The sequence below is a fragment of the Oncorhynchus keta genome, chromosome 21 (genome assembly GCF_023373465.1).
Source record: "Oncorhynchus keta strain PuntledgeMale-10-30-2019 chromosome 21, Oket_V2, whole genome shotgun sequence".
Taxonomy (NCBI): domain Eukaryota; kingdom Metazoa; phylum Chordata; class Actinopteri; order Salmoniformes; family Salmonidae; genus Oncorhynchus; species Oncorhynchus keta.
Genome location: NC_068441.1, coordinates 26,887,460 through 27,175,817, shown reverse-complemented (window position 1 = coordinate 27,175,817; position 288,358 = coordinate 26,887,460). Strand labels below are relative to the sequence as shown.

Sequence of the window (288,358 nt, the reverse complement as noted above, 5' to 3'; positions counted from 1 at the left end):
GGGACACGTTTATCTGTGCATGGTGATCCTAGAGGGACATGTTTATCTGTGCATGGTGTTCCCAGAGGGACATATTTATCTGTGCATGGTGTTCCCAGTTGGACATGTTCATCTGTGCACCGTGTTCCCAGATGGACATGTTTATCTGTGCATGGTGTTCCAAGAGGGACATGTTTATCTGTGCATGGTGTTCCCAGATGGACATGTTTATCTGTGCATGGTGTTCCCAGAGGGACATGTTTATCTGTGCATGGTGTTCCCAGATGGACATGTTTATCTGTGCATGGTGTTCCCAGATGGACATGTTTATCTGTGCATGGTGTTCCCAGATGGACATGTTTATCTGTGCATGGTGTTCCTAGAGGGACATGTTTATCTGTGCATGTTGTTCCCAGAGGGACATGTTTATCTGTGCATGGTGTTCCCAGATGGACATGTTTATCTGTGCATGGTGTTCCCAGATGGACATGTTTATATGTGCATGGTGTTCCCAGATGGACATGTTTATCTGTGCATGGTGTTCCCAGATGGACATGTTTATCTGTGCATGGTGTTCCCAGAGGGACATGTTTATCTGTGCATGGTGTTCCCAGAGGGACATGTTTATCTGTGCATGGTGTTCCCAGAGGGACATGTTTATCTGTGCATGGTGTTCCCAGATGGACATGTTTATCTGTGCATGGTGTTCCCAGAGGGACATGTTTATCTGTGCATGGTGTTCCCAGGTGGACATGTTTATCTGTGCATGGTGATCCTAGAGGGACATGTTTATCTGTGCATGGTGTTCCCAGAGGGACATGTTTATCTGTGCATGGTGTTCCCAGATGGACATGTTTATCTCTGCATGGTGTTCCTAGAGGGACATGTTTATCTGTGCATGTTGTTCCCAGAGGGACATGTTTATCTGTGCATGGTGTTCCCAGATGGACATGTTTATCTGTGCATGGTGTTCCCAGATGGACATGTTTATCTGTGCATGGTGTTCCCAGATGGACATGTTTATCTGTGCATGGTGATCCTAGAGGGACATGTTTCTGTGCATGGTGTTCCCTGAGGGACATGTTTATCTGTGCATGGTGTTCCCAGAGGGACATGTTTATCTGTGCATGGTGTTCCCAGGTGGACATGTTTATCTGTGCATGTTGTTCCCAGGTGGACTTGTTTATCTGTGCATGGTGATCCTAGAGGGACATGTTTCTGTGCATAGTGTTCCCTGAGGGACATGTTTATCTGTGCATGGCGTTCCCAGAGGGACATGTTTATCTGTGCATGGTGTTCCCAGAGGGACAGGTTTATCTGTGCATGGTGTTCCCAGAGGGACACGTTTACCTGTGCATGGTGATCCTAGAGGGACACGTTTATCTGTGCATGGTGATCCTAGAGGGACATGTTTCTGTGCATAGTGTTCCCTGAGGGACATGTTTATCTGTGCATGGTGTTCCCAGAGGGACATGTTTATCTGTGCATGGTGTTCCCAGGTGGACATGTTTATCTGTGCATGTTGTTCCCAGGTGGACTTGTTTATCTGTGCATGGTGATCCCAGATGGACATGTTTATCTGTGCATGGTGTTCCCAGATGGACATGTTTATCTGTGCATGGTGTTCCCAGAGGGACATGTTTATCTGTGCATGGTGATCCTAGAGGGACATGTTTATCTGTGCATGGTGTTCCCAGAGGGACATGTTTATCTGTGCATGGTGTTCCCAGAGGGACAGGTTTATCTGTACATGGTGTTCCATGAGGGACATGTTTATCTGTGCATGGTGTTCCCAGAGGGACATGTTTATCTGTGCATGGTGATCCCAGAGGGACATGTTTATCTGTGCATAGTGTTCCCTGAGGGACATGTTTATCTGTGCATGTTGTTCCCAGGTGGACATGTTTATCTGTGCATGGTGTTCCCAGAGGGACATGTTTATCTGTGCATGGTGTTCCTAGCGGGACATGTTTATCTGTGCATGGTGATCCTAGAGGGACATGTGGAGCCTGCAGCTTTGAGATCTAATAACCACAGGAAACGCCACAAAGCCTTTCTCTCGGAGAGTGCTGTTGCCATGGCTACCATAGCACACACACACACATACACACACAGCGCAGGTTAATGGGTAGAGAGGTCAGCAATCAAAGAATGACCATTGAATCCACTCAGAACACTCTCGATGTTTACCAAACTAAGAGAAATAGATTTAATCTGCCAAATGGAAAGACTGGGAGTGAATGGTATGTTTAGATTTCAGTCAATATGTCCTTCATCGGGCGCGCATTAGTCAACTCGGGCCAGCACAATATGTGGTCAATTCTACTGACTCCATCATAACAACAACATTGCTATAATAAATTCAAGAAAGACATCAGAGTTATTTGAATTGGTTAGTAAAAAAAACTAACCATTTTTTTTGCATCTTATAAATTGTACCCACAAAATGTACAGTGGCAAGAAAATGTATGTGAACCCTTTGGAATTACCTGGATTTCTGCATAAATTGGTCATCAAATTTGATCTGATCTTCATCTAAGTCACAACATTAGACAAACACAGTGTGCTTAAACTAATAACACACAAATTATTGTATTTGTCTTGCCTATATTGAATACATCATTTAAACATTCACAGTGTCGGTTCGAAAAAGTATGTGAACCCCTAGGCTAATGACTTCTCCAAAAGCTAATTGATGTCAGGAGTCAACTAACCTGGAGTCCAATCAATGAGATCAGATTGGAGATGTTGGTTAGAGCTGCCTTGCCCTTTAAAAAACACACATTTTGAGTTTGCTATTCACAAGAAGCATTACCTGATGTGAACCATGCCTCGAACAAAAGAGATCTCAGAACCTAAGACCTAAGATTAAGATTTGTTGACATGCATAAAGCTGGAAAGGCTTACAAAAATATCTCTAAAATCCCTGATGTTCATCAGTCCACGGTAAGACAAATGGTCTATAAATGGAGAAAGTTCAGCACTGTTGCTATTCTCCCTAGAAGTGGCCATCCTGCAAATATGACTGCAAGAACACAGTGCAGAGTGCTCAATGTGCAGAATGCTCAATAAGAATCCTAGAGTGTCAGCTAAAGACTTACAGAAATCTCTGGAATATGCTAACATCTCTGACGAGTCTAGAATACCTAACACACTAAACAAGAAGGGTGTTCGTGGGAGGACACCATGGAAGAATGGGTCCTTCTGTAGCTCAGTTGGTAGAGCATGGCGCTTGTAACGCCAGGGTAGTGGGTTCGATCCCCGGGACCACCCATACGTAGAATGTATGCACACATGACTGTAAGTCGCTTTGGATAAAAGCGTCTGCTAAATGGCATATATTATTATTATATTATAAGAAGCCACTGCTGAAGTTTGCAAAAGTGCACCTGGATGTTCCGCAGCGCTACTGGCAAAATATTTTGTGTATAGATGAAACTACATTTGAGTTGTTTGGAAGGAACACACAACACTGTGTGGTGAGAAAAAAAGGCACAGCACACCAGCAACAAAACCTCATCCTAACTGTAAAGTATGGTGGAGAGAGCATCATGGTTTGGAGCTGCTTTGCTGCCTCAGGGCCTAGACAGCTTGCTATCATCAACGGAAAAATGAATTCCCAAGTTTATCAAGACATTTTGCAGGAGAATGTTAGGCTGTCTGCCAATTGAAGCTAAACAGAAGTTGGGTGATGCAACAGGACAACGACCCAAAACACAGGCGTAAATCAACAACAGAAGAAAATACGCCTTCTGGAGTGGCCCAGTCAGAGTTGACCTCAACCCGATTGAGATGCTGTGGCATGACCTCGAGAGCAGTTCACACCAGACAGCCCAAGAATATTCCTGAACTGAAACAGTTTTGTAAAGAGGAATGATCCAAAATTCCTCCTGACCGTTGTGCAGGTCTGATCCGCAACTACAGAAAACGTTTGGTTGAGGTTATTTTTGCGAAAGGAGGATCAACCAGTTTTTATATCCAAGGGTTGACATACTTTTTCCACCCTGCATTGTGAATGTTTACAATAAAGACATAATTGTTTGTGTTATTAGTCTTAGCAGACTGTTTGCCTATTGTTGTGAAGATCAGCTCACATTTTATGACCAATTTGTGCAGAAATCCAGATATTTACAAAGCGTTCACATACTTTTTCTTGACACTGTATTGTAAATCATTCACACATTGAAAACCACTGCTGTTGCTCTTCCTTTCTAAGGTTTTGTATGGATCTGTTTGTCACTCATAAATTGATCCAAATATGATGTTCAATGTGAATAAAAGATAGTAAAAGGGCTCAAGGAATTTGGATCAATGACCGCTGCGCCACCTTCCTGTTCAAGTGAGCACAGCACTAGTTGAGTCCAAAAATGTATTGTATGCTGCTGTATAAATGATGTAATTTGCCAGAGAGAAATGTATACTGTAGCTAAGAAAGTAATACTAAGTGTGGTGTGTTGTTAGTAGGCTTCCTGTTAGTAGGCCATGTGCATATTTAACCTATAGCCTGTTTTAGAGAAATGTAATCATTGAATACTGTAAGAGCTTTCATTGTCTGTTTATATTCCTCCCCAGTTCTGACTTGGTGTACATATGTATATATCAATGATGTTGCTCTTGCTGCGGGCGATTCCCTGATCCACCTCTACGCAGACGACACCATTCTATATACTTCTGGCCCGTCCTTGGACACTGTGCTATCTAACCTCCAAATGAGCTTCAATGCCATACAACACTCCTTCCGTGGCCTCCAACTGCTCTTAAATGCTAGTAAAACCAAATGCATGCTTTTCAACCGTTCGCTGCCTGCACCCGCACGCCTGACCAGCATCACCACCCTGGATGGTTCCGACCTTGAATATGTGGACATCTATAAGTACCTAGGTGTCTGGCTAGACTGTAAACTCTCCTTCCAGACTCATATCAAACATCTCCAATCGAAAATCAAATCAAGAGTCGGCTTTCTATTCCGCAACAAAGCCTCCTTCACTCACGCCGCCAAACTTACCTTAGTAAAACTGACTATCCTACCGATCCTCGACTTCGGCGATGTCATCTACAAAATTGCTTCCAACACTCTACTCAGCAAACTGGATGCAGTTTATCACAGTGCCATCCGTTTTTTCACTAAAGCACCTTATACCACCCACCACTGCGACTTGTATGCTCTAGTCGGCTGGCCCTCGCTACATATTCGTCGCCAGACCCACTGGCTCCAGGTCATCTACAAGTCCATGCTATGTAAAGCTCCGCCTTATCTCAGCTCACTGGTCACGATGGCAACACCCATCCGTAGCACGCGCTCCAGCAGGTGTATCTCACTGATCATCCCTAAAGCCAACACCTCATTTGGCCGTCTTTTGTTCCAGTTCTCTGCTGCCTGTGACTGGAACGAATTGCAAAAATCGCTGAAGTTGGAGACTTTTATCTCCCTCACCAACTTCAAACATCTATCTGAGCAGCTAACCGATCGCTGCAGCTGTACATAGTCTATCGGTAAATAGCCCACCCATTTTTACCTACCTCATCCCCATACTGTTTTTATTTATTTACTTTTCTGCTCTTTTGCACACCAATATCTCTACCTGTACATGACCATCTGATCATTTATCACTCCAGTGTTAATCCGCAAAATTGTAATTATTCGCCTACCTCCTCATGCCTTTTGCACACAATGTATATAGACTCCCCTTTTTTTCTACTGTGTTATTGACTTGTTAATTGTTTACTCCATGTGTAACTCTGTGTTGTCTGTTCACACTGCTATGCTTTATCTTGGCCAGGTCGCAGTTGCAAATGAGAACTTGTTCTCAACTAGCCTGCCTGGTTAAATAAAGGTGAAATAAAAATAAAAATAAAATAAAAAGGGAGAATACTGTCGCTGTACATTTCAAATGTGCTGAACAAATAGTTATATTGCCTATGTCCGTCCTAGCTCGCTCATGAATATCTTAATCAAAATTATGGATTGTCCCCTTATGCCATAGTTTGTACATCTCAATTGTCAGTAGAAACCACATTTGTTTAACCAAGTCAGCCATATCAGCTATGTTTTTTTTTTTAAATGCATAAATGAGGCTGAATGAACTGTTTCACTGCAAGTCAAGGCTCCGCTGATAGCCAAGTGGTCAGTGGTAAGGATTCACTCCATGGTGCTGAAAAGAAAGCTCTAACAGTTTGTGGGCAACGTGTTTCACCGTTATAGTGCAATTAATGTATTGTTTAATGTTGTATTGTGTACTGGCTTTGCTGGCATGCATCAAAAAAAATTATGCTAGATGAGCCAGCTGCAACGTCAAACAAAAGTGCTCTAGTGACCAAAAACCGGAACAACCCTGGCCAAATCCTGACAGAATCCCCCCCCCCCCTAGGAACGGCTCCTGACGTTCCTACCAGCTCTCTCAGGGTGGAGGGCCCTGAACTGACGAATGAGGTCAGGGTCCAGTATGTCTTTGGCAGGAACCCAGGAGCGCTGCCCAGAAACAGTTCGATGGGGCAATCATAAGGTCTATGGGGTGGTAGCATGGTGGCCCTCTGTTTGCTAAATACCAGTTTGAGGTCATGGTAACACTCGGGAACTCGGGTCAGGTCAATGGATTCTAAAGACTCGGGAGTAGAACTCGGGGAATTCGGGAAAATACAAGTAGCTTGACACGTAGGACCCCACTGCTTGATAGTGCCCACAGACCAGTCGATGTGAGGGTTATGGCTGTGAAGCCAGGGGTATCCAAAGACGAGAGGGAACTCGGAACAGGAGATCAAATGAAAGTTCATCAATTCCTGGTGTTGTGAAACTGAAAGTCGCAAGGAGGTAGTGACATGAGTGACAAGTCCAGATCCCAAAGGGCTTCCATCCAATGTAGTAACCCTCATGGGGTCACTTAGAGGTTCAGAGGGAACGCCATTCTCCTTCGCCCAGACATCATCCATGAAGTTACCTGCGGCTCCAGAGTCTACCAAGGCTTGAAGGTGAAGCTTGTGGTTGTCCCAGGAAAGGGTGACTGGAATGAGCAGACGGGAGTTGGACGGATGGGAGGAGGTTATGTCTCCCGTTACAGTTCCCCCTGGTCTGTACAGGACAGAGCGTTTCCCTGGAGCCCGGGACACGTGGAACGGAAATGGCCCGGTTTGCCGCAATATAGACAGCGTCGCTCCCTCATCCGGCGGTCTCTCTCAGCCTGGGAGATGCGTCCAATCTGCATGGGTTCCGGTGGAGCCAGCGAGGATAAAGGTGGGGACTCGGAGCTGGGACTGATAGGGGCTAGAGGTCTACGGTTGAGTTCTCTCTCTCTTAGACGCTGGTCAATGCGGGAGGCCAACTTGATCAGGGACTCGAGATTGTCCGATGTTTCCCGAGTGGCCAGTTCATCTTGGATAGTGTCGGAAAGGCCTTTCAGAAAGCACACCGTGAGCGCCTCGTTGTTCCAGCCACTCGCTGCTGCCACCGTGCGGAACTGGATGGCATAGTCCGTCACGCTGCGCCGACCTTGGTGGAGAGTCAGGAGCTGTTTGGCTGAGTCAGAACCACTGCTTGGGCCTTGAAACACTCGTTTGAATTCCTCAGCAAAGGCAGAGTAGCTGGCACAGCAGGAACTATGGGCATCCCACACAGCAGTAGCCCAGGCCAGGGCTTTTTCCGACAGCAGGGTGATGATATATGCGATCTTAGACCGGTCGGTGGGGGGAACGACGAGGGTTGCAGCTCGAAGGAGAGAGAACATTGGGTGAGAAACCCTTTACAAGCACTTGGATCACCTGAGAACCGTTGGGGAGGTGGAAGACGAGGTTCAGCCAGAGGGTTAACTGCCATGGGTACGTGAATCTGAGGTACTGGGACGGGAACTGTTGCCGGGGTAAGTCGATCAGATATCTGCTTTATGGAAGTCAGCATCTCCGACAGAAGATGAGAATGTCTAGCCATTAAGGCCTCTTGCTGAACCAGGGCGGCTTCGTGGCGTTGGACAGTCTCCTGGTGGTGGGACAGCATGGCAACAAGGTCCTGGGAACTGGCTGCCTCTGGGTTCATTTTTGGCTCTGTGTTTCTGTCAGGACCCGGTTACGAAGCCGGGTCTCCGGAGTGAGAAACAGTCACTTAACCAACTGAGCCACGAATAGTCGGCAGAACCCAGAAGATGAGACAGACACAGCAGTACTTGAGACGGTGTATTTAATGAAGTAAAAAGTGAAGTTCTTCAGGAAAACATGTAACTCCACAACCTCAAAAGGAATTCCATAAGAACAAAGGTAATCCTCCAGGACAAAAAGGTAAATCCACAAGGTGGAAGGAATAGCACAAAAAGCCTCAAAAGATACTCAAAAAACAAACAAACAAACAAACAAACAAACAAACAAACAAGAACCAAAAAAACTGAATTCCTCAAGAGAGTCCACCGGGATCAACAAGAGTACTAGGGCTGGGTGCTAACATACAAACACAGAGCACAGAACTGAGGAAAACAAAGGGTTTAAATACAATCAGGGGAAACGAGGCACAGGTGCAAATAATAATGGGGATCAAGGGAAAACAAAAGGTCAAAAGGCACAATGGGGTCCTCTAGTGACCAAAAACCGGAACAACCCTGGCCAAATCCTGACACCTATCCCCTTGTACTATTTTGGACTTGGATCTGGTTTCTGACCCCTGCCGGGCCTGACCTCGAGATTGCCTGGTGCTGTTTGGACTCTGACCTGGTTTATGAACTCTCGCCTGTCCCCGACCTGCCTTTGCCTACTCCCTTTGTTATAATAAATATCAGCGCTCAACCATCTGCCTCCTGTGTCTGTATTTTGGGTCTCGCCTTGTGCTCTTATATAGTCATTGAACACTGGTCACTTTAATAATGTTTCATATGGTTTTACCCACTTCATATGTGTTTTTTTATATACTCCATTTTAGTCAAGGCTAAATTTACATAGCAGCTGCTGTACACACATTTTCTATTAATGTAGCCTACTGCCCATACTGTCTAAATATCCTACCATATACAGTACCAGTCAAAAGTTTGGGCACCTGCACGTTCAAAGGTTTTTCTTTATTTTTACTATTTTCTGCATTGTAGAATAATAGTGAAGACATCAAAACTATGAAATGACACATGGAATCATTTAGTAACCAAAAAAGTGTTAAACAAATCAAAATATATTTTAGATTATTCAAAGTAGCCTCCCTTTGCCTTGATGACAGCTTTGCACAGCTTCACCTGGAATGCTTTTATAACAGTCTTGAAGGAGTTCCCACATATGCTGAGCACTTGTTGGCTGCTTTTCTTTCACTCTGCAGTCCAACTCATCCCAAACCATTGTGATTGTGGAGGCCAGGTCATCTGATGCAGCACTCCATCACTCTACTTCTTGGTCAGCCTGGTGGTGTGTTGGGTCATTGTCCTGTTGAAAAACAAGTGATAGTCTCACTAAGTGCCAAACAGATGGGATGGCGTCTCACTGCAGAATGCTGTGATAGCCATGCTGTTTAAGTGTGCCTTGAATTCTAAATAAATCACTGACAGTGTCTCTAGCAAAGCATTCCACACCATCACACCACCACCTCCATGCTTCACGGTGGGAACTACACACGCAGAGATCATCCGTTCACCTACACTGCTTCTCACAAAGAGACGGCGGTTGGAACCAAAAATCTCAAATTTGGACTCATTAGACCAAAGGACAGATGTCCACCAGTCTAATGTCCATTGCTTGTATTTCTTGTCCCAAGCAAGTCTCTTATTTTTGTTGGTGTCATTTAGTAGTGGTTTCTTTGCCGCAATTTGACCATAAAGGCCTGATTCACGCAGTCTCCTCTGAACAGCTGATGTTGAGATGTGTCTGTTACTTGAACTCTGTGAAGCATTTTGGGCTGCAATTTGAGGTGCAGTTAGGATAATGAACTTATCCTCTACAGCAGAGGTAACTCTGGGTCTTCCTTTCCTGTGGCGGTCCTCATGAGAGCCAGTTTCATCATAGCGCTTGATGGTTTTTGTGCCTGCACTTGAAGAAATTTGAAAAGTTCTTGATATTTTCTGGTTTGACTGACCTTCATGTTTTAAAGTAATGATGGACTGTCGTTTCTCTTTGCTTATTTATAAATCTTCTGTATACCACCCCTACCTTGTCACAACACAACTGATTGTCTCAAATGCATTAAGAAGGAAATACATTTTGAACAAGGCACACCTGTTAATTGAAATGCATTCCAGGTGACTACCTCATGAAGCTGGTTGAGAGAATGCCAAGAGTGTGCAAAGCTGTCATCAAGGCAAAGGGTGGCTACATTAAAGAATCTGAAATATAAAATATAATTCGATTTGTTTAACACTTTTCTGATTACTATATCATTCCATAGGTGTTATTTCATAGTTTTGATGTCTTAACTATTATTCTACAATGTAGAAAAAAAGTAAAAAATAAATAAAAACCCTGGTACTGTACATATTTATATTCCGGACTCTGACATTGCTCTTTCTGATATTTCTTAATCTATTTATATTTTGGGGATTTGTGTGCATTATTTTGCATCGTTAGGTATTACTGCATTGTTTGAGTTAGAAACATAAGCATTTCGTTGCACCTGTGATAACATCTGCAAAATATATGTAAGCAACCACTAAAATTTGAAATTGTTATTCGATTGTGTGTGTGTGTGTGAAATACAAATACTGCCACATCCTAGATTTTCACCCCTGTCAAATCCAAAAACCCAGTACTAAGCCACCAAACCTTTCACACGGTCATTATGTAAATGTAGAGTGTGTAGGGTGTTTTTGGATTCGATTAGTTGACTTGAGGGGTCATGGACATGGACCCACGTCACCTAACATTGGAAACTTTAAGACAAAGACCACTCTAGAACGTCCAAACAATGACACGAGGGGAGCGTTGAACATTTCCATTGGACACTCAGGAAACCCTTTTATTTATTGGCCTGCCAACCTCATCCACGCTTCGTTTTTCCCACCGCGAGCTTCTGGCCGACGCGGCTTTTGTTGGCATCACAGCAGAACTCGAGCAGATGGTGAGGTGGACCAGTTGAGCACCAGTGACAAGGACTGCCACAAGCACAATCGCGCGTTTGAAATCAGCTGACAAGCCTTGCTGCGCTGGTCAGCGCCAGGTGATCCCTGCATGTTGAGTTGGAGGAGGGCAAGAGAATCGCGAGCTCAAGGCAGGCTCTTTGTGCGGGTTACCAGTGGCGAGGTTCTTAGTGTTCTACAGTCAGCAGCGGCAGAAGCACAGAGGACAGATAAAAACGGCTCCTGGAGAGAATAAAACGTGTCTTCTCTGAATATAGACGTCGCTTTGTAAGTTAAATGTTATAATATTTATTTTCCATAGATATAGCAGGCTTAATATTATCTTTCAAGACATAGCGCTCAAATTTCCTATTTTTTCCTGGAGCATCGGAGTCTCTGTGTGTGTGGAGAGGCATTCCGCTGGATGCTAAAACGCTAAGGTGAGACCAATAACGTTAACTCATTTTCATTTATAATATGCTCCAATTTAAATATTCAGAAACAAGTCAATTATTAAGAATTGCGTTCTTAGCTTTTGAATATAAACAGATATAAACTTAATTGGCTGAGATAGACAATTTGGGGTGGTGGCAGCACAATTGGTATATATTTTAAATAAAATGTGTCGTCTAAGCTATTTATTTAGCTGTTTATTTAACTCAACAGAACCGTGGCCGTACATATTTCTATTTTTGAAGCTGGATGAATTTCATTTCGTTGCTCAAAGGGTAGGGTGGCTACAGCATCAGTGCAACCATTGGATTTGCAAGGGCACTGTGATCCGCATTCAGTAGCCAAATGTGGCGAATAATACGGAGGCTGTAGTCTGATATACAGTATGTGTGCCTATAATTCATTTCTATCGATTGAGAATGCGAATTCATATGGATTTTGTCTGAGAGGGATGACACACTGACAAACGTGCACTCACACAGTAGGCTGCATGCAATATACCAATAAAATCGCTTTATAAACAACAGCAGAAAAACATGCAAAAACCAAAACAAAAAACATTTGCCATGATATCACCCATATTCCTGACACACTGTACTTTGGACCAAAGAGTGTCGTTCTAGAATTAGTGTGTTATTTCTAAATGATTCAAAGTAAGCTGCACCTGTCCTGAAATGATCTCACTGTTGTGAAGTGAAAGGAGCACTGAATTCCTTTGTGTATCCCAGGTGTGTTTTTATTCCCCCATTCTGTCATCCTCATGTGCTTGAGGATGAGTCTACAATGTAACAATCCCAAACTGCAACATCACACATGACATGTGCACAGGGAGAGCAGCTAAAACAGCTGACTGACAGCTAAGGTCTCTAGTGCCCCATCATGTTCATTTGTCTTGGTAAGGGAATGATGTTGGCAGATGTCTCGACTGCTCTGTGGAGGAATTCGACAAGAAGTCTTAGGAGGAAAACAAAAAGACAATGGGTTGTTCAAGATAAGTTGGGGGTGAGAGCTGGTAGGGGCGGTGACTCTACATTGTTTTGGGTCACCTTTGTAAAAGTTGGCTCCTCATCCTTATCGGCTTTGTTGTTGCAGCTGTTGCGCGACAGTGGCACCTGTTACTGCGCTCTCGGAAGCTGAAGCCACAGATTCAAGATGCTTTGTGTTTCATTCAATCAAACCTACACAAGTCAAGTCTTGGTAATGTGGAGGATTTGTTTGAGCACTGGCTCATACTTGGTTTGAACTTGAGAGTCATAATGTTTGTGTAGTGTTTTCATGATGAATAGTCCTACAGAGGCAATCAACATAAAAGTTGAGCAGGGTTTTGTGTTTCAGTTGGTAAGGCTTTTTGTTTTCAAGGAATTGAATTTTCTGTAATTTGATCAAAATTTAGCCTGATATGGAAATGTGCAAAGTTCACTGGCCGAGACACAGTTGATTTAAATGATCCTGTTATTCACTACTGTGCTCTTTGGGCTTGCCAACTAAACCGGAGCCTTGTCTTGGGAAAACTCTACAAACGCGGACATATATGGATGTACTCTAGCCAGAGTAGTGAGGGAGGAGGGGGGAAGAGGTTAGGTACAGTGGGGCAAAAAAGTATTTAGTCAGCCACCATTTGTGCAAGTTCTCCCACTTAAAAAGATGAGGCCTGTAATTTTCATCATAGGTACACTTCAACTATGACAGACAAAATGAGAAAGAAAATCCAGAAAATCACATTATAGGATTTTTAATGAATTTATTGCAAATTATGGTGTGAAAATAAGCAGCTTGGTTTGAAGAAATCAAGAGTGGGAGCAATTATTAGGAAATGGAAGACATACAAGACCACTGATAATCTCCCTCGATCTGGGGCTCCACGCAAGATCTCAACCGGTGAGCAAAAATCCCAGAACCACACGGGGGAACCTAGTGAATGACCTGCAGAGAGCTGGGACCAAAGTAACAAAGCCTACCATCAGTAACACATGTCCCCCTGCTTAAGCCAGTACACGTCCAGGCCCGTCTGAAGTTTGCTAGAGAGCATTTGGATGATCCAGAAGAAGATTGAGAGAATGTCAGATAAAACCAAAATATAACTTTTTGGTAAAAATTCAACTCGTCGTGTTTGGAGGACAAAGAATACTGAGTTGCATTCAAAGAACACCATACCTACTGTGAAGCATGGGGGTGGAAACATCATGTTTTGGGTCTGTTTTTCTGCAAAGGGACCAGGACGACTGATCCGTGTAAAGGAAAGAATGAATGGGGCCATGTATCGAGAGATTTTGAGTGAAAACCTCCTTCCATCAGCAAGAGCATTGAAGATGAAACATGGCTGGGTCTTTCAGCATGACAATGATCCCAAACACACCGCCCGGGCAACGAAGGAGTGGCTTCGTAAGAAGCATTTCAAGGTCCTGGAGTGGCCTAGCCAGTCTCCAGATCTCAACCCCATAGAAAATCATTGGAGGGAGTTGAAAGTCCATGTCGCCCAGCAACAGCCCCAAAACATCACTGCTCTAGAGGAGATCTGCATGGAAGAATGGGTCAAAATACCAGCAACAGTGTGTGAAACCCTTGTGAAGACTTGAAGACTTACAGAAAACGTTTGACCTCTGTCATTGCCAACAAAGGGTATATAACAAAGTATTGAGAAACTTTTGCTATTGACCATATACTTATTTTCCACCATAATTTGCCAATAAATTCATTAAAAATTCTACAATGTGATTTTCTTGATTTTTTTTTTTCTCATTTTGTCTGTCATAGTTGAAGTGTCCCTATGATGAAAATTTGAAAATTACAGGCCTCTCATCTTTTTAAGTGGGAGAACTTGCACAATTGGTGGCTGACTAAGTACTTTTTTGCCCCACTGTATAACCCGCTTTAGGAAGGCATGGCACAGGCAGTGAGTTCCCCCATCCCACCCCCACACACAAAGCAGTGTCCTCCGCCAGCAGTTCAGGAGTCATGAGAACCAGCCAACACAAAGATGTGTGTGTGTGTGTGTGTGTGTGTGTGTGTGTGTGTGTGTGTGTGTGTGTGTGTGTGTGTGTGTGTGTGTGTGTGTGTGTGTGTGTGTGTGTGTGTGTGTGTGTGTTCACAAGTCGCCAAGATCCATTAAGAGAGCCTGGGACTGACTGCACTGTGCGCTCTAGTTTTGGAGGTCAGTGGGGTGTTTGAGGGGGGGACGGCTGTCGGGGACTTGGGTGCTCCAGCTCGACCCTCTCCCATTGTGACTGCGAGCTGAGGGGTGAGGGAAACGCATCCCCCATTGTGAGGTTTTTGTAAAGACGTTTCTGATTGAGGTAGCTGTGTGTCTAACTCTACCCATCTAATTTCTGGGTAGGGAATGAATGAATGGGCATTATTCTGAGAGATGTTTATGCTTTGTCCCACGTGGGGCATCCCTTGAGTTATTGGACTTGAGTTTCTATATTGCTGTAGTGTTAATGGACTTTGCCAAAGTGTGTGTGGGCATGTGTGTGAGAGAGAGAAATAGTTAATGTCAGCACCATCTCTGTTCCGTTAGGAATTGGCTTCAGCTACTGAAACATACAAGATTGTCCTCTCCCGCTTCTTCTTCTCTGGCTGAACAGAAACATTTCCCCCTCCTCTGCTCAGCTCCACGCCTCTGTTCTGCCTCTAGCACCAAAGTCCTGTGTGATGTGGAGCGAGACGCCTGCATACTAATGGAGCCCGAACATGTTGCCTCTTAAGCAGGTTAAAGTAGCCTAAACAGAGTGCCTCTCAAACAGGCCAAAGCAGCCAAAACAGGGTGCCTCTCAAACAGGCCAATGCAGCAGGAACAGAGTGCCTCTCAAACAGGCCAAAGCAGCCAAAACAGGGTGCCTCAAGCAGGTCAAAGCAGCAGGATCAGAGTGCCTCTCAAACAGGCCAAAGCAGCCAAAACAGGGTGCCTCAAGCAGGTCAAAGCAGCAGGATCAGAGTGCCTCTCAGGCAGGCCAGTGCAGCAAGGACATGGCGTGCCCATCAGGTACACACATGACTGGGAGGCCGGCGGTCAGCAGCACATGGCGGGGCTCGGGGCTCCAGTATGGAACTGTAATTTAGAAGCATTGCGTCTAGACTAATAATAGTGATGGAATGTTAGGTTTGGCTGTGGTTGCTGTATTGTGATATACTGTGATGCAGCGGTAATAGATGTTGTTTGGGAAAGATACATGCTGTTGTGCATTGGTAGTTCTAGTCAGTAGACTATTAGGCAACAGCAGTCTCTTTTTTGCTTGTTTTGGCAGCTGTAGACTGATCACAGCTGCGCTATAGTAGAGCCATTGTCTGCTGGTATAGCAGTTATCAGCCTTTTCGTTTGACGGTGTCAGTTGTTTAATCTGGTCATATGGATGTTTGTGGTTGTGTGCTTGCGGTGGTTCTTGTCGCTCTACGGTGGCCTAATGGCACACACAGCTGTCTCCTCATTTGGGTATGAAACAGACATGCCAGTGGCATAGCCGGTCACCATGGTGACGGCAAGCTTATGAGGGAGCCTGTAGTGGTAGTGCGGCTGCTGTTTGAGAAACACCGCTCACATTTTACGCCCAAAGAAAAGGGACAAATGAATGTGGAGATCTTCTTCCCTGTAAAAGGTGCTATCATGTTGTCATTAGACCCAGTTTCCTCTTGGCAGAAGCATCCAGTGGCACTTGGTTAGAGCATCTGGAAAGCGAGGATTAAGTCACTGAGCAAAATGGATACCGAAGACAGACACTCATTCATACTCCAATGGAAAAAAGCTATTTGGCCATTTGTTTTTTATTCATGTGGTTGCCTTTGTGTACTTTGGTGTCCCGATTTGAAAATTGAGAAGGTTTTAGCTATTGAAGTCTTTGTAGAACAGTGAGTGCTTACGTTGGGTGAGTGGACTCAGCCCAAGGAAACTTAATGCTGTTAGGAAAAGCTCAGCAGGACAGGAAACAGAGCATTCATGAAGGGTCTAAGACTTCCAGACCTCTGTTCAGACATCCAAACAGGGTGTCTCTCAGTCTCCTCTCCAAAATCAGTGCGCTCTATGTGGCCACAGACAGAGAGCTCTACTGCTTCATTAGTCCCTGTGCTACCTGGGAACATAGAGTAATGCATGTATTTATGAGGCTTTGGCATTAAAAGACAGGGCTGATAATATCTCTAAATTACATCTTGCTCTACTTGCATGTGTTATCCTTTGAACCCCAGGGCTGTTTTTATCAAAGTGCAGGCACTAAGCTGGGTGAACATTAACCACTCTGTGTGTGTGTGTTTTTTGGTGTGCATGAGTGTCTGGGTGCCTGAGTGTGTGTATGTTTTTCTATACTGTGCGTGTGCATGCATGCTTGTGTGTTTTAAGAAACTCAAGCACATAAAGGATGTGACAGAATGAAGAGGTAGGTAGCCCAGCGTTTCATAGGGTTGGGCCAGGAACCAAAAGTTCTATGGTTCAATCCCTGAGCCAACTAGATGAAGACTTCTGTTGTTGGGCCCTTGAGCAAATCACTTAACCCGAATTGCTCCTGTAAGTCACATTGGATAATGACAAAAATGTAAATCGCCTTTGTCAGGGAGGGAATGAAACTCCGATCCACCAAAACCTCTCATGCTATCACACAAAGGGCCAGGGCCCACCAAACACACTCACTATAAAACTAGGCTACATGCAGGGTCTCCTTCTGTAACACAGGCATTCGTCTGAGTGGTGAGATATGATAGGTGAGTGTAAAAGCAGACATCTCTACACTCTCTCTCCTTTATCCCTCTTCTCTACCTGTGTTTCTCTTTGTTGTAGTTCTGGGTTAAGTGCAAACAATGTGTGAACACTGAATCTCTGTGTATCTGAGTTAAGCAGTTTGGCCTCTTCAGACAAGTGTTGCACCCGATTAGGGGTCACAAGCCAGGAAGCCCAAAACAATGCTTATTATGTCTGCTCCTGAGGCATTGTTATGTACATCCTGTAGATGAGTATAAACAGGATATACTGTATATAGTATAGGATGTTATTGCAGACTATAGCCTTAATCCCCCATAACTGTTCTTCTCTTTAAGCAGTTTGTTCACTTTCCCAGGAACAGAAACATCAGTCTATTGGTTACTTAAGTTTCACTCAAACCAGGGGGAGTAGAAAATATATATTTTTCCCCATTCACTTTATAGCGGGTAAGGCTACGACAGACGACGCTTTTGGAATGACCGAAGGATTGCAGGATATGGATAGTTTGTAGGATTTGCAGCAATAATGTTTTTTCCATTCAGGATTAAACAGCTTTTAGCCACCGTATCTATCAACAGCAGTGCTAATAGGAAGGGGCCCTGTGTAAGTCAACAGTGCCTGGTGCTGCTGTGTCAGTGAGAGGATGAAATAGCAACATCTGTTTCCCTTCATTCACACCACTCTGTGGGCTGAAGGAAATGTCATTTTGTGTAGTGTGACAACATTCATTACACTCATCACTGACAGTCAGAGTGTTCTGTTTTCAGGCCTTCAGGCCACGATGGACAGCCTGGTAGTCTCTCTGGGCTTTGATGCTGAGGGAGGACACCTCTGGCCTTGTTTGTTCACAATTTCCATTGGAGGTGTCCCCTGTCATAATCGTTTTCCCCCCATCACACACACACATGCAAGCACATGCGTGCGCACGCACACACACACACATACACACACATTGAGGTAGCTGTCGGTCAAACCGGATACGAGCCCCCACAGAGCTGTCAGCACTCCAGGAGCCTGGTGCCAGGTGTGATTTTTATAGCCTCAGTGTGAAAACAGCGATTACCTCGCCTGTCTCCTCCGATTTCAGAGAAGAGAAGGAAAGAGGGAGAGCGAGAGAGAGAGAGAGGCATAATATATGACCTGATAGATGGCTGGATATAAAGATACAGTGTATAGCCAGACAGACCAACAGATTGATAGATAGGCAGGTTGATGGATAAAGAGGGAGAGATGACAGTCAGATCTCTTATTGTCCATTCCCAGGCCCTGAGAAGAGGAATAGGAGGAAATATAAAGCCTTGATGTTACAGTTCAGTCACAGTGTACAAATCACTGAGATGGCGCTCTGATTGGCCGGGGCATTGCAGAGAGGATACCATTAGTCTTGGATACTATATATATCATCATGGCTATTAGAACAGTATCTTAGAGGTAGGGGATTTTCTTACAGTAACAGACACACCAACCGGATACTCACATTATATTGTATCCAGTACCTAGTCAGTGTGGGAGCAACTAAGTTAACTAATTGAGAAGTTGTAATGGCAGATAGGCTTTTGATCATACATTGGTTCATGTTTAAAATATGCAGACATGAAACACAGTGACTGACATGCTGTTTTTTTTCTGCATAACTAAGTATTTTTAGAGACACTATAAATACCACACCTGCAATATGAATCAAAGCCGAGTTTGTGTCAGTCACACATCCCCGTGTTCGGTGTTTCTGCCAGGCTTTTGCACTGAATGTCGATGAGAAATCACACATGAGGAAAAGGAGAAAAATCTAACTAAACCTGTTCTATGTTACTATTGTCTCTAAAGTATAAATCCAGAGACATGGTTGTCAGGTTTTGATGTGAAACAAAACACATCCCCCCGCACACGTCTCTGTCTTCAGGCTGCACGGAGTGTGTTTATGGGGATAAATGTGGTGTGTTATTAGTATCTGACTGGAGGCGCAGGAATGGTGGTGTTTATTGTCAGTGTGAGAGCGGCAGGGCCTGCTGTACACCCTCACTGGGACATTTATGGAAGGCTGATTCCATTCCTCCAGGTTGAAGAGAAATTGCCGTCCTCAGCTGTAGTGTGTGTATATATACTCACACCCACTGGAATCCTGCCTGAACAGATACAAAGTGTTTCACTTCGCCTAAAATGCTGAGATTTAATCATCCTTTTCTCTAGTATTGAAAACTATTTGGCCTGGATGGAGATACATTTTCTCACAAAAAAAAAAAATCTTTGATTTGCTGAAACGGATTGGAGTCACTGGGCCCTGTGCTCATCACTGTCCTCATCACTGTCCTATCTGTTTCACTGTCCTCATCACTGATAATGCAATGTTATTTCCTCATCACTGTCACTGATTTGAATATCTCCAGGCAGGGCAGAGGTGCTCAACTGTGCTCAGGCATAGTCATTGATTATGTGCAGATCATACACTGTCCTCATCACTGTTGTTCACCATCATACATCATACCTGTTTAGATCACTGAACACACTATCACTCTTGGATAATGCACAGAGGGCATATCAGATCATACATGGTTGTTCACCATCATACATCATACCTGTTTAGAGAACACTACACTCTTGGCACAGAGGATATCACCGCTACAGTGGAAATACCCGTATCACTGACAGCACCAAACTGATATAGAAAACACATATTTTCCCCTGACAGGCCTTATAGATCCAGTATTGGCAGTTTAAACGGAGAGGAAGAATAAACTGCTGTGTTGGATTTCCATAATTGGGCCTCATAAATGTGTTGGGGAAAGGGGAGGATGCTGCGGTGTCAGGGACCCATCAGTGAGGAGCTATCCCAGCGGCGGTGGAGGCTCCTGAATGTTACCTGTCCTCTGGAGCTCGACCCACCAGCCCTGTCCATTCTCCCACATCCACATCCAACCCCACCCTGGCCCCAGCCTTGCCCTTCCCATTCCCCACATCCACCCCCCACCCTGGCCCCAGCCCTACCCTGCCTATTCCCCCACATCCACCCACTACCCTGACCCCAGCCCTACCCTGCCTAATTCCCCCATATCCACCCTGGCCCCTGCCCTGCCCCCACCATGGCCCCAGCCCTACCCTGCCTATTCCCCCATATTCACCCTGGCCCCTGCCCTGCCCTCACCCTGGCCCCAGCCTCACCCTGCCTATTCCCCCATATCCACCCTGGCCCCTGCCCTGCCCCAACCCTGGCCCCAGCCTCACCCTGCCTCTTCCCCCATATCCACCCTGGCCCCTACCCTGCCTATTCCCCCATATCCACCCTGGCCCCAGCCTCACCCTGCCTATTCCCCCATATCCACCCTGGCCCCTGCCCTGCCCCCACCCTGGCCCCAGCCTCACCCTGCCTATTCCCCCATATCCACCCTGGACCCTGCCCTGCCCCCACCCTGGCCCCAGCCTCACCCTGCCTATTCCCCCATATCCACCCTGGCCCCTGCCCTGCCCTGGCCCCTGCCCTGCCCATTCCCCCACATCCAACCCAATGCCTGGAGCTGACACCGTCCCAGCACAGAGGCTACAGGCCTCTAATTGATTTCTTCAGGCTCATTAAAAGACTAATTTCTACCCGCCTGTGTTGCCACTGCTTTCCAGAGACGTGTCTCATAATCAAGAGCTTCCATTAATGATAATGCACAGAGTCGAGCTGAGCGCTTTTCTTTTTCTGCCCGCCCTGGTAGATTAGGTGTGTTGTGTAATGTGCTCATAGTCAGAGCAGAGAACTCTGGCTGGCTGCTACCACACCAAAAGTATCTCTCTGTCACTGTGCCAGTAGCATACGCAGATAATCCCCTGGGAGAGAGAAACGTGGGTAATCTCTGAAGAGACAGAACACAGAATACATTAGAGTAGCTGAGTTCATATCCACAATAGATCTCAGATAGGGACAAATATACATATCAAATATGCATCAAACATTTAGCCTACCAATCTCTACTAATATACATTGCCATATACGGGCATTCCATGGTAAGAGTGACACTGAGACTCAGATTTTTAAACAAACCATACAACTACATGCACAAGGGCTACTTTTTTAACAATTTCCACTGAAACTTTTACAGAAACACATTTACTTGAAGATCAATACAGATGCAAAGTTTGGTAACAGAATGACAGTTTGTGCTATTGGTGCCGTCATTCTGTTACCAAACTTTGCATCTGCACTGTTCTTCAAGTACATTTTCAGTGGAAATTGTTAAAAGTAGTCCTTGTGTGTATATATAGTTGTACGGTTTCACTTTACAATCATTTGTTTTTGCGACATACATTTTAAAGTGAAAAATCAGTCTGTGTCACTCCGTTACCGTGGAATTGCCCATACCATAAAATTCTGGACCATAATCTTATATATTATCTGAACAAAGGACAACACTTCTGCATACACAAATATAGTGAGCCATATGCAAACAATGTGTACTCAGATGTTATAGGCTTGTTGTTGGATGCAATACATTGGGAGTACAATATGGTTTACAACCTACTCGTGTGTTTACCCTTCACTCACCCAGCTGTTAAAACAGCAGGAATAGATGTTAAAACAGCAGGAATAGATGTTAAAACAGCAGGAATAGATGTTAAAACAGCAGGAATAGATGTTAAAACAGCAGCAATAGATGTTAAAACAGCAGCAATAGATGTTAAAACAGCAGCAATAGATGTTAAAACAGCAGGAATAGAAGCTAAAACAGCAGGAATAGATGTTAAAACAGCAGGAATAGATGTTAAAACAGCAGGAATAGATGTTAAAACAGCAGCAATAGATGTTAAAACAGCAGCAATAGAAGCTAAAACAGCAGGAATAGATGTTAAAACAGCAGGAATAGATGTTAAAACAGCAGGAATAGATGTTAAAACAGCAGCAATAGAAGCTAAAACAGCAGGAATAGATGTTAAAACAGCAGCAATAGATGTTAAAACAGTAGCAATAGATGTTAAAACAGCAGGACTGTCTGTCTCAGTTAATGTATATAAACATTTAGTATGATCCATATTTTATTTAAAAAGGAGAATTAGGACACCAATATGATAAATTATTTCACTAAAACTTTTAATTTTTCCAGAGGCGACCTGCTACTAACAGGCCAGAGCAGTCTGACTGCTGGCATTGGGGTTGAGTGGTTTTGCCTGTACTACCAAGACACTCTGACTGATTCAATTAAACTTGAATGCTCAGAGTTTGCTTTTTTTCACCTGTTTTTGAATAGTCTCTGGCTGAGTAACAGCTCATTAAAGACATAAATTAACCTCTGTACAATAGCACAGCAAAAAAAAAGAATTTCACAGATTTATTCTGCCCTGTTAGGCATGTCAAATGAGTCCCCAAGAAGTCTGCAGACTGGTGCTGTGTCGGCTGGGTGCTGTCTCCACTCTAACCCTCTGCTGTGAAACTATAAAGGATGTCAGATCTCTGTCCAACCACAGAACCAGACCTTTAGCCAGACTGGAGTGCCAGGGGGGCAGAGTTTGAGCTTTTGGGATTTTTTATTGGTTCCATTATAACAGGCAAGGTCAAACAAACAGTTAAAGTATTCTAAATGATTTCAAATTGTATTTGAAGCCAGGTCAGCAGCTAACTACTGTAAATGTATTACTCTCTGTTTCACACACATGTTGTCTTGTCGATATGTAGCAGATATGGACTTGTAATTCATGCCCATATTTAGGTTAAAAGTCTTGTCAATATCAGTAATTTTTTAAATGAAATGCAATTCACTGTTTGACAAGTTTTATGGCTTTTATCTCTCAATCCCTCTCACACACCTTTCTCTCTCTGGCCCCGTTCTCTCTCTCCTTCTTCCTGTTTCTGTATCCCTCTCTATATCTCTTTCTTCTTTATCAAAATCACCATCTGTTTGTGGGATGATAATGGAACAATGTAATGCAGAGCTCTAATACCTGACCTGGTTTCTGTGTATTTCAGGCTTATTCTGCTGAATTCTGAAGTTAAGAGAGAGAAAAACACGTGAGTGGAGGAAGAGGATAACCCTGACCATCCCCTGGCCCCATTCTGAAACACACTCACACACACACTCACAGCCACTACCAGCCTGTACAGAGAGGACACTGATGACCATCGGTTGTTGATGTCACATCCCACACCTACCCTTCAGGCCCTCCTCAGGAACCCGGCCTCTCCTCTAAGAGCAGTGTGACCAGACAAAGAGAGCAGACAGCATGACTCTAAGCCCCCTCCCTTGGCGCCAACTGGCATGGCTGTGTGTAGGGCTGCTGTTGCCCCTGCTGCCCCTGGTGCGGGGCGGGGAGTGCCCGAGGCTGTGCGTGTGTGAGGTGCGCCCCTGGTTCACACCCCAGTCCACCTACAGGGAGGCGGCCACAGTGGACTGCAACGACCTGCGGCTGACACGCATCCCCTCCAACCTATCCTCTGACACCCAGGTGCTGCTGCTCCAGAGCAACTACATCGCCCACACCAGCGGGGAGCTGGAAGCCCTGTTCAACCTGACGGAGCTGGACCTATCCCAGAATAACTTCAGCAGTGTGGAAGCCGTGGGCCTGGCCAACATGAACCAGCTCACCACCCTGCACCTGGAGGAGAACCAGATCAGCCAGCTGCCCGACCACTGCCTGCAGGACCTGAGCAACCTGCAGGAGCTCTACATCAACCACAACCAGATCAGCACCATTGCCCCAGGGGCCTTCTCTGGCCTGCGCAGCCTGCTGCGCCTCCACCTCAACTCCAACAGGCTCCGGGTCATTGACAGCCGCTGGTTCGAGGCCACTCCCAACCTGGAGATCCTGATGATCGGCGATAACCCCGTCATTGGTATCCTGGACATGAACTTCAAGCCCCTGGGGAGTCTGAGGAGCCTGGTTCTGGCCGGCATGGATCTCACCGACGTTCCCGGGAGTGCTCTGGTGGGTCTGGATAACCTGGAAAGCCTGTCCTTCTATGACAACAAGCTGGTCCGAGTTCCCCAGCTGGCCCTGCAGAAAGTGCAGAACCTGAAGTTCCTGGACCTGAACAAGAACCCGGTGCACAAGATCCAGGAGGGGGACTTCAGGAACATGCTGCATCTGAAGGAGCTTGGCATCAACAACATGGCTGAGCTGGTGTCCATCGACCGCTACGCCCTGGACAACCTGCCTGAGCTGACCAAGTTGGAGGGCACCAACAACCCCAAGCTGTCCTTTGTCCACCGGACGGCCTTCAGGGATGTGTCCTCATTGGAGAGCCTGATGCTCAACAACAACGCCCTCAATGCCATCTACCAGCGCACCGTGGAGGCGCTGCCCAATCTGCGCGAGATCAGCCTGCACAGCAACCCGCTGCGCTGTGACTGCGTCATCCAGTGGATGAGCTCAAACAGGACCAGTGTGCGATTCATGGAGCCGCGGGCCATGCTGTGTAGCTCACCGCCTGAGTTCCGGGGCCAGCAGGTCAGGGAGGTGAGGCTACAGGACTCCCCAGAGCAGTGCCTGCCCCTCATCTCCCACAACACCTTCCCCAGCCACCTGAGCCTAGAGCTGGGCATGAGTGTCAGCTTGGACTGCCGGGCCATGGCCGAGCCCGAGCCAGAAATCTACTGGGTGTCTCCTATGGGGAGCAAGATTACGGTGGACATGGTGTCAGAGCGGTACCACCTGAGCAGTGAGGGCACCCTGCGGCTGTCCCAAGTCCAGGTGGAGGACTCAGGCCGCTACACCTGTGTGGCTCAGAACACAGAGGGGGCCGACACACGCGTCACCACCATCCGGGTCAACGGCACCCTGCTGGACAGTGTCGAGGTGATGAAGATCTACGTCAAGCAGACCGAGTCCCATTCCATTCTGGTCTCCTGGAAGATTAACTCCAACGTAATGACCTCCAACCTTAAGTGGGCCTCGGCCACCATGAAGATTGACAATCCCCACATCACCTACACTGCACGCGTGCCCGTCGACGTGCACGAGTACAACCTGACTCACCTGCAGCCGGGCACTGAGTATGAGGTGTGCCTCACCGTCTCCAACATCCACCTGCAGACCCACAAGTCGTGCGTCAATGTGACCACGCGCAGCAACACCTTCGCCCTGGACGTATCGGACCAGAGGCCTAGCGCCGCCCTGCTAGTCGTCATGGCCACCATGCTGGCCTTCCTCAGCCTGGCTACGGTGGGGGTGTACGTGGCACGGCGTTGGAAGAGGAAGAACTACCACCACTCCCTGAAGAAGTACATGCAGAAGACCTCCTCCATCCCCCTCAATGAGCTCTACCCGCCCCTCATCAACCTGTGGGAGGTGGACAGTGAGAAGGACAAGGAGGGCGGGGCAGAGAGCAAGCCCTCCCCCGTGGACACCACACGCAGCTACTACATGTGTTGAGGGGGTCGCCCCTCCCCCAGCACACACAGACACACTTGCAATGTTGGGGGCAAAAATCAGATAGTTGCAAATGTTTTTATTTTTAGCTTTGCTAATAAGTAGCAGAGTGATAAAGACAGGATTTGTATTAGTATAGCGTATCGCCTTTGTTTGACTCTATTTCTCTTTTATAGTTTGGACTATTCCAAGATGGCAGCTGTGTCTAGCTTCTAGGTTGTCTCAGTTGAGCTGCTTTATGGTGCGTTTTTGATAGCACAGCCTTTTGGCTTGTTGCTATGGACCCACTTTCTTAGTGTCGATAACGCAGCAACAGGGACTACTAGTCTAGTTAAAGGTTCCTCTGGCAGTGTTGGTTGAGATCACATAGTTTTTTCTCTCTTTTTGTAAAACAGGTAATCTGTTTTGCACTGAAATGTAAAGGAGTTTGTATGGACTTCATTTAAAAGCTGACTAAGGGGATTAGACTTGTTATACTGTCTACTGAATAACGTTAGCGATTGTACGGTAATGTTGTATCAACTATCATTTGAAACTCTTTTTCAATTTTAATTGGGAAAAAAGTAGAAATTAGTTTGCTGATAAATGTTCTGTAAAGCACGAGAAATGTGAATGTTTGATAACATGCAGTTACTAGGTACAGTAGTAGCTTTATTTACTCTGAATTATTTCCTTCTTATCTGCTAGAATCTGTCGCTGACCACTTACTTTTGTGATTTCATCACACAAAATGTTGTATATGAGGAAGAAATTGAAATAAATAACATTTTGATCTTTTTATATAAATATTGTCTCTCAATCAGTTGTTGTACATTTATTTCACCAGTTTGCTTAATTATAGTCCTTCAATCGCTATGAATCATATTGTAATGAGGCACCATGACCTTTTACCTCTGTTTGACCTCTGATCTCTTGGCTCTGGTTATTTTTCCATGCGGACCTGGTTCCACTTCACCTCCAATGTGCTGCAGCAGCCCATAAGCAGTATCTCAGCATGGAGCTCCACGGCTCAGACTCACACTGTGCGGCAGAGCCCACTCCTCGGAGTCTAATCAGCCATACAGAGAGCACAGATCCTGTCGGCTTAACCCCCCGCTGTCTGCTCTGTTCTGCATGTGTCTCTGTGTTTGTGTGTGCATGTGTGCACGCTATATCAGAGTGGGAGAGAATAATAACTTTATTCCACCATATTACCAGCTCATCAATCAGTGCTTCAGGAATCAGTGAAGGAACTGGGGTAATATCGTACAACATGCCACCTTCACGCCACATGACACAGGGAAATATGGTTAACATGAGACAATAGATGGTGTATATACTGTTCCCTCCTGATCCGACCAAATCATTCCTCTCACAACGCTCACATTACAAACATGCTGAGAGAAAGTGCTATGAATCTGCCAGGGGAGAGCGGTGCAGAGGAACAGGATCTCTGAGAGAATAGTAATATACCTGGGGAGAGGGGGTGAGGGGTCTGAAGATGGATATGACCAGATGGAGGGTAGTAGGAGGTTGTGGATGTGGTGGGTTGCTGCTGAGTGCATGTCTGAAGCATTAGCGGAGTGCCATCAATCCCTTCTGTTTAGAAGGGTGTCTTATTTCTCTGTGAACTGCATAAAGGCAGTAGATTAGGGGACTGTTAACCAAGAGGTTATGACTTTACTGTGTGAGAATAATAGTCAATACTGAGCTGTAAAAATTGAAATGAGAAAGACCAGTGCAGCTCATTTTGGTAATATTTTTCATGTATCAAATGGATTTGTGAGTCTGTGCTGCCCTCTAGTGGGTATTACAATAAAACCCTTGTGAGCACGAAGCACTGAATATGAGAAGTAAATGTGCTTCTTTGTATGAAAAATGCTGTACCTAAATATGAGAAAATATATGTCATATGTAAAAAAATAAAAAATCATGTAGAAATAGCTGTTCATGGAAACAATGGATACTGAGTGTACAAAACATTAAGAACACCTTCCTAATATTGAGTTGTGCCCCCTTTTGCCCTCAGAACAGTCTCAATTCATTGGAGCATGGACTCCACAAGGTGTCAAGCATTTCACAGGGATGCTGGTCTATGTTCACTCCAATGCTTCCCACAGTTGTGTCAAGTTGGCTGGATGCCCTTTGTTCGGGTGATGGACCATTCTTGATACACAGGAAACTGTTGAGTGAAAAAAACAGCAGCGTTGCAGTTCTTGACACAAACCGGTGCCCATGGCACCTAATACCATACCCCGTTTGAAGGAACTTGAATATTATGCCTTGCCCATTCACTCTCTGAATGGCACACATACACAATCCATGTCTCTTGAGTTGGATCGAGGTCAGCACCTCAGGAGTAAATGTCAGTTGGCTTTTCATAGCTGATCATTCAGAGTTAGAGACAGCAGGTGCGGTAGAGAGAGTGTCCAAAACAGCAGGTCTGGGACAGGTAGCACATTCGGTGAACAGGTCAGGGTTCCATAGCCGCAAGGAGAACTGGAGCAGCAGCACGACCAGGTGGACTGGGGACAGAAAGGGGTCATCAGACTAGGTAGTCCAGAGGCATGGTCCTAGGGCTCAGGTCCTCCGAAAGAAAGAGAGAAAAAGAGAGAGAGAATTAGTGAGAGCATACTTAAATTCACACAGGACACCGGATAAGACTAGATAAATACTCCAGATATAACAGACTGACCCTAGCCCCCCAACACATAAACTACTGCCGCATAAATACTGGAGGCTGAGACAAGAGGGGTTGGGAGACACTGTGGCCAGGTCCGACGATACCCCCGGACAGGGCCAAACAGGCAGGATATAACCCCACCCACTTTGCCAAAGCACAGCCCTCAAACCACTAGAGGGATATCTTCAACCACCAACTTACCATCCTGAGACAAGGCTGAGTATAGCTCACAAAGATCTCCCCCACGGCACAACCCAAGGAGGGGCGCCAACCCGGACAGGAAGATCACGTCAGTGACTCAACCCACTCAAGTGATGCACCGCTCCTAGGGACGGCATGGAAGAGCTTCAGTAAGCCAGTGACTCAGCCCCTGTAATAGGGTTAGAGGCAGAGAATCCCAGTGGAAAGAGGGGAATCGGACAGGCAAAGACAGCAAGGGCGGTTCGTTGCTCCAGAGCCTTTCCGTTCACCTTCACACTCCTGGGCCAGACTACAATCAATCATAGGATCTACTGAAGAGATGAGTCTTCAATAAAGACTTAAAGGTCAAGAACGAGTCTGCATCTCTCACATAGGTAGGCAGACCATTCAATAAAAATGTAGCTATATAGGAGAAATCCCTGCCTCCAGCTGTTTGCTTAGAAATTCTAGGGACAGTTAGGAGGCCTGCGTCTTGTGACCGTAGCGTACGTGTAGGTATGTACGGCAGGACCAAATCGGAAAGATAGGTAGGAGCAAGCACATGTAATGCTTTGTAGGTTAGCAGTAAAACCTTGAAATCAACCTTTGCCTTAACAGGAAGCCAGTGTAGAGGCTAGCACTGGAGTAATATGATACATTTTTTTGGTTATAGTCAAGATTCTAGCAGTGTTTAGCACTGTTTATTTAGTGCTTTATATGTGGTTATTTCATGAAATGATGTACTGTAAGTATGTGTAATTAATTCAAATTGTTGTCTCATGAAATGCATTGTTTCTTTAACATAACCTACAATAACTTACTTTGTTTGGAGACTTGCTGCTTGATTGTAGAGTTTCAGATTGGCGGCCTTCAGTTGATGTCTCCCCACTGTATGGCAGCTGAAATGTCCCAATCGTATGTTTGTATCTATACATACTGACTCTGATCCTTAAGGCTGTGTTTAGACTGGCAGCCCGTTTCTGATCTTTTTTCCACTAGTTTGTCTTCTGACCAATAACGTCAGACCTTTTCACATCAGATCTTTTTCAGAGCTGATCTGATTGGTCAAAAGACCAATAAGTGAAAAATATCAGAATTAGGCTGTCTGTGTAAACAAAGCCTTTTTGTAACTGAAGTCTTTAGCCACACCCTACGTAGGAAATCTAGTTTCATTTCTTGAGAACTGAATGACTATCAGGTTAATAAGTAGCCTGAACAGCCGCTAGTGGTTGCTGTTTGCCTGTGTTTTGAAGGTCCTAACTTGTTTGGCATGGTGAGTTGTCTCTTTGTAGATAGCACTTTACAATATGTAATTATCAGGTTCTTACTGAGACATTTCATAGTAAAATGGTAAATGGATGTTGTTTCCATTGGATCTATTGAAATAAGCAGCATATGTTTACCAAATGGGTATGAATTCTTTGAAGTAAGTACCAGAAAGTATCCACAGGTAACAGTGGAAACAGTACTGTAAAATAAGGTGCTACATTTGTTTTTATTAAGGTGGCAAGATGCTCATGTGGACCTGCACAAGAATAATGTCAGACCTTTTCACATCAGATGTTTTTCAGAGCTGATCTGAAATTGACAGCATTTATTAGAATTGGGGTGTGTGTAAACAAAGCTATAAGCCACATAGGAAATCAAGTTTCATTTCTTGAACTGAATGAAGATCAGGATAAGAATTAGCCTGAACAGCCGCGAGTGATTGCTGTTTATCTGCCTTTTGAAGGTCCTAACTTATTTATCATGGTGAGCTGTCTCTTTGCATCTGTCTCTCTCATTGTGACGAGGGTATTTTGTGCTCCCCAAAAATAGGTCTCGTCTAACCCTCTGGCATTACTACATTTCATTGTCCTACCCTGAGAGGATGAATTGTGCTGAATATTAGCGGTCAATAGGCCGAATGAAGATCAGGGGATGACATTTGACTTCAATTCAAATATCTGTATGGTGTAATTCATCTCAAGATATGCAAAATGCACATAGTAGTTGTTTGTAAAAAATGTCTCAATTAATTGAGAAACACAAGCATGTTCTTGGTTGATGTTTGTTACCCAATAATGATCTTTCACAATTTGAGAACAGTTTCTATAGTCCACCATGTTGCAACAGGACACCCTACGCCTGCTTTAAGTTACCCAAAGTGAAACAGCTGATCCCCGTCCTCACTCTGCCTTCACTAAAGGAATGTAGTTACACAAATACATGCATTTATTATTCAGAGTAGACATTGTTGATTTCTCTGTTGTACGTGTAGCCTTCCACAGAATAATAATACTCCCATTATATAGGCCTAACCTAAAGATCAAATGGGCGCACGGACACACTTGGGATTGACAACTGCTCCTCCTATTTTCAGCCCGAGAAAATAGATTATAGAGTTCACATACGTGTAAACAAATCAACAGTCCATCCACTATTTCCGTAAAGGCACTGAATGTAGTCATATATGAACTATTTCTGTGGGTTCCATGCCCTAATATGAAACCAAACTAAACTTAAACTAAACTTAGTGCTTTATCCGGGTAGCCAGAAAGTAGAGCATTGCAGTAGTCTAACCTAGAAGTGACAAAAGCATGGATTAATTTTTCTGCATCATTTTTGGACAGAAAGTTTCTGATTTTTGCAATATTACGTAGATGGAAAAAAGCTGTCCTCGAAATGGTCTTGATATGTTCTTCAAAAGAGAGATCAGGGTCCAGAGTAACGCCGAGGTCCTTCACAGTTTTATTTGAGACGACTGTACAACCATTAAGATTAATTGTCAGATAGAGCACTGCTCCTATCCCAGCTTCGGATGCGTCCACCTCCACTATGAATGGCAAAGAGGGATCCGGATGAGTCAACACAGGCACCGAGGTAAACAGAGTCTTCAGGTGCCCAAAAGCCCTGTTCGCCTCAGCCGACCACTGCAAGCGCACCGGGCCCCCCTTTAGCAGTGAGGTAATGGGAGCAGCCACCTGACCAAAACCCCGGATAAACCTCCGGTAGTAATTGGAAAACCCCCAAAAACGCTGCACCTCCTTTACCGTGGTTGGAGTCGGCCAATTACTCACGGCTGTAATGCGGTCGCTCTCCATCTCCACTCCTGAAGTGGAAATCCGATGCCCTTGGAAGGAGATGGATTGTTGGAAGAACAAGCATTTCTCAGCCTTGACATATAGATCATGCTCCAACAGGCGACCAAGCACCCTGCGCACCAGGGACACTTGCTCGGCGCGTGTAGCGGAGTATATCAGAATATCATCGATATACACCACTACACCCTGCCCGTGCAGGTCCCTGAAGATCTCATCTACAAATGATTGGAAAACTGATGGAACATTCATCAACCCATATGGCATGACAAGGTACTCATGAGGTGAGTACCTGAGGTGGTGCTAAACGCCGTCTTCCACTCATCACCCTTCCTAATACGCACCAGATTGTACGCACTCCTGAGATCCAATTTTGTGAAAAAACGTGCCCCGTGCATTAACTCAATAAACGTATTGATCAGAGGTAGCGGGTAACTATATTTCACTGTGATTTTATTAAGACCTCGATAATCAATGCACGGGCGTAAACCGCCATCCTTTTGTTTTCGCAAAAAAGAAACTTGAAGAGACGGGTGAAATGGATGGCTGAATGAACCCCTGATGCAGGGATTCAGAGACATATGTCTCCATAGCCTCCGTCTCCGCTTGCGACAAGGGGATACACGTGACTCTTGGGATATGCAGCGTCTACCAGGACATCTATCGCACAATCCCCAAGTCGATGGGGTGGTAATTGAGTCACCTTCTTTTTACAGAAGGCGAGAGCCAAATCGGCATATTCGGGGGGAATGCGCACGGTGGAGACCTGGTCTGGACTTTCCACCGTAGTAGCACCAATGGAAACCCCTAAACACCTACCTGAGCATTCTCGCGACCACCTCGTGAGAGCCCTCTGTGGCCAAGAAACAGTGGGGTTATGACAAACTAACCAGGGTAGGCCTAGCACCACAGAATACGCAGGAGAATCAATAAGGAAAAGACTAATCTTCTCCTTGTGACCCTCCTGCGTTATCATACACAAAGGTGCGGTAACCTCCCTGATAAATCCTGACCCTAATGGTCGACTATCTAAGGCATGAATAGGGAAAGGCATATCCACAGGAACAATAGGGATCCCTAAACTATAAGCTAAACTTTTATTAATGAAATTTCCAGCCGCACCTGAATCTACTAGCGCCTTATACTGGGAATGCAGGGAAAAATCAGGAAAGGAGACCGAGACAAACATTAGTGCAACAGAGGGCTCTGGATGAGAGTGGTGCCTACTCACCTGGTGTGATGCCAGAATGCCCTGCCTGCCGTCTCTATTCCCAGAGGAACCAACCCGGCACAGACCAGCAGAGTGCCCTCTGCGACCATTAATGGTGCTCTAGCGGGAACCCCCTCCGGTCTCCTTGCGCACCATCCCTCCCAATTCCATAGGTTCGGGAGAGAGGGTGCGGGAGGATGGAACAACCAGACCCCGATCTAGACGTCCACGAGTAGCCAGCATGTTGTCCAGCCTGATGGACATGTCCACCAGCTGGTCGAAGGTGAGGGTGGTGTCTCTACAGGCCAGCTCCCAACGGACGTCCTCGCGTAGACTACAACGGTAATGGTCGATCAGGGCCCTGTCGCTCCATCCAGCGCCGGCAGCCAAGGTCCTAAACTCCAAAGCAAACTCCTGTGCACTCCTTGTCTCCTGCCTCAGATGATAGAGGAGCTCACCCGCTGCTTTGCCTTTGGGTGGATGGTCGAATACTATCCGGAATTGGCGGGTGAACTCCTCAAAATGGTCCAACGCCGCATCCTCCTTTCTACACACAGCGCTGGCCCATTCCAGGGCTTTCCCGGTGAGGCATGAGACTAGGGCGTAACTCTTCTCACGATCAGATGGTACTGGGGAGACCGTGGCCAGATACAAGTTCAGCTTAAGGAGGAAACCCTGGCAGCCGGCAGTATCTCCGTTGTATCCCGTGGGTAGGGATAAATGGATCCTCGATTCCGGAGAGGAAAAAGCGTTCAAGGGAGATTCCGGTTGTGGTGGTGGTGGCGCTGGAGAAACTCCCTGTCTCTCCCAGCGATCAACATTCTGGACAATGCTATCCATGATGGAGCTTAAATAGTCAATCTCCTCCGCTTGTTCCCAAACGCGTTCCTCCACCTCCATGTGCGTAGTGTCCTCTCCTGCTAACTTCATATATATTGGTCAGAGATTCTGTCAGATATATGTGTATAGGTGGCAGGGAAGTCAGGCGCAGGAGAGTCAAACGGAGTGTAAAATGGAGTCTTTTAATAAATGTCCAAGTAACATGCTCCATAACACTAAATAGAAAAATGAATATAAACAAATATGGGTACGAAGACCCGTCGCGCACCTATACAAAAAACACTACACTGACAATAAACAATCTCTGACAAAGACATGAGGGGAAACAGAGGGTTAAATACACAACAGGTAATGAATGGGATTGAAAACAGGTGTGTGGGAAGACAAGACAAAACCAATAGAAAACGAAAAATGGATCAATGATGGCTAGAAGACCGGTGACATCGAATGCCGAGCACCGCCCGAACAAGGAGAGGCAACGACTTCGGTAGAAGTCGTGACACAACCTCTATGGTGCAGGGTTGCGTAATGTAAGGGGGAAAATCCTGTATAAGCTCTATAAGCTCGTACAGCCTGTAATGAAGTAGAATTACTTCATTAGTTCTTAATGCTGAACTTTGTTATGCACATGTGCTGTATGAGTCTTAAACCTGTACATTTCCACTGTCTGTTTGAAGGTCTTGTAAGAAAAAGCAGGTATTTTTCCACTCTGCCTCTGTTCAACTTGGTCACACGGCATAAGACAAAGAGCCTCGGAGAGTGAACAAAGTGTCTCATCCTGTCCATCCTGTTCTTCTCATATCTTTCAAGGGTACAGCTGTGTGGAGTTAAGAGGTGAACAGAGACTGGCTTGAACAGAGAGGAGTAACAGAACTAACGTTATCACTTGTTTGTGCGTTATGACCCGATACACATAGCCACAAGAAGAAAACAAGGTAGCTTATGATGCCCTGATCTGCCCGGGAGGGGTGGAACCAGCCATTAATAAGCATGTTTAGGTCCACTATATAAGACCTCAGCATTTCCTGTAATGTTGGGGCTTTCAACGAATCACCTACGGGTGGTTTGTTGACCAGCTCCATTATTGCAAAAATGTATCGATATCAAATGAAGGGTGATTGTTTGAAGAAATGACAAAGTCTCTCTCACTTGATTAGAATTTCCATGACAGTAACCCTGGTGGACGCCACCTAGTGATTTTACACTCTGATGGCCTTGATAGAAGCTGTTTTTCATTCTCTCGGTCCCAGCTTTGATGCACCTGTACTGACCTCGCCTTCTGGATGATAGCAGGGTGAACAGGCCGTGGCTCAGGTGATTGTTGTCCTTGATGATCTTTTTAGCCTTCCTGTGACTACGGGTGCTGTATGTGTCCTGGAGGGAAGATAGTTTGCCACCGGTGATGCGTTGGGCAGACCGCACCACCCTCTGGAGAGCCCTGCGTTTGCGGGCCATGCGGTTGCCGTACCAGGCGGTGATACAGCCCGACAGGATGCTTTCAATTGTGCATCTGTAAAAGTTTGTGAGGGTTTTAGGTGCCAAGCCAAATGTCTTCATCCTCCTGAGGTTGCCTTCTTCACCTCACTGTCTTTGTGGGTGGACAATTTCAGATCATCAGTGATGTGTACACCGACAACTTGAAGCTTTCTACCTTCTCCACTGCGGTCCCATCGATGTGGATAGGAGCGTGCTCCCTCTGCTATTTACTGAAGTTCACAATCAGCTCCTTTGTTTTGGTGATGTTGAGTGAGAGGTTATTTTCCTGGCATCACTCTACCAGGGCCGTCACTTCCTCCCTGTTGTCTGTCTCGTCATTTTTGGTAATCAGTCCTATTACGGTTGTGTCGTCTGCAAACTTGATGATCGAGTTGGAGGCGTGCATGGCCACCCAGTCATGGGTGAACAGGGAGTACAGGAGGGGGTTGAGCACACACCCTTGTGGGGCACCTGTGCTCAGGATCAGCGAAGTGGAGGTGTTGTTTCCTACCTTCACCACCTGCGGGCGGCCCGTCAGGAAGTCTAGGACCCAGTTGCACAGGGTGGGGTTCAGACCCATGGCCCCGAGCTTAATGATGAGCTTGGAGGGTACTAATGCTGTTGAATGCTGAGCTATAGTCAATGAACAGCATTCTTACACTACCGTTCAAAAGTTTGGGGTCATTTAGAAATGTTCTTGTTTTTGAAAGAATAGTGTGTTTTGTGAACATTAAAATAACACAAAATTGATCAGAAATACAGTGTAGACATGTGCGCTGTGTTAAGAAGCAGTGCGGCTTGGTTGGGTTGTGTATTGGAGGACGCATGACTTTCAACCTTCGTCTCTCCCTTTGCCTGTACGGGAGTTGTAGCGATGGGACAAGATAGTAGCTACTAACAATTGGATACCACGAAATTGGGGAGAAAAAAGGGGGTAAAAATTCAACAACATTTTTTTATTTAAAAAAAAAACAGTGAAGAGGTGACTCCAGGATGCTGGCCTTCTCGGCAGAGTTGCAAAGAAAAAGCCATATCTCAGACTGGCTAATAAAAAGAAAAGATTAAGATGGGCAAAAGAACATAGACACTGGACAGAGGAACTCCACCTAGAAGGGCAGCATCCCGGAGCCGCCACTTCACTGTTGTCGTTGAGACTGGTGATTTGCGGGTACTATTTAATAAAGCTGACTGTAGACTCTGCCACATACATCTCGTCTGAGCTGTTGAATTGCGACCCCACTTTGTCTCTGTACTGACGTTTTGCCTGTTTGATTGCCTTACAGAGGAAATAACTACACTGTCTGTATTTGGCCATATTCCCAGTCACCTTGCCATGGTTAAATGCGGTGGTTTACTCTTTCAGTTTTGCGCAAATGCTGCCATCTATCCACAGTTTCTGGTTTGGGTAGGTTTTAATAGTCACAGTTGGTACAACATCTCCTATACACTTCCTGAGTCACCGTATCCGTGTATTTGTCAATGTTATTTTCAGAGGCTACCCAGAACATATCCCAATCCGCATGATCAAAACAATGTTGAAGCATGGATTACGATTGGTCAGACCAGCGTTGAATAGACCTTAGCACGGGTACTTCCTTTTTGAGTTTCTGCCTATAGGAAGGGAGGAGCAAAATGGAGTCCTGATCAGATTTGCAGAAGGGAGGGTGGGGGAGGGCCTTGTAGGCATTTCGAAAAGTTGAGTAGCAGTGGCCAATGTTTTCTCAGAGTGAGTACTACAGTCAATGTGTTGGTAGAACTTCGGTAGAGTTTTCCTCAAATTTGCTTTGTTCAAATCCCCAGCTACAATAAATGCGGTCTATGTATATGTCGGTTTCCAGTTTGCATAAAGTCCAGTGTAGTTCTTTGAGGGCCGTCGTGGGCCGGCTTGAGTGGGTATTTACACGGCTATGACTATAACCGAAGAGCATTCTCTTGGGAGGTAATAAGGTCAGCATTTGATTGTGAGGGATTCTAGGTTGTGTGAACAAAATAACTTGAGTTTCTGTATGTTATCACAATCACACCATGAGTAGTTAATCATGAAATATACACCCCCACCTTTCTTCTTCCTGGAGAGTTATTTTTTCCTGTCTGCGCGATGTACTGAGAACCCAGCTGGCTGTATGGACGGAGACTGTATATGCCAAGAGAGCCATGTTTCCATGAAACAGAGTATGTTACATTCCCTCATGTCTCTCTGGAAGAAGATCCTTGCCCTGAGCTCGTCTACTCTATTATCCAGAGACTTGACATTAGCGAGTAATATACTCGGAAGTGGTGGATGGTGTGTGCGTCTTCTGAGTCGGACTAGAAATCCACTCTGAATACCTCTTCTCTGCCAGCGGTGTTTTGGATCTGCCTCTGGAATCAGTTCAATTGCCCTGGGGGGGGTACGAACAATGGATCCAATTCTGAAAAGTCGTATTCCTATTCATAATGCTGGTGAGTTACCGCCGCTCTCAAAAAAACTAAATACTGTAAAGTTGCTGTGGAGCTAGAAGCAGAGCTGCCACATCTGTCAGCACCATCTTACTTACTCTTAGACAATGTGACTTTTATCAATATATTCTCTATTTACTCTCAGATTTGAAAATGCTAATTAGCATCAACGTAGACATCACGCAAGACTACAAATACCTGCACGTTATCTCTAACTGACACCTTTGCTAACAGGTATTGTGTCAATTTAAAACTTGCGCAAGACACTTCAGAGAATTGTACATTTAAATAAATGTTGCAAATGTATTCATTACTACATTTTTTTGTAACAGTATTTTTATTGGAATTTCACAATTTTCACACATATTAAGAGATACAACAACAGAGAAAGCAAAAATAAAAGAAAAAAAAACAGCACTCACTTACACATACCTGCGTATATATATATATATATATATATATATATATATATATGCATATACACACACACACACCATTTTACTCTTCCCGCTCGGTGCTTCTCTCACCCCATCCCCATCATTGCGTCTCTCAATACATATTGATAAGTCACCTTGTCCTAGAGAGACTTACATGGTTATCAAAAGGTCACGCCAGGGAATTATGATTCATATTGTGGTACTCTATTGACCTCCATACAAAATCTCTTAAAACAAAACATCGCCACCTGCTGGAGAAGACTGATTATTGGCAGTTGGGCCTCTCGCTTCGCCTCTTCCTCTCGAACATCATTCCTAGATGATAGTGCAGATCTAGATTCAGATCTAGCAGCCCATATCGGCTGCCTACAGACCAGAGTATGTGAGTGTAGTGGAGATGAGCAGTCAGAAATCCCACTGGGGCTCCACATCCTTTCCAACTGCTCCTCCAAAAACTGCTTCTTGCTCACAGGGGAAAAGAAACTGCCTCCAAATTCACTCCATTCATTCAAATCCCCATAAAACCAACACTCATCAATTTTTGTGACCACCTGGAATTACCTTTTGGTTTTGAAGTAGCCTACTGAAACCAAACTATATGATTTTAATTAAACGTATTTTAATAAACAACATGAAAAGGTGGTGTCGTGGAAATTCTACACCATGTCGTGGAAATTACCACTAGATTAACTATCTTTGATTAGTTATAAATATCTTTGGGCTGCATAGGTTTACCAAAAGGCACAGACACATAGACTACATCAACAATTGAGAACTAAATAGTGGAAACCTTCTACTGTCTCTAATAATGTGACTAGGTAATGGAATGGAAAACAACAATGTATTTTCACAATAAGTGATGGTAATTTCTAGGTAATATTAGGAATATTGGGAATTTTTAGGAGTAACGTTATGGGCATATCGATTTGTTTAGTATTCTTTATAATTGTACCAATTTCTCACTAGTCTACGGCAGACATTCTGTTCACTTATATATAGGAGTTTTTAATTGTCTTTCCATCATAGCAATAACAGGGGACTAAAGTTAGATACGTTCTGCCAAATCAATGAGTGCCATGTCTTTAGGCCAAAACAATGTCACCCTACACATGTTCTTTTTGAAGATGTATTTATTAACTTGGAAAAATAACAACGCTCAACAGTTTCCTGTGTGTATCAAGAATGCTCCACCACACAAAGGACACAACTGTAGGAAGCATTGGAGTCAACATGTAGAGTGGACACCTTGTAGAGTCCATGCCTCGATGAATTGATGATGTTCTGATTGCAAAGGTGGGTGCAACTCAATACTAGGAAGGTGATCCTAATTCCTAATGCTTTGTACACATATATGGGGTGGCAGGTAGCCTAGTGGTTAGAGCGTTGGGCCAGTTCTGCCCCTGAACAAGGCAGTTAACCCACTGTTCCCCGGTAGGCCGTCATTGTAAATAAGAATTTGTTCTGAACTGACTTGCCTAGTTAAATAAAGGTTAAATATATATATATATATATTTTTAAATATATAAAATATAATATCAGTAGTGGCATATTCCCTAACAATAGATACGGGATTTTTGAGAGCGCTCTCCTTGGCTGGAAAATGTCTGTATGGTTTTCTGTGACTAGGTGCTGACATAATCGTTTGGTGTCCTTTCGCCGTAAAGCCTATTTGAAATCGGACACAGTGGCTGGATTTACAAGAAGTTTATCTTTAAAATGGTGTAAAATACTTGTATGTTTGAGGAATTTTAATTTCTGTTGTTTTGAATTTGGCGCCCTGCAATATCACTGGCTGTTAGCGAGGTGGGACGCTACCGTCCCACATATCCCAGAGGAGTTAAACATACACACACCACAACACTACCTGTTCTGTAGGCCACATCTGCAGGCATACTCCCATTCAGTCTCTTGTGGGTCCAGGAGCAGTAGGCCAGACCATCCCCCCATGACACATGCAGCACAGGATGGTCTGTACACACAACCAGGTTTATGGTTAATAATAACAACATACGGACGGTCCTTTAGCAATATACAGAGCCTTCAGAAAGTGTTCACACGCCTTGACTTTTTCCACATGTTGTTGTGTTACAGCCTGAATTTCACCATGAGGCCAATGGTGACTTTAAAACCGTTAAGGCTGTGATAGGAGAAAAGTGAGAATGATCAACAATATTATAGTTACTCCACAATACCAACCTAAATGACAGAGTGAATTGAAGGAAGCCTGTACAGAATAACAAATATTCCAAAACATGCATCCTGTTTGGAATAAGGCACTAAAGTAAAACTGCAAAAAATGTGTCAAGAAATGAGTTAAGTGTTTTTGGGCCAAATCCAACAAATCACATCACTGAGTACCACTGTTCATATTTTCATGTTATGGGTATGTTTGTCATCGGCAAGGACTAGGGAGTTTTTTTAGGATAAAAATAAATGGAATAGTGCTAGACACAGGCAAAATCCTAGAGGAAAACCTGGTTCAGTCTGCTTTCCAGACACTGGGAGATTAATTCACCTTTCAGCAGGACAATAACCTAAAACACAAGGCCAAATATACACTGGATTTGCTTACCAAGACGGTATTGAAAATCTATTGCAAGTCTTGAAAATGGATGTCTAGCAATGATCAACAATCAACTTGACAGAGTTGACACATTAAAAAATATATACAATGCTCAAAAAAATAAAGGGAACACTTAAACAACACAATGTAACTCCAAGTCAATCACACTTTTGTGAAATCAAACTGTCCACTTAGGAAGCAACACTGATTGACAATAAATTTCACATGCTGTTGTGGAAATGGAATATAGACAACAGGTGGAGATTATTGGCATTTAGCAAGACACCCCCAATAAAGGAGTGGTTCTGCAGGTGGTGACAACGGACCACTTCTCAGTTCCTATGCTTCCTGGCTGATGTTTTGGTCACTTTTGAATGCTGGCGGTGCTTTCACTCTAGTGGTAGCATGAGACGGAGTCTACAACCCACACAAGTGGCTCAGGTAGTGCAGCTCATCCAGGATGGCACATCAATGAGATGTGAGAGAGATGTGAGATGTGGCAAGAAGGTTTGCTGTGTCTGTCAGCGTAGTGTCCAGAGCATGGAGGCGCTACCGGGAGACATGCCAGTACATCAGGAGACGTGGAGGAGGCCGTAGGAGGGCAACAACCCAGCAGCAGGACCGCTACCTCCGCCTTTGTGCAAGGAGGAGCAGGAGGAGCACTGCCAGAGCCCTGCAAAATGACCTCCAGCAGGCCACAAATGTGGATGTGTCTGCTCAAACGGTCAGAAACAGACTCCATGAGGGTGGTACGTCCACAGGTGGGGGTTGTGCTTACAGCCCAACACCATGCAGGACGTTTGGCATTTGCCAGAGAACATCAAGATTGGCAAATTCGCCACTGGCGCCCTGTGCTCTTCACAGATGAAAGCAGGTTCACACTGAGCACATGTGACAGACGTGACAGTCTGGAGACGCCGTGGAGAACGCTCTGCTGCCTGCAACATCCTCCAGCATGACCGGTTTGGCGGTGGGTCAGTCATGGTGTGGGATGGCATTTCTTTGGGGGGCCGCACAGCCCTCCATGTGCTCGCCAGAGGTAGCCAGAGGTAGCCTGACTACTATTAGGTACCGAGATGAGATTCTCAGACCCCTTGTGAAACCATATGCTGGTGCGGTTGGCCCTGGGTTCCTCCTAATGCAAGACAATGCTAGATCTCATGTGGCTGGAGTGTCAGCAGTTCCTGCAAGAGGAAGGCATTGATGCAATGGACTGGCCCGCCCGTTCCCCAGACCTGAAGCCAATTGAGCACATCTGGGACATCATGTCTCGCTCCATCCACCAACGCCACGTTGCACCACAGACTGTCCAGGAGTTGGTGGATGCTTTAGTCCAGGTCTGGGAGGAGATCCCTCAGGAGACCATCCTCCACCTCATCAGGAGCATGCCCAGGCGTTGTAGGGAGGTCATACAGGCACGTGGAGGCCACACACATTACTGAGCCTCATTTTGACTTGTTTTAAGAACATTACATCAAAGTTGGATCAGCCTGTTTTCCACTTTAATTTTGAGTGTGACTCCAAATCCAGACCTCCATGGGTTGATACATTTGATTTTCATTGAAAATGTGTGTGATTTTGTTGTCAGCACATTCAACTATGTAAAGAAAAAAGTATTTAATAAGAATATTTCATTCATTCAGATCTAGGATGTGTTATTTTAGTGTTCCCTTTATTTTTTTGAGCAGTGTATATAAAAAGAAAATAAATAAAAAAATCGGCAAATATTGTACAATCCAGGTGTGCAAAGCTCTTAGAGGCTTACCCAGAAAGACTCACACCTGAAATCGCTGCCAAAGGTAATTCTAATATGTATTGATTCAGGGGTGTGAATACTAATGTAAGTTTGATATTTCTGTATTAAACATCAGCTGCTATATGACACAGGTAGACTGGAGCACAACTCGTCAGGAACTGATGTATTGGTGGTCAGTCCGAGTGTGCACCACGCAAACGTGCATGCTTCTACACACAAACACTACTTCAGTACAAAAGGGGAATGTTTTACATTCCTAAGCGAACAATGTTTATGCTTAGTCTCCACTTCTGACACACTCTCCTCTCCCAGGCACCCACTTCAACTGAATATGCACCCCAATATTGTCTACGGATCACCAACAGTTTACACATACCAGGCCTTCTATCTCTCTCTTTCTCTCTCTCAGCAATTAATGCGACTCCCACAACATCTTCCTGCAGAACTAGTTCATAGAGAAATAGAAAGAAATGCTAAATGACTACAAAATACATTTGTAGAGATGTACATATTATGTCCATATTACATCAAGAACAGCTCAAATAAGCAAAGAGAAACAACTGCCCATCTTTACTTTAAGACATGAAGGTCACTCAATCCGGAACATTTCAAGAACTTTGAAAGTTTCTTCAAGTGCAGTCGCAAAAACCATCTAGCGCTATGACGGAACTGGCACTCATGAGGACCGCCACAGGAACAGAAGACCCAGAGTTACCTCTGCTGCAGAGGATAAGTTCATTCGAGTTAACTACACCTCAGATTGTAGCCCAAATAAATGCTTCAGAGTTCAAGTAACAGACACATCTCAACATCAACTGTTCAGAGGAGACTGCGTGAATCAGGCCTTCATTGTAAAATTGCTGCAAAGAAACCACTACTAAAGGACACCAATAATAAGAAGAGACTTGTTTGGGCCAAGAAACACATTTAGAATCAGGAATTCCGCAGGGTAGCTTCGGAAATTTTTACTAACGACACGCCACTGACTTTGAGTAAAGCCAGAGTGTCTATGCATGCGGATGACTCAACACTATACACATCAGCTACTACAGTGACTGAAATGACTGCAACACTCAACAAAGAGCTGCAATTAGTTTCAGAGAGGGTGGCAAAGAATAAGTTAGCCCTAAATATTTCTAAAACTAAAAGCATTGTATTTGGAACAAAACACTCACTAAACCCTAAACCTCAACTAAATATTGTAATAAATAACGTGGAAATTGAGTAAGTTGAGATGACTAAACTGCTTGGAGTAACCCTGGATTGTAAACTGTCATGGTCAAATTGAGCAGCTGCTGAAAAATGATATATGATATATTGAGATTTAAATGTTTTTTTAGAGTGAAGTACATCGAAAACATCAAGAGAAAACTGCAAGACTCAATAGAAGACAAAACAAGGAACAAACCAAAAAAGACAGGCTTTTGAAAAATTAACTATTTTTCATAAAATTGTACAGTTATCTTAGCTAGCTGAATTGCTAGCAGAATTGTTTACTTGTTGCTAAGCAGTTGCTAGGGACTCTCCTGGAAGAAGCTAGCTAGCTTACAAAGAATAACAACAAAAATATCTAGTTAACAGAAGAAAGGAAGACAAAATAAGGACAAAAGAAGGACAGAAGAAAAAGGAAAAGAAAGAGGACAACAAAGTGAAACAGTCAGCACTTCTATTGCAACTTCGTATTTCGTCGTCTTAACATAGTCTACACTGCTATCTGCCCAGCAGCTAGCCAGCTAGCAAACGTCCACCGTCTACCGAATAGCAGCACTGTAGAAACTATTACACTCAACTGAACGACTTGATTAGTGTAGTGTTAGCTAGCTACATAGTTGTCTTTGCTGTCTTCGTATCCAAGATAATTGTGTAGTTTAGAGCGTGTAGTCTTAGAGTGATTATCTTAATTTACCGAGGTTAGCTAGCCAGCTATTTGTCGTCCTTAACATAGGAGACACTGCTAGCTAGCCAACAGCTAGCCAACGTCTACTGAATAGAACTTCCGCACTCAACAACCCGGTCGCATTCCGCTTCGCTCCACAGGTAGTATCACATTTTCATTTCATTTCATTACAGCACAACGGTTTGATTTGTTTGATCGTAGCTAGCTACATAGCTAGCTACATAGCCGTCTGTGTATCAAAGATAATTGTGTAGTCTAGAGCGATTTTCTAGGTTAGCTAGCCAGCTATTGTCGTTCTTTTAACGCAACGTAACGTAATCAACACTGCTAGCTAGCTAGCTAGCCCCGAATAGCAGCACTGTAGAAACTATTACACTCAACGGAACGACTTGATTAGTGTAGTGTCAACAACGCAGCCACTGCCAGCTAGTCTACAAAGTCAACAACGCAGCCACTGCCAGCTAGCCTACTTCAGCAGTACTGTATCATTTTAATCATTTTAGTCAATAAGATTCTTGCTACGTAAGCTTAACTTTCTGAACATTCGAGACGTGTAGTCCACTTGTCATTGCAATCTCCTTGCATTAGCGTAGCCTCTTCTGTAGCCTGTCAACTATGTGTCTGTCTATCCCTGTTATCTCCTCTCTGCACAGACCATACAAACGCTCCGCACCGCGTGGCCGCGGCCACCCTAATCTGGTGGTCCCAGCGCGCACGACCCACGTGGAGTTCCAGGTCTCCGGTAGCCTCTGGAACTGCCGATCTGCGGCCAACAAGGCAGAGTTCATCTCAGCCTATGCCTCCCTCCAGTCCCTCGACTTCTTGGCACTGACGGAAACATGGATCACCACAGATAACACTGCTACTCCTACTGCTCTCTCTTCGTCCGCCCACGTGTTCTCGCACACCCCGAGAGCTTCTGGTCAGCGGGGTGGTGGCACCGGGATCCTCATCTCTCCCAAGTGGTCATTCTCTCTTTCTCCCCTTACCCATCTGTCTATCGCCTCCTTTGAATTTCATGCTGTCACGGTTACCAGCCCTTTCAAGCTTAACATCCTTATCATTTATCGTCCTCCAGGTCCCCTCGGAGAGTTCATCAATGAGCTTGATGTCTTGATAAGCTCCTTTCCTGAGGACGGCTCACCTCTCACAGTTCTGGGCGACTTTAACCTCCCCACGTCTACCTTTGACTCATTCCTCTCTGCCTCCTTCTTTCCACTCCTTTCCTCTTTTGACCTCACCCTCTCACCTTCCCCCCCTACTCACAAGGCAGGCAATACGCTCGACCTCATCTTTACTAGATGCTGTTCTTCCACTAACCTCATTGCAACTCCCCTCCAAGTCTCCGACCACTACCTTGTATCCTTTTCCCTCTCGCTCTCATCCAACACTTCCCACACTGCCCCTACTCGGATGGTATCGCGCCGTCCCAACCTTCGCTCTCTCTCCCCCGCTACTCTCTCCTCTTCCATCCTATCATCTCTTCCCTCTGCTCAAACCTTCTCCAACCTATCTCCTGATTCTGCCTCCTCAACCCTCCTCTCCTCCCTTTCTGCATCCTTTGACTCTCTATGTCCCCTATCTTCCAGGCCGGCTCGGTCCTCCCCTCCCGCTCCGTGGCTCGACGACTCATTGCGAGCTCACAGAACAGGGCTCCGGGCAGCCGAGCGGAAATGGAGGAAAACTCGCCTCCCTGCGGACCTGGCATCCTTTCGCTCCCTCCTCTCTACATTTTCCTCCTCTGTCTCTGCTGCTAAAGCCACTTTCTACCACTCTAAATTCCAAGCATCTGCCTCTAACCCTAGGAAGCTCTTTGCCACCTTCTCCTCCCTCCTGAATCCTCCTCCCCCTCCCCCTCCTCCCCTCTCTGCAGATGACTTCGTCAACCATTTTGAAAAGAAGGTCGACGACATCCGATCCTCGTTTGCTAAGTCAAACGACACCGCTGGTTCTGCTCACACTGCCCTACCCGGTGCTCTGACCTCTTTCTCCCCTCTCTCTCCAGATGAAATCTCGCGTCTTGTGACGGCCGGCCGCCCAACAACCTGCCCGCTCGACCCTATCCCCTCCTCTCTTCTCCAGACCATTTCCGGAGACCTTCTCCCTTACCTCACCTCGCTCATCAACTCATCCCTGACCGCTGGCTACGTCCCTTCTGTCTTCAAGAGAGCGAGAGTTGCACCCCTTCTGAAAAACCTACACTCGATCCCTCCGATGTCAACAACTACAGACCAGTATCCCTTCTTTCTTTTCTCTCCAAAACTCTTGAACGTGCCGTCCTTGGCCAGCTCTCCCGCTATCTCTCTCAGAATGACCTTCTTGATCCAAATCAGTCAGGTTTCAAGACTAGTCATTCAACTGAGACTGCTCTTCTCTGTATCACGGAGGCGCTCCGCACCGCTAAAGCTAACTCTCTCTCCTCTGCTCTCATCCTTCTAGACCTATCGGCTGCCTTCGATACTGTGAACCATCAGATCCTCCTCTCCACCCTCTCCGAGTTGGGCATCTCCGGCGCGGCCCACGCTTGGATTGCGTCCTACCTGACAGGTCGCTCCTACCAGGTGGCGTGGCGAGAATCTGTCTCCTCACCACGCGCTCTCACCACTGGTGTCCCCAGGGCTCTGTTCTAGGCCCTCTCCTATTCTCGCTATACACCAAGTCACTTGGCTCTGTCATAACCTCACATGGTCTCTCCTATCATTGCTATGCAGACGACACACAATTAATCTTCTCCTTTCCTCCTTCTGATGACCAGGTGGTGAATCGCATCTCTGCATGTCTGGCAGACATATCAGTGTGGATGACGGATCACCACCTCAAGCTGAACCTCGGCAAGACGGAGCTGCTCTTCCTTCCGGGGAAGGACTGCCCGTTCAATGATCTCGCCATCACGGTTGACAACTCCATTGTGTCCTCCTACCAGAGCGCTAAGAACCTTGGCGTGATCCTGGACAACACCCTGTCGTTCTCAACTAACATCAAGGCGGTGGCCCGTTCCTGTAGGTTCATGCTCTACAACATCCGCCGAGTACGACCCTGCCTCACACAGGAAGCGGCGCAGGTCCTAATCCAGGCACTTGTCATCTCCCGTCTGGATTACTGCAACTCGCTGTTGGCTGGGCTCCCTGCCTGTGCCATTAAACCCCTACAACTCATCCAGAACGCCGCAGCCCGTCTGGTGTTCAACCTTCCCAAGTTCTCTCACGTCACCCCGCTCCTCCGCTCTCTCCACTGGCTTCCAGTTGAAGCTCGCATCCGCTACAAGACCATGGTGCTTGCCTACGGAGCTGTGAGGGGAACGGCACCTCAGTACCTCCAGGCTCTGATCAGGCCCTACACCCAAACAAGGGCACTGCGTTCATCCACCTCTGGCCTGCTCGCCTCCCTACCACTGAGGAAGTACAGTTCCCGCTCAGCCCAGTCAAAACTGTTCGCTGCTCTGGCTCCCCAATGGTGGAACAAACTCCTCACGACGCCAGGACAGCGGAGTCAATCACCACCTTCCGGAGACACCTGAAACCCCACCTCTTTAAGGAATACCTAGGATAGGATAAAGTAATCCTTCTCACCCCCTTAAAAGATTTAGATGCACTATTGTAAAGTGGCTGTTCCACTGGATGTCATAAGGTGAATGCACCAATTTGTAAGTCGCTCTGGATAAGAGCGTCTGCTAAATGACTTAAATGTAAATGTAATGTGTAAATGTCAAAACATATTGATGCAGTAGTAGCTAAAATGGGGAGAAGTCTGTCTATAATAAAGCGATGCACTGCCTTCTTAACAACACTATCAACAAGGCAGGTCCTACAGTCGTGTGGTCAGGTGCCACAAAAAAGGACTTGGCTCAGAACAGGGAAGCACACTGGCCCTAGGATGTACAGAGCTAATATTAATAACATGCATGTCAATGTCTCCTGGCTCAAAATGGAGGAGAGATTGACTTCATCACTAGTTATTTATCAGAGGTGTTGAATGCACCGAGCTGTCTGTCTAAACTACTGGCACACAGCTCAGACACCCATGCATATCGCACAAGGCATGTCACAAGAGGTCTCTTCACAGTCCCCAAGTCCAGAACAGACTATGGGAGGCACACAGTACTACATAGAGCCATGACTGCATGGAACTCTATTACAACTCAAGTAACTGAATCATAAATTAGATTTAAAAAACAGATTAAAAAAACATCTTATGGAACAGCGGGTACTGTGAAGCAAAACAAACATTGACACACACACACACACACACACACACACACACACACACACACACACACACACACACACACACACACACACACACACACACACACACACACACACACACACACACACACACACACACACACACACACACACACTATACATACACATGGATTTAGTACTGTTGATATGTGGTATTGGTGGAGTAGGAGCCTGAGGGCACACAGTGTGTTGTGAAATCTGTGAATGTTTTTAAAATTGTATAAACTGTTGATTTGGCAGCAGCTAATGGAGATCCATGGAAGCAAATGTAAGTAATTACAATGTCATAACAAGTCATGCAAAAATGTACAGTTGAGAGGAATATGTTAGTTAATGTAGAGACAAACGATTATGCATTTTTCTTGGTCATTAAGTTCATTTACAAAATTAGCTATTTAGCAAGGCAGCTGACTAGCTAACATTAGCCAGCTAGCTAACTAGCTTTATGGGTGTTGTGACATGAGTATGAAATTGTAATTTGTGTTTAATGTTTTAGGGACTCCTGAGAAAACCTGCAAACCAGGCTCTTGTGAAACAGTGAATGTAAAGAAACGAGCTAGCTAAAGCATTTACTGCAAATCTAATGTACAATTTTGTAAGCTTGCCTTGCTGCCATGCAATGCAGATAGATGAAATAACATAGCTAGCTAAGTTATTGCTTATTGTGCAGTAGAGGATAAAAAAATACCTGTATGCCTATGGATGTGTAGCTAGCTATGTAGCCAATGTGTAAATATTTGTATGAACATAAGATTCAAGAACTATGACATAAACTGAACAAGTTCCACAGACATGTGACTAACAGAAATGTAATAATGTGTCCTTGAATAAAGGGTGGGTCAAAGTTAAAATTAACAGTCAGTATCTGGTGGGGCCACCAGCTGCATTAAGTACTGCAGTGCAGTACTTCTCCTCATGGACTGCACCAGATTTGCCAGTTCTTGCTGTGAGATGTTACCCCACTCTTCCACCAAGGCACCTGCAAGTTCCCGGACATTTCTGGGGGGAATTGCCCTAGCCCTCACCCTCCAATCCAACAGGTCCCAGATGTGCTAAATGGGATTGAGATCTGGGCTCTGACATTCCTGTCTTGCAGGAAATCACGCACAGAACGAGCAGTATGGCTGGTGGCATTGTCATGCTGGAGGGTCATGTCAGGATGAGCCTGCAGGAAGGGTACCACATGAGGGAGGAGGAGGATGTCTTCCCTGTAACGCACAGTGTTGAAATTGCCTGCAATGACAACAAGCTCAGTCCGATGATGCTGTGACACACCGCCCCAGACCACGACGGACCCTCCACCTCCAAATCGATCCCGCTCCAGAGTACAGGCCTCGGTGTAACGCTTATTCCTTCGATGATAAATCCTACCATCACTCTTGATGAGACAAAACCGCGACTCGTCAGTGAAAAGCACTTTTTGCCAGTCCTGTCTGGTCCAGCGATGGTGGGTTTGTGCCCATAGACGACATTGTTGCCGGTGGTCTGGTGAGGACCTGCCTTACAACAGGCCTACAAGCCTTCAGTCCTGCCTCTCTCAGCCTATTGTGGACAGTCAAGTAGAAATTCACATCCTGTAGCTCTAACTCCAAAAAGGTTTTGGGACATTGTAAAGTCCACGGAGAATAAGAGCACCTCCCCCCAGCTGCCCACTGCACTGAGGCTAGGTAACACGGTCACCACTGATAAATCCATGATAATCGAACATTTCAATAAGCATTTCTCAACGGCTGGCCATGCATTCCTCCTGGCTACTCCAACCCCGGCCAACAGCTCCGCTCCCCCCCGCAGCTACTCGCCCAAGCTTCCCCAGCTTCTCCTTCACCCAAATCCAGACAGCAGATGTTCTGAAAGAGCTGCAAAACCTGGACCCGTACAAATCAGCTGGGCTAGACAATCTGGACCCTCTCTTTCTAAAACTATCCGCCACCATTGTTGCAACCCCTATTACCAGCCTGTTCAACCTCTCTTTCTTATCGTCCGAGATCCCTAAAGATTGGAAAGCTGCCACGGTCATCCCCCTCTTCAAAGGGGGTGACACCCTAGACCCAAACTGTTACAGACCTATATCCACCCTGCCTATCTAAAGTCTTCGAAAGCCAAGTTAATAAACAGATCACTGACCATTTCGAATCCCACCGTACATTCTCCGCTGTGCAATCCGGGTTCCGAGCAGGTCACGGGTGCACCTCAACCACGCTCAAGGTACTAAACGATATCATAACCACCATCGATAAAAGACAGTACTGTGCAGCCGTCTTCATCGACTCTGTCAATCACCATATTCTTATTGGCAGACTCAATAGCCTTGGTTTTTCTAATGACTGCCTCGCCTGGTTCACCAACTACTTTGCAGACAGAGTTCAGTATGTATGAGTTCAGTAGTTCAGTATGTCAAATCGGAGGGCATGTTGTCCGGACCTCTGGCAGTCTCTATGGTGGTACCACAGGGTTCAATTCTCGGGCCGACTCTTTTCTCTGTATATATCAATGATGTCGCTCTTGCTTCGGGCAATTCCCTGATCCACCTCTATGCAGCGGACACCATTCTGTATACTTCTGGCTCTTCCTTGGACACTGTGCTAACCTCCAAACGAGCTTCAATGCCATACAACACTCCGTCCGTGGCCTCAAACTGTGTTTAAACGCTAGTAAATCCAAATGCATGCTTTTCAACCGTTTGCTGCCTGCACCCACCCGACTAGCATCACCACCCTGGACGGTTCTAACCTAGAATATGTCGACAACTACAAATACCTCGGTGTTTGCCTAGACTGTAAACTCTCCTTAACCTCATTGCAACTCCCCTCCAAGTCTCCGACCACTACCTTGTATCCTTTTCCCTCTCGCTCTCATCCAACACTTCCCACACTGCCCCTACTCGGATGGTATCGCGCCGTCCCAACCTTCGCTCTCTCTCCCCCGCTACTCTCTCCTCTTCCATCCTATCATCTCTTCCCTCTGCTCAAACCTTCTCCAACCTATCTCCTGATTCTGCCTCCTCAACCCTCCTCTCCTCCCTTTCTGCATCCTTTGACTCTCTATGTCCCCTATCTTCCAGGCCGGCTCGGTCCTCCCCTCCCGCTCCGTGGCTCGACGACTCATTGCGAGCTCACAGAACAGGGCTCCGGGCAGCCGAGCGGAAATGGAGGAAAACTCACCTCCCTGCGGACCTGGCATCCTTTCAATCCCTCCTCTCTACATTTTCCTCCTCTGTCTCTGCTGCTAAAGCCACTTTCTACCACTCTAAATTCCAAGCATCTGCCTCTAACCCTAGGAAGCTCTTTGCCACCTTCTCCTCCCTCCTGAATCCTCCTCCCCCCCCCCTCCTCCCTCTCTGCAGATGACTTCGTCAACCATTTTGAAAAGAAGGTCGACGACATCCGATCCTCGTTTGCTAAGTCAAACGACACCGCTGGTTCTGCTCACACTGCCCTACCCTGTGCTCTGACCTCTTTCTCCCCTCTCTCTCCAGATGAAATCTCGCGTCTTGTGACGGCCGGCCGCCCAACAACCTGCCCGCTCGACCCTATCCCCTCCTCTCTTCTCCAGACCATTTCCGGAGACCTTCTCCCTTACCTCACCTCGCTCATCAACTCATCCCTGACCGCTGGCTACGTCCCTTCCGTCTTCAAGAGAGCGAGAGTTGCACCCCTTCTGAAAAAACCTACACTCGATCCCTCCGATGTCAACAACTACAGACCAGTATCCCTTCTTTCTTTTCTCTCCAAAACTCTTGAACGTGCCGTCCTTGGCCAGCTCTCCCGCTATCCCTCTCAGAATGACCTTCTTGATCCAAATCAGTCAGGTTTCAAGACTAGTCATTCAACTGAGACTGCTCTTCTCTGTATCACGGAGGCGCTCCGCACTGCTAAAGCTAACTCTCTCTCCTCTGCTCTCATCCTTCTAGACCTATCGGCTGCCTTCGATACTGTGAACCATCAGATCCTCCTCTCCACCCTCTCCGAGTTGGGCATCTCCGGCGCGGCCCACGCTTGGATTGCGTCCTACCTGACAGGTCGCTCCTACCAGGTGGCGTGGCGAGAATCTGTCTCCTCACCACGCGCTCTCACCACTGGTGTCCCCAGGGCTCTGTTCTAGGCCCTCTCCTATTCTCGCTATACACCAAGTCACTTGGCTCTGTCATAACCTCACATGGTCTCTCCTATCATTGCTATGCAGACGACACACAATTAATCTTCTCCTTTCCCCCTTCTGATGACCAGGTGGCGAATCGCATCTCTGCATGTCTGGCAGACATATCAGTGTGGATGACGGATCACCACCTCAAGCTGAACCTCGGCAAGACGGAGCTGCTCTTCCTTCCGGGGAAGGACTGCCCGTTCAATGATCTCGCCATCACGGTTGACAACTCCATTGTGTCCTCCTCCCAGAGCGCTAAGAACCTTGGCGTGATCCTGGACAACACCCTGTCGTTCTCAACTAACATCAAGGCGGTGGCCCGTTCCTGTAGGTTCATGCTCTACAACATCCGCCGAGTACGACCCTGCCTCACACAGGAAGCGGCGCAGGTCCTAATCCAGGCACTTGTCATCTCCCGTCTGGATTACTGCAACTCGCTGTTGGCTGGGCTCCCTGCCTGTGCCATTAAACCCCTACAACTCATCCAGAACGCCGCAGCCCGTCTGGTGTTCAACCTTCCCAAGTTCTCTCACGTCACCCCGCTCCTCCGCTCTCTCCACTGGCTTCCAGTTGAAGCTCGCATCCGCTACAAGACCATGGTGCTTGCCTACGGAGCTGTGAGGGGAACGGCACCTCAGTACCTCCAGGCTCTGATCAGGCCCTACACCCAAACAAGGGCACTGCGTTCATCCACCTCTGGCCTGCTCGCCTCCCTACCACTGAGGAAGTACAGTTCCCGCTCAGCCCAGTCAAAACTGTTCGCTGCTCTGGCTCCCCAATGGTGGAACAAACTCCCTCACGACGCCAGGACAGCGGAGTCAATCACCACCTTCCGGAGACACCTGAAACCCCACCTCTTTAAGGAATACCTAGGATAGGATAAAGTAATCCTTCTCACCCCCCCCCCTAAAAGATTTAGATGCACTATTGTAAAGTGGCTGTTCCACGGGATGTCATAAGGTGAATACACCAATTTGTAAGTCGCTCTGGATAAGAGCGTCTGCTAAATGACTTAAATGTAAATGTAAATGTCCTTCCAGACTCATATTAAACATCTCCAATAAAATCAAATCTAGAATAGGCTTTCTATTTCGCAACAAAGCCTCCTTCACTCACGCCGCCAAACTTACCCTCGTAAAAATGACTATCCTACCGATCCTCGACGATGTCATCTACAAAATAGCTTCCAACACTCTACTCAGCAAACTGGATGCAGTTTATCACAGTGCCATCCGTTTTGTTACCAAATCACCTTATACCACCCACCAATGCGACCTGTATGCTCTAGTCGGTTTGCACTCGCTAAATATTCGTCGCCAGACCCACTGGCTCCAGGTCATCTTTAAGTCTATGCTAGGTAAAGCTCCGCCTTATCTCAGTTCACTGGTCACGATAACAGCACCCACCCGTAGCACGCGATCCAGCAGTTATATCTCACTGATCATCCCCAAAGCCAACACCTCATTTGGCCACCTTTCCTTCCAGTTCTCTGCTGCCAGTGACTGGAACGAACTGCAAAAATCGCTGAAGTTGGAGACTTTTATTTCCCTCACCAACTTTAAACATCAACTATCTGAGCAGCTAACCGATCGCTGCAGCTGTACATAGTCCATCTGTAAATAGCCCACCCAATCTACCTACCTCATCCCCATACTGTTTTTATTTACTTTTCTGCTCTTTTGCACAACAGTATCTCTACTTGCACATCATCATCTTCTCATTTATCACTCTGTTGTTAATCTACTAAATTGTAATTATTCACTCCTATGGCCTATTTATTGCCTACCTCCTCATGCCTTTTGCACACACTGTATATAGACTTTCTTTTTTCTACTGTGTCATTGACTTGTTTGTGTTATTGGCTTGTTTATTGTTTACTCCATGTGTAACTCTGTGTTGTGTGTCACACTGCTTTGCTTTATCTTGACCAGGTTGCAGTTGCAAAAGAGAACTTGTTCTCAACTAGCCACCTGGTTAAATAAAGGTAAAATAAAAAATGGAGGGATTGTGCATTTTTGGTGTAACTTGGGCAGTTGTTGCCATCCTGTACCTGTCCCGCAGGTGATGTTTGGATGTACCGATCCTGTGCAGGTGGTACTGCCACTACGAGGACGATCAGTTGTCCGTCCTGTCTCCCTGTAGCGCTGTCTTAGGCGTCTCACAGTACGGACATTGCAATTTATTGCCCTGAGCACATCTGCAGTCCTCATGCCTCCTTGCAGCATGCCTAAGGCACGTTCACGCAGATGAGCAGGGACCCTGGGCATCTTTCTTTTGGTGTTTTTCCAATCAGTAAAGGCCTCTTCAGTGTCCTACGTTTTCATAACCGTGACCTTAATTGCCTACCGTCTGTAAGCTGTTAGTGTCTTAACAACCGTTCCACAGGTGAAAGTTCATTAGTTATTTATGGTTCATTGAACAAGCATGTGAAACAGTGTTTAAACCCTTTACAATGAAGAGCTGTGAAGTCATTTGGATTTTTTACGAATTATCTTTGAAAGAAAGGGCCCTGAAATAGGGAAGTTACTCTTTTTGCTGAGTTTAATATACATGTAGTTATTACCATGCATGAGATACCCACATTGCAGCCTGTACATGTAATATATTCACTGATCATGTACTCTACCATGGCAAATAAAAGGTGCAGTTCAGGTATGAATGTCTGAGATTATTTTTCAGTCATATCTAATTCCAGGAGTATCAAATTACAGTCTTTGAATGATGCTGTGTCAGCTTGTATGTATTACAATTATACACATCAACAGTGTTTACCAATCTTGGTCTTGGGACATCCATGGTTACACATTGTAACTATGCAATAGACTAGAAATATGATTTAACTGGTTAAAGGCTGATTTGTAATTCATATATACAGAAATATAATTTAAAAAAAACAGTACACTACATCATGTAAATACTCAAACCAGTTAATCTCAATATCTAATTTCCTTCATCTGCATTGATCTGAAACATGATAGGTGTAGTATTTCATCAAATGAGACTTAATTTCAACCAATAGAGAATGTGAAATGCTTTATTGAAAGAAGTTAATTATCCAAGTGTTATAAATAAATGCATTATACATATTAGAAATACATGTTCAATCTGTACTGCCATGCACATCTGCTGTGCATTATAAAAACAGAGTAAGAAAGAGTTGGCGAGAGATGGTGTAAAAGACAGAAAGGGAAAGAAGTAAGAACATAGGAGCAGGGAATTCCACATATGTTTAAAGAATCACAGTTCCTAATATTCTCTCAGTTCATCACAATTAGATAATAGTGTCTAGTGGTGTCTCCTAACAGCCTTGGGCTCCCAGTTGGCCCGAAGGTTATCTTAAGAGCGGGTGAGGTGGCGATGACGGGACTGGGGGTTGGCATCCTCTCTCACATCAAAACATACCGGCAGATGAGAGCGAGCATGTTTAAGCCTCTTTTATTCTAACACTGTCAGTCATCATAATCATCAGGTGGTGAAATGCAAAACTGACCTTGGATCATTAACTCTGGGACTACTACATCTCTATCTGTATTTCAATGTATAGCATCCCTTTAATAATACTTCCTGTTGACCTGACCAAGTGACCTCTCACCTCTGATCACGCTGTGCCCTCCATGTAGCCAGTTCAGATGTGGGAGGTGTTTACCGACACAGCTGATATAACCTAGAGGATTTAGGGAGAAGGGGAGAGAGGGATGAAGTGAAGGAGAGAGACATATTGAGAAAATAAGGTGGTTAAAGAGACAGTGTTCAACAGGAAGCTGTGTGTGTGGCCTCACCTGGTGTCCACACTAAGTGGCTGCAAAGTACTTTATAATGATAAACATGAACAGACACACGAGGACAAACAATATAGCGTAGTTATAGAAAGTGTCTTACTACTCTCCATAGTTGGCCCTCTTGCCTATCATTTGAAGGTGGAAGGAGCCACAGTTATACACCTGAGCCTGCTTAGCACACAACACAATCCATCAATCAGATTGATACATGAGTGTGTGTGTGGGTTATAGGGTGTCTAATTGTTCTAAATTCGTTTTTGTACAGACATCACACCCTTACCTAAACAGCACTCTCGCCTGAGAAGTAGAAATCAAAGGGAGAGAAACAGAATTGAATAACTGCAGTTGACATAGCTAAGTAAATGGAAGAATACTCTTATTGCAATGTGGATGGCTCTTAAGAGCCTTTGGTTGTGCATAGTGTAGTCATGGTGTTGCCAGGGAACAGCACCCTCTTCAAAGAAGTAAAATCCTCCTTTAATTCATGGCCACTTGCTCAGCTGGGCCAGGGGTCAACAGCACTGCATCCCCAACAGCAACACGCCCAAGCCTTCCCCATTTCTCCTTCTCACAAATCCATTCAGCTGATGTTCTGAAAGAGCTGAAAAATCTGGACCCCTACAAATCAGCCGGGCTAGACAATCTGGACCCTTTCTTTCTAAAATGATCTGCTGAAATTGTTGCCACCCCTATTACTAGCCTGTTCAACCTCTCTTTCGTGTCGTCTGAGATTCCCAAAGATTGGAAAGCAGCTGCGGTCATCCCCCTCTTCAAAGGGGGGGACACTCTTGACCCAAACTGCTACAGACCTATATCTATCCTACCATGCCTTTCTAAGGTCTTCGAAAGCCAAGTCAACAAACAGATTACCGACCATTTCGAATCTCACCATACCTTCTCTGCTATGCAATCTGGTTTCAGAGCTGGTCATGGGTGCACCTCAGCCACACTCAAGGTCCTAAACGATATCTTAACCGCCATCGATAAGAAACAGTACTGTGCAGCCGTATTCATTGATCTGGCCAAGGCTTTCGACTCTGTCAACCACCACATCCTCATCGGCAGACTCGACAGCCTTGGTTTCTCAAATGATTGCCTCGCCTGGTTCACCAACTACTTCTCTGATAGAGTTCAGTGTGTCAAATCGCAGGGTCTGCTGTCCGGACCTCTGGCAGTCTCTATGGGGGTGCCACAGGGTTCAATTCTTGGACCGACTCTCTTCTCTGTATACATCAATGAGGTCGCTCTTGATGCTGGTGAGTCCCTGATCCACCTCTACGCAGACAACACCATTCTGTATACTTCCGGCCCTTCTTTGGACACTGTGTTAACAACCCTCCAGGCAAGCTTCAATGCCATACAACTCTCCTTCCGTGGCCTCCAATTGCTCCTAAATACAAGTAAAACTAAATGCATGCTCTTCAACCGATCGCTACCTGCACCTACCCGCCTGTCCAACATCACTACTCTGGACGGCTCTGACTTAGAATATGTGGACAACTACAAATACTTAGGTGTCTGGTTAGACTGTAAACTCTCCTTCCAGACCCATATCAAACATCTCCAATCCAAAGTTAAATCTAGAATTGGCTTCCTATTTCGCAACAAAGCATCCTTCACTCATGCTGCCAAACATACCCTTGTAAAACTGACCATCCTACCAATCCTCGACTTCGGCGATGTCATTTACAAAATAGCCTCCAATACCCTACTCAACAAATTGGATGCAGTCTATCACAGTGCAATCCGTTTTGTCACCAAAGCCCCATATTCTACCCACCATTGCGACCTGTACGCTCTCGTTGGCTGGCCCTCGCTTCATACTCGTCGCCAAACACACTGGCTCCATGTCATCTACAAGACCCTGCTAGGTAAAGTCCCCCCTTATCTCAGCTCGCTGGTCACCATAGCATCTCCCACCTGTAGCACACGCTCCAGCAGGTATATCTCTCTAGTCACCCCCAAAACCAATTCTCTCTTTGGCCGCCTCTCCTTCCAGTTCTCTGCTGCCAATGACTGGAACGAACTACAAAAATCTCTGAAACTGGAAACTCCCTCACTAGCTTTAAGCACCAACTGTCAGAGCATCTTACAGATTACTGCACCTGTACATAGCCCACCTATAATTTAGCCCAAACAACTACCTCTTTCCCAACTGTATTTAATGTATTTATTTTGCTCCTTTGCACCCCATTATTTTTATTTCTACTTTGCACATTCTTCCTGTCAGGACCCGGTTACGAACCCGGGTCTCCGGAGTGAGAAACAGTCACTTAACCAACTGAGCCACGAATAGTCGGCAGAACCCAGAAGATGAGGCAGACACAGCAGTACTTGAGACGGTGTATTTAATGAAGTAAAAAGTGAAGTTCTTCAGGAAAACATATAACTCCACAACCTCAAAAGGAATCCTACAAGAACAAAGGTAATCCTCCAAAACAAAAAAGGTAAATCCACAAGGTGGAAGGTAAAGCACAAAAAGCCTCAAAAGATACTCAAAAAAACAAACAAACAAGAACAAAAAACAGAATTCCACAAGAGAGTCCACCGTGATCAACAAGAGTTCTCAGAGTACTAGGGCTGGGTGCTAACATACAAACACAGAGCAAAGAACAGAGGAAAACAAAGGGTTTAAATACAATCAGGGGAAACGAGGCACAGGTGCAAATAATAATGGGGATCAAGGGAAAACAAAAGGTCAAAAGGCACAATGGGGGCATCTAGTGACCAAAAACCGGAACAACCCTGGCCAAATCCTGACACTTCCATTGCAAAACTACCATTCCAGTGTTTTACTTGCTGTATTGTATTTACTTTGCCACCATGGCCTTTTTTGCCTTTACCTCCCTTCTCACCTAATTTGCTCACATTGTATATAGACTTGTTTATACTGTATTATTGACTATGTTTGTTTTACTCCATGTGTAACTCTGTGTCGTTGTATCTGTCAAACTGCTTTGCTTTATCTTGGCCAGGTCGCAATTGTAAATGAGAACTTGTTCTCAACTTGCCTACCTGGTTAAATAAAGGTGAAAAATAAATAAATAAATTAGGTCAGGTGGAAATGTCAGACTGATCAACTCATTAAAAGGAGGAAATCGCCTCCGCCCGACCTCGCTGCTTTCTCAACCCTGTCTAATCCAGACAGTCTGTGCGTCCATGAATCAACGTAAGCCCACCGAATCTGTTACCTTTCATCTGAACTATCTGTTGCGATCGGGAGACCGGGCCATCAGTTATTGATTAGTTATTACCGCAGAGAGCGGCTTGGAGTGCACGCTTCAAACCTATTGTGTTATGTAAATGGACAATGATCACAGCCCTACAGATCATCTCAGGCCAGTTATGCCATTAATATATGGTTAATATGCAATGAAATTACATGTACATATGAAGACAAACCTGAAAGGATGAAATATGAAACGTAACTGTTTGCTGAACTGATCAATTCTGTTATCAAACTGATGGAGATTATAGATTGAATAACTGATAACTGATAAATGTATATGTATTATCCTTCTCATGACTATGATGAATGGTTATGATCCTAAATGACTCCATTCTGCTTCATATTCAATTCCTACGGAACCTTATTGCGGAATTACCTCATTCTGTTAATAATGAGAATGATTTGACTTTCTGATTTGAATTTGATTATGTTATTCTGTTTCCGTTGTTATGCAGCGCAGACAACCTACCCAGTAAATATACCACTTTGTGGTTAAAGAAATTCCTGCCTCAGTCTCATCCATTCCTCTGTCACCTGACCTGTGACCACCTGTTCGCCTTCACTATTGTCAGTCATCCTACCTGTCCAGCTACCCATACAGATTCCAATAATCTTTCAACCAGGTAACTGGATTACTGAAGTATAATATCCCTTACAACAAATCAACATAACATTCGATTGATAGATGCATGTGCACACACACACACAATAAGATCATATCAAGGATAGCATCACAAATGAATACATAAACACCACTTGAAGCTTGAGGAGTTGATTAATTGAATCAGCTGTGCAGTGCTAAGGCAAAAACAAAAATGTACACCTATTTGAGTCACCAGGACTGAGAACCACTGTTCTTCATTGGGACAGGCTTTCATAGCCCTCTTTATCTGAGGACAGAACCCCACAAGAAACAGACTTCATTGTAATCAAATTACATAGCACTGAATATTATGTTACTATTATGAAGTTTAGTAGCTGGTGATGTTTATTTTACTTAGCTAGCTATCTATACAGTATGTAAAGTTGGCTAGATAGCTATAAAGCTCATTTAGCAACTCATTTGAGTTCGCCAGCTAGCTAGCTAGCAAATAATACAGTTTCTTTGACCATTTTCAAAATGTATATACTTACTTGAATAGCTTCTTCCAACCATGTGGACAATTGTAAACAGGGCAGCAAAGTTTGTTTGTCACCAGAGCGTTTTAAAGCATATTACTATTGAACTATTTACTCACTTATTAATAACCAAACCTTCTTACAAACTTGCTATGCTGAATTATTGACGCACACTCGAATTTATGCTGCCAAGCACTGGGCGGATTAAGCGACACGCGGCAATTTTCCGCTTGGTAGTGTACATGCCGGGTAGAGTAAACGAGCCGTACAAGGCAGCAGATACTCATAACCCATTTAGTTCATAGCTACTTGTATAGAATGTATTATTGGTCTTAGTTGTGTTGCCATCAACAAAGGTCAAACCTGATCAATGTGTGGCATAAAAGCATGTGTGAGTGCATTTCTTGATCGAAAATTCAATGTCACTTCCTTCAGCAATTTGTCTAAAGTTTGGATGGCGAAGTTTCCGTGCAACGCTCCACCACACTGTGGGAGTTGTAGTCATAAATGTGCTTTAGGCCTTGTTACTACTTATCTGAAAGAACCATTCCATAAACATCATTTCCCAGAGACCAGTGTTTTCTGAGAGGCACCAGAGCTTCAAGCCGGGACGAACGCTCACGTAGTAAACGAACGGATGGCAGGGTGATTAGCGGTAAAAAGAAAAAAAGAAAAGAAATCGGACTCAACTCGCTAACGGGATCTGGTGCTATAGATGAGCTGAAAGCGGTATATCGCTGTAATGCTGTCCCGTTGACCCAGCCGCGCGCGTCGTTCCCAAACACTTACCACAGCGAAGGTAAAGTTTAGCACAACTCTGTACAGTTTTGGGTAGCATCCCCGCCTGTTAAATATGTATTACTTGTGGCGAGGGAAGAAGCGCAGAAATGTATCTGTCATCATGAACGGGCAGTCATGATTTTTTTCCACTGACGCTGGTGAAACACATTTTTTTCCGGAGATGAGAGACAAACTTCCACATTCGGATTCGAAAGGCTATGAGACTAGTAAACTGGTATCAGAGCCTGATTTATTAGGCAACTCGTCTCGGGATGTGTTGAAGTTCAGTGAAATTGGAAGGGATTTGTAGGCTACCTAAAATGGGCTAAACATGGTCATGGATTTGATGCTGACAATTTACCCATTGACTTGGGCATCATGTTGATGGACATACATTACAGGAGCCTATGTCATGAGTTACTGTTGCCTACTAATTGTTTGGATATGTGGTTTTGAGGTGGTATGATGGGGTGAAATGATCTCCATGTTTATTTTCCTTGAGTATGTTTAGAAGTATGTTCAAAACCACATAGGTCTGAAAATATGTTAAGATCAACCTCGATGTACTCTAATGGATGATGTCGCAGTGTAGGCAAATAATGCAAATGTGTAGATAGAGCTCCTTCTGTGCAAGTTTAGTAGCCTGTCATTGAGTTCTGAAAGACACAAACGTCACCAATGTGACTCAGGAGGTACAATATGTTCCAGGAGTTTTTCTTTACTAGCTCTAAGCCCCAATGACAGCCTACAATTAGGGTCTGGAGTTTTTCCTGAACAGGTCAAGTGGTCTGTAGCCTCAGTTTCCAGGCGTCCTCGCTGTTCGTGGTGAGCGTGACATGGGGAGTATGGTAACACGAGACTAAGTGATCAGGAAATCGACTGGGCTCTAGGCTCTAAACAACACAGCACAGGACACTGCTTTACTCACTATGCACTATAACACCTGTAGTACAGTAACCATGCACTAGACCATGTTTCACCCCAATAGTCATGGCCTCATTCATTGTATTCTAATCAGGGTTGGGGTCCTTTTATAATTCAGTTCAAGTCCAATACAAAGTAAGGGCCATTTTCATTCCCTGAATTGAAAGGGGGTGGAATCCAACCCGGATTGTAACCCAGCCTGGATCAGTGTTCCAATAAAACACTGTGAACTGACTGGTCTAACACTCCTTCCACCCTATAGCCCAGAGCAGGTATACTACATACAGCTGCATGTTCTTCCTGTTTCTCTCTGCCTCTCCTAATCATGAACTATTTACCCCTCACCCAGCTACACCAGGCTGGAGCATCAGATAGTGCCTGCCCCCATGCAAAACCTCCTGCTCCCTTTCTCTCCGGGTTTCCTCTGTTCCAAATCACCTCACTAGAACTGGGAAACCAACATTCTGCTCCATTAGAATAATGTAATGTAAGGAAATCCAAGGTGGATGTTGTAATCTGAAATCTACTGATGGCAAAGCCTTGTGTTTCCAAGATACATGTTACAATTTTACCCCAGTTTGAATTGATTCCCTGTTAATTTGTAATGCAAATAAACAGACATTTATATATGGAGGACTGTAATGTCTTTACAGTTTACAGGGTTAGGAGGATGACCTGACAAAGTGAAGATGCACAAAATGTCACTCTTATGGTTATTCCTGACTGTGTGACCTGCCCAGGTCTGGGAAAACTCAGGCCCTATAGTCATTTGTTAGTGTGTGTTGTGATTATCTTTATATGCTTGTAAAATTCCTGCCTCTACTCTCCTCCAGGTGTGGACCAGTGTGTGTGTGAGACATGTCAGATAAGATGTCCAGTTTTCTGCACATCGGGGACATCTGCTCCCTGTATGCAGAGGGCTCCACCAACGGTTTCATCAGCACTCTGGGGTGAGTTAAGTTCACCTATCCCTTCCCTCCTTTAGCAATTATCACTTACTGGCAATGGTGGTAACATAGGTCTTCTAATGCAGGGCTGGTCAATTCCGGTCCTGGAGTGCAGAAACACTTGTTTTTTTGTTTCTACTTGGTGTTAATTCTTCAGTCCCTAAACCAAGTGTTTTGGCCCTCCCCAGACTGACCCCAGACATTGAACTTCCCTGGTCTATTGTAATCATTTTAGATGGTGCCTATATATTTCCCAATCATTTGGAATGGAGGAATATAGCTGCATGTACTCAGCAGATGCCATGGGACATGAACTCACCTGGACATTAGGGCTCTTTTGAGGTCTGCACATGCATGACAAACTTTAATTGTGGAGGGAGCTATCCCTTTAAGGGTAAATTCATAGCTTCATGTACACTTGAGAAGGTCATTAAGGTACTGCCTACAAAGCTCTGCAGTGCATATATAAAAGACTTTAGTCTGTAGTGGTGGTGTGAGTCCCCAATCGTAAGATGAGTGTGGGTTTAAGAGAGGAATGCTGTGGAGATGAATCACAGGAGAGGTGGTGTGGCCTGTGAGTCTGAAAGTTAGTGTTATCATGGCAGGGAGGTACTGGTGCACAGAGCTGTGTGTGTGTGCTGCTCAGGGGCCCCTCTGCCATCTGTGGGCCACTGATACAGAGTGGTTTGGAAGGGTAAATGACATTTCCACTTTTCTCAAAGAACAGAGCTGGTCAAACTAAGCCCTTTGAAGTGGGAGTCTGGTCCTGGGTATCTCCATGACCATGATGGTATGTAGACTGGGAAGAATGGGAAATAGGCGGGAACTAATTAACACACAATGATAAGGTGTGATTGTGTGCTAGAGATGTGTCTGGGAGGGAGGGAGAAAGGATTTAACCCAGATGGAGAAAGGTAGGGAGGATGCCTGTGTATGGTATGTGTAGACTGTTGGTGATCCATAGACTATATTGGACACACAATGATTAGTTGTGTTTGTGTATGAGCAAGATAAAACATTTTATATAGGGTCATAATACCAGTGAGAACGCGTAAACACACTCCACAGGAATTCTCCTACAACAGGGTTCCCCAACTAGCAGCCTGCTTTTCTGAGCAAATAAAAATACAAATTGGACATTAGACTATAAAAACACCAGCAAATATTCCCACAGTTACTACAGATACAGTGGGGAGAACAAGTATTTGATACACTGCTGATTTTGCAGGTTTTCCTACTTACAAAGCATGTAGAGGTCTGTAATTTTTTTTATCATAGGTACACTTCAACTGTGAGAGACGGAATCTAAAACAAAAATCCAGAAAATCACATTGTATGATTTTTAAGTAATTAATTAGCATTTTATTGCATGACATAAGTATTTGATACATCAGAAAAGCAGAACTTAATATTTGGTACAGAAACCTTTGTTTGCAATTACAGAGATCATACGTTTCCTGTAGTTCCTGACCAGGTTTGCACACACTGCAGGAGGGATTGTGGCCCACTCCTCCATACAGACCTTCTCCTGATCCTTCAGGTTTCGGGGCTGTCGCTGTGCCATGTAACAGTAATATTTAGACTGATGGATGCCACCCGTTAGATAAAATATGGAACGGTTCCGTATTTCACTGAAAGAATAAACGTCTTGTTTTCAAAATGATAGTTTACAGATTCGATCATATTAATGACCAAAGGCTCGTATTTCTGTGTGTTATTATGTTATAATTAAGTCTGATTCAAACAGCATTTTCGGTGCATTTTGCCAGCAGCTCTTCGCGAACACAGCCCTGTTTATGACTTCAAGCCTATCAGCCTAATGGCTGGTGTAACCAATGTGAAATGGTTAGCTGGGTGTGCACTATTACTGTTTCAAACATCACTCGCTTTTAGATTTGGAGTAGTTAGTCCCCTTGCGCTGCAAGGGCCGCGGCTTTTGTGAAGCGATGGGTAACGATGCTTCGAGTGTGGCTGTTGTCTATGTGTTCCTGGTTCGAGCCCAGGTAGGGGCGAGGAGGGGGACGGAAGCTATACTGTTACACTGGCAATACTATAGTGCCTATAAGAACATCCAATCGTCAAAGGTATATGAAATACAAATGGTAGAGAGAAATAGTCCTATAAATACTATATTAACTACAACCTAAAACCTCTTGAAGGTCTCATGTTGAAGTCTCATGTTAAAAGGAACCACCAACTTTCATATGTTCTCATGTTCTGAGCAAGGAACTTACACGTTAGCTTTTTTACATGGCACATATTTTATATGACACACATTTTTACATGGCACATATTTTACATGGCACACATTTTTACATGGCATATATTACTTTCTTCTCCAACACTTTGTTTTTGCATTATTTAAACCAAATTGAACATGTTTCATTATTTATTTGAGGCTAAATTTATTTTATTGATGTTTTATATTAAGTTAAAATAAGTGTTAATTCAGTGTTGTTGTAATTGTCATTATTACAAATAAAAAAATCGGCCGATTTTTAATTGGTATCAGCTTTTTTGGCCCTCCATTAATCGGTATCGGCGTTGAAAAATCATAATCGGTCGACCTCTAATCTGCACACACAGTGAGGTGAAGACTTTTGGAGGATGGCCTGGTGTCAAGAAGGGCAGCAAAGATGCCACTTCTCTCCAGGAAAAACATCAGGGACTTGTAATTATACTTCAGTTTTCCATAGTAACATCTGACAAAAATATCTAAAGACACTGAAGCAGCAAACTTTGTGGAAGTTAATATTTGTGTCATTCTCAAAACTTTTGGCCACGACTGTATAGTCCATTGTATTCTCCATCAATCTCACCTGACTTCAGTTATAATGGATTCAATGCAGGTTTGGTTATTGTTCTGGGTCAAGATAACATGTAAGGGAATGTCATAGTGTTTGACTCTTGTATTCGTAATGTCATGTATTTTGGTCCATTTTATCCAGATCTGTGCTACTTCTCACTGTGTGCCTCTGCTACTTCTCACTGTGTGCCTCTGCTACTTCTCACTGTGTGCCTCTGCTACTTCTCACTGTGTGCATAGTGTGCACTGTACTCCGCACAGTGACTAAGACATGCCATAACATTATTAACACTTTTGGGCTCCCGAGTGGTGCAGCGGTCTAAGGCACTGCACCTCAGTGCTAGAGGTGTCACTACAGACCCTGGTTCGATCCTGGCCTGTATCACAACCGGTTGCAATCGAGAGTTCCATAGGGCGGCGCACAATTCGCCCAGCATCGTCCGGGTTAGGGGATGGGTTAGACCGGCTGTCATTGTAAAAGGTAGGCTGTCATTGTAAAATAAGAATTTATTCTTAACTGACTTGCCTAGTTAAATAAAAAAATATTTGTCTTTAAATTAATGTGCTTCTGCCACACTTATTGTCACTTACTTATTTGCTTTGTCTATACATTGATTATATTGCATGCTCTCTGCTGCGCAGACTATGTATTTGAAGAGTATTTATTCCAGTTTGCGAAGACTCAGGATCCCTGGACACCCCCCTTGCTGCTCATGAAAAGTGGATCATGCTGAGACAGCAGAAAGAGACCTCACTGCCTCCACTGAGTTAGAGACCGGACCACGACGGACGGACAGTGAGACCGGACCCCGACGGACGGACGGACAGTGAGACCGGACCCCGACGGACGGACGGACAGTGAGACCGGACCCCGACGGACGGACGGACAGTGAGACCGGACCCCGACGGACGGACAGTGAGACCGGACCCCGACGGACGGACGGATAGTGAGACCGGACCCCGACGGACGGACAGTGAGACCGGACACGGACGGACGGACGGACAGTGAGACCGGACACGGGCGGGCGGGTGGACGGACGGACGGACAGTGAGAACGGACACGGGCGGATGGACGGACGGACAGAGACCGCGGACGGACGGACAGGGACCGGACACGGACGGACAGGGACCGGACACGGACGGACAGGGACCGGACACGGACGGACAGGGACCGGACACGGACGGACAGGGACCGGACACGGACGGACGGACAGTGAGACCGGACACGGACGGACGGACAGTGAGACCGGACACGGACGGACGGACAGTGAGACCGGACACGGGCGGACGGACAGTGAGACCGGACACGGGCGGCCGGACAGTGAGACCGGACACGGGCGGACGGACAGTGAGACCGGACACGGGCGGACGGACAGTGAGACCGGACACGGGCGGACGGACAGTGAGACCGGACACGGGCGGACGGACAGTGAGACCGGACACGGGCGGACGGACAGTGAGACCGGACACGGGCGGACGGACGGACAGTGAGACCGGACACGGGCGGACGGACAGTGAGACCGGACACGGGCGGACGGACGGACAGTGAGACCGGACACGGGCGGACGGACGGACAGTGAGACCGGGACGGACAGTGAGACCGGACACGGGCGGACGGACGGACAGTGAGACCGGACACGGGCGGATTGACGGACGGACAGAGACTGCGGACGGACGGACAGGGACCGGGGACGGACAGGGACCGGACACGGACGGACGGACAGTGAGACCGGACGGACGGACAGTGAGACCGGACACTGACGGACGGACGGACAGTGAGACCGGACACTGACGGACGGACGGACAGTGAGACCGGACACGGACGGACGGACGGACAGTGAGACCGGACACGGACGGACGGACGGACAGTGAGACCGGACACGGACGGACGGACGGACGGACAGTGAGACCGGACGGACGGACGGACGGACGGACAGTGAGACCGGACGGACGGACGGACGGACGGACAGTGAGACCGGACGGACGGACGGACAGTGAGACCGGACGGACGGACGGACAGTGAGACCGGACGGACGGACGGACGGACAGTGAGACCGACGGACGGACGGACGGACGGACAGTGCGGACGGACGGACGGACGGACAGTGAGACCGGACGGACGGACGGACGGACGGACAGTGAGACCGGACGGACGGACGGACGGACGGACAGTGAGACCGGACGGACGGACGGACAGTGAGACCGGACGGACGGACGGACGGACGGACGGACAGTGAGACCGGACGGACGGACAGTGAGACCGGACGGACGGACGGACAGTGAGACCGGACGGACGGACGGACGGACAGTGAGACCGGACGGACGGACGGACGGACAGTGAGACCGGACGGACGGACGGACAGTGAGACCGACGGACGGACGGACAGTGAGACCGACGGACGGACGGACGGACGGACAGTGAGACCGGACGGACGGACGGACGGACGGACGGACAGTGAGACCGGACGGACGGACGGACGGACGGACGGACAGTGAGACCGGACACGGACGGACGGACAGTGAGACCGGACACGGACGGACGGACAGTGAGACCGGACACGGACGGACGGACAGTGAGACCGGACACGGACGGACGGACAGTGAGACCGGACACGGACGGACGGACAGTGAGACCGACACGGACGGACGGACGGACAGACAGTGAGACCGACACGGACGGACGGACGGACAGTGAGACCGGACACGGACGGACGGACGGACAGACAGTGAGACCGGACACGGACGGACGGACAGACAGTGAGACCGGACACGGACGGACGGACAGAGACCGGACTCGGACGGACGGACAGAGACGGAGACCAGATGCAGACAGTCAGTCAGACAGAGACCAGACACGGACAGAGACCAGACCCAGACAGACAGAGACCAGGCATTACTAACCATCCACCAGACTAACAGACATGGACAGACAGACAGAGACCAGGCATTACTAACCATCCACCAGACTAACAGACCAGCAGACAGACCAGACATGGACAGACAGACCAGACATGGACAGACGGACAGAGACCAGACATTACTAACCATCCACCAGACAGAGATCAGACATTACTAACCATCCACCAGACAGAGACCAGACAGAGTTATTTGAATGACAATCACCGGCTGACAAAATGTCATGACCGCCACAGCCCTAGTCATAGGTTCTCTTTTCTGACAACTTACTATAATATGAATCAGATGCTCAGTATAGCAATGCTGTATGATGCTCTGCGGAGGTAGACACTGTAGACTGGAGCCTCAGTGTGTTATGTCATTTTCAGAGCGGTGTGTCCCTGGTGCAGACAGGTCCATGTGTAGTACGACTGACTGTGTGTGTGTAAACTCCACAGGAACATGACTGGGATGGATGTGGTATCTGGCTGGGGTCCAGGCAGCCGTTATTATGAGCCAGTAGAAAACTACATTTGTCAGCGGCAGGAATGCGAGTCAGTTCGCCCACTAGCAGTGGTCAGCTAATCCTCTCATTTCTTCCTCATAATTGGTGGACTGTAGAAGAGCCACGGTGATACAAGAAACCTTGTGGTGTAACCACAAGTATGTGATTGGTCTAAATATAGTGACTGAGGGAGTCAAAATAAACAGAGCTCTGTGGTTAAGTGTTATGAAAAAACAGTGTACTTTTTATGGGTGTACGTGGTGCTTTATTACAAGATCTCAGGCGGACAATGGGCTTGGATGTAATGGAGCATTTTATTGTGAAACAATGAGTTGAAATAAAAGCCTTCGATTTGAAAAGATGCTGGTTTCTTCCAGATATACCCTAACCTAGAATGAATAACCCTTGTGGAAAGGGGTACACATTTGTCTGGAGCCTGGGGCTTATATATGAACAATAAAGAAAGCTATGTGCTTGCAGATTTGTATGTGTAGTGCACATTTATAATGTTGAAACTGTTCAGGTTTATTTGCATGTGAGGGGTGTGTGGTCGACTATCTGTGTGTTTCTGACTTGACGTGTCATTGTCTCTTCCCTCCACAGGCTGGTAGATGACCGCTGTGTGGTACAGCCCGACACAGGGGACCTGAACAACCCCCCCAAAAAGTTCAGAGGTAAGAGAATGGTATACTCCCATCTCATTCTACTATAGCAGCTCACGCAGCATCACATCACCTCAGTAAATCCTGCCTGTTTACACAGTGTGTTCCACTGAAGATGTTTCTTATTGTGTTACACTGCGTTTCTATGGTGCTATCGCCATTATCACTCCTGTCCACATGGACTTCAAAAAGCACAGCTCGCTTTGATGTGTGTGTGTGATGCTTGTATCTGTGTGTGTGATGCTTGTATCTGGGTTTTTTATCAGTGTGTGTTTGTGTATCATCTTTCCTATGTTGTGAGGCTGTGAACATATTGAGGCCCATGAAGGAAGATGTTTCTCTGGGTTTTGCAGTTGGGCTATATATAGCTCTGTCACAGGAAGTACAACTGAACTTGTGACTAAGGCTGTGGCGCTCATGAAATGTTGTCAGCCAGTTGTTGTCATGCAAAAGACTCACGTTATCACCGTAATTGACCGTTACTTAACATACCAGTTCAGCATTTCCAGGCCTCCACACGAACAAGCCGACGATGAGGGCATTTGGAGCATCTACATTTAAAAAAGTATAATAAGTCAATTTAAGATACAATAATTCCATTATTTATTTTAAACAGGTCTAAAGAAACATTATGATATGAAGAACATGTATTTCGTAAGAACAGAATAGGAGTTGGCCAACTATGTTATCTGGCTATGGATATGCCAAAGTCTGCAGGCTAGTTAATTTAGCTGACAAGATATGCCTAAGTCCTGTGCAATTATTTTATTTGATATGATTTTATAGTAAGAACAATAAAATTGAACTTAGCTGAATAAAATAGAAAGGATATTTTTCCCATTACAGTGACTGCACATATGAAATGGAAATGTTGAGCGTAATAAAGTGATAATTTAAAACAGGTCCTATATGCTACAGTAAGAGTTATTTCGCAACTTTAGTTGTGAAGGATACAAACCTTAGAATGTCTTAGAAATCAAAACAGGGGCTACATCGTATGACTACACATTACTGATGTTTGAAAAAGTGTCTAAAAAAAAAGCTTGCATTCTGTTTCTTGCCTCAGGGTGGACAGCTGTTCTCTCATCAACTGATCATATTTTGAAATTAGTTTAGGTTAAGAACCGCCCATTATCAAACGGGTGTGAACAGGGGGAGGGAAAAAAGACAAATCACCTGTATGCACTCGAATAGCAAGTGGAGGCCGTGCCCTTTCTCTGTTTTGTAGCAGCTGAGAAATGAATACAACACTTATTTCACTCCACGCATCGATCACTGTTTGATCCACTGCTCTCACTGCCCCAACAGGTGATATTCCTGTTTGATATTCCTGTTTGAGGAGCATGCTCTCACTGCCCCTCTCACTGCCCCAACAGGTGATATTTCTGTTTGAGGAGCATGCTCTCACTGCCCCAACAGGTGATATTTCTGTTTGAGGAGCATGCTCTCACTGCCCCAACAGGTGATATTCCTGTTTGAGGAGCATGCTCTCACTGCCCCAACCGGTGATATTCCTGTTTGAGGAGCATGCTGTCACTGTCTCAACAGGTTATATTTCTGTTTGAGGAGCATGCTCTCACTGCCCCAACAGGTGATATTCCTGTTTGAGGAGCATGCTGTCACTGCCCCAACAGGTGATATTCCTGTTTGAGGAGCATGCTGTCACTGTCTCAACAGGTGATATTCCTGTTTGAGGAGCGTGCTGTCACTGTCTCAACAGGTGATATTTCTGTTTGAGGAGCATGCTCTCACTGCCCCAACAGGTGATATTCCTGTTTGAGGAGCATGCTCTCACTGTCTCAACCGGTGATATTCCTGTTTGAGGAGCATGCTCTCACTGCCCCAACAGGTGATATTCCTGTTTGAGGAGCATGCTCTCACTGCCCCAACAGGTGATATTCCTGTTTGAGGAGCATGCTGTCACTGCCCCAACAGGTGATATTCCTGTTTGAGGAGCATGCTCTCACTGTCTCAACAGGTGATATTCCTGTTTAATAATAATAATAATAATAATATATGCCATTTAGCAGACGCTTTTATCCAAATGCTCTCACTGTCTCAACCGGTGATATTCCTGTTTGAGGAGCATGCTCTCACTGTCTCAACAGGTGATAATCCTGTTTGAGGAGGATGCTGTCACTGTCTCAACAGGTGATATTCCTGTTTGAGGAGCATGCTCTCACTGTCTCAACAGGTGATATTCCTGTTTGAGGAGCATGCTCTCACTGTCTCAACAGGTGATAATCCTGTTTGAGGAGGATGCTGTCACTGTCTCAACAGGTGATATTCCTGTTTGAGGAGCATGCTCTCACTGTCTCAACAGGTGATAATCCTGTTTGAGGAGGATGCTGTCACTGTCTCAACAGGTGATATTCCTGTTTGAGGAGTATGCTCTCACTGTCTCAACAGGTGATATTCTGCCATGTGCTCTCCAACCTTGTTCCTGCTGCTACCTAGTACTAAATTTAGGAAACCAATTGAAATCTGTTTGTGGACATTGATAGTAACATGTTTTCACATTGAAACATATTTCACTAAATTGACAGCCCGTCAGCATGCTGGAGAAAGGAATAAATGAGAGAGGAGCATTTCACTACACCCGCAATAACATCTGCTAATCACGTGTATGTGATCAATAACATTTGATTTGGAAATGCATGGTGGTGAGATATTCTGTATAGCTAAAGGTAATATGTCACCCAATTAATTATGAAAATATAAAAATTCCCTATTAGGCTATTCAAACCAAACAAACCAAATACAAATTCACTAATTGTAGGCTAACTGTAAGCCGCACTGCACAATTAATGAACCAACAGCATCGCCTAGACTCGTTCTCTCCCAGACTCATAGATAGCAGTTTTAGAGTGTAGTATAAGGTAACCAGTCCATCCAGTATGCATAATAATACAGTCCACACTCAAAAGGCGTTTACTCAAATTTGTTTAATTTTGGAGTTTAGGCTAGGCCATTTATGTACCGAAGACCTCTTAAATCAGTTTTGGTTTATGTTTTTCTGCTATGTATAATATGCGGTAGGCTATGTATTGGCTATAACTCCAGTATGTAGATAGGAGGCAGGGCACAATCATAATTTGTATTGAGTTTTTGTTTTTTCAGGCTTGATTCATTCAGAACTTCCATACAGCAAAGCATCCCCAAACCATCACACTACCACCACCACGCTTCACCGTTGGGACGAGGTCCTTACTGTGGAATCATCACACTACCACCACCACGCTTCACCGTTGGGATGAGGTCCTTACTGTGGAATCATCACACTACCACCACCACGCTTCACCGTTGGGATGAGGTCCACTACCACCACCACTGTGGAATCATCACACTACCACCACCACGCTTCACCGTTGGGATCCTTACTGTGGAATCATCACACTACCACCACGAGGTCCTTACTGTGGAATCATCACACTACCACCACCACGCTTCACCGTTGGGACGAGGTCCTTACTGTGGAATCATCACACTACCACCACCACGCTTCACCGTTGGGATGAGGTCCTTACTGTGGAATCATCACACTACCACCACCACGCTTCACCGTTGGGATGAGGTCCTTACTGTGGAATCATCACACTACCACCACCACGCTTCACCGTTGGGATGAGGTCCTTACTGTGGAATCATCACACTACCACCACCACGCTTCACCGTTGGGATGAGGTCCTTACTGTGGAATCATTACACTACCACCACCACGCTTCACCGTTGGGATGAGGTCCTTACTGTGGAATCATCACACTACCACCACCACGCTTCACCGTTGGGATGAGGTCCTTACTGTGGAATCATCACACTACCATCACCACGCTTCAGCGTTGGGATGAGGTCCTTATGGAATGTTTGGTTTTTGACCAGGCATAATGGGACCCATGTTTTCCAAAAAGTTATACTTTTGACTCATCTGTCCATAGAACATTCTTCCAAGAGTCTTGATTATCATCCAGGTGCTTCCAGGTACTTTTTGGCAAACTTTTTGGATGAGAAAAACCAAACACTGCATTCCTCAGTAAGAAACTCATACCAACGGTCAAACATGGTGGTGGTAGTGTGATAGTTTGGGGATGCTTTGCTGCCTCAGGACATGGATGACTTGCCTTAATAGAAGGAACCATGAATTCTGCAGTATATCAGAGAATTCTACAGGAGAATGTCAGGCCATCCGCCTGGGAGCTGAAGCTGGAGCACAGCTGGGTCGTGCATCAAGACAATGATCCAAAACACATAATCAAATCTACATGAAAATGGTTAAAAAGCAACACATTTGAAGTTTTGGAATGGCCTAGTCAAAGTCCAGACCTAATCCCAATTGAGATGTTGTGGCAGGACTTGAAACGAGCAGTTCATACTTGAAAACCCACAAATGTTGCTTAGTTATGTTCCGCATGTAAGAGTGGTCTAAAATTCCTCCTCCACAATGTGACAGACTGATCAACAACTACAGGAAGTGTTTGGTTGCAGTCATTGCAGCTAAAGGTGGCACAGCCAGTTATTGAGTGTAAGGGGGCAGTTACTTTCTCAGACAGGGGCACTGGGTGTTGCATTACTTTATTAAGTATAAATAGTTTTTGTTATTTGTTAACTCAGGTTCCCTTTATTTAATATTAGGTTTTGGTTAAAGATTGGAAAACATTCAGTATCAGCACTTTTTCCCGGCACTGCAGTATGTTCACCATTTCAATATGCGTGGACGTTCCATGCACAAATTCTGTGGGGTTTTAGCAATTGTCTGTGTTAGTGTGTGTAATAATCGCTGAAGAGGTGAGAAAAGCATGGTGTTTTGTGATGGTGTACTTTGCAGTAATGGAAGGAGTGTAATATGGATCCATGGTAGGTCTGTGTGTGTCGACCGAAGAGGAAAAAATGAGCATGTTTCAGCAATGCTGGAAGGAGTTGAGACTAACAAGCATTCCACTCATACTAGGAGTTACGTTAGTTTCCGCATTACATGATGTGGCTGAAGGCGAGTGGGGCTCTGTGTAGCATACATTGTGCCCGTTAGCTGCAGTCTGATAGAGCGAAGCAGGGAGATTGTACTGTATTTCTAAGCGTTAAAGCTTTGTTTTGCTTAGATAGAGCGTTGATGTCCGATGGAAGTTCTGAGTTTATTTCCTCCTTGAAGACTGTTACCAACACCAGGAGGCTACTCTCTCTCTCTGTCAGTCTATCTTTCTGTGCAGTAACTGTGTGTGTGTATGTTCAGTCAAGTTATCTCTGTCTGTGTGTATATGTTCAGTGTCCTGTAAGGCTTTAACCAGGGCAGTGACCTGAAGTCGCCTGTATTCTAAGAACATTGTTGTTGGTAGTAATAGATGATAATATAGGGTGAGATGTAGCCTACTTGGCTAACACTACTGTGACCTCAACTGATCTAATTATTTTTTTTATACCAAAACGTGACCCATTTGGATTCTCTCTGTAGCTTGGCATGGCCTTTTTATTTACGGGATGCTTTTTCCAGACGTTAAACCAAACATTAAACGGTTTCTTCCTATTGTTTTTAACATTAACCAAACACTAAAAACCACGGTGTATACTCAGTGGGAGTTACTGTACTTCCATTTATACCCCAATCTTTAGATTGGTAAGTGCTTTTTTGTGACTTCCGGAGGAGGGAGTGTGTCCGCCGGATGGCTGGATGGTGTAGGGTGAGGTTACCCCTAGAGTTACCCCCCCCCCCGTCCTGCTGATGGTAATGGTCTGGGGAGGGTAAGCTGATCCTAGATCAACTTCTGCCTGGAGTACAGTCCCCCTGTGTGCCGTCCATTTTGGAGAGTTCCTCCTCAGAGAGAGTAAATAGTGTGTGTGTTTCTGTGTAGCTGCTCTGAAAGATGGTGGAGATAATCCTCCTTACTTTAGCATGCTGCTGGCTGTGTGCCAGACTAACCCTGGCCACCAGGCCTCACTACTGAGGTATGCATACCATTTCCTCCCAATGTAAGCAGACGCACCCCACTTTACAGGCACGCACACATACAGTTTTGCAGGCAAACAACATTTTTATGTCTCTGTGTCCAGTATGAAAGAAGTTACAGGTAGTTTCACCAGCCAATGCTAACTAGCATTCTAGCAGATACCCATAGTCTTCCAGCTATATGGCTAGCAGATACCCATAGTCTTCCAGCCATATGGCTAGCAGATACCCATAGTCTTCCAGCCATATGGCTAGCAGATACCCATAGTCTTCCAGCCATATGGCTAGCAGATACCCATAGTCTTCCAGCCATATGGCTAGCAGATACCCATAGTCTTCCAGCCATATGGCTAGCAGATACCCATAGTCTTCCAGCCATATGGCTAGCAGATACCCATAGTCTTCCAGCCATATGGCTAGCAGATACCCATAGTCTTCCAGCCATCTGCTAGTGCTAGGTAGATAAAGGGCCTCATTGCCAAAATCCCAAAGTATCCCTTTAAACACACACATACACAGGCTAGTGATATGCGGGTTGACTCGGAAATCGCAGTCCCCGTGGTTATATCCGCTGGTAGGGTGTAGGGTGACCACATTTAAAATACACAAATGTGGGACAACAGGATGATTTTGCTGACATTCATGGGACAGTGTAGCCTACATGATAAAAAGATTTGTACACCCCCCTCCCCCCCCCAAATACTTATTTTCCACCATAATTTGCAAATAAATTTCATAAAAAATCCTACAATGTGATTTTCTGGATTTTTTTCTCCCCCATTTTGTCTGTCATAGTTGAAGTGTACCTATGATGACAATTACAGGCCTCCCTCATCTTTTTAAGTGGGAGAACTTGCACAATTGGTGGCTGACTAAATACTTTTTTGCCCCACTGTATACCGTCCCTGTGTCATTTATAGTGTAAAGATATGGAATGGATTGATGTTTCAGTTGAGTTTATTCAATACTTGTATCACATCCGGCCGTGATTGGGAGTCCCATAGGGCTGCGCACAATTGGCCCAGCATCGTCCGGGTTTGGCTGGGGTATGCCGTCATTGTAAATAAGAATTTGTTCTTAACTGACTTGCCTCGTTAAATAAAGGTAAAATTTTAAAAAGCACTTCGTAACTCTCCGATGCCAACTATTTACATCAGACCGTTAGAATCACTAGGCAGCCAAATGCCTATAGTAGGAAACAGAGTTGTTATCAATAAGCCATGTACAGTTGAAGTCGGAAGTTTACATACACCTTAGCCAAAAACATTTCAACTCAGTTTTTCACAATTCCATTTAATCCTATTTAAAAAATCCCTGTTTTAGGTCAGTTAGGATCACCACTTTATTTAAAAAATGTGAAGTGTCAGAATGAAATAATTTATTTATTTCAGGTTGTATTTCTTTCATCACATTCCCAGTGGGTCAGAAGTTTACATACCTTTAAATAGTTTGCATTGCCTTTAAATAGTTTAACTTGGGTCAAACTTTTCCCTCAATAAGTTGGGTCAATTTTGGTCCATTCCTCCTGACAGAGTTGGTGTAACTGTGTCAGGTTTGTAGGCCTCCTTGCTCGCACATGCTTTTTCAGTTCTTCCCACAAATGTTCTATAGGATTGAGGTCAGGGCTTTGTGATGGCCACTCCAATACCTTGACTTTGTTGTCCCTTATTTAATTTTAATTTTACCTTTATTTAACCAGGCAAGTCAGTTAAGAACATATTCTTATTTTCAATGACGGCCTGGGAACAGTGGGTTAACTGCCTGTTCAGGGGCAGAACGACAGATTTGTACCTTGTCAGCTCGGGGGTTTCCGGTTACTAGTCCAACGCTCTAACGCTCTAAACACTAGGCTACGCTGCCGCCCCTAAACTAAGCCATTTTGGCATAACTTTGAAAGTATGCTTGGGGTCATTGTCCATTTGGAAGAACCATTTGCGACCACCAAGCTTTAACTTCTTGACTGATATCTTGATGTTACTTCAATATATCCACATAATTTTGCCATCTATTTTGTGAAGTGCACCAGTCCCTCCTGCAGCAAAGCACCCCCACAACATGATGATGCCACCCCCGTGCTTCACGGTTGGGATGGTTTTCTTCAGCTTGCAAGCCTCCCCCTTTTTCCTCCAAACATAACTAAATTGTATTCGTCACATACACATGGTTAGCAGATGTTAATGCGAGTGTAGCGAAATGCTTGTGCTTCTAGTTCCGACAATGCAGTAATAACCAACGAGTAATCTAGCTATTTATTAACATCATGCATTAGAATTGTAAAAAGAGTCTGATATAATTTGAGTTTTGGAAACGAGTGCTTTCATTAATGCATGGCGCGGGCCTAGTTTCACAGGAGCATTGTAAAATAAGCATTCACTCAATGAACCAGCCTTAATGAACTTTGTTTAATTACATATCGAATTTGATTGTGTAACATCAGTTGAATAATTTATTTATTTTGTGGCCGCCTAGAACAATGAGCCAGAAATTTCACAGAATTTTAAAATGTAAAGTTTCCTGTTTGGCGTTTCCATTCACTCCCAAATATGGTGATGTGAGGAAGCTGTTTAATCAGCTTCTTGATATGCCACACCTGTCAGGTGGATGGATTATCTTGGCGAAGGAGAACTGCTCACAGCGACGTCAACTAATTTGTGCACAAAATGTTAGAGAAATAAGCTTTTTGTGCGTATGGAAAATGTATTTTATTTTAGCTCATGGAACCTACACTTTATATGTTTATTTGTTTCAGTATATTTCCTTACAACCAGTCAAGCTGATGTAATTTGGACATTTTGCACTGAAAATCATTCCTGTTTTTCTTTTTTTGTTATCACATTTTTTCCTCTGGTCCCTGAACTTCTTTGCTCTGCAATTTCCACATTTTGTTGTGTTACAGCCCGAATTAAAAATGGATTACATTTCTATTTTGTGTCACTGATCTGCACACAATACCTTATAATGTTAATGTGGAATTATGTTTTTAGAAATGTTTCTAATTAATAAATAATGTAAAGCTGAAATGTCATGAGTCATTAAGTAGTCAACCCCTTTGTTATGCCAAGCCTAAATAAGTTCAGGAGTAAAAATGTGCTTAACAAGTCACATAATAAATTGCATGGACTCACTGTGTGTAATAAGTGTTTAACATGATTGTTGAATGACTACCTCATCTCTGTACCCCACACATATAATTAATTATCTGTAAGGTCCCTCAGTGAATTTAAAACACATTCAACAATAGACCATGGAGGTCTTCCAATGCCTCACAAAGAAGAACACCTATTGGTAGATGGGTACACATAAAACATTTAAAAAAAGCTGACGTTGAATATCCCATCGAGCATGGTTAAGTTATTAATTACACTTTGGATGGTTTATTACACTCAGTCACTACAAAGATACAGGCGTGCTTCCTATCTCCGTTACCAGAGAGGAAGGAAACCGCTCACGGATTTCAATGAGGCCAATGGTCATTTTAAACAAGTTACAGAGTTAAATGGCTGTGATAGGAGAACTGAGGATAGATAAACAACATTGTAGTTACTCCACAATTCTAACCTAAAGGACAGAGAGAAAAGGAGGAAGACTGTACAGAATAAAATGTGGCCTAGTTACAGTTTTGACTTAAATTGGCTTGAAAATCTATGGCAAGACATGAAAGTGTCTGTCGAGCAATGACCAACAACCAACTTGACAGAGCTTGAAGAATTTTAAAAAGAATAATGGGCAAATATTGTGCAATCCAGGTTTGTAAAGCTCTGGAGAGACTTACACAAAAAGACTCACAGCTGTAATCGATTGAATACTTACCTAATCAAAATACATTTGTTTTATTTTCAATTAAGAAAGTTTATTTAAAATTTTTCTTTCACTTTGACAATCAAGAGTATTTTGTGTAGATTGTTGACAAAAAAACGACAAATCTATTTTAATCACACTTTAACACAACAAAATATTGAAAAAGTCCAGGTGCGTGAGTACTTTTTGAAGGCACTGCACATCCCTTCATGTTGTTACAGCTCAGCAAAGGCTGGGGTTCACATAAACAAAGGCTCATGTCAACGTTCTCACCTCCGTCATCCGACCATACACCTGGTGCTGAAACACATCTTTATTATGTTTGAAGTAGCACACCAATCTACATTCCACCATATGACACCTAGTGACCAATTGTTTTCATCTCATTGTGTTCAGTTTTCCCTTCATTAACATAGGACCTCTGCTCAGTGAATGCTGTGCAGATCTTTGTAGCAGTTCAGAATGTCCTGAAAAGTTGTAGTTGTTGCTTGAGGTGACCATTCCTCTCATGAATACAGTTATAATGTCCACCTTTGTTGCAGTATATAAAGCTAGCTCCGTTCCACAATGATCTCTCTCAAAACCTTCTCATTATCGTCTCCTCAGGAGTAACATGTCCTTGAAGAAGTCGGTACAAACTCTGTTTCTAACATCATCGACAGTGAACAAGATTGGAATGTCTTTGTTCCACCTGAAATACCTGAAGGGACAGAACCTTCTCTTTGTGTGTTTTCTAAATGCTGTTTTGTTGGTGAATAACAATGTGAGAGCATGTGGAAGACATTAGAGGGATCTCTCCTGCTGGACAGAGGCTGGTTTTGTCTGTTTGTTTTGCTCTCCTCCCTTCATCCTCCCTTCATGCTTCCTTCCTTCCTCATCACAGCTAAAATTGTTTACATGGATGTGTACTGGGTCATGAAACAGCTCTATACTTCAGGCTCAACCCAGATGTTTAGAATAAGGATAAGTCTTCAGCATATTGAACTAACCTGTCAGTGAGGTTAGGCAAGGGAAGGAAGCTGTTGAAGAGCATCGAGACTGGGCCATTGTCTGGGCCATGCAATAAAGCTGAGAGGTTGCTTCCTTTATAAACTGTAAAACAGGATAAGAACAGAGGATAGACTCAGACCTGTGAAGTTGTCTGGATTTGTTCTGGTCCTGGCTATTGAGTCTCTCCACCATGCCAGACAGGCATCCCTATTCCTGGCTGCAGGCCTTTGATAGCTCTCTCTGTCGCTCTATCTGTTTGTGTAAGACCATGTTCTGAGGATAACGTGTGTGTGTGTGTGTCGCTGTTTTTTTCCCTTTCAACTTTCAAGACAGAGGCAACACATCTGAGCTCTGTTGTTTTGTGGCCTTTATTGTTTTCATTTGAATGTTTTGATGTTTCCTGCCCTGAATGGGGGGGATCTAGGGGAAATACTAGGCTACTTAGTGGGCTCGTCCACTCTAGCATCCAATCTCTGAATTATTCTGTACTCTCAGGGGCTGTGCTTGCTTACCATATTGTCTTGTGGCCTAGCTTTCTCCACTTTGGTCTATATTAGGATTCCATGACTGTGAGCTCATGAGTTGACAATCAGTGGGTCATAGTCCTGTTCTGTGATTGGTAGACAGTATATTCTGCTAATACCAGCCAGCTAAAACCAGGAATGTCAACAAAGTTTTGAGTCATTAACTGCCCCGGTTTACCAGGTCTCCCTCAGAGCGATCTCACCGCCCCTTTTCCCGGAGTCCGAATGGGAATTCTGAGAAGGACACATAATTCCCTGATATTACATTTACATTTACATTTAAGTCATTTAGCAGACGCTCTTATCCAGAGCGACTTACAAATTGGTGCACCTTATGACAACCAGTGGAACAGCCACTTGCATCTAAATCTTGTTGGGGGAGAAGGGGGGTGAGCAGGATTACTTACCCTTACTTACCCTATCCTAGGTATTCCTTGAAGAGGTGGGGTTTCAGGTGTCTCCGGAAGGTGGTGATTGACTCCGCTGTCCTGGCGTCGTGAGGGAGTTTGTTCCACCATTGGGGGCCAGAGCAGCGAACAGTTTTGACTGGGCTGAGCGGGAACTGTACTTCCTCAGTGGTAGGGAGGCGAGCAGGCCAGAGGTGGATGAACGCAGTGCCCTTGTTTGGGTGTAGGGCCTGATCAGAGCCTGGAGGTACTGAGGTGCCGTTCCCCTCACAGCTCCGTAGGCGAGCACCATGGTCTTGTAGCGGATGCGAGCTTCAACTGGAAGCCAGTGGAGAGAGCGGAGGAGCGGGGTGACGTGAGAGAACTTGGGAAGGTTGAACACCAGACGGGCTGCGGCGTTCTGGATGAGTTGTAGGGGTTTAATGGCACAGGCAGGGAGCCCAGCCAACAGCGAGTTGCAGTAATCAAGACGGGAGATGACAAGTGCCTGGATTAGGACCTGCGCCGCTTCCTGTGTGAGGCAGGGTCGTACTCTGCGGATGTTGTAGAGCATGAACCTACAGGAACGGGACACCGCCTTGATGTTAGTTGAGAACGTCAGGGTGTTGTCCAGGATCACGCCAAGGTTCTTAGCGCTCTGGGAGGAGGACACAATGGAGTTGTCAACCGTGATGGCGAGATCATGGAACGGGCAGTCCTTCCCCGGGAGGAAGAGGAGCTCCGTCTTGCTGAGGTTCAGCTTGAGGTGGTGATCCGTCATCCACACTGATATGTCTGCCAGACATGCAGAGATGCGATTCGCCACCTGGTCATCAGAAGGGGGAAAGGAGAAGATTAATTGTGTGTCGTCTGCATAGCAATGATAGGAGAGACCATGTGAGGTTATGACAGAGCCAAGTGACTTGGTGTATAGCGAGAATAAGAGAGGGCCTAGAACAGAGCCCTGGGGGACACCAGTGGTGAGAGCGCGTGGTGAGGAGACAGATTCCCGCCACGCCACCTGGTAGGAGCGACCTGTCAGGTAGGACGCAATCCAAGCGTGGGCCGCGCCGGAGATGCCCAACTCGGAGAGGGTGGAGAGGAGGATCTGATGGTTCACAGTATCGAAGGCAGCCGATAGGTCTAGAAGGATGAGAGCAGAGGAGAGAGAGTTAGCTTTAGCAGTGCGGAGCGCCTCCGTGATACAGAGAAGAGCAGTCTCAGTTGAATGACTAGTCTTGAAACCTGACTGATTTGGATCAAGAAGGTCATTCTGAGAGAGATAGCGGTAGAGCTGGCCAAGGACGGCACGCTCAAGAGTTTTGGAGAGAAAAGAGAGAAGGGATACTGGTCTGTAGTTGTTGACATCGGAGGGATCGAGTGTAGGTTTTTTCAGAAGGGGTGCAACTCTCGCTCTCTTGAAGACGGGAGGGACGTAGCCAGCGGTCAGGGATGAGTTGATGAGCGAGGTGAGGTAAGGGAGAAGGTCTCCGGAAATGGTCTGGAGAAGAGAGGAGGGGATAGGGTCAAGCGGGCAGGTTGTTGGGCGGCCAGCCGTCACAAGACGCGAGATTTCATCTGGAGAGAGAGGGGAGAAAGAGGTCAGAGCATAGGGTAGGGCAGTGTGAGCAGAACCAGCGGTGTCGTTTGACTTAGCAAACGAGGATCGGATGTCATCGACCTTCTTTTCAAAATGGTTGACGAAGTCATCTGCAGAGAGGGAGGAGGGAGGGGGGAGGATTCAGGAGGGAGGAGAAGGTGGCAAAGAGCTTCCTAGGGTTAGAGGCAGATGCTTGGAATTTAGAATGGTAGAAAGTGGCTTTAGCAGCAGAGACAGAGGAGGAAAATGTAGAGAGGAGGGAGTGAAAGGATGCCAGGTCCGCAGGGAGGCGAGTTTTCCTCCATTTCCGCTCGGCTGCCCGGAGCCCTGTTCTGTGAGCTCGCAATGAGTCGTCGAGCCACGGAGCGGGAGGGAGGACCGAGCCGGCCTGGAGGATAGGGGACATAGAGAGTCAAAGGATGCAGTAAGGGAGGAGAGGAGGGTTGAGGAGGCAGAATCAGGAGATAGGTTGGAGAAAGTTTGAGCAGAGGGAAGAGATGATAGGATGGAAGAGGAGAGAGTAGCGGGGGAGAGAGAGCGAAGGTTGGGACGGCGCGATACCATCCGAGTAGGGGCAGTGTGGGAAGTGTTGGATGAGAGCGAGAGGGAAAAGGATACAAGGTAGTGGTCGGAGACTTGGAGGGGAGTTGCAATGAGGTTAGTGGAAGAACAGCATCTAGTAAAGATGAGGTCAAGCGTATTGCCTGCCTTGTGAGTAGGGGGAAGGTGAGAGGGTGAGGTCAAAAGAGGAGAGGAGTGGAAAGAAGGAGGCAGAGAGGAATGAGTCAAAGGTAGACGGGGGAGGTTAAAGTCGCCCAGAACTGTGAGAGGTGAGCCGTCCTCAGGAAAGGAGCTTATCAAGGCATCAAGCTCATTGATGAACTCTCCGAGGAACCTGGAGGGCGATAAATGATAAGGATGTTAAGCTTGAAAGGGCTGGTAACTGTGACAGCATGGAATTCAAAGGAGGCAATAGACAGATGGGTAAGGGGAGAAAGAGAGAAAGACCACTTGGGAGAGATGAGGATCCCGGTGCCACCACCCCGCTGACCAGAAGCTCTCGGGGTGTGCGAGAACACGTGGGCGGACGAGGAGAGAGCAGTAGGAGTAGCAGTGTTATCTGTGGTGATCCATGTTTCCGTCAGTGCCAAGAAGTCAAGGGACTGGAGGGAGGCATAGGCTGAGATGAACTCTGCCTTGTTGGCCGCAGATCGGCAGTTCCAGAGGCTACCGGAGACCTGGAACTCCACGTGGGTCGTACGCGCTGGGACCACCAGATTAGGGTGGTCGCGGCCACGCGGTGTGGAGCGTTTGTATGGTCTGTCCCACAGCTGACTGACAGGGGAGGAGGATTGAGAGAATTAGGTACTTGTTTTGTGGTAGAGATGTGTTTCTGTGGTATCCTGCATTCTTCTGCCGTTTCGCTCCATTTGGACCCCTTTTTTGATGTGATTCTGGTGGACGTGTTTTATCAGCCCCATCGCTAGAGACGGAATATCTGTTTTTGACACACACAGTGTGTGCGCGCACAAGCTACACACACTACAAAGGGCCGCTCTGTCCAGAGCATTGCGCTCTGAGGGAATAGATCAGAGCTCCTCCCTCCATTTTCACTTTCCTATTTCTTTCTCTCCTGACACCACTTTCTCTTATTTGTTTGTTTGTTTTGGAATGCATGGTGTGGTGTAAATCATATCCTAGGGAAGTAGAGGGGGTAATAACAGCTATTAGCTTGAGGAGAGCTTGGAGGGAGCGATGGAGGGATGATTGAGAGGGGAGTTGGAGTCCACTCCTCTCTTTCTCTTCCCACTCCCCTGCTCTGGCTAGCCTTATTTGGTCACTTTGCTGCTGCTACGACTGGAGAGAGAGAAAGGGGGGGATGGACAGATTGTTATTTTCTCTTCTTTTCCCTAAGAGAGAGATCTGATCTGAGGTCAGAGACACAACCCAGGCCTGAGAGAAGGGGGGTTGTGGGTATCCTCTACTTTGCAACACTTATGTAGTCTCCATGTAAAATATTCAGCTGCTAGATCAATTTAATTAAGGTGTTTAGGGTTATCATTCTATATACACATATGAAGTGTGATTTTGGAGCTGACCATCTCCAGTATGCAAGGTATTGTAATGGGCTGGTTATGATACCCCTCTCTAGCCAAAATTATTGACATACTAAGTACTTGTGTGTGTTGGTCAGTGGAGCCTTTAGTCACTGCAACAGTACAGTATGTGTGAACAACTTGTACGTTAGATATGCCAGAAGTGAAACTGCTTGGTTGGTTTAACTGAGAACACATGCAAATCTGAGGAGCTGTTTCTCTGTCTGCTTCCTATTGTGGCTATGGAAATGACTGGTACAATCACAATACTTTCAGGACTGGCCAGTTGTTTGGCGTTATGTACAGTGACTGTCATATCTCAACATACTCACAAATAAATCAAATTAAAAAAGCTGCAATAGGATTGTGAGTTTGCTAAACAACATTCTAACACTAACTTTTTGTTGTGAGTTTGCTGAGGAAACTCACCAAACTGTTGAAACTGGTTGCCTTATAATTGTACGTTGAATCAACATTTTTTACAGTGCTGCAGTACTGTACTGTACCCACTGTATACAATCATATCCCAGGCGTTTCAGTGGAAATGGTCTCACGGACAGACACTCTGTTACATGCTGAGTTCCCTATCCCCTTTCCCCCTCTCTAATGTTCCCCCAGTGGCCTGTCTCATGTCACGTCCTCCCCAATCTTTCATCTGAGCTCATGAGACTTATCTGGATAGGAACCTGATGCAAGCCATCTGTGTGTGTGTGTGTGTGTGTGTGTGTGTGTGTGTGTGTGTGTGTGTGTGTGTGTGTGTGTGTCACTGAGCACTGTGAATTTATTTACTTCTGACCCACTGGAATTGTGATGCAGTGAAATAATCTGTCTGTAAACAAAAATGACCTGTGTCATGCATAAAGTAGATGTACTAAGCGACTTGACTTGTAAACAAGACATTTGTGTAGTGGTTTAAAACAAGTTTTATTGACTCCAACCTAAGTGTATATACACTTCTGACTTCAACTGTAGCTGCATTGACAACAACTCAATCTTAACCATCCTTCACCTCTGAAACTGTTATTCATCATCTTAGTGTCTCTCTGTCCAGATTGTCTGTTCAGGTTGTGTCCTATGAACCGGTACTCTGCTCAGAAACAGTTCTGGAAGGCAGCGAAGCCCGGAGGAAACAGCACCACAGACACGGTCCTCCTCAACAAACTACACGTGAGTCACTCACCCATCTCAACTGTCTTACCATGATATTACTGTATTATATGATTTATTATATCAATTAATCAGTGGTATAATGACTTCAAATGTCATTAGAGGTATGAGCTCAACCACATCTGAAGAGATACAGTAGATGAGCCCTCTTAGATAACTAAACTAATCTAAACTAGCACTACTTCTAAAATCCAATACAACTACATTAGTAAAGCACTTATGTTATTTTCCTTGACTGTGGTAATCTCTCATTCAAGTGTGAAATACTACATCCTGCAATTCCCTTTAACAACATGTATGGTTTGAGGAGCTCTCTTAAAGGGTTTAGGTTTTCTGTCCCCACACTGGTGTGATGGTGTTCTTAGGTGGATTATATATTTGCTGAGGTAGAGGTAATGTTCAGGTCCTTTTATAGACATTTCTGAAGCTGTAGTTTCATTACTACCACCGTCCCACCTTTCTTCTCTCTCTCTCTCAGCTCTTTCTCCCTCCCTCCCTGTTCTGATACAATACCACTTGGTATCTGACTATGGAGTCATAAAATTATAGATTCAGATCTCTCCTGTGTTACCATGGTGATGTGAGGCCAGAGTTTTAGATTCTAGCCCTTCAGTTGAAGCTTGCAGGAGTGTTGCTGTTAACTGCACTTGCCATCGCTACATTCTTTAGATTTCTGTCATTGAAATGAGTCCTCCTTACTCAAGACCATGTGGATACATTTGTGCAAAAGCAGTAGCAATGTTACTACTATCAATAGTAATGGTCTCTAACTCCTTTTTTCATCACTTGTGTAGCATGCAGCAGATTTGGAAAAGAAGCAAAACGATTCAGAAAATAAAAAGTTGCTCGGAACGGTGATTCAGTATGGGAACGTCATTCAGGTGTGTGTGTATACATATTCATTGTCTGGAAGAACAGTGATTGGCTTGTATCCACAGCTAAAAGTCATGTCAATGAAGCCAATCTACGCCATAATGAATCTCATACCCCACATATTTCTATTGGGTTTTAGCGTGACACAGTTTACGAGGCTTCCCTTGCAAGATATTTTGCTGGTTCCAAACTTGGAGAACCCCGGAGGCATCCATGTGGTTTCTGTTTGTTTATAAATAGAACAGTGATGTGGGAGGATCTAGATGGTGTTTTTCTAGCTTCGGAATAGAGCATTTTCTTTCCTCCGTCAAAACCTGTCAGTTATAGTCTGAGACTAAAACGTACTGCATACCCATAAGTTCAGAGAAAGCTCATACAACGTAGAAATAAACCCTATGAAGAAGATGTTGTGCACAAGCAAAACTTGTCAGTATGTTTGTATCACACAATGACAGACTGCTGGGTTATTGTATCGTATCTTATAATATTGTATCGCAACATTCCATCCCCAATATGTTTGCTGTATTCCCCCAGCTCCTCCATCTGAAGAGTAACAAGTACCTGACAGTGAACAAGCGTCTGCCTGCGCTGCTGGAGAAGAACGCCATGAGAGTGATGCTGGACACGGCCGGGAACGAAGGCTCCTGGTTCTACATTCAACCCTTCTACAAGTTGCGCTCCATAGGAGACAGTGTGAGTTCTAGCTATATGGTTCTCCAAGCTTCAGCATAGATGCTGTAAAGAAGTTAATGGAACGCAGAAGTGGGGATAGAAGGAGGATACCGGATTGGGGAACATTCAACAAATCTGATCTAACAAATAGGATATTCGTCAAATGATTGATGTAACAGGCCCAAAATGTAGTTAATGAAGTCCTTTTTGGATTTATTTCGGGTTTTGCTGCATAACATTTAGAAGTTTCCCCTTTTCAGGTTTAGAAGTGACTGCTAAGTCCCGTTCTTATAAGCTGATAGAATAGCTAGCGTACAGAAATCGGTGGAGGTAGTCAGTCATTTTGAACTGGAATGCAGATTATTGGTGATGATGACATGAACATGTATTGGGGTTGACATCAATACAAGCATTATACTCGGATTTAGTGTTGGGGGGCAATGAGGAGATTCAGGATCTTTCCTCCATGGCATTTCCATTGTTTTGGTCGAGTTCGATTGACTTCTTTACCGCATGTGCTGGAGACCTTGTGATTTCCACTGTATCTATATCATGGTTCTACAAGCTGTGCTCCATAGGCATTAGTGCGAGTTAAATATGGTTCTACATAGGAGAAAGTGTGAGTTCTGTCTTTATGGTTTTATACATCCATCCCTTCTACCAGCTGTGCTTCACAGGGGACAAGTGTGAGTTACACCTATGGCAATGATCACAAATACTGAATAGGATCGCCTGAATTATAGCTTCTGGAAACATGAACAATCTGTCAGACTGAGTGAATCAAATGTGTAAGGCAATATGGTCACAGATATACCTTCCTAGACTTTCAAAAAATAAGTAAAACATATGCCAAAACTCAGAAAAAAATTGTAGACCTCCACAAGTCTGGTTTATCCTTGAGAGCAATTTCCAAATGCCGGAAGGTACCACATTCATCTGTACCAAAAAATAGTACGCAAGTATAAACACCATGGGGCCACGCAGCCGTCATACCGCTCAGAAAGGAGACGCGTTACTTTGGTGCGAAAAATGCAAATTAATCCCAGAACAACAGCAAAGGACCGTGTGAAGATGCTGGAGGGAACCGGTACAAAAGTATCTATATCCACAGTTAAACAAGTCCTATATCGACATAACCTGAACGGCCGCTCAGCAAGGAAGAAGCCACTGCTCCAAAACCGCCATAAAAAAGCTGGACTACAGTTTGCCACTGCACATGGGGACAAAGATCGTACTTTTTGGGAAAATGTTCTCTGGTCTGATGAAACAAAAAGAGAACTGTTTGGCCATAATGACCATCGTTATGTTTGGCATGGCATCATGAGGATGGAAAATTACTTGGATATATTGAAGCAACATCTCAAGACATCAGTCAGGAAGTTAAAGATTGGTCACAAATGGGTCTTCCAAATGGACAATGACCCCAAGCATACTTCCAAAGTTGTGGCAAAATGGCTTAAGGACAACAAGGTCAAGGTATTGGAGAGGCCATTACAAGCTCTGACCCCCAATCCTATGTGGGCAGAACTGAAAAAGTGTGTGCATGCAAGGAGGCAAACCTGACTCAGTTATACCAGCTCTGTCAGGAAGAATGGGCCAAAATTCACCCAACTTATTGTGGGAAGCTTGTGGAAGGCTACTTGAAACTTTTCACCGAAGTTAAACAATTTTAAGGCAATGCTACCAAATACTAATTGAGTGTATGTAAACTTCTGGCCCACTGGGAATGTGATGAAAGAAATACAAGCTGAAATAAATAATTATCTCTACTATTCTGACATTTTCACATTCTTAAAATAAAGCGGTGATCCTAACTGACCTAAAACATGGATTTTTTTTACTGGGATTAAATGTCAGGAATTGTGAAAAACTGAGTTTAAATGTATTTGGCTAAGGTGTATGTAAACTTCCAACATCAACTTTAAGTAGCAGGCAGCTCGCACGTCAATCAATCAGGTGTCTTCTTGTCAGTTGTGCTAGTCATGTGTGCAGCATAGTAGTCTCTTTGTGGATTAAAGCAGCAGAGGCCAGGAGTCATTCTACAGCCACAACAACACAAATGGCTGTATCACCTCAGGCCGAGTCAGTGTTTAGGCTGGGACAGGAGAAGGGGTCAGGCAGAGTCAGTGTTTAGGCTGGGACAGGAGAAGGGGTCAGGCCGAGTCAGTGTTTAGGCTGGGACAGGAGGAGGGGTCAGGCTCAGGTCAGTTGTTTAGGCTGGGACAGGAGAAGGGGTCAGGCCCAGGTCAGGTGTTTAGGCTGGGACAGGAGAAGGGGTCAGGCCGAGTCAGTGTTTAGGCTGGGACAGGAGGAGGGGTCAGGCTCAGGTCAGTTGTTTAGGCTGGGACAGGAGAAGGGGTCAGGCCCAGGTCAGGTGTTTAGGCTGGGACAGGAGAAGGGGTCAGGCCGAGTCAGTGTTTAGGCTGGGACAGGAGGAGGGGTCAGGCTCAGGTCAGGTGTTTAGGCTGGGACAGGAGAAGGGGTCAGGCCCAGGTCAGGTGTTTAGGCTGGGACAGGAGAAGGGGTCAGGCCGAGTCAGTGTTTAGGCTGGGACAGGAGAAGGGGTCAGGCCGAGTCAGTGTTTAGGCTGGGACAGGAGAAGGGGTCAGGCCGAGTCAGTGTTTAGGCTGGTACAAGAGGAGGGGTCAGGCCCAGGTCAGGTGTTTAGGCTGGGACAGGAGAAGGGGTCAGGCCCAGGTCAGGTGTTTAGGCTGGGACAGGAGAAGGGGTCAGGCCGAGTCAGTGTTTAGGCTGGGACAAGAGGAGGGGTCAGGCCCAGGTCAGGTGTTTAGTCTGGGACAGGAGAAGGGGTCAGGCCCAGGTCAGGTGTTTAGTCTGGGACAGGAGAAGGGGTCAGGCCCAGGTCAGGTGTTTAGTCTGGGACAGGAGAAGGGGTCAGGCCCAGGTCAGGTGTTTAGTCTGGGACAGGAGAAGGGGTCAGGCCCAGGTCAGGTGTTTAGTCTGGGACAGGAGAAGGGGTCAGGCCCAGGTCAGGTGTTTTGTGCCGGCTTTCCACTCTAATCCTCTTTGAGGGCCAGATCAGCTCTAGCTCTGGACTGACTGGGCTTATAAGTGGCACCATGCTGGAGCCTTGTACTTTAAAGAGCAACTGAAGCCAATAAACAACTTCTCTGGTAGAAAACAGCATGTGTCATTGGTATCAGTCAACAACAAAAAAGGTGTTATCATCAATTCGGCGTGCAGCTTCAGACGACCTGATCCTGATGTCCATGGGACCATCAGTGAATTACACAATGTACAGTATATGGGACAATATTTTAAAATGTCAATAGCTCTGAATTTCAATGACTTAAAAACCTTAACAACTGTAAATGATAGAAATTCATGTACAAATATTGAAATAATTTAATGAGACAAGTAAAACATGTGCAATATCAACATTTTGTCCCATTTACATTCTGTAATTGTTGAAGGTTCCTAACTAGCTCCACTTACGGGCTATCCAAAGTCAAACCAATTTTGCCACTGTCGCACACCCGACAGCTGAATATAATTGGCAAAACAATTTGGCTAGACCTGGTTAGACTTTTTCAAGTTATCTAAAGGGGGAGTGACTGTGTACAGTTTTGACAGATAAAGTACAAATGCTTCCCACTTTCACTCACACACACACACACACGTGACACCCACATCAAAGCAAGTCTCCAAGACCCAAATCTCGTTCTGTCGCATTTCCTAATAAGGAGAATTGAAATCATGAAGTTCAGCCCCGCCTTTAAGGATAAGTCTCCAGAGCTGTTTGAATGATCCTAAATCTCCTGGCTCTCCCTGCCAAGATCTTGAGGTGAGTAGGAGCCCCAGGACAGAGTGACCTAAGATGGAGCCATGACTGTTGTTCTAGTACTACGTCTAGGTAATAGGCCCTCTGGATGAGTGATTTGAGTTTGAGATTCAGAGCATCACATACTGTCCTGTTTTTGACTGCAGACAGACACATGCAAATGAGTTTTGTTCATGTTTCATAGCCCCTAGCAGCTGACGTGCACATGTGTAATGCATGCATACTAAATTGTAATGTGTGTTTTCATTCTAGGTGGTGATAGGGGACAAGGTGGTCCTGAACCCTGTGAATGCTGGCCAGCCCCTTCATGCCAGCACCCATCAACTAGTGGACAACCCAGGATGTAACGAGGTTAGACCCTCACGCTGTCTCCAAGTCCTCTCCTATGGGTTTATACAAATACTGTATGTACAGTATTTATAGGAGTGTGTAGTGTTACTGGCCCCCTCCTATCATTTCAAACATTACAGCATTGTGCCATGGTCCTTCACATTTGCATCAATTATGTCTAGGATTTGCATTTAGCTCTAGTCTGCAGCTCATTCTGTGAGAATGGTGTGCCTCTTTATAGTTATAGGATACCAGTGAAGACAGTTCTATTAACCTGAGCCGCGGTGCACCAGCCTATGGCTTGTGATGTGAACTGGCAAAGGGGAGGGAGTAGTGCCCTTCTCAAATGGAACAGTAATCTGTGCCACTCGGTCATGTTGTCGACAGCATGGTGCATCGTCCAGAAACGTACAGCTCTTTCCATAAAATAGATGTTTGCATTTTCAGACTAGTTTTCATTGGGAAGGCAGAGCAAAGACTTTTGCATGTGAAAACTAAGAATCCTATTCATTACTCCACATGCTTAATCTCGCCTAGGCTATGTCACTTTTGTTTTGAGCCGACTTCTCCGGGGCTTTAAACTGGGCACCTGGCGCACGCTGGGAGGCAGCCCGGTTCCAAAACTAATGCAATCACTTTTCACCCTGTGCAAACTCCATCCACCGGGGTAATCGGACCAGATAATCAAATTCCCTCAGTGATGATTGTTGCATGTGTTGCTATTAAGGGATTAAACTGGTAACTATTTTTGTATGCTTGGTGTTTCAGGTGAACTCGGTCAACTGTAACACCAGCTGGAAGATCGTGCTGTTCATGAAATGGGGTGACAATCAGGAGATCATTCTAAAAGGGGTTGGTTTTATCACAAATTTCAACCAATCAGGCCTGATTTTCATAGTTCACATTGCCTTGAGTATGAATCAGAAAATAATGGGTCGACGAACCCGGTATCCCAGTTGAAGAGACAACGCTGTTAAATGTTATAGGTAGCTTAAAAATATATCCCAAGGCAGTGACACTTCCCCTAGCAGTCTCTGTGGTAACAACCTTCCTGTCTGTTTGTTGGCAGGGTGACGTGGTGCGCCTGTTCCATGCAGAGCAGGAGAAGTTCCTCACCTGTGACGACCACCGGAAAAAACAATATGTCTTCCTGCGCACCACTGGACGCCAGTCTGCTACTTCTGCAACTAGCAGCAAAGCCTTATGGGAGGTGGAGGTGAGGAGGAAGTGCATAGAAATAGAAATTGTAGAAGCGGAGAAAGCCCCTCAGATCATGGCAATTTTACTTCTCCCTCATAACTGCACATTTATTCTGACTAAAAGTTCAGTTTTAGTTTGATGTGTATATGGGCTTACAAGTTGCTAATATGTGCATGTACACAACTTAAGGGTAAGATATGACATGTGACTGATCGCTGTGTTTCTCCTCTTGCCAGGTGGTGCAGCATGATCCATGTCGAGGTGGAGCTGGCTATTGGAACAGTCTGTTTAGGTTCAAACACCTGGCCACTGGACACTACCTGGCTGCAGAGGTCAGTAAACACTGCTTTTATCACACGCACACAAAAAATATATATTGTTGCCAGGAAGTCACATTGAGACCTCTGATTGTGAAGAGAGCCCTAGCATGTTCATTGTATGTGTACTGTTGTGTGTTTTCCAGATGAACCCTGACTATGAGGAAGAGCACCTGGAGTTCCGCTCCTCAGTGAGTCACCTTCTCCAGTTCTGGTAGCAATGGCCTACCATGTAGAGGAATGATGAATACTGTGGGTCATCTGAACCAGTCGTTCCCAGATTTGTAATATATTTGTTTTATTTAATTTAACCAGGCAAGTCAGTTAATGACTTAATGACTGCCTAGAAACAGTGGGTTAACTGCTTTGTTCAGGGACAGAACAACAGACTGTTACGTTGTCAGTTTAGGGATTCGATCTAGTAACCTTTTGGTTACTGGTCCGACGCTCTAACCACTAGGCTACCTGCCGTAGAGTTTTCCTGTGAACCATTGAATGAACCAATCACAACCCAGTCTGTTGACATAATGTGAAATTAATCAGTCACATCCCACTAGTGTGTCCCAGGACAGTGATTATTGTAGCTCTTCTTACTTGTTTATCTCAGCTTGAACCTGTCACAGTAAAGAGCACTTTCCCAATGCCACCATTAGATGGCAGTGTCGGCATAGAGAAGTGTGATGGTACTAATGTGTCATGGTCTGCCTTTAGCTAGCTGGTTGCAGTCTATTACTAGGAATGGATCTCATAGTCACACAATTCACTCTACAAGACCCTGACTTCTATAGCACTGACACATACTACTCTCATTAGTCAACACATGGTTGAATAACTAATAGAGCAGGACTCTGAGAATGAACATGTTCCCTTTTCACATTAAGTCAAACCGAGCCAAGTTGTAATGAGCTGGCTGTTCTGGTTATGCATCCACCATATTGTAGTTGCTGGTCAGCACCATAGAGTGAAAAGGGTTATACAGTATTAAACAATCATTCACTATAGTGACCATGTGAACACAGCAGAAGACCCAAACTATAAAGACAGCTGCAGTTTAAAACGTCTTATGGCTAGGGGTTCCGCTAGCAGCACCCCTCGACAACATTCCGCTGAAAAGGAAGCACGCGAAATTCTTTTTTTTTATTTTTAATATGTAACTTTCACATGTTAACAAGTGCAATACACCAAATGAAAGATAAACTTCTTGTTAATCTCCCCATCGTGACTGATTTCAAAAAGGCTTTACAGCAAAAGCACAACATATGATTGCTAGGTCAGAGCCAAGTCACAAAAACACACACAGCCATTTTTCCAGCAAAAGAGTCACAAAAAGCAGAAATATAGATTCAATTAATCACTATCCTTTGATGATCTTCATCAGATGACACTCATAGGACATCATGTTACACAATAAATGTATGTTTTGTTCGATTAAGTACATATTTATATAACAATCTCAGTTTACATTGGCGCGTTACGTTCGATAATGTTTTGCTTCCAAAATATCCAGTGATTTTGCAGAGAGCCCCATGAATTTACAGAAATACTCATTGATAAAAGATACAAGTGTTATCCACAGAATTAAAGAGACTTCTCCTTAATGCAACCGCTGTGTCAGATTTTGAAAAAACTTTACGGAAAAAGCAAACCATGCAATAATCTGAGTACGGCGCTCAGAGACCAAACCAGACAAAGAAATATCCGCCATGTTTTGGAGTCAACAGAAGTCAGAAATAGCATTATAAATATTCACTTACCTTTGATGATCTTCATCAGAATGCACTCCCAGGAATCTCAGTTCAAACAATAAATGTTTGATTTGTTCGATAAAGTTCATCATTTATGTCCAAATTCCTGCTTGTTGTTAGCACGTTCAGCCCAGTAATCCATCTTCATGAGACGCGAGCACTATGTCCAGACGAAAAGTCCTAAAGTTCCGTTACAGTCCGTAGAAACATGTCAAACGATGTATAGCATCAATCTTTATGATGATTTTAACACAAATCTTCAATAATGTTCCAACCACAGAATTCCTTTGTCTGTAGAAAAGCAATGGAACGACCTCTCAAGTGAACGAGAGTCACGAGTTTGTGGCACTCTGCCAGACCACTGACTCAGAGGCCTTATGAGCCCCTCCTTTACAGTAGAAGCCTCAAACAAGTTGCTAGACTGTTGACATCTAGTGGAAGCCTTAGGAAGTGCAATTTGACCCCATAGACACTGTTTTCGATAGGCCAAGCTTTGAAAAACTACAAACCTCAGATTCGCCACTTCCTGGTTGGATTATTCTCAGGAGGTTGCCTGCCATATGAGTTCTGTTATACTCACAGATATCATTCAAACAGTTTTAGAAACTTCAGAGTGTTCTCTATCCAAATCTACTAATAATATGCATATATTAGCAACTGGGACTGAGTAGCAGGCAGTTTACTCTGGGCACGCTTTTCATCCAAATGTGAAAATGCTGCCCCCTATCCCACACAGGTTAACTCTGTACTTACTCTACCTAATTACCCTAAACACTGACATATTAACATGTATACATATTTGATTCTATTTATGTATAATAACGCTGTGATTGATACTTTACAATACACTGTGATATCAGAGGAAACATCTCATTTAGCCTTTAGAACTTCATACCATTAGTAGGTCATGAGGTCTAGTGTAGTATATAATTAAGCCTATATTTTTTTATTGATCAAATTGATGCTCTCATTGTGGTGAAAGAAGAGATCTTTTTGAATTGAGTCTTCTTCAGTATGCACACGATATGCTCTTTGGGTCATTGTCCAGGAATTTTACAGTAAACTGCCGTGTGTTTTTATCAATCATTTTCCTTTTTATAATCATTGATCCTGGTCTCCTGTGTCCATGTGGTTGTGCAATGATCTGATGAGACTGTTTTGTTGTCATGTTGTCTCTGTGGTGATCTGATGAGACTGTTTTGTTGGCTCTGTAGTAATCTAATGAGACTGTTTTGTTGTCATGTTGTGTCTCCAGCTGGACTCTGAGCAGGTGGACCTCCGCGCCCGCCTCAGGAACCCCCAGGAGAAGGTCATGTACACCCTGGTGTCTGTCCCTGATGGCAATGACATCTCCTCCATTTTTGAGCTGGACCCAACCACTCTGAGAGGGGGTGACTCCCTAGTACCCAGGTAGGACTTTGAGCTGGACCTTACCACTGTGAGAGGGGGGGACTCCCTGGTACCCAGATAGGGCCACTGCATTGTGCAAAAAGACTCCATTACTCATAATACTTCTATAGGAATTAGCCATTTTTTTAGAAAGTAACTTTTTACTACATCCATGAGAATGTGTCAATTTAAAATGCATCTTTAGATGTCATCCTGTATTGTTGTGTGATGGAACTGGTCATGTGCAGGGAGAGTGGTGAGTGACCAGGCTATGTAAGGGTTGGGGTCAATTTGAATTGAAGTCAGTCAATTCAGAAAGTGGACTAAAATTCCAATTCAATAATTGAAAAAATAAAAAGCTTGTATTTTCAATGACTTCTCAATAAACTGCAAAGAAGAAACTATTATTTCCAAAGTTTTTCAATTAGTTTTTATTTAAAATTTAAATCACTTCCTGAATTGTCTGACTTAAATCGGAATTGACCCCACCCTGGTATATGTGGATGTCTATTGAGATAGAGTAGCTATAAAGTCTGGATGTCTGTAAAGATGACTGTATCTCTGGAAAGTCCCCCAGAAGACATAGTGACTACAGTAGGTATCCCACTGTTGACGCAGATCAGATTCTAAAGAACATGTTGCAATATGAAATGTAACCGGTCATGTTCCTCCCACTGGAAATGGAGAGACACACATACTAATCTTTAGATTACATATGTGTGTTATTTGTTTGTCATCAGCCACATTTAGTTGAATTCAAGTGAAATTTCACTTATTAAGTCTAGTTTCACCCCATCCCGTGAACGGGAGCGTTGTCATCATCTGACACTAATTAGCATAACGCAACAGACATAAATCTTCCTAGAAAATCTTCCTATTCATGAAAATCACAAGTGAAATATATTGGAACACAGCTTAACCTTTTGTTAATCACCCTGTCATCTCAGATTTTCAAAATGTGCTTTACAGCCAAATCTAGACAAGCATTTGTGTAAGTTTATTGATAGCCTAGCATAGCATTATGCCTTGCTAGCAGCAGGCAACCTTGTCACGAAAATCAGAAAAGCAATCAAATTAAATCGTTTACCTTTGAACTTCGGATGTTTTCACTCACGAGACTCCCGGGTAGATAGCCAAAGTTAATTTTCCCCCAAAATATTATTTTTGTAGGCGAAATAGCTCCATTTGTTCTTCACGGTTGGCTGAGAAATCAACTGGAAATTGCAGTCACGACAACCCCGAAAAATATTTAAAATTAGCTCCATAATTTCGACAGAAACATGGCAAACGTTGTTTATAATCAATCCTCAAGGTGTTTTTCAAATATCTATTCGATAATATATCAACCGGGACAATTGGTTTCTCAGTAGAAGCGATTGGAATAATGGCTACCTCCTGTATTTTACGCGAGAATTTCTCTGGGAGCATCAGGTGACCACTTGCGCAATGAAGCCGCCTACGGGTATTCTTCAACATAAATACGTAAAACTACGTCACAATGCTGTAGACACCTTGGGGAATACGTAGAAAGCGTAATCTGGTTGATAGGGCATTCACAGCTCAATAGGGACGCATCGGAACGCAGGGCTTTCAAAAGATGAGTTACTTCCGGATTGGATTTTTCTCAGGCTTTCGCCTGTAACATCAGTTCTGTTATACTCACAGACAATTTTTTACAGTTTTGGAAACTTTAGAGTGTTTTCTATCCTAAGCTGTCAATTATATGCATATTCTAGCATCTTGTCCTGACAAAATATCCCGTTTAATTTGGGTACGTTATTTTTCCAAAAATGAAAATACTTCCCCCTAGTACCAACAGGTTAAGACACCTGTTATTACTTTCAGTGTAAAGGGTAAGTGGACAAGGTTATGGTCACGCTGGCTTCAGTATAAATTGACATAGGACATGTGTGAGCAATAGTGTGTACGTGTGAGTCGGTCTGTCATTTTTCTCTCCCTAGCTGAATGTACAGTAGGGAAGCTTTGACTTCCAGTAACTGGCATGCTGGTTGTGAGGGTGGGAGGATATAATCTGTTGACTGTGATGGAGGACAAAAGGATAATTCCCACAGACTAGACTGACTCTAGACTAGGGTTGCAAAGGATCAGAAAATGTTCAGAAATGTTCACAACAGACATACCAGTCTCTACATTGCAGATGAGCTGAAGGCAGTCATCAATGACCTTGGACCACAGAAGATATTTGCACTAGTGACAGACAATGCTGCAAACATGAAGGTTGCTTGGTCTCAAGTGGAGGAGTTCTACCCTCACATCACACCCATTGGCTGTGCTGCTCATGCATTGAATATGCTCCTCAAGGGCATCATGGCACTGAAAACAATAGATGCGCGCTACAAGAGAGCCAAGGAAATAGTTAGGTATGTGAAGGGTCCTCAAGTTATAGCAGCAATCTACCTAACCAAGCAAAGTGAGAAGAGTAAGGGCACCACATTGAAGCTGCCCAGCAACACCCGATGGGGTTGTGTTGTCATCATGTTTGACAGTCTCCTGGAGGGAAAGGAGTCTCTCCAAGAAATGGCCATATCGCAGTCTGTCAATATCGACAGCCCCATCAAGAGGATCCTCCTGGATGAAGTATTTTGGGAGAGAGTGGTAAGCAGCCTGAAACTCCTGAAACCTATAGCAGTAGCCATTGCATGGATTGAGGGAGACGATGCCATCCTGTCTGATTTTCAGACTCTGCTTGCAGATGTAAGAGAAGGAATCCGTACTGCTCTGCCCACTTCACTGTTGCTCCAAGCAGATGAAACTGCCGTTCTGAAATACATAAAAAAGCGTGAAGACTTCTGCCAGAAGCCCATGTTGGACCCCAAGTATGCTGGCAAGATGCTGTCTGGTGCAGAGATCAACAAGGCCTATGTTGTCGTCACTACTGTGTCTTGCCATCTTGGCCTGGATGATGGCAAGGTTCTTGGCAGTCTGGTGAAATACACTTCCAAGCAAGGGCTTTGGGATGGAGATGCAATATGACAGTCGTGCCAACATATCTCATTAGCCACTTGGTGGAATAGACTTTGTGGATCTGAGGCTCTTTCCCCTGTTGCCTCCATCCTCCTCCAAATCCCACCAACATCAGCCGTCTCAGAACACAACTGGTCTTTGTTTGGGAACACACACACCAAAGCATGCAACAGGCTGAATGATACAAGGGTTGAAAGGTTGGTTGCCATCTGGGTAAATGTGAGTCTTTTTGAGCCTGACAACAAGCCATCCTCAAGAGGGTTGGAAAGTGACAGTGAAGATGAGGACTCAGTCTGATGTTCAAGAGGTGGACATTGGAGGTCTAGGGAGAAGACATGGAAGCCTGAGAGGAAGACAACCAACGTTTTCGTTACTGGACTATCATGTTACAGTATGTTGAAAAGGTTTTTGGGAGATACGATGGATGAGTGGGGATCTTTCAATATTCCCTTTTGTTGTTCAGTGAAATCATCCCATGTGAAGAGTCAACTCATTTAATTAAAGTTATATTCGTAACTAAATCTTTTTTTTTCTATTGGAAGGATTTAATCATTTGCAATTATGTCTACTTATGATAATGTAAAAAGTTTGTTTCTGTCTCCATATGATATGATAAATATATCCAGTGCAAAAGAACATCTACATTTAAATTGTATTAATATTAATTTGCGTATATTCCTGTTAATTCCCATATATTCCTGTTAATTTCCACCTGTAAATATTCCCCAGAATGTGCAACCCTACTCTAGACTGACTTACTGCAGGCCCTGGCCCTGTTCCTTACTTACTATATAGGCTAAAGTACCTACTCAAGTGTGTGGTTGAGTTTTATACATGTGAGATACTATAAGATGTTGTGTTTGGATTACAGTAATCACTATTATTATGATCTCCCTCCCTGTACTGGAATGCATCAGATGAGATGTATTTCAGTATTTAATCTGAGGCACACTTCAATTCCACTGCTTGGTGTGTTCTGGTGTGGGCCTTGCCCAATAAATACTTTATTATTAATTCTGGATTCACAATACTGTGTGTGTGTGTGTGTGTGTGTGTGTGTGTGTGTGTGTGTGTGTGTGTGTGTGTGTGTGTGTGTGTGTGTGTGTGTGTGTGTGTGTGTGTGTGTGTGTGTGTGTGTGTGTGTGTGTGTGTGTGTGTGTGTGTGTGTGTGTGTGTGTGTGTGTGTGTGTGTGTGTGTGTGTGCGTGTGTGCGTGCGCGTGTGCGTGCGATCAGGAACTCGTACGTGAGGCTCAGACACCTATGCACCAACACATGGGTCCACAGCACCAACCACCCCATCGACAAGGAGGAGGAGAAACCTGTCATGCTACGCGTGAGTGACCGCTCAGCCAGCCATTAAGACTAGTCAGTTTGTGAGACCTTATCAATAGTCTGTCTAACCCAATCTTTAACTCCTGTACATTATGATTGGTCTGTCCCAGATAATCAGTCCAACCCAAACGTTACTCAATAATATCATAATACCCTTAGAATAGTTTAGATAGACAATTTATCTGATGATCAGGTGCACTATTGAATACTATTCTATTTGTGAGTTTACTTATGAGAAATAATTACATTTGACCATCCAAATTCACGCGTCACTGTTGTTATTTTAAGATTGGCACGTCTGCACTGAAAGAAGACAAAGAGGCTTTTGCCATCGTACCTGTTTCGCCCGCCGAAGTCAGAGACCTGGACTTTGCCAACGATGCCAGTAAAGTTTTGGCCTCCATCGCAGGCAAACTGGAGAAGGGCACCATCACTCAGAACGAGAGAAGGTACATAGCAGTAATTTCGGTGCTCTCTGCATTCTTTACCTCTTCAATGTTGGCACCAAACCCTTACCAGAATGTGGAACTTGGAACCTTGGAACTCTTGGTATCAACATTAAGGATTCTAAATCTCAAATAAAATTAGCTGTACTCAGGATATTTATGGTTGTGCCTCTTCCTGTGTATGACTTCCTGTTCCTGTGTGTCATCCAGGGCGGTGACCAAGCTTCTGGAGGACCTGGTGTTCTTTGTGGTGGACATCCCCAACAATGGCCAGGATGTTCTGGAGATCATGGTCAACAAGCCCAACAGAGAGAGACAGAAACTCATGAGGGAACAGAACATCCTCAAACAGGTAGAGTACCATGTCATTCATAAGGGACAACCAGAACTTCCACAGACTAAAGGGGTGATTAAAGGCTCAGGACGGTTACTTGATTCCTTTTCAATGTGGATACATTTTGGAGCAAGCTCCTTTGTCTACTATTAACCTATATAACGAACTTTGTCATCCTTCACCAAACATTTTTTCAACAAATACATTTTCTTAACCTGATGGAACATCATCCAACTTATGGAATTTTGTGTTCAGATCTTCAAGTTACTGCAGGCTCCATTCACAGACAGCGGGGATGGGCCCATGCTGCGATTGGAGGAGCTGGCCGACCAGCGCCACACACCCTTCAGACACATCTGTCGCCTGTGTTACCGCGTGTTACGCCACTCTCAACAGGACTACCGCAAGAACCAGGTACAGCAACGTGGTAACGGTCAAGGCCTACTGGTCTGATCCTTCCAAAGCCAGACAAGGCACATGACTGGTCTGGTCACAAAACAACCACTACCCCAACCTTATCCCTAGCCCCTTAACCTAACCCCAACCCTTTCAATGTTTGCTGATCTGAAGATACTAGATAAGGTTAAGGAATATGATTGAAGTTCCCCTTAGTTCATTGGAGGTCTAGGTGGAGTCCTCACCATTTGGCTTCTATACACCTACAGTATCTGGTTCCTTTAGGCCTGCAGACCCTAACAGGCTCCAGTAAAGGAATGGAATAGGGGTTGTTTTCTCATGCTGTTCTGGACAGTGTACCAGCAGACTGAGTCTTAACCCATAGCCTATAGATTTTTATTTTATTTTATTTTTTATTTATTTCACCTTTATTTAACCAGGTAGGCTAGTTGAGAACAAGTTCTCATTTGCAACTGCGACCTGGCCAAGATAAAGCATAGCAGTGTGAACAGACAACACAGAGTTACACATGGAGTAAACAATTAACGAGTCAATAACGCAGTAGAAAAAAAAGGGGAGTCTATATACATTGTGTGCAAAAGGCATGAGGAGGTAGGCGAATAGTTACAATTTTGCAGATTAACACTGGAGTGATAAATGATCAGATGGTCATGTACAGGTAGAGATATTGGTGTGCAAAAGAGCAGAAAAGTAAATAAATAAAAACAGTATGGGGATGAGGTAGGTAAAAATGGGTGGGCTATTTACCGATAGACTATGTACAGTTGCAGCGATCGGTTAGCTGCTCAGATAGCAGATGTTTGAAGTTGGTGAGGGAGATAAGTCTCCAACTTCAGCGATTTTTGCAATTCGTTCCAGTCACAGGCAGCAGAGAACTGGAACGAAAGGCGGCCAAATGAGGTGTTGGCTTTAGGGATGATCAGTGAGATACACCTGCTGGGGCGCGTGCTACGGATGGGTGTTGCCATCGTGACCAGTGAACTGAGATAAGGCGGAGCTTTACCTAGCATGGACTTGTAGATGACCTGGAGCCAGTGGGTCTGGCGACGAATATGTAGCGAGGGCCAGCCGACTAGAGCATACAAGTCGCAGTGGTGGGTGGTATAAGGTGCTTTAGTGACAAAACGGATGGCATTGTGATAAACTGCATCCAGTTTGCTGAGTAGAGTGTTGGAAGCAATTTTGTAGATGACATCGTCGAGGATCGGTAGGATAGTCAGTTTTACTAGGGTAAGTTTGGCGGCGTGAGTGAAGGAGGCTTTGTTGCGGTATAGAAAGCCGACGCTTGATTTGATTTTCGATTGGAGATGTTTGATATGAGTCTGGAAGGAGAGTTTACAGTCTAGCCAGACACCTAGGTACTTATAGATGTCCACATATTCAAGGTCGGAACCATCCAGGGTGGTGATGCTGGTCAGGTGTGCGGGTGCAGGCAGCGAACGGTTGAAAAGCATGCATTTGGTTTTACTAGCGTTTAAGAGCAGTTGGAGGCCACGGAAGGAGTGTTGTATGGCATTGAAGCTCGTTTGGAGGTTAGGTAGCACAGTGTCCAAGGACGGGCCTGAAGTATATAGAATGGTGTCGTCTGCGTAGAGGTGGATCAAGGAATCGCCCGCAGCAAGAGCAAAATCATTGATATATACAGAGAAAAGAGTCGGCCCGAGAATTGAACCCTGTGGCACCCCCATAGAGACTGCCAGAGGACCGGACAGCATGCCCTCCGATTTGACACACTGAACTCTGTCTGCAAAGTAATTGGTGAACCAGGCAAGGCAGTCATCCGAAAAACCGAGGCTACTGAGTCTGCCGATAAGAATATGGTGATTGACAGAGTCGAAAGCCTTGGCAAGGTCGATGAAGATGGCTGCACAGTACTGTCTTTTATCGATGGCGGTTATGATATCGTTTAGTACCTTGAGCGTGGCTGAGGTGCACCCGTGACCGGCTCGGAAACCAGATTGCACAGCGGAGAAGGTACGGTGGGATTCGAGATGGTCAGTGACCTGTTTGTTGACTTGGCTTTCGAAGACCTTAGATGGGCAGGGCAGGATGGATATAGGTCTGTAACAGTTTGGGTCCAGGGTGTCTCCCCCTTTGAAGAGGGGGATGACTGCGGCAGCTTTCCAATCCTTGGGGATCTCAGACGATATGAAAGAGAGGTTGAACAGGCTGGTAATTGGGGTTGCGACAATGGCGGCGGATAGTTTCAGAAATAGAGGGTCCAGATTGTCAAGCCCAGCTGATTTGTACGGGTCCAGGTTTTGCAGCTCTTACAGAACATCTGCTATCTGGATTTGGGTAAAGGAGAACCTGGAGAGGCTTGGGCGAGTAGCTGCGGGGGGTGGAGCTGTTGGCCGAGGTTGGAGTAGCCAGGCGGAAGGCATGGCCAGCCGTTGAGAAATGCTTGTTGAAGTCTTCGATAATCATGGGTTTATCGGTGGTGACCGTGTTACCTAGCCTCAGTGCAGTGGGCAGCTGGGAGGAGGTGCTCTTGTTCTCCATGGACTTCACAGTGTCCCAGAACTTTTAGGAGTTGGAGCTACAGGATGCAAACTTCTGCCTGAAGAAGCTGGCCTTAGGTTTCCTGACTGACTGCGTGTATTGGTTCCTGACTTCCCTGAACAGTTGCATATCGCGGGGACTATTCAATGCTATTGCAGTCCGCCACAGGATGTTTTTGTGCTGGTCGAGGGCAGTCAGGTCTGGAGTGAACCAAGGGCTATATCTGTTCTTAGTTCTGCATTTTTTGAACGGAGCATGCTTATCTAAAATGGTGAGGAAGTTACTTTTAAAGAATGAATCAACTGACGGGATGAGGTCAGTGTCCTTCCAGGATACCCGGGCCAGGTCGATTAGAAAGGCCTGCTCACAGAAGTGTTTTAGGGAGCGTTTGACAGTGATAAGGGGTGGTCGTTTGACTGCGGCTCCGTAGCGGATACAGGCAATGAGGCAGTGATCGCTGAGATCCTGGTTGAAGACAGCAGAGGTGTATTTGGAGGGCCAGTTGGTCAGGATGACGTCTATGAGAGTGCCCTTGTTTACAGATTTAGGGTTGTACCTGGTGGGTTCCTTGATGATTTGTGTGAGATTGAGGGCATCTAGCTTAGATTGTAGGACTGCCGGGGTGTTAAGCATATCCCAGTTTAGGTCACCTAACAGAACAAACCCTGAAGCTAGATGGGGGGCGATCAATTCACAAATGGTGTCCAGGGCACAGTTGGGAGCTGAGGGGGGTCGGTAGCAGGCGGCAACAGTGAGAGACTTATTTCTGGAGAGAGTAATTTTCAAAATGAGTAGTTCGAACTGTTTGGGTATGGACCTGGAAAGTATGACATTACTTTGCAGGCTATCTCTGCAGTAGACTGCAACTCCTAGTTGGGTATGGAAATCTCAGAATTTTTGGTGGCCTTCCTGAGCCAGGATTCGGACACGGCAAGGACATCGGGGTTAGCAGAGTGTGCTAAAGCAATGAGTAAAACAAACTTAGGGAGGAGGCTTCTGATGTTGACATGCATGAAACCAAGGCTTTTTCGATCACAGAAGTCAACAAATGAGGGTGCCTGGGGACATGCAGGGCCTGGGTTTACCTCCACATCACCCGCGGAACAGAGGAGGAGTAGAATGAGGGTGCGGCTAAAGGCTATCAAAACTGGTCGCCTAGAGTGTTGGGGACAGAGAATAAAAGGAGCAGATTTCTGGGCATGGTAGAATATATTCAGGGCATAATGCGCAGACAGGGGTATGGTAGGGTGCGGGTACAGCAGAGGTAAGCCCAGGCACTGGGTGATGATGAGAGAGGTTGTATCACTGGACATGCTGGTTGTAATGGGTGAGGTCACCGCATGTGTGGGAGGTGGGACAAAGGAGGTATAAGGGGTATGAAGAGTGGAACTCGGGGCTCCATTGTAAACTAAGACAATGATAACTAACCTGAACAACATTATACAAGGCATATTGACATTTGAGAGAGACATACAGCAAGGCATACAGTAGTCACAGGTGTTGAATTGGGAGAGCTAGCTAAAACAGTAGCTAAAACAGTAGGTGAGACAACAACAGCTAATCAGCTAGCCCAACAACAGCAGGTAAAATGGCGTTGACTAGGCAGGGAGGGTTGGATTAACTACACACAGAGCCTGAGTGTGGCTGGGGCCGACAGATAAAACATAAACAAGCAGAATGGAGTACCGTGATTAATGGACAGTCCAGCATGCATCAGCAATGTAGCCAAGTGATCAGTGTCCAGGGGGCAGCGTTGGATGGGGCAGGGAAGCTGGACTGGCGAGTATTATCCAGGTAAAAAAAAACTGGCTGGCTGTGCCAAAAAATAAAGCCGCTAGCAGTGGCTAACAATGACAAAATAGCTTGTAGCTAGTTAGCTGGTTAGCTTCTGGAGGTTCTTGAGTGTGTTTTAAAAATTAAAAATAATAGCGATTCCGTATCACATTGGGTGAGGCATGTTACCGGAAGGTATAAACAAATTAAAAATCGAAAAGAGATTGAAAGTAAATATGGGTCCAGTGAGTGTTTGGGATGCTGCGATTCAGACGGTTAGCAGGCCTGTGCTAACAAGCTAACAGTTAGTAGGCCGGGGCTAAACAAGGTAGCAGTTAGCGGACCGGGGCTAAACAAGGTAGCAGTTAGCGGACCGGGGCTAAACAAGCTAGCAGTTAGCAGGCCGAATTAGCAAGCAAGGTGATAGCAAGGGCTAGAAAGTTAGCCTTTGGGGGGCGTCGTGATGGGGTGAGTCTGTTTATGCCTCTTCATGTGGTGACATCGATAGACCGGTCGTGGGTCCGGATATTGTAGCCCAGGAGTATGCTTCGGTGGTAGCACAGGAGCTCTGGCCTGGCAAGCTTCAAGCTAAGTGGGTGGAAACGCTAGCCAGGAGTAATCATCTGGGGTTGCGGTTAGCTAGTTAGCTAGTTGTGAAGATCCAGCTGAAAATGTTCCGTTTGCGGTGGGAATCCGGGGATAAAAAAATAATAGGTCCGTTATGCTCTGGTTAGCGTCGCGTTGTTCGAACTGGCGAGAGCTTTCCGAGCTAAGGTTTAGCTGATGACCGGTTAGCTGAAGACCGCTAGCAATGGTTTGCTGACTGATAGCTAGCTGGTAGTGATAGCTGGTAGTTAGCTGGCTTGCTTCAGTTGAGGGGTTCCGGATCCGAAGTAAATATAAACACTTTAGAAGAAATAGCTACATTGGGTGAGGCGGGTTGCAGGGGAGTATTTAGAAGTTTAGGGGTATCAAAATGTTTTAAAAGATATGCGAAGAAAAATATGTAAAAAAAACTATGTATACAAGGGACACGACACGACAAGACGTCTGACTGCTACGCCATCTTGGATTCAAGAACCAAGTCACAGCACTTATGCAATTAGCCTAAATACAGTCTGATGGCACTTGAAGGAATACTTTGGGAGTTTGGAAAAAGAGTAAGATCAACTCATGGATAACAGTTTTATGTCTCTGCATCCAGTATGAAGGAAGTTAGAGGTAGTTTCATGAGCCGAAGCAAACTAGCATTAGCACAATGACTGGAATTCTATGCTACACTACATGAACAAAAGTATGTTAACACCTCATTCCAACATCTCATTCCAAAATCATGGGAATTAATATGGGGGTGGTCCCCCTTTGCTGCTATAACAGCCTCCACTCCTCTGGTTAGGCTTTCTACTAGATGTTGGAACATTGCTGCTGGGACTTGCTTCCATTCAGCCACGAGCATTAGTGAGGTTGGGCACTGATGTTTGGCAATTAGGCCTGGCTTGCAGTCGGCGTTTCAATTCATCCCAAAGGTGTTCGATGGGGTTGATGTCAGGGCTCTGTGCAGGCTAGCCAAGTTCTTCCACACCAATCTCGACAAACCATTTCTGTATGGACCTTGCTTTGTGCACGGCGCATTGTCATGCTTAAACAGGAAAGTGACTTCCCCCAAACTGTTGCCGCAAAGTTCGAAGCACAGAATGGACTACAATGTCACTGTACGCTGTAGCATTAAGATTTCCCTTCACTGGAACTAAGGGGCCAAGGCAAAATCATGAAAACAGCCCCAGACCATTATTCCTCCTCCACCAAACTTTTACAGTTGGCACTATGCGTTGGGGCAGGTAGCGTTGTCCTGCCATTCACCAAACTCAGATTCGTCCGTCGGACTGCCCAATGGTGATTCATCAATCCAGAGAACGTGTTTCCACTGCATCAGAGGCCAATGTTGGCAAGCTTTACACCATTCTAGACAACGCTTGGCATTATACATGGTGATCTTAGGCTTGTGTGCGGTTTCACAATAGCAGCACTTACATGTGCCCGGGGCAGCTCAAGTAGGGCAGAAATTTGACAAACTTACTTGTTGGAACGGGGGCATCCTATGACAGGGCAACGTTGAAAGTCGCTGAGCTCTTCAGTAAGACTAATCTACTGCCAATGTTTGTCTAAGGAGATTGCATCGCTGTGTGCTCTATTTTATACACCTGACAGCAACGGGTGTGGCTGAAATAGCCGAATCCACTAATTTGAAGGGGTGTCCTGCAAGCAGTCACCATAGACTTCCAGTCGATGTGCAAACCCTAGTTTTACAATTACACTAACACTAGTTAGCAAGTTAGCAACTTCCTTCAAACTGCACGCAGAGACATAGACTGTGTCCACAAGTTAATTGGACTCTGGGGAAGTACAGTTGAAGTCGGAAGTTTACATACACCTTAGCCAACTACATTTAAACTCAGTTTTCACAATTCCTGACATTTTAATCCTAGTAACAATTCCCTGTCTTAGGTCAGTTAGGATCACCACTTTATTTTAAGAATGTGAAATGTCAGAATAATAATGGAGAGAAGTATTTATTTCAGCTTTTATTTCTTTCATCACATTCCCAGTGGGTCAGAAGTTTCCATACACTCAATTAGTATTTGGTAGCATTGGCTTTAAATTGTTTAACTTGGGTCAAACGTTTCAGGTAACCTTCCACAAGCTTCCCACAATAAGTTGGGTGAATTTTGGCCCATTCCTTCTGACAGAGCTGGTGTAACTGAGTTATGTTTGTAGGCCTTTTTGCTCCCACACGCTTTATCAGTTCTGCCCACAAATGTTCTGTGGGATTGAGGTCAGGGCTTTGTGATGGCTACTCCAATACTTTGACTTTGTTGTCTTTAAGCCATTTTGCCACAGCTTTTGAAGTATACTTCGGGTCATTGTCCATTTGGAAGACGCATTTGCGACTAAGCTTTAACTGATGTCTTGAGATGTTGCTTCAATATATCCGCATTATTTTCCTACCTCATGATGCCATCTATTTTGTGAAGTGCACCAGTCCCTCCTGCAGCAAAGCACGCCCACAACATGATGCTCTTCGGCTTGCAAGCCTCCCCCTTTTTCCTCCTAACATAACTATGGTCATTATGGCCAAACAGTTATATTTTTGTTTCATCAGACCAGAGGACATTTCTCCAAAAAGTACAATCTTTGTCCACATGTGCAGTTGCAAACCATAGACTGGCTTTTTTATGGTGGTTTTGGAGCAGTGGCTTCTTCCTTGCTGAGCGGCTGTTCAGGTTATGTCGATACAGGACTCGTTTTACTGTGGATATAGATACTTTTGTACCTGTTTCCTCCAGCATCTTCACAAGGTCCTTTGCTGTTGTTCTGGGATTGATTTGAACTTGTGTCCTCTGAATCAGAGAGGTGCTGCCATAATCAACATCCATGTCTTCGGCGCTCGGGGAACAGTGGGTTAACTGCCTTGCTCAGGGGCAGAACGACAGATTTTTACCTTGTCAGCTCAGGGATTCGATCCAGCAACCTTTCGGTTACTGGCCCAACGCCCTAACCACTAGGCTACCTGCCGCATAGTCGTAGTGAACTACTAGCAAGCTGGATCACACTATGAACACATTGTCATTAAAACTCTAAATCAAAGTGGCTAACCATTCAACAGAGTTTACATTATTTGATTGACCTGATTCACAATTTTTTATCTGACCTCATGGCATCAATGTAACATTTGCTATTTAGTAGACACTTTTATCCAATGAGTGCATAGATTTTCGTATGTTTGGACCCAGCAGAAATCTGACCATCAACCCCTAGCGGTGCTTATGCCATGCGCTTCCTAAATGAGCCACACAGGACCACAATCCCAATGTTGGGATAATGCTTTACTAAGATCAGGGGCTGTGTTTGTCCAATAGGAGTACATAGCCAAGCAGTTTCGCTTCATGCAGAAGCAGATCGGTTATGATGTTCTAGCTGAAGACACTATCACAGCCCTGCTCCACAACAACCGCAAGCTGCTGGAGAAGCACATCACTGCTGCAGAGATAGACACCTTCGTCAGCCTCGTCAGGAAGAACCGGGAGCCCAGGTGTGTGTGTGTGTGTGTGTGTGTGTGTGTGTGTATGTGTATGTACAGTACCGGTCAATAGTTTGGACACACCTATTCATTCAAGGATTTTTATTTTATTTTTACTATTTTCTACATTGTAGAATAATAGTGAAGACATCAACACTATGAAATAACGCATATGGAATCATGTAGTAAACAAAAAGTGTTAAACAAATCCAATATATTTTATATTTGAGATTCTTCAAAGTAGCCACACACACTCTTGGCATTCTCTCAACCAGCTTCATGAGGTAGTCACCTGGAATGCATTCAATTAACAGGTGTGCCTTGTTAAAAGTTATTTTGTGGAATTTATTTATTTATTATTGCATTTGAGCCAATCAGTTGTGTTGTGACAGGGTAGTGGTAGTCTACAGGAGATTTTACCCTATTTGGTCAAATACCAAGTCCCATATCATAGCAAGAACAGCTCAAATAAGCGAAGAGAAACGGCAGTTCATCATTACTTTAAGACATTAAGATCAGTCAATGAGGAAAGTTTCAAGAACTTTGAAAGTTTCTTCAAGTGCAGGCACAAAAAACATCAAGCACTATGATGAAACTCTCATGGGGACCGCCACAGGAAAGAAAGACAGAGTTACCTCTGCTGCAGAGTTCATTAGAGTTAACAGTCTCAGAAATTGCTGCCCAAATAAATGCTTCACAGAGTTCAAGTAACAGACACATCTCAACATCAACTGTTCAGAGGAGACTGTGAATCAGGCCTTCATGTTCGAATTGCTGCAAAGAAACCACTACGAGAGGACACCAATAATAAGAAGAGAGTTGCTTGGGCCAAGAAACACGAGCAATGGACATCAGACCGGTGGAAATCGGTCCTTTAGTCTGATGAGACCAAATTTGAGATTCTTGGTTCCAACCGCCGTGTCTTTGGGAATTCAAGGCACACTTAAGCAACATGGCTACCACAGCATTCTGCAGCGTAACACCATCACATTTGGTTTGCCCATAGTGGGACTATCGTTCGTTTTTCAACAGGAAAATGACCGAACACACCTCCAGGCTGTGTAAGGGCTAACATCCGGCGCCAACAGAGATGGCCACCTCGCTTCGCGTTCCTAGGAAACTGTTATTTCTTACATTGTTACCCCAGGAAATCTTAGGTTTTATTACATACAGTCGGGAGGAACTATTGGATATAAGACCAACATCAACTCACCATCATTACGACCAGGAATATGACTTTCCCGAAGCGGATCCTCTGTTTGGCCTACCACACAAGACAATGGATCGGATCCCAGCCGGCGACCCAAAACAACGGTGCCACAGACGGAGCGGTCTTCTGGTCAGGCTCTGTAGACAGGCACATCAGCTCAGCATTTAACACCATAGTACCCTCCAAACTCGTCATTAAGCTCTGGACCCTGGGTCTCGACCCCGCCCTGTGCAACTGGGTCCTGGACTTCCTGACGGGCCGCCCCCAGGTGGTGAGGGTAGGTAACAACATATCTACTCTGCTGATCCTCAACGTTGGGGCCCCACAAGGGTGCGTTCTCAACCCTCTCCTGTACTCCCTGTTCACCAATGATTGCGTGGCCATGCACGTCTCCAACTCAATCATCAAGGTTGCAGACGACACTACAGTGGTAGGCTTGATTACCAACAACGACGAGACGGCCTACAGGAAGGAGGTGAGGGCCCTCGGAGTGTGGTGTTAGGAAAATAACCTCACACTCAATGTCGGCTTGTCATCAAAAACACTCACAAACTTTTACAGATGCACAATCGAGAGCATCCTGTTGGGCTGTATCACCGCCTGGTACTGATCCGCCCACAACCGTAAGGCTCTCTAGAGGTTAGTGAGGTCTGAAAACCGCATCACCGGGTGCAAACTACCTGCCCTCCAGGACACCTACACCAACCGATGTCACAGGAAGGCCAAAAAGATCATCAAGGACAACAACCACCCGAGCCACTGCCTGTTCATTACACTATCATCCAGAAGGCATGTTCAGTACAGGTGCATCAAAGCGGGGACCGAGAGACTTAAAAACAGCTTCTATCTCAATGCCATCAGACTGTTGAACAGCCATCACTAACATTGAGTGGCTGCTGCCAACATACTGACTCAACTCTAGCCATTTTAATAATGGAAACATTGATGTAATACATGTATCACTAGCCACTTTAAACAATGCCACTTTATATAATGTTTACATACCCTACATTACTCATCTCATATGTGTATATACTGTACTCTATACCATCTACTGCATCTTGCCTATGCCGTTCAGCCATCACTCATTCATATATTTTTATGTACATATTATTGTTCATTCCTTTACACTTGTGTGTATAAGGTAGTTGTTGTGAAATTGTTAGGTTAGATTACTTGATAGATATTACTGCATGGTCGGAACTAGAAGTACAAGCATTTCGCTACACTCACATTAACATCTGCTAACCATGTGTATGTGACAAATAAAATTTGATTTGAAGAAGAGTGTTACATCAGATGACCTGGCCTTCACAATCATCCGACATCAACCCAATTGAGGTGGTTTGGGATGAGTTGGACTCTTGCAGAGTGAATGAAAAGCAGCCAACAAGTGCTCAGCATATGTGGGAACTCCTCCAGGACTGTCAGAAAAACATTCCAGGTGAAGCTGGTTGAGAGAATGCCAAGAGTGTCCTAAGCTGTCATCAAGGCAGAATCTCAAATATAAAATATTTACCTCTTATTTTTTTGCTTACTACATGATTCCATATGTGTTATTTCATAGTTTTGATGTCTTCACTGTTATTCTACAATGTAGAAATAAAGAAACCCATTTGACTGGTATTATATGTGATTACTGTGCATGATCACGTTTGTGTGTGCAGTACATGTTTTTGGTACATATTTTAGGGTGTTAATTTGCATGTCTTGATATCGGTCTGTATGCTCTTTATAGCCAGATATATTAATGTGTTCTATGTAATTGAATTGAAGACATCAAGGTAGTAAAACAATGGAGTGTATTTTAAGCTGCTTAAGGTCAGATGGTATGTTTTCCTGTGTCATCTAATTTCTGTGTCATCTAATTGTGGTCAAGTTAAGCTTTTGAGGATTTTTTTATTGGCGACTAATCATAGGTCTATAGAAACGTGTTTTTGTGTACATGTGAATGTCTTTGTCCATTGAATGATCTGATCTGTGTGTGTCTTCCAGGTTCCTGGACTACCTGTCTGACTTGTGTGTGTCTATGAACAAGTCTATCCCTGTAACCCAGGAGCTCATCTGTAACGCAGTCCTGGACCCCACCAACGGAGACATCCTCATAGAGACTAAGTACGTCTCCTCGCCTCTCCATTCCTCTCCTATTTTCCTTTGAGTAATCAATCAATACCTTATAGAAACATCTTTTCTAAACATTTAACAATATCCAGTGGTTGTTGTTCTCTAGTATGGCAGATAAAGAGCTCGATATTCAGTGTAGTACTACTCTCTTTAGTGAAGTGTGTTCAGTTGGATTTATTTAAGTTGTACAGATCAAGTTGCTCAACGTGACAATATGATGGAGTGTTTACTCCTGGAGCACCCACACGGTGACCTTGAGCTCTACAGAACAATGAGTCCTCATGGTTGTCCTAATGGACCTGCCTAACTACAGTGCCTTCAGAAAGTATTCACACCCCTTGACTTTTTCCACATTACCATGACACATGCAGCACAGGGTGGTCCTGCCTGCACACACAACCAGGTTTATGGTTAATAATATATGGTATGGTCATTTAGCAATATACAGTGCCTTCAGAAAAGGCACATTTTGATGTGTTACGGCCTGAATTTAAAATTAATTAAATTTAGATTTTTTTTGTCGCTGGCCTACACACAATACCCCATAATGTCAAAGTGAAATGTTTTTCAAAATGTTTACAAATTAATTAAAACAGCTGAAATGTCTTGAGTCAATAAGTATTCAACCCCTTTGTTATGGCAAGCCTAAATAAGTTCAAGAGTAAAAATATGCTTAACAAGTCACATAACAAATGAAATTGACTCACATGATGACTACCTCAGCTCTGTATCCCACACACAATTATCTGTAATATCCCTTAGTCGAGCAGTGAAATTCAACCACAAAGACCAGGGAGGGTTTCCAATGCCTAACAAAGAAGGGCACCTATTGGTAGATGGGTAAAAAGAAAAAAAGCAGACATTGAATATCCCTTTGAGGATGGTGAAGTTATTAATTACACCTTGGATTGTTTATCAATAGACCCAGTCACTACAAATATCAATACACCCAGTCCTTCCTAACTCAGTTGCCGGAGAGGAAGGAAACAACTCAGGGATTTCACCATGAGGCCAGTGGTGACTTTAAAATAATTATAGAGTTTATTGGCTGTGATATGAGAAAAGTGAGGATGGATCAACGTTGTAGTTACTCCACATTACTATCCTAATTGACAGAGTGAAAATAAGGAAGCCTGTATAGAATAAAACATATTCTAAAACATGATTCCTGTTTACAACAAGGCGCTAAAGTAATATTGCAAAAAAAAATGCAAAAAATTGGTAAAGCAATCTCCTGAATACAAAGTGTTATGTTTGGGGCAAATCATATACAGCACATTACTGAGTACCACTCCATATTTTCAGTCATAGTGGTGGCTACATCATCCTGTGGGTATGCTTGTAATCGTTAAGGACTGGGGAGATTTTCAGGATAAAAAATAAACAGAATGGAGCTAAGCACAGACAAAATCTTAGAGGAAAACCTGTATCAGTCTGCTTTACACCAGACACTGTGAGAGGAATTCACCTTTCAGCAGGACAATAACCTACAACACAAGGCCAAATCTACACGGGAGTTGCTTACCAAGAATACGGTGAATGTTCCTGACTGGCAGAGGTAAAGTTTTGACTTAAAAATCTATGTCAGTTCCTGAAAATGGTTGTCTAGCAATGATCAATGACCAATTTGATAGAGCTTGAAGAATTTTGGAAAGAATAATGGGAAAATGTTGCACACTCCAGGTATGGAAAGCTTTTAGACTTACTCAGAAAGATGCCAAATGTGGCTCTACGAAGTATTGACTCAGGTGTGTGAACTTTTATTAATTAGATATTTCTATTTAATTTTCAATAGATTTTCAATCATTTCTAAAATCATGTTTTCACTGTGTCATTATAGGGTATTGTGTGTAGATACTTTGAATTTGAGCTGTAACTCAACACAATGTGGAATAAGTCAAGGGGCATGAATACTTTCTGGCACTGTAGTAGAGAACAACATGTAGCCATTCAGTAAACGTCTGTTCTTTCAGACAAAAAAATGCTTGACGATTGCAAAACACTTAATATCTCCATGTGTGCCATGGCTGCATTCATTTGTACCTATGTGTTCTGTTCTCAGTGCTACACAAATGAAGAGGCAGGTTTACCCCTCTCAGAACTCCATGTGAAGCTTTTTGGTTCAACCAGTGTATTCCTGAGCTATAAGAGGCCGATGACGGGGATTAAGGCAGCCTCCCGCACCTCTCTGATTCAGAGTGGTTGAGTTAAATGAGGAAGACACATTTCAATTGAATGTATTCAGTTGTGCAACTGACTAGCTAGGTGTCCCCCCTTTCCCCTAAATGTGTTAGTAGTGTGAATCGTCACGCCAGCATGTTTGTATGTACCTCAAGGATGGTCAACTGGCTGTGTGTGCAGGCTTTTGTTCTAGCCCAGCTCCAACACACCTGATTCAGCTAATCTGCGTTTGGTCTTCAATTTAGACCACATTTACTTTACCAGTGTTTCCGAGCAGGGCTGGTACAAGACTGGTGCTGTCCAGGTTTGAGATCAAATACTGTTTCCACTCCCTGAATAGTCATGGTTGTGATTGGTGATTGGGTATCTGAACCTAGATCTGTGGCTAGAGGGCTTAGCACTATTCCTCTCCTCCCCAGACTGGTGCGGTCTAAGTTTTGAAATCAGGGCTGCGATTCAAACTCATAAAAGACCCCCTCGCCTTATGTCTTTGGGGGAATCCCCGTCAACATCTTTGAGGGTGGACCAAATGATTAGCCAAGCAAGGGAAGTTTGTAACGTAAGCCCCTCAGTCCTCGTTTTTAGTTGAGTTTGCGAGTGTACGATTATGTTCACTCCGGGGTCTGAAACTCCCCATAATTCAATTCGCAACGATTGTACATCCGCCAAGAAAAGTCTGCCAAACTTAAAAACAACATCAATGGAGAAGTCAACATACAAGTGTAAGTAAAACAAGAAATTGTGCTACTAATGCACACGACGGCACAAACATGTATCGTTAAAGTGATTATGTTTTTGTTTGGTTAGCTTTTGGAAATTGTAGAAATAAAAAAATGTCCTTCTTCAGAAGTTCCAGCCAGGCAGGCAAACGCTAGTTAGCTAATTCATTTGCTAGCTATCATACAGTAGGCATATATTAATAATTATAAAGTTAATATAAGTGGACATGCAATCATAATTGACTGTAGCGCATATAAAGCACCCACAAGCTACCTGTGGCTGAAAACGTAATCACCGTGGGATGAACGAGTGATGAATTTCCGGGTAAGGGTGGTCCATTTAAGTCATTCCTTCCTCCCTCGCCCCTTGCCCTGCAAGTGTATACTCGCCACACTTCATGATACGTCATCAGAAGTGTCCACTTAATTTGAGGGCTAAGGGGATAGGGTGTGTCTTTTAAGTGTTTGGACTGCTGGCCAAATGTTGTTTCCCCCCTGATAATTATTGCTGATATGGTAATCTGATCCTAGATCTGTTCTTATAGGGATGACTTCTTCTCCCCTCCCCAGATTGGTGCTGTCAAGATTTGAGATTGAGGAAGCGTCCATCGGAGAGAACTCAGTGGAGTCTGAGGAGGACGAGGAGGAGGTGTGGCTATTCTGGAAGGACAGCAGTAAGGAGATCAGAAGTAAGAGCATCAGAGAACTTGCCCAGGATGCCAAGGAGGGCGCCAAGGAGGACCAAGAGGTGGTCAGCTACTACAGGTTAGAAACAACACCAGGCCTTTTCTCTTCTTTACTGTCTGTGACTGTAGACGATGAATAACTTCTGTGTTGGTCGAGATGCTAGTATGTGTGTATGTGGGTTTCATCCTTGCTTTTGTAAATGGGTTCCTGTACATTGGGAGTGGATGAGGTAAGTACCCACCCCCTCTCCCCTTAGAAGTTCCTATGAGTACTTGGAAAAGTTCCAATATAAATGAAATCATTCATAATCCACCTTTATTCTGAAACTAATGATTTGAATTGATTATTAAAGTACCAGGAAGTAGAGAACCAGCATGCACCATTAACCTTTCTGTTTGTTGTCTCCCTCCTTGCCTCTGTGTCTCTAAATGTCTAAGCAGTGATGCCCCTGTCCCTACTCCTCTTTCTCCCAGGTAGTCTAAGCAGTGATGCCCCTGTCCCTACTCCTCTTTCTCCCAGGTACCAGCTGAACCTGTTTGCGCGGATGTGTCTGGATCGTCAGTATTTGGCCATCAATAAGATCTCTGGCCAGCTGGACGTGGACTTGATCCTGCGCTGCATGTCTGATGAGGACCTGCCTTACGACCTGCGCGCTTCCTTCTGCCGAATGATGCTGCACATGCATGTGGACCGCGACCCCCAGGAACAGGTCACGCCTGTAAAGTATGCCCGCCTATGGTCTGAGATCCCCTCTGAGATCGCCATTGACGAGTGAGTGGCAGGGCCGACAGCCTATCAGGGTTGGGGAAAGGATTTAGTAGCTGGGACAATGGTCTATCAGGGTTGAGGAAAGGAATGACTAGCATGTCCATTGGCCATCAGGAATGGAGGAAGTGGAGTGAAGGAGTGAATACAATGTAGCCTTATAGCCTTATCAGTCTTGTGTAGTGTGAGAGTAGCATTAACATGGTAAGAGTTACAGAGTCATAAGTTGTCACCTGTCCCCTACCTGTATCCCTTGGTCCCAGCTATGACAACGACGGTACATCCAAGGATGAGATCAAGGAGCGTTTTGCCCTGACCATGGAGTTTGTCGAGAACTACCTAAGAGACGTGGTGTGTCAGAGCTTCCCATTCTCCGACAAGGAGAAGAACAAACTCACCTTCGAGGTAATTGGTCATAGCAGAATGAGTCTCAGTAGGACATGGATTAGCACTAGCTTTGTTCTCGCTTCCCATCTCTTTTGGTCTGTTCCCAGGTAGTGAATCTATCCAGGAACCTCATCTACTTTGGCTTCTACAACTTCAGTGACCTGCTGAGGCTAACCAAGATCCTACTGGCCATCCTGGACTGTGTCCACGTCAGCACCATCTTCCCCATCAACAAGCTGGAGAAGGGAGACGAGACTAAAGGTAGGACACAGTAACACACTGCCCCCCAGAGTGGTGAAATATCAAACATCAGTGGGGCTTGAATAGATTTGCAAATTTCCAGAAACATTCCTAAAGTTCCCAGGTTTTTCACCCCATGGCCAACAAAGGACCGAACAATTGTGCTCTCTAATGGAAAGAATACTGTATTTATTTGTTTTATTTTTTACTTTTGTGATTTACTAAGAAAAGGCTGTATGCTTTTTAAGTAGTACGTGTTCAGGAAGTGGAAATGTGTCTAATAAGCTATAAGACGTTTGTTAATGGATATTTATATTTTGTGTTTTAAGTTCAGTTTTACTTGGTGTTATCACTGTTACACACAATGGTTGGCCCAATCATGTGTGCCTGCGTGCATTTCCAGGCAGTAACGTGATGCGCTCCATCCACGGAGTGGGGGAGCTGATGACCCAGGTGGTCCTGAGAGGAGGGGGTTTCCTGCCTACCAACCCCATCAACCCCCCCAACGGGGACCAGGTCAAGACACAAACAGAGCCAGAGAAACAGGACATCCTTGTCATGGACACCAAGCTCAAGATCATAGAGATACTACAGGTAGAAAGACACACACACGCACACGCACACGCACACGCACACACACTCACTAACTATCGATGCATACATGCAGTGGACATACTGTATACACTCCTTTGCAAATGTCCCTCCCCCAAACTTGGTTCCCCTCCTTAACCCCAACCACTCATTCATAAACCCCATTGCTTATCCTAATATAATCCCTCTACTATACAATAGTCTTACTCATTTAGTATGTGTCATGTTCCTCCCGTCTCAATGCAGTTCATTCTGAATGTGCGACTGGACTACCGGATCTCCTGTCTGCTGTGTATCTTTAAGAGGGAGTTTGATGAGAGCAACTCCCAGTCTGATCTGTCTATAGCAGGAACCCATGAGGGACCAAACAACATGCCAGGTGGGAGAAGAAATCATCTTATGGCAGCCATCACTTGGTGTGACACCTCTTTGTGTGTTACTAAGGTCACTGAATTGTTTTCTCAGGAGCTCTGGACTTTGAGAACATAGAGGAGCAGGCAGAGGGGATATTTGGTGGAAGGTAACTGTTGTGATATGCTAAACCTGCAACAGTTAGTCAGGCTCATTTCAGTTCATTTTTCATACTTGGCATGGCCAATTCAGTTTGTCGTTTGTGAATGTGTTCAAATATGTGTGCTTGCGTGCCCACACCCAGTGAGGAGAACACCCCGTTGGACCTAGATGACGATGGTGGTAGGACCTTCCTGAGGGTCCTGCTCCACCTGACAATGCATGACTACCCTCCCCTGGTGTCCCGAGCCCTCCACCTGCTCTTCAGACACTTCAGCCAGAGACAGGAGGTTCTACAGGCCTTCAAACAGGTACTCTACTGCTACCCACCCACCATACAACTAGTATACTGTATATAGTAATGATGCATGGGCCAGGGATCTTTATGATACGCATCTGACCTGCAGTAAAAAAAAACTTCAGCCGCCTAATGTAATATAATACAAACGATGACCCACATCTCATATAAAGTAGCCAATTCTAAATGCATGAGTAGATTGTATAAACAGAAAGACCAGGGTTTTGAGCTGATTCATGAATCACAAAAGCATACCCATTAGCTATACTAATTTGCAGAGGTGGGACACAGTCATTGTTTTACAAGTCACAAGTAAGACTCAAGTCTCAAGTCAAGAACGACAAGTCGGTCCTAAACAAGTCATAATGTGCTCTTCACCAAATGTAATACCATTTCATAAGTGTAATAGTTTGTATAATAAATGTACGTAAATCATGAATGCTTTTAAAAATGTATTTATTTATTACTTTCCAAATAAACTTTATATTTCCATGGAAATACCTGGGTAGCCTTGAGAAAGACCCGCCCCCCCATAGTGATCGACTACTGAGGATTGGGGCGCAATCGGGGGCGCAATCGTGCAATGTAGGCTTGTACACAATCACCCAACCTTAACACACACACACATACACACCCTCTCTGTGTGGTTACAGTAGGCTAACGTATGTTAATGGTTTCAGGAACAGCAGTAACATCAGGCAGGATTTAGGCTACCAACAGCCTAGGCAGTTGTAGCTCAATCTTGGGTGCAATGATCACGTTCCCACACTGACTGACTGTGGAGGCTCATTGATTTAACATTACATTAGCCTACATGCTACACTAGCAAAGTTATATAAAGTTGTTAGCTATATTAGCCACGACTTACCGTTCTTTGTGCAGCTTCAAATGTCGAACGAAGTTGGAAGTTGTTGCGCCTCCATCTGTAATTTTCTTCCTGCATGTTTTCCAAGTTGCAATCCATTTTTTGTTGATACAGCGTAGTCTTTATTTCCGAAAATAATAATTTGGGGTATCATCTTTCCAAGGGCTCCATCTGAATTCACCTGCTGACATTCCTCTGCACTGCCACGCACAACTTTTTCTCAGCTGGCACAATGTGATTGGCTGCTGTCCGATTCAAACTGTAATCCATTAAATGAAGAGTTGATGCGCTGCACACTTTTTTTAATAGCATCATTTGTAATATTTGGGCTTGAGGAGGACATCAAGTCAGTCCAAGTCATGTGACTCAAGTCCACACCTCTGCTTATTTGGACATATTGTTATGCACTTATTGTGTGTTTTTCTGAATACGAATGTCTGCTAAATGACTAAAATGTTAAATGTAGTCCATACTGTCATACATACAGAATAGTCATACCATTATACTGTAGCCTACCAATGACCCCATTACTCACTTACCTAATATTCTTAGAGTAATTCCAATTATCCTAACAGACTATAAGTACCCGGTAGGGCTTTAGTCATGCTTGACCAGTAAATTACTTCATGACCTGACCAGGAAAACCTGTAGATATACACTCCAACTAGGGCCCAGAGATGATCCTTGTCCAGTCACATGACCAGGTAAAACTATTGTTCGTCTCTAATCATAAACCCCATACAACCATCCAAAATCTGGTATCCTCCATACTGGTGTCCTACCGGTGGGTTGCCCATGCCTCCAGGTCCAGTTGCTGGTGACCAGTCAGGATGTGGAGAACTACAAACAGATCAAGTCAGACCTGGACCAGCTACGCTCCATTGTGGAGAAGTCTGAGCTGTGGGTCTACAAGAGACTGGGGCCAGAAGAGGGCATGGACACTGGGGAACACTCTGCCGAGTCTCAACACAAGAAGGTACGGTAGTAGTCCGAGAAGGTACAGTAGTCGATTCAGATTCAGAGTGTTTGATAGGCACATGTACAGGGTTGCAGGTGTGATTGCAGGGTACAGTGAAAATCTTAGGCTTTGAGCAACATGCAGGACTCTAATAGTTCAATAAGGTACGGTAGTAGTCCAAGAAGGTACGGTAGTAGTCCAAGAAGGTACGGTAGTAGTCCAAGAAGGTACGGTAGTAGTCCAAGAAGGTACGGTAGTAGTCCAAGAAGGTACGGTAGTAGTCCAAGAAGGTATGGTAGTATGCATCCACAGAACAGGAGTTAGCCACCTAGTGCTTAACTCTGTGTGTTAAACTATGGCAATAGAGCGTTGGTGTTAGCCTGCTAGCTATCCTTTGGGAGAAATGCATTGGCTAATGGTCTTGTTCTTTAGGGTGACTCCAACTCAAGTGGCTCAGACAAACCAAAGAAACCAGAGAGCACCAGCAGCTACAACTACAGAGTGGTGAAGGAGGTGAAGTCTAAACAGTCTTTTTAACTTTTCATTATACTGTATTATCATATAGGTATCTGGGACAGATAGAGCTATGGGCAACATAGTGAACCCCTTTGTCTACACGTGTTGTGTGTGTAGATTCTGCTGCGTCTCAGCAGGTTGTGTGTTCAGGAGAGTCTGTCCGGCAGGAAGAGTAAGAAGCAGCAGCAGAGACTCCTCAGGAACATGGGGGCCCACACCGTGGTGCTGGAGTTACTGCAGATCCCCTATGAGAAGGTACTGTGTTTGTGTGGGCGTGTTTGTAGAGGTGTGTTTTTGTGCTCTCCATCCTTTCATCGTCGGTGTTGTCTCCAGGGGGAGGATGTGCGTATGCAGGAGATCATGAAACTGGCCCACCAGTTCCTGCAGAACTTCTGTGCAGGGAACCAGCAGAACCAGGCCCTGCTTCACAAACACATCAACCTGTTCCTCAACCCTGGGGTGAGACAGACTACACTGACCCACCATGACCTCACCACTGTTCTTACCATGACATTAACACTGTCTTACTCTAACCATCTCTTCTACTCTTTCTCTCTCTTTCTCTGTCTCTTCTGTGTCTCCCTCCCTCTTTCGCTCTCTCTCCCTCCCCCTGTTCTCACTCTTCCCCCCCTTTAGATCCTAGAGGCAGTCACCATGCAGCATATCTTCATGAATAACTTCCAGCTGTGCAGTGAGATCAATGAGCGAGTGGTGCAGCACTTTGTCCACTGCATCGAAACGCATGGCCGCAACGTCCAGTACCTCAAGTTCCTGCAGACCATCGTCAAGGCCGAGAGCAAGTTCATTAAGAAGTGTCAAGACATCGTCATGGCTGAGGTCTTTTTTCAGTAATAACCTCAGCATGTGTATTTGTCAACGTTTCAGTCTAGTTGACTCTTTTCAAGACAGTTAATTTGTCATTCTAAAAGAGTTGTCTATTTCTACAACTTGATACCTTAATACCAAATTATATGCAACTCAACTCCATCCCCAACAAATCCTATTCGGACATATTTGTCCATCCCTTTCCAACCTACCCTGTACCCTCCATTGACTCTATTTTTCTTTATTTTCTGTCCCTCTCTCCTCCATAGCTGGTGAATGCTGGTGAGGATGTGCTGGTGTTCTACAACGACCGTGCATCCTTCCAGACCCTGGTGACGATGATGCGGTCAGAGCGGGACCGTATGGATCAGAACAGTCCTCTGATGTACCACATTCACCTGGTAGAGCTGCTGGCTGTCTGCACTGAGGGAAAGAACGTCTACACTGAAATCAAATGTAACTCTCTGCTGCCTCTGGATGACATAGTGAGGGTGGTCACCCATGAGGACTGTATTCCTGAGGTGAGTTGAGGAGATGCAGGATGGAAGATGCAGAGAGAGAAGGGTGGGGATTAGGGTTAGACTTGAAGGTCTAGAGCAGGGGGCTATGGGTCTCCAAGACATCACAAGCCAACAGTACCAATTATCAACTAACCGTCCCCACAAAGGCCTGTATGCCCTCGTCCCCGTTTCACTCTTGTGGACAACTAATTGTTCACTAGCTGTCATCTTCTCTGTGTTAGACAGTTTTGAGCCTCACTCTATGGGAACAAACCCAGTATAACCATGTCAACTAACATCATGCTACTGTACTCCAGGCAAGGCCAAAGCTACAATCAAGATGCATTCATCATCATTGTAAAACAACTCCTAGGGGCATAGACAGGGTGTAATGATGGTATTTAATCCTGTCCTTTCCAGGTAAAGATAGCCTACATCAACTTCCTGAACCACTGCTATGTGGACACAGAGGTGGAGATGAAGGAGATCTACACCAGCAACCACATGTGGAAGCTCTTTGAGAACTTCCTGGTGGACATCTGCAGGGTGAGGGACAACACTTGCACAATAGTTCTATGTCTGAATGACTGATGAGTGTGGGTCAGGGTTTCAATTAAACTCATTTACAAGGCATCATTGGAGCACAATAGTATAATTATTAGCCTAACACAGTTTATCCTCCTGTACTATACTGTACGTATCCCTGCATTCATTTCAGTATTCAGACTATATAGATGTTATAAGGGCAGTACAACTACAGGTGAAACAGGAGTGAGTTGTGGTCACCTTCTTGACCTTGTGTCTTCTGCAGGTGTGCAATAACACGAGTGACCGCAAACACGCCGACGCGGTCCTGGAGAGCTACGTGACCGAGACAGTCATGGGCATCGTGACCACCTTCTTCAGCTCACCCTTCTCCGACCAGTCCACCAGCCTGCAGGTAACCACTGACAACCAACAACTAACCACTGTTATCCATTTTACATGATTGTGTTGACCGAAACCAAACTGGTTTGGATCAGATATTTTCTTTTCACATTGTTGAAACCGTCCTGAAAAGGACAGTGGTGGATGTGTAACTAGGCCGGCTCAGTAAAGCTTGGTTTGGCTCGCCTCGGAGTAAGACAGTGCTAATGTCATGGTTGAAGGTTTAATAATGACCAAAAATGTATCTGTAGAAAGAGCAGCTCCCAGCTCCCAAGAGGCACCTGTCTCTCTCCTAACATCGCCCCTCCCACAACTATTGTTACCTTTAACCCCCAGCCCCCTCCCTCTCTTTCATCACTTTATTGTATAGTGTAGGTGACCAGGACCATGTTTGTAAATATGGATAGATATACTAATAGTCACCAAATCTACATTTAACCACATATGCATACAGCCCTCCATTGACATAACCTAATGGTTTCACCCCACGGCTGAACATGATTAAAATACACCTGGCGGGTTTTAAGCTTTTTCGGCAGGATAGAACAGCAGCTTCTGGTAAGACAAGGGGCGGCGGTCTATGTATATTTGTAAACAACAGCTGGTGCACGAAATCTAAGGAAGTCTCTGTTTTGCTCGCTTGAGGTAGAGTATCTCATGATAAGATGTAGACCACACTATTTACCAAGAGAGTTTACATCTATTTTTTGTAGCCATCTATATACCACCACAGACTGATGCTGGCACTAAGACCGCACTCAATGAGCTGTATACGGTCATGAGCAAACAGGAAAACGTTCATCCAGAGGCAGCTCTCCTAGTGGGTGGGGACTTTAATGCAGGGAAACTCAAATCCATTCTACCTAATCATTACCAGCATGTTAAATGTGCAACCCGAGGGGGGGAAAAAACTCTAGACCACCTTTACTCCACACACAGAGCCCTGTCGATGTTAATGGGGGCCTGTTCAGCCCTCCCTTTCCTGTAGTCCACGATCAGCTCACATTGAGGGAGAGGTTGTTGTCCTGGCACCACACTGACAGTTTTCTGACCTCCACCCTATAGGCCGTCTCATCATTGTCGGTGATCAGTCCTACCACTGTTCTGTCGTCAGCAAACTTAATGATAGTGTTGGAATCATGTTTGGCCATGCAGTCGTGGGTAAACAAGGAGTATAGAAGGGGACTAAGTACACACCCCTTAGGGCCCCCAGTGTTAAGGATCAGCATGGCAGACGTGTTGTTGCCTACTCTTACCACCTGGGGACGGCCCGTCAGGAAGTCCAGGATCCAGTTACAGAGGGAGGTGTTTAGTCCCCAAGTCCTTAGTTAGTGATGAGCTCCGTGGGCACTATGGTGTTGAACACTGAGCTGTAGTCAATGAACAGCATTATCACATAGGTGTTCCTTTTGTCCAGGTGGGAAAGGGCAGTGAGGAGTGCGATTGAGTCATATGTGGATCTGTTGGGGCGGCATGCAAATTAGAATGGGTCTATGGTGTCCGGGGGGATGCTGTTGATGTTAACCATGACCAGCCTTTCATAGCACTTAATGGCTACCGATGTGAGTGCTACGGGGCGGTAATCATTTAGGCAGGTTACCTTAGCTTCCTTGGTCACGGACTATGGTGGTCTGCTTGAAACGTAGATATTACAGACACGGTCAGGGAGAGGTTGAAAATGTCACTGAGACACTTGACAGTTGGTCCACCCATGCTTTAAATACATGTCCTGGTAATCTGTCTGGCCCAGTGGCACAATCCTGTTTTGTAGCTCTACGGACAGTTCTTTTGACCTCATGCTTGGTTTTTGCTCTGACATGCACTGTCAACTGTGGGACCTTATATAGACAGGTGTGTTCCTTTCCAAATCTAGTCCAGTCAATTGAATTTACCACAAGTGGACTCCAATCAAGTTGTAGAAACATCTCAAGGATGATCCATGGAAACCAGATACACCGGAGCTCAATTTCAAGTCTCATAGCAAAGGGTCTGAATACGTATGTAAATGTATTTCTGTTTTTTATTTTTAATACATTTGCAAAAATGTCTAAACTTGTTTTCAATTTGTGATTATGGGCTATTGTGTATATATTGATGATAAATGAGTCAGGGGGTCTGAATAATTTCTGAATGTACTGTACATATCAATGGTGTACCAGCTAAATTGCAGTAGTATGAAGGAATAGGTCCATTCTATGAATTCTATTTCTATGATAGAAATGACACCCACCCTGTATTTAAGAGCATGTTGTATATCAAGCGTTGGCGGGCACAACACAAAAACCTCAGATGATGTGAAATAGGGTCTAAGCTTCAATATATGCAAATATGATTTAAAAAAAATTACATCTGAGTTTATGCATTTTTAGATAATTCACAATAAAGGTTTAAAAATAAATACATATTACAAAATATTATTTTGAAGTTTCAAGTACAACACTGTTTGTAAGCTTTTAAATGATATCACACTCAATGGGTTACCTTTTCCAGTGATGAAGACATGAATGTCTCGTGGTATGCATAATGGGTCAACTTTGATCACTTTTATTTTTTATATATATATTTTATTTATTTATATATATATATATCACTAGGCAAGTCAGTTAAGAACAAATTATTATTTCAATGACGGCCTACCACGGCCAAACCCGGACTACTATCACCGCTGGATGTGATGCAGGGGACTCCCAATCACGGCCGGATGCATCCTGAATTCAGGTCTAAAAATAAACATTTCTTTGGGCAAACATGTATAGAAAGTTTTGTGTAAATCAAAAAAGGGATGCTGTCAAAAAGTGATTGAATTCAAATGGGTTTAAGCTATAGGCTCTTAAGTGATTCCTACCAATTTCTGAAAATGTAGATGGTGAATCACATAACTCTAGATAAGGTGTGTGTGTGTGTGTGTGTGTGTGTGTGTGTGTGTGTGTGTGTGTGTGTGTGTGTGTGTGTGTGTGTGTGTGTGTGTGTGTGTGTGTGTGTGTGTGTGTGTGTGTGTGTGTGTGTGTGTGTGTGTGTCCGAGCAATACGGTTTAAAATGCACCCCTTCTCTGAACATAGAGTGACGTACTGTCAGAGAACGCCAGTACACACCTCCTTCCCTCAGTTCCTTCAACCTCGTTTGCCATTTCTGTCTTTCATCCTGGAACATGGAGTTAGTCATCATCCTAGCCTGAGAGGGCTGTAGCCTCTTGCTGTGACCGTCTATAATGATTATCATGACGTTTTCCTGTTGTACAGTCATATCCTTGGTAGACAACATGCAGTAATTGTTGATCATTGTGTTCAATGTCCATTCTTGTACTTCTTGGTAAACGGCTCGCTCTTCAATTCCTAGAATAGAAGACATTAGACCTTCTAGACCCCTCAAACTGAACTCTGGACCAGGAAGGCAGTTCCATTGCATTTTTTCCCCATTATTCCCTTTTAATCATGCACTGATTTAGATCTGTGACACCAGGTGGGTGCAATTTAATTGTCATGTAGCAGCAGGCTCCGGAACCCGTAGGGCAAGAGTTGATTATTATGGGCATCTGCACCAGTGTGTAGAGCAAGGTTCCCCAACTGGTTGCCTCCTGGCAAAATTTGGCCCACGGGTGATTTTATTTGGCCCCCCAAGTTTTCTGAACAATTTTATTTTATTTTTTATTGTTGGACAGAATACTGTAAAGACACCAGCAAAATCAGCTGCAAGTGATTTTGATCATCTGTTCCAAAGTAGTCCCACGCACAATGTGATCATATGTAATGTGATTATGTTTTAGTCAAATATTATATCTGTTTGGCCTTTTTACGGTCAATTTGCAGTCAACAAAATATTTGTAATTATCTTCCGGCCCCCTGACCATCCGCTCAAGAAAAAAAAAACATCCGCGTCTTAATCTACTTGATAATCCCTGGCGTAGAGACTGTGTAAGAGAGGTGAGATACCAGGTTATCAAGTGGCTTGTCCTGAATATTGTCACTGACAATTATTTTATTTTCTGACTGCTTTCATCCTCTGCTGCAGGCCTCATGTTTGGGGAAAATGATAGAGGTATTTTATTTACATTTATTGGAATGGGGACCACACACATCTGGGTGCTAATGTTTCGTGCGTGAGTATGCAGGTGCATGTGCTTTTCCATCCCATTACCTCAGCTGGTGTTGGTAGGGTTAGACAACCTTAGCACAAATGCAATGTTTCCTCTCCAATTTTTGTCTGAATACAAACTATTTTTGTTTAGTCATGTTCAGTTGGTCTGACAGGGTGTTGTCACTGTGGTGTCACACAGGGGTTTGGGTGGGCTGGGCCAATATGACGGTGTGATGTTGGTGCTTGGTGTTTCACATGGGAAAGCTAACTGCTGCTAAACCCAGCAGTTTGATTCTTCACCTCCACCCTGCTGGCCTGGTTACAGGTGTTATCACCTGTGGTGTAAGGTAACAGGTTGTGAAGATGCAGCAGAATCTGAGGCAGATTTCCCATTGTGCCATCATGTTGTTTCACATGGTTAGGTGTAGTGGTCGACCGATTATGATTTTTCGATACCGATTATTGGAGGACCAAAAGAGTCGATACCGATTAACCGGACGATTTAAAAAAAATGTAATTCAAAAATATATTTTAAAAAAGTATTTGTAATAATGACAATTACAACAATACTGATTTAACACTTATTTTAACTTAATATAATACATCAATAAAATCAATTTAGCCTCAAGTAGATAATGAAACATGTTCAATTAGGTTTAAATAATGCAAAAACAAACTGTTGGAGAAGAACGTAAAAGTGCAATATGTGCTATGTAAGAAAGCTAACGTTTCAGTTCCTTGCTCAGAACACGAGAACATATGAAAGCTGGTGGTTCCTTTTAACATGAGTCTTCAATATTCCCAGGTAAGAAGTTTTAGATTGTAGTTATTATAGGACTATTTCCCTCTATACCATTTGTATTTCATTAACCTTTGACTATTGGATGTTCTTATAGGCACTTTAGTATTGCCAGTGTAACAGTATAGCTTCCGTCCCTCTCCTCGCTCCTCCCTGGGCTCGAACCAGCAACACAACGACAACAGCCACCACATCGAAGCAGCGTTACCCATGCAGAGCAAGGGAAACAACCACCCCAAGGCTCAGAGCGAGTGAAGTTTGAAATGCTATTAGCGCGTGCTAACTAGCCAGCCATTTCACTTCGGTCACACCAGCCTCATCTCGGGAGTTGATAGGTTTGAAGTCATAAACAGCGCAATGCTTGATGCACAACGAAGACCTGCTGGCAAAACGCACTAAAGTGCTGTTTGAATGAATGTTTACTCGCCTGCTTCTGCCTACCACCGCTCAGTCAGATACTTTGATACTTGTATGCTCAGTCAGATTATATGCAACACAGGACACACTAGATAATATCTAGTAATATCATCAACCATGTGTAGTTAACTAGTGATTATGATTGATTGTTTTTTATAAGTTTAATGCCAGCTAGCAACTTACCTTGGCTTACTGCATTTGTGTAACAGGCAGTCTACTTGTGGAGTGCAACGAGAGAGAGGCAGGTCGCTATTGCGTTGCACTATTTAACTGTACGGTTGCAAGATGGGGTCCCCCGAGCTGACAAGGTGAAAATCTGTCTTTCTGCCCCTGAACGAGGCAGTTAACCCACTGTTCCTAGGCCGTCGTTGAAAATAAGAATGTGTTCTTAACTGACTTAGTTAAATAAAGATTAAATAAAGGTGTAAAAAAAATAATATATATATATATTTAAATAAAAAATCTGGAAATCGTCACCCAAAACTACCGATTTCCGATTGTTATGAAAACTTGAAATGGGCCCTAATTAATCGGCCATTCCGATTAATCGGTCGACCTCTAGTCAGGTGTACATTTGATTTGTAATGGTGGAGACTTGATATTAAGTGTGAGTTGGAAACATTCCTGTTTAGGTATACAATAGCATTGTTCTATAGACCTTATAGTATTATCTACACTGAACAAAAATGTAAATGCAACATGTAACAATTTCAAATATTTTACTGAGTTACTGTTGATATAAGGAAATAAGTCAATTGAAATAAATGAATTTGGCCCAAATCTATGGATTTCACATTACTGCGAATACAGATATGCATCTGTTGGTCACAGATAAAAAAAAATAAAAAAATTAAAGGTAGGAGCGTGGATCAGAAAACCAGTCAGTATCTGGTTCGCCTCATGCAGTGTGACATCTCCTTTTGCATAGAGTTGATCAGGCCTTTGATTGTGGCCTGTGGAATATTGTCCCACTCCACTTCAATGGCTGTGCGAAGTTGCTGGATATTGGCGGGAACTGGAACACCCTGTCGTACACATTGATCCTGAGCATCCTGAACATGCTCAATGGGTGATCTGTCTGAGTATGCAGGCCATGGAAGAACTGGGACATTTTCAGCTTCAAGGAATTGTGTATAGATCTTGCGACATGATGGTGTGCATTACCATGCTAAAACATGAGATGATGGCGGCAAATGAATGGCACAGCAATGGGCCTCAGGATCATGGTATCTCTGTGCATTCAAATTGCCATCGATATTTTGTTCATTGTCTGTAGCATATGCTTGCCCATACCATGACTCTACCGCCACGATAGGGCACTCTGTTCACAACGTTGACATCAGCATATCGCCCACATGTCACCATACACGCTGTCTGCCATCTGCCCGGTACATTTTAATCTGGTATTCATCCGTGAAGAGCACACTTCTCCAGCGTCCAGTGGCCATCGAAGGTGAGCATTTTCCCACTGCAGTCAGTTACAACGTCAGACCCTGGTGAGGACAACGAGCAAGCAGATGACCTTCCCTGAGATGGTTTCTGACAGTTTGTGCAGAAATTCTTTGGTTGTGCAAACCCACAGGTTCATCAGCTATCCGGGTGGCTGGTCTTAGATGATCTCGCAGGTGAAGAAGCCTGGATGTGGAGTTCCTGGGCGTGGTCACAGATGGTCTGCGGTTGGGAAACCGGTTGGAAGTACTGACAAATTCTCTAAAATGACGTTAGAGGCGGCTTAGGGTAGAAAAATGTACATTTAGTTCTCTGGCTGTCAGGGTTTTCCTGTGGTGAAGTAGAGGAGGACCAAAACGCAGCGTGGTTATATTGACTCATGTTTAATCAAAAAACGGATAAACATGAACACTACAAAACAATGAACATGGAAAACCAAAAACAGCCCTATCTGGTGCAAAACACAGAGACAGGAACAATCACCCACAAAACCCAACACAAAACAGGCTACCTAAATATGGTTCCCAATCAGAGACAATGACTAACACCTGCCTCTGATTGAGAACCATATCAGGCCAAACATAGAAATAGACAAACCAGACACACAACATAGAATGCCCACCCAGCTCACGTCCTGACCAACACTAAAACAAGGAAAACACATACGAACGATGGACAGAACGTGACAGAACCCCCCCCCAAGGTGCGGACTCCGAACGCACAACCTAAACCTATAGGGGAGGGTCTGGGTGGGCATCTCTCCGCGGTGGCGGCTCTGGCGCTGGACGTGGACCCCACTCTGTAATAGTCTTAGTCCACCTCCTTAGTGTCCCTTGAGTTGCAACCCTCGCCGCTAACCTTGGCCTAGGAAACCTAACAATGGGCCCCACTGGACTGAGGTAGCTCGGGACCGAGGGGAAGCTCGGGGACCGAGGGGAAGCTCGGGGACCGAGGGGAAGCTCGGGGACCGGGGGGAAGCTCGGGACCGAGGGCAAGCTCGGGACCGAGGGGAAGCTCGGGAGTGAGAGGAAGCTCGGGAGTGAGAGGAAGCTCGGGAGTGAGAGGGAGCTCGGGAGTGAGAGGGAGCTCGGGAGTGAGAGGGAGCTCGGGAGTGAGAGGAAGCTCTGGAGTGAGAGGAAGCTCAGGCAGGTTGATGGATCTACCAGATCCTGGCTGGCTGGTGGTTCCGGCAGATCCTGGCTGACTGGCACTTCTGGCGGATCCTGGCTGAATGGCGGATCTAACTGATCCTGGCTGACTGGCGGATCCTGGCCGACTGGCGGATCCTGGCCGACTGGCGGATCCTGGCAGACTGGCGGATCCTGGCCGACTGGCGGATCCTGGCCGACTGGCGGATCCTGGCCGACTGGCGGATCCTGGCCGACTGGCGGATCCTGGCCGACTGGCGGATCCTGGCCGACTGGCGGATCCTGGCCGACTGGCGGATCCTGGCCGACTGGCGGATCCTGGCCGACTGGCGGATCCTGGCCGACTGGCAGTTCTGGCCGACTGGCGGATCCTGGCCGACTGGCAGTTCTGGCGGATCCTGGCTGACTGGTAGTTCTGGCAGACCCTGGCTGACTGGCGGACCCTGGCTGACTGGCGGACCCTGGCTGACTGGCGGACACTGGCTGACTGGCAGTTCTGGCGGATCCTGGCTGACTGGTAGTTCTGGCAGATCCTGGCAGACTGGCGGACCCTGGCTGACTGGCGGACCCTGGCAGACTGGCGGACCCTGGCAGACTGGCGGATCCTGGCACACTGGCGGATCCTGGCAGACTGGCGGATCCTGGCTGAATGGCGGATCTAACTGATCCTGGCACACTGGCGGATCCTGGCACACTGGCGGATCCTGGCACACTGGCGGATCCTGGCACACTGGCAGATCTGGCAGATCCTGGCTGACTGGCACTTCTGGCGGATCCTGGCACACTGGCGGATCCTGGCACACTGGCAGATCCTGGCTGAATGGCGGATCTAACTGATCCTGGCACACTGGCGGATCCTGGCACACTGGCGGATCCTGGCACACTGGCAGATCCTGGCAGATCCTGGCCGACTGGCAGTTCTGGCGGATCCTGGCTGAATGGCGGATCTAACTGATCCTGGCCGACTGGCGGATCCTGGAAGATCCTGGCCGACTGGCAGATCTGGCAGATCCTGGCCGACTGGCAGTTCGGGCAGATCCTGGCTGACTGGCACTTCTGGCGGATCCTGGCTGAATGGCGGATCTAACTGATCCTGGCAGACTGGCAGATCCTGGCAGACTGGCGGATCCTGGCAGACTGGCGGATCCTGGCAGACTGGCGGATCCTGGCTGACTGGCGGCACTGGCGGCGCTGGGCAGACTGGCGGCACTTGCGGCGCTGGGCAGACTGGCGGCGCTGGGCAGACTGGTAGCTCAGACAGCGCTGGGCTGACTGGTAGCTCAGACGGCGCTGGGCAGACTGGCGGCACTGGCGGCGCTGGGCAGACTGGCGGCGCTGGGCAGACTGGCGGCGCTGGGCAGACTGGTAGCTCAGACGGCGCTGGGCAGACTGGTAGCTCAGACGGCGCTGAGCAGACTGGTAGCTCAGACGGCGCTGGGCAGACGGGTAGCTCAGACGGCGCTGGGCAGACTGGCGGCACTGCCGGCGCTGGGCAGACTGGCGGCGCTGGGCAGACTGGCGGCACTGGCGGAGCTGGGCAGACTGGTAGCTCAGACGGCGCTGGGCAGACTGGTAGCTCAGACGGCGCTGGGCAGACTGGCGGCGCTGGACAGACTGGTAGCTCAGCCGGCGCTGGGCAGACTGGCGGCACTGGCGGCTCTGGGCAGACAGGAGAAAAAGGCTCTGGTAGCGCTGGACTGAGGAGCACTGGTGCCTCTGGAATGAGGGGCTCTGGCGCCTCTGGCATGAGGGGCGGTAGCTCTGACCGCGCCGGACAGGCGGGAGACTCTGGCTGCGCTGGAGAGGAGGAAGGCTCCGGCAGCGCTGGACAGGCGGGACGCACTGTAGGCCTGATGCGTGGTGCTGGCACTGGTATGCCGTGCATACTATGCCAAACCAACAGCTTTCTTTCTACTCTGTCCAATACATCCTCCACACTCTCAGACTCAGCACTCTGCTTCACCGACAGCTCCAATTCCATCCATGGCTCTGCCCAGGGTCCTTCTCCATCAAGGATCTCCTCCCAAGTCCATTTATCCAAATAATGCAGCATCTCCCAATGCTGCCGCTGCTGCTCCTGTTGCTGCTGCCGCTGCTCCTGTTGCTGCTGCTGCTTTTGCCGTTGCCCGTTACCACGCCGCTTGGTCCTTGGTTGGTGGGTGATTCTGTCAGGGTTTTCCTGTGGTGAAGTAGAGGAGGACCAAAACGCAGCGTGGTTATATTGACTCATGTTTAATCAAAAAACGGATAAACATGAACACTACAAAACAATGAACATGGAAAACCAAAAACAGCCCTATCTGGTGCAAAACACAGAGACAGGAACAATCACCCACAAAACCCAACACAAAACAGGCTACCTAAATATGGTTCCCAATCAGAGACAATGACTAACGCCTGCCTCTGATTGAGAACCATATCAGGCCAAACATAGAAATAGACAAACCAGACACACAACATAGAATGCCCACCCAGCTCACGTCCTGACCAACACTAAAACAAGGAAAACACATACGAACGATGGACAGAACGTGACACTGGCAACAGCTCTGGTGAACATTCCTGCAGTCAGCATGCCAATTGCACGCTCCCTCAACTTGAGACATCTGTGGCATGGATTTGTGTGACAAAACTGCACATTTTAGTGGCATTTTATTGTCCCCAGCACGTGTAATGATCATGCTGTTTAATCAGCTTCTTGATATGCCACCCCTGTCAGGTGGATGGATTATCTTGGCTAAGGAGAAATGCTCATTAACAGGGATGTAAACAAATGTGTGCATAAAATTTGAGAAAAGTAAGCTTATTTTGCTTATCGAAAATTTCAGTGATGTTTTATTTCAGCTCATGATACATGGGACCAACACTTTACACTTGCGTTTATATTTTTGTTCAGTGTCGTTGATCTGTGTTATATTATTATTATTCTCCCTCTACCTTCTCCCTGTCCCCAGACCAGACAGCCTGTGTTTGTTCAGCAGTTACAGGCAGTGTTCAGAGTGTATCACTGTAACTGGCTGGTCCCAGTTCAGAAGGGCTCAGTGGAGAGCTGTATCAAGGTGCTGTCTGACGTGGGTAAGGAGGACAACACATTCCTATCACTAACCCCCAACACTGATTATATCATCAACTAACAAAGACAACTCAAAATAATAAGTAGTTCTATGAACTACTCTGGTGTATGTATAGATTTGACATGCTATATAACACTTTATTTATGTATGTTTTCAAAGAAATCTAACTTGATGTTAGTAATTTGTTGTTCTTTTGTTAGTCAAATCCCCTGATGAGGCAGAGGTATTATGATTGGGATGTACTCTAAAGATGAGTGTTGTATCATACTGCCTGTAAGACCTCTTCACACACATTATTTGTCTTTCTTGGTGTGTGACAGCTAAAGGGCGAGCCATCGCCATCCCAGTGGATCTGGACAGCCAGGTGAACAACCTGTTTGTGAAGTCCAACAACATCGTCCAGAAGACAGCAATGTCCTGGAGAATGTCTGCCCGCAATGCTGCCCGCAGAGACTCTGTACTGACCGCTTCACGAGACTACAGGAACATAATTGAGAGACTGCAGGTGGGTATACTGTTTGTGAGTCCGTCTGTCCTTTAAACGTGTCTCTATCTTAACCCTCCCCCTCCATATCTCCCTCCGTTCCTCACTCCCCCTCCGTAGGACATAGTGTCAGCTCTAGAGGACCGTCTGCGTCCGTTGGTCCAGGCTGAGCTGTCTGTCCTAGTGGATGTGCTGCATCGGCCAGAGCTGCTCTTTCCGGAGAACACAGACTCCCGCAGGAAGTGTGAGAGTGGCGGATTCATCTGCAAGTACGTGTGTTCACGCTAACAATCCCACCCCAACCATATACAAAGTATACAGTGTCTGGGATATTATATGGACATATGGTTAAAAAAAAAAAAATAATATTGAAAACCAAATTAAAGAAAGGCACATTGCCAATTCCTGATGAATGTATTTATTGGTTGGAGGAATTCAACCAAGCACTTCCTTCAGCTCTGTTCAACATGATAACATAACTTGCATGGTGAAGAGCAGGAAGCCATTGAAGGTGTTATGACCATATGAATAGATAGATCTGGTAGATTGATGGAAGCGGGATGCATTAGATTCTGACTCTCCATCCAGTATTAACTTCAGCAGTGTACACTCATGGCCAAAAGTTTTGAGAATGACACAAATATTAACTTTCACAGTCTGCTGCCTCAGTTTGTATGATGGCGATTTGCATATACTCCAGAATGTTATGAAGAGTGATCAGATGAATTGCAATTAATTGCAAAGTCCCTCTTTGCCATGCAAATGAACTGAATACCCAAAAAACATTTCCACTGCATTTCAGCCCTGCCACAAAAGGACCAGCTGACATCATGTCAATGATTATCTCGTTAACACAGGTGTTAGTGTTGACGAGGACGAGGCTGGAGATCACTCTGTCATGCTGATTGAGTTCGAATAACAGACTGGAAGCTTCAAAAGGAGTGTGGTGCTTGGAATCATTGTTCTTCCTCTGTCAACCATGGTTACCTGCAAGGAAACACGTGCCGTCATCATTGCTTTGCAAAAAAAGGGCTTCACAGGCAAGGATATTGCTGCCAGTAAGATTGCACCTAAATCAACCATTTATCGGATCATCAAGAACTTCAAGGAGAGCGGTTCAATTGTTGTGAAGAAGGCTTCAGGGTGCCCAAGAAAGTCCAGTAAGCGCCAGGACCGTCTCCTAAAGTTGATTCAGCTGCGGGATTGGGGAACCACCAGTACAGAGCTTGCTCAGGAATGGCAGCAGGCAGGTGTGAGTGCATCTGCACGCACAGTGAGGTGAAGACTTTTGGAGAGTGGCCTGGTGTCAAGAAGTGCAGCAAAGAAGCTACTTCTCTCCAGGAAAAACATCAGGGACAGACTGATATTCTGCAAAAGGTACAGGGATTGGACTGCTGAGGACTGGGGTAAAGTCATTTTCTCTGATGAATCCTCTTTCCGATTGTTTGGGGCATCCAGAAAAAAGCTTGTCCGGACAAGGTGAGCGCTACCATCAGTCCTGTGTCATGCCAACAGTAAAGCATCCCGAGACCATTCATGTGTGGGGTTGCTTCTCAGCCAAGGGAGTGGGCTCACTCCCAATTTTGCCTAAGAACACAGCCATTAATAAAGAATGGTACCAACACATCTTCCCGAGAGCAACTTCTCCCAACCATCCAGGAACAGTTTGGTGTCGAACAATGCCTTTTCCAGCATGATGGAGCACCTTGCCATAAGGCAAAAGTGATAACTAAGTGGCTCGGAGAACAAAACATCGATATTTTGGGTCCATGGCCAGGAAACTCCCCAGACCTTAATCCCATTGAGAACTTGTGGTCAACCCTCAAGAGGTGGGTAGACAAACAAAACCCCACAAATTCTAACAAACTCCAAGCATTGATTATGCAAGAATGGGCTGCCATCAGTCAGGATGGGGCCCAGAAGTTAATTGACAGCATGCCAGCGCGGATTGCAGAGGTATTGAAAAAGAAGGGTCAACACTGCAAATATAGACTCTTTGCATCAACTTCATGTAATTATCAATAAAAGCCTTTGACACTTATGAAATGTTTGTAATTATACTTCAGTATTCCATAGTAACATCTGACAAAAATATCTAAAGACACTGAAGCAGCAAACTTTTTGGAAATTAATATTTGTGTCATTCTCAAAACTTTTGGCCACGACTGAATACAGCTCACTGGCCCTTCTTAAACAAGCCTACTCCCAAACCTGTGGAATTCAGTTGACCACAGACCATGTATCTGAAGTAGTAGACACCTCTCACTAGTGCTGTAAAGAGACCTCTATCAGGAAAAAACATACAGTATGTTACGTGTACATGTTTTACTTTTAATTTGTCATCCAATGGTTGAAATACATGCATAGTACATTGTACCTGTAACTTGGTTCTAAGCCTTGCTGACGTTTGTGATGACTTTGGGGTAGATCAATGTAGTGACACACCACCTATGGTCTGTCTGCGAATACATCATCGAAGAAGAGAGATTGCATTCATTCCGTTTGGCCATTATTGTTTCATCACTGTCAGCAGCAACACAAGTAGAACTATAGAAGCCCTCATTCTGACAACACTGTCTGGTGGTCATTTTTATACAGTACCTCAGTCATTACATACGATCAGGTATTGCCTATATTTGGTGACACAGTTGTGTGAGGCTAAGGCCTTCACAAAGAGAACATTTGTGGATAAGATTATTGGTCGTGGGAAGAGTGAACCTGTTATCATGTGTCTGCCTCTATTTATTTTTTCACCTGACATCACCTGAATAGAAAGGTCCAATCAAAAGTGAATATTAACCAAATTAATAAGGTTCTACTTGCAATGACTGTGATATGTGATTGTTTTTTCCTATAAAACTTTTTATTTTAGATTTGTTTTTGGCCCATTCAACTCTTGGGAGGACAACAATAAGTTTTATATTTTTACATGTACATTCTACACACATTTTGCATGCATGGTAACATTCTTCTTGATCAGATAGCCCTTATACATCCTGGTGGTGTGTTGGGTCATTGTCCCGTTGAAAAACAAATGGTAGTTACATAAAGTGCAAACCAGATGGGATGGTGCATCGCTGCAGAATGCTGTGGCAGCCATGCTGGTTAAGTGTGCCTTGAATTCTAAATAAATCACAGACAGTGTCATCAGTAAAGCACCATCACACCTCCCCCTTGCTTCATGGTGGGAACCACACCTGCGGAGATCATCCATTCACCTACTCTGCGTTTCACAAAGACACGGCGGTTGGAACAAAAATCTCCAAATTGGACTCATCAGACCAAAGGACAGATTCCACCAGTCTAATGTCCATTGCTCATGTTTCTTGGCCCAAGCAAGTCTCTTCTTATTATTGGTGTCCTTTAATAGTGGTTTCTTTGCAGCAATTTGACCACGAAGGCCTGATTCACACGGTCTCCTCTAAACAGTTACCAGAGGTAACTCTGGTTCTTCCTTTCCTGTGGCGGTCCTCATGCGAGCCAGTTTCATCATATCGCTTGATGGTTTTTGCGACTGCACTTGAAGAAACATTCAAGTTTAACTTTTCCGCATTGAAGTAAAGTAATGATGGACTCTCATTTCTCTTTGCCTATTTAAGCTGTTCTTACCAAATAGAGCTATCTTCTGTATACCACCCCTACCTTGTCACAACACAACTGATTGGCTCAAATGCATTAAGAAGGAAAGAAGTTCCACAAATTAATTTTTAACAAGGCACACCTGTTAATTGAAATGCATTCCAGGTGACTACCTCATGGAGCTGGTTGAGAGAATGCCAAGAGTTTGCAAAGCTGTCCTCAAGGCAAAGGGTGTTTACTTTGAAGAACTCAATATATAAAATATATTTTGATATATCAAATCAAATCAAATTTATTTATATAGCCCTTCGTACATCAGCTGATATCTCAAAGTGCTGTACAGAAACCCAGCCTAAAACCCCAAACAGCAAGCAATACAGGTGTAGAAGCACGATGGCTAGGAAAAACTCCCTAGAAAGGCCAAAACCTTGGAAGAAACCTAGAGAGGAACCAGGCTATGTGGGGTGGCCAGTCCTCTTCTGGCTGTGCCAGGTGGAGATTATAACAGAACATGGCCAAGATGTTCAAATGTTTATAAATGACCAGCATGGCCATATAATAATAAGGCAGAACAGTTGAAACTGGAGCAGCAGCGCGGTCAGGTGGACAGGGGACAGCAAGGAGTCATCATGTCAGGTAGTCCTGGTAGTCCATTTAACACTTTGTTGTTTACTACATGATTCCATATGTGTTATTTCACAGTTTTGATGTCTTCACTATTATTCTACATTGTAGAAAACAGTACAATAAAGAAAACCCCTCGAATGAGTAGGAGTGTCCAAACTTTGGACTGGTACTATATACAGTACCATTCAAAAGTTTGGGGTCACTTAGAAATGTCCTTGTTTTTGAAAGAAAATCATAGTTTTTTTGTTCATTTAAAGTAACATCAGATTGATCAGAAGTACAGTGTAGACATTGTTAATGTTGTAAATGCCCATTGTTGCTGGAAACGGCAGATTTATTTTCATGAAATATCGATATTGGTGTACAGAGGCCCATTATCAGCAACCATCACTCCTGTGTTCCAATGGCACGTTGTGTTAGCTAATCCAAATTGATAATTTGAAAAGGCTAATTGATCATTAGAAAACGCTTTTGCAATTGTTAGCACAGCTGAAAACTGTTGTTCTGATTAAAGAAGCAATAAAACTGGCCTTTAGACTAGTTAAGGATCTGGAGCATCAGCATTTGTGGGTTCGATTACAGGCTCAAAATGGCCAGAAACAAAGAACTTTCTTCTGAAACTCATCAGTCTGTTATTGTTCTGGGAAATGAAGGCTATTCCATGTAAGTAATTGCTAAGAAACTGAAGATCTCAAACAATGCTGTGTATTAACCAGAATAGAAAAATGAGGGGGAGGCCCCAGTGCACAACTGAGCAAGAGGACAAGTACATTAGATTGTCTAGAGAAACAGATGCCTCACAAGTCCTCAAATGGCAGATTCATTCAATAGTACCCGCAAAACACCAGTCTCAACATCAACAGTGAAGAGGTGACTCCGGGACTCCTCTGCCCAGTGTCTGTGTTCTTTTGCCCATCTTATAATCTTTTATTGTTATTGGCCAGTCTGAGATATGGCTTTTTCTTTGCAACTCTGCCTAGAAGGCCAGCATCCCGAGTCGACCTCTTCACTGTTGACGTTGAGACGGGAGTTTCGCAGGTAGTTTTTAATGAAGCTGTCAATTTTCCTACTGAACTTATTTGAATGCACTGATTGTTAAGTCACTCTGGTTAGGAGTGTCTGCTAAAGAACAAAAATATGAATGTGAATGTCTGCACAACACCGCCACTCCAGCATGGTGTCCCCCAAACCCACCCATCCAGTCAATCCTCTTGTGACCTCAACCCCATGATTAGTGACCCCATGGTGACCTTTGACCCTGTCTCTCCCCAGGCTGATCAAACACACCAAGCAGCTGCTGGAGGAGAATGAGGAGAGGCTGTGTATCAAAGTCCTGCAGACCCTCCGAGAGATGATGACCAAAGACCGAGGATACGGAGAGAAGGTAAACCACGAGCCACATCACATCGTACCTTACATCCAGCTGCAGCCCTGAACATCTAAGAACATCTCTTTCTTTCAATCACAGTTGGATCGATGAACAGTTCTGTCTAGTGTCTAACCTCTTTTTAGGATTGCTCACATTGTAATACTCATCAACCGATGTCTGGGTGTGTTATATTTATTTTGATGTGATATGGAATTATATGGGTCGATGTAATGAATACACACACACAACTTGGCCAAGCTAGACTGACCTCATGCATACTTGGCTGGCCACTAAACTAACCTGCATGGCCCAATGAAAGCATCCATGTGTGAGGACAAGCATGAAGATGTACTGTAGCTCCAGATGGTCCATCTTCATATAAAAGCTATTGGTTCAGAATGGATGGAATTTCCCTCTTCCATTATACCAAAACCTTTTCAATCTGTGTATAACACCTTTTACTATGGAACGCAATTTTGGTCTTTGCGTGTCAAAAATATACACGTCAAATAACACTATTTGATGCGTCAAATAAGCTTTTAATTTGACACTACAAATAACACAATTCTATAGACCCTTTTCCAGTATGCGACACACTCTTGGCGTCATTAAGAAAGCCAACACCATCTGCGCCCAGTCAATAGCCTAGATTTAAATTTTTATTACTTCAAAATAACTTTTTTTGGTTTCTCATACGCTTACAATTATGTTTGTTTTGATTCTTGCTTGAATAGTCGCTAAGATCATATTGTGTTGTGTAAAATAAATATTTTGGATGCATCAGTGGCTGTTGGCTAGAATGCTATCGCTAATTGATATAGGCTGTGCAAGCCAAGCGCCACCACTATGATCAGTAGCACTGGCAAAGCTGCTGTAAAAAATTTGTTTGCAATACTGCTTTGGTAATAAGGCATTATTTCTTTGACCGAATGGAAAACGTCTGTGTGAGGATCAAATGAGCAGGATCAAAAATGTTAGATGCAGATGTTATTAGCAACTTCTGGGGTAGCTAGCTAACTTAAGCTTGATTACCTAGTTAGCACCAATGCCTGAAACAGCCTGAAAACAATGACCAGCAGAAACTGCAGTTATTTTCAATAATAGCTAGGCAGCCACTTGTGTTCCTACTGAAATCAAATTTCAGTTCATGAAAATAACTAGCTCGCTAGCTATTTGTACATCCCTTTCAATCCCCCTAGAGTCGTTAGACATACCGGTGTGTCAGTCTAAGTTGCATAACAAAATAATTTTAAAAAACATAATATATAATAATATATGCCATTTAGCAGACGCTTTTATCCAAAGCGACTTACAGTCATGTGTGCATACATTCTACGTGCCGGTGTTGCACTTCCGCATCTGCAGTGAAAGGTGGCAGAGCTAGAGCGGTGTTTGTCAGACCATTAGACATCCCGAAAATAGGTTTTCTGTCTGTAGTGTCCGAACGGGTTGACCGAACACGATGGTGTTGTCCGTTTTGCTCTTTGACCCCTACAAGTGTCAGGAGAGTCGTCTGAATTCAGTACAGTCGATGTGCCTATTTCTGTTTAGTGGTGTCCGAACCGTTTGGGCTACAAACTAATGGGACCCTGCTGTGGAAAGGGGAGATTCTCACGATGGTGTTCTCCATTTTGCTATACGACCCCGACAAGTGTCACGGGATTCGTCTGAAGGTACATGATATAAAAATAAATTGAAGTAATAAAGGTAGTTTTGTGCCTACCCCAAAAAAGGGGTTAAATATGTATTAAAAAATATATACAGAACCAGTCAAATGTTTGGACACCTACTCATTCAAGGTTTTTATCTTTACTATTTTTTACGTTGTAGAAAAATAGTGAAGACATCAACACTATGAAATAACACATATAGAATCATGTAGTAACCCAAAAAGTGTTAAGCAAATCAAAATATATTTTATATTTCAGATTCTTCACTGTAGCCACCCTTTGCCTTGATGACAGCTTTACACACTCTTGGCATTCTCTCAACCAGCTTCATGAGGTAGCCACCTGGAATGCATTTCAATTAACAGGTGTGCCTTGTTAAAAGTTAAATAGTGAAATTTCTTTCCTTAACCTTTCTAGGACTGGGGTTCCCACTAGCGGAAAGATACAACTGTTATACATGGAACTTTACATAAACTTAATGCAACCTGTCACGGTTTTCATATGGTGAAGGAGAGTCGGACCAAACTGCAGCGTGTATATTGCGATTATTCGTAAACACGAATAAACACAAACACTACAAAACAATAAACGAAACGAAAACCGAAAACAGCCTATACATGTGTCAACTAACACAGCAAGACACTCAGGACAATCACCCACAATACAACCAAAGAATATGGCTGCCTAAATATGGTTCCCAATCAGAGACAACGATAAACACCTGCCTCTGATTGAGAACCACTTCAGACAGCCATAGACTCTCCTAGAACACCCCACTAAGCTACAATCCCACTAAGCTACACACCACATACAAAAACCCATGTCACACCCTGGCCTGACCAAATACATGAAGAAAAACACAAAATACTTTGACCAGGGCGTGACACAACCGCTGTGTCAGATTTCAAAAAAACTTTACTAAGAAAGCAAACCATGCAATAATCTGAGTACAGCCTTTAGACAACAAAGCAGCCAAAAAGATACCCACCATATTGGGTAGTCAACATTACTCAGAAATAGCATTTTAAATATTCATTTACCTTTGATCTTCATCAGAATGCACTCCCAGGAATCCCCGTTCCACCATAAATGTTTGATTTGTTCGATAATGTCCATCAGTTATGTCCAACTATCTTCTTTTGTTAGGGCGTTTGGTAAACAAATCCATAAGCGCGCTCAGGTCGCGCCGAACTTTGGACGGAAAGTTCAAAAAGTTCAGTTACAGCCCGTAGAAACATGCCAAACTAAGTATGGAGTAAGTCTTTAGGATGTTTTTAACATAAAATGTCATTAATGTTCCAACCGGACAATTCCTTTGTCTGTACAAATGAAGTGGAGCGTAGCTACCTTTCACGTGAGTGCGCCAGACCGAGGCTGTGGCACTCTGCCAGACCACTCACTCAAAGAGCCCTTATGAGCCCCTCCTTTAGAGTAAAATCATCAAAACAGGTTCTAAATACTGTTGACATCTAGTGGAAGCCCTGGGAAGTGAAACATAACTAATATCACCCTGTATCTTCAATGGGGGCTGAGTTGAAAAACTACAAACCTCAGATTTCCCACTTCCTGGTTGGATTTTATCTCAGGTTTTTGCCTGCCATATGAGTTCTGTTATACTCACAGACAAATAGATTTAGAAACTTCAGATTGTTTTTTTATTCAATACTATAAATAATATGCATATATTAGCTTCTGGAACGGACTACGAGGCAGTTCACTCTGGGCACGCTATTCATCCAAAAGTGAAAATGCTGCCCCCTATCCCAAAAAGGTTCATGCTTTTGAGTGTTGTAACAAAGTAGGGGTGTTATACAGAAGATGGCCCTATTTGGTTAACCTCTAGCGTCGAGCAATTGCATATCCGGGAGCGTAATCATAGCCTCAAGCTCATTACCATAACGCAACGTTTCCTATTCATGAAAAGCTTAGCCTTTTGTTAACAACACTGTCATCTAAGATTTGCTTTAACCAAAGCTACACAAGCATTTGTGTAAGAGTATTGATAGCCTAGCATAGCATTAAGCCTAGCATTCAGCAGGCAACATTTTCACAAAAAAAAAAAAGCATTCAAATAAAATCATTTACCTTTTGAAGAACGTCGGATGTTTTGAATGACGAGACTCTCAGTTAGATAGCAAATGTTCATTTTTTTCCAAAAAGATTATTTGTGTAAGAGCAATAGCTCAGTTTTGTTCATCACGTTTGGCTAAGGAAAAAAAAACGAAAATGCAGTCAACACAACGCCAAACTTTTTTCCAAATTAGCTCCATAATATCGACAGAAACATGGCAAACGTTGTTTAGAATCAATCCTCAAGGTGTTATTCACAATTCTATTCGATGAAAAATTATTCCTGGCAGTCGGTTTCTTATCCGAGGCAAACGGAAAAATACTGCAGCTGGAGATTACGCAATAATTGCGACGGAGGACACCAAGCGACCACCTGGTAGATGTAGTGTCTTATGGTCAATCTTCCAATGATATGCCTACAAATACGTCACAATGCTGCAGACACCTTGGGGAAAACGTGGAAAAGTACGCTGACTCCTAGCTCCTCCACAGCCATATAAGGAGTCATTGCCATGAGGCGGTTTCAAAAAATGCGGCACTTCCTGATTGTATTTTTACCTGGGTTTTTTCTGTAACATCAGTTCTGTGGCTCTCACAGACAATATCTTTGCAGTTTTGGAAACGTCAGAGTGTTTTCTTTCCAATTTCAATTATATGCATAGTCGAGCATATTTTCGTGACAAAATATCTTGTTTAAAACGGGAACGTTTTTCATCCAAAAATTTAAATAGCGCCCCCTATATCCAAGACGTTAAGAACAGCTCAAATAAACAGAGAATCATTACTTTAAGACATGAAGGTTAGTCAATCTGGACAATTTCAAGAACTTTGAAAGTTTCTTCAAGTGCAGTTGCAAAAATCATCAAGCGCTATGATGAAACTGGCTCTCATGAGGACCGCCACAGGAAAGGAAAGGCCTTCATGTTCGAATTGCTACAAAGAAACCACTACTAAAGGACACCAATAAGAAGAGGAGACTTGCTTGGGCCAAGAAATACGAGCAATGGACATTAGACCGGTTGAAATCTGTGAGACGCAGAGTAGGTGAACGAATGAGAGTGGAGAGTGATGAAGTGCTGCGTCAGATGACCTGGCCTCCACAATCACCTGACCTCAACTCAATTGAGATGGTTTGGGATGAGTTGGACCACAGAGTGAAGACAAAGCTGCCAACAGGTGCTCAGCATATGTAGGAACTCCTTCAAGACTGTTGGAAAAGCATTCCAGATGAAGCTGGCTGATGGAATGCCAAGAGTGTGCAGAGCGGTCATCAAGGCAAAGGGTACTTTGAAGAATCTAAAATATATTTTGATTTGTTAAGCACTTTTTTGGTTACTACATCATTCCATGTGTGTTATTTCATAGTTGTGATGTCTTCACTATTATTCTACAATATAGAAAATAGTGAAAATAAAGATAAACCCTTGAATGAGTAGGTGTGTCCAAACTTTTGACTGGTACTGTCCATATATATATTTCCTGAGTATAATTCCTAGATTTAGGACAATTTAAAACCTTGTTTTTTGTGATACATTTTTTGACTCTCCTTTTTGCCTTTTATGACTGATATTCAATGCGTGTATATGGGCTTTAGTAGTAACGGACAAAATCAATATTTTATCAAAACATTTATTTTATACCTAAAGGGGTCCAAAAAAATCATCCATAGTATGACCATCTTGAAACAATTCCATATGTCCGCTTAGCACCAGCATTATACCATATGTATCGGTGAATCGCTGTGACATATGAAATAGGAGTGATTAGTGTAATCAATGTGTAATAACTGTGTAAAAAAAGTAATGAAAGTGTTAAGTGAATTGCAGTCCCATCCAGGTCCACAAGCTTATTTGACTCGTCAAATAGTATTATTTTTAAAATTAATTTAACCCTTATTTTACCAGGTAAGTTGACAGAACACATTCTAATTCACAGCAACGACCTGGGGAATAGTTACAGGGAAGCTGGTGATGATTAGATGACCGTGATGGTATGAGGGCCTCTACTCTTACAATAAGTGACATGAGATCTTTTGTGACCACAGAGAGTCAAGACACCTGTTTAATGTCCCATCCGAAAGGCAGCACCCTACACAGGGCAATGTCCCCAATCACTGCCCTGGGGCATTGGGATATTTTTTTTAGACCAGAGGAAAGGGTGTATTTTCTAAAGTATTACATGTTTCATAAGATACACATGACATGAGTGCTTTGAAGACCGTATTTATCGGTTGTTTGAATAAAGTTGATATATGTTCCCTTATGTTGTGGTGTTCACAATGGTACAGCAGCAGCCTGTATCCTCCCTATGCTAACCAATCTAACCCTCCTCTCTTCTCTTTCAGCTCAGGTCCTTTAATGATGAGATGGATATGCCAGAGGTTGTTCCTCTTTTTCTTCTACTTCTTGCTCCCTCTTTCACTTGTTCTGTCAATGTGCCTTTTCCTCTTAAATGTAGGTCTGTGGTTGTGTCTGTATGTGGTGGTGATACGTGTCTGTAGGTAGTACGCCTGGGCTTGTAGTGGTAGTTCTGGTTTGCTTTCCCTCTCACCCTCCCATCCAGTAAGTAAAGCTAAGTGTGTGTGTGCATTAGCCAATAGTGTTATGCTGTTCCAGAGTCCCATGCTGGTAGGGCAGGCTGTCAGTGTGTTTGGACATACCCAGTTTCTCTAAGGCCCCTTTGATGGCGGTGGAGGCCACAAGAAATCTGAACTTATCATGAGGGTCCTCAGTTGATCACAAGTTTTGGGAACCCACATGCAATTTGTGCAATTGTACACATTTTAGAGAACACGTTGCAGTTTTAAAGCAAGTTTGCGGCAATTCTACACATTTTTCCATGGGGCAGAGAGAAGATTTTGCAATATTATAACACATTTAATGCATTTCTACAAATTTCCTGCAATTCTACACATTTTGCCATAGGGTAGAGAGAAATGTTTGCAGTTTTTAATTTGATATCTGAGTGAGACTAACAAAACCAATGGAGGGGCCCTTTTAATTCCCCCCCACCCTTTTAATTCAACCATGAATACTCATTTTAGGTAAATATTTTGCTGACATGGGCTGATTGAGTGACTATCAGTGACTGACATAATAGACAAACTGCTGGTGCACCTTGTGTGTTCTACTATTCTAACTCACGACAGTAGGTTGAGTTGTTTTCATGTATTTTTTATAGGGCCTTCAAAAGGTCTGTGGAATGTGTGTACATGGCTCATTTAGGAACGTCCCTCCCTATTTCCCCAGAAGGATGAAGGGAGCTTTCAGGAGGAGCTTTAGTCAATGATACTGCAGCAGGACCAGGAGTATTTCCTAGTCAGGAAGAACTACAGGGAAATGTTGTTTTACAGGGTCAGCATAGTAGTACGGCTCTCCTGGAGCAAATTAGAGTTAAGTGCCTTGTTCAAGGACACAAATCAACAGATTCTTCACCTTGACTACTTGAACCAGCAACCTTTCAGGTACTGGCCCAACGCTCTAACTGCTAGGCTACCTGCTGTCATAAGAGGAGAGTTTAATATAACTTCTGATACTGTCTGTTTGACCTATAACATGAATTTTGGACCAGTAATGTTGGCTTCTCATGTGTGTGCGCCATTTATTTACCTTCTCTTTTCACAATTTCCTGATTTTAAGTTTTCCTTTCTCTCCATTATCTACCTTTTCAGTGTCTTCCTCATTCTACGTGAGGTCTGGGCTTTCCGCAGGATGTCAGTAGAGGGCACTGTGACGGTATATCTAGGACTAGGAAGGTGTGCGTGTGCGGCTGTGTCCTAGTTTTCCCTGCCTGCAAGTTGCACGATTCCTGGGCCGCTGCCAGCTCTGGGGTGATGGTTACATAACGACCGGGCTGGCTTTTTTTATTTTTCCTGGAACTCAGCCTGCCTCTCTCTCCCTCTACCTGGTACCCAGCCTGCCTCTCTCTCCCTCTACCTGGAACCCAGCCTGCATCTCTCTCTATACCTCTCCCTGCCTCTCTAAACCTCTCGCCCTGCCGCTCTCTCCCTCTCCCTGGAACCCAGCCTGCATCTCTCTCCCTGGAACCCAGCCTGCATCTCTCTCTATACCTCTCCCTGCCTCTCTAAACCTCTCGCCCTGCAGCTCTCTCCCTCTCCCTGGAACCCAGCCTGCATCTCTCTCCCTGCTTCTCTCTCCCTGGAACCCAGCCTGCATCTCTCTCTATACCTCTTCCTGCCTCTCTAAACCTCTCGCCCTGCCGCTCTCTCCCTCTCCCTGGAACCCAGCCTGCATCTCTCTCCCTGCCTCTCTCTCCCTGGAACCCAGCCTGCATCTCTCTCTATACCTCTCCCTGCCTCTCAGCCTGCATCTCTCTCTATACCTCTCCCTGCCTCTCTAAACCTCTCGCCCTGCCGCTCTCTCCCTCTCCCTGGAACCCAGCCTGCATCTCTCTCCCTGCCTCTCTCTCCCTGGAACCCAGCCTGCATCTCTCTCTATACCTCTCCCTGCCTCTCTAAACCTCTCGCCCTGCCGCTCTCTCCCTCTCCCTGGAACCCAGCCTGCCTCTCTCTCCCTGGAACCCAGCCTGCATCTCTCTCGATACCTCTCCCTGCCGCTCTCTCCCTCTCCCTGGAACCCATCCTGCATCTCTCTCCCTGCCTCTCTCTCCATGGAACCCAGCCTGCATCTCTCTCTCTCTACCTCTCTCCCCTCCACTGATGTGTGACCTTCAGAAGTAATAAGCTATAGGGGGTACAGGGTCGGGGGATATAGGAGGTACAGGGTCGGGGGATATAGGAGGTACAGGGTCGGGGGCTATAGGAGGTACAGGGTCGGGGGCTATAGGAGGTACAGGGTCGGGGGATATAGGAGGTACAGGGTCGGGGGATATAGGAGGTACAGGGTCGAGGGATATAGGAGGTACAGGGTCGGGGGCTATAGGAGGTACAGGGTCGGGGGATATAGGAGGTACAGGGTCGGGGGATATAGGAGGTACAGGGTCGGGGGATATAGGGGGTACAGGGTCGGGGCTATAGGGGTACAGGGTCGGTGCTATAGGAGGTACAGGGTCGGGGGGTATAGGGGTACAGGGTCGGGGCTATAGGGGTACAGGGTCGGGGCTATAGGGGGTACAGGGTCGGGGCTATAGGAGGTACAGGGTCGGGGGATATAGGGGTACAGGGTCGGGGGATATAGGGGGTACAGGGTCGGGGGATATAGGGGGTACAGGGTCGGGGCTATAGGAGGTACAGGGTCGGGGGATATAGGGGTACAGGGTCGGGGCTATAGGAGGTACAGGGTCGGGGGATATAGGGGGTACAGGGTCGGGGCTATAGGGGGTACAGGGTCGGGGCTATAGGGGGTACAGGGTCGGGGCTATAGGAGGTACAGGGTCGGGACTATAGGAGGTACAGGGTCGGGGCTATAGGAGGTACAGGGTCGGGGGATATAGGGGTACAGGGTCGGGGCTATAGGAGGTACAGGGTCGGGGGATATAGGGGGTACAGGGTCGGGGCTATAGGAGGTACAGGGTCGGGGGATATAGGGGTACAGGGTCGGGGCTATAGGAGGTCCAGGGTCGGGGGATATAGGGGGTACAGGGTCGGGGCTATAGGGGGTACAGGGTCGGTGCTATAGGAGGTACAGGGTCGGGGTATAGGGGGTACAGGGTCGGGGCTATAGGGGTACAGGGTCGGGGCTATAGGGGGTACAGGGTCGGGGCTATAGGAGGTACAGGGTCGGGGTATAGGGGGTACAGGGTCGGGGCTATAGGGGGTACAGGGTCGGGGCTATAGGGGGTACAGGGTCGGGGCTATAGGAGGTACAGGGTCGGGGGATATAGGGGGTACAGGGTCGGGGATATAGGGGGTACAGGGTCGGGGATATAGGGGTACAGGGTCGGGGCTATAGGAGGTACAGGGTCGGGGGATATAGGGGTACAGGGTCGGGGCTATAGGAGGTACAGGGTCGGGGGATATAGGGGGTACAGGGTCGGGGCTATAGGGGGTACAGGGTCGGGGCTATAGGAGGTACAGGGTCGGGGGATATAGGAGGTACAGGGTCGGGGGATATAGGGGGTACTGGGTCGGGGATATAGGAGGTACAGGGTCGGGGCTATAGGGGTACAGGGTCGGGGGATATAGGAGGTACAGGGTCGGGGCTATCGGGGCTATAGGAGGTACAGGGTCGGGGGATATAGGAGGTACAGGGTCGGGGGATATAGGGGGTACAGGATGGCGGCTATAGGAGGTCCAGGGTCGGGGGATATAGGGGGTACAGGGTCGGGGGATATAGGGGGTACAGGGTCGGGGCTATAGGGGGTACAGGGTCGGGGCTATAGGAGGTACAGGGTCGGGGGATATAGGAGGTACAGGGTCGGGGCTATAGGAGGTACAGGGTCGGAGCTATAGCAGGTACAGGGTCGGGGCTATAGGAGGTACAGGGTCGGAGGATATAGGGGGTACAGGGTCGGGGCTATAGGAGGTACAGGGTCGGGGGATATAGGGGGTACAGGGTCGGGGCTATAGGAGGTACAGGGTCGGGCGAAATAGGGGGTACGTGGTCGGGGGATATAGGAGGTACAGGGTCGGGGCTATAGGGGGTACAGGGTCGGGGGATATAGGAGGTACAGGGTAGGGGCTATAGGGGGTACAGGGTCGGGGGATATAGGAAGTACAGGGTCGGGACTATAGGGGGTACAGGGTCGGGGGATATAGGAAGTACAGGGTCGGGACTATAGGGGGTACAGGGTTGGGGGATATAGGAGGTACAGGGTCGGGGGCTATAGGAGGTACAGGGTCGGGGGCTATAGGAGGTACAGGGTCGGGGGATATAGGAGGTACAGGGTCGAGGCTATAGGAGGTACAGGGTCGGGGGATATAGGAGGTACAGGGTCGGGGCTATAGGGGGTACAGGGTTGGGGGATATAGGGGGTACAGGGTCGGGGCTATAGGAGGTACAGGGTCGGGGGATATAGGAGGTACAGGGTCGGGGCTATAGGAGGTACAGGGTCGGGGCTATAGGAGGTACAGGGTCGGGGCTATAGGAGGTACAGGGTCGGGGCTATAGGAGGTACAGGGTCGGGGCTATAGGAGGTACAGGGTCGGGGATATAGGGGGTACAGGGTCGGGGCTATAGGAGGTACAGGGTCGGGGGATATAGGGGGTACAGGGTCGGGGCTATAGGAGGTACAGGGTCGGGGGATATAGGGGGTACAGGGTCGGGGCTATAGGAGGTACAGGGTCGGGGATATAGGGGTACAGGGTCGGGGCTATAGGTGGTACAGGGTCGGTGCTATAGGAGGTACAGGGTCGGGGATATAGGGGTACAGGGTCGGGGCTATAGGGGGTACAGGGTCGGGGCTATAGGGGGTACAGGGTCGGGGCTATAGGGGGTACAGGGTCGGGGGATATAGGGGTACAGGGTCGGGGATATAGGGGGTACAGGGTCGGGGCTATAGGAGGTACAGGGTCGGGGATATAGGGGGGGATATAGGGGGTACAGGGTCGGGGGATATAGGGGGTACAGGGTCGGGGCTATAGGAGGTCAGGGGGGGATATAGGGGGTACAGGGTCGGGGCTATAGGAGGTACAGGGTCGGGGGATATAGGGGGTACAGGGTCGGGGCTATAGGAGGTACAGGGTCGGGGGATATAGGAAGTACAGGGTCGGGGCTATAGGAGGTACAGGGTCGGGGGATATAGGGGTACAGGGTCGGGGCTATAGGGGGTACAGGGTCGGTGCTATAGGAGGTACAGGGTCGGGGGATATAGGGGTACAGGGTCGGGGGATATAGGGGGTACAGGGTCGGGGGATATAGGAGGTACAGGGTCGGGGGATATAGGGGGTACAGGGTCGGGGGATATAGGAGGTACAGGGTCGGGGCTATAGGAGGTACAGGTTCTGCGGATATAGTAGGTACAGGGTCGGGGGCTATAGGATGTACAGGGTCGGGGGCTATAGGAGGTACAGGGTCGGGGGCTATAGGAGGTACAGGGTCGGGGCTATAGGAGGTACAGGGTCGGGGGATATAGGAGGTACAGGGTCGGGGATATAGGAGGTACAGGGTCGGGGGATATAGGGGGTACAGGGTCGGGGGATATAGGAGGTTTTTTATTTTATTTTTTTTATTTCACCTTTATTTAACCAGGTAGGCTAGTTGAGAACAAGTTCTCATTTGCAACTGCGACCTGGCCAAGATAAAGCATAGCAGTGTGAACAGACAACACAGAGTTACACATGGAGTAAACAATTAGCAAGTCAATAACACAGTAGAAAAAAATGGGCAGTCTATATACAATGTGTGCAAAAGGCATGAGGAGGTAGGCGAATAATACAATTTTGCAGATTAACACTGGAGTGATAAATGATCAGATGGGCATGTACAGGTAGAGATATTGGTGTGCAAAAGAGCAGAAAAGTAAATAAATAAAAACAGTATAAAAACAGTATGGGAATGAGGTAGGTGAAAAGGGGTGAGCTATTTACCTATAGACTATGTACAGCTGCAGCGATCGGTTAGCTGCTCGGATAGCTGATGTTTGAAGTTGGAGAGGGAGATAAAAGTCTCCAACTTCAGCGATTTTTGCAATTCGTTCCAGTCACAGGCAGCAGAGTACTGGAACGAAAGGCGGCCAAATGAGGTGTTGGCTTTAGGGATGATCAGTGAGATACACCTGCTGGAGCGCGTGCTACGGATGGGTGTTGCTATCGTGACCAGTGAACTGAGATAAGGCGGAGCTTTACCTAGCATGGACTTGTAGATGACCTGGAGCCAGTGGGTCTGGCGACGAATATGTAGTGAGGGCCAGCCGACTAGAGCATACAAGTCGCAGTGGTGGGTGGTATAAGGTGCTTTAGTGACAAAACGGATGGCACTGTGATAGACTGCATCCAGTTTGCTGAGTAGAGTGTTGGAAGCAATTTTGTAGATGACATCGCCGAAGTCGAGGATCGGTAGGATAGTCAGTTTTACTAGGGTAAGCTTGGCAGCGTGAGTGAAGGAGGCTTTGTTGCGGAATAGAAAGCCGACTCTGGATTTGATTTTTGATTGGAGATGTTTGATGTGAGTCTGGAAGGAGAGTTTGCAGTCTAGCCAGACACCTAGGTACTTATAGATGTCCACATATTCAAGGTTGGAACCATCCAGGGTGGTGATGCTAGTCGGGCATGCGGGTGCAGGCAGCGATCGGTTGAAAAGCATGCATTTGGTTTTACTCGCGTTTAAGAGCAGTTGGAGGCCACGGAAGGAGTGCTGTATGGCATTGAAGCTCGTTTGGAGGTTGGATAGCACAGTGTCCAATGACGGGCCGAAAGTATATAGAATGGTGTCGTCTGCGTAGAGGTGGATCAGGGAATCGCCCGCAGCAAGAGCAACATCATTGATATATACAGAGAAAAGAGTCGGCCCGAGAATTGAACCCTGTGGCACCCCCATAGAGACTGCCAGAGGACCGGACAGCATGCCCTCTGATTTGACACACTGAACTCTGTCTGCAAAGTAATTGGAGAACCAGGCAAGGCAGTCATCCGAAAAACCGAGGCTGTTGAGTCTGCCGATAAGAATTTGGTGATTGACAGAGTCGAAAGCCTTGGCGAGGTCGATGAAGACGGCTGCACAGTACTGTCTTTTATCGATGGCGGTTATGATATCATTTAGTACCTTGAGTGTGGCTGAGGTGCACCCGTGACCGGCTCGGAAACCAGATTGCACAGCGGAGAAGGTACGGTGGGATTCGAGATGGTCAGTGACCTGTTTGTTGACTTGGCTTTCGAAGACCGTAGATAGGCAGGGCAGGATGGATATAGGTCTATAGCAGTTTGGGTCCAGGGTGTCTCCCCCTTTGAAGAGGGGGATGACTGCGGCAGCTTTCCAATCCTTGGGGATCTCAGACGATATGAAAGAGAGGTTGAACAGGCTGGTAATAGGGGTTGCGACAATGGCGGCAGATAGTTTCAGAAATAGCGGGTCCAGATTGTCAAGCCCAGCTGATTTGTACGGGTCCAGGTTTTGCAGCTCTTTCAGAACATCTGCTATCTGGATTTGGGTAAAGGAGAACCTGGAGAGGCTTGGGTGAGGAACTACGGGGGCGGAGCTGTTGGCCGAGGTTGGAGTAGCCAGGCGGAAGGCATGGCCAGCCGTTGAGAAGTGCTTATTGAAGTTTTCGATAATCATGGATTTATCGGTGGAGACCGTGTTTCCTAGCCTCAGTGCAGTGGGCAGCTGGGAGGAGGTGCTCTTGTTCTCCATGGACTTCACAGTGTCCCAGAACTTTTTGGAGTTGGAGCTACAGGATGCAAACTTCTGCCTGAAGAAGCTGGCCTTAGCTTTCCTGACTGACTGCGTGTATTGGTTCCTGACTTCCCTGAACAGGTACATATCACGGGGTACAGGTACAGGGTCGGGGGATATAGGGGGTACAGGGTCGGGGGATATAGGAGGTACAGGGTCGGGGGATATAGGGGGTACAGGGTCGGGCTATAGGGGGTACAGGGTTGGGGCTATAGGAGGTACAGGGTTGGGGCTATAGGAGGTACAGGGTCGGGGCTATAGGAGGTACAGGGTCGGGGCTATAGGAGGTACAGGGTCGGGGGATATAGGGGGTACATGGTCGGGGCTATAGGAGGTACAGGGTCGGGGGATATAGGGGGTACAGGGTCGGGGCTATAGGGGGTACAGGGTCGGGGCTATAGGAGGTACAGGGTCGGGGGATATAGGGGGTACAGGGTTGGGGCTATAGGGGGTACAGGGTTGGGGCTATAGGGGGTACAGGGTTGGGGGATATAGGGGGTACAGGGTCGGGGGATATAGGGGGTACAGGGTCAGGGGGTACAGGGTCGGGGCTATAGGGGGTACAGGGTCGGGGGATATAGGAGGTACAGGGTCGGGGCTATAGGAGGTACAGGGTCGGGGGATATAGGGGGTACAGGGTCGGGGGATATAGGGGGTACAGGGTTGGGGGCTATAGGGCATACAGGGCGTACCCTCCTCAATTCTGTTCCAACTAACAGGGGTGATCAGTTTTGCACTAACTACAGAAAACTGCCAAAATAATGAGAACGCTTGAGTAAATGAGGGATAAAAGTATATTGAAGCAGGTGCTTTCACACAGGTGTGTTTCCTGAGTACCTGAGCAATTACCATCCTATCATGCTTATTGTCATGTCTAAAGATGCCCAGTTGCCCATCATTTTGGCTACCATGGCTAGAAGAAGAGATCTCAGTGAATTTGAAAGATGGTTAAAAGGGTGTCTGTGTGTCTGTTACCAGATCTCAACCCAATTGAATGCTAATGGGAGATTCTGGAGCGGTGCCTGAGACAGTGTTTTCTACCACCATCAAGAAACCACCAAATTATGGGATTTCTTGTGGAAGAATGGTGTCGCATCCCTCCAATAGAGTTCCAGACACTTGTAGAATCTATGCCAAGGTGCATTGAAGCTGTGCTGGCGTCTCATGGTGCCCAACGCCCTATTAAGACACTTTATGTTAGGATTTCCTTTATTTTGGCAGTTACCTGTATCTCGATTCAACACATCAAGGGCTTCAATATTGATTAAAGTTGGTTAGGTGAAGACAAATGTTTGTCAGTATTAGGCTAGAACCCTGTGGGTTGACTGGGTTCCCCAGAACCAGGATAGGAAACCACGCGTGTAAAACTTCAGTGATTGACGGTTGAATGAGGTATTTCATAATGTACCGTATGGACCAACCTTAGCTTGGTAACTGATAGATGAGGCCGTGACTGCAGAGTACACACACATTCACATCGTCCTCCGCCTGAGCTGGGGCCTGTGTTGCCTCACTCAGCTTGTTATGTAAGGTAGTGGAGTTGGCTCCACTGCAGATTGCCAGGTTTTACAGTCTTCCCTTAACACCTGGGCCCAGGATTTAAAGAGGAAGGCAAATCAGTTAGAGAGACCTAGGCTCTGTTTAGAAGAGTCTAACATAACAGAGCAGTCCGATACAAATGGTGTACAGCAGATCTGATACTCATGTAGAATAGGGAATTGTATCAGCTCTATACAGTACATATCCATCTGCCACGTTCTGAATTATTATTTTACCCTACTAAATAGGTCCCCATGGTTAACCAAGTACGAAGGTAGTTCCAGACCAGCCAATTGTTACCAAAATTTGACACTCACTAGGCTGGAACTCACCTTGGCTCTAGATCTTGGGTGGTACATGTTTGATAAAAGCAGGTCAGTTGCAGTGAAAATGACAGAGAGCAACATACTATTTTAATTAGGTTCCCTTGATGTCTTTATGGTGTTTGGACACAGTGAGCAGCCAAGCGGTAAACCCCAGGATCCATTTCGGTCACAACGAAACTAAACATGACTCCGTCTCCCTCCGCCTGCTAAAGCACAAACACATGGACGTGCACACACACGCGCCCCCCCCTCCCCCCCGTACATAAGCTTGCACGCGTGTGTGTATACACGTAAAACTGTATGTGTGTGTTTCCTCTAATGGGGAAGCTGGAGATTTCAGAGACCGACAGCAGGGGCTTGCCGTGGGGAGATTCCAACTCGGTGGAACGGTTTTTGAAGAGGATGTGGTGAGCATGAAGAGTTGCTGTGCGGTCACTGTGGTCGGCCCGTGGGCGGTGTGGAGAGGGAGCAGATCTGCGTGACGGTGGCTGTCTGGCTTTGATGTGGTCACAGTGGGGGAGGATGGTGTAGCCACTTCTGACTGAGCTGCAGTAGGACAACCCTGCCTCTGCTTCTCTACTGGGACACACTAACATAAACCCTAACCCAAATTGTAACCATAAACCTAACCCCTATGCTTAAAATAGCCTTTGTCCTCATGGGGATGTGAGAAATGTCCCCACGAGGGATAATTATTCTTGATTTACTATCCTTGTGGGGACTTTAGGGGATTTTCATTACCCCCAAGGATAGAACAACCCCTCCACACACCTACAGCCCTCTGGTTATGGCAGAGCCCCTGTGTTGTCCTGTCTGACCTTGTTTCAGTGGGACCCATGGTTGTGCTGGCAGAGCTGTCTCAGGGGGACCCATGGTTGTGCTGGCAGAGCTGTCTGACCTTGTTTCAGGGAGACCCATGGTTGTGCTGGCAGAGCTGTCTCAGGGGGACCCATGGTTGTGCTGGCAGAGCTGTCTGACCTTGTTTCAGTGGGACCCATGGTTGTGCTGGCAGAGCTGTCTGACCTTGTTTCAGGGAGACCCATGGTTGTGCTGGCAGAGCTGTCTGATTATGTTTCAGGGGGACCCATGGTTGTGCTGGCAGAGCTGTCTGATTATGTTTCAGGGGGACCCATGGTTGTGCTGGCAGAGCTGTCTGACCTTGTTTCAGTGGGACCCATGGTTGTGCTGGCAGAGCTGTCTGACCTTGTTTCAGGGAGACCCATGGTTGTGCTGGCAGAGCTGTCTGATTATGTTTCAGGGGGACCCATGGTTGTGCTGGCAGAGCTGTCTGATTATGTTTCAGGGGGACCCATGGTTGTGCTGGCAGAGCTGTCTGACCTTGTTTCAGGGGGATCCATGGTTGTGCTGGCAGAGCTGTCTGACCTTGTTTCAGGGGGACCCATGGTTGTGCTGGCAGAGCTGTCTGACCTTGCTTCAGGGAGACTCATGGTTGTGCTGGCAGAGCTGTCTCAGGGGGACCCATGGTTGTGCTGGCAGAGCTGTCTGACCTTGTTTCAGGGAGACCCATGGTTGTGCTGGCAGAGCTGTCTGACCTTGTTTCAGGGGGACCCATGGTTGTGCTGGCAGAGCTGTCTCAGGGGGACCCATGGTTGTGCTGGCAGAGCTGTTTCAGGGGGACCCATGGTTGTGCTGGCAGAGCTGTTTCAGGGGGACCCATGGTTGTGCTGGCAGAGCTGTTTCAGGGGGACCCATGGTTCTGCTGGCAGAGCTGTTTCAGGGGGACCCATGGTTGTGCTGGCAGAGCTGTTTCAGGGGGACCCATGGTTGTGCTGGCAGAGCTGTTTCAGGGGGACCCATGGTTGTGCTGGCAGAGCTGTCTGACCTTGTTTCAGGGGGACCCATGGTTGTGCTGGCAGAGCTGTCTGACCTTGTTTCAGGGGGACCCATGGTTGTGCTGGCAGAGCTGTCTGACCTTGTTTCAGGGGGACCCATGGTTGTGCTGGCAGAGCTGTCTGACCTTGTTTCAGGGGGACCCATGGTTGTGCTGGCAGAGCTGTCTGACCTTGTTTCAGGGAGACCCGTGGTTGTGCTGGCAGAGCTGTGTGACCTTGTTTCAGGGGGACCCATGGTTGTGCTGGCAGAGCTGTCTGACCTTGTTTCAGGGGGACCCATGGTTGTGCTGGCAGAGCTGTCTGACCTTGTTTCAGGGAGACCCGTGGTTGTGCTGGCAGAGCTGTCTGACCTTGTTTCAGGGGGACCCATGGTTGTGCTGGCAGAGCTGTCTGACCTTGTTTCAGGGGGACCCATGGTTGTGCTGGCAGAGCTGTCTGACCTTGTTTCAGGGGGACCCATGGTTGTGCTGGCAGAGCTGTCTGACCTTGTTTCAGGGGGACCCATGGTTGTGCTGGCAGAGCTGTCTGACCTTGTTTCAGGGGGACCCATGGTTGTGCTGGCAGAGCTGTCTGACCTTGTTTCAGGGGGACCCATGGTTGTGCTGGCTGAGCTGTCTGACCTTGTTTCAGGGGGACCCATGGTTGTGCTTGCAGAGCTGTCTGACCTTGTTTCAGGGGGACCCATGGTTGTGCTGGCAGAGCTGTCTGACCTTGTTTCAGGGGGACCCATGGTTGTGCTGGCAGAGCTGTCTGACCTTGTTTCAGGGGGACCCATGGTTGTGCTGGCAGAGCTGTCTGATTATGTTTCAGGGGGACCCATGGTTGTGCTGGCAGAGCTGTCTGACCTTGTTTCAGGGAGACCCATGGTTGTGCTGGCAGAGCTGTCTGACCTTGTCTCAGGGGGACCCATGGTTGTGCTGGCAGAGCTGTCTGATTATGTTTCAGGGAGACCCATGGTTGTGCTGGCAGAGCTGTCTGACCTTGTCTCAGGGGGACCCATGGTTGTGCTGGCAGAGCTGTCTGATTATGTTTCAGGGAGACCCATGGTTGTGCTGGCAGAGCTGTCTGATTATGTTTCAGGGGGACCCATGGTTGTGCTGGCAGAGCTGTCTGATTATGTTTCAGGGGGACCCATGGTTGTGCTGGCAGAGCTGTCTGACCTTGTTTCAGGGGGACCCATGGTTGTGCTGGCAGAGCTGTCTGACCTTGTTTCAGGGGGACCCATGGTTGTGCTGGCAGAGCTGTCTGACCTTGTTTCAGGGGGACCCATGGTTGTGCTGGCAGAGCTGTCTGACCTTGTTTCAGGGAGACCCGTGGTTGTGCTGGCAGAGCTGTGTGACCTTGTTTCAGGGGGACCCATGGTTGTGCTGGCAGAGCTGTCTGACCTTGTTTCAGGGGGACCCATGGTTGTGCTGGCAGAGCTGTCTGACCTTGTTTCAGGGGGACCCATGGTTGTGCTGGCAGAGCTGTCTGACCTTGTTTCAGGGGGACCCATGGTTGTGCTGGCAGAGCTGTCTGATTATGTTTCAGGGGGACCCATGGTTGTGCTGGCAGAGCTGTCTGACCTTGTCTCAGGGGGACCCATGGTTGTGCTGGCAGAGCTGTCTGATTATGTTTCATGGAGACCCATGGTTGTGCTGGCAGAGCTGTCTGACCTTGTCTCAGGGGGACCCATGGTTGTGCTGGCAGAGCTGTCTGATTATGTTTCATGGAGACCCATGGTTGTGCTGGCAGAGCTGTCTGATTATGTTTCAGGGAGACTCATGGTTGTGCTGGCAGAGCTGTCTGATTATGTTTCAGGGGGACCCATGGTTGTGCTGGCAGAGCTGTCTGACCTTGTTTCAGGGAGACCCATGGTTGTGCTGGCAGAGCTGTCTAACCTTGTTTCAAGGGGACCCATGGTTGTGCTGGCAGAGCTGTCTGACCTTGTTTCAGGGGGACCCATGGTTGTGCTGGCAGAGCTGTCTGACCTTGTTTCAGGGGGACCCATGGTTGTGCTGGCAGAGCTGTCTGATTATGTTTCAGGGAGACCCATGGTTGTGCTGGCTGAGCTGTCTGACCTTGTTTCAGGGGGACCCATGGTTGTGCTGGCTGAGCTGTCTGATTATGTTTCATGGAGACCCATGGTTGTGCTGGCAGAGCTGTCTGATTATGTTTCAGGGGGACCCATGGTTGTGCTGGCAGAGCTGTCTGATTATGTTTCAGGGGGACCCATGGTTGTGCTGGCAGAGCTGTCTGATTATGTTTCAGGGGGACCCATGGTTGTGCTGGCTGAGCTGTCTGATTATGTTTCATGGAGACCCATGGTTGTGCTGGCAGAGCTGTCTGATTATGTTTCAGGGGGACCCATGGTTGTGCTGGCAGAGCTGTCTGATTATGTTTCAGGGGGACCCATGGTTGTGCTGGCAGAGCTGTCTGATTATGTTTCAGGGGGACCCATGGTTGTGCTGGCTGAGCTGTCTGATTATGTTTCAGGGGGACCCATGGTTGTGCTGGCAGAGCTGTCTGATTATGTTTCAGGGGGACCCATGGTTGTGCTGGCAGAGCTGTCTGACCTTGTTTCAGGGGGACCCATGGTTGTGCTGGCAGAGCTGTCTGACCTTGTTTCAGGGGGACCCATGGTTGTGCTGGCTGAGCTGTCTGATTATGTTTCAGGGGGACCCATGGTTGTGCTGGCAGAGCTGTCTGATTATGTTTCAGGGGGACCCATGGTTGTGCTGGCAGAGTTGTCTGATTATGTTTCAGGGGGACCCATGGTTGTGCTGGCAGAGCTGTCTGATTATGTTTCAGGGGGACCCATGGTTGTGCTGGCAGAGCTGTCTGATTATGTTTCAGGGGGACCCATGGTTGTGCTGGCAGAGCTGTCTGATTATGTTTCAGGGGGACCCATGGTTGTGCTGGCAGAGCTGTCTGATTATGTTTCAGGGGGACCCATGGTTGTGCTGGCAGAGCTGTCTGATTATGTTTCAGGGGGACCCATGTTTGTGCTGGCTGAGCTGTCTGATTATGTTTCAGGGGGACCCATGGTTGTGCTGGCAGAGCTGTCTGATTATGTTTCAGGGGGACCCATGTTTGTGCTGGCTGAGCTGTCTGATTATGTTTCAGGGGGACCCATGGTTGTGCTGGCAGAGCTGTCTGATTATGTTTCAGGGGGACCCATGGTTGTGCTGGCAGAGCTGTCTGATTATGTTTCAGGGGGACCCATGGTTGTGCTGGCAGAGCTGTCTGATTATGTTTCAGGGGGACCCATGGTTGTGCTGGCTGAGCTGTCTGATTATGTTTCAGGGAGACCCATGGTTGTGCTGGCAGAGCTGTCTGATTATGTTTCAGGGGGACCCATGGTTGTGCTGGCAGAGCTGTCTGATTATGTTTCAGGGGGACCCATGGTTGTGCTGGCAGAGCTGTCTGATTATGTTTCAGGGGGACCCATGGTTGTGCTGGCAGAGCTGTCTGATTATGTTTCAGGGGGACCCATGGTTGTGCTGGCAGTGCCCCAGTGTTGTGTTTTGTTGTTTTATTCTCTCTCTGTTTTGTTTTGGTGACATATGGGCTCTCTAAGCTCCTGTGTGTCACTAGTTCAGTGTCCTGGTTCCCTCCTGAGCAACATTATGTTAACCCCCTCTCTCCCTCCCCCATCCACACCTCCCTCCACTCCCCTTCTAGTGTTTCTTATGTAATGAACATGATTTCATGGGAGCCTGGTCCTACTCCAAGCAGTTGTAGCTAGCTACCAGGAATTACAAATGTAGATACTGTATTTGGATGATTCATGTGTAGCTAGGGTTGCACATTTTGGGGAATATTCAGAGGTGGAATCTTTCCTTGGGAATTAACGGAAATAATGCAAATTAATATTAATGCCAATTAAATCTAGATGTTTGTTGCATTGGATATATTTACCATGTCATATGGAGACAGAAACATACACCATTTACCTTATCATGAGTAGACATAATTGCAAATTATTCAATCCTTCCAATAGAAGAAAACAAAACGATGTAGTTACGAATTGAACTTTAATTAAATGAGTTGACTCTTCACATGGGATGATTTCACTGAACAACAAAAGAAAGGGAATATTGAATGATCCCCAATGATCCCAAAAACCTTTCTCAAAATACATCTGTAAAATTATAGTCTAGAAACTAAAGCTTTGGTTGTCTTCCACTCAGGCATCCATGTCTTCTTCCTGGACCTCCTCAATGTCCACGTCTTGAACATCAGATTCTGAGGACTCATTGTCACTGTTACTTTCTAACCTTGTTGAGGAAGGCTCGTTGTCAGGCTCAAAAAGCCTCAAATTTGCCCGGATGGCCACCAATTTCTTAACACTTGTATTGGTCAGCCTGTTGCATGCTTTGGTGTGTGTGTTCCCAAACAAGGACCAGTTGCACTCTGAGGCGGCTGATGTTGGTGGGATTTGGAGGATGATGGAGGCAACAGGGGAAAGAGCCTCAGATCCACAAAGTCCCTTCCACCAGGTGGCTGATGAGATATTTGGCATGACTGCCACATTGCATCTCCATCCCAAAGCCCTTGCTTGGAAGTGTACTTCGCCAGACTGCCAAGAGCTGCTACTTGATGACCCGTCACATACCTAACCATTTCCTTGGCTCTTTTGTAGTGTGTCTATTGTTTTCAGTGCCATGATGTCCTTGAGGAGCAGATTCAATGCATGAGCAGCACAGTCAATGGGTGTGATGTGAGGGTAGGACTCCTCCACTTGAGACGAAGCAGCCTTCATGTTCGCAGCATTGTCTGTCACCAGTGCAAGTACCTTCTGTGGTCCAAGGTCATTGATGACTGCCTTCATCTCATCTGCAATGTAGAGACCGGTGCGTCTGTTGTACCTTGTAGAATACTGGTTGAGGGGTGGAGATGATGTAGTTAATTATTGCCCACGAACATTCAACCACCCTTCAGAGATGATTGTAATACAGTCTGCTTTCTCTATGATTTGCTTGACCTTCACTTGAACTCTGTTGAACTCTGCATCCAGCAAATGAGTAGATAAAGGATGTCTGGTTGAAGGGGTGTATGCTGGGTGCATTTCTCTGACTACGTTCCTCCATTGAGTCAAAAAAAACTCTTATTCCAGGAGGACCATAAGCTGTTGCTATCGATATGGTGTGTGATTCATCATTTTCACCTCGAAAAGAAGTAGAGGGACTTTGTCAGAGGTTGCTTGTTGTGGGCGGTGAGGGAACTTTATGCACTTGGCCAGATGATTCTGCGTCTTTGTTGCATTCTTCACATATGATTTGGCACAGTATTTTCAAATGTACACTGCTTCTCCTTTTACATTAGCTACAGTGAAATGTCTCCACACATCAGATAGTGCCCGTGGCATTTTCCTGTAAAGATTAGGAAAAAAATGAGAAAAAAACCCAAATACAATTGCATGTACAGATAAATAGTTAAGCAGTTCCTTTGTAAGATAACTCTTTTGTAAGATACATTTTTTAGATGAAACATGTATGGAAACAGGTGAATTAACACTACTCAGTTAGCAGGCTCAAGCAAGCTAAAACCCACATGGTAGCAATAACTAACTTGCAGAAATAGTTTTCAAGGTAGAAATGATTTAAACACACTTTGCTATAGGCTACTATTTATTAGTTAACAAAAAATCATGTATGTCATTTAAAATATTTTCACCCCACCCAGTATTGTAATCAAAACTTACCAGAAAGCATGTAGTCCTTGGCTCAGACAGTGTAGTAGTATGGGCTCAATAGGATCTCATTAGTGTGCAAGATCTTGAGAATCCGCTGTACATGTCATGTAAGAGTGCACTGTGCATGCAGAGGGTTGCAATTCCATTGAATTGTGGATAGTTTAACCAAAATATGCCACAAGACCTAGAATTGCCTTGTGTATCCCACAAAAAAGGTTCACTGTTATAAGCTAACATTTTGATGAATTTAATCAAAATTCCCCCAATTCTAGGTCTTAACTTCCCATGGAAAATTTCTGGAAATTTACGAGAAAGTTTCCAACTCTTTCCAACCCTATGTGTAGCACATAGCAGAAGTGACCTGGGATCCTATCAAAGCAAAACCTCAATTGTAGCCCAGTGTTTGTTTGCTCATCTCTCCAAAAGGGAAAGGGTCCATTTAAGAGCGATGAGAACCATAGATCACTTTTATTTGTGCATATCTATATTGGACAGGAGTACTATGGCCTAATTTGCAGATTGAAATTTGGTAAGTTGTTAAGTATAGTGAACTGTTGATTTTCTCCTTCACTTTTCACTTCCTGATTAATAGTCATCCTCACTGCTGCTGACCCCTCCCTTTTCTTTGACCCCTCACTAACTTTCACACCACCCTGCTCTAACCCACTGTTAATGGCATGGCATGGCACAGCACAACCCTACACCTTAACGTCCATAATGAATAAAATCATTAATAAGTTATTAACTATGTGTCTCTGTATGTTGGCCATACAAATGCTGCATGAGGATTAACCCTGCGTTTGTTTCTGTTGGCCCGCTGGGCTGTACTAACCCACCTCACTCCACCAGCAGCTGGATCTCAACCAGCCACAGAAAATACTGGATGACCAGAGGAGGGTAGGTACTAACCCTGACCGTAACATGAACACAACCATAAACCATAAATCCTGAACCCCAACTAAAACCTAAACAACTGGAGGACCCTAACATGAACATAACCTTCACTAAGCCTAAACATAGTTTCAGAGGAGGATAGGTAATTCTGAACCGAACCCTAACAGAAACCCCAACACTCATTCTACTGACCCCTGAGATTGTTAGGCTTTCACCCTAGCCTGAACCCTCAACCTGTCACTGAACTCTACAGATTGTACTAACCCCACTGCAGCCCTTTCCCTACAGTTGTGGTTAGCTGACTTGGTGCACATCATACAGTATAATCATGGTTGACTTAATGTGTCGAATAGATAAGCTTGTATTTCAGTGACTTTCTTAACAGTCTACAATACTGACTGGGTAATGCTACCTAGCACAGGCGAACGAACCTAAACAACATATGTTACCTTCCCACCTCCACACACATGTCTCCAAGGAACCTAGGAGTGGAGGTGAAGGATGTGAGCTCATGTTTGTGGAATGTGATTGGATGATTGGCTCTCAACGTGTGATTGTGTAGCTCATTTCACACAATGCCCATTCGGCTGCCTCCTGCCAGTGACAGATAAGGTTCTATTGTCTATGGTGCTGATGCCGACAGGTTTCTGGATTAGTCATGCCGATGGTGTGGGAGGGATGGCCCCCATGCTGGCCTGTCTGAAAACAGCTAGGACCCAAATTCCCGTCATACTTCTACCAGGGATAGAGATATAACAAGCTTGATGACTGATCTTTACCTGTGTTATTGGTTGTTTATTCAACACGTGAATGAGAATGTCGGGAGAGTAATAACACTATAGACATTTAACAGATGCTTTATCCACAGAAACATAGGTGGCCCATGGAGGTATCAAACCCATAACCCTGGTGTTTTCAGAACCCTATGCCAACCAAACCAAACTAGGCATCGGAACTCAACTCTAGTCTTCATCTTTGCGAAACTATACTACTTAAGTGCAGTTCATGCACACAATGTTTATTTGGATTGGCCCTGGCAGTCTTCTCTCTTCAAACTCCTTTAATCAGTTCAAGTGGGCCTCATTGACATGATGATGGATATATGGTGCACATAATGTACACTGTATGATAGACTCCCTCTCAAGTCTCTTACATCATCACACTAATACACCACCATTTCCCTCTCTCTGAAGGGTGAGGCGCTGAGGCAGATTCTGGTCAACCGTTACTATGGTAACTTCCATAGTAGGAGTGCTGGGCGGAGGGACAGCCTGACGGCCTTCAGCAACGCAACCCTGGTTCCAGTAGGACCCGGCAAGAGCCAATCAGGTGAGAGCACCTCTCTGTCGCTTGGTATGGTATCTATATATAGTATTTATTGATCTGTCATCTCCTTTGTTTTGTCTGCTCTCTTTGTCTCTCTGTCATCTTCTCTGTGTCTGTCTGTCTCCTCTTGTCTCTGTCTGTTTTCTTCTCCATCTCTCTCTCTGTCTGTCCATGGTTTTGGATGAAAAGGTTAACTCAGGTAATTCTGATCCCGCGTACAATCGAATCTGTTTGTTTTGTACCTTTTTATGTAAGTTGTCACAAACTGTTGTAGAAGTAATTTTCCAGACACAGATGAACAAAATTAGTGAAACTAAACTGTCAAAAAAGCATGAGTTTCTTTCTAGTGCACACAGGAACCAAACATGACAACGTTGCATATTCTTCTGACCTCATTCTGAACTCTGGACTTCTGCCACCTGCCAAAGAAAAGACTCCTCGATATGGACACACACACATAAACATTCCCACACACCCACATACCATCATGCGATAATGCAACTTTGAGAGGTGAAAGTCTGTCTGTGATGGATGGTGGTGGATAGGGATATTGATATTGTTTCCCAAACAGGTCTTCTCATTATCTCTCTATTATATAACCAAATAGGCCTATCTACACACACAGACAGAGGTCTAGGTCTTGTCCGGCCCCGTGACTGTGAGCACACCAAGCACAACACTGTAATCTCCTCATAATAAGCACTGCGTGATGATCTGACCTCACTATTTCAAGTCAAAATATTGAGTTTTCTATGTAGTGTTGTCAACATATAGGCCTATGAGTCAGTCACCAGGATGGAGATGAAGTGTTGTCATGTATTTCTATATAGCTGTGAATTTAGATGTAGTGTTATCACATTTAACATGGTGTCAGCTGTACTGTTTATTGATATAGCGTGACATCATATTACCCAGTTATAGCATATCTAATTGCCCAGCCATGTTCATGTCAAACAAAGTACTAGTACTGTTAGACCCCTGTGCCTCTTATGGGAATGGGTTGAGAAATAAGCCTAGTTCCTTGTTCACCATGTCTCCCATGTGAACCAAGACACTGCCTGGCAACCCTCCAGACCATAGCAAGTCAACCCACCCCTCCCTTGTTTGATCCAGTTCTGGCTGTTGGTAGGCGACAGACTACTACTTCCTGTGAAAACGGCCTCCTGGTTGCACCTTTTGCAGAAACGAGAGTCCGGACTTCTTAGCACTGTGTGTACATGTGTGTGTATGTGCGTGCCTGCCTGCGTGCCTGCCGCTGGTAAAGGCTGCCAAGGGCGTTATCAATAATACTTGTGTTAACGCGTGAAATAAGCAGAATAGGCCCTATTTTACATTCTCACAGGAAAGCCCCTCTTGATGTTTTCTTATCAAATAAAAGTATATATTTGAAATGTGGCAAACGTGCATTCACTTTCTAATTCTATATGCAAGTACATTGTAAATTAATATGTAATGGTTCGACAATGAAATACACATGTAGGCAACTGCCTGGAAGATGGCACTTTCCTATTTGGCCAGAGGTTCCATGTGATTGAGTAGTTTGGAAGTAAGATTTTAGATATAAAGATTTGAAACCTCTCCTTATCGCTATGAGTCAGGAGAACAGGGAGAATCACACTCCTGACCCTTCACCTCTGACCCCTGTCCCTCCCTTCAGGTCTCGGTGGTATGGGGGCCCTGAGTCGAGGCGAGATGAGCCTGTCAGAGGTACAGTGTCACCTGGACAAGGAGGGAGCCTCCGACCTCGTCATAGACCTCATCATGAACACCACCAGTGACCGCGTCTTCCAGGAAAGCATCCTATTGGCCATCGCCCTGCTGGAGGGTGGGAACACCACCATCCAAGTGAGTCTCAGAGCCACTTGTCAATCAAAATTATGTGGGTGTGTCAGGAGAATCTGAAGCCCAATACATACCTGAATGATGACTCCAAACAAACATTTTTTAAAGTGCATTTCACTACCATAAAGATGCATCATTGGTCCAAACACACTTCACAGATGAGAAAAAAGCAAGGAGAAAGATACAGTGCCTTCAGAAAGTATTCACACCCCTTGACTTGGCAAGACCTGCAAATGGTTGCCTAGCAATGATCAACAACTAATTTGACAGAACTTGAATATATATATTTTTTAATTGGTACATGTTGCACAATCCAGGTGTGGAAAGCTGTTAGACTCACCCAGAAATACTTCCAGCTGTAAATGCTGCCAAATGTGATTCTAACATGTATTGTTGACTCAGGGGGTTGAATACTGTTTCTTTTTTATACATTTTTTACAAATGTTTGAATTTTTCTTCCCCTTTGACATTACAGAATATATTGTATAGATCGTTAACAAAAAAATGACAAATCCATTTTATCCCGCTTTGTAACACAACAAAATGTCAAGGGGTATGAATACTTTCTTGAGGCACTGTCAGTCCTTGGATAGGAACAGTACCAGGCCTATTGTAGACCTTCCACTGCATTGGTCTATCATGTACTGGCATGCTCTGATCCTGTATAAGGCAGCCATTTTACATTAGTCCACACCCCTTCCTCCCTCCCTGCTCCCTTAGAGGATGGCTCACCATGCCACACAACACTTCTATACTTTTCCTGATAGAACTGAGCCACTGTAGAGTTTACTGGCAACGTCAAACAATCCTATGAGGCCATGGGGAATGATTGAACTGAAACTGAGGCACATGGCCGCTGCTCTATCTGGATTATTTACAAGGGAGACATTTTAGAGACTCATATGTTTGTACTGTATATGTAACTCAGCAAAAAAATAAATGTCCTCTCACTGTCAACTGCATTTAATTTCAGCAAACTTAACATGTGTAAATATTTGTATGATCATAACAATATTCACCAACTGAGACATAAACTGAACAAGTTCCACAGACATGTGACTAACAGAAATGGAATAGGGGGGGGGTCAAAATAAAAAGTAACAGTCAGTATCTGGTGTGGCCACCAGCTGCATTAAGTACAGCAATGCATCTCCGCCTCATGGACTGCACCAGATTTGCCAGTTCTTGCTGTGAGATGTTACCCCACTCTTCTACCAAGGCACCTACAAGTTCCCGGACATTTCTGGGGGGAATGGCCCTGGTCCTCACTCTCTGATCCAACAGGTCCCAGACGTGCTCAATGGGATTGAGATCCGGGCTCTTCGCTGGCCATGGCAGAACACTAACATTTCTGTCTTGCAGGAAATCAGCTTTATCATGTAGTGTCGTTTTGTTAGATAAAATCCTTCTTTATATCCCAAAAAGTCAGTTTAGTTGGCGCCATCGATTTGAGTAATCCACTCATTCAACATGCCAAGATAGGGATCTGAAAATCTACCCCTACACTTTGTTTCAACAAGTCAAAATACATTTCTATTTAATCCTCAGATACCCTAAAATGTAATCAAACTATAATATTTCATACAGAAAGAAGTATGTTCAATAGGAAACCAATATTAGCAGGTGCGCGTTGTCTTCATGGCGCACGCACACACATTTCCAAGACTGTGTCCCTGTAGTAAAACTCATTATATATTCCTTTGGAAGAAACAAGCCTGAAACCTTGAACATTGAGTTCTGACACCCAGTGGAAGCCATAGGAATTGCATACTGGGAGCTAGATTTAATTATTTCCCTATACTTTCCATTGTAGGAGTATGGGCTCTCAACAACAACGAAAAAAATTCTGGTTTGTTTTTGTTTGGATATTCTCCTAGCATATCTATTGGGTTATAGTCTCCTACATTATTTTAACATTTCTACAAACGCCAAAGACTCTTCTTTCCAATGGTACCAATTATAAGCATATCCGGGGTTCAGGGCCTGAGCTACAGGCACGTCAGTCAGGCGGAAATTGAGAAGAAAGGACCTGTTCTAACTACCGTTCCACAGGTGCATGTTCATTGATTGTTGTGGGAAACGGTGTTTAAACCCTTTACAATGAAAATCTGTGAAGTTATTTGGATGTTTACTAATTATCTTTGAAAGACAGGATCCTGAAAAAAAGGACATTTCTTTTTTTGTTGAGTTTGTGTTTGAATGTACTATAATTTCCCCCTGATGTTGAACAGACTGTGAAGGTACACTACTGGTCAGACGTTTTAGAACATCTACATGTTCAAGGGTTTTTCTTTATTTTAACTATTTTATACAATGTAGAATAATAGTGAAGACATCAAAACTGTGAAATAACACATTGAATCATGTAGTAAGCAAAAAAAAGTGTTAAACAAATCAAAATATATTTTAGATTCTTCAAATAGCCACCCTTTGCCTTCATGACAGCTTTGCACACACTAGGCGTTCTCTCAACCAGCTTCACAAGGTAGTCACCTGGAATGCATTTCAATTAACAGGTGTGCCTTGTTAAAAGTTCATTTGTGGAATTTCTTTCCTCCTTAATGCGTTTGAGCCAGTCAGTTGTGTTGTAACAAGGTAGGGGTGGTATATAGAAAATAGGCCTATTTGGTAAAAGACCAAGTCCATAGTATTGAAAATAAAAGCTCAAATAAATAGATAGAAAGGACAGTCCATCATTACTTTAAGACATGAAGGTCAGTCAATCTGGAACATTTCAAGAACTTTGAAAGTTTCTTCAAGTGCAGTCGCAAAAACCATCAAGCACTATCATGAAACTGGCTCTCATGAGGACCGCCACAGGAAAGGAGGGCCCAAAGTTACCTCTGCTATAGAGGATAAGTTCATTAGAGTTACCAGCCTCAGAAATTGATTCTCAAAAACAAATCAAAATACATTTTGTATAACACTTTTTTGGTTACTACATAATTTCATAGTTTAGATGTCTTCAATATTATTCTACAATGTAGTAAAAATAAAGAAAAACCCTTGAATGAGTAGGTGTTCTAAAACTTTTGACCGGTAGTGTATATTGTAGACTGTGGAGGTATATTTGTTTGTACACTGTAGATCAGCCCCTGTACCCCTTGTGGAATTACCCTTCCCTTCATAATGGGCTCATAGAGAGGAAGGCACATCTTGTTGTGGGTGGAATCATCATTTCATAGATCTACCACCCTGCACCCCTCCACGCTTTTCTGCATCCATCCATTTAAGCAGCCAACCTCACTAATGGTTGTTTTGGCAACGCGTTGCATACCTACCTACCTCTCTGCATACAGAAGAGAAATTACAAAGAGCAAGTGTGTGTGCATGTGTGAACAAGCCCGCTGCATTTATCTGTCCATCTTGTCTCTGTCTGCCTGCTCCTCTGACTGTCTGCTTCTTCGTCAGTCTGATTGCCTGTGCTTGCATAAACGGGGGCAGCTTGCGTAATCAGATTAGGGGTGAGGAAGCCACTCTAGCAGAGATAATGTCCTGGCTTCCCACGGCTGCAGCCTGTCTCCCTCCCTGCCTGTTGCAGAGATTATCAGGTGACCAATGTTACATAAGGCCTGTGTGAATGAATGTCTCAGGCTTCAAAACATTCCAGCTCTCTCAGCCCAAATTGGGTCATTTTGGGTCTCTGAAGTAGGGCAGTAGGGAGGACTGGATCTTCTCTTCTAACAGTTGTTTTGTACTGAAACATTGAGTGGACATTTAGAGGGGTAAATACTGAAGTATTAATGCTAATGAGGGTATACATGTTCTCTAAAGTACTTTGACATAACATACTGTAGCAGTTCATGAATGCAAACCAGTTTGGTAGGCTAGATATTTGCTTTCTGACCCGGATACTTCTGCATATGCTCACTCGCTGTAACCTCCACGCAGTTGTCATCAGTGGTGTCTGGACTGTCCTGTAGAGTGAGAAACCTGAGGTCACACTAGAAAACGTGTTTCTTAGAAACCTCCAGGTTTACCTTTTTTAGACTGATTAGCTGGACAACAGTTTCAACTTTTGAAGAAATAGGGTTAGCATTACTAATGATTTCTCAGACATATTTAACTCGATAACCTTTTTGACTTTTAACATTAATTTGCTATTTGTCTAAATGTCCACTAGCATAATGTTTTTGTACTATTCGCTCAGAATCAGACCACTTTTCTAGCCTCTGCCTTTTTCACAGATGATAAACAGAGGATGGATAGATAGATCAGTCTATTCTGTCCCTTTTGAACAAGGGATCTACTCTTGAGTTCTTTAATCTGTGTTGATGTGTCTCGAGCCCATACACCTGTTCAGGGTAGAAGCCTGGGATTGTGTTCACTCACGTAACACTGTTAACCATTACCTCCTGACCTACATATCACACAGAAATAAACCTGACCATGTACTCACTCACCCGCTCAATCACTCCCTCACTTACACCTTACACCTTTCTCTCTCACTCACTCTGTCAGCCACTGGGAAGGCCATTAATGACTGAGAAATTGACTTTGGTCCCGTCTGTGAGGTTGATCGTGCGGTAGGATTTTAACAGTGAAGAGGCATACAAGGAAGATGTGATTTTTCTTGCCAATATGAGGATAAAGATCCGGCGTACTGTACAATTATTTACACAATCAAATAAACAGGACGAGGAACAGAAAGGTAAACTGACATGAATAACAGAGCTCTAACAAAAGAAAACCCAGGCTTCAATCATGCCTGTGAACCCGGCAGCATGCCGACCTGTTACCTGTAGGTCTCGCAATTAAATGCTTATTGTAGCAACACCCATTACCCAGAATGCATCACATAACATACCAATTACCTAATTGACAATCAAATTCAATAAAGGTATGAAAAATGGCATACAAACACATTCAGGTAATATGTTCACATGATAAATATCCACACATCAATCACAGTCAATAAATGTGCTTCTCATAATCAACGGGTTTTAATCAATATCTGGACATGCATAATCAAGCAAGACTTTAGATCATGTGACGTATGTCATAATCTCAATCTTCACTCCGGCGAACTTAATTTATTTTCTTTTAACAATCAACGTCAGTCACTTTGTTGCAGGAAATGTTAGATTGTTCCTGCATGCCACACTTCTTCCTGTGACAGCTACTGCTGGAAGAGAGAAGAGGGAGGTAATGGTTGTGTCAGTGGTAATTGGGTTGTGGCACAAACACACAAGTGGTGACTTGTAACATTTCAGCAGTGGTCGGGCACCTGACGTAAAACCCACAAGTTATGCCTTCCCGTGTCAGGGCAGAGAGAATAGGAAGAAGAGTAGGAGATGAAGGAACAGGGAAGAGGAAGAGACAAGAGTTCTGTCAGAAGGATAGGATGAAGATTGAAACAAGAGGCTAGTTCAGAGGACAAATGGGTGTCGGTGGGAAAAAAAAGAGAATTCAGTGGAAAGAGGAGTGTAGGAGAGCTGCAATTCCAGTTAGTCTGTGTGGTGCTGCCTGATGTGTGTGAGAGAGAGGGAGAGAAAGAGAGGGAGTGCGGATATAAATAGCTGTTATATAACATCCCTTTGTTGATGCCAAGTGGCAGAACGGAAGGAGTGAAGGGAAAGCGCTGTGACCTTGTTTTTCAGAACCACCCTCCCCCACCTCTCCTCGCCCTGCCTCGCTCCCAACTCTTATTCTGCTCAGGGTTCATCTCCATGGTTACAGACAGGCTCTCTGTTTACCCAACACTCCAGGGGACTCCTGAAACTCCCCATCCCTTGCTTCTCTCCATTCTCTACTCCTCACCACCATGTCTTACTTAACATACTCAACATCAATCTGTCGAGTGTTGGCTCTGTTCCAGCACTCGTTTTCTAAATCCTGTCTAAACACAGATGGCTTTCTTTTTTTTTTTACCCCTTACACTTGTGGAAATTAACCTATATGGATAGGGCCCAATTGAAGTGTTTCTTACAGAAGAAATATAAAAGGAATATGTATGACCATCGTAGCAATTGAAAGAGAACACTTTGGAGAGTATGAGGAAATGATCAGACCAAAGGTGAGGATACAACAGTTCACCTGTCACAAGACTGAATCCAAACATTACACTTTTGATTTTATTTGCATTTGATATTTTCTGTACTTTCACAGCATTTATCAATAACAAAATCTGAAAATCGGGTTGGAACCTAAATTATATTGTAATTTTTTCATTTCTGAACAGTGACATTATTTTGTTTAGTTCCATTCCACTGTTCCGTCCTGCAAAATAAAGTTCTGAACAAGTTCGGGACAAAAAGGAACACCTTATATCGTTATTTTCTGATAGAACAGCTTTCTATGGAGCGAACAAGCTATAGTTGTTTTAGCCTAGGGAACCAATAGTTTATGGGTGCTATCGGCTGCCTAGGCTATAGTTGTTTTAGCCTAGGGAACCAATAGTTTATTGGTGCTATCGGCTGCCTAGTTTATAGTTGTTTTAGCCTAGGGAACCAATAGTTTATGGGTGCTATCGGCTGCCTAGGCTATAGTTGTTTTAGCCTAGGGAACCAATAGTTTATGGGTGCTATCGGCTGCCTAGTTTATAGTTGTTTTAGCCTAGGGAACCAATAGTTTATGGGTGCTATCGGCTGCCTAGGCTATAGTTGTTTTAGCCTAGGGAACAAATAGTTTATGGGTGCTATCGGCTGCCTAGGCTATAGTTGTTTTAGCCTAGGGAACCAATAGTTTATGGGTGCTATCGGCTGCCTAGTTTATAGTTGTTTTAGCCTAGGGAACCAATAGTTTATGGGTGCTATCGGCTGCCTAGTTTATAGTTGTTTTAGCCTAGGGAACCAATAGTTTATGGGTGCTATCGGCTGCCTAGGCTATAGTTGTTCACTTGTGCGATGGACAGACAAGTGTACGAGAGGCGACTGAAATTTGGCAGGTGGGGAGAAAGTGAGAGAGGGTGGAGGAACGTTGGACATCTTGTTATGAAGTGCATTATCTGAATTAGGCCCAGAGAATTATACCTACGGAGGAGCGGCTTCTATGGAGGAACTTTCAACTCCCGATAGATGGACCAGAGCTAGCTAACAAGCTTGTGTGTGCAGTGCGGCACCAGAATTAAAAACACATCTCACCTTTTTGTAGTTAATAAATCCAACGTGAAATGTGATAATTATAGTATCCTTAACTAGCATTGAAGAAGTTTATCAATTTTTCTCTAATAATCTCTCCCTAATTTCTGAATCACGCTTGTAATGACAGTAGGCTACAGTAGCCTAAGCTTCGGAGGGGGAGGGGCACATGCACGCACACTGGCAAAGATATTCAACTGGCAGGCAGGCACTGGAATAAGTTTGAGTGACAGAGTGAGGGCTTTGGCCAGAACATAAAATAATGTTATTAACTGATTCCCATGCTTTGAAAATAACAGTTCTGTTCCGGAGCAGTATAGATCTTTCATTCCCTTTTCTGATTCTGTTCCTATAAAAAATGACATTTTCCGGTTTTATGTTCCCTGAACCGGTTCCAACCCCTGCTGAAAATACTCTGCATACATTCAGTAACATAATAACAATATTCATTGACATTTTGGAGTAGGTGCAGGTTAAGAAAAAACTATTTAAAGGGTTTGAGTCAGAGGTCTAATTGGTTTCTCCACCTCTCCAAAGTGTGCACAGTTCCTAAGTAATTTATGACTCAAGTAAAGAGCCTTCAACTATAAGGTGTTTTTTTAGCTCTCCTCGCTCTGCCATTGAGGAACTGAGGCAAGCGTCCCCAACATCACACAATTTTAGTTGTTTATGCAATCCAAAAACATTCCATTATAAATCGCAATCTGGGTCAGATGGGCATCATTTGAACTCTTATTCTATTGCCAACATGGCTCGCTAAGTTATGAAATACTTTCTTAGTGTTATGCTTTCAAAAGGCACTTCAGACAAATATTGTAATTTTTGATTTGCATAGAATGTAGTCATGAGTGCTTTCAAGTGCGTGTTCCACTGCTAATGTTCTTCACAATACGATTAATATATTCTCATTCTGTCCAGGACAACCCAGGGTATAACGCATGTCATCCTTATAACTGGATCAAACATAGAGATCATAAATGTTGATACTGTAAATTACATGAGTTTTCAAATATGGAAATGTGAAGTGCACATTTGGACTCATGGGTGTCTGGTTTGCTTGTATGACATCAAAGTGGTATTTATTATAATCCTCAACGTCTAATCTTTCCAAACACCGACTCCTCTCGATTTACAGCATTTCCTTCACTCTGACAACATCAAATGTCAAAGCACCCCAATTAGGGCGAGGGATGGGGGCATCTTGTCATGCGCGGTGCTCAAGTCAAAACCCATACAGCGCTGTGAAGCAGAGAACCTGTATACGGGATGACAGGGGCTGTGAGTGGAAAGGGTTAATACCTCTGGCAACGCCATTTACTTGGAGGGGCTTTTGACACATTTCTGTGGCTAATAAAGTGACTATATCTATTATTCTACTGAAGTCTTATAAAAGGGGGATGTTTTTGATCATGCTGAAATGCAGAAGAAAGAAAATATGACTTGTACCAGTGTGTTGTTGCAACGTCCATGACAAGGCACTGTGTACCCTGTGATGCATGCTGTGCATCCTCCTGTTTGTGAGGAAGACCCCTGTCCTCTAGGATTTAGACGAGATCCGCACAATTCTTAGAACGGGTCTAAGTCTCTTTCAGACAGACAAAGAGGGGGAAAGAGACAGATGGAGAGAGAGACCGGGAGAGAGGGAGGGATAGATAGAGGGTGAGTATGAATAACAGAGATGCTGTCGGCCGTAGACTATGCCAGGCGTCTGATGCCATAACCTAACGCTCATTCAATTACAGTAGACATGATATTTCTCATCCTCACCACTGTCATACATCATCAGTGTCATAAATCCATCACAACCAAACTGAAGCCTCAACATTACCTCACAAAACTCCACCAAACCCAACATAACCACAACATAGTAACCCTGACCCAACCCAGATCCCAGACCCTGTCATCTCTGGCAACACTGCCAACTGAGTCCCATTTGCACATAGATATTCAACCACAGCCACCAGCTCAGAGTGGAGAGTAATGTGCCCTAGTAGTGAGAGGAAGCATGTCAACACAAAGGTGGGGAGGGAGTAGAGAATGAATTTGGTTGTTACATGAGAGCAGTGTAGTTTGAGAGGCATTTGTAGGCATTTCAAAAAGTTGTTTCGCAGTGGTCCAATATTTTACCAGCGTGAGTACTACTACTGTACAGTCAATGTGTTGAGCTTTTTCCTCAAATTTACTTTGTTCAAATCCCAAGCTACAATAAATGTGTCCTCTGGATATGTGGTTTCCAGTTTGCATAAAGTCCATTGTTGTTCTTTGAGGGTTGCCGTGGTATCTGCTTGAGGGGGTACCAGAGCGCCAAGTCTAGGTCCAAAAGGCTTCTTAACAGCTTCTAACCCCCAAGCCATAAGACTCCTGAACAGCGAATCAAATGGCGACCCAGACTATTTGCATTGTCTGTCCCCCCCACCCCCTCTTTTACCCTGCTGCTACTCTCTGTTTATTATCTATGCATAGTCACTTTAATTCTAACTACATGTACATATTACCTCAATTACCTCGACTAACCTGTGCCCCTGCACATTGACTTCTATTCGACGCATGTGACAAATATAATTTGATTTAAATATACATGGCTTGATTATAACCAAAGAGAATTCTCTTGGGAGGTAATATGGTCGGCATTTAATTGTGAAGTATTCTAGGTCAGGTGAACAAAATTATTTGAGTTTCTGTATGTTATCACAATCACACCATAAGTAGTTAATCGTGAAACATACACCCCCGCCTTTCTTCTCTCCAGAGAGTTCTTTATTCCTGTCTGCGCGATGTATTGAGAACCCAGATGGCTGTATGGACGGCGACAGTTTATCCCGAGAGAGCCATGAAACCGTGGATAGATGGCAGCATTTGTGCAAAACTGAAAGCGCGAACCACCGCATTTATCCATGGCAATGTGACTGGGAATATGACCGAATAAAGACGGTGTAGTTATTCCCTCCGTAAGGCAATCAAACAGGCAAAATGTCAGTACAGAGACAAAGTGGAGTCACAATTCAACGTTTCAGACATGAGACGTATGTGGCAGGGTCTACAGACAAGCACAGACTACAAAGGGAAAACCAGCCACGTCGCGGACACCGACGTCTTGCTTCCGGACGCGGCCCGCTACCAAGGACTGTGGGCTCTACTTCTCTGTGGCCCACGTGAGTTAGACATTTAAGTGCGTTAACCCTCGCAATGCTCCCGACCCAGACGGCATCCCTATCCCCATCCTCATAGCATGCGCAGACCAGCTGGCTGGAGTGTTTACGGACATATTCAATCTCTTCCTATCCCAATATTCTGTCCCCACTTGCATCAAGATGTCCACCATTGTTCCTGTACCCAAGAAAGCGACGTTAACTGAACTAAATGACTATCGCCCGTAGCGCTCACTTCTGTCATTATGAAGTGCTTTGAGAGTCTGGTTAAGGATCATATCACCTCAACCTTATCTGACACCATAGATCCACTTCAATTTGCTTACTGCCCCAATAGATCCACAGACGATGCAATCGCCATCACACTGCCCTATCCCATCTGGACAAGAAGAATACCAATGTAAGAATGCTGTTAATTGACTATAGCTCAGCATTCAACACCATAGTACCCTCCAAGCTCATCATTCAACTCGGGGCCCTGGGTCTGAACCCCGGCCTGTGTAACTGAGTCCTGGACTTCCTGGAAACAACACCTCCACTTCGTTGATCATCAACACAGGGGCCCCACAAGGGTGCGTGCTCAGCCCCCTCCTGTACTCCCTGTTCACCCATGACTGCGTGGCCACGGACTCCTCAAACTCAATCAAGTTTGCAGATGACACAACAGTAGTAGGCCTGATTACCAACAATGACGAGACAGCCTATGGGAAGGAGGTGAGGGCCCTGGGAGAGTGGTGCCAGGAAAATAACCTCTCATTCAACATTAACAAAGCAAAGGAGCTGATCGTGGACTTCAGGAAACAGCAGAAGGAGCACGGCAGCGCAGCGCAGTGGACGTGGAAAGTTCCTCGACGTACACATCACTGACGATCTGATATGGCACCTGATGTAACAGGAAGGCCAAAAATATCATCAAGGACCTCAACCACCGAGCCACGTCCTGTTCACCCTGCTATCATCCAGAAGGCGAGGTCAGGCAGATGCATCAAAGCTGGGTCCGAGAGACTGAAAAACAGCTTCTATCTCAAGGCCATCAGACTGTTAAATAACCATCGGTAGCCAGCTTCCACCAGGCTAAGCAACCCTGCACATTAGAGGCTACTGCCCTATATACATAGACTTGGGATTACTGGCCACTTAAATAATGGGACACTAGTCACTTTAATAATGTTTTAATAATGTTGTAATTAATAATGTTCTTAATTCCATTATTTTACTTTTTGATTTGTGTGTATTTTTGTGAATTGTTAGATATTTTTATTTTTTTCACCTTTATTTAACCAGGTAGGCTAGTTGAGAACAAGTTCTCATTTGCAACTGCGACCTGGCCAAGATAAAGCATAGCAATTTGAGACATACAACAACAGACTTCCACATGGAATAAACAAAACATAGTCAATGATACAGTAGAACAAAAGAAAACAAAAAATCTATATATATAAGTCTATATAGTGCAAATGAGGTAAGATAAGGGAGTTAAGGCAATAAATAGGCCATGGTGACGAAGTAATTACAATTAAACACTGGAATGGTAGATGTGCAAGTAGAAATACTGGGGTGCAAAGGAGCAAGATAAATAAATACTGTATGGGGATGAGGTCGGTAGATAGATGGGCTGTTTACAGATGGGCTATGTACAGGTGCAGTTATCTGTGAGCTACTCTGACAGCTGGTGCTTAAAGCTAGTGAGGGAGATATGAGTCTCCAACTTCAGAGATTTTTGCAGTTCGTTCCAGTCATTGGCAGCAGAGAACTGGAAGGAAAGACGACCAAATTAGGAATTGCTTTGGGGGTGACCAGTGAGATATACCTGCTGGAGCTGGTGCTACGAGTGGGTGCTGCTATGGTGACCAGTGAGCTGAGATAAGGCGGGGCTTTACCTAGCAGAGACTTGTAGATAACCTGTAGCCAGTGGGTTTGGCGACGAGTATGAAGCGAGGGCCAACCAACGAGAGTGTACAGGTCGCAATGGTGGGTAGTGTATGGGGCTTTGGTGACAAAACAGATGAAACTGTGATAGACTGCATCCAGTTTGTTGAGTAGAGTGTTGGAGGCTACTTTATAGATGACATCACCGAAGTCGAAGATGGGTAGGATAGTCAGTTTTATGAGGGTATGTTTGGCAGCATGAGTGAAGGAGGCTTTGTTGCAATATAGGAAGCCAATTCTAGATTTAATTTTGGATTGGAGATGCTTAATGTGAGTCTGGAAGGAGAGTTTACAGTCTAACCAGACACCTAGGTATTTGTAGTTGTCCACATATTCTAAGTCAGAGCCGTCCAGAGTAGTGATGCTGGACAGGCGAGCAGGTGCGAGCAGTGATCGGTTGAATAGCATGCATTTAGTTTTTCCTGCGTTTTAAGAGCAGTTGGATGCCACGGAAGGAGAGTTGTATGGCATTGAAGCTCGCCTGGAGGTTAGTTAACACAGTGTCCAAAGAGGGGCCAGAAGTATACTGAATGGTGTCGTCTGCGTAGAGGTGTACCAGAGAATCACCAGCAGCAAGAGCAACATCATTGATGTATACAGAGAAGAGAGTCGACCCGAGGATTGACCCCTGTGGCACCCCCATAGAGACTGCCAGAGGTCCGGACAACAGGCCCTCCGATTTGACACGCTGAACTCTATCAGAGAAGTAGTTGGTAAACCAGGCGAGGCAATCATTTGAGAATCCAAGGCTGTCGAGTCTGCCAATAAGAATGTGGTGATTGACAGAGTCGAAAGCCTTGGCCAGGTCGATGAATATGGCCGCACAGTAATGTCTCTTAACGATGGCGGTTATGATGTCGTTTAGGATCTTGAGCGTGGCTAAGGTGCACCCATGACCAGCTCTGAAACCAGATTGCATAGCGGAGGTACGGTGGGATTCGAAATGGTCAGTCATCTGTTTGTTAACTTGGCTTTCGAAGACTTTAGAAAGACAGGGTAGGATAGATATAGGTCTGTAGCAGTTTGGGTCTAGAGTGTCACCCCCTTTGAAGAGGGGGATGACCGCGGCAGCTTTCCAATCTTTGGGAGTCTCAGACGATACGAAAGAGAGGTTGAACAGTCTCGTAATAGGGGTTGCAAAATTTTGGCCTATCATTTTAGAAAGAGAGGGTCCACATTGTCTAGCCCGGCTGATTTGTAGGGGTCCAGATTTTGCAGCTCTTTCAGAACATCAGCTATATGGATTTGGGTAAAGGAGAAATGGTGGGGGCTTTGGCAGGTTGTTGGGTGCCGGGCAGTTGACCGGGGTTGGGATAGCCAGGTGGAAAGCATGGCCAGCCGTAGAGAGATGCTTATTGAAATTCTCAATTATAGTGGGTTTATCGGTGGTGACGGTGTTTCCTAGCCTCAGAGCAGCGGGCAGCTGGAAGGAGGTGCTCTTGTTCTCCATGGACTTTACAGTGTCCCAGAACTTTTTTGAGTTAGTACTACAGGATGCAAATTTCTGTTTGAAAATGCTAGCCTTAGCTTTTCCTAACTGCCTGTGTATATTTGTTCGTAACTTCCCTGAAAAGTTGCATATCGCGAGGGCCATTCGATGCTAATGCAGAACGCCAGAACGCCTGCTAATGCAGGTCTGGGGTGAACCAAGGACTAAGGATATTCCTAGTTCTACATTTTTTGAATAGGGCATGCTTATTTAAGATGTTGAGGAAGGCCCTTTCAAAGAATAGCCAGGCATCATCTACTGATGAGATGAGGCCAATGTCATTCCAGGATACCCTGGCCAGGTCAATTAGAAAGGCCTGTGTTTCAGGGAGCGTTTGACAGTGATGAGGGGTGGTCGTTTGGTCGCAGACCCATTACAGATGCAGGCAATGAGGCAGTGATCGCTGAGATCTTGATTGAAAACAGCAGAGGTGTATTTGGAGGTTGAGTTAGTTAGGATGACATCTATGAGGGTGCCCATGTTTACAGATGTGGTGTTGTACCTGGTAGGTTCATTGATCATTTGTGTGAGATTGAGGGCATCAAGCTTGGATTGTAGGATGGCCGGGGTGTTAAGCATGTCCCAATTTAGGTCACCTAGAAGCACGAGCTCACATATGGTATCGAGGGCACAGCTGGGGGCAGAGGGAGGTCTATAGCAAGCGGCAACAGTGAGAGACTTGTTTCTGGAAAGGTGAATTTTTAGAAGTAGAAGCTCGAATTGTTTGGGTACAGACTTGGATAGCCTGCAGAGTTCTGTATTACTACCTCTGCAGTAGATTGCAACACCGCCCCCTTTGGCAGTTCTATCTTGGCGGAAAATGTTATAGTTAGGGATGAAGATTTCAAGGTTTTTGGTGGTTTTCCTGAGCCAGGATTCAGACACAACTAAGACATCCGGGTTGGCAGAGTGTGCTAAAGCAGTGAGTAAAACATACTTAGGGAGTAGGCTTCTAATGTTAACATGCATGAAACCAAGACTTTTACGGTTACAGAAGTCAACAAATGAGAGCACCTGGGGAGTGAGAGTGGAGCTAGGCACTGCAGGACCTGGATTAACCTCTACATCACCAGAGGAACAGAGGATACTACTGCACTGTTAGGAAAACAACCATTTAGCTACATCCGCAATAACATCTGCTAAATATGTGTATGTGACCAATTACATTTCTGAGAGTTTGTGAGAGAAGTGTCTGTGTGCCCGTAACATGGAAAATGTCACACTGTCCGCCAAAGCTGGTCTGTTTTGATGTAGCCACGCAAAGCGTTCCTGTTTGTGTGGCTGTATGTTCCTTGTCTGTGTGTTAGGTAATTCCTTCAGCACTCCAGGGGTAGAGGGAGGAGGGGGGGCTGTGACGAGCTGTTGTCTCCGGTCAGAGCCCTGCGGTGCAGCCTTTCCCGCCCCTTCCTCCTTCACTCAGGCCCCAAGGTCCCACCCACGCCCGTGCTGTCTAATAACAGAGGACAAGAGTGATGTGAGCAAAGAGGGAGATGGGGAGAGAGGGGAAGAAAGAGAGATGAGAAGATGCATTATTACTGAGAGAAGGAGGTATGGAGGGAGAGCGAGAGAAAGACGGACATGAACACTTCAGCCCCCCATCTCTCCCATCCCTCCCTCCAACCCTCCCTGTGTTGTGTTGGTTTCCAGGTTGTGAGGTTCAGTTAATCACTACCTCTCTGCACTATCCACTCTGTCATCAAGTTATCTGTTGCACTGGGTCTTGCTGGATAGCACGAATACTAACCCATACCACACCACATTTGCGAGTGGTCTAGTGCACAGTGGTGGGGGTTGGGGTGAGTGAGGCTGGGGGCTTTGGAGTCTGTTGCCCAGGGTCATAAATTCACAACGATAACGTTGTTTATTTGGAATAGATGGTGGTAGAAGGAGAAGTCACTCATCACAAGATGGGCAGGTCTCTAATCATGACACAACATAATACTGCTTTGTTCAAACTGCGTGATATTTTGATACTAAGGAAAGATGCTGGTGAGAATCTAGTGAGTTATCACTTTCACAATAAGTGAAGCTATACAGTGATTCAGAAAGTATTTGCATCCCTTGACTTTTTCCACATTTTGTTACAAATTATGATTAAAATGGATTATATATATAAAATAAAAAAAGGGGGGGGGGGTCTACACAAAAAACTCTAATCTCAAAGTGGAAGAAAAATAATACTATTTTAAAGATGAATTTCAAATGTAACACTAATCTTGATTAGATAAGTATTCAATCACCTTTGGCAGCGATTAGATACAGATTAGATGCATAGTCTTTTTGGGTATGATCTTCGTACAATATTTGTTCCATTATTCTTTTTAAACTCTTCAAGCTCTGTCAAGTTGGTTGTTGATCATTGCTAGACAGCCGTTTTCAAGTCTTGACATTTGATTTTAAGCCGATTTAAGTCAAAACTGTAACTAGGCCACTCAATATTTTTATTCTATACAGTCTTCCTCCTTTCACTCTGTCATTTAGGTTAGTATTGTGGAGTAACTACAATGTTGTTGATTCGTCCTCAGTTTTCTCCAATCACAGCCATTCAACTCTGTAACTCTGTAAAGTCACAATTAATAACTTCCCCATGCTCAAAGTGATATTCAGTGTCTTATTTGTTTTGTTTTTTGCGTGGCATTGAAAAACTCCCCGGTCTGGTTGAATCTGTGCTTGGAATTCACTAATCGACAATTATCTGTATGTGTGGGCTACAGAGTAAAACATCATGTTCCCCACTATTATTGCACACAGTGAGTCCATTAAAATGTGACTTGTTAAGCACATTTTTACTCCTGAATGTATTTAGGCTTGCCATAAAAGGGGTTGAATGCTTATTGAATACTTAAGACATTTCAGCCTTAAATGTTTAAGCCTGTAGCACAACAAAATGTGGAAAAAGTCAAAGGGTGTGAATACTTTCTGAAAGTGCTATAGGACGTGCTACCTGTCCCAGACCTATTATTTGACCATGCTGGTCATTTATGAACATTTTAACATCTTGGCCATGTTCTGTTATAATCTCCACCCGGCACAGCCAGAAGAGGACAGGCCACCCTTCATAGCCTGGTTCCTCTCTAGGTTTCTTCCTTGGTTTTGGCCTTTCTAGGGAGTTTTTCCTAGCCAACGTGCTTCAACACCTGCATTGCTTGCTGTTTGGGGTTTTAGGCTGGGTTTCTGTACAGCACTTTGAGACATCAGCTGATATACGAAGGGCTATATAAATAAATTTGATTTGATGTTGTTTTGCTAGCAAGTCAGCAATGTACTATTTAATGTTGGCTTGGAAACTTTGAAAATGCTATCTTTTCAACCACATTGATTCATTGTGAGCTATAAATAATATGTGAAAACACTGCCAACGTGATATTCCTATTGCATCTTCATTATCATCTACATTATGACAATGTATTTGACAAACATTTTTTGGCACAGATTTGAAAATGATTACTGCAGACTACATAGTACTCCACAATTGTGTTGTTAGCAGACCCAGGGCTGTTTACCGAGGAGGATTGGCATGTTTAATTCATTTAACATTTCGAACATTGTACTGGTAAAGTAGTGAATGTCCTCCTGCCAACAAGCCTTCTATACCACATCTCTTTTTTCAAATAACATTGTAAAATGGAGTTTGTCCATTTTGTTTTATACTTTATTCAAACTGATTAAAAATATTTGTTTTTCAAGTATGCTTCTCCACGCATACACACACACACACACACTGTAAGGATCTGCCCCTTCTTTTCAATTTTTGCCTAAAATTACATACCCAAATCTAACTGCCTGTAGCTCAGGACCTGAAGCAATGATATGCATATTCATTATACCATTTGAAGTTTGTGGAAATGTGAAATTAATGTATGAAAATATAACACATTAGATCTGGTAAAAGATAATACAAAGAAAAAAACACATGTTTTTTGTATTTTGGTAAATGCAAAAGAGAATGTCCATAATGTATTATTCCAGCCCAGGTGCAATTTAGATTTTGGCCACTAGATGGCAGCAGTGTATGTGCAAAGTTTGAGGCTGATCCAATGAACCATTGCATTTCTGTTAAAAATGCTGTATCAACACTGCCCAAATGTGCCTAATTAGTTTATTAATAACTTTTCAAGTTCATAACTGTGCACTCTCCTCAAACAATAGCATGGTATTATTTCACTGTAATAGCTACTGTAAATTGGACAGTGCAGTTAGATTAACAAGAATATAAGCTTTCTGCCCATATCAGATATGTCTATGTTCTGGGAAATGTTCTTGTTACTTACAGCCTCATGCTAATCGCATTAGCGCACATTAGCTCAACCGCCCCGAGGGTGGGACAATGATCTGAAGAGATCCTTAAGAGGTTTAAACTGGCCTTAAGCACACACACACTACCCCAGTTTATCAAAGTTTACATTTAACCTGGAAACAAGTCTAGTTATGCAACAAGCTTTCAGAACTGGCCTAGATACCAGCTGATAACATTTTCTCCCCCTCACTTTCTCCCTCCATCTCTCCCTACCTCTTTTTCTCCTTTTTCCATTTCTCATATTTTTTCTTGTAACACTTTACTTTTGACACTGTGTCATAACAGCTGACATAACTTGTCATAATATGGTTATAACACTGTCATGACCCATATATTTACACCTGTTGCCACACATATATTGCGTTATTTTATGTCTGGTTATGACGCCTACATAAGTGTCAAAACCCACATTATTATTCAAACAATTGTATTCCCTGCCTAGAAGTTTCCTTTTGTTTCAAAGTTTATTTCTTAAATCCTTTGATGAAGTAATGAAATCTTTAGTAATATTATTTTTTTTCGTCATTTCATCATCATCATTTGAAATAACACTATGACACTGTCAAGAAGCATTATGACCATCGTAATCATATAAGCTAGATAGGTCTATCACATTCATGCCCTCAGATCAGTCGTCAGTGTTTGACACTTTTGTACAGTGGGGCAAAAAAGTATTTAGTCAGCCACCAATTGTGCAAGTTCTCCAACTTTAAAAGATGAAAGGCCTGTAATTTTCATCATAGGTACACTTCAACTAAGACAGACAAAATGAGGAAAAAGAATCCAGAAAATCACATTGTATGGTTTTTTATGAATTTATTTGCAAATTATGGTGGAAAATAAGTATTCGGTCACCTACAAACAAGCAAGATTTCTGGCTCTCACAGACCTGTAACTTCTTCTTTAAGAGGCTCCTCTGTCCTCCACTCGTTACCTGTATTAATGGCACCTGTTTGAACTTGTTATCGGTATAAAATACACCTGTCCACATCCTCAAACAGTCACACTCCAAACTCCACTATGGCCAAGACCAAAGAGCTGTCAAAGGACACCAGAAACAAAATTGTAGACCTGCACCAGGCTGGGAAGACTGAATCTGCAATAGGTAAGCAGCTTGGTTTGAAGAAATCAACTGTGGGAGCAATTATTAGGAAATGGAAGATATACAAGACAACTGATAATCTCTCTCGATCTGGGGCTCCATGCAAGATCTCACCCCGTGGGGTCAAAATGATCACAAGAACGGTGAGCAAAAATCCCAGAACCACACGGGGGGACCTAGTGAATGATCTGCAGAGAGCTGGGACCAAAGTAACAAAGCCTACCATCAGTAACACACCAAGCCGCCAGGGACTCAAATCCTGCAGTGCCAGACGTGTCCCCCTGCTTAAGCCAGTACATGTCCAGGCCCGTCTGAAGTTTGCTAGAGAGCATTTGGATGATACAGAAGAAGATTGGGAGAATGTCATATGGTCAGATCAAACCAAAATAGAACATTTTGGTAAAAACTCAACTCGTCTTGTTTGGAGGACAAAGAATGCTGAGTTGCATCCAAAGAACACCATACCTACTGTGAAGCATGGGGGTGGAAACATCATGCTTTGGGGCTGTTTTTCTGCAAAGGGACCAGGACGACTGATCCGTGTAAAGGAAAGAATGAATAGGGCAAAGTATCGAGAGATTTTGAGTGAAAACCTCCTTCCATCAGCAAGGGCATTGAAGATGAAACGTGGCTGGGTCTTTCAGCATGACAATGATCCCAAACACACCGCACGGGCAACAAGGGAGTGGCTTCGTAAGAAGCATTTCAAGGTCCTGCGGTGGCCTAGCCAGTCTCCAGATCTCAACCCCATAGAAAATCATTGTAGGGAGTTGAAAGTCCGTGTTGCCCAGCAACAGCCCCAAAACATCACTGCTCTAGAGGAGATCTGCATGGAGGAATGGGCCACAATACCAGCAACAGTGTGTGAAAATCTTGTGAAGACTTACAGAAAACGTTTGACCTTTGTCATTGCCAACAAAGGGTATATAACAAAGTATTGAGAAACTTTTGTTATTGACCAAATACTTATTTTCCACCATAATTTGCAAATAAATTAATCAAAAATCCTGCAATGTGATTTTCTGGATTATTTTTTTCTCATTTTGTCTGCCATAGTTGAAGTGTACTTATGATGACAATTACAGGACTCTCATCTTTTTAAGTGGGAGAACATGCACAATTGGTGGCTGACTAAATACTTTTTTTGCCCCACTGTAGAGGTGTCATAACCAGCAATAATGTAACACAATATTCATCACAACAGGTCTAAATATGTCATGACAGTGTTAGGACCATATTATAATGGGTTATGTCAGCTGTTATGCCTTATTATGACATGTATGACTGTCGTAACATGTCGCTGGGTATCAAGTAAAGTGTCACCTTTTTTCTTATTTTCTTCCTTGCACCCTTTTTCCTCTCCCTGTGTTTCTGTCTCCCTCCCTCCCTCACTCCTTCCCTTCCTCTCTCCCTCCACCCTCTCCCCCTCTCTCTATCTGTGTAAGTAGGGCAGGCTTCACCCACTCGTGTCGTTTTTCACCCTAAGCAATGTGATCTGGCCTGTTCTGCCATTGGTTTGGAGTCTCCTCCCTCTCCCAGTAGACTGACCAAATAACAGGCTGAGGCTGACTATGGTCGTGGTCTTATGATTTTCTGCATGCATGGGGCACACAGCAATAAAGAGCGAGAGAAATAAAGAATTCCATTCTTGAATCCCGTGTGTTGTCATTGACTGTTTGCACAGTAGAATAGGGTAAAAAACGATGCGTTTTCGACCAGTCTTCTCATGACTTTAAATGGCGTGTGGAGAAAAAAACCAGGTGACGACGTAGGTGGCTTTAGGTCCATTACCATCTCAATGGAAGTATTCAGTGTTAAAGTACCTATGTACATGACTTAAATTTCCCTTTTCTGAAGTATGTGCTACAGAGTGTGTATGTGTTGATGATATGTACTTAGTGCTACTGTAAACACAACAGAGCAGGCCTGTCTTATTTTGATCCATTAGATCAATTACCTGAACCTCTGTGTTTTGAACAATGGTCATTTAGCAGATGCTTTTATCCAAAGCTGTCTTACAGTTATCACATTTATTTCTACTATTCGGGAATCAAACCCACAACTGTGGTGTTGTGAACACTTTCCTCCACGTAACCAACTGAGACTTCAACCATGTCTGTTAATTTGGTAAAGTAGGCTACACACAAGAATACACAAGCATGTGGCGTGAAATAACATTCCTAATCTTTAATTGTAATTAACGTGACTTCCCTATACCTTTTTTGTTTTCCTTTTGTGCTAGCGTTCCTTCATCTGCCGTCTGACGGAGGACAAGAAGTCCGAGAAGTTTTTCCGCGTGTTCTATGACCGGATGAAGCTCGCCCAGCTGGAGATTAAAGCCACGGTGACGGTCAACACCAGCGACCTCGGCAACAGGAAGAGAGATGACGACGCCCCCGACAAGGATGTGCCCGTCCGCAAGAAAGGTCAGAGGTCAACCAAAATCTAAATGGCTGTCTCATATCAGCTGTTAATGGGTTTTGTATTGGAGTAGGAAGTTACACATAGACACTTATCTAAGGTCAATTTCTCTCTGAACACGTTAGCAATAAAAAAAATAACTGCCATGAAGTATTTATTTTCACCCCAGTACCTAGTTTTGTGATGATTTATAGACTTTGTGGGCTGGTTCTGTTGACCTCCCCTCCCCTCCCTGTGTCTCTGCAGCCAAAGACTCAGCGGTACTGGTGACAGATGAGGCGAGAGAGCAGCTGCTGGAGGCCTCGTCAGCCACTAAAAAAGCCTTCAACTCATACCGCCGTGAGGCCGACCCCGATGACCACTTCTCTACGCCTGATGGCACACCCAGCACCGGGGACAAGGGCCAGGACGATGGAGAGATTAGTTTTATCATCGTCATCATGCAGCCTATCCTGCGCTTCCTCCAGCTGCTCTGTGAGAACCACAACCGAGACCTGCAGGTCAGTCAGCCAGCCCAACACCAGGGGAAGCCAGCCCTCAGACACTGCCTCTTTAGTCTTATTTATACCTTACGTAAGATGGATGTGCTGAGGAGAGCATCCTGCCGGTTCCTACTTTACTTACCTTTTTTTATGGATAGTTTTGCGTTAATCATTACTTTGTTTGCTTAGAATTTCCTACTACTATCAGGCTGGTTAGTCAATAGCTGGATGTATCCTCCATTGAGCAGGTAATTGGCCCTGTTGAAAATCACTACAGCTCAGTCTTCAGGTTATCTGCTGGTCTCCTGCTCCTGTGTGTGGTCTGTGTTATTTAGGGCCAATTTCAAGTTTTCATTAAAATCGGTAATCGTCATTTTTGGAAGCCGGTTATGGCCGATTACATTGCACTCCACGAGGAGACTGCGTGGCAGGCTGACCACCTGTTATGCGAGTGCAGCAAGGAGCGAAGGTAAGTTGCTAGCTAGCATTAAACTTATCTTATAAAAAACAATGAATCTTATCATAATCACTAGTTAACCTCTCTAGGGTATGTGGGACACTAGCCCACCTGGCCAACATCCAGTGAGATTGCAGAGCGCCAAATTCAAATACAGAAATACTCATTATAAAAATTCAGAAAAGATAGGTTTAAAGATTAACTTCATGTGAATCCAACCACGGTGTATGATTTTAAAAATGCTTTAGGGCGAAAGCATACCTTACAATTATTTGAGAACATAGCCCAGCAGACAAATCATTACAAACAGTAACCAGCCAAGTACAAGTACACAAGTCAGAAATAGAGATAAAATTAATCACTTACCTTTGATGATCTTCAGATGTTTGCACTCAGAAGACATTAATTTATTCAATAAATGTTCCTTTTGTTCGATAAAGTCTCTCTTTATATCCGAAAACCTCCGTAATCCACAGGCTCAAACGCAGTCACAATAGGCAGACAAAAAAATCCAAATTGTATCCATAAAGTTCATAGAAACATGTCAAACGATTTTTATATACAATCATCAGGTTGTTTTTAGCCTAAATAATCAATAATATTTCAACCAGACAATAACGTTGTCAATATAAAAGGTAAACAAGAAAGGCAATCTCTCTGGTCGCATGAAAAAGTTCTGTGACACGGCAGGGTCCACTCATTCAGACTGCTCTTACTCCCTCATTTTTCAGAATACAAGCCTGAAACAATTTCTAAAGACTGTTGACATCTAGTGGAAGGCATAGGAACTGCAATTTGAGTCCTAAGTCAATGGATACTGTAATGGCATTGAATAGAAAACTACCAACCAAAATAATCCTACTTCCTGATTGGATTTTTTTCAGGTTTTTGCCTGCCAAATCAGTTCTGTTATACTCAGACATTATTTAAACCATTTTGGAAACTTTGGTGTTTTCTATCCAAATCTACTAATTATATGCATATCCTATCTTCTGGGCCTGAGTAGAATGAAGTTTAATTTGGGCATGCTTTTCATCCAAAATTCCAAATTCTGCCCCCTACTCTAGAGAAGTTAACTACACATGGTTGATGATATTACTAGTTTAACTAGCTTGTCCTGCGCTGCATATAATCAATGTGGTGCATGTTTATTTATTATCGAATCGCAGCCTTCTTTGCCAAACAGGTGATGATTTAACAAGCGCAATTGCGAAAAAAGCACTGTCGTTGCAACAATGTACCTAACCATAAATATCAATGCCTTTCTTAAAATCAATACACAAGTATATATTTTTTTAACCTGCATATTTAGTTAAAATAAATTAATGTCAGCAGGCAATATTAACTAGGGAAATTGTGTCACTGCTCTTGCGTTCTGTGCAAGCAGGGGATATGCAACCATTTGGGCTGCCTGGCTCGTTGCGAACTGTGTGAAGATAATTTCTTCCTAACAAAGACTTATAATTAATTTACCAGAATTTTACATAATTATGACATAACATTGAAGGTTGTGCAATGTAACAGCAATATTTAGACTTAGGGATGCCACCCGTCGATAAAATACGGAATGGTTCCGTATTTCACTGAAAGAATAAACATTTTGTTTTCGAAATTATAGTTTCCGGATTTTGACCATATTAATGACCTAAGGCTCGTATTTCTGTGTGTTTATTATAATTAAGCCTGATTTGATATTTGATAGAGCAGTCTGACTGAGCAGTGGTAGGCAGCAGCAGGCTCGTAAGCATTCATTCAAACAGCACTTTCCTGCGTTTGCCAGCAGCTCTTCGCAATGCTTGAAGCACAGCGCTGTTTATGACTTCAAGCCTATCAACTCACGGGATTAGGCTGGTAATACTATAGTGCCTATAAGAACATCCAATAGTCAAAGGTAAATTAAATACAAATGGTATAGAGAGAAATCATCCTATAATTCCTATAATTACTCCATCCTAAAACTTCTTAACTGGGAATATTGAAGACTCATGTTAAAAGGAACCACCAGCTTTCATATTATTTCTCATTTTCTGAGCAAGAAACTTACACGTTTTCTTTTTTACATGGCACATATTGTACTTTTACTTTATTCTCCAACACTGTGTTTTTGCATTATTTAAACCGAATTTAACATGTTTCATTATTTATTTGAGACTAAATTGATTTTATTTATGTATTAAATTAAGTTAAAATAAGTGTTTATTCAGTATTGTTGTAATTGTCATTATTACAAATACAGGTATATATATCAAAATCAGCCGATTTAATCGGTATCGTCTTTTTTTTGGCCCTCCAATAATCGGTATTTGTATCAGCGTTGAAAAATCATAATCGGTCGACCTCGAAGTCTGTGTGGGCTGCTGCTGTGTATTCACTGTCTGAACTGATATGCGTCGTCTCCCATGGGCCAAAGGTGGTGGGAGGATCATCAGGAGTAATGAGATAGATGGTTATATTCAGTGAAGGCCTGGCTATCACGTCTCTGATCTAACAGTTAACTCAACACAATGGCCCTGATTACCCAGTGACTCATGCACAGATGTTCTCTGTGGACTCTAAGGAGTCGGGGTCACCCTGTCCTCATTTTCATGTTACCTGAAACCCTTTTCAGTTCAGAGTCACACTTTCAATGCATATTTCCCTTTCAATATTTCCCTTTCGGCTCCTGAGTGACGCAGCGGTCTAAGGCACTGCATCTCAGTGCAAGAGGCTCCACTGCAGTCCCTGGTTCGAATCCAGGCTGCATCACATTTGGATTCGGCCGTGATTTGGAGTCCCATAGGGCGGCGTAAAATTGGCCCAGCGTCGTCCGGGTTTGGCCGGGGTAGGCCATCATTGTAAATGAGAATTTGCTCTTAACTGACTTGCCTAGTTATATGAAGATTAAATAAATAAAAATGAAAAATTCAATACACAATGTCAAGTGGGATTGTTTTCCTGTGAACTAGAACATAGTGTGTATAAAATATATTGACTTTGCATTCTCTTGTTTCCTGCCCTTTCCATTCCCTCACACTTGCCTCGTTCCTCTCCAGAACTTCCTTCGGTGTCAGAACAACAAGAACAACTATAACCTGGTGTGTGAGACACTGCAGTTCCTGGACTGTATCTGTGGCAGCACCACGGGAGGCCTGGGGCTACTAGGACTCTACATCAATGAGAAGAACGTGGCTCTCATCAACCAGACAGTAGAGAGCCTGACAGAGTACTGCCAGGGACCATGCCATGAGAACCAGGTACTGGGATGTGTCTTTGCCTTTAGAACTACTACTAGCTAACTGCCCTTGTCATTTGAACTAATTAGCTATGGGCCTTTGTCATGTTCTCATTAGAACTACAAGCAGATAGTGTGGGTCCATCCCATAAGACAGGGATCATCAACTAGATTCAGCCGTGGGCCGATCTGTTTCTTGAGCGGATGGTTCTGGGGCCGGAACATAATTACAAATGATTTGTAGACTGTAAATTGACCGCAAGAAGCCAAAAAAATATAATATTTGACTAAACATCATAAGTTCAAACGTTGCTTACATTTGTATATGATCACTTGTCTATCTATTATGCTTGGAAATACTTGGGAACAGATTTCCCCAAATAAAATCACTTGGAGCTGATTTCCTGGTGTTCTTAGTTTTTTTTACGTCCAAAGATTTTTTTAAAACAATGTATTTTTTATCATTTTTGCTCAGAAAACTTGGGGGTGAAATAAAACCACCTTTGGCCCGCGGGCCGCCAGTTGGAGAACTCTGCCATAAGAACTAGCTACAAGCACATGTGCATACCATAGGAACCAGTTATGGACTCCTGTCCTGGGTCCATTTCCATCCATACTACTTCTACTGTCATTGGGTGGATTGAGAGGGTCCTGACATGCGTAGTTCTTGATCTAGTGTTGTCCTCCTCAGTCCCTTTAGAAAATTGACCCAAGTTCTTGTTTCCTTGCAGAACTGCATAGCCACCCATGAGTCCAACGGCATTGACATCATCATCGCTCTGATCCTGAATGACATCAACCCACTGGGGAAGAAGAGGATGGACCTTGTGCTGGAACTCAAGGTGAGGCCTCCTTCTCATTAGGTCAGCGTCTGAAATTGAATCTTATTCTCTATGTAGAGCTGTACTTTTGACCAGATTAGTGTACAATATAGGGAATAGGGTGCCATTTTGGAAGCAGCCTGGGTCTCCACACTAGGCCTACTGTACTAGTAGTAAAGCAACTTTACCCTGTACTCTAATAACTACTAAACCCAGAGTGGAACTTAAAAACCGTGTGCTGCTGCTTTTGAAATCTGGACAACTCATTAATATCTCCTAAACTAGCACCTTAGGTGCCAAAGCAAATATCTGCAGAGTGCATTTCCCCCTAAGACTTTTTGGATTCTGTCTGTTTTATTTGGAAGGAGGAACAGAAACATCTCAAAGGATTTGATCTTTAACTTTAGACGTATCTCATTACAAGGGCATAATGGTTTAATATCATGGAAACTTATTTCTCCCTTTCTCTCAGAACAATGCCTCCAAGCTGTTGCTGGCTATCATGGAGAGTCGCCATGACAGTGAGAACGCTGAGAGAATCCTGTACAACATGAGGCCAAAGGAGCTGGTGAGCCTCGTGTCCCTACAAAACTCTACGTGCCCATACTAGTCCCCATTCGTCCCCACAAATCCCCTTTTATTCCCAGACGTCCCCATTCATCTGAAAAAATAATCATTCATCCCCCCACTGAACAGAAATATAAACGCAATATGTAAAGTGTTGGTTCCATGTTTCATGAGCTGCAATATAAACTCCTATACATAGTGCCTCCCGAGTGGAGCAGTGGTCTAAGGCACTGCACCGCAGTGCTTGAGGCGTCACTACAGACCCTGGTGCACAATTGACCCTGCGTCAACCGGGTTCGGGGGTTTTGGCCGGGGGGGCTTTACTTTACTACATCACGCTCTAGAGACTCCTTGTGGCGGGCTGGACGCATGCAAACTGAATTCGGTTGTCAGTTGAACTGTGTTTCCTCAGACACATTGGTGCAGCTGGCTTCCGGGTTAAGCGAGCGGGGACGCATAACTTGACCTTTGCCTCCTGAGCCCATTGGGGAGTTGCAGCGATGAGACAAGATAGAAATTGGAGAGAAAAGGGGGGTAAAATAATAATAGAAAATCCCATACATTTTCCAAACACACAAATTTGTTTACATCCCTCTTAGTGAGCATTTCGCATTTTCCAAGATTATCCTTCCACCTGACATGTGTGGCATATCAAGATTAAACAGCATGGCCATTACACAGGTTCACTTTGTGGTGGGGACAATTAAAGGTCACTTTACAATGTGCAGTTTTGTCACAAAACACAATGCCACAGATGTCTCAAGTTTTGAGGGAGCGTGCAAATGGAATGCTGACTGCAGAAATGCCCACCAGAGCTGTTGCCAGATAATTTAATGTTACCATAAGCCACCTCTGTCATTTTAGAGATTTTGACGGTACGTCCAACCGTCCTCACAACCGCAGACCACGTGTAACCCCGCCAGCCCAGGACATCCGGCTTCTTCACCTCAGACCACGTGTAAACCCGACAGCCCAGGACATCCGGCTTCTTCACCTCAGACCACGTGTAACCCCGCCAGCCCAGGACATCTGGCTTCTTCACCTCAGACCACGTGTAACTACACCAGCCCAGGACATCCGGCTTCTTCACCTCAGACCACGTGTAACCCCGCCAGCCCAGGACATCCGGCTTCTTCACCTCAGACCACGTGTAAACCCGACAGCCCAGGACATCCGGCTTCTTCACCTCAGACCACGTGTAAACCCGACAGCCCAGGACATCCGGCTTCTTCACCTCAGACCACGTGTAACCCCGCCAGCCCAGGACATCCGGCTTCTTCACCTCAGACCACGTGTAACCCCGCCAGCCCAGGACATCTGGCTTCTTCACCTCAGACCACGTGTAACCCCGCCAGCCCAGGACATCCGGCTTCTTCACCTCAGACCACGTGTAACCCCGCCAGCCCAGGACATCTGGCTTCTTCACCTCAGACCACGTGTAACCCCGCCAGCCCAGGACATCCGGCTTCTTCACCTCAGACCACGTGTAACCCCGCCAGCCCAGGACATCCGGCTTCTTCACCTCAGACCACGTGTAACGCCGCCAGCCCAGGACATCCGGCTTCTTCACCTCAGACCACGTGTAACTACACCAGCCCAGGACATCCGGCTTCTTCACCTCAGACCACGTGTAACCCCGCCAGTCCAGGACATCCGGCTTCTTCACCTCAGACCACGTGTAACTACACCAGCCCAGGACATCCGGCTTCTTCACCTCAGACCACGTGTAACCCCGCCAGCCCAGGACATCCGGCTTCTTCACCTCAGACCACGTGTAACCCCGCCAGCCCAGGACATCCGGCTTCTTCACCTCAGACCACGTGTAAACCCGACAGCCCAGGACATCCGGCTTCTTCACCTCAGACCACGTGTAACCCCGCCAGTCCAGGACATCCGGCTTCTTCACCTCAGACCACGTGTAACCCCGCCAGCCCAGGACATCCGGCTTCTTCACCTCAGACCACGTGTAAACCCGACAGCCCAGGACATCCGGCTTCTTCACCTCAGACCACGTGTAACCCCGCCAGCCCAGGACATCCGGCTTCTTCACCTCAGACCACGTGTAACCCCGCCAGCCCAGGACATCCGGCTTCTTCACCTCAGACCACGTGTAACTACACCAGCCCAGGACATCCGGCTTCTTCACCTCAGACCACGTGTAACCCCGCCAGCCCAGGACATCCGGCTTCTTCACCTCAGACCACTTGTAACCCCGCCAGCCCAGGACATCCGGCTTCTTCACCTCCGGAATCGTCTGAGACCAGCCACCCGGACAGCAGATTAAACTGTGGGTTTACACAACCGAGGAAGTTCTGAACAAACTGTCAGAAACCGTCTCATCTGTGTGCTCGTCGTCCTCATCATGGACTTGACCTGACTGCAGTTTGGCGTCGTTACCCACTTCAGTGGGCAATTGCTCACCTTCGATGGCCACTGGGGCGTTGGAGATGTGTGCTCTTCACAGTTGAATCCCAGTTTCAACTGTACCAGGCAGATGGTAGACAGCGTGTATGGTGTCGTGTGGGCAAGCGGTTTGCTGATGACAACGGTGTGTACAGAGTGCCCAATAAGGGCGGTGGGGTTATGGTATTGTCAGGCAAAAGCTACGGACAACGAACACAATTGCATTTTATCGATAGCAATGCACAGAGATACCGTGTCTGGATCCCAAGGGCCCATTGTTTTGCCATTCATCCGTTTCAGCGTGATAATGCATGCCCCCATGTTGCAATGATCTGTACACAATTCCTGGAAGCTGAAAATGTCCCAGTTCTTCCATGGCCTGCATACTCACCAGACATGTCACCCATTCAGAATGTTTGGGATGCTCTGGATCGACCTGTATGACAATATCACCGATATCCAGCAACTTCGAACAGCGATTGAAGTAGATTGGGACAACATTCCACAGGCCACAATCAAAAGCCTGATCAACTCTATGCAAAAGGAGATGTCATGCTGCATGAGGCAAATGGAGGTCATTCCAGATACTGATTGGTTTTCTGATCCACGCCCCTATGCTTTTTTTAAGGTATCTGTGACCAACAGATGCATATCTGTATTCCCAGTCATGTGAAATCCATAGATTAGAGCCTAATGAATATATTTAAATTCACGGATTTCCTTATATGAACTGTAACACAGTAAAATGTTACAAGTTGCATTGATATTTTTGTGTAGTGTCGTTCTATCCTCCTGAGAAAGTCAGTGTTTCTGGTCAGGTATAAAGCAGGTAATGTTTCTGTGGGTGGTGTGATCCTCAGGTGGAGGTGATCAAGAAGGCCTACCTGCAGGGAGAGGTGGAGTTTGAGGATCCCGAAGAGGAGGACGATAGTGGGGAGGAAGAGGAGCATGATGCTGCATCCCCCAGGAACGTAGGCCACAACATCTACATATTGGCCCACCAGGTAGTTTACAGGGCCTAGTTGACCCCACATTTAGATACACATGTTTTTTTGGATAACCAACCATTGGATACAACCATTTGAGGTATACAAGTACTCTCAGCAGAGTCAGATGCAGTCTCCTGTCTTACCTGCCATACTCCTCACAAGCAATTTTTCACCCCTTATTTGACCTTTGAACCCTGTAGTTGGCGCGCCACAACAAGGAGCTGCAGGTGATGCTGAAGCCAGGCGGGACCAACGGAGAGGGAGACGAGGCTCTGGAGTTCTACGCCAATCACACTGCTCAGATAGAGGTCAGTGACATCATACACTCACACAGTTTACTAACTGGATATCTTTAATTGTCAGTGACACAAATGTGTCCTTTTGCAGTAGAGCAGTGTTTCCCAATCCTGATCCTGGGGACCAAAAGGGGTGCACATTAGTCCTGGGCAATATACTGTATACCGGAGTATTTCAAAATAACATCAGTAGGATTTTCCTTACCGTTTCCGATTTTCAATACCAGCCTCAAGGGAGTGCGTGTAACGCCACACACACCCAGTTAAGTATAACTATAAGAAATCTAAGATGTGTCATAAATTATATCATTCTCAGGGCTCAAGCTATGCATTTGGTTTGCTAACTTGTTAGCTAAGAGTATAGATGTCAAGATCAATCTTTTTGGTTACAGCAGAGACATTCAATCCCCTCTTGGATCAAGATCCCTGTTCACTAAATTGTTTTGTGCATCAAAAATGTGTGTATGTGTGTTTGTGTATGTACAGTATGTACAGTGGGGAGAACAAGTATTTGATACACTGTCGATTTTGCAGGTTTTCCTTACTTACAAAGCATGTAGAGGTCTGTATTTTTTTATCATAGGTACACTTCAACTGTGAGAGACGGAATCTAAAACAAAAATCCAGAAAATCACATTGTATGATTAAGTAATTTGCATTTTATTGCATGACATAAGTATTTGATACATCAGAAAAGCAGAACTTAATATTTGGTACAGAAACCTTTGTTTGCAATTACAGAGATCATACGTTTCCTGTAGTTCCTGATCAGGTTTGCACACACTGCAGCAGGGATTTTGGCCCACTCCTCCATACAGACCTTCTCCAGATCCTTCAGGTTTTGGGGCTGTCGCTGGGCAATACGGACTTTCAGTTCCCTCCAAAGATTTTCTATTGGGTTCAGGTCTGGAGACTGGCTAGGTCACTCCGGGACCTTGACATGCTTCTTACGGAGCCACTCCTTAGTTTGCCCTGGCTGTGTGTTTCAGGTCATTGTCATGCTGGAAGACCCAGCCACGACCCATCTTCAATGCTCTTACTGAGGGAAGGAGGTAGTTGGCCAAGATCTCGCGATACATGGCCCCATCCATCCTCCCCTCAATACGGTGCAGTCATCCTGTCCCCTTTGCAGACAATCATCCCCAAAGAATGATGTTTCCACCTCCATGCTTCACGGTTGGGATGGTGTTCTTGGGGTTGTACTCATCCATCTTCTTCCTCCAAACACGGCGAGTGGAGTTTAGACCAAAAAGCTCTATTTTTGTCTCATCAGACCACATGACCTTCTCCCATTCCTCCTCTGGATCATCCAGATGGTCATTGGCAAACTTCAGATGGGCCTGAACATGCACTGGTTTGAGCAGGGGGACCTTGCGTGCACTGCAGGATTTTAATCCATGACGGCGTAGTGTGTTACTAATGGTTTTCTTTGAGACTGTGGTCCCAGCTCTCTTCGGGTCATTGACCCAGTCCTGCCGTGTAGTTCTGGGCTGATCCCTCACCTTCCTCATGATCATTGATGCCCCACGAGGTCAGATCTTGCATGGAGCGCCAGAGTGATTGACCGTTATCTTGAACTTCTTCCATTTTTCTAATAATTGCGCCAACAATTGTTGTCTTCTCACCAAGCTGCTTGCCTATTGTCCTGTAGCCCATCCCAGCCTTGTGCAGGTCTACAATTTTTATCCCTGGTGCCCTTACACAGCTCTCTGGTCTTGGCCATTGTGGAGAGGTTGGAGTCTGTTTGATTGAGTGTGTGGACAGGCGTCTTTTATACAGGTAACGAGTTCAAACGGGTGCAGTTAATACAGGTAATGAGTGGAGAACAGGTGGGCTTCTTAAAGAAAAACTAACAGGTCTGGGAGAGCCGGAATTCTTACTGGTTGGTAGGTGATCAAATACTTATGTCATGCAATAAAATGCTAATTAATTACTTAAAAATCATACAATGTGATTTTCTGGATTTTTGTTTTAGATTCCGTCTCTCACTGTTGAAGTGTACCTATGATAAAAATGACAGACCTCTACATGCTTTGTAAGTAGGAAAACATGCAAAATCGGCAGTGTATCAAATACTTGTTCTCCCCACTGTATGTATATACCGTTTGGAGTCGGAAGTTTACATACACCTTAGCCAAATACATTTAAACTCAGTTTTTCACAATTCCTGACATTTAATCCTAGTAAAAATCCCTGTTTTAGGTCAGTTAGGATCACCACTTTATTTTAAGAATGTGAAATGTCAGAATAATAGGGGAGAGATTTATTTATTTCAGCTTTTATTTCTTCACATTCCCAGTGGGTCAGAAGTTTCCATACACTCAATTAGTATTTGGTAGCATTGCCTTTAAATTTTTTAATTTGGGTCAAACGTTTCAGGTAGTCTTCCACAACAAGTTTGGTGAATTTTGGCCCATTCCTCCTGACAGAGCAGGTGTAACTGAGTCAGGTTTGTAGGCCTCCTTGCTCACACATGTTTTTTCAGTTCTGCCCACAAATGTTCTATGGGATTGAGGTCAGGGCTTTGTGATGGCCACTCCAATACCTCGACTTTGTTGTCCTTAAGCCATTTTGCCACAACTTTGGAAGTATGCTTGGGGTCAGTATGCTTGGGACCCATTTGCGACTTGGGACCCGATTTACTGATGTCTTTTCGATGTTGCTTCAATATATCCACATAATTTCCTACCTCATGATGCCATCTATTTTGTGAAGTACACCAGTCTCTCCTGCAGCAAAGCACACCCACAACATGAGGCTGCCACCCCGTGCTTCACGGTTGGGATGGGTGTTCTTCGGCTTGCAAGCCTCCCCATTTTTCCTCCAAACATAACGATGGTCATTATGATCAAACAGTTCTATTTTCGTTTCATCAGACCAGATAACATTTCTCCAAAAAGTATGATCTTTGTCCCCATGTGCAGTTGCAAACCGTAGTCCGGCTTTTTATGGTGGTTTTGGAGCAGTGGATTCTTCCTTGCTGAGCGGTCTTTCAGGTTATGTTAAGATAGGACTAATTTTACTGTGGATGTAAATAACTTTGTACCCATTTCCTCCAGCATCTTCACAAGGTCCTTTGCTGTGGTTCTGGGATTGATTTGCCCTTTTCACACCAAAGTACATTCATTTCTAGGAGACAGAACATGTCTCCTTCCAGAGCGGTATGGCGGCTGCGTGGTCCCATGGTGTTTATACTTGCGTACTGTTGTTTGTACAGATGAACGTGGTACATTCAGGCGTTTGGAAATTGCTCTAAAGGATGAACCAGACTTGTGGAGGTCTACAATTTTTTTTCTGAGGTCTGCAGATTTCTTTTGATTTCCCCATGATGTCGAGCAAAGAGGCACTGAGTTTGAAGGTAAGCCTTGAAATAATCCACAGGTACACCTCCAACTGACTCATGATATCAATTAGCCTGTCAGATGCTTCAAAGCCATGACATAATTTTCTGGAATTTTCCAAGCTGTTTAACTTGTTAGTGATCCTTTCGCTCACCAATCTCGTTAACGGGATTGTTTTGACAACACCCAGTGAAATAGCAGCGCGCCAAATTCAAAAACAGAAATACTCGTAATAATAATTAATAAATCATACAAGTGTTATACATGGGTTTAAAGATGAACTTCTTGTTAATCCAGCCACAGTGTCAGATTTCAAAAAGGCTTTACGGCGAAAGCAAATCATGTTATTATCTGAGGACAGCACCCCATCAAACATACACATGAAAATCATAATTCAACTCGCCAGGCACAACACAAAAGTCAGAAAAAACATATAATTCATGCCTTACCTTTGAAGATCTTCTTCTGTTGGCACTCCAATATGTCCATTAACATCACAAATGGTCCTTCTGTTCAATAAATTCTGTCGTTATATATCCAAAATGTCGATTTAGTTGGCGCGTATGACTCAGAAAATACACCGGTTCCAACTCGCGCAACATGACTACACAATATCTAATTAGTTACCTGTAAACTTGATCCAAACATTTCCTAATACAACTTTAGGTATTTTTAAACGTAAATAATCTATCAAATTTAAGACTGAATAAACTGTGTTCAATACCGGAGGAAAACAAAGTGGAGTGAGCTTTCAGGTCACGCGCCCCAACCACAAAAGTACACTTCACTCGACCCTCGTTCTAAACAGGGCTACTTCTTCATTTCTCAGGAAAAAAGGAAAAACATCAACCAATTTCTAAATACTGTTGACATCTAGTGGAAGCGATAGGAACTGCAAGCAACTGCGATATAATTCTAGATTCCCATTGAAAAGAGAGTGACATAAAAAAAATGTTTCCTGGATAGGTTGTCCTCGGGGTTTCACCTGCCAAATAAGTTCTGTTACATACATCATTCAAACAGTTTTAGAAACTTCAGGGTGTTTTCTATCCAAATCTACTAATAATATGCATATCCTAGCTTCTGGGCCTGAGTAGCAGGCAGTTTACTTTGGGAACACCTTTCATCCGGACGTGAAAATGGTGCCCCCTAGCCTTAAGAAGTTTTAAAGGCACAGTCAACTTAGTGTATGTGAACTTCTGATCCACTGGAATTGTGATAAAGTGAAATAATCTGTCTGTAAACAATTGTTGGAAAAATGACGTGTGTCATGCACAAAGTAGATGTCCTAACCAACTTACCAAAACTATAGTTTGTTAACAAGAAATTTGTGTAGTGGTTGAAAAATTAGTTTTAATGACTCCAACCTAAGTGTATGTAAACTTCAGACTTCTACTGTAGATAGATCGATGTGTGTTGCTATATGTATGTGTTATAATAAAAACCTCAATGTTTTATAACATTTATAAATGTTATTATAAAAGCCTAAAAACTGCCATAGAGCGATTTCAGTTCTTCTAAATCTGAGGCATAATGGAATGCTCCAAGCCTGGGGCTAAATTACACTGTCCAGGCACACTTGTGCTCCCCAACCTGGGGCCTAAGTGGCTGGTACACTCTATACCTATGGAGCTGAAAGTGACTGAGTGTGTTCCTGTGTGTGTCCTCCTCTCAGATCGTGCGTCATGACCGCACCATGGAGGAGATAGTGTTTCCTGTGCCCAACATCTGTGAGTTCCTGACCTGCGAGTCCAAACTGAGGGTGTATTACACCACAGAGAGGGATGAGCAGGGCAGCAAGATCAACGACTTCTTCCTCAGCGCTGAGAACCTCTTCAATGAGATGAACTGGCAGAAGAAACTACGAGGTAGCTACAGTAGCTCTTCAAAATGACCTCTCAGGAGGGTTTTACAAATTGATATTCATCTACTTCCTCTAAAATGTTAGTGCATTCACTTGATGCAGTGTAAATCACAAATATAAAAGTTGTGCATTATGCCAAAACTTCCTAGTAATCTAATGACGTGACCCAGAGAAGCTGAGAAAGGGTTTTAATGTTGCTGTCGCAGGGCTAGTGTTAATAGAGCCAGTATCATCCTAACTCTGTGTGTTTTGGCAGAGGTTAGTGTTTCGCAATGACACCTCTTCTTTCCATTGTCAGTCTGTCAGTGGGCTGTAGGGGCTTTCCACTACATCTGAGTCGTGAAACCATATGAATCACAACTGAGAGCACAGCGCACAGAGACAAGACATTTAGTCACACACACACACACACTACACACACGCGCACACACCCATTGTGCATCCACAGAGACACATGCCCACACACTTCTCTGTCACTGTCAGACAGAGATAAAGAGAAAAGTCCCTTGTCTATTTTCCAATTAAACCAATCTAAAAAGCGACACAGAATAGTGTATATAAACAGTGCCAGCATGCCAGATTGGCTGTCAGCTGTGGGGAGGGGAGAAGACAGCCAGCTTCAATAGAGGAAAGGTTACAGTGAGATGTCTAAAGGTCGCTTTCCTCATGGGTGTCTAGTCCTTAACCAACATGAACAGCAGAGACATTCAACTCCCGCTGCCTATGTGGTTCTTTCCTCCCAGCTTAAACTTCTAATAAAAACACATAGACTACTTTTTCATCACTGGATTCTATAAATGTTACCTGTTAAAAGTGTCATATTCATCCATTGAAACATTTTTATAATAGAATAAAGTTATGAGCCTTTCTATTATTGCACACTTTCAGTACGAGGTACTGATACTCTGTATCACACAGCTTCACACACCACTGCCCTCCAGCTATGAGTACTGCAGGATATACTGAGCCTGCTGTAAAGTATCATACCAAATAAAAAAATGTCCAATAGATTTGCAGTTATTGGTAAAATGTGTAATGTCAAGTTTATTTCCCATTCTCTTTTAAAATGTTTGTTCTCTTTCTCTCTCTCTCTCTCTTTCTCTCTTTCTTTCTCTCTTTCTTTCTCTCTCTCTCTCTCTCTCTCTCTCTCTCTCTCTCTCTCTCTCTCTCTCTCCCCCCTCTCTCTCCGCCTCTCCCTACCCCTACCCCTTCCCTCTCTCTCCCCCCCCTCTCCCGCTCTCTCTCCCCTTCCCTCCCTCTCTCTCTCTCTCTCTCCCCCCTCCCTTCCTTCCTCTCTCTCTCCCCCTCTCCCTTCCCTCTCTCCCTTCCCTCCCTCCCTCTCTCTCACCCCTCTCACTACCCCTTCCTTCCCCCTCTCTCTCTCCCCCTCTCGCTACCACTTCCCTCCCTCCCTCTCTCTCTCTCTCCCCCTCTTGCTACCACTTCCCTCCCTCTCTCTCTCTCTACCACTGCTACCCCTTCCCTCTCTCCCCCCTCTCCCTACCCCTTCCCTCTCTCTCTCCCTACCCCTTCCCTCTCTCTCTCCCCCTCTCGCTACCACTTCCCTCCCTCCCTCTCTCTCTCTCCCCCTCGCTACCCCTTCCCTCTCTCCCCCTTCTCCCTACCCCCTCCCTCCCTCTCTCTCTCTTTCTCTCCCCCCTCCTACCCCTTCCCTCCCTCTCTCTCTCCCCCCTCCCTTCCCCTTCCCTTCCTTCCTCTCTCTCTCCCCCTCTCCCTTCCCTCCCTCCCTCTCTCTCTCACCCCTCTCACTACCCCTTCCTTCCCCCTCTCTCTCTCCCCCTCTCTCTCTCCCCCTCTCGCTACCACTTCCCTCCCTCCCTTTCTCTCTCTCCCCCTCGCTACCCCTTCCCTCTCTCCCCCTTCTCCCTACCCCCTCCCTCCCTCTCTCTCTCTCTTTCTCTCCCCCTCTCGCTACCCCTTCCCTTCCTCTCTCACCTCTCCCTTCCCTTCCTTCCTCTCTCTCCCCCTCTCCCTTCCCTCCCTCCCTCCCTCTCTCTCCCCCTCTCCCTACCCCCCCTTCTTCTCTCTCCCCCTCTCCCTACCCCCCTCTCTCTCTCTCTTTCTCTCCCCCTTCCCTCCTTCTCTCTTTCTCTCCCCCTCTCTCTACCCCTTCCCCCCTCTCCCTTGTCCCTCCCCTCCCTCCCTCTCTCTCCCTTGTCCCTCCCCTCCCTCCCTCTCTCTCCCTTGTCCCTCCCCTCCCTCCCTCTCTCTCTCTCCCCTCTCCTTACCCCTTCCCTCCTTCCCTCTCTCTCTCTCTCCCCCTCTTGCTACCACTTCCCTCCCTCTCTCTCTCTCTACCACTGCTACCCCTTCCCTCTCTCCCCCCTCTCCCTACCCCTTCCCTCTCTCTCTCCCTACCCCTTCCCTCTCTCTCTCCCCCTCTCGCTACCACTTCCCTCCCTCCCTCTCTCTCTCTCCCCTCGCTACCCCTTCCCTCTCTCCCCCTTCTCCCTACCCCCTCCCTCCCTCTCTCTCTCTTTCTCTCCCCCTCCTACCCCTTCCCTCCCTCTCTCTCTCCCCCTCCCTTCCCCTTCCCTTCCTTCCTCTCTCTCTCCCCCTCTCCCTTCCCTCCCTCCCTCTCTCTCTCACCCCTCTCACTACCCCTTCCTTCCGCCTCTCTCTCTCCCCCCTCTCTCTCTCCCCCTCTCGCTACCACTTCCCTCCCTCCCTCTCTCTCTCTCTCTCTCCCCCTCTTGCTACCACTTCCCCCCCTCTCTCTCTCGCTCCCACTGCTACCCCTTCCCTCTCTCCCCCCTCTCCCTCCCCCTTCCCTCTCTCTCTCCCTACCCCTTCCCTCTCTCTCTCCCCCTCTCGCTACCACTTCCCTCCCTCCCTCTCTCTCTCTCCCCCTCGCTACCCCTTCCCTCTCTCCCCCTTCTCCCTACCCCCTCCCTCCCTCTCTCTTTCTCTCCCCCTCTCGCTACCCCTTCCCTCCCTCTCTCACCTCTCCCTTCCCTTCCTTCCTCTCTCTCTCCCCCTCTCCCTTCCCTCCCTCCCTCTCTCTCCCCCTCTCCCTACCCCCCTCTCTCTCTCTCTCTTTCTCTCCCCCTTCCCTCCTTCTCTCTTTCTCTCCCCTCTCTCTACCCCTTCCCCCTCTCCCTTGTCCCTCCCCTTCCTCCCTCTCTCTCCCTTGTCCCTCCCCTCCCTCCCTCTCTCTCTCTCCCCCTCTCCTTACCCCTTCCCTCCTTCCCTCTCTCTCTCTCCCCCTCTCCCTACCCGTTCCCTCCCTCTCTCTCTCCCCACCCCTCCCCTCCCTCTCTCTCTCTCCCACCTCTCCCTACCCCTTCCCTCTCCCTCTCTCCCCCTCTCCCTACCCCTTCCCCCTCTCTCTCTCTTTCCCCCTACCACTTCTCTCTCTCTCCCCCTACCACTTCCCTCTCTTTCTCTCTCCCCCTCTCCCTACCCCCCTCTCTCTCCCCCTCTCCCTACCCCTTCCCTCTCTCTCTCTCCCCTCTCCCTACCCCTTCCCTCTCTCTCTCTCCCCCTCCCTAACCCTTCCCTCCCCCCTCTCCCCCTACCCCTCCCCTCCTTCTCTCTCTCTCCCACCTCTCCCTACCCCTTCCCTCTCCCTCTCTCCCCCTCTCCCTACCCCTTCCCCCTCTCTCTCTCTCTCTCTCTCTCTTTCCCCCTACCACTTCTCTCTCTCTCCCCCTACCACTTCCCTCTTTCTCTCTCCCCCTTTCCCTACCCCTCCCCCCTCTCCCTACCCCTCCCCCCTCTCTCTCCCCCTCTCCCTACCCCTTCCCTCTCTCTCTCTCCCCTCTCCCTACCCCTTCCCTCTCTCTCTCCCCCCTCCCTAACCCTTCCCTCCCCCTCTCTCCCCCTACCCCTTCCCTCCCTCTCTCTCTCTCTCTCCCCCTCTCCCTACCCCTTCCCTCTCTCTCTCCCTACCCTTCCCTCCCTCTCTCCCTACCCTTCCCTCCCTCTCTCCCTACCCTTCCCTCCCTCTCTCCCTACCCTTCCCTCCCTCCCTCTCTCCCTCCCCTTCCCTCCCTCCCTCTCTCCCTCTCTCTCTCTCTCTCTCTCTCTCTCTCTCTCTCTCTCTCCCCTACCCCTTCCCTCTCTCTCTCTCTCTCCCCCCTCCCTACCCCTTCCCCCTCTCTCTCTCTCTTTCTCTCCCCTCTCCCTACCCCTTCCCTCTCTCCCTACCCCTTCCCTCTCTCTCTCCCCTCTCCCCTCCCACCCTCTCTCTCCCCTCTCCCTACCCCTTCCCTCTCTCTCTCTCTCTCTCTCTCTCTCTCTCTCTCTCTCTCTCTCTCTCTCTCTCTCTCTCTCTCTCTCTCTCCCCTCTCTCCCTACCCCTTCCCTCCCTCTCTCTCTTCCTACCCTTCCCTCTCTCTCCTCTAGCCCAGCCTGTGTTGTACTGGTGTTCCAGAAACATGTCATTCTGGAGTAACATCTCCTTCAACCTGGCCGTCCTCATGAACCTGATGGTGGCCTTCTTCTATCCCCTGGAAGGGTTGCGTGAAGGTCAGTCACGTGCCAGCAACCTTCAAGCTTTCACCTTTAACCCCTCCCAAAGCCTTGACCCCTCCCAAAGCTTTAACCCCTTGATTGTCAAGCCACAGTCAAAACTAACCCTGGACATCAGGGTATTTCATTCATTTTGAAAGTTAGAACTTGGGTTCAAGCTGTAGCTATGTCCTTTTCAATCCGATTGTGCTATTCATTCATTCTGTCTATGCAGGTAGTGTTGGTTTAAGAAAACCGTTGTCTACATGTACCTGGTCACTAGGGACGTCATATCAATGCTCAGACTCTTCCCTGTATATGAAGGAGTTTTAAGAGATTTCAGGTTTTCGCTGTTTCCATTCTGGATTCTTTCATGTGTGTTGATGCCATGGTCTGTTTATGTGGGCGCTCCGGCCCGGCTCTGTTCCCTTCAGAGCCATCAAGCATGTTTGTATATCCCTTTGAAGTGCTGGTGTAGAACATCGGGTCAGAGGATGGTTGCGTGAGTCGCACACACAACACTGAGGGCTGAAAACAGGAAGAACAGAGGACGGCTCAAGTCTCTGTGATGTGATCCGGCCCAGTTGCACTGTATCACAAAGACTTCTACATGTATCTCAGTGCAACTGGATGGCTGCAATATTTTTCTCTCTTTTGTGCGTTTTATAGGTGTTCCTCTACTTTTGCATTATGGAACATTATGAGTGCACAATAACTGTGGAGCATTTTGTTAAAATAATTGACGATGGACTGATGTGTTTATATTACACTGTGTTCTGCACAGTTCTGTTTATAGAGGCTTATTTAGGTAACACAGTATTTCTTTAATTATGCAACACAAATGGTACTCACACTCAAGTTAAATGTATTGTACAATTTCGTATGGGGGGAAATTGTATCTGTGTAAACACAGGACAATAATATTATTAGCAATGAGTATTTCAATGTGAGGGATTGACGCTATACATATACAATTTTGCCATATGCTAACTTCATGACCTCTTCAAGTGTAGATATTTCCAAACAGTGCAGCAGTAAGTATAGGTACCGGGCATACCCATCTCTGTGGTTTAGAAGGTCAAATATTCCCTTTGAGACATTTTGGGCTCTGGGAAGTGAAACAAAATCCTTTGCTTGGCCTTCCCTTCCCAAACTCCCCCTGGCCCAGTGAGCTCTGTCTCTCACTTCCTCCTCTGACCTATTGACCTCTGATCTCAGGTCACCTGACTGGGATCAGGATCATAGGCTAAAAATATCTAATCTGTCTCTGGTTCTCTCTCTCTCTCTCCCTCTCTATCTTGCTCTCTCTCTATCTTGCTCTCTCTCTCTCTATCTTGCTCTCTCTCTCTCTCTCTCTCTCTCTCTCTCTCTCTCTCTCTCTCTCTCTCTCCCTCTCTCCCCTACCCTTCCCTCCCTCTCTCCCTACCCTTCCCTCCCTCTCTCCCTACCCTTCCCTCCCTCCCTCTCTCCCTACCCTTCCCTCCCTCCCTCTCTCCCTACCCTTCCCTCCCTCTCTCCCTACCCCTTCCCTCCCTCCCTCTCTCTCTCTCCCACCTCTCCCGACCCCCCTCTCTCCCCCCTCTCCCTACCCCCTCCCTCCCTCTCTCTCTCTCTCTCTCTCTCTCTCTCTCTCTCTCTCTCTCTCTCTCCCTACCCCTCTCTCTCTCTCCCCTCTCCCTACCCCTTCCCCCTCTCTCTCTCTCTTTCTCTCCCCTCTCTCCCTACCCCTTCCCTCTCTCCCTACCCCTTCCCTCTCTCTCTCCCCTCTCCCTTCCCACCCTCTCTCTCCCCTCTCCCTACCCCTTCCCTCTCTCTCTCTCTCTCTCTCTCTCTCTCTCTCTCTCTCTCTCTCAAAAACAAGAGACTTTATCATGTGGAAAAGTAATCCTCATCAACCCCATTTCAATGTACATTAATGCTATTATACACAGTCACACTAACTACTGTAACCGAGTGGAGCAGCATGGCTGTGGATGAGGCCTCTTCTGTAGACTACACCAGTAATATAGCACTGTACAGTTCAGCCCAGTGTGTGTGTGTTTCCCGCCCAACAGGACATTAGAGCTGTGTGAAGGGGGGGGTGAGATGATCACGTGAGGCCCCACATACCTTTGGCCTGGTTCAGCAATTCTGTTTATTGCTTTATTACTCAGGGCCTCCACCCTCCCGCCTGCTCTGGAATGAGGGATAGAAATGAGATAAGAGTGCTCAAACTAGATCAGTGTGTGCCGCTGCCTGCCTGTTGACAAGTAGGAGCTTATGTCACTCAGGACCCCACACACCTAGCCTGACACAACACATACAGTACATTCACCTGCAGACACTATACATTAAGCTCTTATCACACATTCAGTACATGCACACACAAACGTTCCCATCATGCCTGTATTTCTCCCTCCGCCCCCCAACACACACACCTCCAGCAGTGCATGCAGACCCCAGACAGCCAGGCCATTCCTCATGAATCTTTCAGCAGAGTATTTTTAAAGACGGCAGTGGTTATGTAAGTGTCACCTGTCATGTGACCTCTACAGGGACCAGAAATAAGGGGGATTACTGTCCTCTCTCTCTCGCTTTCTCTCTCTTTGTTTCTTCCCTGGTTCTACCCCCCCGCCTCCCATTTCTTCCTGCCCCCCAGCACATGCCTGCCTGCAGTAAGCCCCTGGTTTAGTGACTGGGGACGGTTACAGAAGCAAGTTGTGTCATTTATTGCATTATTCTTATGTGGAAGTGGGGTGTGGAGGCTGAAATGGTGGGGTGTGTAGGCTGACATGGTGGGGTGTGCAAGCTGACATGGTGGGGTGTGCAAGCTGACATGGAGGGGTGTGCAAGCTGACATGGAGGGGTGTGAAGGCTGACATGGTAGGGTGTGTAGGCTGACATGGAGGGGTGTGTAGGCTGACATGAAGGGGTGTGCAAGCTGACATGGTGGGGTGTGTAGGCTGACATGGTAGGGTGTGTAGGCTGACATGGTGGGGTGTGTAGGCTGACATGGAGGGGTGTGCAAGCTGACATGGTGGGGTGTGTAGGCTGACATGGTGGGGTGTGTAGGCTGACATGGTGGGGTGTGTAGGCTGTGCAGGCTTACATGGTGGGGTGTGTAGGCTGTGCAGGCTGACATGGTGGGGTGTGTAGGCTGACATGAAGGGGTGTGAAGGCTGACATGGTGGGGTGTGCAGGCTGACATGGTGGGGTGTGCAAGCTGACATGGTGGGGTGTGTAGGCTGACATGGTGGGGTGTGTAGGCTGACATGGTGGGGTGTGTAGGCTGTGCAGGCTTACATGGTGGGGTGTGTAGGCTGTGCAGGCTGACATGGTGGGGTGTGTAGGCTGACATGAAGGGGTGTGAAGGCTGACATGGTGGGGTGTGCAGGCTGACATGGTGGGGTGTGCAAGCTGACATGGTGGGGTGTGTAGGCTGACATGGAGGGGTGTGCAGGCTGACATGGAGGGGTGTGTAGGCTGTGCAGGCTGACATGGAGGGGTGTGAAGGCTGACATGGAGGGGTGTGTAAGCTGACATGGTGGGGTGTGTAGGCTGACATGGAGGGGTGTGCAGGCTGACATGGAGGGGTGTGTAAGCTGACATGGTGGGGTGTGGAGGCTGTGCAGGCTGACATGGAGGGGTGTGTAGGCTGACATGGAGGGGTGTGCAGGCTGACATGGTGGGGTGTGTAGACTGACTTGGAGGGGTGTGTAGGCTGACATGGTTGGGTGTGTAAGCTGACATGGTGTGGTGTGTAAGCTGACATGGAGAGGTGTGTAGGCTGACATGGAGAGGTGTGTAGGCTGACATGGAGAGGTGTGTAGGCTGACATGGAGAGGTGTGTAGGCTGATATGGAGAGGTGTGTAGGCTGACATGGAGAGGTGTGTAGGCTGACATGGAGAGGTGTGTAGGCTGACATGGAGAGGTGTGTAGGCTGATATGGAGAGGTGTGTAGGCTGACATGGAGAGGTGTGTAGACTGACTTGGAGGGGTGTGTAGGCTGACATGGTGGGGTGTGTAGGATGACATGGTGGGGTGTGTAAGCTGACATGGAGAGGTGTGTAGGCTGACATGGAGAGGTGTGTAGGCTGACATGGAGAGGTGTGTAGGCTGACATGGAGAGGTGTGTAGGCTGACATGGAGAGGTGTGTAGGCTGATATGGAGAGGTGTGTAGGCTGACATGGAGAGGTGTGTAGGCTGACATGGAGAGGTGTGTAGGCTGACATGGAGAGGTGTGTAGGCTGACATGGAGAGGTGTGTAGGCTGATATGGAGGGGTGTGTAGGCTGACATGGAGAGGTGTGTAGGCTGACATGGAGAGGTGTGTAGGCTGTACAGGATGACATGGTGGGGTGTGTAAGCTGACATGGAGGGGTGTGTAGGCTGACATGGAGAGGTGTGTAGGCTGACATGGTGGGGTGTGTAGGCTGACATGGAGAGGTGTGTAGGCTGACATGGAGAGGTGTGTAGGCTGACATGGAGAGGTGTGTAGGCTGACATGGAGGGATGTGTAGGCTGACATGGAGAGGTGTGTAGGCTGACATGGAGAGGTGTGTAGGCTGACATGGAGAGGTGTGTAGGCTGACATGGAGAGGTGTGTAGGCTGACATGGAGAGGTGTGTAGGCTGACATGGAGAGGTGTGTAGGCTGACATGGAGAGGTGTGTAGGCTGACATGGAGAGGTGTGTAGGCTGACATGGAGAGGTGTGTAGGCTGACATGGAGAGGTGTGTAGGCTGACATGGAGAGGTGTGTAGGCTGACATGGAGAGGTGTGTAGGCTGACATGGAGAGGTGTGTAGGCTGATATGGAGGGGTGTGTAGGCTGACATGGAGAGGTGTGTAGGCTGACATGGAGAGGTGTGTAGGCTGACATGGAGAGGTGTGTAGGCTGACATGGAGAGGTGTGTAGGCTGACATGGAGAGGTGTGTAGGCTGACATGGAGAGGTGTGTAGGCTGACATGGAGAGGTGTGTAGGCTCATATGGAGGGGTGTGTAGGCTGACATGGAGAGGTGTGTAGGCTGACATGGAGAGGTGTGTAGGCTGATATGGAGGGGTGTGTAGGCTGACATGGAGAGGTGTGTAGGCTGACATGGAGAGGTGTGTAGGCTGACATGGAGAGGTGTGTTGGCTGACATGGTGGGGTGTGTAGGCTGACATGGTGGGGTGTGTAGGCTGACATGGAGGGGTGTGTAGGCTGACATGGAGGGGTGTGTAAGCTGACATGGAGGGGTGTGTAGGCTGTACAGGCTGACATGTTGGGGTGTGTAGGCTGACATGGAGGGGTGTGTAAGCTGACATGGAGGGGTGTGTAAGCTGTACAGAATGACATGGTGGGGTGTGTAGGCTGTACAGGCTGACATGGAGGGGTGTGTAAGCTGACATGGTGGGGTGTGTAGGCTGTGCAGGCTGACATGGAGGGGTGTGCAGACTGACATGGAGGGGTGTGTAAGCTGACATGGAGGGGTGTGTAAGCTGACATGGAGGGGTGTGTAGGCTGACATGGAGGGGTGTGTAGGCTGACATGGAGGGGTGTGTAGGCTGTGCTGGCTGACATGGAGGGGTGTGCAGGCTGACATGGTGGGGTGTGTAGGCTGATATGGAGGGGTGTGTAAGCTGACATGGAGGGATGTGTAGGCTGTGCTGGCTGACATGGAGGGGTGTGCAGGCTGACATGGTGGGGTGTGTAGGCTGACATGGTGGGGTGTGTAGGCTGACATGGAGGGGTGTGTAAGCTGACATGGAGGGGTGTGCAGGCTGACATGGTGGGGTGTGTAGGCTGACATGGAGGGGTGTGTAAGCTGACATGGAGGGATGTGTAGGCTGTACAGGATGACATGGTGGGGTGTGTAGGCTGACATGGTGGGGTGTATAGGCTGACATGGAGGGGTGTGTAAGCTGACATGGAGGGGTGTGTAAGCTGACATGGAGGGGTGTGTAAGCTGTACAGAATGACATGGTGGGGTGTGTAGGCTGTACAGGCTGACATGGAGGGGTGTGTAAGCTGACATGGTGGGGTGTGTAGGCTGTGCAGGCTGACATGGAGGGGTGTGCAGACTGACATGGAGGGGTGTGTAAGCTGACATGGAGGGGTGTGTAAGCTGACATGGAGGGGTGTGTAGGCTGACATGGAGGGGTGTGTAGGCTGTGCAGGCTGACATGGAGGGGTGTGTAGGCTGTGCAGGCTGACATGGAGGGGTGTGCAGGCTTACATGGAGGGGTGTGTAGGCTGTGCAGGCTGACATGGTGGGGTGTGTAGGCTGTGCAGGCTGACATGGAGGGGTGTGTAGGCTGTGCAGGCTGACATGGAGGGGTGTGTAGGCTGTGCAGGCTGACATGGAGGGGTGTGCAGGCTGACATGGTGGGGTGTATAGGCTGACATGGTGGGGTGTGTAGGCTGACATGGTGGGGTGTGTAGGCTGACATGGTGGGGTGTGTAGGCTGTGCAGGCTTACATGGTGGGGTGTGTAGGCTGTGCAGGCTGACATGGTGGGGTGTGTAGGCTGACATGGTGGGGTGTGTAGGCTGTACAGGCTGACATGGAGGGGTGTGTAGGCTGTGCAGGCTGACATGGTGGGGTGTGTAGGCTGACATGGAGGGGTGTGTAGGCTGACATGGAGGGGTGTGTAGGCTGTACAGGCTGACATGGTGGGGTGTCTGGCTGACATGGAGGGGTGCGTAAGCTGACATGGTGGGGTGTGTAGGCTGACATGTAGGGTTGTGTAAGCTGACATGGTGGGGTGTGTAAGCTGACATGGTGGGGTGTGTAGGCTGACATGGAGGGGTGTGTAGGCTGACATGGAGGGGTGTGTAGGCTGACATGGATGGGTGTGTAGGCTGACATGGAGGGGTGTGTAAGCTGACGTGGAGGGGTGTGTAGGCTGTACAGGCTGACATGGTGGGGTGTGTAGGCTGACATGGAGGGGTGTGTAGGCTGACATGGTGGGGTGTGTAGGCTGTGCAGGCTGACATGGAGGGGTGTGTAAGCTGACATGGTGGGGTGTGTAGGCTGTGCAGGCTGACATGGAGGGGTGTGTAAGCTGACATGGTGGGGTGTGTAGGCTGACATGGATGGGTGTGTAATCTGACATGGTGGGGTGTGTAAGCTGACATGGTGGGGTGTGTAAGCTGACATGGTGGGGTGTGTAAGCTGACATGGTGGGGTGTGTAAGCTGACATGGTGGGGTGTGTAAGCTGACATGGTGGGGTGTGTAGGCTGACATGGAGGGGTGTGTAGGCTGACATGGAGGGGTGTGTAGGCTGACATGGAGGGGTGTGTAGGCTGACATGGTGGGGTGTGTAATAAGCTGACATGGAGGGGTGTGTAGGCTGACATGGAGGGTGTGTAGGCTGACATGGAGGGTGTGTAGGCTGACATGGTTGGGTGTGTAAGCTGACATGGAGGGTGTGTCGGCTGACATGGTGGGGTGTGTCGGCTGACATGGAGGGTGTGTAAGCTGACATGGTGGGGTGTGTAAGCTGACATGGTGGGGTGTGAAGGCTGACATGGAGGGGTGTGTAGGCTGACATGGAGGGGTGTGTAAGCTGACATGGAGGGGTGTGTAGGCTGTACAGGCTGACATGGAGGGGTGTGTAGGCTGACATGGAGGGGTGTGTAAGCTGACATGGTGGGGTGTGTAGGCTGACATGGAGGGTTGTGTAAGCTGACATGGAGAGGTGTGTTGGCTGTACAGGATGACATGGTGGGGTGTGTAGGCTGACATGGAGGGGTGTGTAGGCTGACATGGAGGGGTGTGTAAGCTGACATGGTGGGGTGTGTAGGCTGTGCAGGCTGACATGGAGGGGTGTGTAGGCTGACATGGAGGGGTGTGTAAGCTGACATGGTGGGGTGTGTAGGCTGTGCAGGCTGACATGGAGGGGTGTGTAAGCTGACATGGTGGGGTGTGTAGGCTGACATGGATGGGTGTGTAAGCTGACATGGTGGGGTGTGTAAGCTGACATGGTGGGGTGTGTAAGCTGACATGGTGGGGTGTGTAAGCTGACATGGTGGGGTGTGTAAGCTGACATGGTGGGGTGTGTAAGCTGACATGGTGGGGTGTGTAGGCTGACATGGAGGGTGTGTAGGCTGACATGGAGGGGTGTGTGTAGGCTGACATGGAGGGTGTGTAAGCTGACATGGTGGGGTGTGTAATAAGCTGACATGGTGGGGTGTGTAGGCTGACATGGAGGGGTGTGTAGGCTGACATGGAGGGGTGTGTAGGCTGACATGGTTGGGTGTGTAAGCTGACATGGAGGGGTGTGTCGGCTGACATGGTGGGGTGTGTCGGCTGACATGGAGGGGTGTGTAAGCTGACATGGTGGGGTGTGTAAGCTGACATGGTGGGGTGTGAAGGCTGACATGGAGGGGTGTGTAGGCTGACATGGAGGGGTGTGTAAGCTGACATGGAGGGGTGTGTAGGCTGTACAGGCTGACATGGAGGGGTGTGTAGGCTGACATGGAGGGGTGTGTAAGCTGACATGGTGGGGTGTGTAGGCTGACATGGAGGGTTGTGTAAGCTGACATGGAGAGGTGTGTTGGCTGTACAGGATGACATGGTGGGGTGTGTAGGCTGACATGGAGGGGTGTGTAGGCTGACATGGTGGGGTGTGTAGGCTGTGCAGGCTGACATGGAGGGGTGTGTAAGCTGACATGGTGGGGTGTGTAAGCTGACATGGTGGGGTGTGTAGGCTGACATGGAGGGGTGTGTTGGCTGACATGGAGGGGTGTGTAGGCTGACATGGAGGGGTGTGTAAGCTGACATGGTGGGGTGTGTAGGCTGTACAGGCTGACATGGAGGGGTGTATAAGCTGACATGGTGGGGTGTGTAGGCTGACATGGATGGGTGTGTAAGCTGACATGGTGGGGTGTGTAAGCTGACATGGTGGGGTGTGTAAGCTGACATGGTGGGGTGTGTAGGCTGACATGGAGGGGTGTGTAGGCTGACATGGAGGGGTGTGTAGGCTGACATGGAGGGGTGTGTCGGCTGACATGGAGGGGTGTGTAAGCTGACATGGAGGGGTGTGTAGGCTGTACAGGCTGACATGGAGGGGTGTGTAGGCTGTACAGGCTGACATGGAGGGGTGTGTAGGCTGACATGGAGAGGGGTGCGTAAGCTGACATGGTGGGGTGTGTAGGCTGACATGGAGAGGGGTGCGTAAGCTGACATGGTGGGGTGCGTAAGCTGACATGGTGGGGTGTGTAGGCTGACATGTAGGGTTGTGTAAGCTGACATGGTGGGGTGTGTAAGCTGACATGGTGGGGTGTGTAGGCTGACATGGAGGGGTGTGTAGGCTGACATGGAGGGGTGTGTAGGCTGACATGGATGGGTGTGTAGGCTGACATGGAGGGGTGTGTAAGCTGACGTGGAGGGGTGTGTAGGCTGTACAGGCTGACATGGTGGGGTGTGTAGGCTGACATGGAGGGGTGTGTAGGCTGACATGGTGGGGTGTGTAGGCTGTGCAGGCTGACATGGAGGGGTGTGTAGGCTGACATGGAGGGGTGTGTAAGCTGACATGGTGGGGTGTGTAGGCTGTGCAGGCTGACATGGAGGGGTGTGTAAGCTGACATGGTGGGGTGTGTAGGCTGACATGGATGGGTGTGTAATCTGACATGGTGGGGTGTGTAAGCTGACATGGTGGGGTGTGTAAGCTGACATGGTGGGGTGTGTAAACTGACATGGTGGGGTGTGTAAGCTGACATGGTGGGGTGTGTAGGCTGACATGGAGGGGTGTGTAGGCTGACATGGAGGGGTGTGTAGGCTGACATGGTGGGGTGTGTAAGCTGACATGGTGGGGTGTGTAAGCTGACATGGTGGGGTGTGTAGGCTGACATGGAGGGGTGTGTAGGCTGACATGGAGGGGTGTGTAGGCTGACATGGTTGGGTGTGTAAGCTGACATGGAGGGGTGTGTCGGCTGACATGGTGGGGTGTGTCGGCTGACATGGAGGGGTGTGTAAGCTGACATGGTGGGGTGTGTAAGCTGACATGGTGGGGTGTGAAGGCTGACATGGAGGGGTGTGTAGGCTGACATGGAGGGGTGTGTAAGCTGACATGGAGGGGTGTGTAGGCTGTACAGGCTGACATGGAGGGGTGTGTAGGCTGACATGGAGGGGTGTGTAAGCTGACATGGTGGGGTGTGTAGGCTGACATGGAGGGTTGTGTAAGCTGACATGGAGAGGTGTGTTGGCTGTACAGGATGACATGGTGGGGTGTGTAGGCTGACATGGAGAGGTGTGTAGGCTGACATGGTGGGGTGTGTAGGCTGTGCAGGCTGACATGGAGGGGTGTGTAAGCTGACATGTTGGGGTGTGTAAGCTGACATGGTGGGGTGTGTAGGCTGACATGGAGGGGTGTGTTGGCTGACATGGAGGGGTGTGTAGGCTGACATGGTGGGGTGTGTAGGCTGTACAGGCTGACATGGAGGGGTGTATAAGCTGACATGGTGGGGTGTGTAGGCTGACATGGATGGGTGTGTAAGCTGACATGGTGGGGTGTGTAAGCTGACATGGTGGGGTGTGTAAGCTGACATGGTGGGGTGTGTAGGCTGACATGGAGGGGTGTGTAGGCTGACATGGAGGGGTGTGTCGGCTGACATGGAGGGGTGTGTAAGCTGACATGGAGGGGTGTGTAGGCTGTACAGGCTGACATGGAGGGGTGTGTAGGCTGACATGGAGAGGGGTGTGTAGGCTGTACAGGCTGACATGGAGGGGTGTGTAGGCTGACATGGAGGGGTGTGTAGGCTGACATGGAGGGGTGTGTAAGCTGACATGGAGGGGTGTGTAGGCTGACATTGTGGGGTGTGTAGGCTGACATGGTGAGGTGTGTAGGCTGTGCAGGCTGACATGGTGGGGTGTGTAGGCTGACATGGTGGGGTGTGTAGGCTGACATGGTGGGGTGTCTGGCTGACATGGAGGGGTGCGTAAGCTGACATGGTGGGGTGTGTAGGCTGACATGTAGGGTTGTGTAAGCTGACATGGTGGGGTGTGTAAGCTGACATGGTGGGGTGTGTAGGCTGACATGGAGGGGTGTGTAGGCTGACATGGAGGGGTGTGTAGGCTGACATGGATGGGTGTGTAGGCTGACATGGAGGGGTGTGTAAGCTGACGTGGAGGGGTGTGTAGGCTGTACAGGCTGACATGGTGGGGTGTGTAGGCTGACATGGAGGGGTGTGTAGGCTGACATGGTGGGGTGTGTAGGCTGTGCAGGCTGACATGGAGGGGTGTGTAGGCTGACATGGAGGGGTGTGTAAGCTGACATGGTGGGGTGTGTAGGCTGTGCAGGCTGACATGGAGGGGTGTGTAAGCTGACATGGTGGGGTGTGTAGGCTGACATGGATGGGTGTGTAATCTGACATGGTGGGGTGTGTAAGCTGACATGGTGGGGTGTGTAAGGTGACATGGTGGGGTGTGTAAGGTGACATGGTGGGGTGTGTAAGCTGACATGGTGGGGTGTGTAAGCTGACATGGTGGGGTGTGTAAGCTGACATGGTGGGGTGTGTAGGCTGACATGGAGGGGTGTGTAGGCTGACATGGAGGGGTGTGTAGGCTGACATGGTGGGGTGTGTAAGCTGACATGGTGGGGTGTGTAAGCTGACATGGTGGGGTGTGTAGGCTGACATGGTGGGGTGTGTAGGCTGACATGGAGGGGTGTGTAGGCTGACATGGAGGGGTGTGTAGGCTGACATGGTTGGGTGTGTAAGCTGACATGGAGGGGTGTGTCGGCTGACATGGTGGGGTGTGTCGGCTGACATGGTGGGGTGTGTAAGCTGACATGGTGGGGTGTGAAGGCTGACATGGAGGGTGTGTAAGGCTGACATGGAGGGTGTGTAAGCTGACATGGAGGGTGTGTAGGCTGTACAGGCTGACATGGAGGGTGTGTAGGCTGACATGGAGGGTGTGTAAGCTGACATGGTGGGGTGTGTAGGCTGACATGGAGGGTTGTGTAAGCTGACATGGAGAGGTGTGTTGGCTGTACAGGATGACATGGTGGGGTGTGTAGGCTGACATGGAGAGGTGTGTAGGCTGACATGGTGGGTGTGTAAACTGTGCAGGCTGACATGGAGGGGTGTGTAAGCTGACATGTTAGGGTGTGTAAGCTGACATGGTGGGGTGTGTAGGCTGACATGGAGGTGTGTTGGCTGACATGGAGGGGTGTGTAGGCTGACATGGTGGGGTGTGTAGGCTGTACAGGCTGACATGGAGGGTGTATAAGCTGACATGGTGGGGTGTGTGTGTAGGCTGACATGGATGGGTGTGTAAGCTGACATGGTGGGTGTGTAAGCTGACATGGTGGGGTGTGTAAGCTGACATGGTGGGGTGTAGGCTGACATGGAGGTGTGTAGGCTGACATGGAGGGGTGTGTAGGCTGACATGGAGGGGTGTGTCGGCTGACATGGAGGGGTGTGTAAGCTGACATGGAGGGGTGTGTAGGCTGTACAGGCTGACATGGAGGGGTGTGTAGGCTGACATGGAGAGGGGTGTGTAGGCTGTACAGGCTGACATGGAGGGGTGTGTAGGCTGACATGGAGGGGTGTGTAGGCTGACATGGAGGGGTGTGTAAGCTGACATGGAGGGGTGTGTAGGCTGACATTGTGGGGTGTGTAGGCTGACATGGTGAGGTGTGTAGGCTGTGCAGGCTGACATGGTGGGGTGTGTAGGCTGACATGGTGGGGTGTGTAGGCTGACATGGTGGGGTGTCTGGCTGACATGGAGGGGTGCGTAAGCTGACATGGTGGGGTGTGTAGGCTGACATGTAGGGTTGTGTAAGCTGACATGGAGGGGTGTGTAAGCTGACATGGAGGGGTGTGTAAGCTGTACAGAATGACATGGTGGGGTGTGTAGGCTGTACAGGCTGACATGGAGGGGTGTGTAAGCTGACATGGTGGGGTGTGTAGGCTGTGCAGGCTGACATGGAGGGGTGTGCAGACTGACATGGAGGGGTGTGTAAGCTGACATGGAGGGGTGTGTAAGCTGACATGGAGGGGTGTGTAGGCTGACATGGAGGGGTGTGTAGGCTGACATGGAGGGGTGTGTAGGCTGTGCTGGCTGACATGGAGGGGTGTGCAGGCTGACATGGTGGGGTGTGTAGGCTGACATGGTGGGGTGTGTAGGCTGATATGGAGGGGTGTGTAAGCTGACATGGAGGGATGTGTAGGCTGTGCTGGCTGACATGGAGGGGTGTGCAGGCTGACATGGTGGGGTGTGTAGGCTGACATGGTGGGGTGTGTAGGCTGACATGGAGGGGTGTGTAAGCTGACATGGAGGGGTGTGCAGGCTGACATGGTGGGGTGTGTAGGCTGACATGGAGGGGTGTGTAAGCTGACATGGAGGGATGTGTAGGCTGTACAGGATGACATGGTGGGGTGTGTAGGCTGACATGGTGGGGTGTATAGGCTGACATGGAGGGGTGTGTAAGCTGACATGGAGGGTGTGTAAGCTGACATGGAGGGTGTGTAAGCTGTACAGAATGACATGGTGGGGTGTGTAGGCTGTACAGGCTGACATGGAGGGGTGTGTGTAAGCTGACATGGTGGGGTGTGTAGGCTGTGCAGGCTGACATGGAGGGTGTGCAGACTGACATGGAGGGTGTGTAAGCTGACATGGAGGGTGTGTAAGCTGACATGGAGGGGTGTGTAGGCTGACATGGAGGGTGTGTAGGCTGTGCAGGCTGACATGGAGGGTGTGTAGGCTGTGCAGGCTGACATGGAGGGGTGTGCAGGCTTACATGGAGGGTGTGTAGGCTGTGCAGGCTGACATGGTGGGGTGTGTAGGCTGTGCAGGCTGACATGGAGGGTGTGTAGGCTGTGCAGGCTGACATGGAGGGTGTGTAGGCTGTGCAGGCTGACATGGAGGTGTGCAGGCTGACATGGTGGGGTGTATAGGCTGACATGGTGGGGTGTGTAAGCTGACATGGTGGGGTGTGTAGGCTGACATGGTGGGGTGTGTAGGCTGTGCAGGCTTACATGGTGGGGTGTGTAGGCTGTGCAGGCTGACATGGTGGGGTGTGTAGAAGCTGACATGGTGGGGTGTGTAGGCTGTACAGGCTGACATGGAGGGGTGTGTAGGCTGTGCAGGCTGACATGGTGGGTGTGTAGGCTGACATGGAGGGGTGTGTAGGCTGACATGGAGGGTGTGTAGGCTGTACAGGCTGACATGGTGGGGTGTCTGGCTGACATGGAGGGGTGCGTAAGCTGACATGGTGGGTGTGTAGGCTGACATGGAGGGTTGTGTAAGCTGACATGGTGGGGTGTAAGCTGACATGGTGGGGTGTGTAGGCTGACATGGAGGGTGTGTAGGCTGACATGGAGGTGTGTAGGCTGACATGGATGGGTGTGTAGGCTGACATGGAGGGTGTGTAAGCTGACGTGGAGGGGTGTGTAGGCTGTACAGGCTGACATGGTGGGGTGTGTAGGCTGACATGGAGGGGTGTGTAGGCTGACATGGTGGGGTGTGTAGGCTGTGCAGGCTGACATGGAGGGGTGTGTAGGCTGACATGGAGGGGTGTGTAAGCTGACATGGTGGGGTGTGTAGGCTGTGCAGGCTGACATGGAGGGTGTGTAAGCTGACATGGTGGGGTGTGTAGGCTGACATGGATGGGTGTGTAATCTGACATGGTGGGGTGTGTAAGCTGACATGGTGGGGTGTGTAAGCTGACATGGTGGGGTGTGTAAGCTGACATGGTGGGGTGTGTAAGCTGACATGGTGGGGTGTGTAAGCTGACATGGTGGGGTGTGTAGGCTGACATGGAGGGGTGTGTAGGCTGACATGGAGGGGTGTGTAGGCTGACATGGAGGGGTGTGTAGGCTGACATGGTGGGGTGTGTAATAAGCTGACATGGTGGGGTGTGTAGGCTGACATGGAGGGGTGTGTAGGCTGACATGGAGGGGTGTGTAGGCTGACATGGTTGGGTGTGTAAGCTGACATGGAGGGGTGTGTAGGCTGACATGGAGGGTGTGTAAGCTGACATGGAGGGGTGTGTAGGCTGTACAGGCTGACATGGAGGGGTGTGTAGGCTGACATGGAGGGGTGTGTAAGCTGACATGGTGGGGTGTGTAGGCTGACATGGAGGGTTGTGTAAGCTGACATGGAGAGGTGTGTTGGCTGTACAGGATGACATGGTGGGGTGTGTAGGCTGACATGGAGGGGTGTGTAGGCTGACATGGAGGGGTGTGTAAGCTGACATGGTGGGGTGTGAAGGCTGACATGGAGGGGTGTGTAGGCTGACATGGAGGGGTGTGTAAGCTGACATGGAGGGGTGTGTAGGCTGTACAGGCTGACATGGAGGGGTGTGTAGGCTGACATGGAGGGTGTGTAAGCTGACATGGAGGGTGTGTAAGCTGACATGGAGGGTGTGTAAGCTGACATGGAGAGGTGTGTTGGCTGACATGACATGGTGGGGTGTGTAGGCTGACATGGAGGGTGTGTAGGCTGACATGGTGGGGTGTGTAGGCTGTGCAGGCTGACATGGAGGGGTGTGTAAGCTGACATGGAGGGGTGTGTAAGCTGACATGGTGGGGTGTGTAGGCTGACATGGAGGGTGTGTTAGCTGACATGGAGGGGTGTGTAGGCTGACATGGAGGGGTGTGTAAGCTGACATGGTGGGGTGTGTAGGCTGTACAGGCTGACATGGAGGGTGTATAAGCTGACATGGTGGGGTGTGTAGGCTGACATGGATGGGTGTGTAAGCTGACATGGTGGGGTGTGTAAGCTGACATGGTGGGGTGTGTAAGCTGACATGGTGGGGTGTGTAGGCTGACATGGAGGGGTGTGTAGGCTGACATGGAGGGGTGTGTAGGCTGACATGGAGGGGTGTGTCGGCTGACATGGAGGGGTGTGTAAGCTGACATGGAGGGTGTGTAGGCTGTACAGGCTGACATGGAGGGGTGTGTAGGCTGTACAGGCTGACATGGAGGGGTGTGTAGGCTGACATGGAGAGGTGTGCGTAAGCTGACATGGTGGGGTGTGTAGGCTGACATGGAGAGGGTGTGTAAGCTGACATGGTGGGTGTGTAAGCTGACATGGTGGGGTGTGTAGGCTGACATGTAGGGTTGTGTAAGCTGACATGGTGGGGTGTGTAGGCTGACATGGTGGGTGTGTAGGCTGACATGGAGGGGTGTGTACATGGAGGGTGTGTAAACTGACATGGATGGGTGTGTAGGCTGACATGGAGGGTGTGTAAGCTGACATGGAGGGGTGTGTAGGCTGTACAGGCTGACATGGTGGGTGTGTAGGCTGACATGGAGGGTGTGTAGGCTGACATGGTGGGGTGTGTAGGCTGTGCAGGCTGACATGGAGGGTGTGTAAGCTGACATGGAGGGGTGTGTAAGCTGACATGGTGGGGTGTGTAGGCTGTGCAGGCTGACATGGAGGGGTGTGTAAGCTGACATGGTGGGGTGTGTAGGCTGACATGGATGGGTGTGTAATCTGACATGGTGGGGTGTGTAAGCTGACATGGTGGGGTGTGTAAGCTGACATGGTGGGGTGTGTAAACTGACATGGTGGGGTGTGTAAGCTGACATGGTGGGGTGTGTGTGGAGGCTGACATGGAGGGTGTGTAGGCTGACATGGAGGGTGTGTAAGCTGACATGGTGGGGTGTGTAGCTGACATGGTGGGTGTGTAAGCTGACATGGTGGGTGTGTAGGCTGACATGGAGGGGTGTGTAGGCTGACATGGAGGGGTGTGTAAACTGACATGGTTGGGTGTGTAAGCTGACATGGAGGAGTGTGTCGGCTGACATGGTGGGGTGTGTCGGCTGACATGGAGGGTGTGTAAGCTGACATGGTGGGGTGTGTAAGCTGACATGGTGGGGTGTGAAGGCTGACATGGAGGGGTGTGTAGGCTGACATGGAGGGGTGTGTTAGCTGACATGGAGGGGTGTGTAGAGCTGTACAGGCTGACATGGAGGGGTGTGTAGGCTGACATGGAGGGTGTGTAAGCTGACATGGTGGGGTGTGTAGGCTGACATGGAGGGTTGTGTAAGCTGACATGGAGAGGTGTGTTGGCTGTACAGGATGACATGGTGGGGTGTGTAGGCTGACATGGAGAGGTGTGTAGGCTGACATGGTGGGGTGTGTAGGCTGTGCAGGCTGACATGGAGGGGTGTGTAAGCTGACATGTTGGGGTGTGTAAGCTGACATGGTGGGGTGTGTAGGCTGACATGGAGGGGTGTGTTGGCTGACATGGAGGGGTGTGTAGGCTGACATGGTGGGGTGTGTAGGCTGTACAGGCTGACATGGAGGGGTGTATAAGCTGACATGGTGGGGTGTGTAGGCTGACATGGATGGGTGTGTAAGCTGACATGGTGGGGTGTGTAAGCTGACATGGTGGGGTGTGTAAGCTGACATGGTGGGGTGTGTAGGCTGACATGGAGGGGTGTGTAGGCTGACATGGAGGGGTGTGTAGGCTGACATGGAGGGTGTGTAGCTGACATGGAGGGGTGTGTAAGCTGACATGGAGGGTGTGTAGGCTGTACAGGCTGACATGGAGGGGTGTGTAGGCTGACATGGAGAGGGTGTGTGACATGCTGTGTACAGGCTGACATGGAGGGGTGTGTAGGCTGACATGGACATGGGGTGTGTAGGCTGACATGGAGGGGTGTGTAAGCTGACATGGAGGGGTGTGTAGGCTGACATGGAGGTGTGTAAACTGACATGGAGGAGTGTGTAGGCTGTGCAGGCTGACATGGTGGGGTGTGTAGGCTGACATGGTGGGGTGTGTAGGCTGACATGGTGGGGTGTCTAAGCTGACATGGAGGGGTGCGTAAGCTGACATGGTGGGTGTGTGTAGGCTGACATGTAGGGTTGTGTAAGCTGACATGGTGGGGTGTAAGCTGACATGGTGGGGTGTGTAGGCTGACATGGAGGGGTGTGTAGGCTGACATGGAGGGGTGTGTAGGCTGACATGGATGGGTGTGTAGGCTGACATGGAGGGTGTGTAAGCTGACGTGGAGGGTGTGTGTAGGCTGTACAGGCTGACATGGTGGGTGTGTAGGCTGACATGGAGGGTGTGTAAACTGACATGGTGGGGTGTGTAGGCTGTGCAGGCTGACATGGAGGGTGTGTAGGCTGACATGGAGGGGTGTGTAAGCTGACATGGTGGGGTGTAGGCTGTGCAGGCTGACATGGAGGGTGTGTAAGCTGACATGGTGGGGTGTGTAGGCTGACATGGAGGGTGTGTAATCTGACATGGTGGGGTGTGTAGCTGACATGGTGGGGTGTGTAAGCTGACATGGTGGGGTGTGTAAGGTGACATGGTGGGGTGTGTAAGCTGACATGGTGGGGTGTGTAAGCTGACATGGTGGGTGTGTAAGCTGACATGGTGGGGTGTGTAGGCTGACATGGAGGGGTGTGTAGGCTGACATGGAGGGTGTGTAGGCTGACATGGTGGGGGTGTGTAAGCTGACATGGTGGGGTGTGTAAGCTGACATGGTGGGAGTGTGTAAACTGACATGGTGGGGGTGTGTAGGCTGACATGGAGGTGTGTAAATGACATGGTTGGTGTGTAAGCTGACATGGAGGGGTGTGTCGGCTGACATGGAGGGTGTGTGTCGGCTGACATGGTGGGAGTGTGTCAGCTGACATGGTGGGTGTGTAAGCTGACATGGTGGGGTGTGTGAAAACTGACATGGTGGGTGTGAAGGCTGACATGGAGGGTGTGTAGGCTGACATGGAGGGGTGTAAGCTGACATGGAGGGGTGTGTAGGCTGTACAGGCTGACATGGAGGGTGTGTAAGCTGACATGGAGGGGTGTGTAAGCTGACATGGTGGGGTGTGTAGGCTGACATGGAGGGTTGTGTAAGCTGACATGGAGAGGTGTGTTGGCTGACAGGATGACATGGTGGGGTGTGTAGGCTGACATGGAGGGGTGTGTAAACTGACATGGTGGGGTGTGTAGGCTGTGCAGGCTGACATGGAGGGGTGTGTAAGCTGACATGGTGGGGTGTGTAAGCTGACATGGTGGGGTGTGTAGGCTGACATGGAGGGTGTGTTAGCTGACATGGAGGGGTGTGTAGGCTGACATGGAGGTGTGTAAGCTGACATGGTGGGGTGTGTAGGCTGTACAGGCTGACATGGAGGGTGTGTAAGCTGACATGGTGGGTGTGTAGGCTGACATGGATGGGTGTGTAATCTGACATGGTGGGGTGTGTAAATGACATGGTGGGGTGTAAGCTGACATGGTGGGGTGTACAGGCTGACATGGAGGGTGTGTAAGCTGACATGGTGGGGTGTAAGCTGACATGGTGGGGTGTGTAAGCTGACATGGTGGGGTGTGTAAGCTGACATGGTGGGGTGTGTAAGCTGACATGGTGGGTGTGTAGGCTGACATGGAGGGGTGTGTAGGCTGACATGGAGGTGTGTAGGCTGACATGGAGGGGTGTGTAAGCTGACATGGTGGGGTGTGTACAGCTGACATGGAGTGGGTGTGTAAGCTGACATGGTGGGGTGTGTAGGCTGACATGGAGGGGTGTGTAGGCTGACATGGAGGTGTGTAGGCTGACATGGTTAAAGCTGACATGGAGGGGTGTGTCGGCTGACATGGTAGGGTGTGTCGGCTGACATGGAGGGTGTGTAAGCTGACATGGTGGGGTGTGTGAGGCTGACATGGAGGGTGTGACATGGACATGGAGGGGTGTGTAGCTGACATGGAGGGGTGTGTGACATGGAGGGTGTACAGGCTGACATGGAGGGGTGTGTAGGCTGACATGGAGGGTGTGTAAGCTGACATGGTGAGGGGTGTGTAGGCTGACATGGAGGGTGTGTTGGCTGACATGGAGGGGTGTGTAGGCTGACATGGAGGGGTGTTAGCTGACATGGAGGGTGTGTAGGCTGACATGGAGGGGTGTATAAGCTGACATGGTGGGGTGTGTAGGCTGACATGGATGGGTGTGTAAGCTGACATGGTGGGGTGTGTAAGCTGACATGGTGGGGTGTGTAAGCTGACATGGTGGGGTGTGTAGGCTGACATGGAGGGGTGTGTAGGCTGACATGGAGGGGTGTGTAGGCTGACATGGAGGGTGTGTAGGCTGACATGGAGGGGTGTGTAAGCTGACATGGAGGGGTGTGACATGGAAGGTGTGTAGGCTGACATGGAGGGGTGTGTAGGCTGACATGGAGAGAGTGTGTAGGCTGTACAGGCTGACATGGAGGGGTGTGTAGGCTGACTGGCTGAGGAGTGTGTAGGCTGACATGGAGGGGTGTAAACTGACATGGAGGGGTGTAAGCTGACATGGAGGGGTGTGTAAACTGTACAGGCTGACATGGAGGGTGTGTAGGCTGACATGGAGGGTGTGTAGGCTGACATGGAGGGGTGTGTAGGCTGACATGGAGGGTGTGTAAACTGACATGGAGGGGTGTGTAGGCTGACATGGAGGGGCTGTGTAAGCTGACATGGAGGGTGTGTGTAGGCTGTACAGGCTGACATGGAGGGGTGTGTAGGCTGACATGGAGGGGTGTGTAGGCTGTGCAGCTGACATGGAGGGTGTGTAAGCTGACATGGAGGGGGTGTGTAGGCTGACATGGAGGGGTGTGTAGGCTGACATGGAGGGGTGTGTGGTGGGGTGTGTAGCTGACATGGAGGGGTGTGTAGGCTGTACAGGCTGACATGGAGGGGTGTGTAGGCTGACATGGAGGGGTGTGTGCTGTGCAGCTGACATGGTGGGGTGTGTAGGCTGACATGGAGGGGTGTGTAAGGCTGACATGGAGGGTGTGTAAACTGACATGGAGGGAGGGTGTGTAAACTGACATGGAGGGGTGTGTAAGCTGACATGGAGGGGTGTGTAAGCTGACATGGAGAGGGTGTGTAAGGCTGACATGGAGGGGTGTGTAAACTGACATGGAGGGGTGTGTAAACTGACATGGAGGGGTTTGTATGCTGACATGGAGAGGGGTGTATGCTGACATGGAGAGGGTGTGTAGGCTGACAGGCTAACATGGAGGGTTTGTATGCTGTACAGGCTGACATGGAGGGGTGTGTGTAGGCTGACATGGAGGGTGTGTAGGCTGACATGGAGGGTTTGTAGGCTGTACAGGAGCTGACATGGAGGGTGTGTGTAGGCTGACATGGAGGGGTGTGTGGAGGCTGTACAGGCTGACATGGAGGGGTGTGTAGGCTGACATGGAGGTGTGTAGGCTGACATGGAGGGGTGTGTAGGCTGACATGGAGGGTGTGTAAGCTGACATGGAGGGTTTTAGGCTGTGTATGGCTGACATGGAGGGTGTAAGCTGCAGGCTGACATGGAGGGGTGTGTAAACTGACATGGAGGGTGTGTAAACTGACATGGTGGGTGTGTAAACTGACATGGTGGGTTGTGTAAGCTGAAATGGAGAATGTAGGCTGTGCAGGCTGACATGGAGGGTGTGTAGGCTGACATGGAGAGGTGTGTAGGCTGACATGGAGGGGTGTGTAGGCTGACATGGAGGGTGTGTAACTGACATGGAGGGTGACATGTAAGCTGACATGGAGGAGTGTGTAGGCTGACATGGAGGGTTTGTATGCTGACATGGAGAGGGTGTGTAGGCTGTACAGGCTAACATGGAGGGGTTTGTATGCTGTACAGGCTGACATGGAGGGAGTGTGTAGGCTGACATGGAGGGTGTGTAAGCTGACATGGAGGGGTTTGTGAGGCTGTACAGGCTGACATGGAGGGTGTGTAGCTGACATGGAGGGTGTGTAAGCTGTACAGGCTGACATGGAGGGGTGTGTAGGCTGACATGGAGGAGTGTAAGAGCTGACATGGAGAGTGTGTAAGCTGACATGGAGAGGGTGTGTAGGCTGTAAGGCTGACATGGAGGGGTGTGTAGGCTGACATGGAGGGGTGTGTAGGCTGACATGGAGGGTGTGTAGGCTGACATGGAGGGTGTGTAAATGGAGGCTGACATGGAGGGGTGGAGGTGTGTAGGCTGACATGGTGGGTTGTGTAAGCTGAAATGGAGGGGTGTGTAGGCTGTGCAGGCTGACATGGAGGGGTGTGTAGGCTGACATGGATGGGTGTGTAAGCTGACATGGAGGGGTGTGTAGGCTGACATGGTGGGTTGTGTAAGCTGAAATGGAGGGGTGTGTAGGCTGTGTAGGCTGACATGGAGGGGTGTGTAGGCTGACATGGTGGGGTGTGTAGCTGACATGGTGGGGTGTGAAGGCTGACATGGAGGGGTGTGTAGGCTGACATGGAGGGGTGTGTAAGCTGACATGGTGGGGTGTGTAGGCTGACATGGAGGGTTGTGTAAGCTGACATGGAGGGGTGTGTAGGCTGACATGGTGGGGTGTGTAAGCTGACATGGTGGGGTGTGTAAGGCTGACATGGAGGGGTGTGTAGGCTGACATGGAGGGTGTGGCTGTGTAGCTGACATGGTGGGGTGTGTAGGCTGACATGGAGGGTTGTGTAAGCTGACATGGAGGGTGTGTAGGCTGTACAGGATGACATGGTGGGGTGTGTAGGCTGACATGGAGGGTGTGTAGGCTGACATGGAGGGTGTGTGTAGGACTGTGCAGGCTGTACAGGGACATGGAGGGGTGTGTAAGCTGACATGGTGGGTGTGTAAGCTGACATGGTGGGGTGTGTAGGCTGACATGGAGGGGTGTGTTAGCTGTCATGGAGGGGTGTGTAGGCTGACATGGAGGGTGTGTAAGCTGACATGGTGGGGTGTGTAGGCTGTACAGGCTGACATGGAGGGAGTGTGTAAGCTGACATGGTGGGGTGTGTGTAGGCTGACATGGATGGGTGTGTAGCTGACATGGAGGGTGTGTAAGCTGACATGGTGGGGTGGGTGTGTAGGCTGACATGGAGGGAGTGTGTAAGCTGACATGGAGGGGTGTGTAGGCTGACATGGAGGTGTGTGTCGGCTGACATGGTGGGGTGTGTCGCTGACATGGAGGGTGTGTAAGCTGACATGGAGGGTGTGTAGGCTGTACAGGCTGACATGGAGGGTGTGTAGGCTGTACAGGCTGACATGGAGGGGTGTGTAGGCTGACATGGAGAGGGTGTGTAGGCTGTACAGGCTGACATGGAGGGTGTGTAGGCTGACATGGAGGGTGTGTAGGCTGACATGGAGGCTGACACATGGAGGGTGTGTAAGCTGACATGGAGGGGTGTAAGCTGACATGGAGGGGTGTGTGGCTGTACAGGCTGACATGGAGGGGTGTGTAGAGCTGACATGGAGGGGTGTGTAGGCTGACATGGAGGGGGTGTGTAACTGACATGGAGGGGTGTGTAGGCTGTGCAGGCTGACATGGTGGGGGTGTGTAGGCTGACATGGAGGGTGTGTAGGCTGACATGGAGAAGTGTGTAGGCTGTGCAGGCTGACATGGTGGGGTGTGTAGGCTGTGCAGGCTGACATGGAGGAAGTGTGTAGGCTGACATGGTGGGAGGTGTAGGCTGTGCAGGCTGACATGGAGGGTGTGTAGACATAGAGGGGTGTGTAGGCTGACATGGTGGGGTGTGTAGGCTGACATGGTGGGTTGTGTAAGCTGACATGGAGGTGTGTAGGCTGACATGGAGGGGTGTGTAGGCTGACATGGAGGGTGTGTGTGACTGACATGGAGGGGTGTGTAGGCTGCCAGGCTGACATGGAGGGGTGTGTAGGCTGACATGGAGGGGTTTGTATGCTGACATGGAGAGGGTGTGTAGGCTGTACAGGCTAACATGGAGGGGTTTGTATGCTGTACAGGCTGACATGGAGGTGTGTAGAGCTGACATGGAGGGTGTGTGTACAGGCTGACATGGAGGGGTGTGTAGGCATGGAGGGGTGTGTAAACTGACATGGAGGGTGTGTAGGCTGACATGGAGGGGTGTGTAGGCTGACATGGAGGTGTGTAGGCTGACATGGAGGGGTGTGTAGGCTGACATGGAGGGTGTGTATGACATGGTACAGGCTGAAATGGAGGGGTGTGTAGGCTGTGACAGGAGGCTGAAATGGAGGGTGTGTAGGCTGTGCAGGCTGACATGGAGGGTTGTGTAATGTGGAAGGGGTGACATGGGCTGTGAGGCTGACATGGAGGGTGTGTAGGCTGACATGGTGGGGTGTGTAGGGTGTGTAGGCTGACATGGTGCAGGCTGACATGGTGGGGTGTGTAGGCTGACATGGAGGGTGTGTAGGCTGACATGGTGACATGTGTAGGCTGACATGGAGGGGTGTGTAAATGACATGGAGGAGTGTGTAGGCTGACATGGAGGGTGTGTAAGCTGACATGGTGGGTTGTGTAAGCTGAAATGGAGGGTGTGTAGGCTGTGCAGGCTGACATGGAGGTGTGTAAGCTGACATGTGGAGGTGTGTAGGCTGACATGGAGGTGTGTAGGCTGACATGGAGGGTTTGTATGCTGACATGGAGAGGCTGACATGGTAGGCTGTACAGGCTAACATGGAGGGTTTGTATGCTGTACAGGCTGACATGGAGGGTGTGTGACATGGAGGAGTGTGTAAACTGCTGACATGGAGGGGTTTTAGGCTGTACAGCTGACATGGAGGGGTGTGTAGGCTGACATGGAGGGGTGTGTAGGCTGTACAGGCTGACATGGAGGGTGTGTGGTGGAATGTGTAGGCTGACATGGAGGGTGTGAAGGCTGACATGGTGGGTGTGTAGGCTGACATGGAGGGGTGTGTAGGCTGACATGGAGGGTGTGTAGGCTGACATGGTGGGGTGTGTAGGCTGACATGGAGGGGTGTGTAGGCTGACATGGAGGGGTGTGTAAGCTGACATGGAGGTGTGTAGGCTGACATGGAGGGGTGTGTAGGCTGACATGGAGGGTGTGTAGGCTGACATGGAGTGTGTAGACATGTGTGTAGGCTGACATGGAGGGTGTGTAGGCTGACATGGAGGGTTTGTATGCTGACATGGAGAGGGTGTGTAGGCTGTACAGGCTAACATGGAGGGTTTGTATGCTGTACAGGCTGACATGGAGGGGTGTGTAGGCTGACATGGAGGGGTTTGTAGGCTGTACAGGCTGACATGGAGGGTGTGTAGGCTGACATGGAGGGTGTGTAGGCTGTACAGGCTGACATGGAGGGTGTGTAGGCTGACATGGAGGGGTGTGTAGGCTGACATGGAGGGTGTGTAGGCTGACATGGAGGGGTGACATGGTGGGGTGTACAAGAGGTGTAGGCTGACATGGAGGGTTTGTGTGTAAGCTGACATGGAGGGGTGTGTAGGCTGACATGGAGGGGTGTGTAGGCTGACATGGAGGACATGGAGTGTGTGGCTGACATGGAGGGGTTTGTATGCTGACATGGAGGGGTGTGTATGCTGACATGGAACATGGAGGGTTGTATGCTGTACAGGCTGACATGGAGGTGTGTAGGCTGACATGGAGGGGTGTGTAAGCTGACATGGAGGGTGTAGGCTGTACAGGCTGACATGGAGGGTGTGTAGGCTGACATGGAGGGGTGTGTGTACAGGCTGACATGGAGGGGTGTGTAGGCTGACATGGAGGGGTGCTGACATGGAGGGTGTGTAAACTGACATGGAGGTGTGTAGGCTGACATGGAGGGTGTGTAGGCTGACTGACATGGAGGGTGTGTAGGCTGACATGGAGGGGTGTGTAGGCTGACATGGAGGGGTGTGTAGGCTGACATGGAGGGTGTGTAGGCTGACATGGAGGGTTGTGTAAGCTGACATGGAGGGTGTGTAGGCTGTACAGGCTGACATGGAGGGGTGTGTAGGCTGACATGGAGGGTGTAATGGAGAATTGTGTGAGGCTGACATGGAGGGTGTGTGACATGGAGGGGTGTGTAGGCTGACATGGAGGGTTTGTGTGTACAGGCTGACATGGAGGGTGTGTAGGCTGACATGGAGGGGTTTGTATGCTGACATGGAGGGGTGTGTAGGCTGTACAGGCTGACATGGAGGGGTTTGTATGCTGTACAGGCTGACATGGAGGGGTGTGTAGGCTGACATGGAGGGTGTGTAGGCTGACATGGAGGGTGTGTAAACTGACATAGGCAGTACAGCTGACATGGAGGGGTGTGTAGGCTGACATGGAGGGTGTGTAGGCTGACATGGAGGGTGTACAGGCTGACATGAGAGGGGTGTGTAGGCTGACATGGAGGGGTGTGTATGCTGTACAGGCTGAAATGGAGGTGTGTAGGCTGTAGGCTGACATGGTGGAATGTGTAGGCTGTGCAGGCTGACATGGAGAGTGTGTAGGCTGACATGGAGGGTGTGTAGGCTGCTGACATGGTGGGGGTGTAGGCTGTAGGCTGACATGGAGGGTGTTGACATGGTGGGGTGTGTAAACTGACATGGAGGGTGTAGGCTGACATGGAGGAGTGTGTAGGCTGACATGGAGGGTGTGTAGGCTGACATGGAGGGTTGTGTAGCTGAAATGGAGGGTGTGTAGGCTGTAGAGGCTGACATGGAGAATTATGTGTGTAGGCTGACATGGAGGGTGTGTAAACTGCTGACATGGAGGTGTGTAAAGGCTGACATGGAGGGTTTTGTGTACAGGCTGACATGGAGGGGTTTGTATGTACAGGCTGACATACAGGCTGACATGGAGGGTGTGTAGGCTGACATGGAGGGTGTGTAAGCTGACATGGAGGGTGTTGTAGGCTGTACAGGCTGACATGGAGGTGTGTAGGCTGACATGGAGGGAGTGTGGAGTACAGGCTGACATGGAGGTGTGTAGGCTGACATGGAGGTGTGTAAACTGACATGGAGGAGTGTGAGGCTGACATGGAGGGGTTAATGTGTACAGGCTGACATGGAGGGTGTGTAAACTGACATGGAGGGTGTGACATGGAGAGGTGTGTAGGCTGACATGGAGGGTGTGTGTAGCTGACATGGTGGGGTGTGTAGGCTGACATGGTGGGTTGTGTAAGCTGAAATGGAGGGTGTGTAGGCTGTGCAGGCTGACATGGAGAAGTGTGTAAACTGACATGGATGGGTGTGTAAGCTGACATGGAGAGGGTGTGTAGGCTGACATGGTGGGTTGTGTAAGCTGAAATGGAGGGGTGTGTAGGCTGTGTAGGCTGACATGGAGGGGTGTGTAGGCTGACATGGTGGGGTGTGTAAGCTGACATGGTGGGGTGTGAAGGCTGACATGGAGGGGTGTGTAGGCTGACATGGAGGGGTGTGTAAGCTGACATGGTGGGGTGTGTAGGCTGACATGGAGGGTTGTGTAAGCTGACATGGAGGGGTGTGTAGGCTGACATGGTGGGGTGTGTAAGCTGACATGGTGGGGTGTGTAAGCTGACATGGTGGGGTGTGAAGGCTGACATGGAGGGGTGTGTAGGCTGACATGGTGGGGTGTGTAGGCTGACATGGAGGGTTGTGTAAGCTGACATGGAGAGGTGTGTTGGCTGTACAGGATGACATGGTGGGGTGTGTAGGCTGACATGGAGGGGTGTGTAGGCTGACATGGTGGGGTGTGTAAGGCTGTGCAGGCTGACATGTAGGGTGTGTAAGCTGACATGGTGGGGTGTGTAAGCTGACATGGTGGGGTGTGTAGGCTGACATGGAGGGGTGTGTTGGCTGACATGGAGGGGTGTGTAGGCTGACATGGAGGGGTGTGTAAGCTGACATGGTGGGGTGTGTAGGCTGTACAGGCTGACATGGAGGGGTGTGTAAGCTGACATGGAGGGGTGTGTAGGCTGACATGGAGGGGTGTGTAAGCTGACATGGTGGGGTGTGTAGGCTGACATGGAGGGTTGTGTAAGCTGACATGGAGAGGTGTGTTGGCTGTACAGGATGACATGGTGGGGTGTGTAGGCTGACATGGAGGGGTGTGTAGGCTGACATGGTGGGGTGTGTAGGCTGTGCAGGCTGACATGGAGGGGTGTGTAAGCTGACATGGTGGGGTGTGTAAGCTGACATGGTGGGGTGTGTAGGCTGACATGGAGGGGTGTGTTGGCTGACATGGAGGTGTGTGAGCTGACATGGAGGGGTGTGTAAGCTGACATGGTGGGGTGTGTAGGCTGTACAGGCTGACATGGAGGGGTGTGTAAGCTGACATGGTGGGGTGTGTAGGCTGACATGGATGGGTGTGTAAGCTGACATGGTGGGGTGTGTAAGCTGACATGGTGGGGTGTGTAAGCTGACATGGTGGGGTGTGTAGGCTGACATGGAGGGGTGTGTAGGCTGACATGGAGGGGTGTGTAGGCTGACATGGAGGGGTGTGTCGGCTGACATGGTGGGGTGTGTCGGCTGACATGGAGGGGTGTGTAAGCTGACATGGAGGGGTGTGTAGGCTGTACAGGCTGACATGGAGGGGTGTGTAGGCTGTACAGGCTGACATGGAGGGGTGTGTAGGCTGACATGGAGAGGGGTGTGTAGGCTGTACAGGCTGACATGGTGGGGTGTGTAGGCTGACATGGAGGGGTGTGTAGGCTGACATGGAGGGGTGTGTAAGCTGACATGGAGGGGTGTGTAGGCTGACATGGAGGGGTGTGTAAGCTGACATGGAGGGGTGTGTAGGCTGTACAGGCTGACATGGAGGGGTGTGTAGGCTGACATGGAGGGGTGTGTAGGCTGACATGGAGAGGGGTGTGTAGGCTGACATGGAGGGGTGTGTAGGCTGTGCAGGCTGACATGGTGGGGTGTGTAGGCTGACATGGAGGGGTGTGTAGGCTGACATGGAGGGGTGTGTAGGCTGTGCAGGCTGACATGGTGGGGTGTGTAGGCTGTGCAGGCTGACATGGAGGGGTGTGTAGGCTGACATGGTGGGGTGTGTAGGCTGTGCAGGCTGACATGGAGGGGTGTGTAGGCTGACATAGAGGGGTGTGTAGGCTGACATGGTGGGGTGTGTAGGCTGACATGGTGGGGTGTGTAGGCTGACATGGAGGGGTGTGTAGGCTGACATGGAGGGGTGTGTAGGCTGACATGGAGGGGTGTGTAGGCTGACATGGAGGGGTGTGTAGGCTGTACAGGCTGACATGGAGGGGTGTGTAGGCTGACATGGAGGGGTTTGTATGCTGACATGGAGAGGGGTGTGTAGGCTGTACAGGCTAACATGGAGGGGTTTGTATGCTGTACAGGCTGACATGGAGGGGTGTGTAGGCTGACATGGAGGGGTTTGTAGGCTGTACAGGCTGACATGGAGGGGTGTGTAGGCTGACATGGAGGGGTGTGTAGGCTGTACAGGCTGACATGGAGGGGTGTGTAGGCTGACATGGAGGGGTGTGTAGGCTGACATGGAGGGGTGTGTAGGCTGACATGGAGGGGTTTGTAGGCTGTGCAGGCTGACATGGAGGGGTGTGTAGGCTGACATGGTGGGTTGTGTAAGCTGAAATGGAGGGGTGTGTAGGCTGTGCAGGCTGACATGGAGGGGTGTGTAGGCTGACATGGATGGGTGTGTAAGCTGACATGGTGGGGTGTGTAGGCTGACATGGTGGGTTGTGTAAGCTGAAATGGAGGGGTGTGTAGGCTGTGTAGGCTGACATGGAGGGGTGTGTAGGCTGACATGGAGGGTTGTGTAGGCTGACATGGAGGGGTGTGTAGGCTGACATGGTGGGTTGTGTAAGCTGAAATGGAGGGGTGTGTAGGCTGACATGGAGGTGTGTGTAGGCTGTGCAGGCTGACATGGTGGGTTGTGTAAGCTGACATGGTGGGGTGTGTAGGCTGACATGGAGGGGTGTGTAGGCTGACATGGAGGGGTGTGTAGGCAGACATGGTGGGGTGTGTAGGCTGACATGGAGGGGTGTGTAGGCTGACATGGAGGTGTGTGTAGGCTGTGCAGGCTGACATGGTGGGTTGTGTAAGCTGACATGGTGGGGTGTGTAGGCTGACATGGAGGGGTGTGTAGGCTGACATGGAGGTGTGTGTAGGCTGTGCAGGCTGACATGGTGGGGTGTGTAGGCTGTGCAGGCTGACATGGAGGGGTGTGTAGGATGACATGGTGGGGTGTGTAGGCTGTGCAGGCTGACATGGAGGGGTGTGTAGGCTGACATGGTGGGGTGTGTAGGCTGTGCAGGCTGACATGGAGGGGTGTGTAGGCTGACATGGTGGGGTGTGTAGGCTGTGCAGGCTGACATGGAGGGGTGTGTAGGATGACATGGTGGGGTGTGTAGGCTGTGCAGGCTGACATGGAGGGGTGTGTAGGCTGACATGGAGGGGTGTGTAAGCTGACATGGTGGGGTGTGTAGGCTGACATGTAGGGTTGTGTAAGCTGACATGGTGGGGTGTGTAAGCTGACATGGTGGGGTGTGTAGGCTGACATGGAGGGGTGTGTAGGCTGACATGGAGGGGTGTGTAGGCTGACATGGAGGGGTGTGTAGGCTGACATGGAGGGGTGTGTAGGCTGACATGGAGGGGTGTGTAGGCTGACATCGAGGGGTGTGTAGGCTGACATCGAGGGGTGTGTAAGCTGACATGGTGGGGTGTGTAGGCTGACATGGAGGGGTGTGTATGCTGTACAGGCTGAAATGGAGGGGTGTGTAGGCTGTGCAGGCTGACATGGTGGAATGTGTAGGCTGTGCAGGCTGACATGGAGGGGTGTGTAGGCTCACATGGTGGGGTGTGTAGGCTGTGCAGGCTGACATGGTGGGGTGTGTAGGCTGTGCAGGCTGACATGGAGGGGTGTGTAGGCTGACATGGAGGGGTGTGTAGGCTGACATGGAGGGGTGTGTAGGCTGACATGGTGGGGTGTGTAGGAGGGGTGTGTAGGCTGGCATGGAGGGTGTGTAGGCTGACATGGAGGGGTGTGTAGGCTGACATGGAGGGGTGTGTAGGCTGACATGGAGGGGTGTGTAGGCTGACATGGAGGGGTGTGTAGGCTGACATGGTGGGGTGTGTAGGCTGACATGGAGGGGTGTGTAGGCTGACATGGAGGGGTGTGTAGGCTGACATGGAGGGGTGTGTAGGCTGACATGGAGGGGTGTGTAGGCTGACATGGAGGGGTGTGTAGGCTGACATGGTGGGGTGTGTAGGCTGACATGGTGGGGTGTGTAGGCTGACATGGTGGGGTGTGTAGGCTAACATTGTGTGTATCCTCCCTAGGTACCCTGGAGCCCCAGCTGTCTGCCCTGCTCTGGTTGGGTATGTTGGCATCGTTGGCTATCGTGGTGGCCATGCCCCAGCACCTTGGGGTTCGCACCCTCATCATTGCCACCATCCTCCGCCTCATCTTCTCTGTGGGCCTGGAGCCCACCCTCTTCTTGCTTGGAGCCTTTAACGTACGTCTTCTTTGAGAAACTTGTGTGTTTGACTATATTGTTGTCCGACACTAAATCTTAACTTCCATGTTCTCCAATGTCAATCCAGATGGCCTTGCTTGCTCTCAGTAGCCCCCCTCTCTCCTCATGCCCTCCTCACATCACATTCATCTGCACATGCCCACCCCTGTACGTACCCACTACCCACACACCCTGTCCCCATGTAGACCTCCCTCACGCCCCAGCCCATACCCACTCCAGTGCCCGTTCTGCCTATGGCGTAACTCCCTGGCCTGACTCCCTGGCTGGCCTGGCATGGCCTGAGTGTGTGGTCAGTCGGCTGTGAAATGCGTCACTAGACGCTGGAGGCTGACACCACCCTTGCAGCTGCCCAAAATTCCCTGGAACTGCCCCTTATACACGGCCCGCTGCCCGTTCCCCCTATGTCCTCAACTGGCCCCTACTGCATTCCTCTCCTCCTTCGGGTCTCCCCTCCCTCCCTGTGGCTGGGGGATAGATAGCGATCCCACATCCATCTACTGAACCCCAGAACTACTACAACTCCTAGTATACTGCCAAGAACAATCCACTGCTAGTCCATGAAATGCCTGTCCTGTAGGATCACGTTGTGTCTGATTGTCATCATGGAATGTCATGTAGTGCATGTCCTGTAGGATCATCTTCGATTATAATCACAGCCGTATATATCCCCCACCAAGCAGACACATCGATGGCTCTGAACGAACTTTATTTAACTCTTTGCTAACTGGAAACCATTTATCCGGAGGCTGCATTCATTGTCGCTGGGGATTTTAACAAGGCTAATCTGAAAACAAGACTCCCTAAATTTTATCAGCAAAAACCTTGGATCATTGTTACTCTAACTTCCGCGACGCATATAAGGCCCTGCCCCGCCCCCCTTTCGGAAAAGCTGACCACGACTCCATTTTGTTGATCCCTGCCTACAGACAGAAACTAAAACAAGAGGCTCCCACGCTGAGGTCTGTCCAACGCTGGTCAGACCAAGCTGACTCTACACTCCAAGACTGCTTCCATCACGTGGACTGGGATATGTTTCGTATTGCGTCAGATAACAATATTGACGAATACGCTGATTCGGTGTGCGAGTTCATTAGAACGTGCATTGAAGATGTCATTCCCATAGCAACGATTAAAACATTCCCTAACCAGAAACTGTGGATTGATGGCAGCATTCGCGTGAAACTGAAAGCGCAAACCACTGCTTTTAATCAGGGCAAGGTGTCTGGTAACATGACCGAATACAAACAGTGCAGCTATTCCCTCCGCAAGGCTATCAAACAAGCTAAGCGTCAGTACAGAGACAAAGTAGAATCTCAATTCAACGGCTCAGACACAAGAGGCATGTGGCAGGGTCTACAGTCAATCACGGACTACAGGAAGAAATCCAGCCCAGTCACGGACCAGGATGTCTTGCTCCCAGGCAGACTAAATAACTTTTTTGCCCGCTTTGAGGACAATACAGTGCCACTGACACGGCCTGCAATGAAAACATGCGGTCTCCTTCATTGCAGCCGAGGTGAGTAAGACATTTAAACGTGTTAACCCTCGCAGGGCTGCAGGCCCAGACGGCATCCCCAGCCGCGCCCTCAGAGCATGCTCAGACCAGCTGGCCGGTGTGTTTACGGACATATTCAATCAATCCCTATACCAGTCTGCTGTTCTCACATGCTTCAAGAGGGCCACCATTGTTCCTGTTCCCAAGAAAGCTAAGGTAACTGAGCTAAACGACTACCGCCTCGTAGCACTCACTTCCGTCATCATGAAGTGCTTTGAGAGACTAGTCAAGGACCATATCACCTCCACCCTACCTGACACCCTAGACCCACTCCAATTTGCTTACCGCCCAAATAGGTCCACAGACGATGCTATCTCAACCACACTGCACACTGCCCTAACCCATCTGGACAAGAGGAATACCTATGTGAGAATGCTGTTCATCGACTACAGCTCGGCATTCAACACCATAGTACCCTCCAAGCTCGTCATCAAGCTCGAGACCCAGTGTCTCGACCCCGCCCTGTGCAACTGGGTACTAGACTTCCTGACGGGCTGCCCCCAGGTGGTGAGGGTAGACAACAACATCTCCTCCCCGCTGATCCTCAACACTGGGGCCCCACAAGGGTGCGTTCTGAGCCCTCTCCTGTACTCCCTGTTCACCCACGACTGCGTGGCCACGCACGCCTCCAACTCAATCATCAAGTTTGCGGACGACACAACAGTGGTAGGCTTGATTACCAACAACGACGAGACGGCCTACAGGGAGGAGGTGAGGGCCCTCGGAGTGTGGTGTCAGGAAAATAACCTCACACTCAATGTCAACAAAACTAAGGAGATGATTGTGGACTTTAGGAAACAGCAGAGGGAACACCCCCCTATCCACATCAATGGAACAGTATTGGAGAGGGTAGCAAGTTTTAAGTTCCTCGGCATACACATCACAGACAAACTGAATTGGTCCACTCACACAGACAGCATCGTGAAGAAGGCGCAGCAGCGCCTCTTCAACCTCAGGAGGCTGAAGAAATTCGGCTTGTCACCAAAAGCACTCACAAACTTCTACAGATGCACAATCGAGAGCATCCTGGCGGGCTGTATCACCGCCTGGTACGGCAACTGCTCCGCCCTCAACCGTAAGGCTCTCAGAGGGTAGTGAGGTCTGCACAACACATCACCGGGGGCAAACTACCTGCCCTCCAGGACACCTACACCACCCGATGTTACAGGAAGGCCATAAAGATCATCAAGGACAACAACCACCCAAGCCACTGCCTGTTCACCCCGCTATCATCCAGAAGGCGAGGTCAGTACAGGTGCATCAAAGCTGGGACCGAGAGACTGAAAAACAGCTTCTATCTCAAGGCCATCAGACTGTTAAACAGCCACCACTAACATTGAGTGGCTGCTGCCAACACACTGACACTGACTCAACTCCAGCCACTTTAATAATGGGAATTGATGGGAAATTATGTAAATATATCACTAGCCACTTTAAACAATGCTACCTTATATAATGTTACTTACCCTACATTATTCATCTCATATGCATACGTATATACTGTACTCTATCATCGACTGCATCCTTATGTAATACATGTATCACTAGCCACTTTAACTATGCCACTTTGTTTACATACTCATCTCATATGTATATACTGTACTCGATACCATCTACTGTATCTTGCCTATGCTGCTCTGTACCATCACTCATTCATTTATCCTTATGTACATATTCTTTATCCCCTTACACTGTGTATAAGACAGTAGTTTTGGAATTGTTAGTTAGATTACTTGTTGGTTATTACTGCATTGTCGGAACTAGAAGCACAAGCATTTCGCTACACTCGCATTAACATCTGCTAACCATGTGTATGTGACAAATACATTTGATTTTATTTTCATTTGTAGTGCATGTCCTGTAGGATCACATTGTGTCTGATGGTCATCATGGAATGTCATGTAGTGCCTGTCCTGTGAAAATATTCACATTTTATGCATAGAAAGACGTTTTTCTGTCTTTAACAAGTTATACAGCATTATGGCTGGATACTTTAAGTTAAGCATTACCTAACAATCCATTATTGGTCAGGTCTCCCTTGTGAAAGAGGTCTTCTGACCTCAATGGAACTTCCTGGTTAAATAAAGGTTAGATCAAATAACAATGCTAATAAATATGAATGTCTTCTGTCCCTGCAGGTGTGTAATAAGATCATCTTCTTGATGAGTTTTGTGGGGAACAAAGGGACGTTCACACGGGGCTACAAGGCCATGATCCTGGACGTTGAGTTCCTCTACCACCTCATGTACCTCATCATCTGTAGCCTGGGGGTCTTCGTCCATGTCTTCTTCTACAGCCTACTGGTATATTTACATATATATTCTGTATGTTAATATATATTGCTGCTGGTGAACACACAGTCATACTTAATAGGAAGCTGTCTAGCAGTATAAGCTAATGTTGGTAGAAACCTCAATGGCCAAACTCTGGTTCAAAACCCTTTGGTGTGGCTCCGAGCACAAACAGGGCATATTTAAGACAGACACAGACAGACGGTGGCACACAGACAGACGGCGACACACAGACAGACGGCGGCACACAGACAGACGGCGTCACACAGACAGACGGCGTCACACAGACAGACGGCGGCAGACAGACAGACGGCGGCACACAGACAGACGGCGTCACACAGACAGACGGCGTCACACAGACAGACGGCGTCACACAGACAGACGGCGTCACACAGACAGACGGCGTCACACAGACAGACGGCGTCACACAGACAGACGGCGTCACACAGACAGACGGCGTCACACAGACAGACGGCGTCACACAGACAGACGGCGTCACACAGACAGACGGCGGCAGACAGACAGACGGCGGCAGACAGACAGACGGCGTCACACAGACAGACGGCGTCACACAGACAGACGGCGGCAGACAGACAGACGGCGGCACACAGACAGACGGCGGCACACAGACAGACGGCGTCACACAGACAGACGGCGGCACACAGACAGACGGCGGCACACAGACAGACGGCGTCACACACACACACAGACAGACGGAGTCACACACACACACAGACAGACGGAGTCACACACACACACAGACAGACGGAGTCACACACACACAGACAGACGGAGTCACACACACACACAGACAGACGGCGGCACACAGACAGACGGCGTCACACACACACACAGACAGACGGAGTCACACACACACACAGACAGACGGAGTCACACACACACACAGACAGACGGAGTCACACACACACAGACAGACGGAGTCACACACACACACAGACAGACGGAGTCACACACACACACAGACAGACGGAGTCACACACACACACAGACAGACGGAGTCACACACACACACAGACAGACGGAGTCACACACACACACAGACAGACGGAGTCACACACACACACAGACAGACGGAGTCACACACACACAGACAGACGGAGTCACACACACACACAGACAGACGGAGTCACACACACACACAGACAGACGGAGGCACACACACACAGACAGACGGAGGCACACACACTGACAGACAGACGGAGGCACACACACACACTGACAGACAGACGGAGGCACACACACACACTGACAGACAGACGGAGGCACACACACACACTGACAGACGGAGTCACACACACACACTGACAGACGGAGTCACACACACACACTGACGGAGTCACACACACACTGACAGACGGAGTCACACACACACACTGACGGAGTCACACACACACACACTGACAGACGGAGTCACACACACACACTGACGGAGTCACACACACACTGACAGACGGAGTCACACACACACTGACAGACGGAGTCACACACACACTGACAGACGGAGGCACACACACACACTGACAGACGGAGTCACACACACACTGACAGACGGAGTCACACACACACACTGACAGACGGAGTCACACACACACTGACAGACGGAGTCACACACACACTGACAGACGGAGTCACACACACACTGACAGACGGAGGCACACACACACACTGACAGACGGAGGCACACACACACACTGACAGACGGAGGCACACACACACACTGACAGACGGAGGCACACACACACACTGACAGACGGAGGCACACACACACACTGACAGACGGAGTCACACACACACTGACAGACGGAGTCACACACTGACAGACGGAGTCACACACACACACTGACAGACGGAGTCACACACACACACTGACAGACGGAGGCACACACACACACTGACAGACGGAGGCACACACACACACTGACAGACGGAGGCACACACACACACTGACAGACGGAGGCACACACACACACTGACAGACGGAGGCACACACACACACTGACAGACGGAGGCACACACACACACACACTGACAGACGGAGTCACACACACACACACACTGACAGACGGAGTCACACACACACACTGACAGACGGAGTCACACACACACACACACTGACAGACGGAGGCACACACACACAGACAGACGGAGTCACACACACACACACAGACAGACGGAGGCACACACACACACAGACAGACGGAGGCACACACACACACAGCCAGACGGAGGCACACACACACAGACAGACGGAGGCACACTGACAGACAGACAGACGGAGGCACACTGACAGACAGACGGAGGCACACACACACACAGCCAGACGGAGGCACACACACACAGACAGACGGAGGCACACACACACAGACAGACGGAGGCACACTGACAGACAGACAGACGGAGGCACACTGACAGACAGACAGACGGAGGCACACTGACAGACAGACAGACGGAGGCACACTGACAGACAGACAGACGGAGGCACACTGACAGACAGACGGACAGAGGCACACTGACAGACAGACAGACGGACGGAGGCACACTGACAGACAGACAGACGGACGGAGGCACACTGACAGACAGACAGACGGACGGAGGCACACTGACAGACAGACAGACGGACGGAGGCACACTGACAGACAGACAGACGGACGGAGGCACACTGACAGACAGACAGACGGACGGAGGCACACTGACAGACAGACAGACGGACGGAGGCACACTGACAGACAGACAGACGGACGGAGGCACACTGACAGACAGACAGACGGACGGAAGCACACTGACAGACAGACAGACAGACAGACAGACAGACAGACAGACAGACAGACAGACAGACAGACAGACAGACAGACGGACGGAGGCACACTGACAGACAGACAGACGGACGGAGGCACACTGACAGACAGACAGACGGACGGACGGAGGCACACTGACAGACAGACGGACGGACGGAGGCACACAGACAGACAGACAGACAGACAGACAGACAGACAGACAGACGGAGGCACACAGACAGACAGACAGACAGAAGGAGGCAGACAGACAGACAGACAGACAGACAGACAGACAGACAGACGGAGGCACACAGACAGACAGACAGACAGAAGGAGGCACACAGACAGACAGACAGACAGACAGACAGACAGACAGACAGACAGACGGAGGCACACAGACAGAAAGACAGACAGACGGAGGCACACAGACAGAAAGACAGACAGACGGAGGCACGCAGACAGAAAGACAGACAGACGGAGGCACGCAGACAGAAAGACAGACAGACGGAGGCACGCAGACAGACGCACGCAGGCAGACGCACGCACGCAGACAGACGCACGCAGGCAGACGCACGCACGCAGGCAGACGCACGCACGCAGGCAGACGCACGCACGCAGGCAGACGCACGCACGCAGGCAGACGCATGCACGCACGCAGGCAGACGCATGCACGCACGCAGGCAGACGCACGCACGCAGGCAGACGCACGCAGACGCACGCACGCACGCAGACGCACGCACGCAGGCAGACGCACGCACGCAGGCAGACGCACGCAGACGCACGCACGCAGGCAGACGCACGCAGACGCACGCACGCAGGCAGACGCACGCAGGCAGACGCACGCGCAGACGCACGCACGCAGACGCACGCACGCAGGCAGACGCACGCACGCAGGCAGACGCACGCACGCAGGCAGACGCACGCAGGCAGACGCACGCACGCACGCAGGCAGACGCACGCACGCACGCAGGCAGACGCACGCACGCAGGCAGACGCACGCACGCAGACGCACGCACGCAGGCAGACGCACGCACGCAGGCAAACGCACGCACGCAGGCAGACGCACACACGCAGGCAGACGCACGCACGCACGCAGGCAGACGCACGCACGCAGGCAGGCAGACGCACACACGCAGGCAGACGCACGCACGCACGCAGGCAGACGCACGCACGCACGCAGGCAGACGCACGCACGCAGGCAGACGCACGCACGCACGCACGCAGGCAGACGCACGCACGCACGCACGCAGGCAGACGCACGCACGCACGCAGACGCACGCACGCAGGCAGACGCATGCACGCAGGCAGACGCACGCACGCAGGCAGACGCACGCACGCAGGCAGACGCACGCACGCAGGCAGACGCACGCACGCAGGCAGACGCACGCACGCACGCAGGCAGACGCACGCACGCAGGCAGACGCACGCACGCAGGCAGACGCACGGACGCACGCAGACGCACGCACGCACGCACGCAGACGCACGCACGCAGACGCACGCACGCAGACGCACGCACGCAGACGCACGCACGCAGGCAGACAGACAGGCAGTCAGACAGACAGACGCAGGCAGACACACACAGACAGACAGGCAGTCAGACAGACAGACACAGGCAGACAGACACAGACACACAGGCAGACACACACACACAGACACACACACAGACACAGGCAGACACACACAGGCAGACACACACAAACATACACACAGACACAGGCAGATACACACAGACACAAACCTTGTATTTCCAAACTAGACAAAAATTCCTCTACAAAGGTCAGAAAAAAGTAATCATTCCAAAAAGAAAAAACAAGACAATCCAAAGAAATAATTTTCTGTCTTCCATTCTGTTTCTACATTAGGTCTAGCTATAACTCTGTGTTGTTTCTCGTGCAGCTCTTTGACCTGGTGTACAGGGAGGAGACTCTACTGAACGTGATAAAGAGTGTGACCCGTAACGGTCGCTCCATCGTGCTGACAGCAGTGCTGGCCCTCATCCTGGTCTACCTGTTCTCCATCGTGGGGTACATCTTCTTCAAGGATGACTTCATCCTGGAGGTGGACCGCATCCCCAACACCACTCTGGGTGAGTAGGAGACCATAGAAATATTACTTCCTGCTTTACTGCTGTGAGGGAACTCAATATGGCGTAATTGATGAGAATTGGGATGCCCATTAATTCTATGGAGACCAGGGATGTTTATTAGGCTGGTCCCAGATCTGTTTTTGCCATCTTGCTAATTCCTCAACTCCAACAGAGTTGATAAAACAGCACTTGGGCCAGGCTAAATGTTAATGATCTGTTAAGAGGAAATGATTTTTTCACGGCTTACTGAGTTACACAGTCACACAATAACCAACATCCCTCACACCCCGGCCTGCTATAATATATAGTACAGGGAACACAATAACCAACATCCCTCACACCCCGGCCTGCTATAATATATAGTACAGGGAACACAATAACCAACATCCCTCACACCCCGGCCTGCTATAATATATAGTACAGGGAACACAATAACCAACATCCCTCACACCCCGGCCTGCTATAATATATAGTACAGGGAACACAATAACCAACATCCCTCACACCCCGTCCTGCTATAATATATAGTACAGGGAACACAATAACCAACATCCCTCACACCCCGGCCTGCTATAATATATAGTACAGGGAACACAATAACCAACATCCCTCACACCCCGGCCTGCTATAATATATAGTACAGGGAACACAATAACCAACATCCCTCACACCCCGGCCTGCTATAATATATAGTACAGGGAACACAATAACCAACATCCCTCACACCCCGGCCTGCTATAATATATAGTACAGGGAACACAATAACCAACATCCCTCACACCCCGGCCTGCTATAATATATAGTACAGGGAACACAATAACCAACATCCCTCACACCCCGGCCTGCTATAATATATAGTACAGGGAACACAATAACCAACATCCCTCACACCCCGGCCTGCTATAATATATAGTACAGGAAACACAATAACCAACATCCCTCACTCCCCGGCCTGCTATAATATATAGTACAGGGAACACAATAACCAACATCCCTCACACCCCGGCCTGCTATAATATATAGTACAGGGAACACAATAACCAACATCCCTCACACCCCGGCCTGCTATAATATATAGTACAGGGAACACAATAACCAACATCCCTCACACCCCGGCCTGCTATAATATATAGTACAGGGAACACAATAACCAACATCCCTCACACCCCGGCCTGCTATAATATATAGTACAGGGAACACAATAACCAACATCCCTCACACCCCGGCCTGCTATAATATATAGTACAGGGAACACAATAACCAACATCCCTCACACCCCGGCCTGCTATAATATATAGTACAGGGAACACAATAACCAACATCCCTCACACCCCGGCCTGCTATAATATATAGTACAGGGAACACAATAACCAACATCCCTCACACCCCGGCCTGCTATAATATATAGTACAGGGAACACAATAACCAACATCCCTCACACCCCGGCCTGCTATAATATATAGTACAGGGAACACAATAACCAACATCCCTCACACCCCGGCCTGCTATAATATATAGTACAGGGAACACAATAACCAACATCCCTCACACCCCGGCCTGCTATAATATATAGTACAGGGAACACAATAACCAACATCCCTCACACCCCGGCCTGCTATAATATATAGTACAGGGAACACAATAACCAACATCCCTCACACCCCGGCCTGCTATAATATATAGTACAGGGAACACAATAACCAACATCCCTCACACCCCGGCCTGCTATAATATATAGTACAGGGAACACAATAACCAACATCCCTCACACCCCGGCCTGCTATAATATATAGTACAGGAAACACAATAACCAACATCCCTCACTCCCGGCCTGCTATAATATATAGTACAGGGAACACAATAACCAACATCCCTCACACCCCGGCCTGCTATAATATATAGTACAGGGAACACAATAACCAACATCCCTCACACCCCGGCCTGCTATAATATATAGTACAGGGAACACAATAACCAACATCCCTCACACCCCGGCCTGCTATAATATATAGTACAGGGAACACAATAACCAACATCCCTCACACCCCGGCCTGCTATAATATATAGTACAGGGAACACAATAACCAACATCCCTCACACCCCGGCCTGCTATAATATATAGTACAGGGAACACAATAACCAACATCCCTCACACCCCGGCCTGCTATAATATATAGTACAGGGAACACAATAACCAACATCCCTCACACCCCGGCCTGCTATAATATATAGTACAGGGAACACAATAACCAACATCCCTCACACCCCGGCCTGCTATAATATATAGTACAGGGAACACAATAACCAACATCCCTCACACCCCGGCCTGCTATAATATATAGTACAGGGAACACAATAACCAACATCCCTCACACCCCGGCCTGCTATAATATATAGTACAGGGAACACAATAACCAACATCCCTCACACCCCGGCCTGCTATAATATATAGTACAGGGAACACAATAACCAACATCCCTCACACCCCGGCCTGCTATAATATATAGTACAGGGAACACAATAACCAACATCCCTCACACCCCGGCCTGCTATAATATATAGTACAGGGAACACAATAACCAACATCCCTCACACCCCGGCCTGCTATAATATATAGTACAGGGAACACAATAACCAACATCCCTCACACCCCGGCCTGCTATAATATATAGTACAGGGAACACAATAACCAACATCCCTCACACCCCGGCCTGCTATAATATATAGTACAGGGAACACAATAACCAACATCCCTCACACCCCGGCCTGCTATAATATATAGTACAGGGAACACAATAACCAACATCCCTCACACCCCGGCCTGCTATAATATATAGTACAGGGAACACAATAACCAACATCCCTCACACCCCGGCCTGCTATAATATATAGTACAGGGAACACAATAACCAATATCCCTCACACCCCGGCCTGCTATAATATATAGTACAGGAAACACAATAACCAACATCCCTCACACCCCGGCCTGCTATAATATATAGTACAGGGAACACAATACAATATTGTTATGTGGAGGTGTTGTTCTTCCGGTTGTCATTAGCACATGTTGCTAACTAACCTGATGTCCCTTGTAGAGAACGGGGTCAGTATGCCCAATAAGCTGGTGTCTGATGGGATGTGTCGGTCTGAGAGTGGAGAGAACAACTGCACCACAGAGCTTCAAGTGGATGGTACAGTACAGTACAATACTCCAGCAAACTATATAATAATATATGGCCTACTGCAAAGGTTTCTGTCAACCAAAATCATTTCTCAAAGGCCTTTTATCAGATTACAGCATGTGATCATTATTGTGTGTGTGTGTGTGTGTGTGTGTGTGTGTGTGTGTGTGTGTGTGTGTGTGTGTGTGTGTGTGTGTGTGTGTGTGTGTGTGTGTGTGTGTGTGTGTGTGTGTGTGTGTGTGTGTGTGTGTGACAAACTAAACCAATGATTGGCTCTGATGCAGTTGTGGCTGACTCCTGTGTTGTCATGGAGGCTTGTAACCCATGATGAAACATAATATCCTGCATCGAGGACAACACTCCTCGGTATCAGACAGCTACGGCTTGCCCGATGCTCACCTTGAATTTAATTCCGCTGTTCTCGCTACATACATTCAGTCTGAAACTACCATCCTAGAAGTCCTTTGTGTGACTTCAAAATGAAAGGCGTTGTACAAAACAAATTCATTAGCGATAGGTTAGATTCGTTAGAGACGATCCAATCAACGTTGATAGCGTCATCATGTAGGCCGGCTCTGGCCCAACCCATTGATTTCTGGGACCAATCAGAACGGTCAGAATCTGTTAATTCTAGAAATCATAGGGGAGGGGTGCAAATCCAGACTCATCATGAAGAAGACACGTCAGTTGGCCGGAGCGATGTGGATGGGTATCCAGGCAAATCTACTGCAGCACTGGACTGGCCTGAGGCTGCAGGGGAAACATGCTGACCATTCTGTCTATCATTCCATGTGTCACAATGCTGCCACTGGCAAGGACATTCTCACCTTTATTGTTAAGGCTAGGTTGCAGGTTCTACCAACAAAATATAATCTAGGACTGGTACCTGCCCAGCAAACCATGACCTGTTTTGAATGTTACACTCTGCGTCAAATGTAATAGGGACTGTTGCACATTTACATACTAGACATGACCGCCTCATTCACCTGATAGCCAGTGAGGTGGGAAAGCACACATCCGTAAACACTCCTGCGTAAAAGGAAGTTGATGTGTTTTCCTGTGTACCGAATCTGCCAGATATTATCGTTGTGGGGGAGGTTTTCATTTTGGAAGTGAGTTTCTCATTTGATTGTTATAGGAAGCAGGCTTTATTGACAAGTTTCTTAAATACCAGCCCCTCGTATCATGTTTTGGAGAGCCTTGGATATATGTGCAAGTTGTTGGCACTGATATTTGGCATTCTTGTCCACGTACATACTTACTTACTGTACGTGGCCTTCAGTTTGCAGGCCTATCTAAGACTAAAGCAAAGCAACCAGTGAGGTACTGCTCTGTTTCTGCCTTTATCAGCAGCCTCTCTGTGTGGAGAAGTGGCATTTTGTTTCCTTAAGTGTCATTGTAACCAAGACCTTTTAAATGTTTGTATCCTTTGTGTTATGTGATTTGTGGATTCAAATGAATTATTTAAAATGTGTGTGTGCTTAACCCTCCTACCTGTCCCTCTCCCTCAGACTTGTTGGATGACATGGAGGATGGCAAGGAGCGTACATGTGACTCTCTGCTCATGTGTATTGTCACTGTGCTGAGCCACGGCCTGAGGAGTGGAGGGGGGGTGGGAGACGTCCTGAGAAAGCCCTCCAAAGAGGTAAGCACACAGACCAGACCCCCACCCAGCACACTCTGGAGAGAACAGAGCCCCTATTCACAAAGTGTCTCAATGTAAGACTGCTGATCTAGCAACAGTTCAGCCTTTTAAATCATGAAGAAGGACCTGATCCGAGACCAACACATACTTTGAGATTTTCTGAATACCGATCCAGACCCAGTTCTAATATAGAGTTCAGTATCATCTGTAGAGTTGAGATTTTGTTTATAGCAATATATATTTTCCTCAGAACCATTCCAGCTGTTAGGCCTCCTCCCTGTGTGGAACTTGGTACGGTCTGGAAATACACTATATATATATATATAATAGTGTATGTGGACACCCCTTCAAATTAGTGGATTTGTCCGCTACACCTGTTGCTGACAGGTGTATAAAATCGTGCACACAGCCATGCAATCTTCATAGACAAACATTGGCAATAGAATGGCCTTACTGAAGAGCTCAGTGACTTTCAACGTGGCACCATCATAGGATGCCACCTTTCCAACAAGTCAGTTCATTAAATGTTTGCCCTGCTAGAGCTTCCCCGGTCAACTGTAAATGCTGTTATTGTGAAGTGTAAAGATCTAGGAGTGACAACGGCTCAGCCGCTAAGTGGTAGGCCACACAGGCTCACAGAACGGGAGCGCCGAGTGATGAAGCGTGTCTGTCCTCGGTTGCAACACTCACTACCGAGTTCCAAACTGCCTCTGGAAGCAACATCAGCACAATAACTGTTAATTGGATGCGGGTTTCTATGGCTGAGCAGACGCACACAAGACTAAGATGACCCAATGCCAAGCGTTGGCTGGAGTGGCATTAAGCTCGTCACAATTGGACTCTGGAGCAGTGGAAACGTGTTCTCTGGAGTGATGAATCACGCTTCACCATCTGGCAGTCCGACGGGCGAATCTGGGTTTAGCGGATTCCAGGAGAAAGATACCTGCTCGAATGCAAAGTGCCAACTAAAGTTTGGTGGAGGACGAAAAACAGTCTGGGGCTGTTTTTCATGGTCCGGGCTAGGCCCCTTAGTTCCAGCGAGGCGGTAGGTAGCCTAGTGGTTAGAGCGTTGGACTTGGAAAGGTTCCAAGATCGAATCCCAGAGCTGACAAAGTAAAAATCTGATGTTCTGCCCCTGAACAAGAGAGTTAACCCACTGTTCCTAGGCCGTCATTGAAAATAAGAATTAGTTCTTAACTGACTTGCCTCGTTAAATAAAGGTCAAAAAATAAAATAATTAAAAGAAATTAGACGATTCTGTGCTTCCAACTTTGTGGCAACAGTTTGAGGAAGGCCATTTTCTTGTTTCAGAATAACAATGCCCCCATGCACAAAGCGAGGACCATACAGAAATGGATTGTCGAGATCAGTGTGGAAGAACTTGACTGACCTCAACTCCATCGAACACCTTTGAGATAAATTGGAATACCGACTGCGAGCCAGGCCTAATCGTTAAACATCACTGCCTGACCTCACTAAAGCTCTTGTGGCTGACTGGAAGCAAGTCTCCACACCAATGCTCCATCATTTAGTGAAAATCTTTCCCAGAAGAGTGGAGGCTGTTATAGCAGCAAAGGCGGCACCAACTCCATATTAATGCCCATGATTTTGGAATGAGATGTTCGACGAGCACGTGTCCACATACTTTTGGTCATGTAGTGTAGGTTTCCTCCGAACTCTGTCAGACCACAGATGATGACATAGAGCCTCATAGAGTAATGTCTACTCATGTCTTGAACTGGTACACAAACTGGTTACCTCCTAAGAAGGTAATTTGACCTGTAGCCTACATTTGATATGAATGGCAGTTATTTTCTTTTTTTTACTTAAAAAAAAGAATAACTTTAACCAGAAACTTTTAAATATCAATCTTTATTTATACAGCACATTTCAGGCATGGAATGCAACTCAATGTGCTTTACATGGAAAAAACAAATAAAAAACTATGAAAATAAAAATAGAAAAATGTACTACACAACAAACATAACATAAAAAAACTAAAGAATGACACAAACTAAAGAACTAAAAAGGAAAAGCAAAACTAAAAAGAATCTCTTTTAAATATGTCCACAGTGTTCGCCCCCCTCAGGTTCTCTGGCAGGGGGGCATAATAACTAAAGGCTGCCTCTCTCTCCATACCTCTTGGTCTTAGATAGTTAAAAGGTCAGTGCCAGAGGACCTAAGGGATCTACTGGATACATAACTTAAAAGCATGTCTGACATGTATTGGGGTGCACAATCGTGGATTGATTTAAAAACCAATAGAATAATCTTATAATGAATTCTAAAACTCACAGGCAGCCAATGCAGAGACCTTGAAACCGGTGTAATGTGTGCTCTCTGGTCTTGGTCAGTACCCGTGCTGCAGCATTCTGTATGTTTTACAGTACAGAGACCTTTAAACCGGTATAATGTGTGCTCTCTGGTCTTGGTCAGTACCCGTGCTGCAGCATTCTGTATGTTTTACAGTACAGAGACCTTTAAACCGGTATAATGTGTGCTCTCTGGTCTTGGTCAGTACCCGTGCTGCAGCATTCTGTATGTTTTACAGTACAGAGACCTTTAAACCGGTATAATGTGTGCTCTCTGGTCTTGGTCAGTACCCGTGCTGCAGCATTCTGTATGTTTTACAGTACAGAGACCTTTAAACCGGTATAATGTGTGCTCTCTGGTCTTGGTCAGTACCCGTGCTGCAGCATTCTGTATGTTTTACAGTACAGAGACCTTTAAACCGGTATAATGTGTGCTCTCTGGTCTTGGTCAGTACCCGTGCTGCAGCATTCTGTATGTTTTACAGTACAGAGACCTTTAAACCGGTATAATGTGTGCTCTCTGGTCTTGGTCAGTACCCGTGCTGCAGCATTCTGTATGTTTTGCAGTTGACCAATGGCTTTCTTGTGTAGACCAGACAGGAGAGCATTACAGTAGTCAAGCCTGCTTGTAATACAAGCATAGATGAATCTCTCTGTATCAGCCTGAGTGAGAAACGGCCACACCTTGGCAATGTTCCGAATGTGGTCAAAAAAAGCAGTTTTGGTCACATTGTGTGATTCAAAATTTTGTTCATAATCTAAAATAACACCTAGGTTTTTTACCTGCTGTATTGCTTGTGAATTAAAATGTGTGGCTAGATTCTCTCTGCTTTGGCTCCAACAATAAATACTTTGGTCGTGTCTTGATTTAGCTGGAGGAAGTTGTGAGCCATCCAAGTATTTAAATCACTAATGCAGTCTAATAATTTATCTGTGGAGCTAAAATCCTCTGGTGACACAAAAATGTAAAGTTGTGTATCGTCTTCGTAGCAGTGAAAATCAATGCTGTGCGTTCTGATAACCCTCCCAAGGGGTAGCATACTGTATATAAACTGAACAGTTCCGGACCCAAAATCAAACATTTGTGGAATGCAACGTGATATGTATTTTCTCAAAGGTTTGATTTTGGGTCCGGTACTGTTCAGTTTATGACACTCTTGACTGGTTAAATAGGTCCTAAACCAATTTAGAAGTGGACCGGAGAGACCATCCCACTTCTCCAGTCTGTCCAGAAGGACATCATGGTCAACTGTGTCGAATGCAGCACTTAAATCTAAGAGTACAAGGACAGAGAGCTAAATATTTTCAGTGCAAAGCTTTTTAATCTTTGCCCACAACGCTGTAAAATGCTTGTTAAGGGTTAAAAAGAGGTGCTTGACGAGAGAAGAGCCTGTATACGGTGCCCGACATTTCAGCCTGTTTGCGTAACTGTTTCTTGTTGTCGTAACTGTGTGACATCTGGCCGCTTGCACCTGTGTTCTTATGTTTCAAATCAACACACATGATTCAGGGCCGATTAGGCTAAGCCCCTGCTCATAACCAATGGCCCCTGTTCTGCCTTTATGTAAAAACCAGGGCCGTGTTCAATATAGTCACCAAATGGAAGGAACAGGGAGGGACTACCTGGACCTGTCCAATAAGAGACAGTCATTTCCACCTTTCATTGCAAAACATTTTCAGTTGTGTACCCAAATAAACAGGCCACGCTATCTCTCTGACCCAGGTCACGTCATCATATGTCAGCCCAGTAGGATACTGGGCCCCACTTTCACTGTCTAACATTTGGCTTTTTTCTGACCTTATTGTCAGTGTGTTATATGTTCTGTGTGTTATTTCTTTGTGTTACATGTGCTGTATGTTATTGTTTTAAATGTTATATGTGTTTAATCCACAGGTGGGCAACTCCATCCTGAAGGGTCACAGTGTGTCCAGTCCACTACTTACACACCTAAATAAACTAATACTGCTTTACATTGATTTAATTTATTTGGTGGGTTCAATAAGTTTATAGGTTGAGCTGTTAGTGGTAGGTTGGACCAAAAATCTGTTGGTCATCTCTGGTTTAGTCTGTACACCCCACATGTTGTCAATTTCTACTCAAAGTACCAACAATAATAGATATAGTGTGGTACAGTACTGTATATGTTGTTACCTGGAGTTTATAATGCTTTATAATGTGTTATAACCACTCCTCTCCCTCCAATCCCCCTTTCTCTCTTTGTAGGAGCCTCTGTTTGCGGCCAGGGTGATCTACGACTTGCTCTTCTTCTTCATGGTCATCATCATCGTCCTCAACCTTATCTTCGGAGTCATCATCGACACCTTTGCAGACCTGAGGAGTGAGAAACAGAAGAAGGAAGAGGTCCTGAAGACCACCTGCTTCATATGTGGTGAGAAGACATAGCTGCCCTGTCTCTAGCCTGAAAAGAACAGAACTACTAGTCACAACTGGGGTAGCCATGTATTCTGAATAATTTGTTTTCAGTTGCTTAGTAGAAAACTGGCATATCAATATAGGTTTGTTGTATTTTACAAGATATGGTTACATGGTATTTCATCTGGATGGGTGTCACCTCATGAGTAAGCGCAAGTCCTGAGTATGACAGGAGTATGCAGGTAGTGCACACACACCCTCATGAGTAAGCACAAGTCCTTAACTTGACCTTCTTCTATGAATGTTAGTTTACTGCTGTCCTTCCCTCTTTTCTCCCTGTACAGTATCTTTCTTTCCTCCCCTTTTCTCTAGAAGACTGAGTCATGGAGGCTTCCTGCCTGCCCAGCACTCCTTTCTTCTCTCTCAGCTAGTCAGTTTGTGGGCCCCAATGGGCAGCAGATATATTAGTATTAGTCCAGGACCTGTACTCACATAGTAGGATCAGTTTTCCCTTTTAAATCATATTGAATAAGAGGTGGGGTGGGGGGTCCTAGATTAGCACTCCTACCATTATACCTTTTTGAACAAGGCCCTGGTCTGTTGTCGGGTTAAGCTGTATGTCTGTGGAGGTGGTCTATGATTCACACACGTTACATAAAGCCTGATGGGGGGGGGTGGCACGGCCCCGTCGTCATGGTTTCATGTGGGAACTGAGGCAAAGAGGAGATGGGAGCAAGATTAGAGGGATTGTCTCCCATCACAGAAAAAGAGATGGTTCTTCAAGCCACTGACTTTGTCTCCTCTCAGCCCCTCCTACAGTTAAAGTATTGCCTTTGTGCCTCTTCCAGTGCAATCAGAAAGTATTCAGACCCCTAGACGTTTTCCTCATTTAGTTATGTTACAGCCTTATTCTAAAATGTATAACATTTGTTTTTCCTCATCAATCTACACACAATGCCTACATACAACACTTAATGTTTTTTTTATCAGTTCCTGTTAGTTTTTTAATGTATTATTTCTTACATAGTTAGTCCAGAATATGTTAAGTGTTATTACACACACCCAGGAAGAACTACTGGATATGAGTGTGACGTCAATTTACCAACATTACGACCAGGAATACGACTTTCCCGAAGCAGATCCTTTTTTCGGACCACCACGCAGGATATTGGATCTAATCCCAGAGGCCAACACAAAACAACGTCGCCGTAGGAGAGGTAGACAGCGGCCTCCTGGTCAGACTTCGAAGGCGTGCACACCACCCACCGCTTCCGAGCATATTACTCGTCAATGTCCAGTCTCTAGACAACAAGGTGAACGAAATTAGGGCAAGGGTAACATTCTCTGTTTCATTCTCTGTTTCACTGAAACATGGCTCACTCTGGATATGTTGTCGGAGTCGGTACAGTCACCGGGTTGATTCATGCATCATGCCGACAGAAACAAACATCTCTCTGGTAAGAAGGCGGGCAGGGGTGTATGCTTCATGATTAACAGCTCATTGCATAATCATAACAACATACAGGAGGAACTCAAGTCATTTTGTTCACCTGACCTAGAATTATATACAATCTAATGCTGACCACATTATTTCCCAAGAGAATCCTCATCGATTATAGTCACAGCCGTGTACAGTTGTGGCCAAAAGTTTTAATTTCCACAAAGTTTGCTGCTTCAGTGTATTTTAGATATTTTTGTCAAATGTTACAATGGAATACTGAAGTATAATTACAACTGTCAAAGGCTTTTATTGACAATTACATGAAGTTGATGCAAAGAGTCGAAGAGCAGTGTTGACCCTTCTTTTTCAAGACCTCTGCAATCTACCCTGGCATGCTGTCAATTAACTTCTGAGCCAGATCCTGACTGATGGCATTCCATTCTTGCATAATCAATGCTTGAAGTTTGTCAGAATTTGTGGGTTTTTGTTTGTCCGCCCGCCTCTTGAGGGTTGACCACAAGTTGTCAATGGGATTAAGGTCTGGGGAGTTTCCTGGCCATGGACCCAAAATATTGATGTTTTGTTCCCCGAGCCACTTAGTTATCACTTTTGCCTTATGGCAAGGTGCTCCATCATGCTGGAAAAGGCATTGTTCGTCACCAAACTGTTCCTGGATGGGTGGGAGAAGTTGCTCTCGGGAGATGTGTTGGTACCATTCTTTATTCATGGCTGTGTTTTGGTAAAATTGTGAGTGAGCCCACTCCCTTGGCTGAGAAGCAACCCTACACATGAATGGTCTCAGGATGCTTTACTGTTGGCATGACACAGGACTGATGGTAGCGCTCACCTTGTCCGGACAAGCTTTTTTCTGGATGCCCCAAACAATCGGAAAGAGGATTCATCAGAGAAAAGGACTTTACCGCAGTCCTCAGCAGTCCAATCCCTGTACCTTTTACAGAATATCAGTTTGTCCCTGATGTTTTTTCCTGGAGAGATGTGGCATCTTTGCTGCCCTTCTTGACACCAGGCCATCCTCCAAAAGTCTTTGCCTCACTGTGAGTGCAGATTCTCTCACACCTGCCTGCTGCCATTCCTGAGCAAGCTCTGTACTGGTGGTGCCCCGATCCCGCAGCTAAATCAACTTTAGGAGACGGTCCTGGCGCTTACTTTCTTGGGCGCCATGAAGCCTTCTTCACAACAATTGAACTGCGCTCTTTGAAGTTCTTCATGATCCGATAAATGGTTGATTTAGGTGCAATCTTACTGGCAGCAATATCCTTGCCTGTGGAGTACTTTTTGTGCAAAGCAATGATGACGGCATGTGTTTCCTTGCAGGTAACCATGTTTGACAGAAGAACAATGATTCCAAGCACTACACTCCTTTTGAAGCTTTGTCTGTTATTTGAACTCAATCAGCATGACAGAGTGATCTCCAGCCGTGTCCTCGTCAACACTCACACCTGTGTTAACGAGAGAATCACTGACATGATGTAAGCTGGTCCTTTTGTGTCAGGGCTGAAATGCAGTAGAAATGTTTTGGGGGGATTCAGTTCATTTGCATGGCAAAGCGGTATCTTGCAATTAATTGCAATTCATCTGATCACTCTTCATAACATTCTGGAGTATATGCAAATTGCCATCATACAAACTGAGGCAGCAGACTTTGGAAATTAATATTTGTGTCATTTCTTGGCCAAATTTTGGCCACGACTGTATATCCCCCCCCATGCACATACCTTGATGGCCCTCAAGGAACTTCACTGGACTCTATGTAAACTGGAAACTATATATCCCGAGGCTGCATTCATTGTGTAGCTGGGGATTTTAAAAAAAATTTAATTTCAGAACAAGGCCACCTATATTCTACCAGCACATTGACTGTAGCACCCACACGGGCAATACACAGGACCACTGCTACTCTAGGTTCCGCGATGGATACAAGGCCCTCTCTTCGGAAAATCAGACCACAACTCTATCTTGCTCCTACCGTCCCATAGGCAGAAACTCAAACAGGATGTACCCATAACTAAAACCATGCAGCGCTGGTCTGACCAATCGGAATCCACGCTTCAGGATTGTTTTGATCACATGGACTGGAAAATGTTCCGGGAAGGCTCAGAAAATAACATTGATTTGTCAAAATCAAATCAAATTTATTTATATAGCCCTTCGTACATCAGCTGATATCTCAAAGTGCTGTACAGAAACCCAGCCTAAAACCCCAAACAGCAAGCAATGCAGGTGTAGAAGCACGGTGGCTAGGAAAAACTCCCTAGAAAGGCCAAAACCTAGGAAGAAACCTAGAGAGGAACCAGGCTATGTGGGGTGGCCAGTCCTCTTCTGGCTGTGCCGGGTGGAGATTATAACAGAACATGGCCAAGATGTTCAAATGTTCATAAATGACCAGCATGGTCAAATAATAATAATCACAGGCAGAACAGTTGAAATTGGAGCAGCAGCACGGCCAGGTGGACTGGGGACAGCAAGGAGTCATCATGTCAGGTAGTCCTGAGGCATGGTCCTAGGGCTCAGGTCCTCCGAGAGAGAGAAAGAGAGAATTAGAGAGGGCATACTTAAATTCACACAGGACAACGGATAGGACAGGAGAAGTACTCCAGATATAACAAACTGACCCAAGCCCCCCGACACATAAACTACTGCAGCATAAATACTGGAGGCTGAGACAGGAGGGGTCAGGAAACACTGTGGCACCATCCGATGAGACCCCCGGACAGGACCAAACAGGAAGGATATAACCCCACCCACTTTGCCAAAGCACAGCCCCCACACCAGTAGAGGGATATCTTCAACCACCAACTTACCATCCTGAGACGAGGCCGAGTATAGCCCACAAAGATCTCCGCCACGGCACAACCCAAGGGGAGGGCGCCAACCCAGACAGGAAGATCACATCAGTGACTCAACCCACTCAAGTAACGCACCCCTCCTAGGGACGGTATGAAAGAGCCCTAGTAAGCCAGTGACTCAGCCCCTGTAATAGGGTTAGAGGCAGAGAATCCCAGTGGAAAGAGGGGAAGCGGCCTGGCAGAGACAGCAAGGGCGGTTTGTTGCTCCAGAGCCTTTCCGTTCACCTTACCACATTTATACGCTGATTCGATGAGTGAGTTTATAAGGAAGTGCCTTGGAGATGTTGTACCCACTGTGACTGACTATGAAAACCTACCCTAACCAGAAACCGTGGATAGATGGTGGCATTCGCACAAAACTGAAAACGCGAACCACCGCATTGAACCATGGAAAGATGTCCGGGAATATGGCCAAAAATAAACAGTGTAGATATTCTCTCTTCAAGGCAATCAAATAAGTGAAATGTCGGTATAAGGACAAAGTGGAGTCGCAATTCAATGGCTCAGACACGAGACGTATGTGGCAGGGTCTACAGGCAATTACGGACTACAGAAATAAACTTGTTAACCCTTGCAAGGCTGCTGGCCCAGACGGCATCCCGAGCCGCGTCCTCAGAGCATGCGCAGACCAGCTGGCTGGTGTGTTTACAGACATATTCAATCACTCCCTATCCCAGTCTGCTGTCCCCACCTGCTTCAAGACTGCCACCATTGTTCCTGTACCAAAGAAGGTAAAGATAACTGAACTAAATGACTATTGCCCTGTAGCACTCACTTCTGTCATCATGAAGTGCTTTGACAGACTAGTCATGGATCATATCACCTGACACCCTAGACCCACATCAGTTTGATTACCGCTCCAACAGGTCCACAGACTATGCAAATGCCATCACACTGCCCTATCCCATCTGGACAAGAGGAATACCTATGTTAGAATGCTTTTCATTGACTAGTACCCTCCAAGCTCATCATTAAGCTTAAGGCCTGGGTCTCACCCTCACCCTGTGGAACTGGATCCTGGACATTCTGATGGGCCGCTCCCAGGTGGTGAAGGTAGGAAACAGCATCTCCACTTGGCTGGTTCTCAACACTGGTGCCCCACAAGGGTGTGTGTTCAGCCCCCTCCTGTACTCCCTGTTCACTCATGACTGCGTGGCCATGCACGCCTCCAACTCAACCATCAAGTTTGCAGACGATGCAACGTAGTGGGCTTGATTACCAACAACAACGAGCCTACAGGGAGGAGGTGAGGGCCCTCGAAGTGTGGTGTCAGGAAAACAACCTCTCACTTGAGAGGGAGATGATCGTGGACTTCAGGGAACAGCAGAGGGAGCACCCCCCTATCCACATCGACGGGACAGTAGTGGAGAAGGTGGAAAGTTTAAAGTTCCTGGGCGTACACATCACGGACAACCTGAAATGGTCCACCCACACAAACAGTAGTGGAGGCTGAAGAAATTTGTCTCGTCACCAAAACCCTTATAATTTTACAGATGCACAATTGAGAGCATCCTGTCAGACTGTATCACCACCTGATGTGGCATCTGCACCGCAAGGTTCTCCAGGGGGTAGTGCGGTCTGCACAACGCATCACCGGGAGCAAACTACCTGCTCTCCAGAACACCTACAGCAGCCGATGTCACAAGAAGGCCCAAAAAAATCCTCAAGGACAACAACCAACCGAGCCACGGCCTGTTAACCCCGCTGCCATCCAGAAGGCGAGGTCAGTACAGGTGCATTAAAGCTGGGACCGAGAGACTGAAAAACAGCTTCTGTCTCAAGGCCATCAGACTGTTAAACAGCCATCACTAACACAGAGGCTGCTGCCTACATACAGACTCAAATCATTAGCTACTTCAATAAATTGATCATTAGTCACTTTAAATAATGCCACTTTAATAATGTTTACATATCTTACATGACTCATCTCATATGTATATACTGTGTTTTATACCAGCTATTGCATCTTGCCATCGCTCATCCATATATTTATATGTAAATATTCTTATTCCATCCCTTTACATTTCAAATAAAATGGTATTAGTCACATGCGCTGAAACACGTGTAGACCTTACAGTGAAATGCTTACTTACGAGCCCCTAACCAACAATGCAGTTTTTTAAAAATGGATAGGAATAAGAAATAAAGTAACAAGTAATTAAAGGAGCAGCAGCAAAATAACAATAGTGAGACTATATACAGAGGGTGCACAGGTACAATGTGCGGGGGCACCGGTAAGTTTAGGTAATATGTACATGTAGGTAGAGTTATTGAAGTGACTATGCATAGATGATAACAGAGTACCAGCGGTGTAAAAGAGGATGGGGGGGGGGTCGCAATGCAAATAGTCTGGGTAGCCATTTGATTAGGTGTTCCGGAGTCTTATGGCTTGGGGGTAGAAGCTGTTTAGAATCCTCTTGGACCTAGACTTGGCACTCAGGTACCGCTTGCCGTGCGGTAGCAGAGAGAACAGTCTTTGACTAGGATGTACTGGGCCGTTCGCACTACCCTCTGTAGTGCCTTGCTGTTGGAGGCTGTTGGAGGCCGAACAGTTGCCATACCAGTCAGTGATGCAACCATGCTCTCAATGTTGCAGCTATATAACATTTTGAGGATCTGAGGACCTATGCCAAATCTTTTCAGTCTCCTGAGGGGGAATAGGTTTTGTTGTGCCCTCTTCACGACTGTCTTGGTGTGCTTGGACCATGTTAGTTTATTGGTGATGTGGACACCAAGGAACTTGAAGCTCTCAACCTGCCTGTTTCTGGGATAATGGTGTTGATGTGAGTGTGTATAAGGTAGTTGTGGAATTGTTAGATTACTTTTTAAATCAAATCAAATTGTATTGGTCACATACACATGGTTAGCAGATGTTAATGTGAGTGTAGCGAAATGCTTGTGCTTCTAGTTCCGACCATGCAGTAATATCTAACCAGTAATCTAACAATTCCACAACAACTACCCTATACACACAAGTGTGAAGGAATGAATAAGAATATGTACATATAAATATATGGCTGAGCGATGGCTGAAAGGCATAGGCAGGATGCAGTAGATGGTATAGAGTACAGTATATGCATATGAGATGAGTAATGTAGGGTATGTAAACATTATTTAAAGTGACTAGTGATACATTTATTACATCAATTTTTTAATTATTAATGTAGCTTGAGATTTGAGTCAGTATGTTGGCAGCAGCCACTCAATGTTAGTGATGGCTGTTCAACAGTCTGATGGCCTTGAGATAGAAGCTGTTTCTCAGTCTCTCGGTCCCAGCTTCAATACACCTGTACTGACCTCGCCTTCTGGATGATAGCGGGGTGAAGACAGTGGCTCGGGTGGTTGTTGTCCTTGATGATCGTTTTGGCCTTCCTGTGACATCGGGACATATCCCAGTCCACGTGATCGAAGCAATCTTGAAGCGTGGAATCAGATTGGTCGGACCAGAGTTGAACAGACCTGAGCATGGGTGTTTCCTGTTTTACTTTCTGTCTATAGGCTGGGACCAACAAATTGGAGTTGTGGTCAGATTTGCCGAAAGGAGGGCGGGGGAGGGCTTTGTAAGCGTCACGGAAGTTAGAGTAACAAAGATCAAGGGTTTTCCCAGCCCTAGTCGTGCATTCGATATGCTGATAAGATTTAGGGACCCTTGTTTTCAGATTAGCCTTTTTAAATTTCCCAGCTACAATAAATGTAGCCTCAGGATATGTGTTTTCCAGTTTACATAGAGTCCATTGAAGTTCTTTCAGGGCCGTCGAGGTGACTGCTTGGGGGGGATGTACACGACTTTGATTATAATCGAAGAGAATTCTCTTGGTAGATAATGCAGTCGGCATTTGATTGTAAGGAATTCTAGGTCAGGTGAACAAAAGGACTTGAGTTGTTATGATCACACCATGACTCGTTAATCATAAGGCATAAACCCCCACCCTTCTTCTTACCAGAGAGATGTTTGTTTCTGTCGGCGCAATGCGTGAAGAAACCAGGTGGCTGTACTGACTCTGATAGTGTATCCCGAGTGAGCCATGTTTCTGTGAAACAGAGAATGTTACATTCTCTGTCTCTCTGGAAGGCAACCCTTGCTCGGATTTTGTCTACCTTGTTGTCAAGTAGTATACTCGGTAGTATACTCGGGAGTGGTGCCCGTCTACGGAGCCTGACCAGAAGATCGCTCCGTCTGGCCCTTCTGCGTCGCCGTTGTTTTGGGTCACCTGCTGGGATCAGATTCATTGTCCTGGGTGGTGGACCAAACAGAGGATCCGCTTCGGGAAAGTCGTATTCCTGGTCGTAATGTTGGTAAGTTGACGTTGCTCTTATATCCAATAGTTCCTCCCGGCTCTATGTAATGAGACTTAAGATTTCCTGGGGTAACAGTGTAAGAAATAATACATAAAAAAAAAAAAAAATACTGCATAGTTTCCTAAGAACGTGAAGCGAGGCGGCCATCTCTGTCGGCGCCGGATGTAGTTTATATACACTATATAGCAGTGGCGTGCCATGGGCCTGGGGCCTGGGCCTTCAGTGAGGACCTACACAGTCCCACCCGAATTAATCCACCTCTTATTACCATCATTATGATGCCATGGCTCTAGACACTACACATTTAGACGGAATCGCAATATAACCAGGCGTTGTGTCACCTTGAAATTGCATTTTTATTCAGAGAATTGCAGGGGAAGAGTACAATACAGTACAGTTCAACTAATAGCCAAGAACATAGTCGAGTGCAACAGAGTTGTATTAATATTCTTCTTCTATCCATTTCTGGTCCACAAACTTTGAGTTTTAAGTCCAAAAAAAAAATACAGTTCCTGTTTACCCAAAAACATGACACAATCAATGAGTCTTTTCAATATTTCCCTATTTTTCTTCACCTTTTCATTGTCCGTTGCCCTCAGTGCTTGCTCGTTGAGCTGTAGATCCACTCGGCTGTCCCCAAAAGTTTTCAAAAGCACCATTGCTTGTAAGTGCCCAGCCGTACTTTGGTGTCTCGTTGCTGCCTTGCTTAGACAACTCAAGTTTGCAAAGCCAGTGTGGCTCCAAACACCAAATCGATCACTTGCAAATAATAGGCATTCCCAGCAGTACAGTTTGCAGTGCTTCTCGGAGCCTGTGAGCCATTGATAGCGCTCGTAGTTGGAACTTTGAAAGTGGCGAACGAACCCCTTTCCCGCCTGTGACAGGCTTTGTAGCGTCTGCGTCGGGCGACCTCTCCTTACAATATCTAACTTTTCTTGAAAAGTTTGCCTTGAGAATGGCGTTATAATTATATCCTCGACCAAATCGATATCTTCTCATTCCGCCATTGTGGGTTGAAAAAACAGCTTAGTAGTATGCGAATTAATTTGTTTATCAAATTCTGTTTCCTAGTTCTGCATAGACCTGCCCATAGGACTTGCCTCTCAATATTGGTAATCCAATCAAAAGACGTGCACGCACTACGCCTGCTAGCTGTCTCCTGTGTAACACTGGAGCCAGCCAGCAGGCGTACAATAGCCAACTCTAAAGCTGATTGGTTGACACTAAATGTTAATTTTCATTCACTTTAAGCTGCAAGCGCCCGCACTGTTGATTCTGAAGGCCTGAGGGCAGATTTTAGACCCCTGGCAACACATGATGGCTGAATATGATTGGATAAAAGATCTAACATAAAGACCAGCCCTCCAAATCTTAACCTGGGGCTGGAAGCAGTGCAACCAAGAGGAAAGCTATGAAATGAGGAGTATAACTCTTACTCTGGGGAATAATTTAATACATATTTGTGGGGAAATATATATTTTTTTTAAATATATATTCTGATGATGTTTAGGCCAGCAGAGAAGGCCTTGCTGGCCCTGACGGCCCACCACTGCTATATAGATTACTTCACTGTCGGAACTAGAAGCACAAGCATTTCGCTACAACAAGCATTTCGCATTAACATCTGTTAACCACGTGTATATGACCAATAACATTTGATAACAAGGCAAAAACAGGTTTTAGACATTTTTGCACATAAAAAAACGAAATATCACATTTACATAAGTATTCAGACCCTTTACTCAGTACTTTGTTGAAGCACCTTTGGCAGTGAATACTTCTTCCATTTACGAATTGATGGAGGTCACTGTGTTCTTGGGGACCTTCAATGCTGCAGAAATGTTTTGGTACCCTTCCCCAGGCCTGTGCCTCGACACAATTCTGTCTCGGAGCTCTACGGACAATTCCTTCGACCTTATGGCTTGGTTTTTGCTCTGACATACACTGTCAACTGTGGGCCCTTATATAGACAGGTGTGTGCCTTTCCAAATCATGTCCAATCAATTGAATTTACCACAGGTGGACTCCAATCCAATTGTAGAAACATCTCAGGGATGATCAATGGAAATAGGATACACCTGAGCTCAATATCGATTGTCTGGATACTTATGTAAATAAGGTATTTCTGTTTTTTTGTAATATATATATTTGCAACAACTACTGAACCTGTTTTTGCTTTGTCATTATAGGGTTTTATGTGTAGATTGATGAGGAAATGTTTTATTTAATCCATTAATCCAACGTATCTAACTGATGGGATACACAAGCTACATTCCTTGCCAAATGATGACAGTTTTATCATAAACTCTAAATGGACTGTTTGACTGAAGTACAGAAGCATGTACTACAGAAACAACATAGAACAAGCTGTAGTTTTGAAAAAATTGCATCCTGTCTAATTTCAGTTTAGGTTTTTGACACTAGCTACCACAGCCACAAAGTGAAACTGTTTATCTTAAAAAATGTATTTCAACAAAAATGTGCTTTTTGGTCTTAATTCAAGTTTAGGAATAAGGTTAGCAGTGTGGTTAGGGTTACGGCTTCGGTTTAAAATCAGATAAAATCATTTGTAGAAATAGGTGGGGGGTTAATACTTTGTGGCTGTGGTAACTAGTGGCGATCCTGCTTTGCGAACTGCTAGGTGCCATTTAGAATTGGTTAGTCTCTAGGCTAATAACCCCCCTAAACATAGACAGGTTCCACACTGAAAATATGCAAAAACATTAGTTTGCTAAAGACGGAGCGGAGCGTATTTTCATCAGAATCATTAAGCCTGAGCCTACTCACAAACAGATGTTGTGGCCGTAATTCATCCCCATGCAGTGTTCAATGTGGAATTGTTAATCCATATAGAACATTCCAAAGAACAGGCAGAATAAACTAAATCGAACGTCTGTATATAGAAAAGACAGATTCTGGTTTGTAACCCAAACTGAGCCCTGTTTTAAATGATCACGCTTTTAGAATAACTGTTCCATATACAATATGCGCATCACTTCACACTATTGTCTTTTATTCTGTTATGTTACATCATTATTTTACTATAAAATAGGTGTGTCTTGACCAGTAGCTGTGCGTTCACTCACCCTACTTGTAGAGAAACGCCAATGCCATCCTCCTCTCTTTCACGTTGATGAAATGGTATATGACTGTCGTACAAGTAAAAGCTTGTATTTTTTGTTGTCCTACTCTACCTGGCTGAAATGCATGCTTGCTAACCTAACTTCCTTTCATGGGCAACGTTAGCTAGTTAACATTAGCCTTCTACCTTCTACATCTAGCTACATATTGAACTTCCATCTTCTCAGGCCAGGGGCAAACTGTATGAATTTATGGTTGGGATCTGAATCGCCGTTATAATTGGCCAGTACGGAGAATTAAGTAAAACCACAAGTCCAAATCTCTATTCATGGCTAGTTTAGGAAATGACTAATTTTAGATAGATAGCTAGCTAGCTAGCCACCGGAGGACAGCAACACAACAAGATGCTCAACGAGTTTCTGTCAGTGAGGTATGCTCTCGATGCTATGTGATCGGAATGGAGCCTAATCCAAACTGGCTTCCCTTGGCATTCATGAATACCACTGGTCTTGACTGTGATAAGGGTTCAGGAAATAATAGCATCTTGTCTGTTAAATTAACAAAAAAGCCTATCCCATTGCACAGCCATAAACTTCAACAAGCAAGGTTACTACCTTTTTGAAGATTGTGTTCCACGGTATAACATAACCAGTTAATAAAACAGTTTTAATAAATTAGTCTTAAATGGAGCTTTTTATATATGGGTCAATTAGGATTCATTATCTGTAATGGTTATGATAAATTGGGCCTTGTTTCTCACTGTTGGCATATAGATAAATGCACACACATTTGTTTTAGTTTTCTAAAAATAATATATATATATTTTTATCTGTACTTCAGGGGAGAAATCATGCGAGTACTGGAACAGTAAAAATGTCAAATGCCCATCCCTACAGGGAAATATATTTTTTTAAATGTAAGTGCGGACCTCAGTGAAGACCAAACGCGACCTGCGGGCCAAAATGTATTTGACACCGCTTGCATAGATAGATAAAATCCCAAATCCCCACACTTTCTCCACATTTCCCAAATTCACATGGCAATTCTCATATTTTGGAGATTCCCGGAAGTTGGCCAGTTTATCCGGGTAGACTAATGTTGTTTAGTCATTAAACTGAAAGATGGACTTTTTACAGGAATCTGCTTCTGCCAGATGCTCAATTAGACACCACGCCATATCACAGGGTCAAAAGTGCTCCTCTGCTGTCAGGAAGTCGCATTTTCCTTATTTCCTTACAGCGGCTTACCCTCCGTGAATTGATTTACGATCTCTAGTGTGTGTGTGTGTGTGTGCGCGCGTGTGCACACATTTTGTTTCCTCACAGGTCTGGAGAGAGACAAGTTTGACAACAAGACGGTGACGTTTGAGGAGCACATCAAGGAGGAGCACAACATGTGGCACTACCTGTTCTTCATAGTGCTGGTCAAAGTGAAGGATTCCACAGAGTACACTGGCCCCGAGAGCTACGTCGCTGAGATGATCAAGGTGACACACACACCAGGCCTGAGCTGGTAACATTTCCCATGTCAGACCACAATGTCTAATATGTAATGTGATACAGCATAAGCCCAGGCCGTCCCCATTACCCACTGACATGAGTGCATGGGGTACACTACATCCTGTCCTGGGGGGAGACTGAGGTTTGTAGGGTGCATGTAGGGCCATAGAGTTGCTGTTTGTTTGTTCTGGTAAATCCCTTAACTAGCTGCTGACCTTTACTAACTGTGTGTACGTTGTCTGTATTGAGTCAGAGAGGAGAATGTGACACTCGCGGGCACATACACCTCCAATGTAGCTATTTGCCCTTCCATCCTCAACTGACGGAGATAGCATGTACACACTGAATGTCACTGACCGACTGAATGACAAACGCTCTGGACGACACACACACCCAGTGATCTCACTGGATGAGACGAACAGAAAGGCAGAGGGGTAAGACTTACACATGAACTGTTGTCTAACCCTAAAACAGATTAAGCTGTGATACGAGGCACAATGATAGCACTAGAAAAGGGAATGGGTTTCATTTTTGTATTCAACAATGATAAACCTGAGATGCCAGGAGAGTCATCTCTTAAAGAGTCTTAATGTTTGCTGTTCGGCCTTGTTATTTTGGTAGCAATCATGTCATCATACTGGTCTGTGCAGTTTGGTGGTGTTAGCAGTTGATGTTACTCTTCAATAGCACAGACCCCAAAGAAAATCAGGGGGAGAAAAATAGGTTCATTCAAAGAGGACAAATCATAGATGTTATGCTGAGCGGTAGATGTTCATTCTCCCCTGTCCTCAGTGAATCTCTCCTTAGTGATTCTCTCCACAGAACAAAGGGACAGGATATAGTTTTATAACCCAGCCTTAGCCTGTGGTTGACCAATAGGAATTCCTTGCAATAAATCTGGGCCAATAGCTAAATAACAAGTATCCTATTTCAGGTTCAATGTATAAACAATTTGGAACAATGAGAACTTGCTTTGTTGCTATGAGTCCCAGACTGAAATTCCTCCCATGTCTCATTGATCATTAATCCCCTATTACAGAAAAAACACTTTCCATTGATCGTTTAACTTTTAGTCCTCTATTGACCTCTCGTCCTCTGTGTTGTGTATTTATCGTCGAAATATTCTTACAGTGTCCTAGTAACACAAATACAAGGGAGGATTGCAACGCTAACAATCCCTGGCCTTTTTCTTATGTTTCAATGCAAATAAACACACTTTGGGGCATAAATCACTTTCAGTGTTTTGAGTCTTCCTTTTTTGCTGATCGTTTTCTTTGATATCCGTCACCCCCTCCTCAAAGCCATTGGATGTCTGTATGTTTCTATCTATTCTTCCTTTGTTTACCTACGCAAGTCAATTAAGATACATTTATTTTATCTTATTTTACAGGAGCACAATCTGGACTGGTTCCCGCGGATGCGTGCAATGTCGCTGGTGAGCAGTGACGCGGAAGGCGAACAGAACGAGATCAGAAATCTGCAAGAGAAGCTGGAGTCAGCCATGAGGCTGGTATGCAATCTGTCAGGACAGCTCACGGAGCTCAAGGAGCAGGTGAGTCTCATCTGCACAGACACACAGACAGATGTCTGTCAAATCACACCTTGGCTCCCAACAGCTAATTGGCAAGGTGCTCATGTAGTTCTGAGATGATTGGATTGGTGAAAAGCAGTATGGGAGAAATTCCACCTAGCCTGTTAGAAGGCAAGATGGAGCGATTTTTCTTGCTTACTGAGCCCGATGCAAGAAGGCAACAAGAGCCAGCCGGTGCTGAAACTGAAGTGATTGATGGATTGTAGCTCATCACCGCCAACACTAGTTCTGGAATGTAATTACATGCTAGCATGGCTAGTGACTAACATTAGCCAGCTCGAGTTAGCATACAAACTCTGTAAGTTCTCCATACGACTTTGACAATTGTTCATTGTGGGTTGTCCCGAAGATATATATTTTTTCCTAGACTAAATGTAAAAAAAAAAATTAAAAAAAGTGTAGATAACCAGACCGTGACTAAAACTAAGCCAGTAAGACTTTGACCACACTGTTGTTATTTTGGAGAGAAAAACTCTTTTTTTCGTACCCTTTAAACTGATCCAATCCTTTTATGTTTACAAGTGCCTATGAGTAGGAGCTAGGGGTCATTTTGAATTGAGCAGAAGGTATGTCAGATTCTCTCACTGCTCCAGGCTGTTGAGTGGTTGTGGAGAAAGGTTTGTGGGTTGGCTGTGATGGGTGGGGTGGGCCCAGGGTGGGTTCACAGATTTGTTGAGAAATATGCGGCAGCTGGGCTGTGTGTGGAGGAAGGGGCTGGCAGTTCATGAGTTCAAAGGGTCAACAATGGTCTATGTCAAAGCTTGCCACAGGAAACGTTCTGTGGGTGTGTGTCTCAGTGCATTCATCAGTAAGTGTGCAGATTTTTGTGCGCTTCTCCATGTGTTTGTTATTGGGTGTGTACTGTGTTTATTTGAGGTTGAGATCAACACTCTTCCCCCTTTCGGTAGATGACAGAGCAGAGGAAACAAAAGCAGAGGATTGGACTCCTGGGCCACCCTCCTCACATGAACGTCAATCCCCAGCAGCCAGCCTGAGGAGAACCATGGTGTGGGTACCACCTCCTCCACCCAGGACCCTTACCCAGGACCCTAACCCAGGACCACTCACATGAAGGAGATCCTGACATTACAGTGCCTTCTTCTGACAGTCAATGTAGTGTACAGGAGTATGCCAAAGTGTGTTTGTACAGCAGTAGTGTGCCTGACTCATGGGCTTTAGAGAGTGAGTATGTACAGTATGAAGGAATTTGTGTGTAGAATGCCTTAATGAACACTTAGTGTTTATGAAACTAGTGCACATTAGGAGATGGGGCATATACATGTAGTGTACGTGAGTGTGTCTATGTACTGTGCACATGAGTTTGAGTGGGTGGATGAGGAATGTATGGAGTGCAAAAAGTGCCCCTGGACTTGAGAAGAAGGAACCAGTCATGTAAGTTTAGGTTGTAAAAATTACTCAAGTGAAAATGCCTTAGGTTGTCTTACTACCCTTAATGCCTTGTCCATCTTCCTTACCACTTTGAATGGGTGACAAAGGTTCTACTCCCCCATTGGTCTTGATGTATTTGGTGAACTTGAAGTCTCAGCCAATTGCAACACAAGACACTTGAGACACAACACTCTCGTGTTGAAGGACGCTTTCCTCTTTTTTATATATTTGTAACCTGGCAAACAGTATTTAATATCTTATTTTTGTACGAGGTGCAATACCAATACTTTACGATATGCAACCACAAAGATGTTTAATCTGTACATAATGTCTGTTGGAGATGGTATGAGTTTTTTTAGATGGCTTTGTTATTTTATTTATATACAGTGCCTTCAGAAAGTATTCATACCCCTTGACTTATTCCACATTTTGGAATAAGTCAAGGGGTATGAATACTAAATTCTAAATGGATTGTTTTTGTTTTTCTTACCCATCTGCACACAATATCCCATTATGACAGTGACATTTTAGCAAATGTATTGAAAATGAAATACAGAAATATCTCATTTACATAAGTATTCACAGTCAATACTTTGTGGAAGCACCTTTGGCAGCGCTTACAGCTGTACGTCTTTATGGGTAAGTCTCTTAAGAGCTATCCACACCTGGATTGTGCAACATTTGCCTGTTATTCTTGTAAAAGAAATATCAAGCTCTATCAAATTGATTGTTGATAATTGCTAGACAACCATGCTCAGGTCTTGCCTTTTTGGTATGCAACTCCAGTGTAGATCTGTCTGGTAGAAAGCAGACTGAACCAGGTTTTCCTTTAGGATTTTGCCTGTGCTTAGCTCCATTCCATTCATTTTTTATTCTGAAAATCTCCCCAATCCTTAACGATTACAAGCATACCCATAACGTGATGCAGCCACGACTATGCTTGAAAATATGGAGTGGTACTCAGAAATGTGTTGTATTGGATTTTCCCCAAACATAACTTTATTCAGGACAAAAAGTGAATTGCTTTGTCAGTTTTTTTGCAGTATTACTTTAGTGCCTTGTTGCAAACAGGATGCATGTTTTTGAATATTTATATTCTGTACAAGCGTCCTTATTTTCACTGTGTCAATTAGGTTGGTATTGTAGAGTAACTACACTTTGTTAATCCATCCTCAGTTTTCTTCTAGCACAGCCATTAAACTCTGTAACTGTTTTAAAGTCACCATTGGCCTCATGGTGAAATCCCTGAGTGGTTTCCTTCCTCTCAGGCAACTGAGTTAGGAAGGACGACTGTACCTTTGTAGTGACTGGGTGTATTGATAGACCATGCGCAAATGCATATTCATTATCTGCTTTTAAACCATGTGTACCCATCTACCAATAGGGTGCCCTTCTTTGCGATTGAAAAAACTCATGGTTCTCTGTGGTTGAATCTGTGTTTGAAATTCACTGCTTGACAGAGGGACCTTCACCATAATTATATGTGTGGGGTACAGAGACGAGGTAGTCATTCAACAATCATGTTAAACACTATTATTGCACTCAGTGAGTCCATGCAACTTGTTAAACACATTTTTACTCCTGAAGTTGTTTAGGCTTGCCATAAAGGGGTTGGATACTTATTGACTCGAGACATTTCAGCAATTTGTAAAAATAATTGAAAACCTAATTCCCCTTTGATATTATGGGGTATTGTGTGTAGGCCAGTGACAAAAACATCTCAATTTAATCCGTTTTAAATTCCGTCTGTAACACAACAAAATGGGGAAGAAGTTGATGTCTGAACACCTAAGTCGCTGTATTTCAATGGCCAAATAGAATTGTGACCACCTTTAAGACTTCTTCCAATATTTTTTTGACCAATACAAATGAGACAATATATACAGTATTTTTGTGAAAAGAAAACTCAACACAAAAGTCCATATGCACAGCATGGGTATCATGCTAAAGCCAGCAGTGTTGGTTTTCAAACACATGAGTTTGTGTGCATATTATCCGTACTATACAGTGCATTCGGAAAGTATTCAACAAGTATTTGACTTTTTCCACATTGTTACGTTACAGCCTTATTCTAAAATGGAATAACTTTGTTTTCCCTCATCTACACACAATAACCCATAATGACAAAGCAAAACATTTTTTTTGCAGATTTATTACAAATACAAAAACTGAAATCACATTTATATACGTATTCAGACCCTTTACTTAGTACTTTTGACAGTGATTACAGCCTCCAGTCTTCTTGGGTATGACGCTCCAAGCTTGGCACACCTGTATTTGGGGAGTTTCTTCTCTGCAGATCCTCTCAAACTCTGGCAGGTTGGATGGGGAGCATTGCTGCACAGCTATTTTCTGGTCTCCACAGATGTTCGATGGGGTTCAAGTCCGGGCTCTTGCTGCACCAGTCAAGGACATACAGAGACGTGTTCTGAAACCACCCCTGAGTTATCTTGGCTGTGTACTTATGGTCATTGTCCTGTTGGAAGGTGAACCTTAACTCCAGTCTGAGGTCCTGAGCGCTCTGGAGCAGGTTATCATCAAGGATCTCTCTGTACTTTGCTCCATTCATCTTTGCTTCAATCCTGGCTAGTCTCCAAGTCCCTGCATCTGAAAAACATCCCCACAGCATGATGCTGCCACCACCATGCTTCACCGTAGGGATGGTGCCAGGTTTCTTCCAGACGTGACACTTGGCATTCAGGCCAAAGAGTTCCATTTAGGTTTCATCAGACCAGAGAATCTTGTTTCTCATGGTCTGAGAGTCTTTCGGTGGCTTTCGTCAAACTCCAAGCGGGCTGTCATGTGCCTTTTAATGAGGAGTGGCTTCCGTCTGGCCACTCTACCATAAAACCTGATTGGTGAGTTGCTGCAGAGATAGATGGTTCTCCTTCTGGAAGTTTCTCCCATCTCCACAGAGGAACTCTAGAGCTCTGTCAGAGTGACCATCGGGTTCCTGGTCACCTCCCTGACCAAGGCCCTTCTCCCCAATTGCTCAGTTTGGCCTGGTGGACAGCTTTAGAAAGAGACTTTGTGGTTCCAACCTTCTTCCATTGAAGAATGATGGAGGCCACTGTGTTCTTCGGGACCTTCAATGCTGCAGAAATCTTTTCGTACCCTTCCCCAGATCTGTGCCTCGATACAATCCTGTCTCGGACTTGGTTTTTGCTCTGACATGCACTGTCAACTGTGGGAACTTATATAGACAGGTGTGTGCCTTTCAAATCATGTCCAATCAATCCACCACAGGTGAACTCCAAGTTGTAGAAACATCTCAAGGATGATCATTGGAAACAGGGTGCACCTGAGCTCAATTTTGAGTATCATAGCAAAGAGGCTGATTACTTATCTAATTAAGGTATTTCTATTTTTTTTATGTTTGATACATTTGCTAAAAATTAAAAATTAAATACGTTTTTACTTTGTGATTATGGTGTATTGTGTATAGATTTGAGGATTTTTTAATTTAATTCATTTTAGTATAAGGCTGTAATGTAACAATGTGGAAAAAGTCAAGGGGTCTGAATACTTTCCGAAGACATTGTATATGTTTATTTTCTTATATTCTAATTTGAAGGTATCTGATTATTCCCAGGAAGCTTTTAGGATGAGGACCTAAGGTTACTGTTTGAGGTCATATTTGTGATGTCATATGATATCCCAAGGTTCCTGTAGCATATTTCCCTGTTTGTACTGTGTATGTCCCCTGTAGATGGTTCTTGTGAGCATTATGAGGAAGGGTGTAGAAGGAGAAAAGACAAGGAGTCACACTGAAGGAGTCAACACATGGTATTGCTTATGTCATACATTGGGAGCACACTAAACACCTAAGTGAGAACCTTGTTTTGATATGTTGGCTCTGAATTACATTCTATATTTACATCCATTTCTGCTATCTAATCTTTCAGCACTGATTATTATGTTATTAATGCTTGTAGCACATGAATGAATTAAGTTTACTTGTCACTTTGTTTGGTGAAGGCCCTTCCGTGAAGAGAGGTGTCCTGGTTTGATTGCAGTGTTTATGTAAAGAAATCCACAGAGTACTAATATAAAAGATTTGGAGTGCTGTTTGACCAAAGTTTCTTTCAAGCCTTCTATATAAAACATGCTGTCTGAAATGTGCATTCCATTCTTTAAAAGTCTATTCATTAAAGATGTGTTAGACGTTCAGGGGTGATTTTTCCGTCTGTATGGGTTGTAACACCACAGAGAGAATACTTGTGATATGGTATACACAGAATCAGTATATCAGAATCTAATGATTGGTGTCCCCCAATGATAAATATGGTCCATTTACCTTTTTTAAACTTTATAGGTCAGGAGTTTTTCCTGAACACTTGATCTAACCAGGGAAAACTCTGGGCCCCATATCCTATTACTAGGTCCCAGAGTTTGCCTTGGTCAGATGACATGTATGGGAAAACCCCACTAACATAAGCATTTTCGATGACATACTATAGCACATACATCAGCTTTTAATAGATGAAAGATACATAAGGATGAAGCTTGTATAATTAGATTTAGAAGTTAATGAGGCGTCACCCACGGCCACGGGCCAGAATAATGTATGCTGTTAAATGTGTATCATGTGATGCACGTGACTGGTTTTCCACTTATGACTAGAGTAGTGCCATTCATGCAGGGTGCTGCCCACTGTAGCTGGAGCTGAATGAGTCGTCTGACATACAGGAAGCAGGGGAATGCCACAAGACAGTGTGAAATCTCCTCTCGAGGCTCTCACACAGTCCCATTATAGCAATTGAAAATATATATATATATATATATATATATAAATAAAGCAATAAATTATTACAGATGAGGGAAAATAGGCTTGAAACATGAGGATCTCCTTTTTCTCAGGATGGAACATAACCTAGAGAGTTCAAAGGGGTATTAATGGGTGTCCCCATTATAAGGTAATATAGTTCTTGTGGTCAGTCAGGTACCATGGCACCTGGACCAGTCATTAGGTAAGTGTTCTGTTACCACAGCACCTGTTGTCAGGTGGGTGTCCTCTTACCACATTCAGACAAACATCCCCAAAGCATTACCGGTTGCTATTCTCTAAGGCCCCGATTCCAACCAAGTTAAGCGCGCTTAAATGTAACATAATTCCCTTTTTATGCACTTTGCTCTCAATGTATATTCTGACCTTGAACTTAAGCATGATAACAGTGTGCTATTCACCTGCTATTTGTTTTGGGTGGAGATTGAATAAATGAAGGTGGGGAAGAGATGGGTACAAATGCCATATTCTGACCTTGACTTAATGCCATAATAATGCTACCATCTTTACACACATGAGAAAACCATGAATAAGCAGTTCCAAGTGAAAAAAGCATCTACTGAATTTTTTTCCAGATAGAAATAACACCATTCCCCATGCACTGTAATTTACAACTTGAAATAACTATTGATAACCGCTAGATAAAGGAGTAGTCTGTTTGGCTAAGGGAATTGTAAATATAAATGACACTTGTTTTAGATATATTTTACCTTTATAATCGCTGGAGACATGTGAAACCAGTCATATGGCAGCCAACTGAAGCATATTAACATAGAAAACCATCCCACAGTAAAGTTTATGAAATCCTGTGCCATTATGTGGAATTTCAATTGTACAGCATTTTAACTTGCAGGAATGGGTAGTCTCAAATGTCTTAAACATCATGATCATTACACAGGTGTGCCTTGTGCTGGGGACAATTATAGGCCACTGTGAAATGTGCAGTTGTCACACACAATGCCACAGATGTCTCAAGTTATGAGGGAGCGTGCAATTGGCATGTTGACTGCAGGAATGTCCAACAGAGCTGTTGCCAGAGCATTTAATGTTAATTTCTCTACCATAAGCCACCTCCAACGTTGTTTTAGGGAATTTGCCAGTACATCAAACCAGCCTCACAACCGCAGACCATGTGTAACCATGCCAGCCAAGGACCATGACATCTGGCTTCTTCACCTGTGGGATCATCTTGAGACCAGCCACCCAGAAAGCTGATGGAACTGAGGAGTGTTTGTCTGTAAGAAAGCCCTTTTGTGAGGGGAAAAACACATTCTGATTGGCTGGACTTGGCTCCCCAGTGGTTGGACCTGGCTCCCAAGTGCGAGGGCCTATACCCAGTCATGTGAAATCCATAGATTAGGGCCTAATACATTTATTTTAATTGACTGATTTCCTTATATGAACTGTGACTCAGTAAAAAAAAAAGAAATTGTTGCATGTCGCATTTATTTTTGTTCAGTATATATATATTTTTTAAAAGGGGTTAGGCGAATTAAATCGTTATGGAGCAGAGCACAAACTAAACAATAAAAGACCTGACTCATGGCGCAATACTTGGCCGTGGTTGAAATGGACAAGGGTATAAGCCTACTATTGTATACTATTCTCCCTATTATAATTCTGTGTACACTAATCTTCCAACATTACCATTGGTTAAAGAACTGAATGTGGCAACTTTCTGAATGGCTCAAACTACTCTATTTTTGATTAATCAATATATTTAATGCGTAAAGGCTCTCCAAACCTTTTTTGAATGATTTATACATGTAGGCCATCATTGTAAATAAGCATGTGTTCTTAACTGACTTGCCTAGTTAAATAAAGGTTAAATAAAAATAAATACGTACTTTCATAACCTTAAAATGGGGATTAATAATCTACAAGAACAGAGTATTTTTAAATCTACCAGTTGGTGCTGAAACAGTGAAGAATATGGATATATTTAGATGGGTTTCTTTCATTGATCCCTATTTTCTGAACCTGTACTCTTTATGTATTCTAGTCTTTTGACAAAATTCTAATTGAAAGTACACTGCATTTAAAGGGCTGGTTTAAGATTAATGCACTGAAAACCCATTTGAATGAAAACTCCACAGGAAAATCTGTTCTCCAGCAAGTGGAACAGTTTTCAGCTGTTGAATTACGTTTATTCAGTGCGCGCAAGGGAACCACACCTGAAACCTACCCTTTTAAAGGTAAATCTGAATCTGAATACCAACTAATGTGTAAGAAAGGCCTAATTTCCTAAATCAGAATTGAGCCCTAAGGGGGAATTCCGACCTGAGTTAAGCATGAGTAAATGGAACGTAATTCCCTTTTTATTCCTATTCTGACCTTGAATTTAAGCACGAGAATAGCATGCTATTCACCCGCCGCTATTCATTCAGGGTGGAGGTGTATTCTGATATTTAATTCCACCACCTTTACCCATGAGGGAATCATGAATAATGTTGAGCGACCCTGCCAGTTCCAAGTTGAAAAAGCATATATTTTCTTTTTTTCTGATAGACATAAGAGCAGTCTCCATGCACTGTAATTTATAAATTGATAATAGGTATTGATAAGAGCTAGGTAAATGTATAATCCATTTGAAGAATAGTATTGTAAATACACATAGCAATTGTTTTAGGTGATTTTTCCTTCCGATCCCTGGAGACTAATGTGAAACCAGTCATGGAAGCGAACTGAAAATCTTTATTTATTTATTGCCACCCCTTTTCCACAGTGAAGTAGGCTATAAATATAAGTGACGTTATTCCAAATTTTAATTGCATGACCTAATAATTAAATCGACCTAAATAATCTACAAACTCAAGAGTATTTTTAAATCTACCAGTTGGTGCTGAAACAGAGATGAATACGCATTTACAGTGAGCTTCAAAAGCACTGGGACAGTTCCAAATGTTTTGTTGTTTTGGCTCTGTACTCAAGCACTTTGGATTTGAAATGATACAATGACTATGAGGTTAAAGTTCAGAATATCAAGTTTAATTAGAGGGTATTTTTATCAGTATAGGGTGAACCATTTAGAAATTACAGCACTTTTTGTACATAATCCTCCCATTTTAAGAGATCAAAAGTATTGGGACAAATTCACTTGTGTGTTCACTAATGTAGTAAAATGTTAATTATTTGGTCCCATATTCATAGCACGCAATGATTACATCAAGCTTGTGACTCTAAACATTTGCTGTTTGTTTTGGTTGTGTTTCAGGTTATTCTGTGAGTTTTATGCCCAATAGAAATTAATGGTAAATAATGTACAGTCGTGGAAAAAACCCTGGAAAGTGGCCTTTTGTTGTTGTTGTTGACAGATGGATATGTGTTGGGGAATAATCAGAATTAGTTGGGTAACATAGATAAGATGTTTTATTTTCATGATATGCTTGTGAGTTACTTCTCATCAGAATGTCTATTTTTGGATAATACTGTTGGCCGGTTGCAGTTATCTGTTCTCTGTCATGGGGTCAGTTACTTGGGCCGCAGAGAGGGGAGGGGTCAAGCTTGTCTTCATATGTATACATGTCTTTTAAACCATGTTAAAGGATGATTGAGGGGGAACCAATTATCTCTTGGCTCCACAATGTCTGTGTGCCAGACACTGTGTCTCGGTGATCTTGTCCAGGAGGGGTGTATTTGATATATGCCTGTTGATGAGGTTTTATTTTATGGTCCTGAGAGCGAGATAAGAACATAGTTTAGGAGACAAAGCTGAACGATAATTTATAGCCAATGCTGTCTGGCTATGTGTGTCTTTGCTATAAAGGATCTAAGTTGCAATGTGTAAGGACTCTCAGATAATTCATTGATAGACACTGAATTGATCTGAGAGTCACAGGGTTGTGATGGAGCTCATATAATTAAAGATGGACTTTATGATAATGTGTGTGGTTTGCTCTCATGATTTGGTAAATACAGGAAATTTCCACTACATATGTAATCTTCACTTCAACACTATTGACAGATAAAGGAAACCTAATTTAACAAATTACACTGAAAGATCATACTTGGCAATCATTTATTAATCAAAAATCAACAGAAATGCAATTTCATAGTGCAGAAAAAATAAGTACATTTCTAGCTTCAATAGCTTGTATTGCCTCCTTTAGATTAAATAACTTAATGTAGCCGTTTCTTGTAACTGTCTATCAGTCTCTTACATCGACTGGGAAGAATCCCCCCTCTTCTTTACAGTACTGCTTCAACTGGTTCATGTTTGAGGGCTTCCTTGCATGCATGGCCCTCTTCAAGACCCCCACAGCATTTCAACAGGATTGAGATCTGGGCTTTACTCGGCCATTCCATAACCCTCTATTTCTTCTTTTTGAGCCATACTGTTGAAGCTTTGCTTGTGTGTTTTAGATCATTGTCCTGTTGCAAGATCCATGTTCGGTTCAGCATTTTGACAGATGACCTCACATTCTCCTCAAGAATGATCTGGTACAATATAGATTTCATGGTCAATGATGGCAAGTTGGCCAGGCCCTGAGGCAGCAAAGCAGCCCCAAACCATAATGCCACCGCCTCCATGCTTTACGGTTGGTATGAGGTTCTTCTGTTCAAAGGCAGTGTTCCGTTTTCCACAAACATGGCGTCTGGCATTGCGGCCAAACAACTCCACCTTTGACTCATCTGTCCAGAGCACATTGTTCCAGTAGTTTTGGTCTTCACCCAGATGTTGTGTCTTGTGTCTTGAAATTACTTTTTGAGAGCAAAGGCTTCTTCCTTCCTGACCTCCCATATAGGCCAAGTTTGTGCAGTCTCTTTCTGACTGTTAACTCATGCACTTCCCTGGGGTTCTTAGAGACTTCTATGAGCATATTTTGGTCAGCTCTTGGGCTGAATTTGATGGGATGACCTGTCCTAGGTAGATTGCCAATGGTCTGGAATTTTATTCATTTGTAGATGAGCCGTCAGACAGTGGAATGATGTACTTCAAATTGCTTGGAAATGGATTTGTAACCCCACCCAGACTCATGGGCATCAATAATATTTATTCTGAGGGCCTCAGGTAGGTATTTTGATCTTAGCATGGTGTGTTACCACACACCCATATGGTTAGGACCAAACCAGTATTTAGTATTTAGTCAGCCACCAACACTTAATTTGCAAATAAATTAATTAAAAATCCTACAATGTGATTTTCTGGATTTTGTTTCTCATTTTGTCTGTCATAGTTGAAGTATACCTATGATGAAAATTACAGGCCTCTTTCATCTTTTTAAGTGGGAGAACTTGCACAATTGGTGACTGACTAAATACTTTTTTACCCCACTGTACATACGGTCACTGTGGGGACAACGACGTCGATGCACTTATCAATGAAGCTGGTGACTGATGTTGAAAACTCCTCAATGTTATCAGATGAATCCCTGCACATATTTTAGTATGTGCTATCAAAACAGTCCTGTTTGAGTTTTTGCTTGTAAGCAGGAATCGGGAGGATAGAGTTATGGTCTGATTTGCCAAAGGGAGGGCGAGGAAAGGCCTTGTATGTATTTCTGTGCGTGGAGTAAAAGAGATTAGAGTTTTGTTGCCTCTAGTTGCACAGGTGACATGATGGTAAAAGTGAGGTCAATCGGACTTCAGTTTCTCTTCATAAAAATCACTGTCCACAAGAAATGCTGGATGAGCATTTTACTTTGCTTATGGTCATATATATATACAGCTCATTCAGGTCCCATTGTTAGGATTATCTGGAACGGAGCTCATCCAATTTGTTCTTCAGTGACTACACGTTCGCCAATAGAACAGAGGGCAATGGCGGTCTATTTGCTCGCCGACGTGGTCTCATCATAGACGGTACAGAGATGGCCGCCTCGCTTCGCGTTCTTAGGAAACTATGCAGTATTATTTTTTTTTACGTGTTATTTCTTACATTGGTACCCCAGGTAATCTTAGGTTTTATTACATACAGTCCGGAGGAAGAGCAACGTCAATTCACCATCATTACGACCAGGAATATGATTTTCCCGAAGCAAATCCTCTGTTTTGCCCACCACCCAGGACAATGGATCGAATGCCAACCGGCAAACCAAAACAACGTCGCCGTAAAAGGGGCAGACGAAGCGGTCTTCTGGTCAGGCTCCGGAGACGGGCACATCGCGCACCGCTCCCGAGCATACTACTCGCCAATGTCCAGTCTCTTGACAACAAGGTAGATGAAATCCGAGCAAGGGTAGCATTCCAGAGAGACATCAGAGACTTTAACGTTCTTTCCTTCACAGAAACATGGCTCACTCGAGACACGCTATCGGAGTCGGTACAGCCAGCTGGTTTCTTCATGCATCGTGCCAACAGAAACTAGCATCTTTCTGGTAAGAAGAGGGGCGGGGGGGTATGCCTTATGATTAACGAGACGTGGTGTGATCATAACAACATACAGGAACTCAAGTCCTTCTGTTCACCTGACTTAGAATTCCTCACAATCAAATGTCGACCGCATTACCTACCAAGAGAATTCTCTTCTATTATAATCACAGCCGCATATATTCCCCCCCAAGCAGACACAAGGATGGCCCTGAACTAACTTCATTTGACTCTATGTAAACTGGAAACCACATATCCTGAGGCTGCATTCATTGTAGCTGGGGATTTTAACAAGGCTAATCTGAAAACAAGACTCCCTAAATTCTATCAGCATATCGATTGTGCTACCAGGGCTGGCAAAACCCTGGATCATTGTTATTCTAACTTCCGCAATGCATATAAGGCCCTCTCCCACCCTCCTTTTGGAAAGGCTGACCACGTCTCCATTTTGTTGCTCCCTGCCTATAGACAGAGACTAAAACAGGAAGCTCCCGCACTCAGGTCGGTTCAACGCTGGTCCAACCAACCTGATTTCACGATTCAAGATTGCTTCAATCACGTGGATTGGGATATGTTCTGCACTGTGTCAAACAACAACATTGCCGAATATGCTGATTTGGTGAGCGAGTTAATTAGCAAGTGCATCAGCGACGTCGTATCCACAGCAACTATAAAAACATTCCCAAACCAGAAACCTTGGATTGACGGCAGCATTCGGCGCGAAACTGACAACCGCGGCAAGGTGACCGGAAACATGACCGAAAACATGACCGAAAACAAACAGTGTAGCTATTCCCTCCGCAAGGCAATCAAACAAGCTCAGCGTCAGTATAGAGACAAAGTAGAATCTCAATTCAACGGCTCAGACACGAGAGGTATGTGGCAGGGTCTACAGTCAATCACGGATTACAAAAAGAAAACCAGACCCATCGCAGTCTTGCTGCCAAACAGACTAAAAAACTTCTTTGCTCGCCTTGCCACTGACACGGCCCGCTACCAAAACCTGTGGACTCTCTTTCACTGCAGCCAACGTGAGTAAAACATTGAAACATGTTAACCCTCGCAGGGCTGCAGGACCAGACGGCATCCCCAGCCGCATCCTCAGAGCATGCGCAGACCAGCTGGCTGGTGTGTTTACGGACATATTCAATCAATCCTTACCCCAGTCTGCTGTTCCCACATGCTTCAAGAGGACCACCATTGTTCCTGTCCCCAAGAAAGCTAAGGTAACTGAGCTAAATGACTACCGCCCCGTAGCACTCACTTCCGCCATCATGAAGTGCTTTGAGAGACTAGTCAAGGACCATATCACCTCCACCCTACCTGGCACCCTAGACCCACTCCAATTTGCTTACTGCCCCAATAGGTCCACAAACGACGCAATCGCAACCACACTGCACACTGCAATAACTAATGTGGACAAGAGGAATACCTATGTGAGAATGCTGTTCATCAACTACAGCTCATTATTTAACACCATAGTACCCTGCAAACTCATCATTAAGCTCTGGATCCTGGGTCTCCGACCCCGCCCTGTGCAACTGGGCACTGGATTTCCTGACGGGCCGCCCCCCAGGTGGTGTGGGTAGGTAACAACATCTCCACCCCGCTGATCCTCAACACTGGGGCCCCACAAGGGTGCGTTCTGAGCCCTCTCCTGTACTCCCTGTTCAACCACGACTGTGTAGCCATGCACGCCTCCAACTCAATCATCAATTTTGCAGACGACACTACAGTGGTAGGCTTGATTACCAACAACAACGAGACGGCCTACAGGGAGGAGGTGAGGGCCCTCGGAGTGTGATGTCAGGAAAATAGCCTCACACTCAATGTCAACAAAACAAAGGATATGATCATGGACTTAGGGAAACAGCAGAGGGAGCACCCC

At 46.3% G+C, this 288,358-nt stretch overlaps 4 protein-coding genes and 2 long non-coding RNA genes across 14 annotated transcripts; 4 read left to right on the top strand and 2 right to left on the bottom strand.

Moving 5' to 3' along the window:
• Positions 1-10,701: 10,701 nt before the first annotated feature.
• LOC118400344 (leucine-rich repeat neuronal protein 1-like) lies at positions 10,702-26,257 on the top strand. 2 transcript variants are annotated; one of them, XM_035797068.2, is made up of 3 exons: positions 10,702-11,270; positions 11,368-11,422; positions 23,060-26,257. In XM_035797068.2, the coding sequence occupies exon 3, from the start codon at positions 23,314-23,316 to the stop codon at positions 25,459-25,461; it is 2,148 nt and encodes a 715-aa protein (XP_035652961.1). In that variant the 5' UTR covers positions 10,702-11,270; positions 11,368-11,422; positions 23,060-23,313; the 3' UTR covers positions 25,462-26,257. The 2 variants fall into 2 exon arrangements, with proteins under 2 accessions (XP_035652961.1, XP_035652960.1); XM_035797067.2 differs by lacking the exon at positions 11,368-11,422.
• Positions 19,972-20,634, top strand: LOC127910525 (uncharacterized). The gene has a single exon (XM_052474564.1). It carries the CDS (start codon positions 19,972-19,974, stop codon positions 20,632-20,634), a length of 663 nt encoding a protein of 220 aa, XP_052330524.1.
• Positions 26,258-26,617: 360 nt separating the features above from the next.
• Positions 26,618-29,439, bottom strand: LOC127910321 (uncharacterized). The gene is made up of 2 exons (XR_008074338.1): positions 29,122-29,439; positions 26,618-28,024 (listed from the first exon to the last, which is right to left on the bottom strand). It is a non-coding gene; the product is annotated as an uncharacterized LOC127910321 (long non-coding RNA).
• Positions 29,440-61,144: 31,705 nt separating this feature from the next.
• LOC118400343 (inositol 1,4,5-trisphosphate receptor type 1-like) lies at positions 61,145-279,545 on the top strand. 4 transcript variants are annotated; one of them, XM_052473594.1, is made up of 60 exons: positions 61,145-61,311; positions 63,050-63,166; positions 69,973-70,043; positions 86,412-86,527; positions 87,322-87,408; positions 87,935-88,093; positions 92,127-92,225; positions 92,973-93,056; positions 93,274-93,420; positions 93,641-93,736; positions 93,868-93,912; positions 96,722-96,876; positions 101,075-101,174; positions 101,462-101,622; positions 101,830-101,971; positions 102,209-102,367; positions 110,563-110,735; positions 113,929-114,048; positions 117,528-117,722; positions 118,164-118,415; positions 118,673-118,814; positions 118,904-119,057; positions 119,440-119,630; positions 119,874-120,006; positions 120,093-120,147; positions 120,283-120,448; positions 122,106-122,276; positions 122,691-122,771; positions 122,892-123,029; positions 123,108-123,233; positions 123,411-123,611; positions 123,869-124,120; positions 124,520-124,645; positions 124,911-125,039; positions 135,869-135,989; positions 136,309-136,493; positions 136,593-136,741; positions 141,951-142,062; positions 148,132-148,167; positions 166,285-166,329; positions 167,520-167,655; positions 169,310-169,497; positions 190,782-190,965; positions 191,207-191,460; positions 194,932-195,132; positions 195,842-195,952; positions 196,404-196,499; positions 199,762-199,905; positions 200,091-200,198; positions 205,203-205,395; positions 209,760-209,882; positions 240,772-240,947; positions 244,662-244,826; positions 249,506-249,695; positions 252,791-252,886; positions 254,389-254,522; positions 259,059-259,224; positions 272,222-272,382; positions 273,786-273,947; positions 274,895-279,545. In XM_052473594.1, exons 2-60 carry the CDS (start codon positions 63,075-63,077, stop codon positions 274,979-274,981), a joined length of 8,241 nt encoding a protein of 2,746 aa, XP_052329554.1. In that variant the 5' UTR covers positions 61,145-61,311; positions 63,050-63,074; the 3' UTR covers positions 274,982-279,545. The 4 variants fall into 4 exon arrangements, with proteins under 4 accessions (XP_052329554.1, XP_052329553.1, XP_052329555.1 ...); XM_052473593.1 differs by having other exon boundaries at positions 166,282-166,329; XM_052473595.1 differs by lacking the exon at positions 166,285-166,329.
• On the top strand, positions 73,132-79,091 carry LOC127910320 (uncharacterized). Its single transcript, XR_008074335.1, has 2 exons — positions 73,132-73,344; positions 73,496-79,091. It is a non-coding gene; the product is annotated as an uncharacterized LOC127910320 (long non-coding RNA).
• On the bottom strand, positions 159,464-162,287 carry LOC127910319 (polycystic kidney disease protein 1-like 3). 5 transcript variants are annotated; one of them, XM_052473597.1, is made up of 5 exons: positions 161,681-162,287; positions 161,096-161,230; positions 160,421-160,510; positions 160,016-160,330; positions 159,464-159,925 (listed from the first exon to the last, which is right to left on the bottom strand). In XM_052473597.1, the coding sequence occupies exons 1-5, from the start codon at positions 161,743-161,745 to the stop codon at positions 159,637-159,639; spliced, it is 894 nt and encodes a 297-aa protein (XP_052329557.1). In that variant the 5' UTR covers positions 161,746-162,287; the 3' UTR covers positions 159,464-159,636. The 5 variants fall into 5 exon arrangements, with proteins under 5 accessions (XP_052329557.1, XP_052329560.1, XP_052329559.1 ...); XM_052473600.1 differs by having other exon boundaries at positions 159,464-159,880; positions 160,061-160,330; XM_052473599.1 differs by having other exon boundaries at positions 160,106-160,330.
• Positions 279,546-288,358: the final 8,813 nt, after the last annotated feature.

Excerpts from the sequence above, each read along its gene's own strand:
- LOC118400343 (XM_052473593.1), top strand. The coding sequence starts at position 63,075 with ATGTCAGATAAGATGTCCAGTTTTCTGCACATCGGGGACATCTGCTCC. Across the intron at positions 119,631-119,873 it reads AGATCATAGAGATACTACAG|TTCATTCTGAATGTGCGACT; the intron begins GTAGAAAGACAC and ends GTCTCAATGCAG. Across the intron at positions 120,007-120,092 it reads GGGACCAAACAACATGCCAG|GAGCTCTGGACTTTGAGAAC; the intron begins GTGGGAGAAGAA and ends TTGTTTTCTCAG.
- LOC118400344 (XM_035797067.2), top strand. The coding sequence starts at position 23,314 with ATGACTCTAAGCCCCCTCCCTTGGCGCCAACTGGCATGGCTGTGTGTA.
- LOC127910525 (XM_052474564.1), top strand. The coding sequence starts at position 19,972 with ATGTTACCTGTCCTCTGGAGCTCGACCCACCAGCCCTGTCCATTCTCC.
- LOC127910319 (XM_052473597.1), bottom strand. The coding sequence starts at position 161,745 with ATGGGTCCCCCTGAAACAAGGTCAGACAGCTCTGCCAGCACAACCATG. Across the intron at positions 160,331-160,420 it reads ATGGGTCCCCCTGAAACAAG|GTCAGACAGCTCTGCCAGCA; the intron begins GTCAGACAGCTC and ends CCCTGAAACAAG. Across the intron at positions 159,926-160,015 it reads ATGGGTCCCCCTGAAACAAG|GTCAGACAGCTCTGCCAGCA; the intron begins GTCAGACAGCTC and ends CCCTGAAACAAG.